The sequence below is a fragment of the Platalea leucorodia genome (assembly GCF_965183815.1).
Source record: "Platalea leucorodia genome assembly, chromosome: 6".
Lineage (NCBI taxonomy): Eukaryota > Metazoa > Chordata > Aves > Pelecaniformes > Threskiornithidae > Platalea > Platalea leucorodia.
This window is the reverse complement of record NC_138828.1, coordinates 31,151,112-31,439,469: the sequence shown is the minus strand read 5'-3', so window position 1 is coordinate 31,439,469 and position 288,358 is coordinate 31,151,112. Positions and strand designations below refer to the sequence as shown.

At 39.7% G+C, this 288,358-nt stretch overlaps 2 protein-coding genes across 2 annotated transcripts in view; one reads left to right on the top strand and one right to left on the bottom strand.

The window, feature by feature from the left end:
* PPP3CA (protein phosphatase 3 catalytic subunit alpha) overlaps positions 1 to 11,307 on the bottom strand; it is a 204,331-nt gene extending 193,024 nt beyond the window's left edge. Inside the window, exon 1 of the mRNA XM_082315613.1 lies at positions 11,062 to 11,307. Coding sequence (XP_082171739.1) covers positions 11,062 to 11,119 — 58 coding nt within the window. The 5' untranslated portion in view covers positions 11,120 to 11,307. The remainder of the gene's footprint in view (positions 1 to 11,061) is intronic.
* Positions 11,308 to 115,814: 104,507 nt separating this feature from the next.
* BANK1 (B cell scaffold protein with ankyrin repeats 1) lies at positions 115,815 to 252,245 on the top strand (the record flags this gene model as incomplete). The annotated part of the gene is made up of 17 exons (XM_082315052.1): positions 115,815 to 115,887; positions 118,645 to 119,043; positions 127,958 to 128,020; positions 139,489 to 139,637; positions 140,799 to 140,937; positions 142,979 to 143,121; positions 150,211 to 150,331; positions 164,783 to 164,979; positions 225,869 to 225,965; positions 227,519 to 227,821; positions 230,382 to 230,669; positions 241,578 to 241,646; positions 243,327 to 243,511; positions 245,137 to 245,200; positions 246,533 to 246,603; positions 249,991 to 250,040; positions 251,123 to 252,245. 16 exons carry the CDS (start codon positions 115,815 to 115,817, stop codon positions 250,033 to 250,035), a joined length of 2,406 nt encoding a protein of 801 aa, XP_082171178.1. The 3' UTR covers positions 250,036 to 250,040; positions 251,123 to 252,245.
* Positions 252,246 to 288,358: the final 36,113 nt, after the last annotated feature.

Sequence of the window (288,358 nt, the reverse complement as noted above, 5' to 3'; positions counted from 1 at the left end):
AGATTGTAACACAGTATGACCATTGTAATCTACATCAAACCGAAACTTGGCAAGTGTCATGGAAAAAAGACTAAAAAATTATTTAAATTGTTTGATTTTTTTTTTTTTTTTAATTTCTGTTCATGGGTTGTTTTTTGTCTTTGGGGGATAGGAAGGGATTTTGTATGAATGGTTCTGCATTCAAATTGTCAATTATGTTAAACTGCATTAAAAATGATGGTAAATAAAAGGTATTAAATTACTAAAACCGTCTTTTCCAGTAATAAAAGCAGAATTCAGCCAAGAAATCCCAAATTTGTTGTTGAAAAGAGGTGCGCTGAGTAAAACTATCTCAAGTCCAAAGTGGATAATGAAACATCTTTTCTCTGGAGCCAACAACAGGGCGGGCTTCCCCATCTAGCAGCTTTTAATTGTTTTATTAACTGTACTACATATGATCCAAATCAGATTTTTCATAAGGATTCAAATACACAAATACAAAAAAAAAAAAAAAAAGGTTAAAGTAGAAAAACACACCACATATATAGATGCAAAAAGAATTTTCAGATACAACTTTCTCTGTTGGAGCATTACCTTGACAGATGGAGAAAAAGCTAGCATGTATTCCCACAGAAAATCCCCACGGAACCTGGAACATACGATTTCAAGTAATTTCATGTCATTTCTAGAGAAAATACAAGAGTATATGTTCCTTTCTAGCCATGCGCCTTCCCCTCCAAAATGACCCATATACCACTATAGCCCAGAAAGATGTCACAAGCTCCTGCACTGCTTTTTTTTTTTTTTCCTAGTTACCAGAGAAATCACCAATTTATTAAGAAAACTACCATTCATTTTACCAGTTTCTCCACTTCAAGACAGAAAAACACTTCCAGAGGAATTCCAAACACTTCAGAAAGACTAAGCATACACCCATCTTCATAGGAACTGGGACTCGATAACAAGTAACAAATACAGCTGCAGCAAAAGAACAATAAAAAGGAAGTATCCCTATCCAAAGAAAGAGAGAAATAATTGTTAAACATGTACTTATAACCAAACACAGCAATGGAAAACATGTTAGAAGCTGAGCCTATTTTTCTCGCTTTGGGCTGTCTATCTAGACTGCAAAGGATTTCTTTCCAAATGATGGTTACTTCAAAGCATGAACAACTCAGGAACTTTGCTTTATCCGGCCACACAATTACTGAGCTGTCACTATCAGCAAGAAAAAAAAAAAAAAAAAAAACCTAAAAAAAACCAACTTAAATTAAAAATTAAAACCTAATCACACACTAAATTAGGCCAAAAACCTGTAGTTTGGATTCTATTCATTAAGCCTATTGAGCAATGCCCAGAGTGAGTGTTAAAGACTGTCTGCAGCATCACATCTGCGTAACCCATTATTAACACATGTTATTTTCACCATTCCAATCAGAAGGTCAAAGTGCAGTTCCTTTCTTGTGGCAACACTGTGCAGGCTTGATATTTTTGTGTAATTAGCAAGTATCAGAGCCAACATTATCGCAGAATTTGCTCCATAGCAGGTTAGTTACACTTTTTTTGCTCCATTCCATCAGTTCTACATTGTGCAACAGTCAGGACAACTCAAGGAAAGTATTTTGGCCAACATGAATCTGATGCAATAAAATGCCTAAGCTGCATGCCTCTAAAAGGTGGGATGGAGAAAAAGAATATAGTGTAGAATACTGGCATCATTATACTGATACCAGTCTCCATCAGTACATGTTTAATCCCAGCAATTCTCAGTTTTGAAAGCCCTGTAATGCATCAGACTTCAGTTATTTTATTAAGCTATATATGCCTATCTGAAAGACAGAAGAATAGCTATTACTATTGGAGGATTCAAAGCAACCATATTTTTGCATAGTTTTGCCTTTCTTTACCACAAAGATTTTGTACAATCTCTATGCAGACAAGGTTCTGCACCTTTTACGCTTAGAGTGTAAGGTGGGGGTTTTAAAGTTCACTCATCTGTGGTGAACTTCAGATTTTTTCCAAGCAAGTATTACCAGCTTCACCAAATCTTCCCTTCCGTTGCTAACTAACTTGTGTCTGGTTGCAAAGACACCAAAGCACGAGTGCTTATACCACCTCTCTTCTCAAGTTAACCAAAACACGCCACCGTCTGTGCGAGCCCTCGGAGCTTTGTGCAAACTACGTGAGTTAAAACTAACAGTCACGCTGTGAGTTTTCAACGTTACTGCTAAGCAACCTGTAAGCAGCAGCTGAACTGCAAGATAGAGACATCCTTCTGCGACAAGTGGGGCAGAGCTCGAGCAGCGCGCTGATAGTGGAGCTATTCACTGAAAAGAAAGCTACCGAGTCAGCAGCTGGCTGCAGAATTACAACAGAAGTCTGAGGAAGAGGCAGAATGTACTTCCCCTATTCTCATGTGCTTCCCCAGGCACCTACAGATGCCTACAGATGCACCAAAGGAAAGACTCAGCGTTCACTGAACCTCTTGCATTAGGTACACACACCCAAATCACAGCTACCAGGCAGCACTTAGGGTGCTCGACATATTTAGCAATAAGTACGAGAGCAATAAGGAGAGAAAAGTTTGCAGAAATGCAAGAAAGGAATAGACAGAAAAAGAAAGGGCATATTGAAATACAAGAGGGAGAAAGTATTAAAAAAAAAATTTGCTGAGAACAAAAGGAAGCTGCAACAGAAGTTCAGTACGGCACAGCTTTATTTCTAAGTAGAAAGAGGTTTAAGTGGCAGATAATCCTCAAACTAATAGTTTTCAAAAACTTCATGAAATACACCCTAAAAGAAAAGACTGCCATCTACGCCTTAAGCACATGCAACCTCCAGACACCCAGGAATTAACTTCTAACTAAAACCATTTTTGACCTCTCGTACCTTTCCACTCTTCTCCTTCCCCTCTCCAGCTCCAAACAAAATGGTTTTAGTTGGAGACTGTGTTGGCATCATAATTCAGTCTTAAATAAGACAGTTACGTTCTCCTCATACAGCAGTGTTGCCATATCAACGTTAACATGCCTAACCTCGCTTGTAAAAATAGATATCATAGTCAGTTTAAAATGCACGTAAATGACTGTCAAGGAGGTACTACTCTGGAGGTGTTATTTCAACAGTAGCAGCTTTCTGGTGGAGGAGTAAGTAGGGTAGGAATAAGCAGTTCAGATTTTATCTTGAAAAGTAAAATTTACCATCATAGCACTTATTGTCTCCCTGTTTCTCCACATACGACCTTCCAACTCTTCCTCCGTTCAACAGTTAAAGAAAACCACCAAGAACGTACCTGGGGTACAACCTCCAGCAGTAATACACCTGAATCTACAATCTGAGTGGCAGATCGCTCAATGAGCCACCTACTTACGTGAACCAGGCTGCACATATTTTTCAGAACAGAGATGATAGTTTCCACCATTATTGATTGAGTAGCCATAAAATGATCTTTACTGGGGGAAAAGTCAAGGCAAATGACTGATTATCAGAGCAGGAAATTATTTAAGTGTTCAACTGAAGAAACATTATGCAATTGTAACTTGCATTTGACTCGTGAAACCACATACAAAAGAATATAAGAAGGCACCTTTTCATGAAGATGATTTGAAGTGGCTTTTACTTCAGAAACTTGCGGCTTCTTTTATGGCACGTTTGAGAAAAGCGTTAAGCAGTATCTTTGTATCTCAAAATACTCTTAAGGAAACACTTTTCTCCACATTCTTTAAAGCTATAAAGAGGGAACTATCCCCCACAACATAATGCTTCAACATTACTGCAAGCCTTGGACTAATTAATATTCATACTGAAATGGAGTACCAAATTTAAATTATAGCCCTGCTTTTGTACTTCTTTAAAGTAGGAGCCACTCAGTAAAATAGAAGAAACTAAAAAAAAAACCAAAACCAAAAACAAACAACCAAACAAAAACCACCACAGAAGCTGAGTTTGGAGTATCCAAGATACAGGTACATACTTATTGGCATTACCCAAAATGACTTTTGACAGAAAATCTCTTTAGAAATACCAGGCGGGAAGGAATGTGAGAGTTCTGGATGTCATGGAAGTACAAAAAAATAATTTAAAATATCAAGTTATGTAATCAAAGGTAAATATATTTTGCATTCGATCTTCCTGTCACGACCTGCACAGAAAAGCAAGCATAACCATGCAACATCTATCATCTCTAAGTGGGATGCATGCAATGGAAGTAGATACCATTCAATTTGGGAATGGATAGCAGAGAGGAAACAACTGTTCTCTACAACATCCCCCTATGGAAAATGACCTCAACTGGCTCATATTTTCCAATTAAGTTAAACGCTGATAACATCCAGCATGAACTCCTCTTTCAAGTTTCGCACCACCACCAGTGGTATCAAAAGCACCAGCTCTCTTGCTAGGTTCAGCCAAAAAGAGCAGGTAACAGAAGACAGCTTTAGCCAATGTGGAATTCAGAAGCGTACAAAGGTTTTTTAACACACAAATAAGGCAATTTAGTCCCTCACCTTATATCAGTCCTCAGACTCAGCGTGCTCAGCAAGCCACTTTCATAACACAGAGCATGAGAAAAGCCTCCCACCTATGCAGTGCAGCAATACGTACATCAGAAAGGCACCCTTCAGCGTGACCATGTTTTCTTCCCTATGCCTATAGAGCAAAAGACTCGTTTCGCTAAAGGCCTTATTTACAAAATGATCTTAATGACTAAGAGGCTCAGTGAGTTCACAAATCAAAATAAATCACCAGCTTTATTACACAAGCGTAACTGTCAAGCGCTGTACTTTGGTTTTGTTTCAGTTTCTCATTACTACATGCGCAATCCTTTACAAGTGTTGTACACCCGTCACACGTATATACAGGGTTGTGCAGTGTAAGAAACACACAGACTGCAATACCCAAGCAGCATCCGGCTGATGGAGTCCACTGGCCTTACAAGTACTAACTTAGTTTTGACCACGAGATAAGAAGAAAGTGGTTACATACAAGAAAATAACAAGCCAAACTTATTTTCTTTCCTAAGTAACCATCAAGCCTATGCGAGCACATTCAGTTGTTTTCTGCTCTCAGATGCATCTCATACGGCTTGCTTCGTGAAAGCGCCAGGGGATCTGTGACTACAGAGTTACCAAAGCTGAGGTGGAGGAACACCCATCCCTTCAAACGAAGGTGAAAGTGGATGGAGGAGAGCAGATAATCCCCAGCTGTACCAGTGCCACCTTTCAGGCATAGCTGAAGGTGGATTCTCTAGTTAATAACATTCCTTAAGCCCAGATGCAGCCTTCCCCAGAGCAAGCGAGTACATTCCTAAGTACTACAAGGATAAATTAATTAAAGAAAAACAGAGTCAGCTTTCCTATGCCAATAGGAACAGCTACAAAGCAACTCCTTCCTTTCCTTCATGAGGATCAGGCAGATACTGAATCTTCAGCACCCTCAGAAGAGGGGCACATAACCATTTAATCTACTGTCAGTAGACAGCTATAACTATCCAAGTAACGCTGGTCCTTGTCACACATTCTCTAACACTCAAAGTTACACCAAAATATATACCAAATTCACCAACGCTACAGACATCCAGGTCATCACACAATTACTCAAAAACCACAGAAGGGCAGCCCAGCAGTTGCAGTATACATCTGTGCTGGAAAAAAATTGCATTTGATTCACAGAGAGACAGAGGCAGGCTTCTGCAATACACCGATGCTGGATTCCAGCCTGGAGCACAAGCCTTTGGCGAGTACACACAAGTCTCCCTGGACTAATGGAAACTCTAAACTTCATTGCTAATTCCCATTATTGAAAGGTAAAATTGCTGTCACGAATCTGAAATTAACAGTGATGGCTAACATATTGATCATGAGCTGGCATTCATATTATATTACCAACAACCGACAGCCTGAACATTAGAAGCCCATTAACAACGACATGGTTTGAAATCCAGAGACAACAGAGACCGGTGTCCAGTTTTTTTGGGTGTTGTCAGTTGTTAATATAACTGTATACACCTCCACACGCAACGCACAAGAGGAAAGGAGATTGCCAACAGCAAGGTTCATGAGCCGTGGTAGCAGCCCATCTAAAGAGCTGTGGTGGAAGGATTTCATTAAAACCCCACTTTCCTTCAAAGAAGGAAAAAAAAAAAAAGGGGGGGGGGAGGCACCCACCCCAACAAACCACTCAAAAGCACATAACCATCTGCCTTGCCCAGAAGAATCAAAACAATCATTGTACCTAGCTAACAGCAAGATTTCCAAGAAATACTGCCTTTATTTCTTTGTACGACTACTCCAGTTCACTCTCTAAGTTTTTATTTAGGATTACTCTGCTTTAGAGCAGTATTTCTAGAAGGCAGTAATGCAACACTGAATATTTTGAGGAGGTCAAGTAACACGATACCCAGCTTTTCCCTCCAGGTCAGTGGGGTTCAAATCTTGCTAATGTCAGTAGTGACCAAAAGCTGTTGACATCAGACAGCTGTTATGTGACCCATGAGGAATGAGCTAGTATCCTCAGTCCAGTTTTTCCTGGACAGGTATTCCTACCTTCACAAGAACAACCAAGCCCACACTCTGGCTGGCAAGTCTCAAGAGTTAAAAGCAGTGTGGATAAGGAGTAGCTTTCTCAGTCCTGAAGGAGAACAAGCGCTTAGACAGTTCTGTCCAGATGAAGGCTGAATCAGACCTCTAACAAAAAAGCAAGGAATTTCAATTTGTAAATACATCAAGTCAGCATTTTCTGCAACAGTATGTTGTCCTGAGCCTTGATCCTACAAACCTCTGAATGTATAGGTTATCTTATTTGCAGTCAACAGACCATTCAAAGCATTGCTCCTCTACAGGATCACAAAATCCGGAGAGTAAAAGTGAATTGTCTAATTTGCATCATAACATACGTACCATCTTAAGGAGAGCAAAAGAGTAAATCAAAAAAGTACTTCTCAAACTGTAACTGCATCCTCTGGATTCACATACAGGATCTTCTTTCCCTTTAACTCAACAGAACACGATTTTGTCAACTTTACCAAGAGTTAATTTGCTTCTGAAAACTTAACATTACACAGAGTCTTTAATTTCTTCCTTACGCTGCTCATTGCACAACAGTGTCAGATCCAAAAATTTCACTCCAACCACCAAATGTAATTGTGCATAAGCTGCATAACACAGGTGGGAGAAGACCAGAACCTTATAAGCATTAGGGGCTCCTGAGCCTTTTTCCCCTTCTCCCAAAAGCATGTTTTATTTTTGACTCAAATCAGTTTAAGCACAGTTCAGACAATTAAGCAAAGCAAAATGAGTGTGAGATGATGTCCTCACCCATGGAAATACCCTACTTCTCAGTATATTTGGGAATTTCAACCATGAGAAGATAGAAAAAAAAGCCCACAGCAACCTCCCGAAGAGGCAGCTCTCAGCCACAAGCGACCTGCATGAAGCTGCTGGAACAGCTACCTCCCAAACCCACCCCACCGCTACATAGAGCCAGGATTTTCACCAGCCAGCCCAGAACTGTTGTTAGAAGGAGACATCTCCTGTCACGCACCAGCAAATCAAACAGGTTTAAAAAAAAATGCCAACCAAACACAATAAAAACAAGCAAAAAAACCCACACACATGCAAACAGAAGAGAGAGTTTAATCCAGAGCCTACATCCATATGCTAAAAACATTTCCTTTCCAAGTAAGGTTTTATATGATATTCTAACACAAAAAAATAAAAAGTTGTTTTCACAGGTTATATTTAACCAACATCAGAATATCTGTTTCCCCTCTCTAAAATACCGAGGCTTTCCAACTACTTGCACAGGTGCTTGCAAGGTGCCTTTTTATTTTTTTAATTAGTCTTTATTCATTTAACATTGCAAGCCTATTTCAGTTGTTCATCTCAAGAAGGTACAAATCATATCCTATAGGAAAGAAACAACAAAGTAATCTTTTCCTATCTCTATTATTATTACCACAAATTGTTTTCCTACTCAATTTCCTTACATTCTATATGAAGGCAGTGTGAAGTGCCTATGATACAGCAAAGAATAATCCTATTAAGAATCAGTTTACTGTGTACTACTCTCTTCAGATGCTATTTTAAGACCTTAAAAGGATTTCAATATTTAATAAAGGACTGAACCAGTTAAACAAATCTTTATGTCTCCAGTGAAACACTGACATTATGAGACAACAGTTACCAGGTGAGATGGACACCTAAGCAGCATGTATGTTTTGTTCTGTTTGTTCAAACTCAGTTTAACAAAGTTGATTTCTGTTTTAGTTGCATTACAAAAATATCTAACTACACATACTGCTAAGTTTTCTTAGAAATGGTGCTTTCAGATGTTTGAGACATTATATGTGTGAAAAATGCAAAGAGCAATTACTGACAAAACACATTAAGATGCTCTGAAACCACTGAGGGTTTTGCAAATATAGAGATAATTCCTATTCACGATGAACACTGACTTAAGCCAATGGAAGTTCTGACACAGCAAAGACCAGAACATTTGGTCATGTGTCAGGACCAAGGCAGATTTAAAAAAAAAAAAAAAAAGTTACGCACCCCATAATCATGAAGAAATCTTCCCAATAGGATGGTCATATGTTGTTTCTCATAAGATAAGCATCAACTAAACTTAGCTGTTTCAGGTTTCTAAAGCCTACTCTTAGTGTGATGTGACAGACTGACTACTTAAACAAGCAGTAAATATTCCAGATAACAGAAGGTAAAGGTGAATTCCCAAGTAATTTTTAAAAATTCTTATCATGCTTGTAACTATGTTTCTTACAACATCTGAAGATCTACAATTTCATTTGGACAGAAAAAAAAAATAAGAAAGTGGGGAAAAGGAATAAGCAGGTTTGAGAGGTGGCCTGTACGAACCTCATGAAGTTCAATAAGGCCAAGTGCAAGGTCCTGCACCTGGGTCGGGGCAACCCCCAGTATCAATACAGGCTTGGCGGAGAATGGATTGAGAGCAGCCCTGAGGAGGAGGACTTGGGGGTGTTGGTTGATGAGAAGCTCAACATGAGCCAGCAATGTGCTCTCGCAGCCCAGAAAGCCAGCCGTATCCTGGGCTGCATCAAAAGAAGCGTGGCCAGCAGGTCGAGGGAGGTGATTCTGCCCCTCTGCTCTGCTCTGGTGAGACCCCACCTGCAGCACTGCGTCCAGCTCTGGGGTCCTCAGCACAGGAAAGACACGGACCTGTGGGAGCGGGTGCAGAGGAGGGCCACAAAAATGATCAGAGGGCTGGAGCACCTCTGCTATGAGGAAAGGCTGAGAGAGCTGGGCTTGTTCAGCCTGGAGAAGAGAAGGCTCCGGGGAGACCTTATAGCAGCCTTCCAGTACCTGAAGGGGGCCTACAAGAAAGCTGGAGAGGGACATTTACAAGTGCATGTAGTGACAGGACAAGGGGTAATGGCTTTAACCTGAAAGAGGGTGGATTTAGATTAGGTATAAGGAAGAAATCCTTCACTCTGAGGGTGGTGAGGCCCTGGCACAGGTTGCCCAGAGAAGCTGTGGCTGCCCCCTCCCTGGATGTGTTCAAGGCCAGGTTGGATGGGGCTTTGAGCAACCTGGTCCAGTGGAAGGTGTCCCTGCCCGTGGCAGGGGGTTGGAACCAGATGATCTTTAAGGTCCCTTCCAACCCAAACCATTCTATGATTCTATGAAGGTAAGTGTAAATATAAATACAAAAATATAAATAATATGCCTTTCTGAATAATATTTACATTGAGTATTTAGTTTTGGTGTACACTTATGTAAATATAAAAGTGTATATATTCCAAGGCCATTTCAATTTCCAGCCTCCTAGGTTCTGGAAGGATGCATACTGCATCTAGGGCTTGTGCTTTCCACCATAACACTCTCTATTGGTATAGGGGTTATAACCTAACTGGATGAAATACACTGTATCCAAGTGTATCCAGCTATGCGGCCAGTGTAGACAGGAAAAAAAAAAAAACAAACCACAACTAACAAAACAAAACAAAAAACCCCACAAAAAACCAAACCACTAAATACACACGCACTTCATACGTACCAAGAAATGCACATGTGCAATTTAAATCAGGCACTACCCCAGTAAATAAGACCTTGGTCTGTACTGCAGGGCACAATGTGTTGTTAATCCAAACTCTAATTTGTTTATACGGCCGAGGCTCGCAGCACACGCATACCTTCGAAACCGAGCGAAAATCATGGAGCCGATACGTGTCTGTGCCGAGCACCCCCACGCACATCTGCAGGCACACGCGGGTGCACGGCCACGGTGCGCCTGCTGGATAACTTCACATCCACGCAGGCCGGGCCGTCAGTAAGAGACGGCGATGGAGGAGGAGGAGGAGGAAGCAGCAGCCTTCGCCGCCTCCGACGGCGCCCGCGCCCCGCCGCCCCCCTGCGCCCACGGCCCCGGCCCCCCCCGCCCGGCATCCCCGCCGCGGGGGCCGCGGGGGCGGCCCGGCTCTCCCCGCCGCGGGGGCGGCCCTGCGGGGAGCGGGGCGGGGGAGCCGGGCAGCGCAGCCAGTCCCCCGGCAGGGGGGTGGGTTTGGGGGGCAGCGGAGCCCCGGCTGTCGGCGCGGGGAGGTTTCCAGGCACCCTGCTGCAAGCGGGGAGCCCAGCGGCAGCGACAAGCGGCGGCGCAGCCTGCGGGGGGGCTCCGATCCGGGGGGCGCAGTCCGGAGGAGGAGGAGGAGGAGAAGGGGGGATGCCCGGAGGAACAGGCGGGCCGGGGGAGGGAGCCGAGCCCTGCCCCCCGCTCCCCCAGGCGCTGGGGCGGGTGAGGAAGCTGGGGCTCCCCCTCTCTCTCACGCCAGCCCTGTGCAGCGCCTTCAGGGCGGAGAGGGGGAGGCGGCGGGGGGGAGGAAGGGGGAGAAATGCTGCAATGTAGCGCCGGGCGGGCAGGCGAGGGAAGCCGCAAACCCTCCACCGCGGCCCGGCGCAAGCCCCCGGGCCGAGCCCACCGCTCCCAGCGGCCGTGCCGCCGGCAGCCCCGCGGTACCTGCCCAGGGAGGGGAAGGGGGGCCACGGACGCGACCCCAGCCGGGGGCACGGCGGGACGACCCGGCCGAAAGGGCGGCGGGGGCGCAGCACCCACCTTTCACCACCCTGTCCGTCGTCGATAACTTGGGATCAACGGCCTTATGCTCCGACATGTCCGGCGGCCGGGGAGGCGGCGGGGCTCTCCCCCCTCGGGCAGGGCAGGCTCGGGCTGAGGCGGCGGCCGCCGCTGCGGTCAGGGCTCCGGTTCCTCCGCTGCGGCCGAAGTTGCCGCGTCCCGCCGCCGCTCGCTGGCTCGGCTCGGCTGGGCTCTGCCGCGCGGTGCCTTCCTCCTTCGTCTTCCTCCACCCCCGTCCTCCTCCTCCTCCTCCTCCTCTTCCTCCTCCAGTTAATTATTGCTCGCTTTCAATCACGCCTCCGGGTTGTTTAGGACGGCTCGCTCTTCCCCCCCCCGCCAAAGACCCCGGCGACAGCACCCGCGGCGGGCGGCTGTCAGGCAGCGCCGGCAGGAAAAGCCGCGAGTGGACGCGGGCAGCAGGAACAGCCAGGTTGCACACGCAGCGGCCAGCCCTGCGCTTCCTTCCTCCGCGGCGCGCCGCCGGCTGCTCCGGCTCCTCCCGCCGCCACCGGCCGCCGCCGCCGCACTGGATGGGGATCCGGATCCGTCGCTCCCCCCCGCCCCCCGCCGGGTCTCCCCCCTCGCTCGCACCGACACCGGCCGCGGCCCCGCGGCGCTGCACACGCTCCGCGGCGCAGCCCCCCCCGCCCCGCCGCGCCGCCCGGCGCGGCCCCGCCCTCCCGGCTCCCGCTCCCCCGCGCCGCCATTGGCTGCCGCCGAGCTGCCAATCACTGTCAGGTAGCCGCGCTCCGCGCCGCCCAGGTGCGCCGCCCGCGCCCACCCGCGCCGCGGGGACCGGCGGGGCCGCGCCGCCCAGCGCCCCGCCGCGCTGCCCCGCGGGGCCGCGGGCTCGGCGGGCGCGGAGGCGCGGCGGGCGGAGCGGGGCAGCCCGCCCGTGGCCGCGGGGGGGGCGGCCGCTTGTCACTCAGGGTGGCTGCGGCGGCCGCACGCCGGGGAACCGCGCCCGGTGGCCGCGCCTGCGTGCCGGGCCGCCCCGCGCCGCTGCGGGGGAGCCCCGGCGCCCCCGGCCGCCTGCCCCGGGGCGGGGCGGGGGGGGGGGGGGGCTGCCCCGAGCCCCGAGGCGGGGGCGGCCCGGGGCGGTCACCGCAGGCACCCGCCCGGCCGGGGCTGGCCTGCACGAAGGGGAACTGCTTCACTGACATCGCCCAGCCTGGGGGGCTGCTCTCCGTCCGCCGGTACGAGACTCCCCGTCACGGGCAAAAGAAAAAAACTGCCCGCCTCCCCAGCCGTGTGTCCCCTTGCCCGGCGCACCGGGCTCGCGGAGGGCAGCTTGCCGAAGGGCTGGCGCAGGTTGCAGCCCTCGGCCTTGCTGCTGGGGCCCGTCCAGCCCCACCGTCTCCTCCAACTCTCCAGCAAGGACAAGCGCCATGGCCAGACGCGGGGTGTGAAGGGTTCCTGGGCCCCGGCTGGAAGAGACAACTCTTACTTCGTGTTTCTCTGGGGACTGGAAAGTAATTTACATCTGTGACGGTGTCCCCCATCGTTCCAGACAACATAAATATTGTTTAGGGCTTGTTTATACATGTAGTTCTTCAGGAGGAGCTATTCCTGACTAATTTCATGACTAATTTCCAGAATAAGGCTGAGCTGTTCCGGTTTAGTTTAACACTGTGAGTTTTAATTAAAGAGGAAAATAGGGCACACCTATTCTGGAAGAGGGATGTTTACAGAGTTGTTGTTGAATAACTTCTGTGTAGATGAGCCAAGAATCAACAGACACCTAACCCGGCCTCCCGTTTCCCTCCAGGGTGATGTACAAGTTGCTTGCTTAGCAGATACGATTGCTTGAGAAAGCCACAAAGAAAATAAGATGGCAGTTATGACACATCTTCTCTGCTTTGATTGGCCTGACATTTTTAGGGGACATTTTGTTGGCGGTCCTTGTGGTATTTTCACTGAGCATGGGAAGACATTGTATGCGACTGACATTCAGTACAACAGCATGAGTTCTCAGCTTGTTCCGACAACCGCGGGGAGCTCCATGTGGTGTGACCATCCTTTTGTCCCACGAGCACGAACTAGCCGGGTAACAAAAGTTCCCATCTGAGATTCCTATCGCGATGGTAACACAAGGATACGAAACAGAGCTAGTGCTCAAGCGAGGGTATTTTATATATGCCCAAACAAATCCTGAAGCCCATGACAAGTACGCAGAAGGCTCCCCATATGTTAGGCATACTTCATGAAGCACCAAGCTCACAGAAGAATCTGGACAGAAAAAACCCTACATCTTCATCCCCACTGCTGGGAAGCGCTGCTTAGCGGCTCTCGGTGCCTGGACACGGAAGGAGAAGCAGCATGTTAGGAATGCAGTACGGCCAGTAAATTCAGGTATTGCCTACACCTTGTGGGCCACAACTTCACGAGACGCGGAGGACCAGTTTGGATCCGTTCTTCTGTGACTGCGGGCTGTTTGCATGAGTCATCTGGATTCTTCTTGATAGGCTGCAATAACAGAGACTCCGGGTCTCTCCAGCTTACACTTGCTCCCCCATTAGTCACAGGACAGGACTTCAGCTCTGATTTTGGAACAAGAAAGTATGATTGCTGTTGCTGCTATATAAGGACATTCAGTGTCACAACTCCAGCGTGTTTCTATTAATTCTGAAAGCTATCTGGGACTTCTTTTCAACAGTTTTCCTTTGCTTCTAAGTTTTCAATTATAATATGCCATCCAGGCTAGGTAAAGTTCTTTCATTTTATCTTGTGGAGGGTCTTGATTATGCATCTGTTAAATGCATTTAGTTTTCCTTTCCAAGGCAGAATCCGCATTTTAGGTAATTTCTTCTTTAGGAGTTTTCAGATAAGCTTTCATAAGACAAAGGTGAGTACCACCACCAAATACCACGTATCATGCCACTTCTGCAAGGTAGGATACCGCCAAGATTCAGATCACAGGTGTAAGACCGCATAACTACCCTGTCATGGTGTGGTGTATCCTTAACCCCATGACTTGTTTCAGGAGCATTTGCAAAATCCTTATCCTTGCTATGAGGGAGGGAAAGAAAGAGAGAGAAATCACCGAACACCTTCTTTGTTCTCTCGTAATGGTAACAGACTAGAAAAATCCTGTATTTCAGATCTATGTTAGTAGTAAAGGTTGTATAACTATTCCGTATTACTTAAATCTGTCCTTTTCCCCCATCTACACAGGTGGTCCTTCAGCTTTTTCTCACAAAGACCTCCTTTACCATAGAGGGATTTCTTTTTCATGGGATTTGAGTCCTATTGGATTAGAGGAGAACATGACGATCACATCTTTGAATGGAAAGAAGAGAGTCCGTGCATTCTGGGAAAATTCTAACACACTTGACCTCTTGCATCACCAAGCCCTAGTAGCATCGTTAGTCATTTCATCCCCTGGTAGAATAGAAGCCCAGCATGACACATTGGAAGCTCTGATCTTCTGAAGAGCAGTCACTTCTGATCACAGATTTTGGAGACAAGGCCTGTGAGAGCTGGGGGAGAGAGAATTTTTTCAAGTCCGAAATAAGTCAGTCCCCACCTCTTTGCCTCAGATGAGCGATTCCCTTCCGTTTTAGCTGAGACATGACAATTCTTTTAAGCACACAGCAGCTCCAGAAAGCAGCAACATCCAGCTGAAGTGGAAGAAGGAATAAATGCCCATATAATGAGAAGGCAGTAATTTTAAGCCAGAGTTTCATAAAGACGTACAGACTAATGGATTCCAAACTTTGTCGGAGGTCCCATGAAAAATTATCAATCAAGTTGCCTGGACTTTATTTCAGCAGCAAGATGAAGATTATCTTCTAGAAATGTAACCATATGTTTGCATACTGACTCAACCAATTATGATGCTGTTTTAAAGCATTGACTGTAAGAGATAGCATTTAAAATTTTAATTATTATTATTAGAGAAAAACTGTTCTAACTACAGGGAGTCTGTCCTTCACACATTAGCTTTTAGCCCCTGGAAGTTCTGGCTTCACATGTAATAAATGTAAGTTTGACAGTATCTTGGAAGTAAAGGGGAGTTAGAGAGTGCTCTTGAGTATTATGATGGCTGCATGGAAAATATGTGCAATGAGGGTAGTCTGGATATCGGTGCTGCCTTAACTGATTGTTTTCCTGATTTTTCAAGACAGATTTGTAATTGTTTCAGTTTACTTCCCTTCAACATAAAAATTAATGGGGATTCTTCACATCTGTGTATCTAAGTCCATTGCCTAGGCCATAATCTCTGTAACACAGTTGTCTACAAGATTAAAACCACTACATACTAGTCTATGTTGACAGTGCGTCTTGAGGAGATGCTCCGTAGTGGAATCAATGTTCTGTTACAGCCCAGCGCTGACTACAAGCACCTAAAACTTCCAAAAGAACACCATTTGTCTGCATCTGGCCAAACTAAATTTGATAGCAAGTGCTGTATACTAGCCTTGGGCAGCCAGTACTCCACGTGCCATTTGGTTCCATCATATCCAAGAGAGGAAATTCACCCCAGCGTAGAGAGCCTACACAAAGGACCATGTACCAATTTAGATCACCATCAAGGAGCACCATCTGAGGATTTTCTTGACAAATGGCTTCCCACTCTTACTCTACCTCAGTACAGAAGAGGGAGCTAGATAAAGGGCCTGTAGCAGGTAGCAATTCTTTATATCATCCAAATGCTTTCTGGCTATGCTTGCAAAGGGATGGAAAGTTCAGATGGCAAAACATAGCCACATAATCCATCACCAAATGTATTCTCTCCTTTCCACATGTGTGGTCTTCAAGCACCCACTGCGGGCACTTACCCTGTTGCATCGTCAGCCTCTCTGGAGCTCTGCATGTTTTCCCCTTGCATACATGTGGTAGGCTTTTGGCTCAGCTATTTATACAGGTTCTGGATTTGGTCCCGAAGCTTTTAGCAGAATTTATACACACTGTTAATGATACTGTGCCTGGTTTAGAAAGCAAAGCAAAATAGATAATTCTACAGAGTCATGGAATGGATGATACCAAAATGAATTGTGTTGGAATAAAATGCAAGCAATGGCATCTGGAATACTGGAGAGGGAAGCAGGTTAGCTCCAAATTCCAAGATGCTGAATCAACATGGAAAACAGTAACAAATGGTGCCATGAGCAATTATACAGAGCTTGACTGACATTTGAAAAGTCAACATATAGTAAAAGAAAAGAACACAAGGGAAAGAAAATAACCTTGAACCCTGGCAATACTTATACCCCCTGCCAAAACTGGCCTGCTTACAACAGGTTTCAATACAAAAGAAGCATAACTATGGTCATCTAAGGCTGTGAACAGATATTTGCATTCAGATTAAGCCTCTGGTGCAAAACTGATCCAGAAGTCATGCCTGTAATCCCTAGCAGCATGCAGACTCAAGAGAAATCATGCAGGGGACTTCCACATCTGCCCCCTTTCCAATACTGCTGAGAAGCCAGGTAATGCATGTTTCCTACACTGCAGTTTCAGATTTCTTAAGAGGCCCGTGCTTTTACCAGACTACCCTAGTAAGCCCAAAGGTGAAGACCAGGTTAGAATTAAGTCTGGAGACAAGTACTGAAGCCAGCATAAGAATAAATCAAGACACCAGAGATGCAAAGAGTCATACCAAACTGAAGAGCATAGTCAGAAAGTCATAGAGCCAGAAGTTTGAAAACCAAGAAGTCCCTATTATAAGATAAGTCAGAGCTGGAACAAGGTGAGGTATAGGAGTGTAACACAAAGGAGACAGGAACCAGGGATCAAGACTAAGCAAACAAGAATGAAAAGCAAGAGAGTCAGAAGCAAAACTACAGCCAAATGGCACTGCAGACTGCCAAGAGCAACTGGTGGAGTTGCCTGACACATCTGCTATTAGAGGAAATTAGCCAAGCCTTAGCTCCTGCACAGCTGGGCCACAGTCCCAGTTGCCCTATTGCATCCAGCTGCAGGGCCAGTAGCCCAGGCAGAGCCCAACAGTGTGGATAAATGTGCATTGGTTTAAAACTCGACCTCAGGAGTAGCTTGTCCCTATAAATTTACTCGTGCAAGGAGCAGATTTAACTCAACTCATGTATCCAGTAGAGCACTGCACTGATTTGCCTAAATGTGTTTAAAATTATAGCTTTAATTAAGCACTGCAAGTTTGTGCAGTGGAAATGCCTTAGTGTAGAAGAAATAGACGTATCTGAAGGCAGGCAACAGTGCCAAGGCTCCCAGAAGTGGAAAGACATCCCCTCATCTCCCCCTGCTGGTGTGCACATCCCCAAGCCTCTGCAGAGTGATGAGGAGCATCTACCTCGCCTGCTTTGCTTATGCCAGTACTTTGTGAAACTGCAAGAAAGGTCCCTTGGGAGCAGCTTCCAGCATCGAACTGTTCTCAAGATGCTGGCAACAGCTTAAAACCACAGTCCTGCTATCAAGAATTAGTCATTTGCTCCCAGAGAGTTCATCCTGCAGGCTTTGGTTCTTAATTAGACATTGCTTTTAATGGGAGACTACAGAATACAGATTTCGCAATGGGCCTTAAGATGTTATCCCAGTGAATATTAAAATCTTCCAGAAAATATAAATTAAGAAAGGAATGGAAGGAAATCTCACTCCTTTTTTAAGATGTTCTTGCAGTAGCAAATGTCATGACAGACTGATGCCTGTTTAGAGAGAAAGGAACAATATTTGAAGAAAATGAGAACAGCAAAATAACAAGACACATGTTCATTTTGTATTATAAGTATCTAATATATAGCTAATTTAACTCTGGTGTGGTATTAAAAACTACTAGTGGCAGGAGCAGCTGAAGAGATCCTGAAGTAAGACGTGATACTCAGTATGTTTAATACCCAGGATGCTTTTCTGCCCCCTTTTTCAGAAGCAATGCCATTCTCAGAGACACAAGAACAAAGAGGAATGTGTATAACATTTTCTTCCAAGAGTAGAGCCTTATTTGTTTTAATAAAGATGCCATAATTTATTATTTATTTGTGCTGCCTTTATGGCCAGAAAACAGTATAGATTAAAACCCTGCTACTTTAAAGGTAACATGCATGGAACACATCCTGCAGTAAATGATTTATTCAAGTGCCGTAAGTGCCAACTGAGGGCTCAGTGGTAACAAACAGACCATAACTGGTGTTAGGGGTGGGATAATTAATCACGATAAGTTAATACCCAAGGAACAAACACTGAAAACTTTAATTTAATTGCCAAAAACTCTCAGAATATAAAGTGTCTTGTGATGTATTATTTAAAGAAGCATAGTGAATATTAACGATTCTGTGGTTCTGTGATTCCATATGATAAGGAGCAATGGACCAGAATGTGTTTTCCATACTGACCTCCTGTGCTATGTCTTTTCCTAGGAGCTTTGGAATGGAAAAAAAGGACAGAACTACCTGATCTCTGAATGTGTGTCTGTAAAATTCCCAAATATTTACAAAGCAAAACACTGAAACCTGGAGATTACCATACAGTTTAAGGAGCTCTAATGAATACGATTGCTATACCGAATTAAATGTAACTAACTTACTCAAGTTGGCTTAGTGGTAGCATTACAAAATGTAAAAATCTTCAATTAATTTTCAGTCAGACTGGCCATAATTTATACATTGGGAATCCAGATTCTCACGTACTTAAGCCAAGGCTTTAAACTGCTGTAAGATGCAGAGCTGCTTTATAATGGTTAGAAGTTACACTTACACTCACTTAAAATCCATTTTATATTCCCGGGGTGATGAAGAGCAGCCCTAATGTAAGGCAGAACCAGGTTTCTAATTGACTACAAACATTCTCAACCAAGGATGCACATTCAGGGCTGGTGTCTTAACCAGCTGCTGCAAAGGGACTCCTTTACTGTAGCAGTGCCCTTCTACTCCCACAAGGCTTTCCCACAAGGCAGCTTGCAAGATTAGGTGTTATTATCCTTAAAAAAACAACTGAAGTATCAACAGCCAAAGTCCTCCCTTCTCCCCCATGCACCTATGTCATTCAAAAACATCAGCCTCAGACATGCCACAGAACATCCTTTCAATCATATTTTAATCAAATTGCTTTTCAGCTTCTCAAGTTTTATGTAAGAAGCACATGAGTTGCTTTAATCTTTCCTCCTCCTCCCTCACTCCTCAAAAGAAAGTTTCAGGGCTTTGTGCTTACTCAAAGAATGGCATTCAGCACAGCAACAGACACATAAATCTTCTGAATTGCTAAAAAAGTGCTACCCAGAGGCTGGTATGGCTCTAGATGATGACAATCAAGTGCACAGGACTGGAGAACGCAGTTGAAAAGCACTCAGATAATATATTTTCCTTTTAAAAGATCCTTATTGGTACAGGGCACATCCATTCTATAAATAGATGTGCTCTACAGGATGGGACAATTTCATCATCTTGACTTTAATGGTTTGTGAAAATAATTTAAACCATAAGCAAGGAACAGACATTAACATTATTCAAAACTATGAAGATGTTGCTTATTGAATAGAAGTAAATATTTTTCAGTTACTCTTGCTATCTTAGCATTGCCAATAAGCCCAGCACTTGTCTTACTTGCTTTATATGACACTGCTTTCTGCCTAAGAAGGAAATATTTCTCTAACTCTCCTGGAGTTCACAGCTATCCCAAGAGTAATGACTTCTTGCTGGTTGTCTTCCAAAGGATGTTGTCAGCCCTTCAGTAGTTCATTTCGGGTGAAAATAACCCTTGTGCCGAGGCCAGGCCAAGATCATATACCAAATAAGTCCCATTAAAATCTTCAGATAAGGCTTAAGTGATATTTAAGTACTACAGTTCTGGCCTTCTGCTCAGTAGCAAATTCATCTAATATCTGCAAAAATGGGTTTGCTCTGAGTTAAGAATTAACACGGGCTTATCCTCACCTCAGAGTGGGATTGGTGAGACTTCCAAAATTGAGTAGCCCAGGAGACGCATGCTCTGCCAGATTCTCAGGAGTTTTCCACTTAAATACATCAGCTGGCAGAGGGCTGACCACAACTATACCAGTGGAGGATCTGGATGCCGTTGCAGTACATTGGTCCCTGGAGACTTGACGGCCGGGAGCGGCCCTGACACTGTGACTGGTGCCGAACACGAGAGTCACAGAGAGTGCTAGGACCATGAGCTTGCGTCATGTTCCCCACAGCTGGGAAAGAGGATGCTAGAGGATGTAGTCATGTCATCTCATCTATGTGTCCATCTATTTTAGTAATGAAGCTTACATCAAAGAGAACGGGGCAGGAGATAAGACAGAAGAAAGTGATTGCTGCTATGCAGATATACAATTCAACACGGTCTACCGATACACTGAGATCCTACCAGATGGCAGATGACCTGACCTCCATCACTTCACTTCAAATGCTTTCCTTTTGCCTCTGTCTTGTCCAGACTTAGCTTGAGCTGACACCTTTTATTCTTGCTCCAATTTCTTTTAGGTGTTGGGTCAGCTGGAAAAAAGGTCTTGTTCATACTGGAAAGAAACAAGACAAATGGATGTTTCCAGCACCATATAATTAGAGTGCAAAGCATGACCACAGATAAAATATAGATGCATGTAAAATATGGGAACCAGACCTTCTGCCTTACTAATGCAATTATTCATACGCATGGCAACACAAATATGCTGTGGAAGGGAATTTGTGTCAGTGATAATGTTTGCTCAGATATTCACTTGCATATTCATGGGCTCAGATGGAGAATATGCAGTGGGGAATGATTGGTTCACCTCCTTCCATTTCTGTGTCCTCAAAATTTTCCTCCTTTGTTTTCCTTTCTTCTTTTCTCTCTTTTTATTCTGGGTTTTTTATTCCCCCTCCCCCCTCATTTCAGAAGTATCTGGAACAATGCTTCAGAAAAGTTTTATAACAGCACATTTCCTCTTAATGATGTAGATTGCACCTTGCAGTACCATACACAGTCCCTTTCTCCTAGAAGAACCTTTGTAATACCCGATGAGAGCTACTGGCCCTTCTCTCTCCCTCTCCCTCTCCCTCTCCCTCTCCCTCTCCGCCCCGCCCCCCCCCTTTTCTCCTTCCCCTCATATTCTTAGCTCTGTTGCAGCAGCCCATGGCGGGCAGTGATAGGGAGGGATGGATAAGTCCCTGCTGTGACATTTTCCAGTGATTCTTTCCCAGGAAGGAGCCATTTCACAGTGCTCCCAGAATATACTCTCATAGTGTCCAGAAACACTTTCCAAAGTATTCTGGAGATTCTTAATCTTAAACTCCATTATTGCAAGTGGTCTCCAAATTCTCCCCATCAGAGTGTGTACTTTGAATGACTTCAAGCTTTCTCTGGCCACTGTCTTTGAAGCATCTACCTAAATACAAAAGGGTAAAATCTGACTGTGTCACTCACAAACAGAGGTTAGCTTAGTAAATCTATTGTTTTCCCATTAAAAGAAAAAAAAAAAAAAAGAAATTGCTAATACTGGTCTAAATATATAGCCACTGCCAACAGTAACATACATAGCAGCCAGCTTCCATCTGCATTGAGATTTCCCAGACAAGCTGTACAATATCACTCCAGAAACTGCTAAGCCTTGGCAATAATCAAAAGATTGGTGGGGAGACACTGCAGAGACGTTGGATAAAGTTAATCAGGCAGGCCAATGAAATAAATATTAGCACAAAGATGAGGAAGAAGAAGCTGCTGACCCACTAGGGACAGATACCAGCCTTTTACTTTGAAGTTCTGCATATTTTCTGTATCATTCATATATAATGTTCAGATTATATGAAGATCATCTAGGAAAACTCACATGAATTAATGCTAAAAAAATTACATTGACTTTCTCCTAAGAGTATGCTGAATTCCCAAATGAGGGAGAAAGAAGAGAGGTTTGTCATTTCTCGGTATTTAGCAGTAAACAGATGCTTTCTAGCCTTTCACTTACCTTATGCTAGACTAGAAGTATATATTTATTTTAATTCAAGGCCTCTCCTATTGCTCCTGCCACTTCCTGCTAGGGCTTATCCTTTTAGGCCTTTAAAAGCCACCACTTGGCATCTTTCGTAATTGCTCGTGCAGAAGGGCAGGAATGCTAACACCCTTCTGTCCACCCTACTCACCAACCGCAGAGATTCGTTTCCTTTTCTTGTGCGGATGAGCTATATAAGTAATCAACAACAAGAGAGTTTCACATTTCACATTCAAAGATGCAGAGCCTGGAAGCTGAACTTAGCAAAATTCAACCTGGAGACAAGGCACACATTTTTAACAGTGCGGGTAATTAACCATTGGAATTGCTTGCCCTGGAATATGCTGTGACACTTGGAGCTTTTAAATCAAGTCTGGATGTCTATAAAAAGATGCTGTCTGCTTCAATTGCAAGATACTGAACTTGGTGTAGAAACCATTGTCCTTGTTATGCAGAAAGTTAGACTAGACAGTCCTAAGGGCTTTAGCGGCTAGGACGTATACTCAGAAACACAGTCAAGTGTAAAACACAATTTGCACAAATACTGGTAATGCACTCTATTTATGAATTCACTTTTGCGGAGAATGTCAAGCACTTGAACTTAAAATTAGCTTTCTGTGGGTGCACTAGTCATACTGGAATATACAATGTATAAACCAGAATGTGTACAAGTGAAAGAGAGCGTGGCTTCAAGTGCAACCAAAGCAAAATTCTCATAAAATGTGAACCCCGTGTTTGCCCATTTTTGTTCATGTATTTATTTTTTTTAAATCAGTTCTTTTTAACAGCCTGAAAATGAAGAACTGTATTCCAATAAAAATAACATAGTGACCAGCTACAGCTAGAGAACAAAATAGCTCGCCAAAGTCACACCGCTTAACCCTGCATTGACCAAGACCGAGCTGCTGAGACTCCCAAGGCACTGCAGGCTGGATTTCTTCTGATACACCTATATGTCTTCATCATTTCATTTGTATAAGCCACAGTAAACCTGAGCATAATTACAGTTCTGTCAGTCTTAGCCCCCTGTGAAGCAAAATCCTTGTTGGAGAGAGTAAAGAGAAAAACTCCACTCCGCTCTCACCAGCCATCGCCAGAAAGAAACTTCAGCTCCCACTGATGGAGCTTTCCCATGGAGCACTGGTCATCCAGACCAGGCAGCAAGAAAGCAGTGCAGCAGTCTCCACAGCTCATGCCTTGCCGGTTTGCATAAAAATTTGGTTTCTATCCAGAGAGCTAGAATCCATGGCAGCTTCTCATTCCTAGGAATCACATATTTGAATGCTGGATGCCCTGTGTCATTCTGCCATCTCCAGTTAATTCAGAAAGTTCTTTATGGCATTTTGTGCCAGCAAATTTATCAATCCAGCCTTCTGACTATGTGAGTCTTTTTCCTAAATACTCCACACTGAGTACCCATAGGCAAGTAAAATATGCCATGCATGAAAACACAGAACTGTTTTTCTTAGAAGCTCAGTGACAAAGTCTCTTACCTGACTGCTTCATGCCACTGACACAACGGGACATCTTTCTAGTGATACCAGTACAAGTTATTGCTTCTAGTCCATCACTACTTTGCTCAACTTTATCCAGTTATCCATTTGATTGCCAGATGAATTTCATCAATTGGACTAGCTAGATGGAACATTTTAGCCAGAACTGTGCCCTAAAATGCACCTTGTTTACAGTTTTATTAAAAAAGAAAAAAAAAAGGAAGACAGCACTCAGTCCATTCAGCCTGTGCATGAAAACCACTAAAGCCAGTGGTTTTACCTCACTCCTCAATTAGTCCATTTATTTTAGTGAAGCTCCACAAGCTTCCACAAGGGCTAAATATGTTTCCTAGGATATTTTTACTGCCCAGAATAGTCCTTGTGCAATTCAGAGCACCCTGAGCCAGCACCAAAGCGAGGTAACATGGTGGTCTCAGAGAAACCAGGCCTCTTAGGTGAAAGAGGAGACCTCAAACTGAGGTCCCCAGGACTGCATTTCCAGACAGTAAGGCTAAACTGAACCAGCTGGGGACATCACAGTCCTGCCTGCATAGACCTCCTGTAGCCACAAATCAGTTAGTTGTTCTTCATTTTGCAACACAAACTCTCCTCCAGTGTTTCTCCATTTCTGATTTCAAGAATTGAGGAGGAAAGCCTGGAGCTGAGTGCTTTTTCAAAATCTTATACATGCCAGGCGCGTGTTTGTCCACCGCACGGTTATGTAAGAGTGGATCAACAAGTCTCTCTGCTTCTCCTTTCCCATGGCACAGCAGACATGATTTAAATCCCAGTCTGCAATGTTTGCTGTGTGCTGATGGCTTTTCACATTTTTTGAGATTTCATAGGCCACAGGGCCACAGGTAGGCAGCTAGCTATCACTGCTTCAAGCTTTTCCTAGTCTATGGCTAGATATTAAATAGCTATAACAAACAAGAGAGCCCAAATAGTCTTTCCTTAAAGCTAAACTCCTCAGGCCTGAAAACTGCATAGTAGGATTCTGTCAGAATCTATCCCCCCGCAAAAATTTAACAGAATTTTAGGAAATGTTGACCTACGAATAAAAAAAAGTTACAGAAGAAGAAGAGACATACAGGCTTTGATTTTACAGATTTCTTCTCTTTTTTCTCTTTTCTCCGTCTTCCCCTTATTTACATGAGTTTTTAAATCTAGACGATCAAAGCAGTACCTATTGTAGCAGAACAAGAAAAAGAAAGCTCTTCACTCTGGGTGGTTCAGGCCCACACACTAATGCTGAGGTACCATTTTGATGTCCTGTTCCGGCAACTGTGTAATTACATCTCAAGTAGCACAATTAGATTCACTGTGCACACTCACTGAAAGAGAGATGAACAATTGCAATGGCTTTCAAGATAAGATTTTTATACTGATGCTCTTTCTGCCGCTGTACCAGAATTGTTGTGGTGAAGTCAGTGAATCACAGTAATATGTAAGTGTTGACAGCTATTTATGTTAGGTCCTTTTGAATTTGTAAACAGAATATGACAGAGCTAAAGCAAATGCCAAGAGGTTATTTTACACTCTGCTGAACTACATGAAGTGATATAAAGACATCTCAGAGAAGTTTTACAGGGCTGGGGAAAAACACTGCACTGTGGGACAAAAATTCAGATTGTGTTGGAGAAAAAAACATAACATGGTTCCCACAGTGAAAGTTCGTCCTTGTAACATCACGCTAGTTCACATTAGCTTCCTATCTGTATAAAGCAGATAATTAACAAACTAAGCGTGCACAGTATGTGCGTACCGACAGTAAGGATGTGGTGCCAAGGCACGATCTCTCTTTTTATATTGGATACATACGCCGTTGTGGCAGGCGTCATCTAAGGACCTAGTGCACACACAAAAAAGCAAACCAAAAGGGTGCGCAAGTTCTGGCCTAGCCACAGGCAGGGTGTAGCCCACAGAGCATTTCAGCAGCCAGCCACATCCACCTCCACTGTTTCTTTTTTAGATTTTACGGGAGTCCCCAGGATCCACATGAGCAACACTCGTTCATTCTTCATTCTGCTCTTTCCCTCAACCTCCCACTCTCATCCCACTAGAAATCACCTAAGAGAGAAAAATAAATGAGGACCTGGGTATAAGAATGTGAAGAGCTTGCTTGGTGAAGCTGTAGACAAAATAGAGTTGGAGTTAAAATTCACAGGAAATCTCTGCTCTGTGTCCCAGTTTTCAAACAGCTGACTGTGAGGTATTCAAGCTTTTGGGGTCTTTTTTTTTTTTCCTGCCTTGTCACATTTCTATTTCTGAACACGTTTCAAGGCAAAGGAAGAGAGTACTTTCATGCAATCAAGCCCAATTCCCATTTGATAATGCAATGACTTCTAACAAGGTGCAGGCTGACCCAAGGTATGCTCAGACTGATCTTGTGATATCGTAGAGTGGTACAGATGATAGGCATAAACCGATTAACATGAGAACTAAACAGTCTGGCAGTGTGGACGTCCTCACTGCTTCAGTTCTCCATTTAATCACACAGCATGCCCTTCCATCTCCAAGAGCTTTTGTTTACTTGATTCTTAAAGAGAAATAATATGGAACCAGTAGGGAGGGGCAGTGATCATGTAAGTTCTAACAGGTGAAAAAATGCATTATTTTTGTTGCATGCAGTCATTTTATAAGTTATTTATGCAGCATTCTCACTTACTTATGCGAGTATAAATCAAGAGTAACTCAGCCACTCAGCCAGCATGGAGGAGTTCTCAAAAGTGAGATATCTGATGTTTTCTCAGCTCAGAGAGGGTCACAATATTTCGTGTGAATATCTGCTGTCACTTCTGCCCTCCCCGCAAGAACGCACATTTCCTGCTAGCTACAGGAAAATGCTTGAAAGTGCAAGCACTCTGGGTTAAGAACTTCTAAATGTATTATTGCTTAAAGCATTATCGCTTTCAAGCCAATTTCATGATTTCGAACACTTGGGGTTGGCAACAGTAAGCAAGTTGGAACAAATGAAGTGCAAATGCTAAGTAAGGCCAACAAAATATACACTGCACGAAGTGCATCATATGTGACTCTGTTGTCCACAGATCTGTTGGCTGACCTCTAGATGGGATCTGGAATGCTACTTACTGAACGCTGCTTCAGCAATCTCTGTCCTACTGCCAAAATCAATACTCCTGTTATGATACATGTTATTTAGAGATGAACTGATCATAAAGAGCCTGATGAAAACTGGAAAGATTGAGGGAACAGATAATGTTTTCAGGAAAAAAAAATCATAAGACATGGAAAATTTTACTTATTTGGGCAGCTGAGCACAGCAGATGGCAAGATCTTCAGGGAAATAAACATAAAGTTTGAGAAAGCAAGAGTGTGTTCTAGCAGTTGCCAGTGATCTCATGCAGCAGGAAAATCAGTCAAAAAATTAAATAGACACTCAGTAGCACCAGTGTTTTGTCAACATTTTGTAAAGAACAGGGACTTGGCAGCCAGAAAGGATAGGACAGAGGAGGTTGACTGGCTTCGAGGGCCGGTGTTTGCAAAAATAATTGTCAGGATCAGATGGTATTATAACTTTAGCAATCAGGAGTTTTTAATGGAGATTCACCAATTGTATATCAAAGAGTCTGCAGTTAGTTACAAAACTAAACTAAATGTGCATCTGCTACAGTCCACTCCCATGCTAGTGACTGTCAACTGATCAAACAAATCATGAGTGAGAGCTGAACATACTACATGATGGAGCAAATAATAATGTCCCAAGGAAACATTTTTATCAATTAATACAGTTCACAAATAGGCTCATTGATTAATATGGTTTATAAACATATGAATAGGTCTATAAATCCAAGTACAGAGTGTTCATAAACCTGTGTTATTCCACAGAAGGCCCATAACCATCTCTTTCAGGTAAAGATGGACTGAAACACTACACAATATCTCACCTAGAACTTATCCTTTCTCCATTCATTGCTACTCAGATTTCACATTTTACATCTATGGGATAAATAAGGAAGGTAAGATTGGGCCTATTATGTCAAACTGAATTAGCAACTGATTTCATTTTAAAATAAGAAATTACAGGTGGCCAGAATTATTCATCGTTCTGCTTGTGTTTCAGATCTAAATCCCTACTCAAGGTCTCTTTGTACATGGGATTCCTTCTTAGTCCTCATTTTAAATTACTACCAGCTACCCAGCTGCCAAAACTTGAAAAAAGGATAGCTACGGATGCAAGGAAAAGTGATTACAGAGAGAAATTATACATGCTTTCTGTACATAGACCCTAGAAGTGTAATCATTGTGGAACTGAGATGAGTTGATCATTATTTACAACCATACAACTTTTGTAATATCTGCCTCACGATCGAGTATCAATTAAAAGAGAAAAGGCTAAGTATACAAACAAATTATACAACCCCTTTTGCATGTATCTCTGCCTACATGTGATACTTATGTCTGCATGTGTATGTCTAAGTCTGGAAGGGAGCAGGGGCCCTCTCTGGCAGTAGCGCTGGACATTGCACATGTCCAGCATCGATACAGTCCCTTAACCCCAGAATCTTATCTGGGTACCAATTTCTTCCTTCTACCCTCAGGAAACTAAGCTTTCTGCCCATGAAGTTGAGCTGTTTTAATTTAATTTTAGTTACTTTTTTTTTAAATAGAACTTACACATTCATTAGCAATTCTGCACTAATGAACTGGGTAAATTCCTTGTCTACTGGTGTCAGAGGTTTTCCCCAGGCTTCAGAAAGGGGAAAAGATTTCATGCAGAATTTGAAAAGGGCTGAATCAAGTAAAATGATGCATGATATTTCTATGGATGTGGATACCTTAGCCTTAAATCTAGATACAATAGGACCACAACGAAACAACAGTAATTTATAAGCTCTAGCAGGAATCATGGCTGATTTATAGTATTTTGGTAATTTACATCAGCTTTTGATCTGGTTTTAGGTATTCCCAGAGGCATAACATTAAGACCTGCAGAAAACAATCCCTTTTATTTTTGTTGATTTTGGTACTAACTGGATGCTCCAGCAGTTTAGAAAATCTCACTAGAGTATTAGACTCCCAAGTACTTAAAAACATTAAGGCACACATCTACTTCAAAGCATTGGGCCATGAGAAATCAAGACATACTGTTGTCCATCTAGTCTAGTATTTTGCTATTAACACAGGCAAAAAAGTACAGAGTGGACAATTTCTGAGGCACGTCTCAAGAAAAAATTTCCTCTCAAAATTTATTTGAAATTCATTGCTTCTCTGAAACTCAAGAGTTGATTATGTACTTTCTGTGCATTTAATACTATAACTCTGGATATATTTATTTTCTAGGTATTTTAAAAGATTCTCTTCCAGATAAAGAGGCTGACCCCAAATGTGGCTTCCACTACTGAATCCAATAGTCTAAATGCTTACATGGAAAGAACAGTCTTTCCATCAGTTCTGCATTTAAAATTGTTCAGTTACAATGAACCCTGCTCACCCCCTGGCCAGGCAAATTGAAGATTTTTTATCTGCCTTCTGTAGACCCTTTTTTTAAATTATACATCCATGCATTTGTTTTCTCTCTAGTATAAATGTTTCAAGTCTAAATATTCTGCCTCTCACTGGTTCTAGCGATGACAAGGCAAAGGCAGTACAAATGTCTCACCCGAATGCAATCAACATTTTCTTTGTTGCTTTAATTTTTTCAATAAAAGAGCATTTCTAACCGTCCCCCAAAATTATGTATAGTATGCAGATGTTCTTCCAAAAAATTTCTGTACCCGGTTCTCACTCAGCAGACTCAAATCTCCTTCAGAAATTATTTGTAATAATGCAATCAACAGCCTACCTTGTCTCACTAATGTCTATCACCAGACAAATAAAAAACAACCTATGCAAAGGTTTATTCCTCAGCCAAGGTATCTACAGACTTAATACACCTGTGGAATTGAAAGGATCTTAATGTCTTTCCTATTCATATTTGCAACATCCTGAGCAAATTCCAAGACAGGTAAAAGAATCCCCTCCCACTGATTCAATGGGAGAGACTTTGAGACACTCATCATCTCTTCTGTGCATTCAAAACCTTGCAGGATAAAACCTATGAGTCACTGAGCAGGGATCTCATCTTTATTTATGTACATCTTAGTGGCAATAAATAACTTTCATTCTTCATAAACAGATAAGTACATACCTACAAACATATACACATGCATGATTCTGGCATATGAAATAGGAGAAAAAGAAATACACTGTGCTGTCAAAGGTATGGCAAGTAAGTCTGAAGTGTTTCAGGCTACGAGTATTTCTATCTTCTAGCTTGGTGACAATTATCTTCACATTTAGCAATGATTTTATAGTCTTTAATCATGTCACAATTGTCTTTAAGATACACACCTTATGTACATGCTGAAGGAAATCACTTTTACAGCTGGATGTGTTCCTGGTCTAATATCATGGTTCAGTCAGGACAGAGAGAAGCTATGTCATCTTAATGATTAAATTCTGTGTTACTTAACATTTGAACTTCTAGGAACACAGATCTGTTGTTCTCTGGTTTGCAATCCAATGACATTCAAAACAAGCAGACGGATGAGTAAGTTTCTAGCCTTCTCCTCCACTCCCCTTTAAACTTTTGATTAAACGTCCATGTAATGTTTTTGATGAAACAGCCACCAAAATACAGTATTTTAACAAAGAAGTTCTATGTCATTTCCGGTCCCAAATCCACATGAAGGCCCAAATTCATGGGTCTAATGAGAGGAAGGTTTGGAGCAGAAAGTCTGCACTGTACCTTGCCTCCTGAGGGAAAATGCAGTACACATTGATGGCAGTGTAAGCCAACCATGGCAGGAAGTGAATGTAGCTTTTCAATGTGAAATGTCAAAACAGCTTTTCATTGACAGCCCAGAACGTCAAATATAAGTTCTGAAAATAAATCCATTTACAATTCAGGTAGTTGTGCTTTCGTATACTCTATCACAAAAAGTACTCCATTTGTTAGCACTTAGATTTCATTTCAAGTTTATTTGTGGGTCCATCAAAAAGGTGTGTTTTTTTCACATCTGCAACCCATTTGAACTTAAAATAAAGACAGCTTAAACTTTTCAAATGGATCCAGGAGTTCTGTCTGACTAAAGATGGTTGAAATCAATACTGCTGGCAGATGATACTCCTGGCAACCATGAGAGCACGGTTATGAAAGATTCAACTTTTTATTTGTAAACCTGTCTCACAAGTTACTAATTTTTCTTTGAATCATATTTAAAACACGAATTCATAGCTATGTTTCCCAATTCAAAGCTAGTGTAGAAAAAAACAAAAGTAGATTCTGAGAAATCATCATTATTACTAAAAAAAATTTAAAAATTTGCTAACTATTTCAGTGGCTATGTTAACTTGCCTTTAACTGTAAACTACTTTGTAACCTGGCAGGCTGTTTCCCAAAGTAGGAAGCAAACACCACGACTGTGTCCTTTAAAGGTCCTTTCTTCACAGAACGATTTATCATTTGAATACAAAGACATAATACAAACCCAGAACTACTCAACTGATAAGTATTGGCCTTAAGTGGTTTCCTCTCTTGCCTTCATGTAGAAAACAGACAAACCCTGGCTTGCTTTGCTTCATGGCTTAGCTCAGACAGATAGCCACAAACCTCTCTGGACTGTTCCTTCACTCTTTCATATGCCTGGGTTCAGCTACTTGGTTCAGGCAGAAACTGGATCAAATCCAAATAGCATATGTGCAAACATGTCATGGACAACCAGTTTTATCTTTTGACCAGTGAAGAACAATTTTTAGTGGCAAGACTGAAGCTAAACTGTTAGATCAATATAATAGGTATTCCTTCGCAGTAGCTATTTATAAATACATCTGTATCATAGCAAAGCCGTTATGCAATTTCTATTTCTCTAATATATTTTCACATGCTGGTGATTATTTAATGAAAGTAGAACGATAAGACGAATTATCGCCCACTGATTGCTTCTAGTTTAAGCTTGGGGAGGAGGGTGTATAAGCCTTCACTTTCACATTCTGTTCCTGCACTTAAACATACAGGGCTTGGTCTGTAGATCTGTATCATGTTAAATATATATATAGCTTGTGAGGTGGCCATAGTGCTGGAATGAGCAAATCCAGCTTTGAAGTCTACACCTCTTCCTGTTTATAAATAGAGTCCTGAATGTTAAATATTACATTGAAGCAGATGGTACCTTCCAAAGGAAGCCATTAAATAGTTTTAATTTTACCGTATCCATTATTATACATGCAAGTAGAAAATGCATGCACACCTATGTGGATGAACATGCAAATTGGGGCTCATCCTCACACCACTGACAAGTCCCTCATGTTGCAAAATCTGTGTTTTCCATAGCATAAAAGGGCCCTTCACTCTATTAGGAACAGCACGTGCCCTTTAAGCCTCACACAGAGATACCCAGGTGCACACATGCGCTGGTTACTGTGGCTGGGGACAGACCCAGGAGAAAGCCCTGCTCCCTGGCTGCAAAGGCCACCCCATCCGAGCTGGGCACAGGCTCTGCAGCCTGCTGTCCTGTCGCAGCCCTGAGCTGCCCTGCACCATCTGCATGGCCCAACATTAGGACTTTACAATTAAGACTTAAACAAACCAACAAAAGCTACCAGGACGTAATAAGCAAGTATCTGAAGAGATCCTTCTACATCAGCTGCAAACAGACTCAGTAAAAAAATTACAAGACTGATAAAATAACTGTTTAATGAGGCACAGCAAAGTTAATTCTGAAATCCAGAGGCTCCTTAATGGCTGGAGACTGGAAAGGCAAATGGGCAGAGAGGTGGAGAGGCTCCTGGAGCCACAGCCCAAAAAAACTGAGAAACTGACAGCAAAGTCTATATCACCAAACTGACAGACACAAGCTCCAGGAATCAAACCACAGAGGGATGTTAATGGTGCTTGATCTCCAGCGAGCTATTGTAAATGAAGATGACTACTGCCAAGCGCGTTGTGTAATTAAAAAAAGACAGAGCGCGAGAGACGGGTATTTCTAGATCAGTCAGACTGGATCCTAAGAAGCTAGAGAGCTGCTTCACTTGTGAAGAGAGCTGGGTAAAACAATGTACCGTAATAAAAGTTTAACACCATATACTGGAACAATCTTGGGAAGCTAAATTCCCTTTCTTTTCCTGGGAGATTCCAGAGTATGATTGTTTCTTTCTCACTCGAAGTCTGTTTGATGTATTCCACTTTCTCTCTGAGGAAATAACATTTTATTTATGCAGCTCCTTTCCCATATATTCAAGAATTTCTGGGTTTATGCACTCAGTTATGCTGCGAGTGGTTTCTGGCACCTTCTGTGCTGCAGGTACAATTTGTTCAGTACTCTCTGTGGTGTCCTCAGACATCACTGGGCAACACAGTAATGTTGTGATACCAGTGTCTGTCACAGGTCTGACTGACAACCCTAACCTCCCCCCAAAAGCACAAATCTAATTCTCCATTTGCTAATGCATTTTTAAAAAAAATAATGTATTTTGTTTGGAGTAAGACATGCAATAATTGCTTATTTTGAAGCATTCACGCTACTTCTGGATGCTAATTAAATGCTTGTGACTATTAGCCTCCCCATAGTTACAGTAGCGTAATTATATCCCCGTCTTTCACAGCAGAGCTCATTTGTGAAACACTTGCATAAAAAGTGCCAACTACCTAATCAGAAAATAAAAATAATCCCGTGAGATTTAGGTGACTAGCTAGATAACAAATAAAAAAGCATGGCAAAGGTGAGTGATTCCCAAACAAACCATAGTTTTTTTAGTGGGACTACCTGGGTAAGCATTACAAATAGTGAAAAAAATCAGAGGAAACTGAGACTAGGTCATGAATAATTGTTTAACTAAAACACAGCTAATTAATTATTTATAAAGAACAGTTTGACCTGGAAAACACTGTACAAAGAGTAATCGTTACAGAAGCTCTGTAAATGGGGAGATATTTTGGACCTACAGTAGGTGTGGGATGTGTAAAGATAGAAGTGCTTCTACTTCATATGAGAATGAGCAATGCACTAAAGTTGCACAGGGATGTGCTGACAAAGAAAGTTCTTCAAATCAGAGATCTTGGTTCCATGATTACGGAAAACCTTCAGCAGAGAACACAGTTCTGGAAAGCTGCATTTCAAGCATTAAGGAACTGCATTTGCTTTGAGATATATCATTTTCAGTGAGACATTGAATATGTTATATATACAGAGCACCAAAGAGGAATTACTCCCAATTGTGTTGGGATTATAACAATAAATGACTTTACGCACTTTAATTTGCCATAATAATCGTGAACTAGATTTGTAGCAGTTGGTGTTTTCCATGAAATGAAGATGATTGGGTCAATAATGAAGGGTTTGCCATGTGTTTGCAGCTGGGATTTTACTTGCTTTATCAGAATTTTCATGTTCTCACCATATGTGTTTTTCCTTGCTCTAGTGACTCTGGCCACTCTGTCAATTGAGCATTGCTTCAAAGGGACTGAAGCTGGGAAAAGTCTTCAACTCCTTTTTGGTTTTAATTTAAAAAAAAAAAAAAGCTTCCAACCTCAACAGTTTGCTATGTTAACTAAAAATATTACTGATCACTGGGCTACAATGCTGCAAGTAGTTTTGCCACATCTGAGCAACAAGATGAGAGTAGGACATTCCATGTAGGGTGCAGAAGGAGAGATTATGTTGATTACAGTCCAAGGCAGAACCAAATCAATCCCTCTGTCACTTTTGGTACTACTTAATTAGCACTATTCTTCTAATTATCATAGGAAGTCCTACAGACAAGTAATAGTGTAAAACCTACTCCAGCAGGCAAAGGTTCCCTCATAAGGAATCTGTGCATTGATAACACTGATTTATCATGATATAAATCTAGGAGAACAAAAATCTAAAATGTAATTGCCAATCTGGAGAAAATGACCAAACAAATGACATGCCATTCCACATCCCAGCAGCACAGGGAACATTGAAGGTTTCACTCACATGGCCACAGTGTCACCAGTACCTTGTTACTTACAGAGACTGAGAGAAATTTGAGTCCTCTCTGAAATTCTGGGGGAAAAAAGCCTTGCCAATGCCATACAACATGACCTTCAACTTTGAGCACTCTTAGAGAAGTTTGCTTACAACTGTGTTTGCAATCAAACTGCATAAAGGATTGTGCTGGGCTTAATCCCTTGCCTCTGGCCTTAATTAATCTATAGTGTATAGTTACCGATCACAGCATTGATTTTCTTCCATGGCTTTCTAATATAGTGTGTCTTCAGACTCTCAGGCACAATATCAAATAGAATTCCACTCTGCTCTGTTCTATTGGCATGTTGTTGAAATCGGTGAAATATAAGCATAAGCTTGGAGAAATACAGTGGTGACAGAAATGCAGTAAAAGACTTTGCATACAAGGTATATAAATTGGGCAGCAAATGAGTTATAGTCACTTTTATCCATTTAATGCTTAACGGCCATGCAAAATTGGTGTAACTACATAGATTTATCATTTGCTGGGTTCACGTTAAACCTTGAAGCTGGGGAACATGCACCTAATAAAGCTACCCAGAGCTGCTTTTGGAGCTTTGAGGAAGGTGAGCCATGCATTACAGTGTATGATGCTGAGGAATTAACTTTCACATTCAAGCATGCATACTTACTAAAAATCGACCTTCCAGGAAGTAAGTACTTAACATACCTTCTCTCCAGCCTGCACCCGATATTTAGCTTGTATGCATTTTAATGATCAGCTAACATTTAATTTTCTGTACCTAAATTAAGGAGCAGGGAGCAGAAGGCCTATAGGTGAAAAGTTTCTCTTTAGTTTTTCTACCATTGCTTATTCTAAAAACTACTACCTACTACTACCTACTGCCAAGCTATTATTAACTACCAAGTAATTCAGTTCAATTTGAAAGAATTCTTTAAGCTGCAAATGGAGCTGTCCTTAGAAGTGAGGAAAAATATTCCATCCACTCTAGCAATGTAGTTACAGCACTAGAAAATGTATCCATCGCTAGCGGTTCACCATCAAAGGAAGGAATCCTGAAGTCCTTCCTGGATTAGAAGTGATGACAAAATGACTCCAGTTTCCAGCACAAATTTAAAAATCATGGTGTCTGCAGAAAGTTTGGTATTTAAGCCCACTTCAGGTGGGCTTTTTTAACCTGAGTCAGTGTTTCCTGCTACTAAACACAGCTCTCACTCTATGAGAAGACTTACTCTAGAACTGCAAGCATCAAACAGGTGCTCAAGGTAAGAGCGACTTTGACAGGACAGTCCCTCTACCTCATCACAAATGCCAGTGCACTGGTAAAATGAGAACCCATGTGCTGGTCTAAATGAGAATCCCATCAGATGGTAAAAGCCAAGAAAATGCCATGAAAATTAATACTTTCTCAGTTTTATGCATAGCTTATGTTATGGAAAACCACAAAGTTCAGGAAAAAGGGACATAAAGGCAGCTACATTCGTCTGCAAATCCCTCCAGCTCCACTATCCACTTCTTGCCAGTGGCTATTAGCACTTACCTAGGGAAGAAATACAAGAAGAACAGTTATGAAATGATCCATTCTTTTAAATAATCAACCACCTTCCTAACCAGTCATTTAAGAACCTCCCAAGCTGAAAACTGCACCTGAAAAAACTTTTAATAGCCACTGGCTGACCTGTCTCCCATAGGAATGCCTAGTCCTTTCTTTGGCACTCTTAGTTCTTTGTCTTCGCAATGTCATGAATTAACAAGCTGCACCAATTCATTCTGCATTGCCTGCACAACTACCTCCTTTTGTTTGTTTTGAAATCACACTTGATGGTGTCAGTGTAGAAGCAGCCTTGTACTGTAAGAAAGTGAGTAATCACTGACTACCTGCTTTCTCTGAACCATTTATCGTTTGAGAGACCTGTGTCATACCTCCCTTAGTCACCTCCTTTTCATAATGAAGGCAACCATGCTGCAACTGTTAATGAGGTCAGTTTTCCCTTTTTTTCTTTATCACATCAATATATTTCCAAATGAAAGAAAATTTCCAACAGGATAAAGATAATATTTGTAAATGCAAGCCAGGCTCCTGCCCTACCCTGTTCCTTGCAAAATAAGGTGATACTTCTATGCTACTTTTCCAGATGAATCATAACTTGCGTAACACTTACTAAATAACCTCATTAATCCTTTAGATATGGGAACTGTGGCGGTATGTGCCTCTCTTTTCATCAGGGCCTAGAAAAGTTAAAGAAGATTGTGTGTGGTTCATGTGTCAGACAGGTGTGCACAATCTCATTTTACAGCAGGGCAGTGACTACAGAAGTATCTGTGGACACGGAATTCTTCACGCAAAGCATCTGAGTGCATTGATCTGTCTGATGGTCTGTAGGCATCAAAGAGCAGTCAGTCACATTGCATTTGGGAGAAGGGTGACCGCTAAATTTTAACACTAAAATTACATAACAAGTGCAAAATTTCCGTAGTATATGTTTCTACACATATTTCAAGAGAGACTGTAAAATACTGCTTCAAAGAGCTCCATACCCCAGAGCTGCCTAACTCTTACTAGAGGCAGTAAGATCTATGCAGCAAAATCACCATCACACCAAGGAAAGATGTCTGTGAACCCTTTTTTTTTAATTGTTCTCTTTAGGCCATTATAATCTCTCAGTAATAGCAGATAATTATTGTCATCCTTTCTTAATTGCTTTTTGGTAATTCATTCAGTCCTTGACTCTTAGTATCTCTGCATCCCTCTCCTTCCTAATTTGATGCGACTTTGTCCTAAAAATGTCATCCTTTGTATAAATGGACTAAAATCTCCCTCTCTCCTATTGGAACCAGGGTATTCCCCAGCCAACAGGTCTGCAAGGGCAAACAGTGCGCTGACTCGATACGAGGCTCAGACTCACACCCTCTTCCCAGCCTATCGCACCCTGACGACCTGCGGAGGAGACCCAGGTGCCAGTGGCAGGCAGTGACCAAAAGGAGCTTGGTGACAGAGGCAGGACTGCAGGGTCTGTCATGGAGCTAGCCTGCTCCAGCCCAGCCAAAGGCAGGTAATGCTAGTAGAACTCAAAGTATGTGGTCAAATCATAACAGATACGGAGGGTGGATTTTGCCATAACCCTCTCCAAATTGTGAGTAATTATTTTCCTTGTTTCTTGGAAGATGCACAAGTATTAAAAACAAGCACAGAATAACAGTGTCATATCAAGTATCCTGGTTGTTTTCTTTTCCCTTGTCTTATAAACAGTGTTAAAAGCTTTGGGACAATTTTGTGTGCCACTTCAAACTCAAAGGACGTGAATTCCATGATGAGCTGAGAAAAAAAAAAAGGTAAAAAATGACATGATTCTATGCTTTGTCAACAAGTAATTTCATAATAAACAAACTTATGATTTATTTGTATATTCTTTTGAATTTAAGTTTAATGCATTGCGTAAGTGTAAGAGCATTACTACTGGCATTTACATGCCTCACCAGTATTCCAGAGTACACTGGAATTCCTGTTCTACTGCCTAAAACCATTCTAAGAACTTGATGTGAACATTTTGTTGAAAAAATAATTTGTAAACCAAACGTTGACCTGACAAGAGCTGGACTTTGGTTCTGCAGATCAAACTTACAGTGGCACATTTTCAGTTAGGCCTAATCAAAATATGACTTGTGGAAGTGTTTTATTTGGGTTTCTAATATTTTATGTGTAGATGCTTAGTTATGGCTAGGAAGAGTTCAGGAAAGAGCTTCAGGGCCCAGAGCTCTGCCGTATTTTCTCACAATAACTTTAGCACCTAAACACTTTGGAGAATCTGAGCCTATTCCACAGAAAAGAGGCACAAGTGAGTTGTTTGAGAGTGATGACAGGGGAGACACTGGAAATTTTATTCCAAGATTTAAACTACTGAATTGCTTTATTTTGTCTATGTTTTCTGCTCAATCAATACGTCGTGTCGCCAGGCTGGGCATCAGAATGGACTTGAGTATAGTATTGATCCATATTCGGCTGATGTTTTACACTGTCGTAATCCAGAGGGGTAACTAAGGGAGTAATTGTTCAGTCAAATCTGTGTTGAATCTGGTTCTGTGCCAGAGTAAATCAGGGTAAACTTTTAAATAGCCAGTGGAGTTAATTATGAGGAAAAATAATTGTGCCAGGGAAATCAAAATGAAAGTCTTTTGACACGGTGCACAACATGAACTGTTGTGCCTGTGCTTCATGGCCGCTGACTGCCTTCTGTTTTGCCAGGGGCAAGTATATTTCATTAGGTTTTTGCATCTTAGTAGCTTGTGAAGTACCTTACATACAGTTCTTTGGGATGCATGACACTGTACTGCAGTACTGGCAGCTTTATCAGCTACCATGCTCCAGGCCTCTGCTAACTATACCATGAACATGTGATCATGTAAAATTGGAACATGCTACTGTATGATCATCCTACCTACAATTTCTTATATACCTTTAATTTGCATTTATATCTAATTTACAATTGCATTCCAATATATTTGAATTGAAATTAAAATGTTTCACTGTATTTCATATGATAGACCTGAAGTCTGTAATTATATTTCTCTTCCATGCATGGCAGAGGTACGTTGGGCCCATTTTACACTGAAAATGTGTGTTTCCTGAGAATGTTACTGAAAGACGAAATCATGCATGGTTTAGACAATGAAGCAGAAAAACTGTGTGGCTATTTTAGGGAGATTTCAGCATAAATAGGCAATATACAACAGCAGTATAAGTGAGGTTATTTACAGATGCATATTATGCCATGCAGATAGGCTGTGATGAGACAGTAATAAAACAATTTCTCAGGTCTACATATTTGATAAAGTTGTTCATACTTTCTGTTTTCAAAGGAAAACTTTCCACTCCCTTTTTGGAGTATATATTATTGGATTTCCTTTTGTATTAGTATGTAATGATCCACATCTTTGTTAGCTTTTAAATTCACCAAAGATAAATAGTTGTATTAGATTACAAAGCAATTTTTTCTGCATAGACTGCCTTCTGTTTCTACACTTATTTTTTCTGGAGGATGGAGATTCCCAAACAGAAATCTACAGGGGAAAAAAGAAACTCCTTTCCCTGTCCCAGCATTGATATAAGCCTAGCTATATGTTTCTGCATTCCATTTTTTTCACATTTACTCAAAGAGCGGCTCCTCTGATAACCTTTAATTTTGCTGAGTGCAGTACCACTAAATATGAACATTCAAAACATGAGTAAAAGGTGCCTAACATACAAAGGTTGGCTTGAAAACATGAGAATTCTTGAACTTTGGAAATTTTTTTTAATATTCTTCTTGGACTCACAGCCTTTGAGTTTTACATTCTTAAGATGTCTTTGACAACCATAATGAGCAGAAACATTATTTTGTTTTCCTAAATGAAAAATGAGACTTCCAGCTAATTATACAGATACAGGGATCCAGGAGACTTGTAGTAAATGCAGGTTTTAGGAAAAGAAAAAAAAAAAAAAGGTTCATGTTATGATGACTGGATCATTTCTGAGAGCTGTGAAGCAGGGGGGGAAAAGAACAAAAAAAAGAAAGGAAAAATACATAACAGGGCATAGAAGACTGATGATCAGAAATGTATAAAATGTACCTTTTAATATTCTGAATTGTTGATTCATGTCAGTGATGACAGAGTTATTGATGGCATCTCCAGATTTTTGGCATTATAGGCAGTAAGAGTGTTTTCATAAATTTTTGTCCTATTTTGCTAGATATTCTTGTTATTCAAGGGAGCAAGTCCAGCCTTTTTAAAATGTAAGCTGGATAAAGGATCCACTTGAGGTTTTTTGTGAACCTCTGTGAGAAGCAGCTGTACTTAGCTACTCAGGGATATTTTAATATCATACAGGCAAGATGGCATATTAGTTCTAGTAGTGTTAGATGATCCTGTCTAAGAAAAGTTCCATATGACAAATAAAAATGAAAGCATGAACTTTTTTTAATGTCATGACACAATTCTTCAAGTTGTAGAAATAGTTCTGTTCTGTGGTTTTGTTTTGTTTTGTTTTTTTCTTACTGTTTGTTTAGGCCTAGATTATTTTTATGCTAAGAAACCACAGAAGGCTACGTAGAAACTGTTGCACTCATGGTGTCTGGTCTAAAAACATTTCTCTAAATATATCAGAGGATTACAGGTTACAGTAGGCAAGTTTCAGAGCTGCTTAAAGTTAAATAAATATTTTGCATTTGTTTTCTAAAATAACATAACAAACCAACCATAACAACTTTCTTGAAGTTACAGCCACTTAAAAACTTTACATACATCTGGAATGGTTTGGGTTATAACTGTGAGAGCGTATCTTATGTACAGTGCTGGAATTTGGTTGTATTTAATTCCATGTAATTTTTAGACTTAAACATAGCTCTTTTGGCAAAGGTTTGTTTGAAAGTATTGAAGAATGCTGTTCATCAGGTGGGTACAACACAAGCAGCACAGACAACATCTGAGGAAGAACCATGGTCAGACTGAGACTGCAGCTCTGCCATTAGACCCTCTCACTGAGGCTGCCAATAAGGCACCTACATTAGCAATGCTAATGGGTTTTATGCATACAGGTAGTTTTCTGCAGAAGTTCACTAATTTTTAAAAAAACAACAATCAATTCTAAAAAAAACCCCAACAACAGCTTTTCTGCGATTTGAACCGGAACAAATAAAAAATAAACATGTTGAAGGTGTTTCAGGACTTTTGTTCCCAGTCTCCTCATCCTTACTCCCACTGTCTGCATTCTTGTTTAATAGGGACTTTTTTTAAAAAGTTGAGTGCAGAGTCCTCAATGGTAAGTCCAGAAAGATTTCCACATGGCAAGAGAGTCCAAGGAGCCCTCCTCCACAGACTGGGGTGAACTGGGGGCCCTTCCATAATGGACTGAACCCCATGCACATGGATCACCTCAAGATTTCTGCAGCAGCAGCAGTAGCTGCTTTGGCTTTTCCCCACCCTCACCTTCGCAGAGCCTGCTTCTGCTCTGTGCAGGCAGAACTCACCTCATGAAACTCGTCCTAAACTCACACTCAGGCTGTCTTTACAATACAGAAGTTAAAGGCCTGTCTGTCTTTACAGCAAGAGGTCCCAAAGGTTATGCACTAGTTCAGTAATGCTCATTCAGGCACATTCAGCACACATATGCAAGCAACAGAATGTAAACACGTTGTTTTTGCTGTGAATGTGGAAAGGGAGAACAAGATTTATTCTTAATAAACATATTTCTTAAAAGACATCTAGCATCAGAATGACAAATAGGACATACAGAAGGAGGGCGGTTGCTCCACATGCTTCCTCTGTCTGCGTGTGCCTTTCTCATATCACAATTTCTTTCATTCACTGCAGTCAGACACCTACATTGACCGTTTTTTAATATTTCTTCAAAGACCATCTTGGCAAAATTCAAGAGAAAACTCATTATTAAAATCTCCTTCTCGGACGTGGTGATAATGTCATCATAGGGAAACCAGAAAACAAAATGCTTATGGGATGACCAAGAACTGAAAGGATGAAAGGAAATTCTAAAATCCATAAGTCCACGAGAAAAACAATCTACTCCGGAGCTTTCACATTATTTACAATGACACTTTCCCAGACTTTTTGCCAATTGCTGTGATAAAGGCTGAAGAATGATTTTTGTAACTCTCTCCCTTTCCAAATGGCTTCATTCTAGCCAATTCTCTTGCCAGTTTCACCCATTCCCTCCCTATTAGAAAGAGAAATAGAAACTTCTAAATTGCTTACACAGCCATAACCCTTCATAAGTATGATCTATATCTCTTTCTCATTTTAATTAATTCCCACCTGATCAGTTTATTTGAATTAATTTCAACACCCGAGTACTATCCTCTTAGGAGACTGAACCTATCCTCTTGATTTTAATTTCAGCCTCATTCCCCAAACCTAGTGTTAGTCACTTTTACTGCAGGGATGAGATGTCCTATTATATCTCCACAGGGTTTTTAAACTCTTTTTCTTAGACCATCACCTCAGCTGAGTTTAACTGCAGAGGAGTACTGGACTTTCTACTTGTGCTCTAGATGCCTCAGATTATTTTTGTGGCTTCTTCCCAAATAACACAAGTTAACATTTCCCAAATATTGCTAAAACAATCGTGCTTCTACAGAAGATGATAGAAGGAAAGTTAAAAGTAAGATTCTGAAACTTGTTTAAAACCACACACACACTTACTTATATCCCTTACTGATGCATGTGTATATGTGCTACAAAATGAGTAATTTCAGTAGTTCTTAATTTCTATGCCTTGTCTGATGTCTAAACTGCCACATAATTTTGTTGTGTTATCCTTAATAATTTCTCTTATGTTTGTGAAGATGCCACATTGTAGGAGGTATAAAAAAGTAACTAAGGCAAAAGGGCTCCAAAAAAAAGGGTGAATCAACCAACAAACAAAAATAAACTGCCAACTGAACCAAAAATCTTTATTCCATCTTTTGTTTAGTTTCCCACTGCCTCCTTTCAAACCACAGGCTCCGCTCCAGCTTCAAGAATGTTTCCAAAAGCCCTGAATTTGCAAAGCATCAGCACAATTTGAAACGGACGGGTATATAGGCTGCTCTAGGATAATAGTACAGCCCATCTCTAAGGCTAATTACCAGAACACGGCAGTGTACAGTATGGCTTTGTTATCCTCGTTTCAAAATGCGTGAGGTTTATCTGTTAACAGCTGTTGACTTTTCATTAGCATTACTGGCCTGTAAGCTTATGCATATGAGATGCATGTTTAGGAATCTATGTTTGACTTATAACCTTGAGAGACATACGCCCAGCTGGGGCTGAAAGGCAACCCCAGCCGACCCCACGAGCGTCTAGTGGCAAGCTCCCTACACGGCAGGCGCGTTGGATGTTCATATCTGGCATATCTGCCAGATATGATATATCTGTTCATATCTGTTCATATCTGCCCCGCTGCATGGCGGGGTGAACTGAGGCCAGCTCCAGCATTTGTTCTTCACTGTCTGCTTTCAAGCTCGACCTTTCACATTATTGCAATGCATTGCTTGGTGTGAGACCCATATCAAAGCTCCATCAGATCCTTAGGTGCCTAATACATATTTGTCATCAGGCTTTTTAACAGGAAAAGGAAAAGATGAATCGTCAGTCCCTAAAACAACTGTTTCTTTAAAACATGCCAGAAATGGGTCTTTCTGCGTTGGTGGCTTCCATTTGCAAAAGCCTGTGACTCCCTGCCTCATTTTATGAGCAAAGCATGCAGCATTAAGTAGCAGTGGTTCAGGCACATTGAGAGCTTTCGGTATACATGGAAGAGGGACATCTTTCAGACAGAAACACAAAGCTCCATATATCTAACTTCCCTCTGTCAAAAAGCATCACCAGGTGGAAATCATAGAATCATAAAATCATAGAATAGTTTGGGTTGGAAAGGACATTAAAGATCATCTGGTTCCAGCCCCCCTGCCACGGGCAGGGACACCTTCCACTGGACCAGGTTGCTCAGAGCCCCATCCAGCCCGGCCTTGAACACTTTCAGGGGTGGGGCAGCCACAGCTTCTCTGGGCAACCTGTGCCGGGGCCTCACCACCCTCAGAGTGAAGGATTTCTTCCTTGTATCCAATCTAAATCTACCCTCCTTCAGGTTAAAGCCATCACCCCTCGTCCTGTCACTGTGCGCCCTTGTAAAAAGTCCCTCTCCAGCTTTCTTGTAGGCCCCCTTCAGGTACTGGAAGGCTGCTATAAGGTCTCCCCGGAGCCTTCTCTCCTCCAGGCTGAACAAGCCCAACTCTCTCAGCCTGTAATGGATAAATAAAAAGGAGAACCTAGTAGGAGCAGAAAGCTTGCTTAACCCCTTCATTCAGCATTCCTGCTGCAGTTATGGGCTGATTATCTGCAATTGACAATTCAAGGAGGATAATGAAAATGATGTAAGAAATGTAGAGAAGAGCCATGAGAATGCTTAAAGGATTGCAAAAAGTCCTGCATCAGTGAAAAACTAAAAGCTTGGTCTCTATTTAGCTTACAATGGAAAAGGTTAAGAAGCAATCTAACCCCTCTCTGCGAGTAATAACATGAGGAGTAAAAGGCCCTTTGGATTAGCAGACATGAGTGCAACTGCTAAAAGGTGTACATGGACTGGTCTAGATAGGGAATAAAGTTATTTTTCTCTAAGTGATGATAGTTAAGCACTGGAACAACTTGTCAAGGGTTGTGGTGAATTCTCCATGGCTGGCAGTTTTTGAAAAAGGAGTTGAGACTTGCATAAAAATTACACTTTGGTTGTAATAGCTATTATTTTGAGGAAATTCTAAGGCCAGTATTATGGAGGAAGACAAGCTTGAGTCTCTGTGACTGCTTCTGATGTTGTAATCTACAGATCATTTTATTTACTTTGAAGAATCAACTAGATATTTGTATGATTCTCTGTTCAGTTGCCTTCTGTGGACCAGGTCCTGGTTACTCATAGGTTTTCTGTCTTTAGATGGTACCTCAACATCCAAAAAGGGGAGCATTGCTGTAGATTTGTCTGGAGATTTTTCATGGTAGTTATTTAGGTCAATAAAGAGAACCTGGGGTATTGATCATAGGTCCCATTTTTATTGAAGCATTTCACAATGGCTATATGTATACACAGAGCATTAGCATGCGTAAGTCTAGCTTATTAATTACATAAAATGTTGTATTTTAAGAAGTGCTTCTGCAAGCTTCTGTATTTCAGTATATACTTTACAGATAAGACAAGGCAATTAACAGTATCTTGTCTGAACAAAGGCCAAAAAATCAATGCAGAAGGATAGCAGACCCCCAAAGTGAAACAGCAGCTCTGTTTTAGCTTTCAGTTTGCACTTTTCCTAAGGAAGAAATTTAATAATTTTCCACACTGTTATGTAGGATGGCTATTCTAGCATTGCTACAGTTTTTTATTATGTGATCACTTCGTAAAAGTGCTTAATGACTGATAAAATTACTTTTTGTAGCTTTTAGGTCCATGATTTTTACAGCGAGCCATTTGCTGATAGGAGGCTCTCACACTGAGTCTCATAGCCCAATTTAGCAATGCTATGTCTGAATATATATTTGAATCAAAGTGTACTGGCAGCATTTTAGTTAGTGCTATTAACCCATTTTCTAGGAACACTGGACATCTGAAGATTCAAGAAGAGTTTCTTGTGGTCAGAAATGTCTACAAGAGAGAGGTTGTTCAGAGATATGTCAGCATAAAAAGTGTAACTGAGGGGGAGGAGGGCCTCTTTCACCCAATCCCTTCTTTCTCCAAAAGCATAAGTGAGGATACAGCAGAGGGTCTGCAGTCCCCTGCAAATGATTTAATGGGCCCACAAGTAGAACAGCAAAAGCATTACCTCAGAGTAGCCTCTGAATGCATTGGCCATTGTTGTCCTCATTATGACACCGAGACACCGAACATTTGAAGTCTCTGCCTTACTTAAAGCTTTTTGAATTTTTTATGTGCACTGCTATAGTAGACTTTTTAATAAAAAGAAAACCCTTAATAAAAGGCATTAGAGCCCAAAAGAAAGCAGCAGCTTCATTCAGTCACAGGAAACAGCTGGTAGCTAGCTGTTACTGAGAGCTACCAAGAAAAGGTTGATTGCCGTATCTGGCAGTGAGGATCCCAGGCCTGACCTCGCCAGGCAGAGAGCAACGAGGCATGGGGATTTCCAACAGGATAGGGCTGAAAGTCAGCTGTAAAGCAATGATCCAAACACACAAAGTGGCTCTGATTTGAGTGATTCAGTTTGAGTTCAAAGGCAGATTAGAGCCCTGCTGGAGCCCAGTTTGAACTTCCAAAAAGTTGAAAGGCTTTTCAGCATGGTGTTCGTTTTCTTTTCAATAAAGATCTAGCTATTCATCTTCTCTATTACCTTACAAAATGTGTCTACTTCCACTCAAAAGGAAATGGCGGAGGATGATGGTACCCCTTATGGCTAGCCAATACAAAAGAATCTACTGGACACCTGTGGGTATTAAAAAGGTCTTACTTACTGGAAAGCAAGCTGTAATTAACTCTTTTATGCTAGTCAGCAACTATTTAGTTTGCAGAGGGGTTATTTAAACACTTTAAACCTTTTCTCCTCTGTACACATTAGAATTTTCATGCTATTTTCAACTAATATCTCTTTTTCTGTACTCAGTGTTCCCTCATATTTCACGAAACAAAAAAGTTTGACACACTTGGCTCTGCTGAATTGAGAATATTCTGAAAATCCACTCAAGCTTCCTCTGGAGTTCAAGACTGATTATATTTTAGCTTGGCAAGTCAGATCCAACTCTTTCCATGGCCAGCCAGAAATCATTCCCAAAGAACAAAAGCGAGTGAAACACGGTCATTCTGGTCCAGCTGCCACAATACCTGGTAGAGTAGGATCTTGCCAACGAATCAGGTAGCAGCGTTGTTGCAAAAGAATCTTTTCAGAGGCCACATAACGTAATTTTACACTACCCCAACCTTGTGCTGGGGACACAGAACAGAACAGAATCCTAGCAGCACAGAACAAGTCACATTCCTTAAAAAGGGCAAATAGCTCAGTACCAAATTATCCCTTGGTCTTTACTTGCTCTCATTGACCAAATTTTCCACAGATGCTTCTGTCCATCTGTATATATATCTCAGTATAAATGACCTTTGCAACAGGCTCAGCTCATGTACATGTGTACATGAATCATCTCAGAGACACGTCAGGCCCTATCACTAGGGCCACGTCAGGAAGCGTTGCACACTTACACTGCTTGTATTGAATATCAGGCTTAATGGCATTTTGTCCACGGTTCAGACACGTGTAAGAAAACATGCATTTGTGCCACCACGTCAGGCCACACAAACTCTTCTTTTTAGGCAGAACTAATCCCACATAATATATATTCATACTAAATTGCACAGATCCCACCAACTATGCAGAATAAGTTGTATATACAGTCATGGGCAGGAATTTCATAAAATTGCAGCATGTACTGCCATCTGTTAAGATTTATCCATGGTTTCTACTGGCAGTCAACCTTTATTTTCAGAAATATAACTTTCTAGGCAGAAATTGCAGTTTCTAAGGTCAGGACTGAGTAAATTCGAACGCACTGAACGTAAAATTCTTTTGCTAAAGAAAAAAAACACCTCAATCGGGGGCTGAAAAGAATGAAAAAAGGCTTTAGAAGTAACCAAAGCTGGTTACTTTGATTTAAAGAATAAATAATTCTGTTTATATTAGGAGATGAATGTCAAATTTTCATTTCTTTAGTAATCTTGCCTCTGCATGCAAATCAGTGGCAACTGAAATTACTAAAACCTTCATGTCCCAAACTTGACACTCTTCTCATCTCTAAACAGGACTTCTCAGCGCTGGTCCAATTCTGAACCAGACAATGATGCAAAACCAACAAGATGCTTGCTTAACATCACGGGAAATTTTAATTCTTGAAAAAAAAAAAAAAACAACCCAACAGGTAGGTCATCATATATTAAGAGGAATATATACATAAAGAATTAAATAAGGAAGATCATTCCCCTTCAGTTAAAAAATGAAGTATAACTACATTATACATAACATACACATATTGACCACAGTCTTGGAATCAAGAGAGAGTAAATAACCACAAAACCCCCAAGCCAAGCCTACTCAACAGAACATATTGCAAAAAACTTTGGCTTCTGAATGAGGACCTTTCCTGTTTATTTCAATAATTAGCTTTCTTCTGGTATTCAACTTCATGTCCCCTCTTTGAAGGTATCTTCTTTTTCCTACTGAAATGAAAACATTATTTTCTTTAGCAAAGGATTTGTGATAAGAGGTAGGTGAAATATGTATCTCCCCAAAAGAGGAAAAACAAATACTTTATTATTTTCTTCATCCAGAATCCACAGGTTTATTTTAGGAGAGCCACTTCTGACTCATTAGAAGTCAAAACTAGAATAGGATGAAGAGAAATACTAATTTAGCTGTTATAGGTTAATTTCAAATGCTATCAACAAACTTTTCAAAGGAAGGTTAATTGAATTATTGCTTATGATCCTCAGAGCGGTCATATCTGGAACGACTGATTTGGCTACAGAGATGGATCTAACAAGAAAGACAAATTCCTTTAATCTAGTTACTGTGGGGTAAAACAGAAGAAAACACAGGCAAATGTTTTGATGATCTCTCTACTGTAGTCACGTTTTGTGACTCAGTGACTATGAGAATTTTTAGAAGAATCAAACCTAAGAATCCGGAATTCATTTCAGGGATTAAAAAGTGGGATATTTCTGTTTATCATAGTACACTGAGAATGTATGGGACTTCATGGAGTACTTATGAAAGGTAGTGCTTAAACTCCACTCTAAAAAGAAGGAAAGGTTGGAAGGACAGCAGAAGGAATCTGAAAAAAATTGTCGCATAGTATGGTCCACAGAGTTGTGTTTGATGGAATGGAGACAGTATTTGGTGCAAAGAGTCTTTAATGAGTATCTCTCCTGAAACAACTGTTCTTTGACCAGAAGAAAACACAAATCAAATTAGGATAGGCTTCTGATACTGAGTTGGAAAATATGTTTGTAAGCTGAATTGACTGAAGAAGGTTCTGCATGGGAAATCCCAGGTGAGGAGAGCAGTGGATCTTCTGTACAGATGTTCTCATATAAACATCATGATGAAAACATTAGCACAGATTCTAATGTGGAGGGAAGATGAATTATTCAGGGTTTGGATCCTTCTGTAGAGGCCAGGCTGAGATGGATGATTAGTCAGAAAGTAATATGGTAGGGCTCCCAGGATGAGTATGTATACTGAGATGCTGGTTGAACATAATGATAAATTTCAAGTATATTTTCAAAAGTTGGCTGCCTCTCTTTTGCTGTTGAACTTTCTTAGTACTTTTCTGCTATTTGGTGACTGTTAAAGATTTTCCCACAAAGAAGAAAAGGAGCATGAACATTCAGCCCACACTCTGCATCATCTGTCCCTGTTGTATCTGTGCTATTAAGTTTTATTATATTGGTCTACCTACTCCTACGAAGTTTTACTCAGGTTTCTTTGATAAAACAGGATGGGAAAAGCGCTCCAAAGGAGATGACCCAGAGCTGTCTTCCTGGTTTTTTTCTAGTGGCCAGTAAACCAGGGTAAGAATTGGACATACTGACGAATTGTCCCAATTGTTTTATTGATGGGAATATTGCTTGTCTCTGAAAGAATTTGCTCTTTCATCACAGAAGACATGGGGCAAAGTAAGAGAGGATGGGAGCCATTAAGCTGAATACTAGTTCTAGACAACAGTAGCTCAATACAGAGTGTCTAAAAAGAAAACATTCTATATATATGTTATATATTTTTTATATATATATATATTATACAGTAATGTATACTTCATTTTATGACTGCTACCTTTGCCTTAGCTCCACCTGAAATAACATATGAAAAACACAAGTCACAAAGACCTTCTTCCATGGAATGTGCAGGCAGAATTATGCAAAAGGAAGCAGCAGCTGGGGTAGAAGAGGAGAAGGCAGCAGCGCTGCAATTATTTTGTAAGAGGGCAGGGAGTCATTGACTTAGGAAACGACTGTACCATCAGACTTGGTGTGATGGCTTAATGACCTTTTTCGTGGGAAGCTCTACCAAATCTGCACTCACAAGAAGCCTTCCAACTTTGACGTACTGGCTAATGCTAAGAGGATATCAGTGCTCTGCTCACGTGTAATATGGGGTGGATGTGAGTTTGTTTGTGCTATGGCCTTCTTTTACTGAGAGTCGCTTCTTCACACAGAATAGCTGCTAATATAACCCTTGACGGCTATTAGAATGATATAACTAGGCTTCAGAAATTTGAAAGCTCTTCATTAACGCTTCTGTCTAGCCATGGAAATACATTCTTTAAAGCAGGGTTGGGAAATATTTTCCGTAATGGAAACCAAACAGGAATTTCAAGTACCTTTCTGCAGACCAACTATAAGGCTATATCTCAGTCTTATTTCCCCATTCCCTGCAGTCCAGCCTCCCAGGGCTCCCTGCAGCTCTCCATGTTACACTGTGATCTTGCATGGCCCACAGCCCTGCTGCACCCTCGCCTTCCAGCCTCCTGTCTCCAGCATCCAGCCAGCACACAGCTCAGAGTCCCCACCAGCACACTGCCTGCGGTTTTGCCACTGCACCAGGATCCTTCCACATCCCACAACAAGCAGCCCCATACCACCACCACCAAACACACCAATACTGTTGCATTCCCCCGAGTACTCAGGCTTCCCTAAGGGCTGCCCACAGCATCTCTCAAACATTGATTAAGTCCTGCCCAGGACACACAGGACTGGTTTGGAAGGTCATCTTCACAAATAAAATGGAAAAAAAAAATTATTAGAGACTCATGAGCAGTGTGGCTGTATGGCATGCTAGCAATAAAAGCTCTGACTGACTCACAAACCAATTTCATCACTAAATACCTACTGGGATTTGTTTCCCCAGATAAGTACTGCTATCTTTTTCATGCACAAACACAGTGTAGTATTCCAGCCCGTTATTTCTTATTTAACTCATTTACCTTTTCCCAGCATACTGTACAGTTTTTTGTCATTTTCTATCTATCTGTGAATTTCACAGCAGAATGGAGAAACAGGCCAGACATAGGCCAGACATACAAGGCATGAAACTTGTATGTCTTCCAAAATGGCTGATCAAACTTAATCCATAACAATTCCAAAGAGCAGAAGGTATCATTAAACTATATATTAATTGTTTATAGTGTGTACAGATGTTAACAACACCTGGAATTATGTGGTCTGAATTGTGAGATAATTTCTGATGAACAAACATTGAATACAGTTGTGATACATTGTCCCTCTAAGCCTGCTTATAAGAAAAGTTTGAATAAATCTCACTTTCCTCCTGACCTTTTTTCTACTGCTAGAGAAGTTGAGCTTGTTGGGTTTTAATTTGTTTCTCAAACATGAACTCAGTGTATTAGAGACAGAAGTAAATTTGGTGTTACAGAGATTATGTTTAGCTTTGCAATTCTGGTATTAATTCATTCTTACAACTAATCACAGGGTGACATAGTTTTATTTTCTGGAGAAGCTTGATCTCTTATTAGCATATACAGTTACTTTATGAGTTGTTCCATGAAGCTAAACTGTTGCCTTGGTAGCAAAAAATGAAGTATAGATGCCCTCTAGGCCAGAACTAAAACTCTTAATAGTGCTGCATCCTGTACACTTAAGTTTTGCTGTTAAATCTTAACACATACAGACCGAAGCAGAGAATAACAAATGCTGACCTCCACACTCAGGGATTTGATTTTAACATCTACACCTCAAGAAGATTCAAACTGCTAGCAAAAACCTTAACATGAAAAACAGAATATATGAAATAGACATGAAAGATAAGATCAAATACAAACATGAAATAGAAGTGCAACATACATCCTGGTGCAATTTCTGAGTATTTATAGTTCAAAAGGAGACTAAAACACACAGCTTCTATACCTGTGGCAAAGGATGGTTTCTGTTACTGACCTCTGGTGTGAACACTAATTTGTGAAGTGCCATATGCCTGTATGGTGATGTACAGCCCCATTCTTCGTTGTCTGGGTTAACGCACAGTATTCGAAGACAGTATTTACTGTTATGTTAAATAACATGCCTCATGTATCTATCTTGGCTCTGATCACAGATGCAGAAGTCTTTTCAAAGTTTTCCTCTGTGGTCTAATGAGGTCACTCTTTGGCTTGAGAGGTTAGGGTGTCTCTGGGATGTTGTCACTTGCCACATTACCAACATATAATGTATCATCATATACACTGGCCCTTGGCATCACTGTGCAATTCAAATCAGCACACGGCACAGAACATAACTCTTTTGTATTTTTAGACGCTAGCCCTCGATATTTCACTGTGCCATGTCACCAAGAGCCAAACTCTGCTCCTGGTTTTTTATTTCAGTGAATTAAATAGTTGTCTATGTATGTTTAGAGAAGTGTATTCATTTATGCTCAGCTCATCTTTGCATCTTAGGCCAAATACACAGTGACCCAAATATACAAATTTACACAAGATTTTATAGAGATCACAGTATCATACACAATCCTGAAAGCATTTATTCAGTATGTAAGAAAGATTTTCATTTAATGTACTTGGGGGGGGGGAGGGGGAGAGACACAATGTGCCTCTTCCATAAACTAAATTAAATTGCTTTTCATTGGCTCAGGTTACCCTGGGCACTGCTCATTTTAATGCAGCCTTATTAAATTCAGGGAAGGCTGCTACAGTGAAGTCTGGGGTAAACTAAACAGTGTTCAAATGCTATGCTTCAGATACGTATTTCAGATGCTGTCTTTGAAGAATGACATGTAATGGAAACAGTGCTTAACTTGCTCCAGGAACGCATCTTTAAAAAGTCTTCTGCTGTCTAATTACAGTAACTCAAAGACATTTAAGCTAGAAAGGTCATTAACATTTTAAGCATACACTACATCACTACTACTGCATATTTCCTGACATTCCTATAAAATCTAGTGCTCTTGGGAAACTGATGGCTCACAGGGTTGTTAATGAATGAGAGACCCTTTGCCTCTTGATCACTGGTCTGAATTCTGTTTAATCTGGAAGCAGCAAAGAACTGCCAGTGGCTAGTGGTATTTATGAATTAATTTGATAACTACTCTTGGTTTAGACTGTAGCTTGACAATGTCCCAATTTAAAAACCTTTCGTTACCTTCCTTGCCCCCTTATTCATGAAATCATATCTGATGTGTCTGGATCAGCATGGCACAGAAAACTAGACTCCTACAAGAGACTGCACAGACGAAATGTCAGTGGTCATACGGCTTCATCATGGCTTGCCGAGGTGACCGTACAGCTCACTGGGTACACAAAACGTGCCGTACAGACCTACTGACTCCAGGTCAGATTACAAACTCTTCTTTCTTCCCAAGGATACTACTGCGTGCTGGGAAGAAAAACTCTCCTTTATGAATGAGTAAGATCAAGTTGTGGGATTTGCTTTAAGGACAGTGCTGGGTGCTTCTGGAAAACATGAGGGCATTTCCCCCCTCATTACCTCATTTGCTTGTAATGAAGGTTTCCTCTAAAACATGTTTTTGGTAGAGCTGGTTATAAAATCCCTTTTCTTGCAACTTGGCAGATACACAACCCCGATATGGCACCAACAGTGGTCTGTTTCCCTGGCATATGGAACTTTTAAATGCATTAGGGAAGAAACATCCTGGAGGGGTAAGTAACAGAGGTGGGACTCCTCTTACCTGGCTGACCGAGGCAAAGACTCTCCTCCCTTTCCGCTTCCCCTTCTCTTTCCCTTCTTTCCTTTTCGTGCTGGACCTGTGTTAATTTAATGAAAAAATAGTATGAATTACAAAGGGAGAATGGTCTGAATCAGACAAGGTATCACCAGATGGTTCCCACTATCTTTCTACTGCACTTCATTCTACTATTCGCTCTTCAGCCTGGTTAAAGCACTTTAGTAATGTGTTGAATGAATACCTTCCTGTGACATCGAAGGCAGTGAGCATTATAAGACCACTTGTGAAACAGCAGTAACTCCAGGTAAAAAGACTGAATTGTTACTGGAAGTACATGGGCTTCTCCAGTATTGCTATCTACCTCTTCCATTCTGAAGACAGAGATTTTCTTAGGCTGCACCTAAAATGATGTGTGGATATGCGCCATGATGTCAGGTGTCAGGTGTCCTGTGATCATCCAGACTAGAGACAAGCTCAGAGCAGACCGGGATTTCTATCCATTCCATATGCCAATATTCCCACTTAGGGCAAGTGGCAAGGCACCAAGGACTGGAGAACCTAATGAATGCTTGAGTCTTACCCAATATGCAACTGGGATGTGGCTAAGTGCAATACACCAACTATATATATCTACTCTCCAAAAATGTACAGGAATCGATTTTTTTGAGCCTTTTTCTGTTAACCTGTTAGAGCTTTAAGTATTGAGAAGGAAATTCTGACTCCACTGGAGACTATGATGAACCTCCCATTGACTTAAGCAAGGATAGCACATTAATATGGTAACAGCATAGTTTAGCTTCTCACTCTTCTAAAAGTTCTTCCTGGTTCGTCTCTGATCTACAAGGAGGCCACAGTTTACACCACCCACAGCTCTGCAGTCCCCAGATCAAAATATTTTGCGTCTGTTTTCTGACATTATCTTACTGTAGTTAAGTCTAGCAGCTGCCTGCTCAGAGAGACAGAATGGGAATAAGTGTGATAGAATGTAAAACACTGCTAAGTCTATATGACAACTTCGGTGATATTTACTGCTTCTCACCTTTTCTTAATTACAGGATCAGTAGAGAGAATTATTCCTCACCTAATTTTCCTGCCCCTTCATTTGCCGTATGCAACTGGTTACAAAAATCAGCTCACTAAGTAACTATCTGTGGCCCAGCATCAAGACTGATTCCACAGGGATCCAAGATTAATATTAATGACTATTTTTAATTAATTTAGTATAGGATGGAGATTGTTGAGAACAAACTCAAGATGCTATAAGCTGGGAAGGGATGACAAATTATTTAAGGATAAGATTAAAGTGCATCATAGTGAATGAATGAGAGAACCAGACACAATCAGAGGGCTAATATACAGGTAATAGCTGACATGCTAATAGGAGATGGAGCATTCCAGCCTGCTCGGTGGCTCCTATTCCTCAGGTACAGTTTGTCAGAGACTAGAGAAAGTCACGTGTGTTAGGGAGGCTTTCTGGTCATTATCTGTTGTCTAAAATTGGTTCTGAACTAGCTAGATGCTGTTGCTATGTCTGTACAAGTGTACTGTGTGTCTAAACAGAGCATGAATTTCAGCACTAGATCATGACCATTTATATTGTTTAATTGTTAGCATGCTGCCTGGCATGAATTTGGTCCATACCAATTAGTCCTTCCTCAGCGCCACAGCATAGCTCAGCAGTAGGACAAGGTCCCTTTTCTGTAAGTCGTAAGGACAGATTATACCAGGAGAAGACCTTAGTCATATAGTTATAAGCTCTGACATGCCTCTGACAGAGAACAGGCCATGGCATTATAATGTTTATTAGCATAAAGAGATGCAGCTCATATGTTTGCATTGTGGCATGCCTTTGGAGGAAAACTGCATATGCAACAAATCTATCCATTTCCTCTCTTTTTAAAATAAAGTTGCTGTTGTGTCTTGGAAGGAGGGCCAGATATTGTATAGAAATACTGATAAATGAGTTGGCTTTTGTCACTTCAGCCTATACAGACAATAGCCTTACTATATGTGTCATAAGAGCTGTAGAAACTAGCTCTGCAGGAACTAACTAGTGCATGAAGCAGTATGGATGTTCCCCCAGCCAGGAGACATTATCCCATACACAGATGTCTTTTCATATTTAATGATTCCTTATGAACACATATTTGTAGCTCCAACAATAATGATAGAGCTGTCTCTGCTGGATCTTGAAACAATTAATTTCTACAGTCTCAACCAAAAAGACCATATCGCTAAGGTGTGTCATTCCAGTCATCACTGGGCATATGTGAAGCAGCACAGTGAAAAATGTGGGCAGTCCCTGGTTTAACTATAAGATGGCCAGAGTCTGGCACCCATTGCGTTTTCCCCAGCAGAGGAACAAGCCTCCTGCCTTCCTGCCTCAGGTCCACAAAGCCAGACTGTTGATCTTCCTGTCCAAGTTGCTGACCTTCAGGTCTTTCTTCAGGCTATGTTGTTTTGCCTGGCCTCTGGAGGAGAAGAGATGCAGTTTATGATGAGTTTACGAGTTTTTGGAGCGATTCTGGTTGTAAGATGTGCATTATTTTGGCGACAGAGTTACTTTTGTAATGCATAGTATGTCTAGAACATGCAATGGGCAGGGTTTTTACGTTTCTTCTTACGCTAGTATGTTTAAAAGGTTTATTTTTCCTGTCAAATTTAGCTATGCTTTCAAAAGCGCAAACACTTCTTGATAGGACAGCAGACATACTTGTAAGAAACTCCAAATTGTTTCCTTCGCCCACTCCCCATTTTAGATCATCTTTCACATGGGAACAGCTTCCCTCCTCCTCACTCACCTCCTCCTCCAAAAAATTTCTGACATCTGTTCCTTTACCTCTCTAGCAGCCACTCTCCCCTCATCACTTGCCTTTTATTTTATGGTACCCACTTGCGCACTTCAACTCTATGCTCTTTGGGGTACGAGCTGTTATGTGTGTTGCACTTTTAACCCTTTGTAAAGCATATTAAATGTTATAGACATTTATAGCATAATATAAATGATAATGTAGTTAGACTGGAAAGGCAATTCCCTAGTTAACACCTCCCACATGTGGTGATTAAGTACTAGGCTCAAAAGCATACAGCAAACCCAGTGCAGATACATTTCTAGAAAGAGACTGCAAATTCCTAACTCCAGATGGTCTGCAGTTGGTGAATAATTACATGGATTGTTTGGTGCTTCACTAATCAATCATGACAGCAACAAGGAAAAAAAGGATGTCTGGGTAAAGGAAATTGTCCTTTGGATAAACCCCAAGTTATCATTTTGTGCATTTGATCTGCTCATCAAACATCATCTTTTTTTCCCTTTTCTGGTCTTATGTTGTTCGTTCTTGTTTAAGAATAAATCCAGAAAAAGCAGTTGGGATTTTTCCCTATGAAATACACAAGAGGGGAGGCTGAACAGCATCAGCATGACTGCAAAGCTGCATTGTATTTCACAGACTGCAAAAATTATAAATGGAAGGGGAAGGGGCAGAGAATTAATCTCCTGCATTAGGCTCTGGAGACCATGAAGCCATGAAGTTCTCCAAGTATTTCTGTAATATCAGCACAAAACCTGCAATTTAGAATGCAGAAAACAAGGATTGGAAGGGAGAATGCCAATCTCCAAATTTCTTCCTCACAGCATGAAAACACAGTTTGTATTAAAGAAAAATAACAGTAATGATCTAAATCAGACCATAAGCAATGAATATGCGGTCAGCTTTAACTGAAACATATAGAGCAAAGTCCAACATTATCTTGATTACACACTGACCAGTTTAATTTGATTGCTCTGTGCATCAAAAGGAGGGAAATGGTACAATTAAATACATAAAAGATAGAAAGGGTGGATGGAGATACTGAAGGAGTCAGAAGTAGGATAGGCGGCTTGGGGGTTTTATTTTTGGGAGGGAAAAAAAGGGAAAAAAGAACTAAAAAGTCCTGTTATCCTATCAAATCTGTTGTTTTGAGTGCGGATATCTTTGTGGTTCCTTGCATTTATGTACAGTATTTTGCAACCTAGTATTTGCAAATGGTCCAGGAAACTGTTAGGTAAGCTACATTTTCTTCTAAAGTAATAAGTCTTGAAGAAAAGAACTGCATGGCAGTAGACACAATAAAATGTAATGAGCATGATAAACTGCGTGGCTGTTGTTCAAAGTTTGGACATAAGAGCAGCAGAGAGCAGAGACACAATGTGCTGTATTTCAATCTGTCTAGATTTTTCATCAAATAAGCAAAACTAGTTTTCAATTACTGTAGGCATGACTCAGAAAAATAAAAGTGGGCAATATAGAAAGGCTGTGAAAGCAGTGAGGTAAAAAGTACAAAATAACTGGATTTCAAAGATCTAAAATTACAAAAGACTTATCCATATGAAGGCTAATTACTGTTTGTCTCTCAGTACTACTTCATTAGAGTCATGTAGCCTATAACTAACCTGATCTTCTTAGGGAGGACAGTTGCCAAAAGGTGGATACTGTACACTAATGACATTAATACTTCCTCCTAGTACCAGCCTAAGTAATCTGGAACGAGTTCTACATAAATTATGTGCAGATACTGCTGGTGGTGGTGCTTTTGCTGATGTTTTAGAAGATATGCCTGGAACACAGGCTAAGCTAACAAATTGATCCATGTACAATGGGAAGAAAATTAGGTGAAGAATAAGCTTTTATCTGCTTTTCTTCATTACCTTGGACTTAAAATGTGTTGAAAAAAGTCTTAAATAGAACAGTCACTAACCTTTTATTGTTCCAAATGACCAAAGTTGCAATAAGTTGCTTTTCTTGCATTCATTTGCTTACAGACCACTATATGGTCTATTTAACTACGTGTCTTGCTCGAAGAAGACTCATCTGTAAACAGCAGTTTTTAAGGTGGCATTTAGAGTAAGCCACTGAGGGGCTCACAAGAAATGCAGGAGAATTCAGGACTGGTCAACTCTGACTGAACAGTAAAAGAAAAAACAATGGATTTGGCTGGGAACAGTTCTGACAGAATTTTTAGAAGCCTTCTTGAGAGAATGCATTGTTGAAATGCAGAGTACAGTACAGTACACCCCACCTTTCCATATCATTCTAGCTCCCATCTGGTACAAAGCACAGTCATTCCCTCCTCTGTAAATCTCTCATCCTCTCTTCTTTATGTCTTAAGCACTAAGATAACCTAAGTTGCTCCTGCTGATTTCTTACAGGAGACAACTTCTATCTTTCAATATTTCTAACAAGCATTTTTATTCTTTTCTATCTACAATAGGCATAAAGCCTACACATCTCAGCTCTCTTTCTGTGATCAGGCTTAGTTCCTACAATTTGCTTCTACAAGCCAGTATTGAAAAAAATTAAGCTTTTCACCTGTTGAACCTTTGTACTTTTCTAAATGTTTCCAGGGTTTCTCATGCTTTTCTCTGTCAGAAGATACAGCTGAATTGGAATTCTGCCTCCACTTCCCTTTGAATATCTTTGTGGTTGGATATAAAAGTTTCCAGATAACTGCATTTATCTATTGCTTCTGCAGTTGATCACTAGGTAATGTTTGCTTGCATCCTATCTGTGGTAACTTGAGTCAGTGCACAGGCATTTCATTCCCTCCCACATTAAGGTCCTTGGTTTTCACTAACTCCAGCATTTGCTGCCTATTATCTAGGCCTGCAGCTTGCCTTGTTATCTCATCCATCGGCACATCTGACTTGTTCCCCGGGGCGTGGGGGGGTGGGACATGCCGTTCCTTTTTAGTTTGCAACTCCTTTCAGAGCATCTCGCAAAGCAAATTCTCTATACACGTTAAAAAATTCTGGGCAGCATATGTTACTGTTTTACACACTCTCTAATGAAAAAAAATCACTATTCATGGTTGCTTGCTGCTGCTCACAGATGTTCAGAGCCCAATACTGACTTATCAGGATGTGTTTATTGGTAGCTTGCACTTGGCAGTTTTATTCCATAGCCCATTTGGGTTAATTGACTACTCCATGCCAATACCACCAACCTCTTCTGGATAGACATCCCATAGACTTTTCTGCCTCTGGACAAGAAGCAATGGGCTGCTGAATATCTATCTCTTGATGGTCTAAAAGCCAATAATTGTTCTTCCCGACTGTTCTTTGCTTGCTACATGTTCACCCTTCAGCATCATTTGGCTCTTAGTCATGATGTCCCACCTATCTGTACAAATATCTTGGACATTCAATTTAGGTGTTAAATGAAGAATGAATGAACATGAAAGCAACAAAGTTCAACCAGATGCCTCTCTCATTCAGTAAACCAAGACAAGTAGTCATTTCCCATTACTTCTTTTGGAGAGCTTATATATCCGACAGCCCAACTTTCAGTTAGGTCCCCAGTTGCAAGGGTGATAGCTTTGCTTCATTTTTAATGAATGTCTCTTCGAGCTGTTGATAGAACTCATCAACTGCATCTTTGTCATCTGCTATCGTAGGAGTGTTAATCTGTATGATCGACATATTGACTGGATTGGCTAGAAAAAGAACTGTAATGATTTTATTGCTGATTGGATTACATCCAAGCATATACTTTGATCTCCTCTTGGATATGACAAACACAATGCAAGTTTCTTCTAATTTTTCTGAGCTTAAGCAGCACCCTGAGTAGCTGTTCATCATCCTAGAATGACACCTATTATTCCACTGCAGTGCTGAGTCTATATTTATCTACTTCAGATTTTTGCAGTTCTTTTGTCACAATAATGTGCTTTTTCTCCCCACGCATTTCATGTTCCTACATTAACGCTTGGTCTGCAGAAGACTGGTCATATAACCGCCAGGGATTGTCTTCCTAGAGGCTTGGTAGAGCCACAAATACTCTATATAACTAATGACTCTGTATGACCAAATACTCTATAGGAACCTCTTCTGAGGTGCAGCATCTTGCATTCTATCATGGGAGAAAGACAAGAGGATGGATCTGCTGGCCATTGCTCTGTCACGCTCTTTTTCTAACCCGGTACCCTCTCCAGTTGTCATCCACCCAGTCATGCACATCTTCTGACGTTTTTCAATTTACCTGTGCCGTGGTCAGCATTTGGAGTTTGCATACTCTACTGATCCTGCAAGTAATGAACTCCTCATCTGACAAGAGTCAGGTGACTTGGTGACTATTTGATCCACAAAAAAGAGTGATGAAAGTGGAAGTACAAAAGGGTTGAAAACATGGGTTTGGGAACTGATGGAGTGGGTCACAGAAGTTGGAGGAAGTACAGAGCATTTGCAAACCAAAGGGAGAGTTTGAATATTTAACAAGTTACTTTAAGGAATGCATGTAGTAAGTGTTGCTTATCTGTAAGTGGGAGTTGGGTGAGCACTGTAAAACCTCCAAAATGTAGCAGATCTGGTTGACGCTCCTATGGTCAATCTTCTTTTGCATCTCATAACATTTTATATTTATATTTCATCTGGAAACACAACAAATGTCAAATTACTTTAAACCAGAACTCTATTAAAACTGAAGCTATGACTCAAGTTCATTTTTAAACTGATTCCATGCTTGTTAGAGCATGTTTCTCTTTTGAGGGTACTCCTTTGCTACAGAGCACAAAATGGCAGCTTAAGGAAAAAGGACAAAAGCCAAAACAACTTCCTATTCTTTCTTGAACACTTACATACTATTTATATCTGTTTTTCTGAGCTGAAATAAATTTTACTTCTAGGGGCAAACATGTCACTCATGTTCCACTAGATCATTTTGCTTTTCTGGGGTGCAAGTCAAAGCAGAATTTGGGATATTTCTGTGTTCTCTTTGTAATTTCACATTATATTCCTCAGTGGCTTTCCTAGCTTCATCTTCAGGACTTCTCTCATATTCATTTTTTTAACTAACTTTTTTCTTCCTTCAGATATCTGTGGATATGACCTTGCAGAAAAAACATGGTGGTGTCAATACTTTCAGTCTGCTCTGTAATTTCTTCCATCAATCCCTCTTCATGAGAAAAAGAGAAAAATGAACGGCAGGGTCAAAGGCTGCTGTTTATTGATCATTATGAGATGTCATTAGGACAGATTGCTTTTTTTTCTGTTTATCTGAACACATTAGAATTTCTCTTTTAAGGATTTGTTGACTCTAAGCTGTGATGCAGATATTTTAGGAAACTATACATATCACCAGAAAAAGAGTCTTCTGACTGAGTCCACCCACTGGTCTAACTCTCTGTCACACATCTCAGGTTCAGCAGCTGCCTAGAGGCTCTCCATATGATCATAGAAACCTTTAGATGATGACAAAGCCATTGCAATGTGAATTTGGACCTAGTGCTGGCAATGAAAGTAGTATTTGTTTAGTCTGTTCGCTTCAGGTTCTTCGTGTACTTCTCTCCAGAGCAATCCTGTAATGCAAGAAGTCCTATTGATTTAAATAGACTCTTGCTTGGAAAGGCTGCACATGAGATTTGAAAAGTAAAAAATTGTTACATCTAATCTTCTCTCAGAAGAATTTCATAGATTTATGTAGCCACATGTTTAAACCGCTTAGAATGATATCCTGGTACTCTGGAAAAATGTTTTCAATATGTACAACATAAATCCATAACCTTTACCTCATATTTATGACATGTAGAAAAGAGAAACTATTTTTTTCCTTCTAATTTTTGCATTATAGTAGGCAATTATGATCTTTTATAGACAGATACTCACCCACAGTTACAATAAATCATTATAATTTTTATTACCAGCAATTAAAATACAACAGCAGTGTATTTTATTTCAGATGCACTTCATTCTTCTCAGGGTCTACATGCTTGTAGTTGCAGTATCATAAAAATCAATATGAAGTAAACAGAAATGCAAAAATATGAATGAGGATCAGTGAAGAACTCGGGGAAACACCTTGTCTGGATCCTATCTCAGGAAAGTTTGAGTGTAGCTGCAGCATTGTCAAATCTTATAGAACTCTTATAGAAATGTTGCATAGCCATGTTATTATGCGTTTTATCATTTTTGTTAAACTGTGGGTTTGGTTTTTTTAATTACTCATGAGAATATGGAGAAGAGTCAGCTAGCAAAAGGAAGTCAGGATAGCCATTTTATTTAGAGTCTAAAGATTTTTTAACTTGGCCTGATGACAACTCACATGTCCTCATTGTTTGGGAAGCCTGTATAAAAGATACAGTGACCAAATCCATACTGCCAGCATGAAGTATGGTGCTGACCTACATAGTCCCTTTGCCATTATTTCATTTCTGATGTGGACAACTGACTACAATCCATACTTGTATGAAATATTAGGGCTGCTGTATCTGCAGAAGCAGAGATCACAACTTTCTCTTTGCCTATAGCTATTGCAGCTCATAACTGGTATATTCTGGTGCACCAGTAAGGAAAGATCTTCGTCTACCTTTACCCATACATCTGTACTATTCCTGACTTCAGCTGCACAGACCCTACGCAGGATATAAGTGACACATTATGCTGGCCTTTTGACTAAAAGTCATTTTCTGCCCAGGGGAAATGCAAGCACTAGGAAAGTAATCCATAACACAGTATCTTGATCAAAGTAAATAAGCACATTCGGGCTTTTCAAGCCATGCCTAAGAAAACAAGGATGATTTAGCTGTGATGATAGCAGGAGTTGGTGCAGAAGGTGTGGTTCCCTGTTTTGCCACACAGTTCTGGTATGACTTTGAGCAGTGAAGGAATTACAGAGCTTAGGATAGGAAAGAGCTCATGAAGTTATTAAGTCCATCTATCTGCCCTGAGGCAGGATCAGCTGCATCTCTGCCAAAGTTTGTCTCAATGCTCTTAAAAACATTCAGTGACTGGGGCTCTAAAACCTCTAGGCAGCCTATTTCTGTGATTAATTCATCCTTATCTTTAGGAAGATTTTTTTTTTCCTGATGTCTAGCTTAAACCTCCTTTACTACAACTTAAGCCTGTTACTTTTGTCTTATCCACCATGGACTCAGAAATATTTTCCTACTTTTGCAGCAAGTTATTCAGCATTTGAAAAATGTCAGTGAGTCTCCACTCTTCTCACCTCAAGTCTAAGCAGTATGTAAACAGTTTAGGTGCGACAACCCACGCTTCAGAAATTACTTGGCTGGGTGGTATACCGCACATATCCCTTTGCCAAAAGGAGTGTTCAGACCTACAAAGCCATTGTTAGTATCAGACATTGTACTTCTAGGAACAGGACTGTTGCAATTAGCAACTTCCACCAACAGTCTTTTCAGTAGTCTTTTCATTAACAGCTTCAGCTAGAACACAATGTTTTAGTATTTAAAAGTCAGCCAACTCAGGTGTTTACCACTGATATGCAACAGGGACAAATGGCCAAGTGCCAAAAGGACTATTTAAATGTCAGATTATGCTTATAAGATTTGCCTAAGCAACAAAGTTCCAGAAAAAACATCCAGAGACTCCTAAGTACCAGTTTGTGGAAGCCCATCAGGAAATCTGCATATTGAAGTATTTTAAGAAACATGAAGAGCTTGTGGGGGTAGCAAGTTCAGAAAAAGGCTTCACTGTATTCAAGTGGGCTGGAGAATAAGAAAACTGAAACATGGTAACTGCTTTCTAAATACTGACAAAAGAGATTTATTCTAATGGATTTTCCAATGAACAATCTTGAATTTCTTACCCAGAATTTACAGTTACCCAGTCTCCAAGTTTCAATGAGATCTCTACAGAAGGAATAAGAATTTTCATGTACAACTTATGCTTGCACACGTGAAACATACCTCATGCCAGGAGGACACAAACTGTTAAGAGGAAAGCACGGTCCAATGTAAAACAGTAAACAGAGGCACTGATAACCAGAAAGCTGCCTGATAACTCAGCGGAGTTGTGTTCCTCTGTACTTTCTACGAGTAAGGATCCTTCCCCTCTCAACCTCCAGGGACAACTGTTCTTTCAAGAAGAGAATTCGGAATAATAACAAATGTATTCAAGTAGAAGTGAAGGGAGGAGTGCATGAGGGAAATGATTCATTACCATAACTGAAGTAGAAGAATAACCCATTCATAATACGCAAGGTCATCTGTTGTTCTTGTGTCATTGTGCTAATGAATCACCGTTTGTTTATACACTGGGAGTAGTACCTTACCAGTACAGAGAGGAAACAGAGACTATTTGCAACAGGGATTATGCCAGTAATTTTAGTGAAAACTTCTAATTCCAAAACACCTGGCTGAAGAAAGGGCTGTATTCATACCTAAACCTGCAGAGACTTCCCCACTTCTTTGGGCTGTGTGAGATTTAAACATATTTGTCTCAGTGCCAGACCAGTGGCCATCTGATCTGAAGCAGAATCTGACAGTGCAGACACTGATGTATTATGAACTGCCAAAAGTACAAACTAGGGAGCACAATGTTTGTGCTTCTTCTACAGCTAGAGTGTTCATTAGCGGTTTTGAGGAGAAGAGGAACGGAAAGGGTCTGCTCAGTGACAAGGAATAACTTTACTGGCAACATGACTAATTTATGCTTTAATTTTCCATCTAAAGGTCTTAAAAAATAAGTTACCTCAACTATGAGCCATTTATTCCAATAACTTTTAATTTGGATATTTAGGAATTTTTCAGTATGTTCAAGTGTTGCCAAAGAATCTGAGAAGAGAGAATCTCTTAGCTTAAATTCCCAAGAGGTGATCTCTTGATTTGACTAGACTAGCTCGAGGCGCTGGTCTCTGAAGAGGACTGTTTTCTGAGTTGGTTTGTGGATAAGAAAACCTAAAGGTCATATGAAATCCTATGATTTGACTAAACAAGTGCTGAATTCCAGTTAAAGCCTAAGTGACAAAAGAAAAATCAATAAAGTTTTTGTCAGCCTTCCTCAACTGAGAACTCTTGCATTAAATGCTCGACTGGCTCGGAACTACATAGGTAAAGGTGGCAGAATTTCAACCTTTGCTTTAGGAACCCATTTTCAATCATGGTCAGTATATTTGGGAACCCCTTGCCTAAAAGGATACAATGGTATCCTTTAGGGGCTTTAGGGGCTTGACATTTCTGAGATTCTTAGATTCTTGCAGCATTTAAAGACCAAAAAAAATGTATGATTTAAATACATTTTTTACAGTTTGGAAGGAAAAGCCTTCTTTACTAATCTGGTATATAAAGCACAAAGTAATCCTACCCCCAGACATAAACTGTAGAATCTCCAAAGGTTGGAAAGATTAATAATTACACATTTACGGGAGAATTACAATCAATGGCATTGCAAAATGCCTTTTTTTCACTCTGTCACAGGAGTCCACTACATGGATGCTTATCCTAACCTTATCTGAAAAACTATAAACAGAACTGGTGAAAACAGGAGACTGGATTCATTCAAGGACTTTCATGTACTTCTCCTTAGTTACTGTTTAAATACCATGTGATGGATGAGGAGTATGTGCAGAGTGCAGCTTGTATTTTCAACAATTGTTCTGAAGCCTGCAGGGGGTCACTTACATGCTTCATGCAGCACAACCACAGGCCTCCCACTGTATTTCGCTTCCTGACGTGCAGAACTAATGCAAGATTCAACAATACATTCTTTCAGACCTCTCCTGATTTTCAGAGGAAAAAAAACACCCAGGAAACAACTTCTGTACAGATTCTCACACCCTTGTGAAAACTGAACAACACAGGTGGTGCTGCAATACTTCAACTTTCAATGTCAGATCTATGAGCAATGGGCAAGTAACTACCCTAGAAGGAACAGAGTAGAGATGGGAATGAGACAGTTACGTCATTTGCTACTCTGCAGAGCCACGTACCCCTGGAAAGAGCCGGGCACTGTCCATCTGTCTGTACCTGATCAATGCTCCACAGCCCTTCAGACCTGCTAGTTGTTACAAGGGATCAAGCTTATGTTATGGCCCAGCTTTTCATGTGACCTGTAAGTCCTAGATTTGCTTCATTACTCCTTCCTCTAAATCTCTGGGAAATGTGAAGGGAGACAACTCCCAGGCTCATGGTGATCAAGTCAAACATCCTGTTACAGGAAAAAGCATGGAAGATGTTGTACCCAATTAAAGACACAAAAGAGCCAACCAACAACAACAAAAAATGGCACCCAGGATTCATACCCAGGGAAAGTTTTAGATATATCAGTACATCCATAAAACTATAGTTCTTGTTATGAATTAAAAAAGAAAGAGTATGATTTAGGGAATGCTAGGAATAGAGATAAAGAGGGAGCTAAAACAGATGAAAAACATTTTAATGTTACCTTCAGGGGAGAAACAGAACAGAATTTTTAATAGTTCCACAGTAGGCAAATGGTTAAATTATTACTATTAGACCCTTTCTCTAGTTGTAAATTTATTCAAAGAGAATAACAACATTTTCATTTTTTTTTTCCCCTAAAATTGTCAGGGAAGTTATTTGGTATGCACTTCGCACATAAATAGATGACAAGTGGTTGTGCTGGTAGCTTAAAGTTTTGATGCTTAAATATATTAGCTACTTCATAATTTTATATACTTACTTATAGAGTTTCACCTAAGTTTAAACACTCGCTTTACTTTGTTATAGCTGTGGACTAATAACTTTTATAAATAGCTCAAAGAAGCTTTGCCTTCCTTTTCTTTTGTTTGTTTGTTTCCCTGTTAGACTGTCTATGCTGCAAGATGATTGCAAAAATCGGTTTAGAGCGTAAAGGAAGAAACACACTACAGTATCTTCATCTTCTAATTCATGGAAAGATGGGGAAGAAAATAGAAAAGACAGTATAACAAAAATGACCTTATCTGGATAAAAAATGAGTTGTTGATAAAGATTTGGAACAACCTAGCTAAACTCTATGGGCTTGATATGTCAGCTCTGCACAATACCATTAGAAAATTATAAGAGGAAGAACAGGTTACACTCAAACATTACAAGTGACAAATTAGGTGGCCTTCTATGACGGGGTTACAGCGTTGGTGGCTAAGGGAAGAGTGTCCAGTGGGAGGTGCCCCTGCGCATGGCAGCGCAGGTTGGAACCAGATGATCTTTAAGGTCCCTTCCGACCCAAACCGTTCTATGATTCTATGATTAATATTCTACAAGGCAAAAGGAGTCTTCCCCTCTTTGCAGAAATTCCAAGGGACTATTCTAAACCTCAAGTATTTAGCCTTCTGCTTCTTTCCAGGATCTACTTAAGCATAAATATACTAAGTTCTACCATCAGCATGGCTTGGGCTAGCCACAAAAAGTAAGGCCTATGTCTTGAATACTAGAAAATATCACTAAGTCTTGTAACTGTAGTTGAACCCTATCTTTTCACATTAGCTAGCCATTATGCTGCATATGTTACACACACTAAAGCAGTTCATTAAATAAGTCAATCAAATGAGGTAATCAAAAAAGGTAAAGAAGAATGAGAAAAATATGGGGACCGTCTTCCCCATACTTTCTGAACCCACCCAAAAGCTGGTGAAGACTCGATTTCTTTTGGGGTAGAACAATTCCATAATCTTCCTGTCAGGCCAATGAGAAAGCAACAAAATTAAGTCTATACTAATAAAATAAGCAGTGCCAGAGTATATTTTCAAGCTTGGCACTCTCTCATCTCTACAGCTGAATTGCTAAAACTGTCCCTGGCTTGGATTTGTCCTGTACCAACTTCTGCTCTTCTAAGCATTTCCAGGGATTTTTAAGGTGTTAGCACAGCCCCAAAGCCACTTCCAGTAGCAATTTAGACAGAATGCCAAATATAGATATGGCCTATACAGGGCATACACACCAGTATGCACCTTATGGCTCTCTTCAGACCACAGGCACAAGCAGCTAGCAAAGTATGCAGAAAGACTAGGGCATCAGCAAAAACATAAACTGGCCATCCCATCATATACTGGGCCACAGACACCTAAGTATATAATTATAGACGTGCTAATTCCTCTTGGCCATTCTTGCAGAACACCATGGGCATACATAATATCCATTCCATGCAATGGTGTTCCACCTTTCCTTGACATGTGCGATGCAAGGCAGTTACTAGGACATGTATGCAAGTTTTATAAAGGACTGTGCCAGAGGTCACTGAACGAAACTCCACCATTAAGTGTCTTAGAGTAACGCACATCTGAAAGTCACTGAACTGCAAGATAATAATGCTTAGTAGGCCAGTGAAGCATAAATACACACATTGTTAAAATTAGTTTCTTTTAAATAGGACAAATAAATATGCAGTTCTTATAAAGAATTCACCTACTGATTTGGAGAAAAAGATCTGTTCAAGTGTAACTTGATTGAAAGGGATTATCTTGAATTTCAGTGTATTACAGAATAATTCTATTAAAGAGCTGAATTCCTCATTTTTCCCCCTACTAGGGATGTTATTCAATTCCTTGATGTGATATTAGTTGCATTTAACCTGAAAGGAGATGGATTCAGTCATGCATACATGAATAACTCTGTTAAAACATCAACAACAGAACAGAAAATCTACCATCTAGATTTTAACTGGACTACAGAACTAACGAAGGCCATGTTTTGAAATTCAGAGCCCTAAAATGTCAATAATCACATTAAGTCTACGGCAAACAAAAAACAGTAAGTGCAAAGGATGACACTCTTAATGTGTACTTAATTGAAAGGGGAAAAAAAGAATATACACAGTACTCTTTATTACAATTTAGCCTATACTGTAAAGATTTTCAGAAGCACAGCTGTCAGTTCCAAGCAAATCAAGTGGCATTTAAGCAACCTGAACTTTATATAATCAGAGCCGCGAACATTCCACAAATTAACAGATGTTAATTTTACCGGTACTTTACTCCTTAGTACAGACTTACACTTTGGAATTAGACCTCTCTCTTGACAAAGGCTTTGGTCTGTTTTGACACAAGGGATATTATGAGAAGGGGTTAACTGTAGCCTGATGTGTTAAAGATTCAGAGGACGACTCTGACCTCACTGGCTGATGGAATACAGTTGATACCACTGGGGACTAGTGAACTCAATCCCACCATTTCCTTCCGCCCTGTTGCCTTCTTGATTATGCAGGGCAGAAAATGTTTTTCAAAGGAAGAAGAGCAGAGTGCAGTTCTCATAGAGGTCCAGTATTTCCCATGTACTTCTGGTTTATATGCACTAGGTGGAAAGTGATTCAGAAATTATCATCTGCAGAGCAATAAACTGTCTTTGAGAAGACCTTGCCACCTCTCATTCTAACAATAAGTCAAGGAGTGGAAAGGCCATCAGCACTTCCAAACAGCCAGTTTTCCCTGGCAGCTCTGCAAATACAATTTGTTGCTGCTAACTCTAAAACAAACAAACCAACCAACCACCCCAAAAAACATATTTGGGAGTGGGAGGGCACCAGAAAAAGACATTATCCAAAATAAGTGACAAACAATTCTGTGTTAATCTATTTGGTTGATTTAGTCAAGTTTCCCAATCACTAGAGTGAGGTGTGAGGATCAATATAAAGATTTCTTTTGCCATGTTAGATGCTTTAGGCCTTTAGATGCTTTAGCCTCTAGCTGTCATTCCAGAAGGGTATAGAGCCCTTGTAGGGTTTGTGACAAACAAGGTTTGTGTCATCCATCCACATGTATAAAATGGCATTAGGTGCCTTGGTTTAAGTATCTGCACACAGATGAATTACCTAAACTTTGAGGTATTTGAAGTGGGTTTTGGTGGTGCCAAACTGGATTTGTTACAATTCAGATCAAATTAGGTGCACCACACAGGCACTCTCCCCTTTTTCAGTGATGAATAGGTGGCTGAACTAGAACGTTTTCCCCAAGAATTCTTTTTCCTCTCCCTTCATTACAGCTCATTATTACAAGAAGGTTGTTACAGAGGCCAAACATTTGTCCTGAAGGCGTTACAGAAGGCTGTCATATCTTTTGCAGAAAATACCCTGATACACACACCCCCCCACTTCACTCCATCAATAAATTTCATCCTTCTTCATGTCATGGCTAGAGGCAGCTTGGGACACCCTGGACACAGAGTCAGGTTTTGTTTTGGTTTAGTTTTGGTTTTGTTTTTTTTTTAAAGATCAATAGTAAGATTTTAGATTTTATTGTCTTCATGTACACTGGAAACCAGAACCCCAAATCAACATACCGGGCAGTCTGCTCAGTGACAAATAATCCATCTTCTGGATGTGGCATGAGTTACCGAGGTTTCATAGTTTAATTGCTATGATAGTATAATCATACAACTAGAAATCAATGCCCCAGCCTAGGAATTAAAAATATATTGATGGGAACTGTTTTGAAAGAACTAGCTTAACAGATTGAAGATAGATAGTTTTATCTGCTATTACTAATAGGTCCCTACTGACTCTGTGTATCCAAAGTCAAAACCTTTGAAAACATAGCCCCTCACCTGATTAGTCAAGCAGCACAACAGAACTGCAATCTGTTTGCCATAGCCTGCCCTCAGTCAGTTTACAATTACAGAGTGTGTAGTTTGTCTCATTCCAGTTTAACATTTTAACCTAGAAATACACCAAATCTTTAAAGTCAGAGAATTCTGCCTGGGCTATTAAATCAGTAGCCTAGATGAATAAAACTAAGAGTGGGTAATACACCCCTTATTTAAATAATCCCAAGTTCTCTCTCTCTTTGGCTGAATAGAGATTCAATATTTCAGTGCACAATCACGTGTGCCCCAAATACTTAACTCAATAGCAAATGCTTCAAGATTTCTATCTCCTAGATTGTATCACAGTGCTACTATAAGACAGTTTTCCTTAATTACAACAAACTACTAAGACTGACTTACACTGCTATGGAAAAAACAATGGATGAGGGCTTGAATTTCCTTCCCCTTAAACTCTGACCATGGTTCTTGGTAGGCAACATTGGGCCCTTTTGAGCACCAAGGGCTGTGTTCTCTGAGGTTTAAAGGAAATGGAAAATCAGTCCTCCTGGATCACACACTTTGGCTCGGGCAGTGAGCTTGCACCAACCTGAGCCGAGCTAGAATCACTGCTTCCAAGAGGACATTCGATTTTGTCTCCTGAACTCCCGCAGCTGCTAACGCCAACAGGACCCACACTGGAGATCACTAGGCTAGGTATCTGTTTCCTACCAGTGCTGTCATTTGGTTACATGCTGTAAAACACGCAAGCAGAGAACAAGCCAAAACCTTTTTCTGGAGGCACAGTTGCTGGGGAAACCATCTTCTCTCTGTATTCAGTACTTCAATAACCCTTTACCTCCAATAAAACAAACAAACCAACCATGGTCAATTTGCCTAGGAGCATGCATAGCATTAATGCCATTTTTTTTGTCTTGCACATCCAAGGAAACTGCTTTTCCTTTACAGGTTGTACTGGTTGATATGCCTATTTTCTATCTGTAATTGCATCCCCACACTTATTTTTGAACACAGACATAAAACAAATACATACAGTCTAATCCTATGTGTCCACACATTCATACTAGTTTGCTTCAGAAAGGGTAAGCTGTGGAGTTTGTTTTAGCTATTACAACAGAAAAGCCTGTGTAGCTGTAAGAACTGGTGAAGTGAGTGAGGAAGTAGAAGCATCAGAAGGAACTTGACAGATGAAAATGGAAATGGCCTCCCTAAAAAACCTCTTGCAGCCCGATCGCCCCTGTCTTAGGGGTCTGCTTTTTAATGTTGGTCTCAGCACTCTGGAGGTATTGTCATTTAAGAAACACTAACCTTTCCTCTAGCCTAGCCAGTCTCAATTGCTTTAAATTGCACTGAACAAAATAGGTCAGGTTCAAGCCTGCAAGAAACTGTCACACCTTTGAAAATTTTTCAGAGGTCCCCATACTTATGTCTGTAAGGCTGTTTGGCCTGACTGAATCCTCTGCAAAATCAGGCTCTATTTTGCATTTCCTTACTGCATGAGCTTAACTGTTCTTCATATGAATCTGAATTTTATCTTCATATTATAATAGAATTGGGGTATTTTTTTGAAATTATTTATTATTCTTTAACACTGCACAAGCACTACTCTGTTTATTTACAATGGTTACTGTTATTAGGTTCTTGAAAGCCACAGAACATAAAAAAAATCTTCCTAATATAGCAGATTTTGAGTAACCTCTGTCAGCAAGCATCACGACCTCAGAGTAGGATATATCTATATACTTATCGTAGTGAACAAAGACTTTTATAAACATGCTTAACAATTCTTGTCCTGATTTTGCAAACTGCAATTATTGCTCAGCTTAAATGCACGTGAATTTCTGTGGTAGGTTTAACACCAATACTTCTTTGTAATTGTAAACAGTTGCGTTATTATTTCATGCCCTCCCCTGAACTTATCTTTTGGAAATTATTTTGGCAAAAAAAAGCACAACAAAACCTCATCCCAAATACAGATATCGAGAACAAGAGGAGTGCAAGCTGAAATAATTTGATTTACAGTAATAACTGACTGGAGCTACCCGCTACTTGTTTTAACTACAAATCATTACACAGAAAAACCATCAGTTACGCAACTTGAGATGAAGCCCATTTTTCCTGACATATAAAACAGACATAAATGACCAAAATGTATGATGAGTTCGTTAATTAAAACAGTGGCAGAATTCCACTAGGACTACTTTATGAAGTTTATTATAATACAAGTTGGTTTGAGCCTAATAATGAATGGTAAATTACCACATATTTCTACCAGTTTGCAGAAAGGATGCTTTTTAATTCTTCCCCTTTAATAACAGAACATGAAAAAGTTCTTCCTAGTTCAATTTAGTCTGTCTTACTTCATTTCGGTCCTCTTTTTTTGTGAAACATTAACCAAGACACTTAAAGTTATATACAAGGAACTATTCCTTTTTGTTCCTTCCAGGATGAAATTGTGCATTGCATGCTAGTCTCTCTAACATTATGCAAGAGTTTGTACATAGGATTACTGCAGTGCATGGAAAGAATACTGCAACAAGACCTAATGGGCTGCCTCTTACCCAGCTGTCTCTTTACATTTTGCGTGTACTGCAGTAAAGGCTCAGTACCTTCAGCCATTCAGGAACTGCCCAGCTGTGCAAAAAACAAAGTGCATTTAGCATGTTTGGAGCAAATTAATATTGCAAATCTCATTTTGCCAAACAGAGCAAGAAGACAAGGGAACCAAGGCCTAGCTAGGCTGCAGTTTTAATTACCTTCACAAACCTGGAATTATAACCACTAATTCTGACCAAAGAATTATCCTGCATGACTAACTGCAATGAATATCATTATTCTCCTATAATTTGGACCCTTCATAATGTTTCTGACTATCTCTGAGGCTGTTCTTTGCACAAGTGCTTGGGAAATGGGAGGAAGACCTTCATGCCAGCCATGAGGAGTGCAGACTCCCATTCCACATCTCCCTGAGGCAAGGGGAGGTCCTCCCCAATGCTTCGTCTAGCAGGAAAATGGCACCTCTCCACAACCTTCTGTACAATGCACCCAGTTTGCACCATCACCTCCTCAACATAGCTTGACACTTTGCCAGGACCTGGGTTACTGAGAGAAAAACCACTAAAGCCATCCAAAAACTTGAGCTAATGAAAACATCTCATTCCTTACTCTCAAACGTTTCCAGCATGAGCCCAAGGAGAAGATCCCATAGTCAATCCCACCCCAGCCAAACAAGAGATAAGAAGAGGCTTCCATTGCAAAACAACACTTAGCTATCCAGGCTTACAAACCCTCCCCTCACATGCACGAGACCACAGCATTATTTTCTGGCAATATTCCCCCGTAGGGCTCCCAGATTCATGAGGCGGTTGAGCATATCCAGGAAGGCATCCTTTTTACAGAAAGGCTTCTTTTTCTTGCTAGCTCATGCTGCTGTCTCTTGCATAAGCAGTCTTACAGATTTATACACCAACCTGAGGTGTTGTCAGATCTTTGGTTTTATTTCTTCATTAGAAAACTTTTATACCGCTTCAGAAACTCTGTTTTGTCCTTACCTTCTCGTTTGTTCTCTGGAGGAAAGTATCTGTTCCCTGTAGGATTATGCTCTTTATGCAATTTATTTGACCTGCAAGGTGAGCATGCTCCACAGACTACCCCTTGCAGGCTAACACACCCTTAGTATTTTGTCTAAAAGCCACATAACACCCCCATTGTACCTTGTTTTGTGTTTCTCTCCCAATCTAAGGCTCCTCTAAGTGTTTTCTTAATCTTTTTAAAAATTCTTGCTAAATTACTTGTGCTAATCAAGTGATCTAATTGCTGACAGAGAATGAGGTGGTCTCCAGGCTCGCTTATCAAATGCTGATCTTGCACATATACTAAAACTTCTAACTGGGAGCCAAGACACCTGCTGACAGGTGGTAACTCCTCCAGGATCTGCTCTTCTGTGACCTGCTGAGTTGTTTTCTTGGCTTATTCATTTATTTCCTAAAGAAAGAAATAGGATCCTTCATAACTTTTGCTTGTTAAGCCTGGCTCTTGCTCTCTGTGGCTTTGGCCAGGAACCATGTGGCTGGAGGATTTATATGAAGTGAAAAGGTTGCGATTCTAGTAAGAAATCCACATGACCCATCAGCAGTGATTTATTGGTCCCTACAATGACCTAAAAATATGTTGAATGGTTATATTCTTTCAGTCAGTGCTTAGCATTTGAAAACAACACTTTTTCAGGTGATGCAAAAATGCCTTCACATCAGTGCAGTGGGGAAAAAGATTTTCAATAATGATTATTAATTTCTGTAAGACGTGCACTGTAAGGCTATTATGATGAGTCCTGACAAAGTATTGTCTGCCTGATACTTCTACTTAAATTTTTAGGCTTTTATTGGCATTACTGCAAGTCCATTGCTTAAATTAATACACTCCTAGGGCATATCATTCATAAAATTAAGCTGCCTACTGTGGGCATACAGCTGTCATAATTAGAGAGCTTTTATATTACATTCCTTTACAACTACCTGGATAGTTACTATCCCTGTTGCCACGTCCAAGTGGCAACTGGTCCAATACTGGTTCCAGGCAGTATTCAGTGTCTCTTTCAGAATGGAAGGAGAGAGTAGACATCACAGAAAGATGAAGGAGAAAGAGGGTTATATACCAAAAGAAAGAGATACAGTTGTCTAAAGTGCATAAGCGGAATTTAGGAGGATGTAGCCAAAACCACAGTCCTGAAACCTAGCTATTTGTCAACAAACTCCAGAGCTTTTGACCTTTCAGTGTTGTCAGTGCCAAAAGTTCTCTTCTATGAATATGCCAAAGCCCGTCATCACTGCATGGTAAATACTTTTTCAGCCTTCTCTCCCACCTTTGTCTCATTGTGTGTTGGAAATTTGGTGGTTGTCTCCTACGTTCTTGAACATACCTGATATGCTCGTCAGATGCCCCCTTCTCCTAAGCGTGCCCTGACCACCATACTACTGACAGCTCCTGGCACTTGTACAGTTGACTGCTTTCTGCATGGCACCACATCTTCAAGATACAGAGGAAGAAAAAGAATACAGAACAAACACAATCCGGCAGCAGTTACAGGCCCAGTCCCTGCTCAAAGGACCAATTCTGCAGTTTTCTATTAAATATTCATTAAACAATACAGAATTCTGGGTAGAGGGACTAGAACCCAGGTCTGCCCCTCCTTTCCCTATAACAAACACTGCTCTACCTATTAGGCAGCACCTTTTCCTTCCTGTCATACAATGTTAATTCAAGGAAGGATGAAGTTCTGGATATAGTAGAGGGCAGAGCAAACAAGCAGTAAAACACTCTGACAGCAATTATTTTTGGTAAATCATGTAAGTCTGGAGCTGCCACACAGCAACTCAGAAATACTCTCAACCAAGCTGCTTAACCAAGCGTTCTCCCATGCCACCCCAGAGGCTGTGCAGCAATCAGGAGTGCTTCTCCCCGTGCCAGTTACAGTGACCAACCGATGCTGTTATGTTACTGGGAAAATACTATTGGATCAGCACAGCATGGCATTTACATCCCTTTCTCATGCCTGCTCTCACATCCCCAAATAGCCCACATTCCTAATGAATCAGAACATTAGAGTCAGGAAAATAACCTTTCACAATGCAGCATAAAACACAAAATCTAATGTTCTAATAAAAATACATTAACTTTCACTTTTTCATGCTCTTCTGTTAATAAAGTCCACACAGAAAACTTGCTTATCTGTTTCAGCTCCACTACAGCTGCTAAATTCATGCAGTAATGCGAGTGCTCTGTCTTCCAGCTTTTCAGTTCATAACATGGACTTTTCATAAGATAAAAGCAATTTAAAAAGAAACAAGTGCATGAAACTAGCTTCAAAACTGTCTCAGTTCTCCTGTTGTTCCTGATGTTTTTGATGTGACCTCCCCTGCTTTCTTCTTTCTAACATCTCTGATCACCGAGTGAAGAGCTATGGCCACACACAGGGTTTCCTTAAGAAAGGTTTCTACATAGTATAGCTAAGGGGAGAGTTTTCCTTCTGTATAAATTGTATACAGGCTTTTTAATCTCCACTGAGAATTACTTTTATATTAGATTATCAAAGAAGACATGCCCACTCTACCTGGACTCTGATTTGAATTTGATTTGTGTTGCAAGAGCAGTAAAGTAAGTTACTGCACCTAGCTGAGCTGGAGCTGAGAGAATTCACTCTCATAAACAGATACAGTCCTTTACGGAGATCTCTTTCTTTCTGCTAGCACGCGGAAGAGACTTTAAAATTCACTGGAAATGTTCACTTTTGAATTGATTAAGATCCATGGACCATATTCAGATTCCTATAGTTTCGCTGTGGCAAACCAGCTCATTTTTCTATGAGATGAGATTTTGTGAACCTAGGAGCTACAAACAGAACTACAGGTGGTCCCTAGCTGAATAGTTTTCTGGAATTCACAGCCAGTTTCTTTGAACCTTCTGAATAATGTAGTAAATATATTAGATTTTACTTTTCCCAACAGACTTTTAAATGCCAGGAGAACTGTTATTGTGAGAATGTAAATCTCACTGAGGAAGTTTGGGATCTATCCAGAAGCTGCTGAAATTGGTGGAAGGCACCGAAGGCACCTGAATGAGTTTGACATGCAGATCAGACTTCATATTGGGTATAGGAACATGTTGATGAATGTCACGGAAGATGATCCTTTGCTACACAGAGTTGTTTCCTCCTTTGTTTTAAGCAAAGGAGGAGATCAAAAGTTTTTCCTTTATTTTTGACACAGCTGGACACACTGAAGCCTTATTGGCTTCATAGAGTCATCAGTTTCAAAATAGTCAGTGAACCAACCAGAGACCTTTTAACATGCTTGGAAACAAAAATTTCTCAGCCAACATACTCTAAAATCTTTAGCAATGTTCAGATCTCATCCTTGCACACCAAAGAGTTATTTCCCATGCTTAAATATGAATCAAGAGTTTTAAAAACAGTATAGTTCTAGGTCTGTTTGATTCTCTCTGCTTAATTCAAAAGGAGCTATGCAGAATTCTCATAAAACAAACCTAGACACATTACAGCAACATTACAGCATTTACAGATTCAAAGAAAATATATACTCTGTCAGGTTTTTTTCCTTAGGATTTCTGTTAAAGAATGTTCCATAAAACCTCAGGATTGCTCAGTCTGGTTTATGGTTGGTTCTTACCTCAATCTGATTAACCACAATCAGAAATTTGGCATCATTTCACCAATGAACTCCTTGAAGTTGTATCAGTGTACACCAAAGCGAAATGTGCTTTCAGATCACTCGTGACAGAAGGTAAGAAATTAAGAGTTGTATGCCCTATACTAGATAATTGCAAAAAGAGGCAATTGGTGCTTTTTTTTTTTTTCTTTTTTCCTTTTGCTTTTCTAGATGACAGAGAGAAGAGGGAAAGATGGTTATAATGGCAAAGGTAGCTGAGTTGTCCTCACACTCACAAAAGTGTAGGCACGCACCATGCAATGCATGCAATGCAGTGCCAACTTGTAGGCTCAGGGCTGCTGATCCTGGGTGGCAGGTAACCACTGAGGTGAATTCCACTGAATATGGGCAAAAGTCATAAATTTTGTGCTGCTTTGAAAGAGCTGAAGCCAGTGCAGTGCCTGAGTGCAGCTGTCCCCTAACAGCTGTGTCATGCCCTTGAGTCTGTTCCCCTCCTCTCCCTCCCATGGCAGGCTGAGCATCCCTTCCCAGCAGTGCACTACTACAGACTTCCTTCCACTGGCTGTGCTGGTTACAGCAAAGGCAACAAAAGCATGTGCTTAGCAGGACACTGGAGTAACATAATCAGTTTTACAGAAAGATTAAAAAAAAGGCAACTACAAAATGTCTTTCACTAGGTTAAATTGTTTTTCTTGGACCTTGGACTCCTGGCATTTTTTTTGGAATAACATGTACCTCTTGCTGTTAAGACTGAATTTCCTTTCTGTTACAACTGCCAACACAGCATTTATAGTTATTAAGAAAGTATCCATTGACACAATCCGGTATGGTAGAGAGTCTGAAACATTGTTGACTTTTATCCTACTACATACAAAGAGTGAAAGTAAATTATGGTAAGAAAAAATAACGACCTATTTTGTAATTCTAAAAACATGAAGGGAGGCGATCTTTTATCTTTTCTGTTCTGAATATAAGTTAAGTAAGAGCATGATTTACCGCTGATGAAGACCATGGTTACCATAGATGTTAGCAGACACTGGATTAGCCTAAAAAGCAAACAAAAGTAGTAGTTCATAGTTCACATTCAGTCTTTGAACTCAGCTGTTAAAACTTACATAACACAAGATACAAATAACAAAATATTAGAAAATTTGTAGATTATTGTATTTATTTTGTATTGTATTTACCGTATATAAGTATTGTAGAAATATTGTATCGTGTTTATTGTATATAGTTATTGTAGAAATGTATAAAATGTAGAAATTGTATACAAATATTGTAGAAATGAAAGCATTCAAGATGGCCTCATATCTTTGTCCTGGTAAATGGTCAATACTGCCATGCTCTGCTTTACAAAGCATGTCTTATCTGTACAGCAAACTGAACAAGTGAGGGGTCATCCTGGTTCCCACTTGCAGTCCACCCCAAGTAGGAAAGAAGAAAAAGGTCTGCATGTGGGCCACACAGCTCCTGTGCAGAGGAAAAGACAAAAGCTCAAATCCGCTGATGTGAAGTTTAAATAACTAAACTCACTAAACTTTACAGCTTTGCGAGGCATAATAGCAAATGTAAAAGAAGTGAGAACAGCATCTGGAAAGATGGAAAGATGAAACAGTGGCAAGATGGCTGTTCCCTTTTCAGCCCTGATATCAGTGCCTGACGATAAAGACTGCTAAAATGAACTTTCCTGGTCTTGTCATATTTGAAAGAAAGAAACCATGCCTGGTTTGCTGGTTAGCAACTAAGATACGAAAATATTTTTAAATGAAATAGGAGTCTTTACTTAGAGACTGTTAGAATGTAACAAGAAATTTAAATTTATATTTTTATATTTATCTATATTTACATTTCATACGTAAGTTTTTTATATTTCTATGCTTATATAAATTTAGATTGTTAATGATAACCCACATAAATAAAAAGTCAAGCATAAGAACTAATCTCTCTATCAATTTCCTATGGTCTACCTCCCTATTACTAAAAATATTTCTAGACTGGCTAGTGGTAGTTGGCCACCAGAGGGAGCCTGCACAACTTCAAAAATTGCAGAAAGACAGTAAGATTGACAAAAGAAAAAATGGCTATGTTATTTGTATAGAGACTGAAGAGGACAAGTGAAGTCGTCTTCAGGTTCCACAGAAACGTTTCACATAGAACCCAGGCTTCATGCGACATTATTTTGCTGCTTCAGTGTGGAAAAGATAGGAAGCTATTCAAAGTGAATGAAGACATTGAAAAAAAGATGCAGTAATCACATGAGAAAGGGGAGAATAAACAGCTAACTAGTCAGCTTCATATAAACCAAGTAAAATAGGAAAAGAATAATTTACAATGTTAATTCCGTCATGTTCCTGTTTCTGTTCTGTCTGTGTAGGGCCTAATCTGCCTACAGCAGAAGACATTTCAGAAAAGGAATTCTCTCATTTTGTATAGGTACAAGTAGGGACAATGTGGGTATAATGAGTAAGAAACACAGCAACAGACTCTCTGTACTTGCACTTCTCCAAATATTTGATATTGCTTAAACAAATGTCTTTATGAATGAGAAAAAATATTTCTGATTATTCTAAAAATAAGAAAACTGAACATGCCTTGAGAATAAATTTACAACTTTCACCATCCACTGGTCAGATTTGCTTCTCTGAAGAAGATCACTGTCCTTTTGGATACCTTGTATTTAGTCGTAGCATTCTAAACACATTCAGTGATTTCTTCTCAAGCAACCCTGTGAAATGCCAAGTTGATGTTTATGAAAGTGGTAAGATTTATGAAACGCTCTTTCAGAACAGATTAGAAATTTCCTGTGATGACTTTATGGGAAAAACATCAAAGATACATCTCTCTAATAATATTGATGTTGTTATGATGGTAACTGTGTGTTTTCCTGCAGGATGTGGGAATGAAGAAACATCAAAAGGGAAGCGGGGAAAGGGGGCAAGAGACAAAGGATGAAAGGGAAACAAAGGCAAATGGCAGGGGGGTCACTCTAGGTAATCAAACTGACCAGAAACTATGTGCAGTGGTAAAAGAAGAAACAAAAAGGACAATGTGTATGAGATGTCTGCATCTTGAATTGAACCTATTACACAACATCCACCAATGAATGAATGAATGAAACTATCAGTGGCTTCTGACACCTCACCAGAGAGGCCTGCTAGCTTCTTGAATTACAACTTCAGTGCCAGTATGACTATTCTTGCTGACTGCAAGAGATGCAGTATGAATAGATGGCCACATATTCCCTCTCTGCTTGTCACAGAGGGCAATTAAGATCATTAGAGGCCTACATCCAGGCTATGATTTCTGCTCAATCCAGTAACAGTTGGATGTATGGCAAAAGTCAAAAGATACATGTCTTGGGCCTGACAATGAGTGGGAATGAAAGTACTGAGGTATCCTACAGTCAAGTGTCTTCACTCACACCTTTGACTCCAGCAACTGGTAGGCTACCATAACATTGTGCTTGCTTACACTAAGTAAGTCCTCAAGTCCTTTCTGAGTCCTCAAGTCCTTTGTATATCTTTCCCATGTCATGCCACACTTATTGGTTATTGGAAAAAATGCCACAGGACATAAAAAATTGAAAGGTTTGGTTTCTCATTTCTACACTTTTGAAAAAATAGCCACTATGATTGGGCCAGTTTGCCAGTTATGAGTTTCAATCTGTTGGGAAACTATAATTTCAAGCACATTTCTTCCATTTCTCACCACCTACAACAGCATAGATTGGCAGAAGGAGCAGTACAGAGAGCTAAGAAGCATCTATTAAAAAAAAAAAGGTCTGATATTACCACCTACAGGACATCCCTTGCGCAGTGACTAGAACAGCCTCAGCTTAATTGCTTCTGCAACTTTGCCAATTTGCTGGGTTACTGGAAAATCTCATAGTATTTGATATTTTTTTCTTATGGATCAAGTACTGCAGTCAGTAGAGTCCATGAGAACCTCAGTTTTCACTTCTAAAAAAAATGAAGCTTCTGCATGGTGCTGTTCTGACTTACCTCTAAGAGCATCCAGGATTAGAAAGTAATTAGAAAAAATCAAACAGCTCTTGTACGTTTTAAGTTTCATGTGATTCTTTGGGGCCAGACACACACTGTGGGTTTCCTCTCTGCCTGTTTGATTTTCTGATGATCTTCAGTTTTCATTGTTGGAGGTGGTGATGCAGGACTGATACAGCACTGACAGGCACATGGACCATATTCTGCCCAAAGCAAGTCAGGGTTTGGAGCCTCAGAGGGGTGACAAACACCACACAGATGATTGATTTCTTATACTTTTTCCTTCTGACTCTTCTGATGGACATTTCAAGTGGCCAAGGTAAAAAATGGAAGAAAAGCACCCAAAAACTTTATGGAAAACAAAAGAATGTAGGCATGGGCTTTGCACTGAGCATTTTAGTTGTTGCATCAGAAGACCTTATGTTGTTCAGATCAAAGAAAAGATTTGACTCAGACAAGTCAGAGGTATCTTCAGTTCCTACATTCCTAATCCAAGTAATAAAAGTACTGGGAAGGCAGTAAAGGAGGTATTTCAAGGGCCCTAAATCACCTGAATACAAGCCTGTGCATTTGGGATCTGACATCATGGCCACTTTGCAGTGAGGCATTCATCTCTCTTCACCCAAATGCTTCTTTGCACATTTAGTATGTTTTACAGGGTCCTTTTGTTCTCTCCCCTGCACTAAGACACCGAAATGTTGTGTCACAGTGTCCCACATTACATACAACATTAAGTGATGTTCTGTACCCATCTGCCTTGCTACAGCCACGCAACCCACAAACAGCAGCATTTTTCAAATAGGAAAAAAACAGCAAGAAGTTAATTTTAAAACTTATTAACTTGGACCTTCAATTTAATATTCTTTGTTACCTGCAATGTTTGAACACTCAGATTATCTCCGGAGGCCTGCAGTAGTTTCACATTACAAATTGTACTGGTAGCTTGGGAATCGGGTTGGAGTTTCTAACTCTTTAAGTTAGAGAGATAAGCTCTTCAAGTTTAAACCTTTCACACAACTTGTGACCTAGGTATTTCAATGTGCTGCTATGTTTTGATATCAAATTGTATTTGCATGTATTTTTAGTATCTATACAAGAATGTCCAACTGAGATGCAATGTTTTGTTGATAGGAACATCTGCTGGGTTCCATTACAACATATTAATAATGGGAACACACCTGCTGTATTTAAAAAATATAGGAGTTTTTCCCTATAGTTTAATTGGAATGGAAAGTGGAGAGGATATAGTCTTCACTGAATAAGGAGGTAACTCAGCAAAGGAGATGCATGTGTGTGCTTGATAAAGGTATCACTTTTCTTTCCAAATATAAAGTGGCAGCTTTGGATGTGGGAAGGAGTGCTATGTCTATTCATTTAAAAATATGGCCAATATTTATAGCCTTCATGTATTCTTATTTTTAGATCTCTACTTAAACATACTCGTCTACCATATACATAATTCTAACTGCTTAACCCAAAATTATTTTCCTCTTCAATTTTTAGAGAATAAACAGGAGGCACATAAAATCAGTATGTGTAACTGAAAATCCTGTGTGCATATATGTACACTGCATTTATGTAGTATCCACAGACATACATAAATCTATGTACATGGTGTCAACATTTTACAAGGAACAAAATAAATAATTAAAACTACTTAGAAGGGGTCAATTAAAAAAAAACAAACAAACACCTCTAATGTATTTCAATTCTGAACTACCCTGATTTTATTTAATCAAAGATATAGGAGGAAAACAATCCGTTACAAGGCTCTACAATACTTTCAAAGTATTGTCTGAACATGTATGGCCCAGATACGAAATAGGTAGTACGTGTGGTGTGACATGAGTTTAGCTGGCAAGAAGTGCACCAAATTATTCATGAACAGCATAGCAATTAAAGCATAATAAATTACTGCCACTAAAACCATTATTCTGCAAACACCATTTATTCTACACAATTATTTCAGAAATGTCTTAAGGAAGTCTATACATATATATATATGTATATATGTGTGTGTATATAAGTATTTTTAATATACACATATACATATATTTTTATATTTTGACATTTAATTTTGCATCCTTCTTCATCTAAAGCCAGCTACAGGTCTAAAGGACTGATCCAATATCCAACTAATGCTGACAAGAATCTTTCCACTGTTTTCAGTGGATTTGGTTAACTACATTGGTTTCAAAAGGAGAGAAAAAGAATAATCAATAAAACACACCAAAATTCCAGAAAGAACAGTTGGCTTGAACACAAGTACACCATTGTTTTTAGGTTTACTATTGCCTGGCTTTTTAAGCTAAGCCTTTCGTTTCTAGTTACTTTAGGCAAACGCTAGGAAACAGACATTGCACCATAGCTTCCACCTAGGTTGTCTGCCTCAATAATAATTATTATTCTTTCTCTTAAAGCAGCACTAGCCACAAACAGAGACAAAAATCATATGACTAAATGGCTCCTTAGTGTGCACCACAATTCTAATTTTGGTGATAAAAACCTGCCTCTAGCTTTGAGGATTTCAGATATACAATATTGCATACAGTTGCTGCACATCATGTCTCATCTTCCCTGTTCTACAAAAACATAATGGGTGAAAGGGCTCAGAGGAACAATTGTTTGTTTTCTGCACCATAAAAGTCAGCAACTGACTGCCTTCACTTTATAGCTTTTATTGCATTACTTGCTTGGTGTCCAATAATCCCTATGAGCCGTGATGCTGGAGTTTCACATCTCTGAGCCACTTTCACACAGCCCACACACCACTCGGCATCCTGCTGCCACAATAGTTATTTCCAAAAACCTGTTTTGAAACAGTATCTTTAAAAGGCAAGCCCCACAGAACTGCACTGTACTAACAGAAAGCACAGCACAATTTATTCTGAAGCTTGGGAACATGACAGGAAAGTCAGCATTGCCTAAATCCTCTGATTTTGTATCAGCACATGCACCATAAAACTCTGCACATGAGACTGACAATTGCATAAACTGTTTGCTTGTAGGATACTAAAGTAGGTGGGTGACAAATATGGCTCCATTACAAGACTCCTACTTGCAAGAATACATGTATGTATTCCTGCATACATGAACTGATGGAAGAAGGTATGATGCATTACTGATAAGGGAGAAAAGCTAACTTCTGTTCTCCCTTGGAGCACAGAGAAGCAGGAAAGAAAGGTACTGTAATTCTATATTTGACTTTTTGTACATCCAGTCCAGAACATTGTCCCTGATAGTAGTTAGCATCAGAATTTTGAAATAAAGGTGACAGATACTTTCCATCATCTATATCTAAGGTCTTGTCCTAAACTCAATATCCCAGATTCAATCTCACTTCCAAAGTTTTTATTTCTAAGTACTGTGACTTCAGACGTGTTTCCATCAGTCTTCAGATCTGCATAATTTTTGACCACTCTGTTTAGCTAGAAGCTGCATGAGAAGTATTTAATGAAAGTCACTTCTGGTGAACTATGACTCAGTGGTGTAGCTCTGAATCACTGTACCTCTGAGGGTTACTCGCAGGGTATGATGAAACCAGCTTCTGGCAATGTGGGATTCCCAGAGCCTGGATATAGAAAAAGGTTGGTGGTTTCCTTTCCCCTACAATGCCACATCCTTTTTCACTTTGGTGTAGCCCATACCATGCCCTCTTTCCTGAGCTGTTCATACACTCATGCCCTGGTCCATTAGAGCTTGCTCTGACTCTGCACACTGCAATGCACCGCAACACTCAGGGTAGGTCAACACTGGTAGGCCATGACCTGGCAGTTCCTATAAAAGGCATGGGAAGGAGGCAGCATAAAGAAGGTGATGCAGAGGGAAGGAGAGTAAAGAGGGACGGAGATAACTATTGTGCTTGGTCTGTGGAGGCCTTGGAAATCCTGTTTTTTTGCCTAGTTAGGACCCTCCTGTTGTCAACCGCTGCAAAGCGGCCAAACGTGAGTACATTGCACGTCAAAGTTAAAAGTCAACTGAAGTAGCATTACAGAGTGATTACATTGCTCTGACTGTGCTGATTGCATGGGCAGACCGCCATCGGCATAAACCACAAGAGCAACTGCTGAATCAGCCCCTTCTCTAAGGAAAATGAAGCTAGGCAATATATAAATCCCAGCAGCTACCCCACTACAGTCCAATGGAATCATCCCCCCCAAACCCTTCCTTCCATTTTCATTTAGTCAGCAATGAAATGCAGGGAGATTATTAATCAGAAAACAACTCATTCAAATATTCACATGAGGGTTGTTTGGTAGCTGGACTCCAATTCATACACATGATGCCTGCATATAACAAGGAGCTCAGTGAGGCAGCTACTTCCAAGCACAAGAGTGCCAGATAATGGGGTAAAAATTATTTGTTTGGATCATCATCAGATGGCACCTATTTTACCTTTTCATCACTAAAAGAAAATAAATGGTTGTTACTCTCACTGCCTGAGACAAGTTTCCCTGGGTGAAATCCTTAAAGACATCAATTTTTATTTTAATTTATCATGTATGCACTTCGGAGAGTTGAGTCTTGCTGTGATAATTCCCCTGGATTCTTTGGAAACTTTGCTTAAGGAAGCTGTGACAAGATCTGGTTTGTGAGACAATAAATACCTCAGATCTGTACAGGTTTTGAAGGAGGTCCATTCCTCGAAGAATGATTTTTCTGTTTCCATTGCAGGAGCTATAGGATGTGTAAAGCTCTCATTCTAGTCTGGTTTTTGTAGCTTGCAAATCTTGCAAATCTTCATTTGTATTGTCTGCCTTTTGCATGAGATTCATAGCTCTTCTGTATAACGGTTCCACCATGAACAATTCTGCCAGCAAAAATGAAAAACTACAAAAACGTGTATTACTGTAGAAGTTACAACTGATTCATAGAATGTAAACAAACATGCAACCATCTGTAGGTCTCCATGTAAAACTAGCAAAAAAAACCATTAAGCACAGAATCAGGCAGACATATTCTGATTGCTGTTAAATTTGTGATTGTAGACATGTGCCAGATATTAGCTTTTATTTTACTTTGCCTTGCACAACGAATTCAAGGCTATTTGTCAATTATAGCACATCCTCCTCAGATTGCAAGAAAGAAGCAATGGACATTCTCCGAGTACATTCTTCAATAAGAATCCACAATCACTAATCAACATCTCAGCCATCAATGATAGGCTGTTTCCATGTTAACATAAAAGGAATTGCTGCAGACTGCGGCTTGCTGGGATTATGTCGTTTGTTATGTATCTCTTTGATTTTACTTTAGAAGCTCAGCTATTAAGAATATCAGGCAATTTTGATTGCCTTCATCATTTGCCCTCTAAACCTGTAATTGAGAAAGAATCTAACAGGCAACTACAGCACCCACCAAACAACACTATTGTAAAGAGAGGGGATGGAAAGAGGGAGTGAGGGACAGAAAGAGAGATCTCTTCGAGCACACTGTGCCATGCGGGAAATTATATAACCTAGGCAAAGCATGATACAAATATTTCTTCTTTGTGTGTGTGTGTGTGTGAAGGAAAATATAACATCAGCTTCATTCTTGTTCACGCCTCCTCTTCATAAAGTGAAAAACCTGCTGTCCACTGTAATAGAAGAAGGTTCTGGGCACTTTGTGTACTGAAATGCTACCCATAAACAACAAAAAGGCAGCATTTTATTGCATTCTGCCTGGGTTATATAGTCCCCAACACTATAATATGCTCTCCAGTGGCCTAGATATCAGGGTGCAACTTGGATGTAGACGAAAATCTTTAGTTTTTAATTAATAATACATAGTGCAGAATCTGAAAGGCTATCTATAATTTATGTATCAGTGTCTCAAAAGCAGTCATTCATACATTATATATTCAGACAGAAAATTATCTCGCTTTTATTTTCCAATAAAAAGTATATTAAGATGTTACTATGTACCCTCCAAAATGGATCAGTGCTACCTAGAGCTTCATAGCTTTCAAAAATGCCAGGTTCCACTGGGTTCTGTTTGCTACAAGAGGCTGAACGTGCAAAAGCATTATTGACTGAGCATCTCTCCCACTCTTCTGATGGGCTTTTAAAAATGATCAGGCCACTTCTTGGATATGTGCTAACTTACTCATAGAGGGACAGATAATGTGAGAGCAAGAAGTTTATAAAGAGGGAAGGAAATGATTTAACAATAAGGGGTTTCCAAACTGGACTTAAGAAAAACTGATTACGGCAATATACCACAAGGCTCCTATAAAATAGAGGAAGAAAAAAGTCGAGTTACAATTTTATGCAAAGCTATTGCATATAAAGCATGTTTAATATTAACAGCCATTCTCATCATGCTGTCCTATTTTCCAAGAAACCACCTACTTATGGGCACTTTAAAAAGTAAAAATAAAAAAATGCATACTGTGTATGCTGAACATGCAACTCTTAAGAGTTGTTTTCAATGCTATATTTTATCCCCCTCTCTATCAAGCTGCAAAGCCTAAATATTCTGTATTTTCTCCCCTTCTCTACCAAGCCACAAAGCCTAAAATAGTGATACCAGGCTACACAGTGCAAAGAAAGTCAGTCTCTCTTACACCTCAGTCTTTATCACACCACTTTTACATGTAAAACAATGTAAAGAAGATGCCAGCAGGATCAAACAAGCCCTCCCTCCTGCCTCAGGTGCTGGGGAGGTCATTTCTGGGTGGCTGGGAGTCCCAGCTATCTGACAGACTGTCTGAACTCATTCACTCCAGGACAGAGGGAAATGAGTCACATCTACACTTGCTTTGCTGCAGCTCCACCACAGCAGGTGTGGGACCAACCAAAGACAAGTTGTGTTTTTTTCAGACTTGCCCCTCTTCCATGTTTTGCACTCCTAAAAAACTGTTTGCTTTTTTTTTTTCCTAAAGTACTGAAATAATCCAGCCTCAACAGAGGTTTAGTGCAACTGAGATAAGAAATATTTTCCAATCTCATAAGGGCAAGGAGATGATAAACTAGTATTTGTAATGCATCTGGATGTATGATGATTAGTACGTAGTGAGACAGTGAGGGAGGAGATCAGAATTCACAAGGCAACTTTCAGCAAAGTGAGAAAAGGAGTATCAACCCACACAGAAAGAAGGTATAAAAATTATCATTTTTCTAATGTGGATCTACAGCTGCCATCTGAATTATAGTTCCTCAGTATAATGATATTTTGGACAAAACAAAACAAAACAGTTCAATATGACCTACAAGCAAACAATCTAGAAGAGAAACATAATTCCTTGAGATTCATATATTTTGCTTTCCTTTATGAGTAGAGCCAAACATTAAGCTGTTCCTGCAGGTATGTCACGGGGAAAAAGGCTGGTCATAAATATTTTTGGGTTAAGCCTACCTCTCCCTCTCTACCTAGCACAACACAAAACCAGTTTGTGCAGTATGTACAACTAAAATTATCACCTCTCAGAATTCCAACTTGGGGATGGAAGGGCTTTTGAGAGACATTATTATTAGTAGACTGAGGTGTTATCAAACAGAACATTTAACTTGGCTAGTCTAAAATCACAGCATATTTTTCCTTCATAATTTGTAGCTCAATAACTAGGATTACCAACCAGCTCTTGGCAGTTATTTTGAAGATTACAGTAATTACACTTCAATGAATTTCTTCATAATCATCTGCTTCTTGATATAATAAAATTTTAGAATATTACAGTGTATGAATTAGCAGGCAGTTACCACAGAACTCTGAAATACAGAAATCCAAATCCACCTCTATTTGAGTTTTGAGGTACTATCTCTTAATCTTGTAAACTGTCCACTCCGGTGGTGAACAGTTTCTAATTTAAAAAAAAAAAAAACAAAAAAACCCAAACAACCAGTTTCTGTTCTGTAAATTTGCATCACTAGGTATTTTAAATAATCTCATATGTTTTTCCTCATGGGACTCCAATGACAGTTTTCACATGATGGTCTATGCTACAAAGTTGTATTTCTCTGATATGAAATCAGTAACAGGAAAAAATACGCTGAGAAAAAACCCATCTATTTTATCACCTTTATCAGCCATTTTTAAAAAAAAGCTTAAAAAAAACCCTGTGAAACCTCAAGCTGAGGCAAATACAAAAAAGAACTCTTATCTTTGCAAGTAGTTAACTGCAGGCAAATGGCAATGTAATGTATGCTGAAATTGCTTCTACAACAGGAACTGTTAGATTTTCTCATTAGTTGAAAAGTAAAATATTGGCAAATTAGACTATCATTTCAGCAAAAAACTCTTAGGTCACATGGTCTATTTCTTCTGTTCTGACAGGACTGAGCTGTTCATTTTGAAGTGTTTTGTACAACCTGGTTTTGAGTAACTCCAATTAAAAAGTGAATAAGATCATTCCAATGAAAGGATCTTTATAATTCATTTGCCACCTGACAAGTTGTCTTTGAAAACTACCACAAAGTACTTAAACTTCATGCTATTAGAAATATTCCTTAATAGACATGTTAGTGGTTTCTTCATACTACTTCAGTTCTATTTGAAAAGGCATTTCTTACTTGAAGAATAACAACTATAATCTGGATTAAATTAATTCCATAGTCAATGGTCAAAGGTATGTGCATTACTAAATTAACAGGAAGAGGCTGTAAATCAACATTGTTTTAACAAACCATTACAGTACAATAATTATGTTCTGAAAAATTACAAATCAAATGTCAGAACTGCATAATGTTACACGGCTACTGAGAAGAAAATTATGTCACCTTAGTCTCTCAGGCACATACGATCAATAAGAAGCAAGTGCTGACTATTGGTCGGGAACTATACACCACCTTTTCTGTGGTTTCATTATTGGATCCCTCTCTTTGCAATCCCAAACATTGAAGTCAATAGCCTCATTGGTTTTAAATCTCCACATGTTGCTACAATCCTATTGAATTGTTCTAAATTAGTCCTTCTCTGTTTGCAACACATACATTTGCCATTTTTCAAGAATGCAATTCAAGTGGCCTCTTCCTTTATCTTCCAGACCATTCTTAACAATTGATTTTAAAGAGAAGCCAAGCACTAGTCCTGTGTGTTTCAAGCAGTCACTACTTTGCTAGACATACTGGCAGATATTTTACTGATTTGAAAAGAACATACAATACGATACAAAGGAAGAAAGAGTGATGCATAGGAAGGTATGTCCACGGACTTTGAGGAGAGTGAAGAAGGAATAAATCTGGCTTGCACCAGCCAAGAATACAGCCCAAATACAGTAAGTAATCTAGGTCTAACAAATCCAGTATGTATGAATCCAGTGATGCCTTCAGTGAACCAAAGAAACACAGTATTCTGTTATTGGGGGTCTGAACTGACTTGAACAACTACTTATTGTCTTTCTGGTCATTCCTTTGTTTGTGCATTGCATATGGGAAGACAAACCAGCAGTTCATTTATGACCAAGCTTTACTTATAATCCATAAGCCACTCCATTGTCTATTTAATAGGCTTTGAGTCCAAATCAATTCAATCTAAATTTTTCTAACATCCTGTTCGGCACTGCATTAAGTGATTTATTGGCAATATAGTCCTTCAACACAGATTTTCAAATAAAGGTATAAAACAACCATGACGGCAGGCATTAAAAACTCATATTTACCAACAATTACCATAAGACACAGACAAGACACATCAGGTATTACATCCTAAGTATGTAAGAGTAGCTTTCTATATAGCATTATATTGTGGCATTGACTTTCCAATGCTGTAAATGGCATTTGAACCGTTTTCTAATCACATGGTTAATTCAGTTTGTTACCACTGAAGTCTTAAATGTCACCCAATTCATAGATTCTTGTTAAGCAAAATCTTGAGGATTAATGTGACCTGTGCATGCATACCAAAACTTAAATCACAATAACAGGTAATTCTACATGAAATTATATTCGGGGGGGGGGGGGGGGGGAGGAATTTCATTTCTGCTCTCTGTTATACCTTTTAAAAAAAAGAGACTTTTTAAAAAATCCACACAGATGTATAATGTATCTGAAGATTCTTCAAAACTATATAAAACTCTGTTGTGACTACCAAGGACTCTATGGGAAGAAACAGAACTTTTTTTATACATAAGAATGAAATTAAAGAATGACACAAATCATTTTCATGACATACTGGCACTGCTTTTATGTTCCAGGCTACCTATTTTATATTCTCTTATATTTCATCTCTGTCATTAACTAATTTAATCATAATGGTACTGGAGAAAGAAGCTATTAGATTTGTCTCACTTGACCCATTTTTTCCTTAACTGTTGCTGTGTACAGTAACATTTTCTTTTGGACTCATGTTCCCTTCCAGATCTGCTTTATTATTATTTTAGTAGGTATGAACTTAAGCACCAAAAGGAAGGTCTCAAGCACTGTTTTCTTGCTTTCCTGAAAGCTAACATACAAACTGAGTAACACACTTAATTCTTTGGTATCTCTTCATAAGATTTAACCAATATTTAGAAATATATCACATACCTAGTTTCTCCTTTTTTTCCACTAGACGATTGGACACTCAGCTAAATCTGTGTTAATTCCTACGGTAACACCTGATATCAAAATGAAGTATCTGTGTGCATGGGCAGATAAACTAAACAGCATGAATCTAAAAAAACCCACATACATGCAAACCCCTGCTAAAATACTAAACTAAACAGTATTATCTGAAATGCAATACTCCCAACTGCTTATATTAGTGATTACAGCAATATTATCTGTATTGTAGTATAACCTAGCAATATTATCAGTGGATTTTACAATGAAAGCTGCAAGTAAAATTAAGAGTTAAGAATGAACTGTGAATAAATCTTTCAAGGCCACTTCAAGCTCTTTAACAGACAAAAAATTGTTCAAACCTTAGCAGACCTGTACAAAACAAACATGTAATATATGTAGGAAATTACACTGGCAATGTATTGAATATTAATTATATCCAAACAAGAAGCCACTATTCCAACAATAGCAGTATATTGACAAAGGGAAAAACAGAAACAGTATTAGCAAGAAATTAGTTTTGAGAAGATCAGTGAGAAACTAAAGCTAAAAAGCATTATAGAAGTATATAATTATCCCCAAATGAGTGTTATGAATCTAGGATGTTTGGAGATAAGCTTATATTTGAAGTCAATTTATTAAAATTGAAGCTTGAAATTCATATTGAGGACACCCAGACAACTTGAACACAACACTGATGTCATTCCCAAGACAGGTTTTTCATGTTTCAACATGGATTTTTTGTTTTCCCTCTAATATAGCACCGCTTCATGACAAGTGCTGAGGTTGCTTAATAATTTAACTAGTTTTTCCTTGCCTAGAAACAGTGAGTGTTCTTACACCTCCAGCATGAATTATAAATTCCTTAATTTTATGATATATACAAAGTGCAGTTATTAGGAGGTTGAAAAACTGGGGAACCTAATTCTTCTGCTAGGCTTGTAGAGAAGACCTTGACATGAGAGACTTCACAGCAAACTTAATTTCAGCAGGAGTCTTTGCTGGAAATGGCATTGGCAGTGATATCTAGTCATATGCAAACATTACATCTCACCAGAGAAGACCTTCATGACTGGGCTGGTACAGGAAGAAGTATAAATTGATGGCAATAACCCTTAGAAAATAACCCTTTCCTAACCCAGTTAGAAAATTCAGCTGCTTTGTTCTTAGTAAGAAGGCTGTAGGCATTGCTATACCTAATACTGTCTTGAGTTGCAAATAGAGACCAGCACCATGCTCACCGTTACGCCTGTTCTCATCGTTCTGGACAGGCCAGGAAAACCCAGCATCATGGTCTCAAAAGCTGTGATTGCAGACAACATAGTTCAGGAAAACTCAGTGTTCAAGCGAACGCTAGTTCAGCTCAGCAGCAAAGGCTCAGTCAGGTTCAACTAAAAGCACAGACCCCACACATTCAGCCTAACTGTCATCAGGCAGGGGTTAAAGCGCAGGTACTATGACACACAATCTGCATTACACCAAGCAGTCCTTCTTAAAACTGCCACAATCCTCACCAAGTTTTATCCTCCCTTAAACTGTGATCTAACAACACAACTCCTGAATTACATTCCATCTCTATCTTCATTTTCTCAGCAACCTGTCCTAGATGGTCTTCTTCCAGCCTTATTCGGATCACCCTACACCTAGCACCATGCTTCCTTCTCCCCCCCCCCCCCCCCCGAGATGAGAACATATATTTTGCCCGCACCATTGTGAGCCTTTGTGTATGCCATATGCATTGACCAATGCTCCAGCAAGGCCTCTGTGTGGAGCAGAGCTTCTTGCTTTTGGCCTCTGCTAAAGGCTTATCTTTCTACGACTAGTAGAAGCCTGCCTGTTGTTTGGTTTAAAATCAGAGCAGAGCAAATCTTATTCTTCCTTTTAGGACTCATTTCCACAGTGCTGGCTTACTTTTTTCTTTCCTCTCAAAATGTAAATAATTGGCCTATCACAATTCCATTTCGCCCCTCATGCTAACACCTAGGAAAAATTCCTAATTTTGTTTTGTTTTTACTTGGATGACTGAGTTCCAAGTTCCATTTTAGTTATTTTTATGTTTAAATACTTTTATACTTAATTATCTTTTTTTTCTTTTTATGAATTCTTATTTCTACAGTGAAGATCGTCACAGTTCAGACTGCTGAATCATCCCAACCATATCCAACCACATTATCTAACCCATCTTTTAAGAAGCAGCAATCATTATTGCCTTGGCAAAATAGTCAAATACAGTATTTCCAAATGTTTTATCTTTGACATATTGCTTCCTCCATTATAAAAGATCTCCTTCTTGTTCATCCTGCTCATGACTGAAGACTACTGACACTCCAGCGCCACATGCCCTGTGTCCAAAAATACAGTACTGGAATGAGGTCCTGCCTAGATACCCGTCACTTCAATGAATGAAACCTGAAGTGAAAAATGAACAGACAGGAACAATGGGAGGTATTCCAGGTTCTTCCCAATGCACTTGTAGACTGACACGATTGGATGTAGTCTGGATTTTCCCTGTGCATATGTAGCTAGAGGTTTCCTCTGTGTGGTAGGCCAGGCCAAGCCAGAAATTCACCAAAACCACTCTAGTCATTAGCAAAAGTATACTGAAAAAAAATCCCCAAAACATAACACATAAAAAACCAAGTATCTACCTGCGTAATGACAGAAACAGGAACAGCTCACAACGGTGCAGTTTTTCACATATTTCAGTTGGACACAGTCCCTGCAGCGTGCAAGGGCTTTACAGAAGTAGTTCTTTGACTGAGTCCAGCATCCTGCAGATTTGTGGTTTCTGGCTGATTGCAAACTGTAAAGGTTTTGTCATGCTGAGGCATCTATAAAGACTGCCTTTATGTGGATTTTCCTTTCCCTAATACTGCTTGAATACACTCTGCAGCCTTTCTTTCAGTTCAGGCAGAGCTGAGCATTTGTCTCTATTTTGGCCACCCACGTTCCTGAAACTGATACTTAGCAACTTCACCTTTGAGATACTTAAAACCTTTGACAAATTTCACTAAAATCAGCCACAAGTCATTAAAGTTCTGGTAGGGAAGGGGAACATAGAAGTTCAGGTGGGTGAGAAGCACACACCCATGCATGAAGTGCAGTCCGACAAGCTTTGCTTCCTTTGGAAACCAAATTAACACCTTTTTCTTCCAGAAGGTACTTCCAGTTTTCCTGTAATCCTATTTTAAGAGGCAACTCTGGTTCCTCCTGGTGGGTCTGGCCTTTATTTTGAACTCGAAAGGTGCTACCTTGATCAATGGCTCCTGACTAAATTTGATGGCCAGCAGAGCAGTGAGCTGAAGTGTTTGCAGTCTCTCTCACAGGGTGCTTTGTCTCATTTTTTTAGGTTTTGGTTTTCCTCTGTGCCATGTCAAAAAATAAATATACAGCATAATATAGCAGAGGTGTTAAATCATGTCGCACCAGAACACCTTCCCGGCAGGGCACTGAAACTGCGATGCTATGACAGAGATCTCTGGGGGATATCTCCTGGGCGCCCTTCTCCTCGGCGGGCTTTCCACACAACGTGGCGGCTCCCTGGGATGACCTGGGCTCCCTGCTGCAGCCTCGCACTAAACCCGAAACTCTGCAGAGCTGGAGAGGCTCGACTCCCTCCTCATTTTCTCTCCACAGCCAGCCAACTTCGACGGCCGAAGGGCTCTTACCGCGTCTAATGGCGGGGAAGGGGCTTCAGCAGGGGGTCCCCTCACGCGCCCGCCTCAGAGCCGGGCGGCGACGCTTCCCGCCGGGTGGAACGTGGGGGGGGCCGGAGGGGACGGTTGGAGCCCCACGGCCGGGAGGAGCCGGGGGCGGCCCCACGCTTCCGGCCCGGCGGCGGCGACCTCAGCGGCTGGGGCAGCGCCCTCTGGCCCGGGGCAGAGCGAGCGGCGGCAGCGGCAGCGGCGGCAGCGGCGGCGGCAGCAGCACCGGCGGCGGCGGCAGCGGCAGCGGCGGCGGCAGCAGCACCGGCGGCGGCGGCGCCATGCGCCGGGCAGGTCGGTGAGGGGAGGGGCGGTGCGGCGCCCGGCAGGGTGGGCGGGGGTGTGAGGGTGGGCGCGCGCGGCTGGCCGTTGAAAGCAGCCGTTGGCGGGAAGGCAGGAGGTCGCCCCGTCGCCGCCGCCATCTCGTGGTTGGGGGCAAGCGGAGGGGCCGAGCTGAAGTCGTGCACAGGCAGGCCTCGCCTCGTGGATGAGGAGGGTTTTTTTTAGGGCTCGGCGTGAAGGAGGGCTTTGCTGCCGGAACGGATGCAGCGGTTTTCTTCAGGGCTGCCGGCGGGGGCTGTTGGTGAAGGGCGGGGGCAGTGGTGTGTGGCGAGATTCCTGTGGAGAAATGGGATGCACTGCTTCCCGGGAAGTGCCTTTGCTTCCCCAGGTTGTTGTCCAAGTGTTGTGTTGGAGAGTGGAGAAACCTACATGAGGTATTCCCTGCTTTTTCTTGATAAAGCTGGATGCTTATTGGGCGCATACCCTGTTAGCGTGACTAGTCCCAAAAAAGGTTTTTTTCCTTTTGATATTTCAACTCACGTTACTTGTTTGCATGTTTTCATGACAAATTATGCCGGAGTCTTAGTACCTCAAGACTGTTTTAGGTAACTTTTCCTTGAAAATAGTTCTCAATTGCAAGTAGTATTCAATGCACCTGTTATGTTGTGTACTGCAAGACAATAACTTTTCTGGAGTGGGAAGTCTGGCACCAAAAAGTTAGGAAATGAAAGAATAAAAGTTGTATGAGCAATGTTAATTCTTTCCTATATGTATATCCACTCAGGGATAGTCTTAATTGGCTGGTCACATGCTGTGTTATTAATTAAAAATTGATCATCCTTTTTCAGTTTCTCAGCATTCAGTATGGCATCCAGCCTTATTTTATACTGTACAGCAAAACCCTGCTAGACTTTGCACAGAAATATTCATTTCCTTATTTATGTTTTCATTGGTGTTTGTCACATTATCTGCGTGCCTCAAACCTGTTAGTGTATATTTTGTTACTCCCTTGGTAGTATTGGAATGTGTTGTCACCCCATTTACTGGTGGAAAAAATTGATGAAAAGATAAAATGACTTACGAAGCTCACAAGTAAATCCGAGGCAGTCCTGAATCTGAACTAGGAACCCCTGACTCCTTGTCCCTGTGTTCATTCTTCCCAGTTATGGTTCCTTATTCACAGAAATACTGTGTATTTACTGCTCCTGTTTTCTTCACGTGCATTTGCAAGCCTCAGCAACACTTAAAGCCAACCAGTGACTGCAAAGCTGGGCCCTCAATAAAGGGGAAACGAAAAATGTGCAGCCAGACGCTGGAGGTGTTTGACTTGCTTGCAGCAGGGAGCTCAGCTGTATCTTTGTGACTCTTCCATTAGTTGGGACAATATTTTGTCCTCATTTTATGAATGAGGAATCAAGAAAGAAATCAGAAGGCTTTTTTTTTTTTTTACGAGTATCTAGCCTTTGACAGATACGATTTTCTGTCTAGACTCAACTTGCAGTATCACAGGCTTCCTTAAAGAAAAAAAGTAGCGTGCATGAGCAAAACCACACGTTTAAGAGCACTTCTAGATATTTCTAGATGTGAACGGTCAGTTGTGTTCTGATAATCACAGACGTTTGCTTAGTGATCATCTTGTATAAATGACAGTATACAATTGCACATGACCTGGGGACATCCAGTTTAAAGTCTGGCTTTTAGTGAATAAAGGCAGTCAAATCCTGAGTATGCATGTGAAATTGCTGGAGTAATTGCTGAGCAAATATGTAAGAGCACCGAAGAGGGATGGCCAGTTTCCCAGCTGCTTGCAGCCACTTCCACACATTGGCACTGGCAAGGAAACAAGTAACTGTAGGTTCAGCCAGCAGTGAATATGCTGACCACCTACTCTGTCATCGTTTGTCTCTGTCATTTTTTCATGTATTGCTCTGTGCAAGCCTCATCCACCTGGGACCTCTGTACATACACCCCTCTCTTGCAGTTTTACCACAGCACCAAACCTTTCTTTCCGCAGTGAAAAGAGGTCTGTTTTCTCATGATGGGACGTTAGCTGTGAGGTACTGAAGTTGCTTTGGGTGAATTGCCCAAGGCCTAGTCTAGCTCACAGCTGAAACCTGGGATGCTTGGTGGGAGAGACAGGCTTGGTACTTGTCAGTACTTTGTAAGAAACCCTAGCCTAGATGAACTTCTTTATGCACATTCCATTAAACTTGCTGTACCTAGTAGAGATAAAAACATCTGTAATGCATGATCCTTGATGACATCTGTCTTCACTTGAGACAGGAGGCACTGACAGGATAACTTGTTAACGGCTATGCCATGTTTGAGTTATTACTCCTCTCCAAGCTCATGAACATAAATATCAGCACTAAGATCTTCCATTGTGTGATCTTTATTTACGCAATGTACATTTCTGTGCCTCCAACTGTTTCTGGGACAGTGTTTACATGAGAGAGGTTCTGGACACAAATAATACTTGATTTTTGTTTTTTCTCAAGAATTAGGGATCACTGGAATTTTCAGTAGCCTTAAAAATTTTTAAACTCCTTCACTTTTAGGGATGAAATAGGTCTCAGACCATGATTTGATTCAAAATCTAAGGGGTCTGGTGGTGGAGTTTTGAGGCAGATTCAGCAATAACATCATAATATGAATAATTAATATTACTAATAATAATGTATTAGTAATTTGAGTATCAAAGAAGCCAGTACTGCAAAAACTGCTGTCATCTCTTTACAGCCTTATTATTCTGAAGAGAAGCTCCTATTTTTTATTATTGATGAAACATTTTGGTATTTCTGCAGTGAGAAACAAAAATATACTATTCAGATATTTTAAAGCTGAAATCTGTCTCCTTAAAATGTAGAAATGGAAATCTTCGCTGTGGATAAAGAAGTTATTCTGATGTGTACTCCAGATGCAACATTTTTAGGCGAGTCTGTTGGCTAGAAACTAGAATTTTATATTTAAAAAAAATATTGTATGAGGCAAAAGAAAAATGGGATCCATTAAGCTTTGAAACTTAAGTACCTTGTAATTAACACAAAGCTATCATTTGTCCTCAGAAGTGTTGGGTTGCTGATTCAGGTTCCAGAGTTGATCCTAATAAGATGTTTTCCTTATGCTAATCTTCTCCAGTCTCCCTTCTGTTGCAAGCAGTGATTACTGAAGTTTGCATACAAGCAATTGACCACCCACATTTGAAAAATTTTATTACTGGTGCCACAATAAAGGTGAAAGAAAGAGCAGAGGTCTCAGTTTCTGAAAAGAACATTTGTGTCCAGGGACTCAAGAACCACAGTGTCACCATTTTCTTGTCTGTAAACCTCTTGAAGCTGGTCTTTGAGCATTTGGTTAGCTTATACGTTCCTTTATTTGCTTGTAGGTAATAAAGAATGTTTTAACTCCTCTACATAACTCCTTTAATAAGCTTAAGTGCCACAATTCAAATAGCAGCAATAGCTTTTGATATAATTATATCCTTCTGGGAGGTCCAGTCATTTCTGGCTATCATTAAAAAAATATAGTTGCCCTGACCTTTTCTGTAAACTAAAATCAGACTATTACAATGTGATCTGTGGTAAACGTCCAGGTTTTATTAAATGTAAACAAAACTAATAAGTTCAGAATGGTATTTTAAATATCTAGGCCTTTCGAAACTGCCAGGAAGATAAGAAGGGAGTCATGAATACAAAGATCTAAATTTTAAACTGGGATCTATTTCATGTGATAATATTGATGATTATTTAGCGTTTATTGGCTCTCTGCATAGTAAGAAAGCAAGGCTTTCTATTAAGCCACAGAGTATAATTTATGCTATCACAGGCCTGACAGTTAAAGCAAACTGGTCTTAAGCAGTCCCATCATTACTTTGTTTTTCAATGTTTCTGTGAGTCTGTGTACAATTAAATAAGATAAGGCTTACACGTGTTTGACATCGAGATAGTTAAAGCAGAGGTACAGCTGAGTTTGGAAAGCACCCTTTTGCTTTCAGGTCACATGCTTAACAGCTGTAAATGACTTGAAACTTTATACAGGTGTTTATAAAGAGCTACGGTTTATGGCTATGGTTCATTGCTTCTTGTAAGCTTAGGGATGATGAGCAGTCATTTTTATTATATGACCAATTGCCAAATAATGACTCTTCATTGTTACCAAATATTACCTACTATTAAAAACAAATTTGCAACAGTAAGTACATTTTAGCAGTATCTTGAAATCACTTCTATGATAAATGAGTACTCACAACATATCTATAGGAAATACAGTTACTGCCTGAGTATAGCCTACTTGGAATATCAACATTCAGTGATACTCAGTTACTACTTTCATCAGAATATAGTGTTTTACTAGTACACCAGCTGAGCATTGATTCAGAGCATTCAAACCCTGAAGAACACAGTAATGTATACTGTGATTAGAAAAGGAAAGCAAACTTCCTTCCTTTTTGATCATGAAGATAGTATCAGTGTACTTTGAAAATATAAGTAAATGACAGGTGTTATTAAAAAAGATGCCAAGATTGTTCAAAAGCATGTAGTTCCATGTAGTTCCCATTATTTTTAGGAGATGAACTTTTTTTAAAATTTGGGACAGACAGTTCACAGATAGGTGTGGTTTTGTTTTGTTTTGTTTTATTTTTTCTTCTGAGATGTCCACATATTTTTTAAGAACCTGTTTGTTTACCTTCTCGAAATACTTGGGTTTTCTCTTCAAAATGCTTAGGAATCGCTGTTATGTTTTATCACAGGTGAATTTGTGAGTACTCAGCCTTTTTGAAGTAAATTCTTGTATGGGTAATGCAGATGCTGAAAATATGCAGGTCTACAGTAAATGTAAATGTTAACTGGTCAGCTGCATGAGAACTTTCAGGGCAGTACCTTTCAACTTGTGGGGAAACAAAACATTAAAAGGATAAAAATACATTTATTTATATCTGTATTTATTATGACTTGCTTCTGCTGCCTGTTTATAAAATTGATTTGAACATGGTTGTTAGAGTAGTATCTCTCTTATTTGTATCAAAAATGCTGGAAAACTATTGTTAATGTTCAGGCACATGTAGAAGACATTTGTGTCTTCTAGCAGATCAGAGCAAAAATTGTTGTGAATACGCTTAATTACAGGTCCCGCACTGTTTTAAGCAAATAAAATGTAATTCTGATGAGGGCAGAGAGAGTCAAATATTCAGGGTGCTGTAATAGTGTGAAAAAAGCGAAGGGTAAGTCTTCATACAGCACTTCTTTGCTGTGCCGATAGACCCAAAACTAAATCTAGAGAAAGAATATGATAGTCCTAGCAATAAGAATTCCCTTGGGTGGGATGCAGCATGGAAGGATTTTGTTCTTTTCAGTGTTTATGGTAGTTTATTGAAACTTGTGACATTATCTTGGTGTTGAATGACTCACTTTAAGACTACGGTAATATTTTAAAAAAAGATTAAAGATAATAAGATGTCCTAAATGAAACAGCTTGTCCAAGAATGACATAGAAAACTAGGAATGATACCCAAGATATGAGCGTCTTAATGCTATAAACCCAAGACCCTTATCTCTCTAAGCAAAAAAAAAAAAAAAAAAAAAAAGTATCATAGTAGTAGTAATAATAGTAACATAGTAATGTTTACTTTTAACTGGAGAAAAAAAAATTCAAAGCCTATTCAACTTTTTGCACTCTTTTTGAGCATCTGTACAGAATTCGGACACAGTGGTGATTTGCAATGTGCAGTGCAGGGCTTAGCTTTCCCGTCCAGAGAAGCTCTTAGAGGATGCTGGATGAGAAAGGAGACGGTTTTACAAATATATGTTCTACCTTCACAGTGGTCAGTGCAGTAGCGGGTTCCTCAAAACAAATATTAAGAGTAGCAGGCTTTTCTTGGAAGTGCTGTCTCTAGCATATCCAGCTGTCTTGATGTACTACCTCATAGTTTTATTTCCACAGCTGAGATCTATGTTTGTATAAAGTGCAGATTCATACTGCAATATTTCATTGTTATTATTTATAAATACAACACTAAAATTGGGAAATCAAAAAAGAAAAGCAAGCAAAAGAAAATGGGTGAAAAGTTGTTAAAACTTCATTGGTGATCTGTTGGCGTTTTAAGTATTTCCTTCGCATGTGGTAAGTGTGATGTGCATGTGTTTGTGTGAAAGCGTGTATGTATATTTCTAAGGATGTTTTTTAGAAAAAGGGAGTGGGGATTTTCATAACTGCTGTTGCTTCTGTTTAAGAACTAGGGACAATGCATGTAAGACTATGAAACTGAAATGCAATACCTTTGTCAAGTTTTGTATTTTTCCCTTCTGTACCTACTGGTAAACTTACCTCAAGTGAGTTGCTGAATCTTGCAGGTTTTCATAGCTGAAAAAAAGAACTGCAAATGTCTTTCCCCTTTTCCACTAGAATATCTTAGTAGATATCTTTATTTCTTAATTCCTTCATCTTATAAGAAAACTTTTCTTCCTTTGCCTCTGAAAGCCATAGGTCCTGCACACAGTTTTTTTTTTCTCTTTGCCCTTGTGAAACATGTCTAGCAGTTTCCTGATTTTGCACGTGAGTTTGGGGTAAAGAACTTGGAAGGCATGAGGAGACTGCATTCTTGTAAGATTTTCCATATTACTCTCTCTATTGAGCAAAACTTCTTAAAACCACAAGGAAAACAACCATTTCATCAGCCAAGTGAATTTTAGGGCTGTGTCTGGTCTTTCTACTGAAGTGTACCACAGCTTCTGTCCAGCTGACATTCCTGGGTTTGCTTTCTATGGAAACCAACATCAGAGGTGGGAAGGAAGAGAGGTTCTCATGGATGCCCGAGTTTTGCCCTGACACCAAGTTAAGGTGCAACTGAATAGTGCAGCTGGATCTAGGAACTGATGCCTGATCCTACATCCCCTGCTCTAGACATACTGTCTTAACCAGATGAAAGAATCTTCTTACAAGAAATAAAGATAATGTCAGACTAAAAGGTAAACAACGCTGCCCCCCCCCCCCCCCCCCCAAACCTGACTGAGATCCTGTTAAAGGCTCTCTAATGCATTCAAGTCCTTGTGTGAAAATACACATGCAGTTCAGTTCATGCCTTAATGTACTTTACCCTCCAGGTTTCTCAGTGTTGGGGACATGCATGTTGTCTGTCTCTCAAACAAGCAAGCTATTTTCCTGTCAAAATGTAACGAAGTAATGCTGTTTTCACTTGCTATTTATCATTATACTTTCTTTCAAATAAAAAACCCCAAATATTACATTTTTTAGTTGTTCTCTATGGCACAGGGGAATTGTTAACTCATGAAGAATAAATAATTCAAGTTCATTTACTGTAGTGAATAAAAAGTGGTGAGGTTTTTTTTTAATGTATATCAGATGAGAGGTACAATTGAAATAGTAAGCATTATTTTCTAATGGAAAAATATGAAAAATTCTAGAAGCTTTTGAAAAAATAGAAAAAAGTATGGAATGGCATTTAGGAATTGAACTTTTAAGAAATTGAATATTATGTATGTTAAACATACTTTCATATAGTGCATCCTTCTATTATTCATCATTTTCATTTATTCATGAAACATTTACAGTTTAAATAGCTGAAAGGAAAAAATATAGTATGCCTGGAATGAATTGAACAAGGACAATTTAGAGCCATTTGAGGACTGAAAATAAAAAACCCCATGTTAAGTAATGCTAGTGTCTTCTGTAAAAATGAAAGGCTAAATACAGTACAGGCTTCAAAGCAGTTTAATGCTAATGTGATAGTGGGCACTAAATGAAAACAAGCAGTACTTCTATCAGAAGCCAAAAGTGTGGTGTTCCTCTGATTTATTAAGATTTATGTGATTGAAAAGACTTGGGCACTTGCTCTTTGTTAAACTATAATATGCATGACTGACAGAAATTGATTTTTTTTTTTAATTAACAAAACCATACAAACAGCAAAACACAGATATCTTCTGACTTTGATTAGCTTCCTTTTAAAAATATGAAATACAGTGGGAGACTGGTAGATATGCAGTATTCAGTATGAAATCCTTCATCATGTAGTGCTTTCTCTAAGGTTTTATTACTAAGATTTTTTTTTGAAGTGTTTGCAATAGCATTCACATAATTCAGTTATGACTGATAAGCATGTAACACTAGCCAACAGTGTGTGCTTGAGCACACGTATGAAAAACCCTAGGAAGGTGGCCAATGTAGTTAACAGTGTACAAGCAAACTGTGTCTACCTAGAACAACTTCTTCCCATTACAGGCTCAGTTTAGCTGAGCATTTAAAGAGAAGCTGGCTCAATCAGATCTAACATGTTTAAAACTTTGGAGTTGACTTTTTTTTTTAAAAAAAAAAAAGAGCCCTCTAAAAAATTACTATTTGATCATCATTATTTCTCAAATGCCTTTTGTTTGTTCAGGGGAACTGAAATAAATAATCCATGTGATTTATGAGTCTCAATTTGTGTTTACTTCAAGTTGATTAGGCCTTAAGTAGACCAGATAGACCACACAACATCTTTATGAGTGTCTAAATGATTTTAGCTATGTCCAGAAAGTAATTTCTAGCAGCTTAATCTTACATTTAATATCTAAAGGTAATTTACATGTCAAATTTTTCTGAATCTTTTAAATAGTATTTTTAAAAAGTAGAGCTACATTACCAGAAAATTTAATAAAGATTGAATCAAAGAATAGAAAAAGTCCTGCTTGGAAAGGATGTTCAATATTATCTAGAAAATCCAATAAAAATGCAGAAAACTCAATACACCTATTTTCCTGCGCTGCCTGATGCCTGCTACTAGAGCATTTCACTGAATCTCCAATTGCTGTAGATTCCTCCCTGTAAAAATGTAAGGCTGATTCCCCAGCTAGTGCATGTCAGAATAGCTCTGTTTAATCAATGAAGCCTTCTTGCTGCACGCTGTCAGAGGAAATTTTGCCAGTGTTTTTAATCAAAACTTTCTGAGGTTTTCATACTTGCATTCCGTTTTTGTAACACCATAATCTTATCATCAAAACTTCCAAATTTTTTTCTCTCCCTTACCAATTCTCTTCCTTGTTCAAGATTAACCAATTTAGATGAGGTAAAATCTAATTTGGCCTTGAATGCAAGAAACAGTATAATGATTGAATTGGAGAAAAGATACCTTTTGTGAAAGTTTAAGGCAGATCCTACATTTATCAGTTTGGAAAAAGAAGTATTTTCTGCTTACAGGGTACATTCAGGACAGTTTAATTTCAATTTTCTTGTAGTGCTTTTGCCAAGCTATTGTCAGTTGGTTTTCTGCGAGAGTTTAAACACAGCTCTTTCATTGGCAAACTTGCAGCCTGTATTTCAACACTGAAGCTTATAGAATTCATTAAAATGGCAATCCATATTCCTGTACTTTAGCTTGCAAGTAGATAGGGTATACCATAAATTTTGTACTCCCACACGCTGTTAAGTCCATACTGTTCATTGTGGATGACATGCATGATAATCATTATTATTCATTTTGTACACAATCTCTTTTTTAAAACATGCCTTAAATAACATCATAAAAAGGCATAACTATCCGTTGAAGCTGTGACAACCCATTCATTGGATTTAACGTTTTGGAGACTTCTGTGAAAAGCTAGTCCTTTTTACTAGAAATCAAGGGTTGAACATTGACCATGTTTAAAATATTGTAAAAGTCAATTATCCATTTTATTTCCCTCACCATAATTATGTCACAGATGAGCACTGTGAAATTTAAATTGCCAAAATATACATACTCTCCCCAAAACAGTCTGTTTTGCTTAGTACACTGAAAAGAGCAGCAAAGTTTTCACACTCATCTAGCAAAAAAAAAAAAAGGCTTGCCTGAAACAATCCAGTACTGGATAAATGATAGTTAAGAATCTAAGTCTTTAGTAAAGCAGTGGGAGTCTTTAGAGGAGTGTTTCCAAACTTAAATTCCTCTCTTTTTATAGGTTTATGTTTCTTACTGGAAGATCAGATTGATGAAAAGTTTCACAAGAGGTTTAAAGAACAGTCATTTTTGGAAAATGACTCTTGAACATGTTCTTTTCTTTCTGGATATTTCCATTCTTAGTATATTGTTAAAGTCTTGTTCACTGAATTTTAATGTCATAATAAGCATTTAATTTAATAAGTGTTTCATTATGTTGTAGTCCTAATTAGCCAATCCAGGTACTTATAAGTGCATTAGATACGACAGGACCATATGGCATTGCAGTCTCTACCAGCTATGAATTCAGTGAAAGTGGCTACGTTGCTATGTTCAAAAGTGTCACTTGAGGAACCTGTTTTGGTACAAGTGTGCAAGAGGGAGTGGGAGCTCAGATGCATGCTCACGTTACTACAGTTTAGCATTGAGTGGCCGTGGCCAAGTCAGTGAGCACTCTCAGGGCTTCATTTCCCAGATGCTGTAAGGCTACTTCCACACTGGTAAATAGTGCTCCCTACAGAAGGGGGTTCGTAGAGGCCAGCAGTAGGTGCAAAGGACCCGAGAGGCGTGCAGGGTACATTGAAGGGAGCTTATTTTGAACTCACTCTGGTCTGGTCCTATGGCATTAACAGGTGGCACACATTAGGTGTGATTCTGAAGCACATGTTCTGCTTTACTTTCATCTGAAAGGTATGCAGTTTATGTGCTCCAGGGCCAGTTGGTAAGGTGAAGCAAAGCCTGGTAAGCAAGGACAAGAAGACGATTTGTTTTAAAAGTATACTCATGATCATAACTGAATATTAATGTTGAGGCACTCTAAGCCATAGCTGTTGCTGCAAGTGGCCAACTTCCCCTCCCATTAACTCCAGAGGCTTGGATTTATCCCATGCCTCATTTTCTCTTTTGTCAACAAAAGCGTTAGGGCAACTGCAAGACAAAGCAGGCTGGGGAGTTGATCAACATGGCGAATAAAAAAATAAGTTGTCAGGATGGGTATAAGCAACTGTATAGTAGAGATGTGTAGGACTGCCCCTTCTGGTAGCAGTGAGATTTTTTTGTGTTTTTAAGATGTTTATGCAGTTACAGCAGTAACTTGCAGTAAATGGATGATGGAGCATGGGCAGTATAAACTTCAGAGGAGGAAATGTAAGACTGTACATTGTATTTCATATGTATACCAAGCACGCAATCAGTTATTGCTGAGCAGCTGGCATGTTAAACCGTGGTATCTTGAGGAGTCTTAGATTAGACACTAACAAAATGTATGTACAAAGAAGACAGGGACAGACCTATGACAGCATCAGCCTGTTTTCTTTTAAGATTTTTCTTTTTCTGGATATTTAAGAGGAAAATAAAAATTGGGGTATATAGATTTGGTCAAACAATGAGGGGCTTGATCATGTAAAAAGCAGGATGCTTCATAATTCCTTGGTCCTGTCCTGTCCTCCTCAAGCTTCTGAGTTTTACTGTATTTGAACTACACATGTTCTCTGACTGTAGTGAGATAAGGTTTAATTTGGTCTCAGAAATGGTTCAAGAAGGATTTGTTTTCACTTTCTATTCTGTACCTTTCTAACTGGAAATGGAAGATAGTATGCTTGAAAAGCTAAAAGTACTGATAAGATACTTTTCTTCCAGTTTACATAATTATGTAGACATGGTTTTCCTGTTCCTATCCTACAGTGAGAATATATGGCAATAACAGTAAAGTCTGGTTGGTAAATCCGTTTGCAGGAATCTGAACATACGGAAGTTCCAATTGGTTCATTTCCAGGAACCAATCCATTTGGTCAAAGGCAGTAGTGGTTACATTAAACCTTTCTGTGAGGGCTATCTGCTAGAGGAGGACTCAAAATTGATACCCAGGTAACTCTCTAATTTGGTCCTATTTTAGGACTGGTAACAATTTGAGAATCTGTATTTTGCAGGGGGGGAGAGATAATTGCATGTGTTAAACTTGCACTGAGGAGATATGCTTGCTGGAAAAATGTCTTTTGAATCTCATGTAAGTTTTAACAGTATTTGGGCATTGCAGTTGATTTTGCAATCCTATGGGTGAACTGTGTGAAGGCAGGCTTGCACTCATGTGACTAACTCAATTTCTTTCTGTCTGATGGGCAGAAATAAAAGTAGTTTGTTATATAGCTAGTGTTTAGAGTCTTTGTCTTAAGGCAGTAGTGAGGAAGCTGAGGTGGTTTTAATATGGAGAAGTCAGCTTTCTACTGAGGTTGTTGCCGAATGTTTTATTTAGCTTGCTTTCTAACTCACTGTTAGCTCTGTCATTGCTCATTTTATGGAACTACACATATTTATGTAATGATTTTGTACTTCATTTATTGCCTTCTGCATGCATCATTAGCATGAATGCTGTTAAAAAGGCCAACACAAAAATATAAAATGTTTGTCCAACACTGATTAGAGATTTGTCTTGGGTTTGTTATTGTTTGGGGGTTTTTTGGTGACTGTCACATATTTGTCAGAAAGGGACAAAAGAAATGAGCCGAAACTGGAGAACACTTTCTTCTACAGCCTTACAGCTTAGACATGTTATGTATCAAATAGAAACTGCTTCTCACACTTCCTTTAATTTCTGGATGAACACTCAAGTAAATGAGATGCATAAAAAATGGATTTATAACCAGTCTGCAAAAGCAGGAGAAGATCAAGCCATTTGATTTATGGGGTGTCAGAAGCCCTCCCTGGATACTCTGCTGACTTGTGGCAAAGGAAACATAATAGTTTTAGAAGCCTAAAGAAGTATGGGTGAGACACTGGAACAGGTTGCCCAGAGAAGTTGTGCATGCTCCATCACTGAAAGTGTTCCAAGTCAGGCTGGATGGGGACCTTGAGCAACCTGATCTAGTGAAAGATGTCCCTGCCTATGGCAGGGGGTTGGACTGGATGATCTTTAAAGGTCCCTTCCAACCCAAACCATTCTGTGATTCTATGACTGCTCTAAGAGAGTTCTACCACACAGATTTCTTGTGTCAATGATAATCTGTAACTTAGGAACTGTTGGGATGTCATCTGTGGTTAATTCAGTGTATTTGGCCATGTTACAAATGCAGGGAACACAGAAATCTCTGAACAGAAATTGCAATAAGTGGTGATATTTGTTGAAAAACACTGTCATATAATGGTGATTGTCTGATGATCAGTGTCTGCCAAGTCCCTGGTGTACAAATTACACTGCTTAATGTGTAAGACATCCTCCTTGTGTTTGATACAGCAGTGCTACTGTGTGACCTCCCCAGATCACAGCAGTTGGAACACAGCAACTTGCCCAAAATGTTATGGCTTGCAAGATCAGTGCTTTCTGTTTTGTTGTATACACATCATTTTCTGAGGTATGTTCTCTTGTGACAGAGGTAAATGTACTGGATTTCATGAGACTGTTTCCCCTAGCACTAATCAATATCTTCAGACCATGTTTTCCATTCTCTGTGTCTTATTTCAAAGGAATTAGAGATAAGAATTTGTGAGAAACTGAAGTAACAATGGAATCAAAGGTGCCAGAGAAAAAAGCAACAAAAGGCAGAAGAAAAAGCAAAGGAGTTGAATTTAAATGAGCAGAGTTTAAATGTGATTATAAATCCAAAAATCCCTGGGGTAAGTCAGGATGGGCACATCTAGAGACGTCCTGATAAGAGAAACAGTGGCAGTAAAATAAATAAATAAATAAATAAATGGACACTTTGGTCTACACAAACGGTGAAATTTTGAAATTGAAGTTTTTTAAAATGTTTCGTGTTTATAGAACTGTAGTTACAGTGATAGTGTAAGGGAAGGCTTCGGGTAGTGGTTGTTTTTAGTAGCAATAGCATCAGTTAGTACAAAGTTGATACAGCTTGTTCAGATTTTCATGTGACCTTAGAGGCTTGTTCCACAGCAATCATAAAAAAAGTAGTAGTGTATTACTTCAGTTCTTTATACTGTCATTATGGTATATTTTTCTCCTCATGATTTGTTTGTGTCTAAAGCATTTCTGAATTACCTGATTGTATTCTGCTAAAATCTACCAAAGATTTGATTTGCTCTCAAGGAAGTGATTGTGATGACACAGAAGTTTGCCTCGTTGCGATGGCGATAAAGGAGGAGGTGTACCTTTAAATAGAGAACCGAGTTCTGATCGCTATATCCCATGTTCCTGTTTAGTCTTGCTCATTAGACATGAGAGGACCTGTCCATCAGTAGGTATTCAGCTGTGGCCGCCACAGGTGAAGACACTGTGATAATCATTACACTTGCATATGTATTCACAGGACAGATCAGAGAGAGAGGCCTAAACCAGGGAATAAGGCCGTATCACTCTTCAGGAGAAACAGCTTTTTGGGCATAATGTTAGCTTTGTCAGGTTAGATAGTCAGGTATCCTTCTAGTCTCCCTGGGTCAGGTCCATGCTGTGGAAAGGTACCCCAGGAACTTATTTGGCTCTGTGTTCCCATTGTCACTGTAGGGAAGGTCAATGGAATTTCTTTACCGAGAAAGCCCACAAGATCAAGCCTGAACTCATCCCATTTGTAGGAAAATTGTTCCTCTCTGTCAAACTTCATTTTGCGCACTCCAGATCTCACTGAGCTTAGTGAGAAGAATGATTAAGACATGAAGCTTAATTTTATACAGATAGAGCAAGTATATGTTTTCACACACAACTTAGCAATTAGTGACAGAAGGTACATAAACGATGAGAATGTTCTTATTACATGCTAGTTAAATAGGCATTTGAGAATAGAAGTGCAGCCGCTCTGCTGGCTGATACAGTGATGGCAGGAATGTCCCATGCTTTAGGGTAATTGCTTTAATTGAAACAGGTGTGCCACAGTGCTGCAGCAATTTAGCTACTTCGTGATCTCACTTTAAAGTTTACAAGCAGGCTTTTATAATTTTCATTTCCATTAGTGGAACGTCTCTGAGAAGCAACATGACTTACTTGAAAATATTTTCCATTATCTGCAAGTAGTTCTAAAGTGCTTTCTGCTGTCCTTCCTGCAATGAATCCATTTTGGCTTGCTTCAGGGGATTTGCCTTGCAGAATTCCAGCAACCAAGAGCAAGAGATGCATTTTGAGATACATTTACTGGATATGTGTCAGGTGCGCTGACTGGGAAAATCAATGCCTTCTGGATGGGTGAGGGGCAGTTCATTACGCTAAGGCCACTGATTAGTGCTGAATTAAATGTTCTCATTCTGTTTCCAAATGCTAAATTGCAGGGGTTGTTTGAAGTGCTAGTGAAACCTTTTCCATAGTTCCTTGTATCATTTTAAGTGATCAGGGCAAGAAACATGAAGAGATGAACGGCTGAATGTTTGTGAAAAGATTGCAAAGAGGCCAAGAGACTAAAGGTCTTTTGTTTCTGGAGTCTCATCTGAACTAGTATGTGTGCTTGCCATTCTCATCCTGCATACAGCCCAAATGGAAATTAATCTTCTTGAGTTTAGAAGAAAGGTTTTGCAAATCTCCAAGCACAGATGGGAGTCTGGGTCTCTTACACTTCCTTATGTTTCTCATGCTCCGTTTTTTGTCATTGTGTCATGACCTTTGACTATACCCATAGTTTTATCGTACAGGGTAAAAGGAATGTGGGGGAAAGGGAAAGCAGAGGAGATGCCTCAGAGGGAAAACAGACATTTTTCAAACGGTTTTAAAAACCACGGACTTAAGACTCTCTAGATGAAGAAGGCATGTTTCTGTGGAATAGGAACTCATGGGAGAATGTTACGCATTCACCTTGGGTCACATTTGATTTGGACAGTGAAACTAGAGTCTTAAGATACATAAAAGTCAAATCAAATGAGCGTGGTCGACTTCTAAAGTCTTAAATTTCCCCACTCTGGCTCTCCTTGCCTGGAAAAAGCTACTACTTCTTTTTGTGTAAGTTTTTAGCATGGAAAGATACTCATGGTAGTCCTGGAGAGTGTAGTCTGCTATTCACAAAAGAATTAAAGATGCAATGGATGTCATTCCATATTGCTTATGTTGCCCCAATTTTTCATCAATATACCATGAGAAAGTGAGCAAGAACTTCCATTCTGTGCTTTTCCACTTCTCCTTTAAAATATTCAGTGACTGTACTTATTTTAACACATTTTTGCTGATGAACAGTAGTTTATTACATACTGACAGAGTTCATACACTTCTTTCTCAAATGTCTTTCCTTTTACGACTGGTATTTAAAAAAAAAAAAACAAACATCCTCCCCTTCCCCAAGTGAGGACATCTGTGACAGGAAGAAATAAAAGGGATGAGTTTTCTTTCTCTAGCAGTTGATCCTCGCCTTTCTCAACAGGGTCCTGCGCTTGGGTCACAACAATCCCATGCAGTGCTACAGGCTTGGGGAAGAGTGGCTGGAGAGCTGCCTGGCAGAAAAGGACCTGGGGGTGGTGGTCGACAGCTGGCTGAATGTGAGCCAGCAGTGTGGCCAGGTGGCCAAGAAGGCCAATAGCATCCTGGCTTGTATCAGAAATAGTGTGGCCAGCAGGACCAGGGAGGTGATCGTCCCCCTGTACTCAGCACTGGTGAGGCTGCACCTCGAATCCTGTGTTCAGTTTTGGGCCCCTCACTACAAGGCGGCCATTGAGGTGCTGGAGCGTGTCCAGAGAAGGGCAATGAAGCTGGTGGTGGGTCTAGAGCACAAGTCTTATGAGGAGCAGCTGAGGGAACTGGGGTTGTTTAGCCTGGAGAGGAGGCGGCTCCGGTGACACCTTATTGCTCTCTACAACTACCTGAAAGGAGGTTGTAGTGAGGTGGGGGTTGATCCCTTCTCCCAAGTAACAAGCGATAGGACAAGAGGAAATGGTCTCAAGTTGTGCCAGGGGAAGTTTAGGTTGGATATTAGGAAAAACTTCTTCACCGAAAGGGTAGTCAGGCACTGGAACAGGCTGCCCAGGGAAGTGGTTGAGTCTCCATCCCTGGAGGTATTTAAAAGAAAGGGTAGACGTGATGCTTAGGGATGTGGTTTAGTGGTGGACTTGACAGCGCTAGGTTAACGGTTGGGCTCGATGATCTTAAAGGTCTTTTCTAACCTAAATGATTCTATGATTCTAAAAGCTAATGCAATTGAGGCAAGGATTGTAAATAGACTTGGATTACTTTTTAGTTGGGGTTGACTGTGGCAAGCTCATGTGATTATAGGAATTCCTGGGCAGCTGAGCGAACAACAGGAAATGACATTGTTGTGCTTCAGTACACTAACTGGAGAAGGCTGTGGATGACCCCAATAAATATGGTGAGCCATCTTTCAGTTAAAACTTGGGTAAATGTCGTTCAAGTGTCACTTTTTTTTTTTTACCAAAGAATCCTAAGGCATTGGGACTGTAGAGCCAATTTTTAAACCCTAACCTAATTGAAATCAGCCTTATTTAAGTATGTATAAGTATACTTATCAAAGTATGTGAATGCCAATTTGCTGGAAACAACTGTAGTAAAATGCAGATATCTAGAAGTAAAGCACATCGCCTACAAACATTAAGCCTTTAAAAGGCAGGGAGTAAGTTGGCATCTGTGCAGAGGACTTGCTTTTCTGAATCTAGCAGTATTATTATCAAAGATGAGTGTTACCAAGTACCTCTTGCTCACTTCTAAACACACAGAAACTATCTTTTACAAGATTCCAAGATTCATAAACTGAGGTACCTGTTTAAGAGTAGCCACCAGCCCCCAATCTTTGATTTCTTTCCTTTGCTTTCCTGATGTGTTTAGTGCAGTACAGAGTCCTTGAGATTTCCTTTCCCTTTCTAATATACTTGCCTTTTTTTTCCCCTCCATACTGTATCTTTTAATTGTTGGCATAAAAAATATGTTCTTTTGCTTTATGTATGCAAGTTCTTGGTTCCTGCTTGGTCACACTAGTCTGCAAAGATGTTCTTGTCTCGTTTGGTTCTCATAAGATTCAGCAGGTCTTTTCAAAGAAAGCTTCACATGGCGTGTTTCGCGAGATGTGCTTTTTTGGGCAATCACACACCAGTAACTAGAGAATAGTTTTGCTTGTCAGAAGAACCCTTTCAGGTTATGGATGACTGCATAAATTCTCTTACTGTTTCTCATTGCTGAACTAATAATACATTTTATTTCTACCTTTGAGTCAGTTTCCAAGTAGGAGTAGTTGAAGCATGGCTTAATTTTGTCAGGATATGATAGTTTCTATTACATTAACTTTCAAGGGAACAAAATTAATCTCAACTTACATTATATTCCAAGTGCAGTAATTTCAAAGAAATATTCAGTGAGAGATGAAAATAATGAAGGGGAAAAAATGCTAGTTGAAAAGTTAAGCATTGTTACTGTGTATTCAATACTAGATAGTGTTGCACTGAAGCTAGACTTCAGCTTTTTTGTTTCTGTTTGATGATACTGTTTTGAAGGCAGAGTTTTGGGTGGGCTTTAATTGTCAAGTATGCTGCATTCAAGCATGTACATCTTAGTAAAATTTTGGAAGGCAAAAACATTGTGTAACAGGGAAAAGCTAAAGGTACATGGAGTAGATTTTAGATAGGGGACTTCATAACTATTCCTAGGGTAAACTTTGACTCTACATTTAAAGTCAGGCAAGCATTTCAAAATAGTGATATTTCTCCTTTTAATACAATTTTGTGGAAGTAAGATGTAGGTCTTGCATTCCTGCTCTAATATCAAAGTTAACTCTCAATCTAGAAGGCAGATCAATGTCAGAAAAAAAATTACAAGCATATAATTCGAAACAAACCCACATTTGGTTTCCCGCAGGTAACTTGATAGCACTAGCTGCTTTCTTCAAACCAGTAAACGTTGCACCAAACTGCAGCACGAAATACCTCGCTCATATGAGCGACTCCTCAACAGTATGACTCTTCCTTCTGTTTATAGATAGAAAAGACAAATTAAGTATGGCAACCATATTAAATTAAAGTTTTATGAGATGTATGTTGCAGTCTTTCTTCCATCAAGTGTGGTGTTAGATATATTTCACTCCCTTTTCTTATACAAATAAAACTTTCTCATATATAAAAATCAATATAGTTAAAAAGAAATGCAGTTGAGCCTTCAATAAACATCTTAAAACCCCTTTTTCATTCACATTTAGCTAGGATCAAAGCTGTGGACTTAGGTGCAGACACACTGTATGGAAATAGAATTACTTCATCTTATTTTAGCATTTCAATGCAGCTGCCTCACTTTAATCTTTAGAATTTCTTTAGTACTCAAGCCATGTACTGTCTGTTTGCACAGGGGTGAACTTCATACCTTATGTATATTTTTATTGTAATTATTATATAATGTCAGCTCTTTAAGAATATTTCTACCGAAGGACTTACTCTTCCACACCCAGCACACAGGGAGCTCTTCAACTGTGCCTGAATGGTTAGGCCTAGCAGTTCTTTCCTGCTCTGGGATATAGGAATGCCTTTTGGGTGCTTCCAGTCTGCGCAGGGATGAGGCGCAGTTGTGCACAATTCCTCACCAGTGCTCTCCTTCTACATGGAGAGGAAACAGGCTCTTGGCCAAGTGGGTGCTGTGGAAGATACCAGTAGATCCCTCTTCTGCACAACCAGGACAGCAAGATTCTGTGAAGCTATAAAAAAAAAAAGTTTTTACCATTCGATTTAAACATGCTTTTTTATCCCTCCCTGCAATTCCACTTAGCTATGTCCTTACCCAAGTCCATCATAATAGAAGGAAACACAGCTGAGCATGAACTTAAAATGAGGCCTTTTAACTTAAAGACTGAATGTGAACTTTCCATGCATATCTGAGGTAATCTCAAGTGAGATTATTTTATTCTTCACATACACTGTATCAAGGAACTCCTACCCTGTATACAGTTTTGGGTTCCTCAAAAAGTATTTTGAAAAAGGCAGGAGAGTTCACTAAAGTGCAGAAAGGATGGTAGGAGTTCTACAAAGCCTCTCTTGTAGTGGGAAGAGTAATAATCCCAGTTTACAAACTGTAACAAAGGCAAGGCTAAGAGTCACTTCATGAGAGTCTGAAGGCGTTACGGGACAGATTTCCGAGAGCAGATACTTCTTTAAGCTTGCAGAAATAGGTAAAATTATATTCTGTGGCTGAAAGTCGAAACTAACCAAATTCAAACAAAGTGTAAAGAATGAATTCTTAAATCTTTTTCATGGACTAAGCATTTTCTTTAAATCTGTATTTTTAAAGGATGACTACAGTGCTTTTAGTAAATAGGGACTGAAAATAGAAGGTTGCTTGGTGATTCCATTTCCTGTGATATGAAACGGTGTGGTCAGACTGAAAGAGCTTCTGGCCTTACAGCTTTGTTAATGTAATTTCTTCTTTTGAAATTGTGCAGCAAGCTTCATGGCTTTTTATTTTTACTTTTTTTGTGTGTGACAGTTATGGAAAATCAAATGAGATTCTGAAAACAAGTCACGTTGCAGCATCACAGCAAGTATGTTTCTTATCCTAGTGTCGCAAAACACACAACTTTGCTTTGAGTTAAATGAGAAATACACTACTAATTATTTTTACAATTAAACTTCAGCATTTCAGCAGAAACAGGCATTTTTCAGAATGCTTTTAGCATGGCAAATGTAGCAGTCACCTTTCCAAAAACATTTTGACAAATATTACCCTGCTCTAAGGTATTGGTCAGGGTCAGTCATCTTGAAATATCATCACTCGGTACCATACTGCGCATGGGCCTATACGATTTCCTATGACAGAAGAGTTTTTGAAAGGATGAGTATTCACAAATGTTTAAAAGATGGCAGCTATCCTCCAAGCAGTTTATAGACATATAATGAACTCAAGAGACTAAGCTATAGTGTACCTGTTCTACAAAGTTTGGTCAGCCTTCAGCTGGGTAAACTTTGTTTGAAATATCTCCTGAGTAAAGAATGAATGAACAAAATTTAGAAATAATTTCTTCTAAAAAGAAAGGAAGTCCAATAATTAAAGCAGCAATCCTGGACTGGAGATCTAGGTTCAGTTCTTCTTTTGTATAAGGACTTACATGGGATCCTTGACAAGTTTTTTTATTCTCCTTAGCTACATCTGTACTATGCTTCCAACAGTACATCCCACTAACCAGTTCCATTGTGTGCCCAAGAAACTTTTTAACTCTGTGTATGCCCACCATTTCCATATCTCTTCGTATTCACAAAGCAGCAGCTTAGATATTCACCTGCAAAGAAGCTCTGGTGCACTGCAGACAAGTGCCAGTCAGGTTGCCTTGACCCATCAGGAACCTGGGAGACACAGTGAAGTCCAATGGAGGTAAAGTGCAGCAGCTGTATCTATTCCTGAGTCTCTTACTGTTGCTCCACAGGGCTGTGATTGTGAACTACTCCAAGGGTATTAAAGTACCCTGACATTTTGGTGTATGTTGTATTGGTCAGCAAATCACAGGTTTTTTTACAGTTTCATAGAATCACAAAATGGTTGAGGTTGGAAGGGACATCTGGAGGCCGTCTTGTACAACCACCCTGCTCAAGCAGGGCCACCTAGAGCCAGAACCATGTCCAGGCACCTTTTGAGTAGCTCCAAGGCAGATAACACAACTTCCCTGAGCAGCTTGTGCCAGTGCTCACAGTAAAAAAAGCTTTTCTTGATGCTCAGAGGGCTCCTCCTGTGTTTCAGCTTGTGCCTGTTGCCTGTGTTTTGTACTGTCACCCTAGTAACACTGTGGAAGATTATTAGTCGTCTTATTAGCATCATGTTTTGCATTCTAAAGGGAAAGCAGAACTAAAAAAAAATGTAGTTCTAGATTCATTTTTGTCACGTTCGTAAGTAATTTTGTTAGAATACGAACAGTAAAGAAAGATCACTAATGACTACCCCAATACCATGCTGCCAAAATATCCTAAACATACCAATCCTGTTTCCAGTGAAGTCAGATCATGTCCAGTGTTCAAATATATATTCTTTACTTCTGACATTAAAACCTAACTGTTGCATTTTTAATAGTATCACCTATTTGTCAAGAATCTAGGAGTGAGCAGAATGCGTGAATGTGCTCTGCTTTCTACACTGCAATTTCAGTATTATTCTGAAATACTAGTTGAAGCTATTCTAAACATAAAATATTCTGAGCTATTTTACCAGCATTTCTGTGGACGATCTTTCTGCCTTGGTCTAGAAATAAGCAGATGGTTGTCATTTCAAGGTGATGACCCATCCTGCATCTTCAGCACCGCAAGTTTTTAAGAGGGGGGAAAACTAACGATCTGTCTTCTGATATTTATAATGGATTCAAAATGCATTTGAAATTATTTTTTTAATATATTTTCTTCTCTCTAGAAAATACGAAGGATATTCTCGTGATATATGAAAAAGAAGCAGAAGAGTGGGCTCTGTATTTAAAATCTCTTTTTGGACACATAGTGAATGAAGGAGGAATCTTACTCTACAATCTGGAGACTTCGTGTTTCAAGCACCTGGAGCTATTCTCTTTACCCTGTTATAAATGCAAACTCCTGATACTATCGTGTGGACTTCTTAACTGCCTGAATAGAAAGAGAAATTATCTTCTGGAGCAAGTTCTAAAACCTCCGGATAATGTGGTGATTCTACTTTGTGGGGTGAAGAATTCAGAGATTCTTTACGAGATACTGACCTTAGATGGAGGCAGCAAAGAGATTTCCACTGATCAGGAACCTGAGGAATATCTCTCTGTTGTTACTGGAATTATTCAACCAGGTAATCTAAAAATGAAAACTTTGTATGATTATTAAAAGGCTTTTCTTAGCTGTATTAATACAATTTGGAACGGAAAAAAGTGATAATTCAGGTTTTCTGGAGAAATTATCTCTCTTCAGCTTGGTCCAACAGTTTTAATTTGATTATGCATTTGTCATTGAAGTGTGATGAAACTGTTGTACTCTTAGCCCGGCTTCATTTTCACAGAGAAGCAGCTTTGGAAAGTCTGAAAGCTGCCACTGACACCTGTGAACTTACCATCACTACTTCATGGTAAGATTTAAGAGCTGACATGCACTTGTTTCTCTGTTTCCTGAGCTTACAAATCTCAGAAACTGTACAAAAGTATGGGTTTATGTTTCATCTCTTTCAAAATGCCTTAATGTGACAGTGTGTATATCTCTTTAGATAAATGAGACTGAAAATAGAGTGAAAAATAATTACTGAGTAAGACCCAGTTTTGTGGATGGATTTCCTGTGTGACACACAAAAGCTGTGAGAGCAGAAGTTCCCTTCCCCTTTTACCAACCCAAGTAATAAGTCTGTACTGGAAGGACTAAAACTGCCCAGTTTGTCTGTGTTTGTACGTCCATGGAAACTACAAAGAAGCATTAATGTAAAAATGAGCACTTCTGGAATGAAGGAAAACCCCTCTCCTGAGGGTGAGAAGTACAGAAATGGCAAAGTCTGTGCACATGGTTTAGTTTAACCCGAAATTTAACTTTGCCAGGCTGCACAAATGAAACCAAGAAGTACCTTTAGAAAGACAGATGCATGGGCCACTCTGGAAAGGCAATGTAAGTTGTGCACAGGTTTCAGGTAGATGGCTGTGTGTTTTCCTTTGAGGGCATATTTACTACTGCTTCTTTGTAGTCTCTAGGTCTCTTACCTCCTCTCAGCTCTTGCTATTTTGTCATGATTTTGTCTACTAAGCAGAACATCGTGCTTCTGTCTTTATTACCTGCAAGTTGCCATTTTACTGGCATGGGAGCTTGTACTTGAGAAAGAAATCCTGCAGTTCAGGAGTTTTACTCAGAAATTAACCTGGTTTTGGATGCAGATGAACAACCAAGAATATTCTTTTGAACATAGGGGTAGAGAGACCCCAGGTGAGTCAGAGTGACCAAGCTGGATGTTCCTGCTGCCTTGTGCTTGAACAGATAGGCTAAAGCATACTATAAGGCTTCCAAACCTGCCCAGAATGTGTCTACACACCATCTGGCTATGTCAGATCAGTGCTTTCAAAACTAAGTTTTAGACTCCTCCTTCCCAGCCATCTTCTGTTCTAACGTTTCTTGTTGTTCAGTATTTATTAACCTTTTCCTCAGTATATCTTTTTCTGAGCATCTCTCAGACTTTAAGTTTTGGGGCTAATTACAGTTGCCTGGTTTGGTTTCAGGAGGTATTGTTTGCTACAAGTCTGTGTCTGATACGTAGCCTCGGATTGGAGTTCCTTGGCAGTTTTTTAGTGGAATGAAAAAAAAAAAGGTGGGTCTATACTATGTGTCTGTGTGTGTGTGTACACACACACACACACACACACACACACACACACATATAGGAAGGAACTGGGCTCAGAGACAGTTGACTGCACAGGAAATTGCACACTTTTCTGCAAAGATAAACAGTTTTCTAGAAGACAGATGATGGTTTTTTGCTTGGTCTGTGCATTCACAAAAATATTTATTGCATCTGCCCTTGGGATTTTACTTACATTGCAACATCAAGTGACTAATAGGTGCTCAAATGGTCTTTTCTTTGTCAGTGGTCAATATCAGCGACTTCAGAGATGAGTACAAAGCTGAATTAAGGAATAGTTGTTGAAAGCCTCAGTCTCAGTGTGTACATCTTTACCAAGGATGCATAGACTGTGGCTGGGATCAGACAAGTTCAGTTGACTGAACTAGACCCAGGACTGGGAGTAGCGTTGCTGCCTGGTGTTTCAGGGTGTAAACCCTCCTTCATACACGTAGCTGAGAACTGCTCTGGCCCTGTTTTTTATGTACTGGTGTGCCCTGGCCGTCAGGTAGGTCAGGTCAGATCAGTGCTTGCTAGGAGACCTCTGCACTGCTCTCTGTTGCACAGTGAAAGTATTCCGAGTGCAAGATCTGCTGTCACCTAGGTATTGATTTAAGCTCTGAGGAATGAAGATGTTCATGTCTTATGGTTATTTACCTTTGCTTAACGATAATGGTGACTGTTTGCAGTGTCTGTATTTATGATACTGTTTTGTAGAATCCTATTAAGCTCTTAGCCTTTGATATCTGTGGCAGGGATTTTGACAGATTAAAGATCTGAGAAAAAGATTTTTTTTTTTTTCCCCCTTGTATTTAAAATGCCTTGCTAAAGGGTTATTAAGTATACTTGGATTATTTATCCTTTGGAGCATTTTTTTATGCCTTTCTTTAGGGCTATTCACTCACAAGATCTCCCATCTCTGTTCATATGGATCATCATCTTCTGTCGCTTTTAGTTTTCAGTGCTTATCCCTTGTCCCTTATATTTCTGCTTTTGGAGATAGTGATGAAAACACTTTTGTGTATGTTCTTCAGGCTTTTCCGTTCCTTTTTTTTCCTAAACTGTTCATTGCTGTTAACTTGTTCCTCCATGCATTTATACCTTCTTGTCTCCTCAGTATTAACAAGAGCTGTCACTCTACCGAAGTCTAAAAATTTAGTGATGTGCTTTAATTACAATGATTACATGGCACCACACTGTTGTGCACACCGCAACTAAATTCTGTTAATCCCTTAGGACAGCGGGCCATCGACATCCTAGGTCTAATTGATGCCAGGGCTCTTGAGTGGCTTGTGGGTAGTTAGAACAACTGAAGACAGATGCTAAGTCAGGTTGTCACCTCACAGTCCTGAAGAGTGTTAATAATGGCGTAGCTTAGGTGCTAGTAATCATCACCCTTCTGCTATAGCTTTCTCCATACTCTGCAAAGTTCCTAGGCAAGGTAAGTTCTCAGCTCTCTTCTCCCCTAGCTGCTATTCTCTTTGCACTGTCTCTACAGTCTGAGATGCAAAGAGTGCAAAATAAATGTAATTTTATATGCCCCGCCCCATTTATTTTGCCAAAACCTTTTGCCTACCAGATGGTGCCAGTTTCGTCTTGTTGGAGTAGGTAGGGCTCTTTATCTGTTAGAACTTCCTTCTACTTCTAAAGTAGTATATATGCCAAAAATTCTAGGCAAAAAACAATACTAATTAAAATGCTCAGTAAAACTAAATGAAATGGAAAATGCAGGGGGTTTTGTACCCAGCAGAGAGCTTGTTTGCCCTGTAATGTGATTCAAACACAAAATCTGAAGGGTTTGTCATTCCTGTTTGAACATGTTCTTGGAGGAGTAGAGGGAGAACTGAGACATGGAAACTGGCCTTTCTAACATATGTTTCCTGGATGGTGACAGATTTTATTATATTCACCTTTTGCATGAAGAGGACTGCAAATATTTTTAATTGTTGTCAAAAATTCCTCTAGCAGGACTTGTTCACAAGATACTTCACTGTTTGAAACTTGCTACATGCAGATTTAGAGTTGGTTTTGAATGTTGTGTAAGGGCCTGTTGTCATAAAAAACATAAATCTCTGGGAAAGTGTAGAACACTCGGAAACTTTATTATTCTATGTTAACATCTAAGATGGCCCAGTGTGACTCTAGAATTCTGACTTTGCTTTAACAGCTTTCCCTAATATTGCTGAAAGTAGAATCGGGAGACACATTTTGTTTGCATCTGTCTTTTCCTTTCACTTTTTCTTTCTACAACTTCTCCTTGGTCTGCTGAACCGTGTACCCCTTTTTATATTAAATTGACATACTTCCAATGTCTTAATTCAGTACCCTGGGGGTTTTAGCCTAGACATAGCTGGGTTTTTTGTTTAGTCCTGAAACACTTCCACTTCAAATTCAGGCTAGCCATATGTTTAAGCAGGGGATTTGTAGATATAGATAGATATTTGCAGCTGGAGGTAGTTACTTTGATCTTTAAATGTCCTGAATTTCTCCTGTAGTTGTTTGTGCCTCAGTATTGATGATGCAAAAAGAGAACAGGTCTTGTCTACTACAAACAATTTTCTGTGACACTGTTTCTAAAGTGTGCTGACATTTTTATGAGAGTTTCTGGTGGGACTTCACAGTACAGCTCAGGAGTTGTAAGTATCCATTAGTCTGCTTGCTGATCTATTAGGTTTCATTGTTTACAGCTCAACAAAACAACTCTCATCACTTCCACTTCCAGCCTTTTGTCTAAGCAGTGGAATCCTCTTTTTGGCCAAAATATGAAGAGAATCTCCTTCTGTAAAATTTGATAGTTGAGAACCGCTCAACAAACCTATGTGTATCCATTCATTATCTGCTATTGTATTGAAAAGCGAGAACAGGTACATAAAGTAGCATCACCCACCTAAAAAACTGTAGCCACAGTCTTTGACAGCTCAGAAAAGATTCTCAGAATGAATACGTAACTTTTGCCTGAGACAGCAATATGCCATTGATTTCTGATTGTTACCTAAAAAGTATTCAGTGTACATGCACACAATTTTGATCACCAAGAAGAGTAATATTAAGAAAAATACTTTTGCTACTACTAGTAAGGTATAGATCTGGAGTAATGAGATGCTAGCATTGGGTATTTGTCTCTAATAAGTAAACGTAGGACAAACAGTCTGGGAGCTTAAAATAGGGCTTAATATATGCAAATCTTCAGCCTGCTTCAAATATGGGGCTAATTTCCATTGTGCAGGTCACAGAAAAGAGAAATAAATCACTGTATTTTTACCATAAGCTTTTATGGTATCTGTCTCCTGTTTCATTTCTAGTACAGTGGCGTAGATTTTATTGGAATTGTACCAGGAATTTGAGTATAACATTGAATACTGAAGTAATACTTCACGTTTTGAATCCACTGCTTTGCTTGTTCTCCTGTAAAATCCTCTTCACATTGGCACTCAAATATGAGTAACCAATGATGATGGATTTTCTCAGGCTGTCAGCAAGATTTGTGCTGATGAACTAAGTCCCTTAATTTAAGTGGGAGCTTTAACATTGTCTTTAATGGGCAAGTGTTTCACCTAGATTTTGACGCTGACTTGGAGTCTATGAAGAAATTAAGCTAAAAGGCTAACAAGAACCAAAGTTGAAGAGGAAACAAAATCACTAGAATTTTTTATTTTGTTTGTTTGTGAATACTGAATACAGCATGTATTTTGTGTGTGTATCAACTAAAGTCTTGGTTGTAAAGATTTCTCACATGGACACACAAGATTGAGTAAATAGAGGGAAGCAGGTAGGTGGTTTGGGCCTCGTTCGCTGCCAGGGGAGGCTGCAGTAGATGAGACCACACGGTTGTGCCTCCCTTTCCTCCTTCCCCAATGTATTAACATTCAGACAGCGCATACCACTGTTGGTGCTTTAAGGCAGTGAGGTCATCTGCTTACTGAGGAGCACCTCAAATGCCAATTAAACTTTTTTATTAAAATGAAAATAATCTGTATGAATTTATTGTGAGCAGAAGGGGCATTTTGTTAGCTGAAGTGTGCTGCAGTATGGTCCTCATTTCCATTTTGCCCTGCCAATGAGTCTTTGAACTGCTCTGCAGGGACTGCGGCTAAGATTATTGATAAATCTTCCTGAGATTTGTTTCTTCATCTCTACACACAATGATTGCTGAGATGCCAGTGCAATGATGGGGATTTGTAACGGGGATGACTGTCAACAAAAAACTGTGGTTAGTGTCACTAACTTGTTTCATCTGGCTATTTCAAACCAGAAGAGAAACTGAAGTGGCAGCGTGGAAGTGGCAACCATAGATAAGATGTCGAGGCTGCCATCCCCTGCTGCTTAAACTGTTTGAGTTCTTTGTTCTTTCGTCTCTTATTTCTGCAAAATCCAGAGAATATTTTATTTGTTATATAATCAGGTTTTCATAGCAGCTCACATTTCGATCTGTCTAGCCAGTCATGGTGACCTGTACCCTTGGATTCTGAAGTATGCATCACGTATGTGATGTTTTTCCCTCTTATTTTTGACACTAATTGGATGAAAACTGCTTACACCTGGAAAAGTGAATGCGCTGACATCTTAAAGTGAATGTTTTTTAACAGCATTTAGGATGAGCTCATAAAAAGTTTTATTAATAATAAAAGTCAAATGAGTAGAGCATAAGCATTACTGCAACAGCATGTACTAATTTAAATTAATGTACTGTGATTTTACTGTTGTGTATTTCGGTTATAAATTTTTTATTTTTAAAATGAATTAATGGCTTTATCATCCTTAGTCTGCTCTTTCAAGGTTGCAAGTGGACACCATCCAAATTTATATCTTGTTTATGGCACAACAGTCATCAGCCAGTATTTAGTTGCAGTTGTGAGGCTGTTTCTAAAGCTTACAAATAATGTCAGTTTAAGATTTCCAGCAGGTATTTTGCAGCTACAACTGTAAAATGGCTGTGTGAATCTATATTCTTACATGTCCTTCATATAATGTATTATTGACACGTCGGGTTTTGCACTGTGGTTGCCAATCACAATTACTGAAAAGTTCTTATTGGAAGGCGCCTAGAGAAGTCCTCTGGAAATGCATTCTTTGTATATTTTTTGGCACACAAGCGTTGTTATAACAAAATTGCTATTTGTAATTTCACGATGATGTATTTCTGTTAAGTTAGTGTCAGCTTCTTGGAAATAGGATAAAATAAGGGTCATGTTGTTTTCCAGATTAAAAAACTTGTAATACCTATCCCTGAAAAAATGAAGTATATCACCTATTTGAGTTCGTACTGAAAAAAAAAATCAATATTAGTATAGCAAAAGAACAACTGCTTTTCTATAGAATCAGATTTCGCTCTTGATAGGGTCTCTCTGTACTTACGTAAATGGCTATGAGGACAGAACTTGGGCCAGAAAATGTTATTAAAGTTACAAAGTTAGGTGTTCAAAAGTCAAAAAGTTAAAAGTACAAGGTAGCCTACTAAACTTTAGTTAGGACCCTTGTTCATAGCATTGATTGCCTTTAATTATGTAAGTGCATCCTTCCTACCCACCCCCCACCAAGAACCTGCCCTCATTAGTACACAGGATAAATAGTGCTCAGTTAATTAGCAGTTATTTGATACTTTGTTTTGTGTTGGAGTTTGTGGTTGCATTATTTATGTATTGAATGCCATTCAAATCCTGTTGAGAAAACGGAATTATTAATTGCCTAATGTGCTTTTCTGTAGAACTCCTTTCTGTATTGAGTGCTGTCCAAACATTATTTTATTTTATCATCATTTTACATACTAGTAGATTAGGGTGAAGCATTTCTTCCACTTCTGATACCACTTGAAGACATTACTTTTCATAACACTTACCAGTATATAGTATTTTTAACATCCATATTCAAGGCCCCTTTAATTTCACATGCATTTGTGGCTGCTCAGATGTCTGCAGGTCAGCTGTAAGGTCTTTCACAGAAAATGCAATAGAAAACTAATGAGCACTTCTGAAGAGCATGTTTTAAAAGCCTTCTAGCTTTTTGACTCAAAATTTCAGGATGGAAACCTGAAATGACCTAAACTCTCTAGAGCAGCAATCAGCTAATATCACTGTCCTTTCTCTCACTGGAATCCTCTCCTCGTTCACTGAACTCTTGTTATTACAAGAATAACTGAACCAGAATACGGTAAACAACACCTTCTTTAAGTACTAAACCACAGGTCAATGCTGGAGTAGGTCTAAATTGTGCACTGTCCACAGTATAGATGAATTTAAAAGAAATAGTCAACAATATACTACAAAGGAGAGAGACTGCTTTTGAGTGTTTGGTTTTATGGAACTTTAATAAAGTCATTGTAAAGCAATTGCTTTCCCACGCTCCTCTCTTCATCCTAGCCTTGGCATCTTTACCCAGTGACTCCTACTTTTCAGTCTTGGTCCTGTGTAGTAATATTGGTTATTCACTTTGGAGCACCCAGCAATATACATGGGATCATGATCAGGATCCCACAGACGCTGTACAACATCGTTTGTTGAGTTAGCTTGATCTCACAATATGGAGCTCAAGCAGGCCTTCTATCTCCTATGTCAATGTTACCTCAGATGTGGAAAAACAGGTAATAACTTGGTCCAGCATAAAGAAAGAGCAGCATAGACAGATACTGCATAATACGGCAGAAAGTCTCCTGGTAGCTATTAAACCACCAAAATAATTTCAACAAATCAGAACTTACAGAGAGTTTTTTAATATTTGACCAGTACTTTACATAATGTGGACATTGCTTTTTTGACTGAATACTGGGAACTCTGTAGCCAGATTTATTGTGTTATCAAACACAGACCTGCACAGTTGTCTTGTCTTCCAAACCCCAATGCCTGCATCCATTCTCCATTTCTCACTTTCCTGCACATGATTCTATTCTCTTTCCTTTTGCCCAACTCCTCTCCCATTGTTTGCTATACTGACTCAAGCCCACATTTGTTACCTGTTACAGGGAATTGAAAGATCAGTCACAGGGATGTTTACTGAAAAGGGATAAATACAATTCCACCTAAAGATCTCTCTAGCCCTTGGATTTTATTTTGTTGTTTTTTCTATCTGCAAAACTGTAGCTTTGAAATAGCTTATCTTACATGTAAAATAACACACAGAATTTCATCTAAAGAAAGAAAAAGGAAATCGGTGTCATGGTATTTCCTTATTTCTGAGGTTTTAGGTTGCTTGTCCATTTGTTTTCTTAACTCTGTTTTATTTTGCCATTTTTTCTTTTTTTTTTTTCCCAGCTTGATTTCTGATGCTAAGATCTTCCTTAGAGCAAACTAAACATTCTGTGAAACAATCAAGTAGGATAGCAATGATCACTGTCATCAGAGTTGATGACCAGTTAAAGATATTTCCAAGTAGATACCATTAAAGAATTATTCTTTTTCCCTAGGTAAGCCACAGAATGAAAATCCTGGAGACTCTTCATTTTACATCTATGAAACAGTTCTTGCAGGTGAGTTGAATTCCCCTTGCATTTACTCAAATAAAGCCAATACTCTTCAGAAAATTAAATTTGTTTTCTTACATCTTGTCAGACATGAAAGGCAATAAACTAACCTTACCATAGCATACAGTTGTGTAGAGAAACATACCTTGTTCTCAGACACCCACCCGCACATCTATACCCACACATTCTTGTGAGAAGTATGAAAAGGGGAGGAGATTCAATGAGGATGTTTCCTTTTTCCTTTGATTTCAGAGTAGAAAAAAAGGAGGACATGGAGAGCTTTCCTGTTCTGTTCCAGTATGAGGAGTTTTGCTTGTAGTAGAGAGCTGATTTGAAATTTCAGATAAATCAGTCCTACTCACATTACATTTGCAGCATCATTCATTCGCAGCCAGTGGTTGGGAGAAGCCCTGCATCACGACTTCAGCGCCTGTTGACATTTGTCATTCTGGGTTATTTATATTTGTGAAAGCCCATAAAGAGTCTTAGTAGGGAAAATAGACTGGCAAAATCTCCACTTGCTTTTAGTAAAGAGCTACATAACATGTTTCCTATCCCCAGTTCTTGCTTAAACAGCTTTATTTCTGGGTTGACACTGTTATGAAGTGATTGGCTTAACAGCACCAGCATGCTGACTGATGGAAAAGGATGAGTAAGTTATTTTGGAATTCCTGGCATAGCAGTTCTGTACTGCTGGACTCTGAGGTTACTGGCTCTGTGGGTCTGTTTTGCTGGCAAGGTGTAAGGGCAGAAGGATGCTGCAAGCTCACTGGCTCTTCCTTACTGGCACGAATTCAATATAAGTGTCAGTGAGGTATGGAACTTAGAATTTTAGCTTCTTCAGTTAATTTCAAGACACGAGCATCAACCTGTGTGCTTTTAAATACTTCAGTCATTCCTGCTTAGCATGCTTTGGTCACAGTGGAGAACGATCTTGCAGCATGTGGACTGGATTCCTTTCAGATAAAACTAAAAGGGAACGCACTCAGGGAGCTCAGTGGGTGCACTTGAGGCACTAAAAGGTATGCCTCCTACAGGTCCAGACCAGAACTAGTTGGAAATATGCCCCTTTGAAATGTGTATAGTGTGGAAGGAAGTATTTAGCCCCAACCATTCCTCTCTACTAAATCTTCTTCTGTTAGTCCCCCCCCCCGCTCCTTTCTGATGGGGACTGTTCATGACTCTCTTGGCATCTCGGGTGTACTGGTGTGATCTCAAGCAGAAAGCTGCTGTAAAGCTGCACTGTTTTATCCCTACAGACCTATTGTCAAGGTTTCTAAGGATGTCGCTTTTGGTTCTGTGTTGAATGTGCCATGGGTCAGTGCATTGAAGAAGTTTGTTGGTATAAAGAAGGCTTTTTGTCATTACTGGCTCATCATCCAGGTGCTCAGTAAGCTGGCATCACTGTTCCTCTCATTCATAATCATGATGTCCAAAAAATGAGATAGTAAAAGAGGGAATGGTCAGAGAAACCAGAGAATCCCAAGAAAAGAAAGGACTGGGGAGAATCCCAAGAAAAGAAAGGACTCCAAGCTAGTACCGCTTTAAACCCTGACTCTTTTTATATGAATCCTTTTCTGCTTTTACATGGGAACTTGAAGAGCACCTTTAAGTCCAGGTTTCCCATCAGCTGAATGGTTGATGTTGTAATAAAGTGAATTGAGGATTTTCCAGCTGAGAAAGTATTGCATTTAAAGCAAAAATTTCACTTGAAAACTTTGCTGAAGTTGCCTGGCCCACAGTTCTCAGTCAGCTTTTGGCAGTCATCTTGATAGCACTGATTGTATGTAGCCTCTGCTGGTTAATGATGTCTAGTTATTGCTAAGAGGGCTAAAGAGATTCTCAATTGCTGTGATGAGTGAAAGGGCCTACTAGAAAGGAGGGATTCCCAATAATTGTGTCCTGTATGAGATTAAGACTGACTCCTGAATGAGTGTAAGGAAATACGTGGTAAACATTTGTTCTGTGGTGGTGCAACAGGGAGCAGTTATCTGATACCACTGCAGAAATTTGGAGGGAAAAGTAGCACAAGAAGTGAAATGATTGCAGTTTCCAAGATTTATCAATCATGTCGGTCTTTACAAAGCCAAGAAAGGTAAGACGGCAGCTGCAAATGAGCCAGTGTTTGTGCCTTGCAGAAAGTAAGTGAATCTTCAGGTAACCAGACAGGATTTGACTTTGGATGAATTGTGAAAAAATGTTTCCAGGGACTCTCTCTTCTCTTTGCTTCTTCCTAATAAAAAGGAAGTGTATGCAGTGCTAAATTGTATGTATGACACAAAATAGAAGTGTCAGGAGAAACTATAAACCAAGAAAGGATTTTTGCTAGAACCCCATAAATTCACAAAAGAACAGCACCTTATGTAGGGTCTTAAGTGGAGGCTGGCATGCTGAAAGCTGAAGTTTGTTTTGAGTATACAGATATTGTACAAAAGAAAGGTAAGCTGAGAGAAGATGGAATATAGACGAACTGGAATAAAAGTTGAACAGATCAGAAGTATAAAGGTAAATGAGAAGTCTAAAGCAACAAGGGTGGAAAGAGCAGTGAGTGGATGACAGGACATAGAAAAAACAAAACAAAACAAACTATATCCAATACAGCAAAGATAGATGGGGAATGAGCAACAAGTGCTAACAATCAATAAAAAGTGATTGACTAAAGTGAATTGTGCAAGGCCTTGAGGGAAAAGGTCAGACAGTACATTGGAAAATGGAAAAACAATATTATCACTGAGGTCCTTTGGGGAAATATAAGCTACAAGCAGATGTGAAAACAATTGATTTGCTAGTGAGTGATGGAAAAGATCCAGTTGTGGAATGCTAATCACCATGATATGAATGTATGAGGACTCATTCCTGTAGGTGGTAACTGAACAAGTCAGCTCTTTAGCCACTCACAAATGTTGTTATGTGTTTACTGTATTTCTGGTTTCTATATAAGAAAAGTAGACTTATTTTTATTACTAGAAAGCTGTATTTTGAGAAATTCCCTTGTGGTTCCTCAGCAAATTTTCTGCTCCCCAAAGAATCATTATTTATAATTTGTACTAAGGTTGGAACAGTGAAGCAATCTTACTACGATCTGGGTATACAGCATTGTAACCACACAGATAAAATGTGAATGCCTTATTGTGGAATTGGCATTCATTATTTTACCTGCAAAACAGAGCCAACCTCAGATTTAGATACCCATTAGCTGATATTCAGCTTCAGAAAAGGCTGTTCCCCTTCTATGAAACAACTTTGTCTTTTTTAGCATTTGCCATTAAGGCTTGTATCCTAGCACTAATTAACTGAACCAATTAGAGATGGGCAAGGGGAGGACAAAAAGATGATTTTAAAGTGTAATAGCTGTCTGCCTATGAAGTTGTAACAGCAGACATCGTTTGGGCCTGCTCAGAGGTCTCATCAAACTAACACATATGTGCATACTGTGTTACCTGTATCCTTTATCAAACTAAACTGGAGAAAGGCCAGCACTTCATAGCAAAATAGATGGCATCCTTTCTGCAGATAAAGAAGATTAGTTCTGCTATGCTATTCTTTCCTATAATGCTATCTGAAATCCTATTTTAGTAAAATGTGCCAATTCTGGGGTCTAGGTGTTGGATTAAAGGACAGTGTCTTAAAAGATAAAGACCTCAGATTGCTTTCCTATTCATAACGCTAAGGAAAATAATCGGGAGTTAGACAGCAGGCATGGTTTTCAGATGTGTCATAAAATACCACTCTTGTGTTCCTGAGAAAGCAGTGTACCTTTTAGCCCACTTTAAGGGCCAATAGACTTTGGCTATTTCAAACCAAAGGTGGGAGTAAATTACAAAGCAGCCTGTCCCCTAGTGAGTCAGTCTTGCTGACAACTCACTTTTCTTTTCCTTCTTTAATACTGAATGTGTCTGGCGTGAGCCTTTCTGCTGACAGCAGCTGTGGCAGCATGGCACGGGGAGACATGTGGTCTCTTAGATAGACGAGTCCCATGTAATTTAGAGCTGTACAGATCAAGAACAGCATCATAAATTTCATCCAAGCATTGATAAGAGCCCTATGCAGGTATTGGAGCTCCGCTGTCATACTCAGACTAAGATACGCTATTTGGTAAATGAGCTGCTGCAGTCCAAGCTGGCTTCTGTTACCAGCTTGATTTAAGGGATGCTATAATGTGGAGTGTATCGTCTTGTGTCAGTAAGCATTTGGATACTATTAATGATATGTGTCCTGTACTTGGAGTAGGGAGAAGGCTGAGAATGCCAGCTACCAGCATCTCTCCCCCCGAGCCTCTCCCAATGCAGTCGTTAAAGGACTTTTCAGTTACGTTATATTTCGTGACCTTCCAGCCATGTCATTTTTTGAACTTTGACTGTAAAGAATATTCTTCAAGAGAATAGCTTCAAACATGGACAAGAGGGGAGTTACTCATTAGTAGTTCCTTCAGGGTGGTATCTGTAAAAACTTAAACCCCTACTCAGCCTGAAAACTGAGCTTTTGGCCTGCCTGTCAGGTGTGCTTCCCTGAAGTATGACTTGATTCTAAAATGCTCCCCTCTAGCTGTGTTCTTTTATATCTATGTAATTCAAAATGTAGCCACATGCCACTTCTGTGTCCAAGCACAGTGTGCAATTTGTGCCAGGCCAGTTATCAGAGGCTTGAATTGTAGTTTAGAGATAATAGAGCCACTAGGCAGCTGCAGCTAGCCCCTTTGGAATAATAAGGAAGTTGCAGGGCCATTTTATCAGGCAAACAAGTTTTTGGAGGTCTGCTCACAACCCTGGATGCCTCTGCAATCAGTCCTTTTGTCTTCAATGGTAATTTCAGTCAGCAGCAGGAGGATAACCTATCTCTGTTGTTGTAACAGCAGGTCTCAGATTTTGGGCAATGTTTGGTGCTGTATAATCCTTCACTGAAACAGAGGTGAGGTGTGTGTGCTGATACCACAAGAGAAATGGAACAAAAATGCCAAAGTGTTCTTACTGTGGTAGAAGTCCAGTAACTCTGAAGTGGATAGATGGACTCTTTAATAAAACATTAGCCTTTAATAACTGAGAAATGCTGGTGCACATGGAGGGCCAGACTTCAGTTTGCTTCTCCCTGGAGAAGAGGCAGGGTGAAAGCATGCAGAATGTAGAAACTGGAAATAACAGGCTTGGGCTCCATCAACAGTTTTGCTCAGCACCTAAATGACCTTGGGCAGGTAGTTACTATTTCCAAATGAATCAGTGTGCCTAATAGTTTAGAAACTCTTTGGGACAGTCTTAGTATGTGTCTGAAGCGCAGCAGAGTGGTCATATTATTAGTGCTGCTGCTGCAGCTGAAAATCATAGATTTGATTGCAGTAAAAAATAATAACATGAATTGATGTATAATAAAAGATAAACTTAGTCCCAAAATGTCTCTAAATGCATGCATCCTAACCAAAGCACTGATGGCTGAGTTTAAGTCAAATCTTTATTCCAAGCCACAGACTCGTTAGGAACTAGTTAGTTGTCATAGCCTTAGATTGCCTCTGAATATACATTTAAAATCATATGAATGTATATATATGAAGAAATGCCCACAGTTTCATGCAAATTATTTCTTAAAGATTACTGGTAAATGCATAGTAAAATCCTTTTTTATGTTTTGGGGCTATTTGAAGGCAGGATTTTTTGGTTTTACTACCAAATCCAATATAGCTACACATAATAAGACTTCTGTATTGTGTTTAGATGCTTTTATGATGACACCATTAGGCTACAATTATATCAGAGTGGTAAATTATTGTGTACAAAAACATACCCGATAATACAAGAACAGGTGGGTATGCACCTTGACAATCAAATCAATCTTTGCCTACACATATATAGTAATGCATAAAACAATAGATGTGTGGGGGTTCCAGGGATTGCTCTGTTATGGAGAGCAATAGACATGAATGAAAATTCCAGCACCATTGGTTGCTACGATGACATTAACACCAACTCCAAATGTTCAGAAAAGGAAAAACTATTCTTCATAGCTTTTAAAGGAACTGTCAATTTGATGCTTATTTGCAAGGAAAATCGTTCACCATAAATAAAGTAATAGAAACATTTTGGAGACATGAGCAAAATAGGCCAGCTTGCAGAAAGCTGCTGTTTCTGACAGAAGAACTCAACCATGCAGGAGAAACTGGGACTGAGAATGCTTTTGAGAAAAACAAAGATAACTGTCAATATATTTGCAAAAGATAGATGATTCAGCATTGAGAGAAACATTATTTAAAGCTTGTTCAATAATGAATATGTGTACCTTGGCCTGGAATTTATACATGATAGAAAACAAATGAAAGAAATTAAAATTTAAATCAGATGTTTATATGCTTGAGTATGTATTTAATAATTTTCTGTGATTTTTTAGAAACCTTTCCATTCCTAAGCCCTCTCTCACCATTAGTAAAATAAAACTTTTCAGCAGAGCAGAAAAGGGGATTTGCTTTGAAATCATGTCTTAGAAAGGGCTTATGGTAAAAATGAGTAAATCTCATGTTCATGCTGAGGAAAACAGGCTCATTGAATAAAGCCCACTGTGGTGGATGTTTTCTGCCTCCATGTTTCTCACAGCATTTCTCAGGTCATTTATAGAGCAGTTTATGCAGTTAGAGGCTGCCTTTCAATCCCACTCTGCTGCACTCTCTGCTGAGTTCATACAGCATTTACAAACACCCGTACTTTAAAACAATTAACTTTCATAAATGTCTATGATAAACTTACGGTGGATTGCAGGAAGAATATGATGTGCATAAGTCTTTTTTCCTGATTTTTCCACACTACAGAAGGTTACTGTTTTTTTTCTGTATGGCTCTATTTTCTTCCACATTTCTGCAGAGCTCTCACACATTTGTTTGACTTCAAGCTTTTGAATTGCAAGGAAGTCACTTATATACGAGCATCTTTTCAATTATACCTTGCAGAACCCAGTGGGACCACCTCTGCCTTTACTTCACATTGTGCTGGGGAGTGGTCCTACCATATTACATGGGATGACTCCTGCACTTAAATGATCTGCTGAATTTAGTCTAAGTGCTCTTCCCTGTAATCCTCTTTATTTTAATCTTTGACACTGGAACACCCTGCCTTTTTTTTCACGTGGCAAGTTGACCACACGTGCTTAGTAACCTTTCAAATTTGCCCATATTTCTCATCTTCTTAAATGTTGTGTGATCTAGGGATAAATGAAGACCTTTTTTGTAATGCAGTTTCAGTTCTTCAGCTAGCATTGCTTTAGCAGGACTTGAGGAAGAACTGAAATTCGTAAAGCTAGCAGGTATTTTGCTTTTGTAAAACCAACTGAATTTTGACTGTGAGATTCATTCCATGGGTAGCCATAGAAAACACATAAATCTTTCATAAGTTTATGTTTTCTGCTATTTTTAATACCCCAAATCTGTCACATACATTGTTGACTCAAAACATGTAGAAATTACCAAGTAATCAGAGAGAGACAATTTATAATTCTCACGTAGACTGCAGTAGGGATAGCTAAAGAGTGTATTTGAAAAGTTAGAAGTTGGGGGCGGAGGGGAGATTGGATGTGGCATGAAAGTTGTTCAGAAGCCATGGTGAGGCATTAATTGTTGAATCCACAAGGGACTAGAGAGGCTTCATTAAAATTTCTCAGTTTATGCGACAGAATGCAATTTCAAAGTCATTTCATGAATTCAGTTAAAAATGTTAAATTGAAAGCAATAATGCATTCCAAAAGGTTTTGTGTAAAATATACCAAATTGGTGTATTGAAGTTACATGAATTAAGAGAGAACATTGAAGTAAAATTGAAAACATCAGCGCTGTGCCCAAATAAGTGAATAACTGTTACAGTAAATGTGTGGAATATTTTATTATTTAAATATGAACTTAAATTTAAGATCAGTCCTTTCAGTGTGACCGTCAGCAGTAGATATTTGTCAAAAGTAAGCCAACAAAAGTAACCTGATGGAAATGGAGCATTACCCTCTATAATAGACGATAATTCCTAGTAGGACTGCTGTGAGTACTCAAGGGAAGACGATCATAGATTTTCCTTTCTTTTTAGCTTCTAGCTCATAGTGCTGTCTAAACATCATTAGATATAGTTAATAATTTCTTACACTTTGATCCTACAAGAAAGGGTCCGATTTTATTCATTCATTATTTTAATCGTTCCTGCTACATTTTAAGAACCTCACAGATAGGTCAGCATTACATAAAATGTTAAAAGAACACATTCACCAAGCAACAAATACCCTTTAATAAATCCTTTCCGAGATGTTCCAGCATTATAGTGATGTTCCTTTTATGTTTCTTTTAAGCTAATCTTTACCTACAGTTTTAAATTCTTGTTAAATGGTCATTTTTCTGAAAGCCTTGCCAATTAGTGGAGCTCCCTAGCCATTGCTTTCAGGTTAAAAGCAAGACCTTTACAGGATTCACAGTGAAGATGTCCAAAGTTTAAGTGTTCAAAAGACCTGTACATCGGGCAACACCTTCTGCCCACATTAAACAAATATTGTCTATGTATTGCTCCATTTGTGTTACTAGAATCTCATTACTATAGTATTAAACCTGTATGAGCTACATTGTTTTAGTTAATGCCACCAAGCCAGGGCTTGCTTAATCTTTGGTGTATTGCTTGGTCAGCATTTACAAATAACACTTCATGTGGTTGTTTCATGCTCCACATATTAGGGCAGATAGTGTGCAATTGCTGGTAGGAATTTGAGTGCTGGAGATCGTGGCTCTGGAGTTTGGTTATTAAATATATAGCAGTGATGATATAGCTCCCTGTTATTCTTGGACTGCTGTACATGGCTTTCATTGATTGTCAGGTAGACCTGACATTTAGTGAAAGAGGTCTTGCTTGATGGATTTTAGCTAATAATTTGCTAACCACTTTCACAGTCAGCAGGGGAAACCCTCGTTCTCTTAAATATCCAAGTCTTTGATGTAAGAGCCACATTTCTTAATAATTTGTCTAAACTCTAGGGCTGTGCAATCCCAATACTGACAGGGTTGAAGTCCCGATATTGTAGTTATATGTCACTAGGCATAATAAAAATATTAAAATGCAATTAATGTGGGAGGAAAACATTATCCTAATTTAAACCAACTTGTTAGCACTAGCATTGACCTTCTCAGTAGATGAATTATTGTGGACATTAAAAGGTGGAAGTAACTACTGTCATCTTTGATAAGTAGAGTGCAGACTGTAGAAATAAAGCTTTCATGAACTTCACATAGATTAGAATGCATCCACACGATCCTTAAAGAATGATCACTGACAGAAAGCTGACATCTGGGAATCCAGTGCCTACCAGATTTGTTATTCAGTCCTTTCATTTTGTCAATCTGATAATGAAATGTTTCTTGTCTTTGCAAGACTCCTTTGCCTAAAGTGGCAGAAAAAATTTCAGAAGAAGCAAGCACCTCATCTGAGTTGTCTTCTGAAGTAAATTCTGTGTGCTTAAGTATAAGATTTATGAGTGACTTAAAATATGAACACATAATATTCCCAAAGTACGTGCTGTGGGCATACGGTATCCTAACTGTTTTCCTCAGCAAGGGTTCAGGCCTTCCTTTTTCTGAAGGGCGGTGCTAAATAAAGTCTAGTCTTCACAGTGATAATCAGAGAAATTAACGTACTTACTTTTTGAGCTGGATTAGTTAAACTGCATGGAACTGTGGGTGGATTCTCATTCAGAATCAAAATAGCCTTTGTTCAGTGTAGCCTATTTAACTTTCAAAATAAATTAAAGCAAATGGAATTAAAACTACTTCAGTAAAGTATGTCTACACATAGGTTCAGTGTAATTTTACCAATCTAGACTGAATTCAGGGCTTAAATTCAGAATTAGTTTGCCTTAAAGGCATGAGAATATAAGCAGGAGTATGCCGGGGAGATTTTACTAGCTGGTGATGAACACTGAACCTGCCCACCTTAGATGTTCAAAGAACCTTTAGCTTCCTCACCGAAACACGGACAAATGATACTTCTTTTTTTTCTCCTATTCTTTTTTTTTTTTCTTTTTCTGAGATCTCTCTAACAATCAAAGCATCTTATAGAAGTAGTTTATTAAATCTATGCCTTCTTAAGCAAGGCAAGGTTGGTAAGGAAAGGGAACATTCTGTATCAGACAAACTGGTACATATGGGGGAAATAAAGGCAAGCAAGAAGTGAGAAAACTAATTGTAAATTACCAATACTGATGCTGAATGGAAAGAGTTCTCTGCCGCTTAAGAGCACTGTGTGGTTTGTATACCTCAGTCACTTGGGCACTTGTGGAAAAAACTCAAAATGGCTGTTGTACTTGTTTGAGCAAAGCCAAATTGCTACTGTTCTGTATTCTGCCCATCACTAATTTATATTAATATTCTAGATCCATTTAAGAGGAAAAGATGTGCCTGAAAAGTTATTTGTGTCCTTGAATGTAATTGACTGTGAGTGTTCTATAATTTACAGTAATACAAGATACTGTTGATGTCTCTCAGGATATTTTCTCACCAGCCAGTCAAGATTTTTTAACTCTGAGCTGCTTGGAATGATACCATTAATCTAACTAGGTGACTGCAATATGCTGGATAATCCTGTGTGATGAAGAGCTGCTGCAGTCCTTTGAGATGGGTGGCAAGAGTGTTTTGTACAGGGTAATAGAGTGTCTGGAAGGGAGTAGTAATGATACAGCTGAGAAGTAGCAGGTGTGAAGAATAGCTTTTCTAAAACACGGGCTTAGTCAGAGCTCTGCAGATGCAGTTGTCAGTTCTTTCATATTTCCTCATTAAAATTCTGTGATTTGGTGAAGGATTCACTATGGCTCTTGGGATTTTACCGGTACAGCAAAGCAGGAAAGATACTGGTTGCAAGCTATCTGTGTGACTGGCATAGCATTTCCAAACCCAGAATATCCTACACAAAAAATGTATACCTTCAGTCCATTGTTTTGTCCATGAAGGAAGGCAAAGAGTATGGAGTGCATGTCAAGGAAATCTGTGTCTACTGTCATAGTTACTTGGTCAAAGGTATCACTGCCCACACATAAATCCTTCCTGTAGACAGGTGGGCTGATGTTGTAAACATGTAGCATGTCCTTGTAAACATATAGGAAAAGCAAGAGTTAAAAATCCCAGTTTATCCCAAGGTATGAGAGTTTGTTCTTCTGAGATTACAAAACTGGCTGATCTCTGTGACCTCGTTGGTCACGACTTTGGTCTAAAGGCCGTGTCCCTTTTGACTTTAGTAAGACCAAGCATACGAGCAGAGCCGGTTCATATAAATAAAGGCTGCAGGATCAGAACTTCAGAGGCAAGCTCTTCATCAAAGGGGGAAACCTCCCCATATTTACATGAAAAGGAATTTTGTTCAGGCTTTCGTGCGGTGCCCTTAATGTGACTCCAAATGCCATATGAGTAATACGTTGGAAACCACATTGCCATGTTTTGTTGATCTGGGATTATTAACAATGTCATCATTCCACTTTATTTATTTCAGATCACCAGACTAGCTCTGATGTTAACTTGTCAGATGGCAGGGGACCATCAGAAAAAACGGACCTCAGTTTTAAAACAGAGGTACTTTCTGAAACATTAGAAACTAACAAGCAGTCGATATTGGTGCTTCCAGGAAGAATATCATGTGAGGTAAGGTTTTTGGATGCTAAAATCTTTGGGATAACAGTCAATGTTCTTCTCTTCCTGCTTGCAATCTCATTCATACTGTAACAGTTTTGAAAACAAATAGCAGATAAGGGGCCAAAATGAGAGTGCATCAAGACTGCAATGGGATTTATTTTGCCTTTGTGTCACATCCACACTGCAGCCAAAAGATTTGCAGATAAAATAGTTTTGAGACAGCCTCTGAGGGATTTTCTCTCTATTAGAATTATTTGGCAGCTTGAGTAGAGATACTACTGTCATATAGACCTTGTAGTTTAGAGGGAGCCTATAGTCAGGCACTTCTTGAGACATATGGAGTGTCTCTTGGCAAGAATCCATGATGGGGTATGTGAGTACGTGCATATGTGCCTATACCATGAGTTACACAAGAAGTGCTTGTGTGAGCATATACCTTTTCTGATTTTAACTTAAATCAGAAATATTTATATGTACATATCTGCATGCATATCTGATGGATGCAAATGTTCATGTGTGTTTGGTTTTAATCAGAGTTGCTGTGAGAAAATATGTGACAATGTAAACAGAGGAAGCACAATATCCAGCACCGCATTCCTTTATATAAGTGAGTGGCCACAGTCAGATATGGAGGTTGCACTGTGCATGAAATGTCACCTATTTTGCTTGCTATCTGTCTTTCAAAGATGACTTACACACATTATGTCATTGTTGAAGTCAGTACAGTTCTAAGGGCGTAACATTCCCTCTGGTTCAGGAGGCAGTAGAGAGGTATTTTCTCACATTACCTGCTGCTTCTGTCTTACTTTACTGTCAGTTCACTGTAAGAGTTTAAGTGAGTCTAAAGTATTTTAGGTTCTTCTTATTAGGCTGAATGTCATTCTTCTAGACTATAAATGGTCTCAGAAAATGTAACAATTCACCTGCATATGCATTTAAAGTACTGTTTTAAAATATTGTTAGGTAAGCTGAATTTAAAATACTACATTAATTTATGTCAGTAAAATACTAAAGGATAACACTGAGATGACATCGTGTTTTGGTATTATGATTTTTTTTTATGAAGCTTTTGGTAAAAGAACTTTCCTTCCAGCTTATGTTTTCATTTGCATTTCACACTTCCAGTATAATTTTCTGATGGACTAATGGGAACGTATTTTAATTTTATAGAACCCTGGTGAACTATTCATTTTGTTGAAAGATGAAATAGATGATGAAACTTTAGAAATTGAATTTATAGCAGATAATCAACGAATTAGGACACAGCCAGCCTCCTGGAATAAGAAGGTCAAGTACATGAAAGCCTTAGGTAAGAAAAACATTCTTTACCTTTAAGTAAACAGAAAATTTTGGACTCCCTTCACTTTTTCTGATAAGTAGTTTCACTTCCCACTATTTTGTAGGTGTTTCCTGCACATGCGTTTTGCACACAGAAGATTTATTAATAATGCAGAGAAGCAAGGCCTTGTGATTTATGGGAAACTAGGTTCTATTAGATTGTTTTTGTGTGGTTAAATGCCAGGTGGCAGTCTTAAAATGTCAGGGATTAGTCACAGATTAACATTCTTCAAAATCACTGCCATAAAATGCAAAGCTAATATTCTTTTCTTATTACTCTCTTACTGAAATGTTTCATTTTATATTTAATGCAGTACATTTGGTTATACTCCTCTCTATAATTCTTACTGACACAGGAAATAATTTCTTTTTTTTGTTCATGTCCATGCCATTTCTCTGTATCACTCAGCTCTGCTGGTTTCGCATAATTTTTTTCAACTGCTCCATCCATAACTAGTTGCCAACAGTTTCAGCTAGTTAACAACAGTTTCTCTTAGGAGATCTGCACAGATTTGAGGGCCACGCCTATCCCCACTCACCTGATGTGAGTTAAGAATTAAAAACTTTTTCACCTAAATATTCGGAGTGTAGCTTGCTACTGCACTGCATGCTGTGAATTCCCAAAGGAACTTATATAAATATTTTATTCTAAAACCATCGCATATATGTATATATATATATGTGTACACGCACATATATAGGCTACAATTTTCAGCAGTGACTTCTTGGAGCTACATTTGAGTAATTCTGTGGCCTGATTTTCATCCTGAACACTGTCCTGAGGTGATGGCCACATATGGCCTGAGAGTTCTTTATCACTGTGATGGTGCAGAGAGTTTGTTTTTAGAGACCTGATTGGGAAGTACATAACCAACAGGAAACTTTAATCTGTAACTGGATTTCAGAGAAGGAAAGCTGAAATCCTCATTCACAGATCTCAAAAGATTCTTCCAGAATTATTCTGTGAGAACACTGTTGATCACAGGAAGGTTTCTATAGTGGATGAAGAAATAAAATATGAACAGTAAATGAAATATTATGAAGAATTTGGCAGAGAGCTGCAGCCCAAGTTTAATTTTGTTTCTTATATAATTTGTATTTAATGCTCCTCTCTGTAGACTTTTTTTTTTTTTTTTTTTAAAGTTGGAAGTTTGGGAGTACCCTTTTTTAATAAGGGTCTAGCTGATCTGATGTTAAAATAAAAATGTTTTTTTAAAAAAAAAAAAGCATTTGGGCAGTTTCCATTTAAGTGATTTAAGGTGATGTTCTAGTCATTTAGTTTCTTTGGCCCTATTATTCTTCTCCACTTTCAGGGTTGCCCATTTTTATCGTTCTTTTGTGGGCAGAGTTAGAATTTTAAGAAAACAGTGCTAGTGCTGGTATGGTACAGCAGGATGCCTGGCACAATGAATACTAATGAATTATAAAATGTGCTCATAAAGAGGGCTCATGCTGCATACACAGAGCAAGTCATACTTAAGTAACAGACTGTACAAATGCTTCTTTCCTTTGCTTTTACTAGGTAAACAACTGGAATGGAAGTAATTATACTGCCATTTTTGCAGCCTAGTTCAAATCCAATTCTGAGAACCTTGCCTGCAATTAAGAAAAATGTTTCAAAAGATGAATAGCAATTCCACTATTTGTAATAAATGAACTTTTTCTTAATTTGTAGGCATATGGGAGCTGATTATAGGTCATCAGTCTATCAAAGGGAGGTTGAAAATTTGAAGCATACTGTTTTCATCTCCTTTCTAACATGAAGCAATACAATAGCTTTGTTTTATACAGATTTACAGGTATATTTTTTTTCTTTTGTTATCTTTTTAATGTTAGACTGAAAGACCTGGATAGAAAACTGACTACACTGAATCATCTGTGAAATGCTAATCCAGTTCATCGACTCTATGCATTTTTTGTGATATTTTCCTGTTCTTTTACTCATTCCCTGAGACCTCTGGTCTGGGTCTGTAAAATATTTTCAGCTGCTGTTCTGATTTGTGTTTTATAAGATTTTCCTGCTGGCCCTGTATATGTAAATGTCTACTGTGGGGGAGTCATTAAGACCACAGCGCAGATTGAGTACTATACTGCACTAGAGGAGATTGAGCGCATTTTTAAGAAAGTGGCTGACCCAATAGCTTTCACTTGTCAGGTAAGTTGACTTCTGCATTTTTAATAAAAAAAAATAGAATATAAGTGCCTATATAAGCTAAGTGAGAATACACAATCTTTTGATTGCACAGTAATGAGTAATGGCTCAATAATAGGCTCAGGATTATGGAGGCCTGTGTTTGAGATGTCTAGTTGCAAGCAAGTCAGACAAGTGAAAACAAATTTTCTCTCTTTTTTGTTTTTGTTTAGAGAGTGATATAAACATCCTTTGTGCTGTATATGCCCAATGAACAACATCCTGCATTACAGAGGATGAAAATCATAACAAACAGTAGCGATATCCCTCTCCATTTAAAGTGTTCTTTTTAGTATGTTCTAAAACTAATGGAAGCAAGTAATCTTAAATCACATTGTATTTGGAGGATTATTATTCATTCACTAGCAAATGGGCTTTTTCTGGCATAGCTTGTATGGAAGACAGTAGGTTGCTATTCATATAGAGTCCATTTACAGCTGCTGAATTATCATTCATGTGGTTTGCTGGTTGCCATGCAGATTCTTTGCATATATTTAGAAGAATTCAGGTTTTGAGCTGGGTTTCAAATCAGCACAGCAGGCTGCAGTGCTCTGCAGCATGTCCTTTGCCAATGGCACATAAAAAATAATAGGAAAAGAAAGCATCTATTAAGAAAAGACAGAATCTCAAGTATCATTTGTTGAATGGTGGGTAGCCCAAGCAGACTTGTCATGATGTCTATATTGTAATTGCAAAGCCAGAACAAAAATAATAGTCTGTGTTTCCAGTGCAGACAGTTTCATTTTCCTGTGACAAATCTACCTTATCTACCACCTAAGGCATTACACACATAACGAAAGGATTAATAAAAAATGATGTATTGCATTATTAGTGTTTTATTAGGGATGGGGGTAGATTCCGTCCAAGTACAAGTCACTTCTGTTCTAAGAAAACAGGCTGTTGCACAAGAAAAATAGTGCAACTGTAAGTACAAGTGCATTCTTAAAATCTTTACAGTATCCGTCATTTTTTGGCCCATATTTTGAAGGACATTGAAGTAAGCTTCTAACAGGTTTCATTTAAAATTTTATGCATAAGAAGTGTGTCAAAATGATTAGAAAAATTATAATTAACGTGGTAACCTAGATACCTACAACACACCTGGTATTTCCACTGGAGAATTATTTGTGTTGTTCAGGAGTTTGACCCTTCATTTAACCAGCATGACTAATATTTAGTAAGACACATGCAATTCAAATTATATTCAAATGCAAAAATAATCCTGTGTGGAGCAGTAGTGCACACCAGGAAATACCTGATAGTCGTAACGCTACAGCTCTGTGTTTAACAATTTCCTCACCTTTACTCATCTGGATAATAAGCAAGGCTTTAAATGAGGAGACACTGTTTACCTGCTCTTAATTTTATTGTTTTGGCAACTGAAAAATTAATGCCGAGAAAATGTTTATAATCACATGAGTTTTACAATCCACACAATATCATGGCTGCTCTGTGGAATAGTGTAGTAATGGTCATTCTTTTGTAAGTGCACATATGTGTTGGAAGATTTGTCATCATATTTAATGGTACCTGCTGGGCCATGGAGTAGGTACACTAACTAGCTAGGTAGCTAAATTATTTCCACAAACTTTTTAAATACTTTAAGCTCTCATGTAAACCTGATTTAATGGCAATAAGATACATCGTAAAGATGCAATTTACAGAACATGATTTAACTTAATCTTTAAAAACATGTTCACACAAGGAAAAACAAAACAGACTTGATACTAATTAGAATTCCCATCAAGTAGCAGGAGTAGTAGTAACTTTTATTTAACCAGGATAATTAAAACCTTTGAGACTATCAGCTTATTTGCAGAAATATCCTGGGGCAACAGTGGTTTATCTATGCAAAGTAACAATCAAACACAATGGAAAACAAAATTAAAATAAAATAGAAAAGCTTACAGCAATTATTGATCAAAGCAATATCACTCTGTGGTTCAAAGAAAAGTTCAAGATTTTCACAAATGCTTGCAATCTGAGAAGTATCTCCTTATTAAAATTCTGAGATAAAAGCAAATTGCTACAGTAATGCATACCAAAGACACAATGCTTTGGTAAAATGCTTTCATTGTATTGTACATTGTGTTGCCTACCCTTCCAGCTACTTTGAGATGCTATCATCGTTTAGATTATTGTCGCCTTCTCCATTTTTTTCCCCCAATAAAACCAAACAGATAAACAAAACCCAACAAATAGGCTTACAGCCATCCATTCCTTTTACTGATGGTCAGGTCAGTTCATATATCTTAGTGGGAGACCAAGATTAAAGATTAACACCAGCAATATTTTAGATTAAAAGTATTCTAAGATTTTTACAAATCATGTTTTTGGATAAAATTCTTTGCCAAATCTGATAGAGTGCAATTTTATATGTTCCAAATTTGTCTGTATTTAAAAAGCATTTACCAACATTAGCAAGCCATTTTAAAAAACCAAATAAATATTTAAAATGTAAGGTAATAAATAGAGTAAAAAATGAAATGTTTCTTTGCATAAGTTTTGAAAGAAAAAAAATGAAATTTTATAGTAAAGTAGGAAGAGTTGGGATGATAATAACTGAATCATAATGCTGAATGAACTTGCTATCAGAATATATGAGAGTGGGTGTTGGCTAAAGGTCACGAATTTTTTTGTTCTCTCACTTTCATATAATTCTGCATTAAAGAAACTCTCTTAGGGAGTTTGTGTTCTTACAGTAACCTGGTGTACAGACTGATTTTTAAGGTTCTTATAATTCATAATTAAACTTCTTCATATTTCATTTTTTACTTTTCATCAACTTCTCATTTCAGCATTCTGCTGGATTTAGACTTTCTACCAAATGCAACTACTGATTCAATTATTTAGTGTTGGGGTTTCCGGGTGCGTATTTCTTAAGTTTTCACAAAAAATTGAAACTGAGGTCATATCCTTATTACTGAAATTTATAGGTTCATGTTAGTTTGAGTGACTTAGAATACCTAGAGAGATTCGGGAAGTCTTTATGACAAACTTTGGTTGAATAATACTCCTATGATTCTCAGAGACTTGGTATCTTAAAGGGTATTTTTATCATAGTCATGAAACAGGATTCCAGTTACAGCGTATATTGAAAAAGAAGAATGAAAATAAACTGCAGCCTTTTCTATGAAAACTTGTAAGAAATAGCTATATGACTTATGTGGTGATATTATGTATGTGCCTTTACCTGATCCCCAGAGATATTTCCTTTGAAACTATTTTTAATATTTCAATCTTCTAAGCCACATCAGCAGCTGTTATTTTAAAATGTTTCTCTCTTTTCCTCTGTATGAAATCTCTCCATATTCTATCACTGGCTAAAATTGCCAGAAATGCCTAAGTGACTTCTAAGCAGAGCCCTTTCTCTTTGGCAGAAGTACACTAGATATTGACGTGCCTCTAAAGTGGTGTCTGATATGTAAGAACTACTGAAGAAGTTTATCTTTATGGAAATGTAACCTTGTTAGTACTGCTAAAGCCAGTGAGAAATATGTTCATTTACTGGCTATGTATGCTGTGTTTCAGTGGCACACATTTTCAGGGCTTTGTTAGCAGTTATTAAAGAGTGTAGATCATCTCATTCACAAAAATAGCAAAATATGTACTTGGTCTTCTCCTTTTTCAAGGATGCTTTTGGAAGCCTAGGTGTGATGGTCAAGCACTTAGGGCTTCTCTGTTGTTCACAGCTGTGTCCTATTGCTCTGAAAAGGGGGCAAGGGAATGGAGGTAGTGCCTGCACCTGGGGAGGCAGTACTGAGCAAGGACAAGCTGCTGGTGATGAGCTCTGGGGCAGGCAGTGGTGCTTGCAGAAGGATCAAGACTGAAGCAGAGAGCAGCTGGCTGTGCTTCAGAGAGAATTGCCTGCAAACTCATAGCTTAATTCTGAGCAGCTCCTGGAAAGAACTTGCCTGCAAGGACACAGGGAGAAAGTAGTGCTTTTACTTCTTTTCTCTCATGTTTTAAATCTTTATTCAGATAAAATGTGGGCTTTTTCAAACTCCTAACTGGCTTGTTGTTCCCTTGCGGTGTGCTTAACTTTAAATAAGGTTCTGCTTTTGTTGGCTTTGGTGAAGCTTCAGCATGAACTTCAGGTGCGTGGTGTTGGTGGGATTTCTTGGGAAGATTTCATGGGCCTATAGAGACCTGTGTAGGGTACATCAAAATATGTAAATGTAGCATATTTAGAGTCTGTGAGTGGTCTGGAGCAGGAATGGGCAGTAAAGTATAAGTCTCTGAACGGAATTCCTTCTTGATGGAGGTGACCTTTATGTTGGTATGGAGCTGGATAGTGCAGAGTGGTCCTATTGCTAGTTCTCTTTCACTGTTATTTCTGCTATTATCTTCACATAAGTACTGGAACAGGCTCTCCTGTATGTGAGATAAGAGATTAACATAGACTTTTTTTTTAAATAACCAAACTAGATTTTCCTACTGTCTTTGTTGTAGAGTGGCAGAACAAAGCTACTTGTTATGGTTTAGTTAACAAGATAGCCTGTGAAATCATTGCTTGAGCCTTTGGATTTTAGGTCCCTGGAGTAAGAGAAAAAAATTGAGGTGGAAAACCTGAAGCAAATTGCACTGATAACTGCATGAGAAGTGTATTTTGCCTAACTTAGAAATTATAGAAATGGATAGGCTGGTCATCGGAAGGCAGGCCTGTTAAAGCATGAGAAATTTAGCTCTAATTTAATCTGTTCCCTTTGGGAGATCAGACAGTCTCATTTCTGGCTCAGCAGCTTGTAAAAACTGAGCTAGCTTGATGTTGTTAAGCCATGCAACTGTTTATGGCCTTGAAAATTTTGCTTCAAGTTCCTGAAGTTGTGTGCTCTTCTCATTTCAAGAACTTGCTCCATCTCAGATTGTGAAACATTGTTTTATCCCATGTAAATTTGGTTGTCTGAGTGCAAAGTAAGAGCTGTATGCTCTTAAAGTACTCCTCTCCTGGATTTCTGCCTGAATAAAAGGGAGAAAGAAGGGTTCCTGCTTCAGCTCATGTTAAAAAGCAGAGGAGACTTGTAGGCAAGATGACCCTGAGTGCTTGCTGAAAAGAGACTGTGGGGTGCCTGTGCTTCTCAGGCATTTCAGGACAGGTGATAAGAGGAAGGTGTTGTTGGGCTGTTTTTTATTTGTTTGTTTATTTTCTTTTGAACAGAGAGGGCTAGATAGGTAGCAAAAATGTGTAAGGGGTGCTCTTGCCATTTTAAATGGAAATTAAAAATATTACTTCAGGTTTAGTTTGTCTAGAAGCTCACCTATATGTTTATTCTCTATGTAGTAGAATTTCTGCTATGCAGTTACTTAAGTGAATGCCAGTGGTTTTGAGCCTCTTTCTTCATAGCACAATATCTGCATATACAGTAATCTGAGCTGGTTCCTGTGTTATTACTTATTTTTATCCTACTCTAGATTGAACTCTATTAAGGTAGTACCAGTGATGATACTATATCTAAGAAGACCTACTTGAAATAAGAGAGAATAGTATGGTTTCCTAACTGAATTTTAATATTTTTCCTCTTGATAATTTTTAAATATAATGTGGTTATTCATATTAAAGGGGGGGGGATAGATATTTGAGAGGGTTTGCATATCCTTTCTCAATTCACACTGTAAGTCTGATACTCAGGTTAGATCTTTATTCTAGAACAAGCCTTAAAGATTTTTTTTCTAGGCAGAGTCCTCTTTTTTTAATGCTTATTGCTTTGCTTATTGAGGACTAAATTATGTATTCATAATTATTGAGTAACAAATACAGAGACTGTAATGTGACAGTACAGAAAGGGTGAATTATGGAAAGAAATAGGTCACAAGTTACTAAATATAATGGTTTTTAGGTATCATAATAATATTGGAAGGGCCAGTATTAATTATGGGAAAAATAAATAACCATGTTTCATTATTGGTAGCAAGACACAAACTTGTCTTCTAATTCTGGGTAGGACTCAGCTGAAAATTATATCTCGCCTGTGTAATCAACATTTCTGATCATGTCACACGTATTTTCTTATTTGCTTTTAACAGCCTTGGGAATGAAACTTCATGTTTCATCAGTAGACCCCTCTGTCCTTTTCTCCTCAGCATGTCAGTCACGGAGTTTCTTTTTAAGTTTATATGATAAGCGTGTCTGCAGATATTCCCTGTTGGTGATTCCAGAATTGTCTTGACCAGAACCAGTTCAGCTATGGGAAAGCAAACTTTAACGCAGGGCTGCTGACATCTGAGCAGATTAAACCAACTCCTCCTGAGCACTGTGGCTGAGCTCCTTTTGGTGCACAGTGCAGCACAGGCTGGATTAGCACCGTAATACTCGGTGTAAAATATCCTTACTGTTCAAGTCTCTGTAGTCATGCTTCTCTTGTCACACCAAGCAAAGAAACACTTAATTATGGCTATCTTGAGAGTTGTTAGGAGTAGATCTTGGCCTTCGGTCTAGAAAGAGGGAATCAAAAAAAGATCTCATGGCAGTCAGTGAAGGTTTCCCATGTCTAAAGACTACATATTTAGTAGGAAGCTAATCTGACCGATTGCTATCAGTTTTTTTTAATCTGTCAGCAATGTAATGCCTTGGCTGATGTAACTGAAGCTGTTCCCTACCTAGCAAAGTATGCAATCTTAATGTAAAGTTTTTGGGTAACAGAGAGCTACTGTAGTCTTTAAACTCATCCTGAATTACTGCTGTAGTAAGACTTTGGATTTATTGGCACATCACATCTGTCAGAAGAGTTCCTGGTTATTACACTGCGTTGTTGTAGCTAAATCAAGAGTTGATAAACACAAACCTTCCTGTCCTTACCCTTCATGCAGAAGTTTTGAGTCAAGGCTGAACTTCATAAGTTATAATACCTGTTTTTCTTCAATTGGATCATGTTATCATGATCCTTCTGTATTAGAATATCTCTTCTGTAGCTTTCAAAAACTATGCTGCTTTTACTAAGAGTGAGTTTATAATAATACTGTTTTGAGTAATTTCATTCACCAGCACTCTGAGGATAAAGTTAAAAATACATATGCAACAAATGCACGGTTTTTTTTCTTTTTTCTTTTAAACAGGCTTTTAAATTCTCTTCTGCAGAGAAGCTGGACAGTGTTCTGACGTTGTTATTGAAAAGCAAAATATCTACTTATGAATTCAGGCCATTACAAAGTGAAGAAGAGCACCATCAACAAGCTAGTGAGTCACTTCTTGTATGCATTGATTTTTATTACTGATGCTATGGTTATTACTTATAAACATTAATAAGGCAATCTTCGAGTATTTAAAGCCACCAGTGAAATGGAGGAATCCACAATAAAGACAACATAACCAGGAAAAATGGGAAAAAGAATTCTATAAATCATTACTTCGTGACTTAGTACTACATATTTATACTTGTCTGGATGTTTGATCAGCTTTGGATTAACTGCAAATTGACAGCTTTACAGCTGAGCAAATTTATGCTTATGGAGAAAACAGGCAATAAGAGACATGAGGAGATGCCTGTACATTATATATTTTCTACTAATTGCTCTTCTGCAATACAATTTAAACTTCACTTTCTCAAAGTTTGGTGACATTAAAAGAAAATCAGAAAAAATTCTCTATCTGAAGAGAATGGACGGCTTTTGAACTTAGAACACCACTAACCTCCTCGATTCACTTTAGTACCTGTGCACTTAACAGTTTCCATTAGTTCTGGACAAAAGATAATTATATTATTTTTAATTTTTAAAAAAGGGATCCCAGTGAGTTAAAATAGGATTTGTCTATAAAATAGACACGCTATATGCACAATTGGGTAGTGTATCAACAGAAGCTACTGTTTATACCAAATGGAGGGTCCTGGTTGAATTCATTAACTACTTATTAAGGAATCAAACTGGTTTGCAATAAACCAAGAGTGTGATTATTTAGCTTGTGTTTTGAAAGCATCATTATGATGTTATTTCAGATATGTGATAGACCTCAGCTTTTCTGAAAAACTTTTGGAGAAAAACAAAAGCCAAGGAAATGTGTTTCCCTTCTGAAATGCTTAAGAAAGATGTGTTTGAGTTGTTGCCTGACTCCTGTTTTGTGTACCTGGACTATGGTTTTGAGAGAAAATAAGCTCACTACAATCAAGTACAACATAACACTTACTCCTCATAACCAAATATAACAAGTTTTGAAGGTAGCTCTACTGTGATCGCTATCATGCTTCCTTTCCTTTTCAGTAAGGTTTCTTTGATGATGGAATTCACCCCTCTGTACTAGATAAACATGATTCCACTTGTTTTCTAAATATAAGCTTAAATGTGAGTCTAATTAGTGAAAGCAAACAAGTAGGGTGTTAAGTGAGGCATTGAATTGTCCTTGAATTAAATTGTCCTTGACATTTTCCTGTGCAAGACTGCAGGATGGGCATGTATAGGACACATTAAAGAGTCATTCCCAATGTGAAATGTTAATTCTGATGAACAAAAGATTTTCTGCTTCTCTAATAAGCAGTTAGATCTGCTCACACTTTTGAATGTTGAGATTAATGCTTACCAACCTGCAGAAGGCCTGTGCGGTTCAAGAGCAAGTTGACTGCTTGTGAGCTTGAGCCAAGTAGTGACCTTCTTAAAATGAACTGGTTTGATGCATGGCACAACAAGAAAGTACAAAGTTAGGTGCCTAGATTCTTCATGAAAGAAAGATGTGGTTGTGGAATGTGGGAGGCCTAGGCTCTGATCCCCTTTCTGGCTGCAAGATATGTAAACCCATGTCTTTGACTCCCTATAAGAGCATCCCAAACAGGCATTAGACAGATCAGCTCTAATAGAGGACTGGCATCTCCTTGTTCAGCCATTTTTATAGCATTTTGTTCCAAGCACCATTTTTTCTTCCAAAGAGAAAATGTCAAAGAATGCAAACTAATTAAATACTTTTCGGAAGGAGATTAAGCTATTGGACGAAAAGCTCTTTAGCACTGAGATGAGTTATTCTTGTATCTCTGAACAGGCAGATGAATCAGCCCTAATTTCATAATTTCTGTATGTGTTGCTTTTCCCTAGTGGTCAAATTAGCCTAACTTATGCCAGAAATCCAGTAGTCTGTTTCCAGGGGGAACACAGACACTTTGCATTGAGACATACTTGGTTGAAATAGAGGCATATCAATAAGTCAGAATACAGATATACTTTTAATTTCTCAGTGACTACCTGTACGTGATTCTATAGGATTCCTTCGCACTTCCAAATTTTGCTTCTGAAGGTTTCAAAGCCTATTGAACTCAATAAAGAGAGCCTCTGATTAGACTTGGTGTCAAATGCTTACTTCATAAAGCTTTGAATATGTAATTTTCCTCCAAAAGCTGGAGTGAGGTTTTTGTGCACCTAGCATCTAATGGACTCTACTTAATCTTCTGGCTTTCCAGTCTGGTGTAATAGCTCTAGCTTAATAATAATACCTCTACCCAAAGGTAGATGCACTCCTTGGGAGCTAGATGCTTCCAAAGTAAGGAGGCACTCCTTTCAACCTAAACACTAAAGAAAGTTTAAATCTTTTTAAACCTTATCTTTTGGAGACTGTTTCATGACTCCAGTCATTGGTATGACTATAGGAGCTCAATCTTGCAGCATGAGGCATAGATAAGAGAAACCTTTCTCTGTATGGTTTTACCTTGATGCTATATTTTAACTTTATAGCTAGCACATGAGGGTACAACTGATAAACTGCTGTACTTGAGAGTTCTCAATGTGAACTCAAAGTGAACAAATAATGAAGAACTCGTGATTGATTTTATTGGATAACTAATGAATTGCATGGTTTGACTTCTCACAAAGTGTAAAGCTGCATGGTTAAAAACTTAGGAGTGTAAAACTAAATATAAAATCTAATAGGAAAAATGCACATGATGTAATCAAAGAAAAATGCAATGTGATGCTGCCTATATTAATAATGGTTTAGATCAAGACATCACCAGATGCATGTTTGCTTGCATAATTTTTCAAGAGCTGCTCCGCTCCCCAGAATGACTGTTTAACAATTTCTTAGTATGATGAGTGCAGTACTTGCGAGAGGTCTGTGTCTAGGCTGGCAAAGTCAAGGTAGATGGCAAAGCTGCAAAAGGTCAACTCGGATACCATTTTACTTTCAATGCATCTGTTACAAATGTTTGAATAATCCTCTCAGCTAGCACTTCTTTGTTTGGTTCACTCTTCAATGCATAGTTTCAGATTGCCTAATTTAAGGCAATCTTATAACTGTCTGTATTTTGTACACAGAATCTCCACCGGAAATGCAATTTCATTGTTCAAGGTGATAAGAATGAAAGCATGTACATGATATTACTATAGCTCTCACTGTGTGTTTCCTGTCATGTACATACATGATTGTATTTATAGTAATTTTTTCTTGCAACCCCAGAGGCTATTTACTTGTCTTTCAGTTTCCATTTATGCAAATTATGTTCATAGAATTGTAGAATGGTTTGCGTTGGAAGGGACCTTTAAAGGTCATCTAGTCCAACCTCCCTGCAATAAGCAGGGACAGCTTCAACTAGAGCAGGTTGCTCAGAGCCCCATCCAACCTGACCCTGAATGTTTCCAAGGATGGGGCATCTACCACCTCTCTGGGCAACCCGTTCCAGTGTTTCACCACCCTCATTGTAAAAATTTTCTTCCTTATATCCAGGCTGAATCTACTCTCTTTTAGTTTAAAACCATTACCCCTTGTCCTATCGCTACAGGCCCTGCAAAGTCCGTCCCCATCTTTCTTATAAGCCCCCTTTAAGTACTGAAACGCTGCAATAAGGTTGCCCCAGAGCCTTCTCTTCTGCAGGCTGAACAACCTCAACTCTCTCAGCCTTTCCTCATAGGAGAGGTGCTCCATCCCTCTGATCGTTTTTGTGGCCCTCCTCTGCACCCGCTCCCACAGGTCCATGTCCTTCCTGTGCTGAGGAGCCCAGAGCTGGACGCAGTACTGCAGGTGGGGTCTCACCAGAGCAGAGCAGAGGGGCAGAATCACCTCCCTCGACCTGCTGGCCACGCTTCTTGTGATGCAGCCCAGGATACGGTTGGCTTTCTGGGCTGCGAGAGCACATTGCTGGCTCATGTCCAGCTTTTCATCAACCAACACCCCCAAGTCCTCCTCCTCAGGGCTGCTCTCAATCCATTCTCCACCCAGCCTGTATTGATACTGGGGGTTGCCCTGACCCAGGTGCAGGACCTTGCACTTGTCCTTGTTGAACCTCATGAGGTTCCCATGGGCCCACTTCTCAAGCTGGTCCAGGTCCCTCTGGATGGCATCCCGTCCCTCAGGCACGTTGACTGCACCACTCAGCTTGGTGTCATCTGCAAACTTGCTGAGGGTGCGCTCGATCCCACTGTCCATGTCATTGATGGAGATATTAAACCGTACTGGTCCCAATACAGACCCCTGAGGGACACCGCTTGTCACCGATCTCCATCTGGACACTGAGCCATTGACCACTACCCTCTGGATGTGACTATACAACCAATCCACCAAACAGTCCACCCATCAAATCGATATCTCTCCAGTTTAGAGAGAAGGATGTTGTGGGAGATGGTGTCAAAGACCTTGCAGAAGTCCAGATAGATGACTCTTCCCAGTTGGAGACTTTGAGCACTTGATGACAGGCCTTATGTGTAGTTTCTTGTTTAATATGATCTTTTCTGAATGACTGCTCTGTTATACCCAGTCTATTATATCAATATAACCAGGTCTCATAAACATGTGTGATGACTTGTTTCTATACTAACATATGTATATACAAGCATGCCTGTAAGATGTGCTTAGGGTAAAATCATCCATTGTTATTTCCCATGGGTAGATTCAACTAGAATATTTTCAGTATTCCTATTTCTTTTAAATACTAATAAAAAAAGCAAAATGTCCTGATAAACTTATTATGTTACCGTAATACCTAACAGAATAACTTTACCTGCTTAGGATAGGTATATCGCTGCATGTAATGATTTCTGATAAGTTTTTCAAAAGATGCCATGGATCATACATATGTATTCTAGAAATTTGAATCTCTTGCCATCTAAGCAAGGAGAATTGTTTGAGCAGCACATCAGACTCTGTGAAGTTCCTTGCAATATGAAAACCTGGGTTTATAGCCCTGCAGGCACTTTAACATCTATGTAATATTCTTTCTCTATGCGATCTCACTTTTTGGACTACATGCAGGAAGGAAATTACACCTCTGCCTAAATGGAGGCAATAATGATGCTATATCCTTACTTGTTGTTTGACCTCCTCTTAAGTTTGTCAGTATTATTCAAAAGAAATTGATTTATAAAAGACAGCAATTGGAAATGGTAAAAATAGAAATTTTGTTGATTTTCTTACAAACCATGGTTTCCTATGATAGTCATTGGAATGTATTTTGCATTGCATAAGGTAAGTTTCAGTTGCTTGCTTTTGATGAAGTATCCTATTGTAATAGTTACTGTAGTAACCGAAAAGTAAATCAGTAATCTCTCCCAGCAAAATATTATTGGAACTGCTGTATATGTACAAGCTTGTCAGAAACAAAGTGCACACTTCAGACCTCAACTGTTCCTTTTTTTGTTTTAATTGCTTTTTTTGTCATTATACAATTATGTTTTATGTAGTTCTAAAGAAGATAAAAGTATCTAAACATTGTCAAAATATATTTGGGATTATGCATGGATATCACCTACTAGCAGTATAGAAGAATTAAGATAAAGACTTTCACTCAGTTTATCACAGGGAAGAATGTTTTAGTAATGCATGATATTTAAAGATATTATTCTGCAGTCTCTGAAGGGCAGTACTGGAAGCCCAATCAGATGAGAAAGCTAAACGCAGACTGAATAGAAGTCACTGGAAAAACATTGTGTTTAACAGCAGCATTAACTGAAAGACAGAGCCAAGGCGTGGCTGGGATTTTTAGTGGGATTGTCCTCCATCCCTTGTGGAAGTATGTAACTAAAGCTGGAGGTACTGTCCTGAATATTGTACATCCGTACCAAACTGATTTCAAGGTCCCTTGTATGCATGTTATTTCTTTATATTCTGGTAATAGAATCCAGTCAAAACATACTAACAAATCCAAACTCGTATTTCAAAACTTCTCTTGAGCTTGGGAAGCTCTGATTCTGCTCTTGAATCCTCAGGTTTGGGAATTCTTGGTGCATTGGTTCCTGTCCGAGATGGCAATTTACTTGAGGAAAACTTGTTTCTTTTTCCACTATTAATGAATTTTCCTTTTTTAACAAGTTATCTGTTACTATTTCTCTGATTAAACTCAAACATCGAGGCTTATGAAAAATCACGAATTTATTCTTTTTGTAGAAAATACTGCTTTTTGTAACCTAACACTGCTAGCAACATAACAAGTCCTATCCTGATTTCTGTAATTCTTTCTTTCAAGCTGAAACATCTATCCCAAAAGAAGAAATAGAGTCTGGGTTTTCAGCTGCTAACAAAACAATGGGAGAAAAGATAGACTGGGGGAGAAGAAACAGATGGGGCTTTAAGTATTTCTTTGGTTTAATTGATATTGACAGTGTAGAAGTCATTTTAAGTGTCTATTTAAAATGCTAAAAAAAAAAAAGTAATGTCCTGTGTCAATAATTTGGGAAATAAAAGAAGGATGTCTTACAAGATATGCAGAAGTATCACTGTAGGCTGTTCTGTTTGCTTACTGCAATTTTATGAAAATTCCCACAGGCTACAATACAGTAATATTAGATTTTATGCTCTGTTTTATAGCTGAGGTGTTCCAGAATGCTCTGCAGAGAAGAGTGGAGAAGGGATTATGACAGGACAAAACATACAAAACAGCAATTCCCTCTTAACCTTGTGTATGTCAACTAAAACTTTTAATTAAAAGCAAGCAATGGCCTCAAAGTTAGTTGAAAGTTGAAGAAGCCCCCTTAATGCACTTAAAAAATACTTAAAAATATTTAACCTTTCCTTCCTGCTTATGATCACCACCTAACTAGTTCTTAGTGTAGGTGCCAAACAGTGGCAGCTTTTCTCTGTTAACACTCTTCATTAAAGGACTGCTACTGAGTAAAAGCTGTTCACTTCTAGCTACCCTAATAACTACTACTTTTGTTCAGTTCTATATATTTAGCTGAAATGTATCAGTTGTTCCAGTTTCACAGCTGATAAAAGTTCCAGCAATTTTCCCCAATTCAGTGTGACAAACTTGCAAGTTCAAGAATGGTATTTTCTGCCTGAAGCATGTGTGCTTTCAAATAATTACAGCCTCTTCCTACTGTGTATAATACAAAACTTCAGTTAAAGCAGTTAAACACAGTATGGTGGAAATTTCTTTACAGTAGAACATCTAATTTGTCTTAAGAGCTCACTGAATTTTGTGAATTGACAATTAAGTGAACAATTATAATTAAAAAAAAAAAAGAAACACGAATAGATCTTGCAGCGGGCTGTTCTTGCTTGGTTATTTTGACAATGGTACTCTTAGTTGTCATTGACTTTTGCTGTAGAACCTGGAGGAAAGAGAGAACTTGTTCACCTTTGTCAGGTGACATGGGAGGGATTGAAACAGTTGGTGCCTCTTTTCAGAATGAGGGCAAAAAGAAAGACCAGTAGGCTTCAATTGTCTCTTTTGAGGTCATTAACCTTACTATATTTTTTAGTTAATTAAATATGTATTTACGGGAGGAATTTCTGAGAGGTCAAGTCCAACAATGTCCTTTTCCCCTCACTGCATAGGTGGCAAAGCCATTAGCTTATACAGCGCAGAGAATGACTGCTGGTACCACAGCTGCCTACAGAAATGGGCATTGAAACGTTACTGAGGTTGCTGAAGGAACAGTAGCCCTCTCGACTGTTGGTATAGCATTTACCAAGAGAGTGATCATACCAGGGTGGCCTCAAGTGGTTCAATAGTTCAGAGTTTTCTATCAGCAAGACTTGGAAAGTTTGGCCCTTAAAGATAGCATCCTACTTTGTGTAAGCGCAGGGCACTGCCGGTTGTGTTGCCTGAAAAGGCTTTGCAAATCGGAGTGTTAAAAGCTGTCTTAAATTAGTGGAGCTCAGTGTGGTCATCTGATGGTCCTCACAGTAACTTTTTGCCTTGTGTCACAACTTGATGGCACCAGGCTTCTGTTTCATGGGCAGAAGAAATTAAATCTGTCCATTTGAACGACTCAATAAAGCCTTTGCATGCGTCTGCTCTAATGGAGAGCCGATCTTGCGTGACACTGAAACAAGATGTGGAGGTCCTCCCTTTCTGAGAGTAAGGCTGGTGGTACCATAGCGACTGAAGATGACATGAGGTTAATGCTTGTGGATTGAGGCCTTGCTTATTTTCTATATTATCATTATAACACCATATATTGATACCTGGAAATGATGTAGTTATGACACATTTGGTGGGTGGAGTGGCATGGTGACAAGTCAGGGTCCTCCTAATCCCAGCTGGTGATCTACATAACTAAAGAAAAAACAGCGCACATCTGTCTGTCTTGAACCTGAAGACACTCTTATGGTCCAAAAGTGTTGTGATAATTAAATCAAATGGAATCTCAAAGCCAAGGACCAATAGACAAAGCCGCATAGCTGCTTTCCCCACAAGTTTCTGGTGTTTGTGTGGCTCCCTCCCTCCACACCACATGATACATATGAACCATCTGTGGGAGTAGCTGGTACAGTTTGATGTATGAAACTATTCATGGCTGACTGGAATGCAGAAACAGCAGCCATCGTGGCTGTAAGCTTTATTCTCCTACATTGTTCGTTGCTGAATCTCTAACTCTGCAGCAGCAACTGGGTCAATCTCATGCCTAGTGTTCATTCCTCAAGAGAAAGGGAAAAGAAGTCTGAACAGAGCTTTCTCTGCTTCTAATCCAAACCTTGTTAGTACCCAGCCTAGGCTGGAGATGCAATATTATCATGCCCAAAAGATGGTCTTTTGAGTTAGAAGCCTGTATTTCTTGTCAACAGAGAAGAGTGTTTGGTTGTTCATTTGGGAGTAGGGACACCTGGCTGAGGAGAGCGTGATGGTAAGTTTTGTTAGCTGGGATTGCCAGCTTAGAGTGGTAGGACTTGTGTGACAGGAGTCAGCTATTGTCAGACAGCTGTTCGCTCTTAATGCATCTGTACGATAGGAAGCCCCAGAAGCCATGTGTGTGCTCATCTGATGTCCGTTTTTTCTAAAAGTGTCCATGTAACCACCCTACTGTTTGAGGCCTGTGTAGTTCTGATTTCTTTGCACAAGCAAGTAGGTCTTTGGGTTCTGCTCATTTTGAGCAGAGCATAAGCCCCAAGAAGTTCGGTAATGTCTGAAGGGAAGGACTTGAAACTTTTTATATTGTGTTTTATGATCTTGTCCATTAGCTAACAGTGATACTATGTATTATGTTACATGGCCTGGCAAAAATCCAGCATTCTGTCAATACTGTGTTTTGCTAAATCTTGCTGGGAAGAAGAGTGCGTTCATACAGTTATGTTACTAAAAAGGAATTGTGTTTAATTTCATGGAAGGCTCATGGCTAAAAAAATGCGGTTATAGAAAGTGCAAACTACATATTTAGCAATGCAAAATATTTTAGGCAGCCAATTTTACTCTGTATTACTTGTAATAACAGTATACCAATAATGGTATAAATGTGATGATTTTTTTTTTTTTTGCCAGAGCATTCAATTCCTGTTAAAATTGCCATTATGCCATAATTTTTTGTACTACTAAAAGACTTTCAATTCAAGGGCCAGTTATTAATTTATTTATAGATAATAGAGCCATATTTATTGTGGAAACGGATTTCTCCGTAGTATTTAAATTTATCTGTAACAATATATGTTGCAGAGAGAGCTCTTGACTGAAATTAGGAGATAGGTTACAATAATTTTATAACTTATGTTATTTGTCCTCTCTGGACTTGGGGTCTTTTGATGGCACTCTTGTCTGTTGCACCTGTTTTAAGCATGGGGTGGAAATTCATACTGTGAAAGTCATTTGAATTACACTGTGAACAGAACTTTCCCTTTTATGCTCGTTTTTGAAGTGGATGCCATGAAAAGGTAGAAAAGATGAAATTATTCATAATGACTGTCAGTAGATTTATGTCTTGAGCAAGATTTGTATCCTGGAATTAACACTTCAATAATTAAGGTCAGTCTTTAGATTTAACACACTCCCAAGAAAATAATGTAATCCTTGTAGCTTCTTTGTTCAAAGATGTAATAGTGATGCTAGCATTGATGCTTGTTTAAAATTAACCTTTTTGGAAATTGCCTTTCAATCTAAGATCTCATTGGATCTTGTACAAAAAGAAAGTCCCTCTGCTATTGAATAAAAACGGTCCTGCTTGTGTCTGCATATATGTATAGAATTTTGTTGCATTGTTGCACAAAGTTGCTGACTGATAGGTTGGTATGTAGCACTATCCTCAATGGCTCCTTCAGCTATAGTCGTAACTAGAATCAACATTTTGAGGCTGTACGATTTTATAACAAAGTTTTCATACCTGAAGACAGCCTTCTCTTCTTACTGCAAGAAGTAATATAAAACAAAGTTTGTTTTAGGAAATTGATTTCTTGATTTTTACCATCCTCCATGGCTGGCTGAGGTATTTCATTTGTTAATGATGGAGTCTCCTGTAACGTTCAAAGTGTGCAAGTGTAGCAGTCCTGCTTGAGTATCAAACCTAGCTAGGGAGGAGTTGGGTGGTGACCAGAAGAAACAGCACAACTGCGAAGGAGCTGAAGGGCTTTTGGAATTGGTTCTGGGATACCTCTCTTTTGTGTTACTTTGAAAACTCAAATATAAGCCTAGAACAGGCTTATGAATACCACTGACTCTTTTTGTCTTTATATTGATAAAGAAACCATAGCATCCAGTCCATTGGTAACATAGACTTGATTCCCCTTTCAGATTCCTAACCAACTGTTTCAGGTTTCATTAGCATGAGTGGAAATTCTTTTAGAGCATGTTATTAATACTTCGTTAAGGCTCTTTTTACTGGCTGTATTTGACGTTCTAGAGTCTGCTAACAGGATACAGACTATTGATTAGCGTTCATGTAATTTGCTCTTCTTTAAAATTACTACTTAACACCTATTTCATTGATGGACATCTCAAAAATAGCAAAAGACAGAAGCATTAAGAAAAGCAATTTGACAATGACGTGTGGATGTTTTTTGAAATATTAGCTTGGTTCTGGACACTTTTTTGTTTAAGAGAATCCTGTGTAATGTGTAGAAGTACACTTAGCTTTGATACTGTCATCCCAGCCTTAAAATACTCGTGTGATAGCTCCTTAAGTTGGTATATATTTGCCTTGGTCTCGGGGCGGGGGGGTTAGTTTTTCTCTGCAGTTAGCAAAGTATAGACAAAAATAAGAAGTCAAATGGGTATACTCTGGGGTAACATTTATAGTTCTTCTAATTACAGAATTAAGTCTGGTTTGTGGAACTTCAGTTAAAATCTTGAGCAATATGGAGTAAAAAGGTTGTGTGGCACCTACTTCTCTCAAAAACCTTGGCTGCCATACAGTTTTAAGATTGCCTATTGTAACTCAAAGGATTTTAAAGCACACTGCAAAAACAAAGGAGTATATGCTAAAACACATACCCTTGTTGATAGAAGCTCAGCCTGTGAAAGCCTCTCAAATAAGTGACTTGATTTACACAGGTGCTGTGTATTTACAGTGTCTTGGTTGGATTTTTGGTTGCCTAGTGGCAACAGAAGTCAGGCAACACTCAATTTGTTTAAAAACCAACGTAGGGTGCTTAATGTGACTTTTGATTAAAATGTAGCCCACTCAGATATCTTGTGTCAAAACAATATTGGAGTGGGATAGTGGTGGAATATTCTTTGTCCAAAACGCAGTCAAGAATTGTCCTAACAATTTTTCTGATCGATCCGTACTTAGCGACGCCTATTCCAAGAACTGTTCTTGTTCCTTGTATCCTTATATCTAATGGTGGGGTGAGGTTTTACTCTCTCCCATATTATCATTCTGCAGGAGCGAAAAGGCGGGGGGAGAGAAGGTACACAAATTCACCACTGCTGAGTCAAATTTTAATATGTAGAAGAATGTAAAAATGAGAAAGTTTGTTAAAGACTGACAGCTAAGACAATTCCAAAAGGAGTCATAACTACTACTAAGTCTTTCTTCTAGCACATGAAGGGCTGAAAATGTGCTGACTAGCCTGTAGGACAACTGTTGACTGTAATATAAAAGAGAACTGAAGAAAGCTAGAAGAAACTGTGTAGATTCCCAAGCTGTAGTCCTGGTTGGGAGACATATGGAAAGAGGCTGTCTAGAGTTGAAGGAATCATGAAGTTATAGCAAAAATGGGCAGGCTGAGCACAAAGAAATTACCAGGACTAACTGGTATTCATTAAGACCTCTGAGGAAATTTAAAAGTAAAATAGCTGGATTTCTAACAGTAGTGTGCAATTTTTCAGTTCTCTAATACTAGAAGGTGTAACTGTGATGCCAAAACCCAATTTCTCTGTGGACCTTGAGAACTAGAAGCAGGTTAATGTGTTGCCTCTACCAGACAAATTAACAGAAATTGCAATAAAATAAATTTTCTGTAATGTGAAGTCTTGCTTTATAGATTTCTTGTAGTTTTTTGTAAGAGTCAGCAAACCTGATCAAGTCAGTAATTGCTTGGGCATGGATGAATAACTGACCAAAAACAGGAGGCAGACAGTTGGAAAAAAACTTATGCTAGTGATAGAAAGTATTCAGGGTAGTAAGGAGGAGGGCTAAATGGGAAAAAGAATGGGGGAAAGGCCGTATGAGATTTAGTAACTATGCAATAGAATGTCCGATGATCTTAATTGTAGGTAAAAACAAAGTGATGCAAGTGGAAAAAGCAGTTCTGTGTTGTCATACAAAATGAGAAGCTTTGAGCAGGCTGTTAGCACTGAGGAATAAAACAACTGTGCTGGTTTTGGCTGGGATAGAGTTAATTTTCTTCACAGTAGCTAGTATGGGGCTATGTTTTGGATTTGTGCTGGAAACAGTGTTGATAACACAGGGATGTTTTAGTTACTGCTGAGCAGGGCTTACACAGGGTCAAGGGCTTTTCTGCTGCTCACCCCACCCCACCAGCGAGCAGGGTGGGGGTGCACAAGAAGCTGGGAGGGGACACAGCTGGAACAGCTGACCCCAACTGACCCAAGGGATATTCCACACCATACGACGTCATGCTCAGCAATAAAATCCTGGGGAAGAAGGAGGAGGGGACGTTTGGAGTGATGGCATTTTGTCTTCCCAAGTAACCGTTACCCATGATGGAGCCCTGCTTTCCTGGAGATGGCTGAACACCTGCCTGCTGATGGGAAGGAGTGAATGCATTCCTTGTTTTGCTTTGCTTGCATGCGCAGCTTTTGCTTTACTTTTACTTAAACTGTCTTTATTTCAACACACAAGTTTTCTCCCTTTTAGTCTTCTGATTCTCTCCCCATCCCACTGGGGTGGGGGGAGTGAATGAGCGGCTGTGTGGTGCTTAGTTGCTGGCTGGGGTTAAACCACGACAACCATGCAGTTCCATGATAACATCAACTTGTTGCTAGGCAGCAGATCAAAATCAAATTAAATAGTGGGAATTATTAGAAAAGAAATAGAGAACAAAACAGGACATAATTATGACAACGCATAAATTACATGGTTCACCCACAAGTTGAGTATCATGTGCAGCTCTTCTGCAATCATCTCAAAATAGTTACATTAAAGCTGGAAAAGGTTCAGAAAAGAGCAGTGGGGGTATGGAGTTGATTCTCTATAAGGCACAATTAAGTAGACTGGAGCTCTTAAAGAAATTCTGGCAATGAGTAAGTCACTAGAAGTACAGAGAGGGCAGACAGAGGTGGAGAATAAGATGAATTAGGGACTATCAGTTGAACCTAGCAGGACCTAGAGGAAGCACTTCTTCATGCAGTGGGTAGTAAAGACACTGCCAAAAGACCCTGAGGGTGCAAGAAATTGATGATGCCCGGGGCATGCTGGATGCATACTTGGAAAAGAGATACACTGCATGTCTTAATAGACAAATCACTACAGGACAAACCACAAGTGATTAGAAAGTAGAATATGAAGGCAGAGGGAAGTATTGTTTATGCTTGATCTCTCTTTTTGTTGTTGTTGCTGCTTGTAACTTGTGGCCACTCCTACAATTAGAATACAGGGCTATGCTGAAATGATAAACTGACTTCAGTTTAGCTTTGTCCCAGTTCTCCAAGGTGAAAAATAAAGTCTGTGACAGAAAGTAATAGCATGCTATTTTAGAGAAATCCTGAAAACATAGCACCATAAACGTATAAAAATGTCCCATTCAGATGTCTCAAATTAAAAATATTCCTAAAGCATTAAATCATATACACCTAAGCAAAAGCATGTCTTGGCTGTAGAGTTTTCTTCCACTTGCAAGAAAACTTACTTCTCAATAGAACTAAAGTGCTTTAAAATCTGCCAGAAAAATGAGATTTCTCAGTTATACTAAAGGCTCCTTTATTAAAATATACATGCAAATTGTAAAACTGTTAGTTGGAGGAATTGTTCTTTGGATACTAGTTCTGTATTGGCAGTTTGATAACTGTAGTTCTGTAGCGCTAATATTCAGAGGACTTTGTAAAAGGTGGTGGAAGGTGTTCTATAAAAGCAAAACTGTTCTTTATGAAAACTTTGTTTCCATATACAGATAGCCATTTAGAAGAATTTCCTACTCTCCTTCACTGTGCAGCCAGATTTGGATTAAAGAACCTTGCGACATTTCTACTCGATTGTCCTGAGGCCACACGCGCTTGCAAAATAACCAACAAATATGGAGATGATCCAGCAAGTATTGCTGAGAAGCACGGGCACAGGGAACTAAGAAAATTAATCAAGGAGTTGTCAGTAAGTCCATATGCTTTTTCATATGTCATCTATAACCAAGGGACTATGATGTTGTACTACTGAGATCCCATAGTATCTCCTCTTGTAAAGCCTAATATGTTGTAGTCCTTCTGTCTGAAAATATTATTATACTCCCCGTCTCAGAAAGAGGGGTCAAAATGGGGTACACCTACTTTCTTTGTGCACTGTCATAATGGAGATCAGAGTTTTTGTGCTACTTGAATTTTAGGCATGTAATGGAAGGAGAACAGTGAATCGTAAGTACCTCATGTGGCCTAGCTAGATTGGTGCTTCCAGGGCCCAAACAATGGTTATATAGTAGTCTAGCCCAACTGTCTAGAGTAGGAGATAGACTTCTTTAAAAGTCACTCTAAAAGTGACTCTGAACTCTCTTAGTGTTGCCACTCTTCAGCATTCAACAAAGAGTGGTTGCCCTGCCTTGGCTGTCCACTCCACTGTGAAGGAAGGCTAAATTTTACCACCTTGTGTTAGATGGAGTAAATCTTTCTTCAGCTGGGTATGCAGGAGGGGTTTGGGGCAATAGTTACCTTTCCACATGAAAGATAATAATAGAATAAAGGTCTGTGCATAGTTGTAGCATGCAAACTATTGCCAATAAAATCTAACAGAATTGGCAGTATAAAAAGCAATATACTGTAGTAACATTTGAGAGCTTTAACCTATTTTAAGTCTTTATTGTGCTAACTATAATATGAGCAGAGATGATAATTCTTGCCCCAGAGGTTTTAAAGCCTAGAGAACAAATTAGGTAAATCATGTATCGAAAGAAAGACGGGATGTGAACGATGGCATAAGTAAGCCTACATTGTGAAGACCTGGTGCGGCTTTGCTGATGGTGTGTTTTGTTTTTTGGGGTGGGTTTTTTTTTTTTGGTGTTGGACTCCATGTTCACAGACAAATGGTAACAACAGACATGTAAGAGGAGAAAATACAAGCAGTGAGAAAGCTAGAAGTTTCACTTTTCTGTTAACCAATCATCTTGATGTAACCATGGATAGACATAAGACCAAAGATGGCATTTGAAGAAATACAAGATAATAGCTGTGTAGATTATGTAGGGGAGAATGTTTTGCATGACTAAGGAGGAAAATGCAAGAAACCTAAAGGTAGTTTAATGTAGAAAGAGATATCATAAAGAATGGAAACACTGGCTGACTGAGGTTAGTTATTAAAATTCTAGAGCAAGGACATAGGGATTGATCAAGTTTTTTCTTTGATACAGTTGGCATCTAATGTAAAGGTGAAGGAGAGGCATTGGGAAAACTGAAGACGAGTTTACTGTGATCAGTGTTGAACCATGCAGATGGCTTTAGCAGTGTTTTATGAGCAGATTTTTATTTTCTATGAGTTCAAGGGGAAGAAAATTGCAGACCCTAGAACCTGAAAGTAAGGCATTTTGGCAGTGGTCAAGATGCTGAATGAGAATATGCTATTTAACTTTTTGTTGTTGAACAGGTATTGATACAGGCTCTAAAAACACTGAGGGTGGGAGAGTATCTGCAAAGCAGGTATATCTCCTTTTCTAATACTGTTAACGAAAGCTCATGCCTAATTGAGAATGTGACCTGGTGTCTTTTCTGAAGTGACGGAATATTTTCTTGCATTTACTGGACAACGAATCTGATCAGATCTCAAAAAACTGCAGAGCTTTTTCCGCTGATGGAGCGCAAAGGGGTGTTGTGCTACAGAGGTGATGCTTTTACCTCAGTTTTTGATACTGTAGTTGAGATCAAATTTAACTGCAGAAAATATTATCCTCCTTATGATCCAGCATAAAGCTGTCCACAAAACCAGGCTCTCTTTCTGGATCAACATGTTAGTAATTTTACATATAAGAACTTCTAGTTACAGTAGTTGTCTCGCAGTCATCCTTGGTCAGAGAGCTGCCAGTAGCAGTCTGACGTATAAGGTCAGGACCTTCAGTTCTTGTAGTTTACCAATTTGCCTTGCAGAGAATGGAATTGTGTTCCCCAACATCCCTACCTGTGGATCTGGCTAGATGCCATTTTTGTATGGTCAGGTACTCCGGGTACACACTGTGTAAAGGATTGGTAAGACTAGGCATAATGTGAATGAGGTGATATTTAACTCTCAGTGAGATACCTAGATTTCTTTTCTGAGATGGTCATATGAGTCAGAATTGAGCACGGAAACATAGTTTCCATGTTAATTTATCATGTTTAATGATAATGGTTAATTCCGTAGGACATTTATTTTTTATGCTAGTGTTGTAGAAACTCACTCCCCTGCACTTCAGATGTCTTTGTTGTGCACCCCACATGGGACTGGAGGCTTCAGAAAATGGGTAGTTTTCTTTTCATCCTTAGAAATGCACTCATATTCAACCTCATGGTATAGTTTGGGGCCTCTGTGAGAGGAAACATAAGCACACGTGGTACAAGCAGACTACAACTGATATGCATTGAGAGAGTACATTGCACTTTTGAAGTCTTTTTATATTTTGGTAGACTTTGTCAGTGACAGAAGGCAGTTTTTGTGAGGGTGGTAACGTTTCACTCTAAAAAGCATGCAAAGTATGTGCACACCTGATTAGCTTTTCTTTTTTAATAAGATTTTTAATTGTCCTAATAAAGTTTCAGCATAAAATTATCAATCTAAACCATGGATTTATAGTGGTAACTCTGACTTTATACAATGTAATTTTTCATTAAAGCCGTTCCTTCACGGTACATATCAGATATTATTTGCCCGTAAACAGTTAACAATATTTGTTCTCTGCTCATGATGACTGCTCTCCCAAGTGTGAATACCTATACCAGGCCTGAGGTAAAAACAACCCCACTACCATCGTGAGCATGTGTAGTCTGGTTGGGACATGCAGTTGTAGTACCCATTTTCAGTTGATTCAGATGGTGTGGCTTACTAATCCGGCACAAGTGAGAATTGGAGCATGCTTCAAGTCTGCCAACTGTGTAATATGGTATTTTAGAAATGTTAGCTCCAGCCACTGGAAGAAAAATGACTTATTTGTGTCCCATGTAATAGTACACTTAAAAACAAAAACACTTACTGTACTTCTGTAATTGATGAGAATGTGGAAAAGAAATATTTGTGTGGCTCTGAGCCAAGCAGAATTTAGTTTAACCACATTCCAGGAACTTCCCGTTACAGCTGAAGTATTGAAATTGCTCGTTATTACAACAGAAGTACTTTTCTACTTGGCACACCTCTTACCGTTTTAAAATTGTTACCTGTGTTTTGCCGTTTCTTTAAGGTATGGCCCCAAAATATATACAGTAATTCATCACTTCTGTCTTAAAGAGCAATAGGGTTCCAGAAAAATGAGTGTATTAAAACATACATTTAATTTGTCCAAAATCCTATAAAATGTCTTTCATTTGCCTTTGTGCTGGGGAATCCTTAGGGGAGTAAGAATTCCCTGAGATGGTTAGAGGGAGAGAACGAGCACCAAAAGAAGAAGCAGCAACACCACAGCTCCTATTTCTGTCCTCAGGCTCCTATTTCTATTCTTTGCTGTGCAGCCCTCTTTGGTGGCTGGTGAGCAGATCTGTGCTCAGGGCTTTTTGGCGATGCAGCTTTGCTGGTAATGCCCTTCAGCTCCCACGTCCAGCAGGCTTACACAAGTTCCCTGTCCTTGTTTAAAGGGAAAATATCTTTTCTGGAACTGGACACCAACAGTGTTGATGTGGGGAGAGTTACAGCCACAGAAGGCAGATCTGGAGTGCCTGGTGGGCATGCTGGGAGCTGGTCTCCTGATTTGTGTGAAAGCAAAGCACAAGGGAAGGATCACATAACATGTGGCATGCTTCTGCTGATACCGCTGTATGAATGGGGGAGGAAGAGATTTTCCCCTTTTAGTACCAGTGTTATATGCAGGGTCATTAAATGCTAAAAGCATCACACCCTTTAAGAACCTGTATGAATGTGTGCTCCCACATGTGGTAGTGTCTGCCTTCTCTGTCAGAATCCTGCATTTCAAACACTCCTTGAAAATGTCTCCTTTGTGCTGAGGGAATGCAAGACTTGATCCACTTGTGTTAAAGGTACTAAATTGATGGAGCTGTCCCTAAAAGAGTCTTTAATGGGGATTATGATAAAGCTCAGTTTCAAATGTGCCAGCAGTTTATTAAGCAAATTGTATTTTTCTTGCATTTTAGCACAAAGCCATCTAAGTTGGACATTAATTTCCAATTTCTACATGTTTCATTGTGGTTTAGATGAAGTAATTCCCTCTTCTGTAGCATAAAAGAGGGATATCACTTAACATTCTGCGATAACATCCTGAATTGTTACTTTGTCTTGTGATTTTATTCCTCTATAGAACCAAGTACTTGAATATTTTCCATAATTGCGTTTAGGTTGAATTGCTTGAACCAAATGTGTCAATTTAAAACTAGTAAGAGACATTCAGTAGGAATATTGGCAGGAATCCTTGTCTCGGAGCATCTGAACAGGGTAAATGATGAGTCTTTAGAGTTTAGTTAATCCAGCTGTTGGCTCAAACGCCAGTAAGAAAGGTGGAAGTACTTTTGCTTTCCATTAGCCACAGGCTTGAAACATATCTGTGGTCAGTTGTTACAGTCCCCGTGATAGGTAGTACTATGTTAAGCCGCAGTTGTTTGCTCGGATATTGGGGCCCTATTTCAGGTGTTTGTATTTTGCGTATGCTCTATCCCTGAAAGCTGCTTTGACGCTAGCTTGTTGTTCTTGTTGCCAGCTGTGGTCTTCTAAGCCTATGTAAAAGTTCCGCCTCCAGAAAATAAAGAAATCGCTTAAATGAAGTTCTTATCCAGCACACAAAGGAGGAATTTAAAAAATAGATGAGAGAAGATTTCTAAGCATTAAGTGACTAATGAGGGGAGTATGTTCAATTTGTGACCTAAACATTTAAAATTGGAGGTCGCACTGATATCCAGTTCAGGCGTTTATGCTTTGGTACGGGCGTAATTCTTTGTTCCAGCGCTTTGGGTTGCTAATTTCTTCCTTCTTTTACTAAGAACTGTGCTGCTGAATGTGTCATAGTCAGGAAGATTACTGTGTACCACTTGTAGTATACATCACAATTTCTAAGAAAAATACAATTCAGGAAGTGTTTTATTGGTTGTTTAATGCAAATAACTTCTGATTGTTGGCTTTGGCCTTTAAAGCCGATTCCTAGGGGTGACATAAATGTTATTTAAATTTAAAAATTGAAACAGTCATTTCATGTTGCCACCACGCAGTCGAGACAGCACGAATTCATTTTTATTTTTAAAATACCTTCTAACCTTTCAGAACTGGTTGTCTGAAAGCTAAGGCAGAAAATGCAGGTTAATTGAGCTTTTTTAACCTCCCAAAGATCTGTGCCCAGGCCTGTGACAATCCATGGCAGAACAGATGGAAGAATCTTCTTCCTCTGCCACCAGCAAAACTCTGTCTGGATTTCTTGTTTAATTCTGTCTGCCTGCTTCAGGTACCCCTTTAGGCAGCTATTGAAAAAAATATAGGTATTTAATTCTGTACGTATTGGTGAAGTTCCTTTAGAATTGCATAGATTGAGACATTGCCCTGGATAGGCCTTTCACAAGAAGCCTGTTTTTTCCAGAAGGGAGAGTTACATCAATTCCTTTCTAACTCTGTTGAGGTACATCCCGCAAAGTCTAGATCCATAGTTACTGAGTTCACTGCTGTTAGCAGTTCCCTCAGTAGCAGAGAGAAACATTATCATACAGGTGGTCATAATTTTCACTCGGAGCCTGTTTTATGGAAGACATATGGGGAGTTTTCGGTTCTGAAATGCTGAGCTATATTTTTTAAATCTTAGCGAACTTAAAGGATGGGCAGGGGTGTAGGTTGGCAAGTAATTTATCATTGTACACCTCTCCCCTCTCATCTATGTCTTATTTTGAAGTGAATGGTTGGAATCAGAATACAGAATTTCTTCAAGTATCTTCAACTTGATGAAATAGAAAAGAATCTACAAAAACAATGTACTGTGGAAATTGAGGGTACTTTTTTCCTCAGTTGTTTTACGCAAGAAGAATCTTACCTGGCTTTCTAGCTACTATCACCAAAAGACAATAAATCTTTACACAACAGGAATCCCTTCAACAAGGATTCTCATGATTTGCTAGGGAGTTCTAGAAGCTCATTGGGAATCAGCTTTTTTGAACACAGGAGTATTATTCTTACATTTATGTTTAACTTTGTGTTTCTATAAAAGGCTGTATGATGTGAAAGAGCTCCCCAGCATGAAACTATTATATGTTTAAATTTGGTTGCAATATCTTCCTGAGCTATTAATTTTCTGCTGGGGAAGGACCACATGAAGTGGATATATGTTAAAGAATCTTAAATGAAATTAATCTGATTGCTATCAATATTTGTTTAATTACTTTAAATACTACTGTAGTATTGCACTGGTCCATAGCTCATTACTTTCAAACAACTGGAAGAGTATATGAAAGAGAAGAGGATTAGTCTGGTTTGAACTTCATGCTAATCCACTAGTGATTCCTCGGTAAAGCCCGCTGGGATTTTATTCTTGCCACAATATTTTAATGTTCAGAAATGCTGGTTACATGCATTCTTTGGTACACTGGAAGTTCCTTAACTGAAATGAATAAGTGAACAAATTCTTTGATACTTTTTTAGTGACTGGATATTCACAAATCAAATTCTTAAACTTCTTGAGGAATTGGAGCTAAGTCCCGTGAGCTTCTGCCAGCTGATATGCAACTGTTATCCTATGATTTCTGTCAGATGTTTGTTCACTGGGTTCTCTTTCTTTTCCAAAATGGCCTGCGGAGAGGCTTCCCGTTATCAGTGCCTGGTGTCTTGTGTTTCAGATTTGGTTTGAGGGGTTTATTATTTTTATTTTTACTAGCTGACAAGGTTTCCTTCTTCTCTTTTTCATGTGTTCTCGGAGGGATGTGCTCCCTGTAACAATATGCTGGCATATAGTGCCTTTTGAGGTCAGACAATTTATATCTCAGTGAAGAGATAAGGTACAGGCTGAGCATGGAAAAGCTTGTCTTTAAGGAGAGAAGGCTAGATTTCTCATTTTTAAAAAATCACAGTCATTACACTAAACACATTTTTAAAGTTTCTATGTAGACTTTTGTTCAGGCTAGAACCTTGCACCTTAACTGTGCTTAAATCTTCTGTCATAACTGTGCAATTGAGTACAGCCTTCTTGCAAAAAGAATGATAAATGGAACTGCAGATTTGGAAACCTTACTTCTGTATGAGATGCCTATTGAAATTTGTGTGTAATTTAAAGTGAACTAGAATAGTTTTTCCAATGAATTGTCTGGTATTTTGTCTCATCTTTTGATATTCTGTAACCATATCAGTGACACAGTGGAAGTCAGTTATTTGCCATTCACAGTTTCAAAAAGCCTTTACAATTTTTAAGGGAAACTTGAATACTAATGGAATTTCAGGCAAAATGCTTGTGAATTAGAAGCAGGGAAAATGAAAAGGGTTCTGTAATGATACCTCTGTTCGTAAATGTATTTAGGGTTGTAAAACCAAGGGATTTCCAGAAGTCTTTCCGACTGTTTTGTTGACAGGGCAACATCAGCAAAGATACTTAGCTAAAGGATTTTTCGGGAAGGTGGGGGGTGGGGAGTGTCCAGTTTTTCAGTAGTGTTTAGGCTGAAAAGAATCATCTGTATCATTTGTCTGCATTATTAGGCTCTGAATTTGTTTGAACATGTGAAAAAACATTTGGCTAAGCTGTTTATGTTAATGAAAAATGCAAATGCAATACTTTACAGAAGTGAGAGAAAATAAAAGAGACCATGTTATGTTGTTGTGGAAAATAAATATGTTTAGGTAGATAATGACTCTGTACTAGCCTGAGGAGGTGTTAGAAGGTATATGGTAAAGATATGTAGAATAGTAACTGTTTTCAGAGTAAATGAGGTGCTTCTGCTTAACCTCTGTCATGGTAAGTGAACAAAGAAATTTGACATGAAATACTGTCCTGTATAAGATGCAATTTCTCTATTCAGCTAGTTAAGATACCACTGAAGCTAGTGGCATAGGAAGGATTCAACAGGCTAGAGATTTCTGTGGATGTTGAGAACTTTTAGTCACTGTGTAGTGTGTTGTTTTTGCATCATGAGGGCATGAATCCTCTACCTCAGTTACAACCAGTTGCATGAGGTTAAGGAAGAAACTTTCCCAGGGAGAAGCTACCCCAGAGTTGTCCATTAAAACAATTGCTCCTTGCACCTTTCCATCAACTTTCCTGCACTGACTGTTCCAATAACTGTATTATTAGGTGAAAAGGTTGACTTTCTTCTTCCTCAAATACAGACATCTTGGAAGCCCTTGCAATGCAAAGGAAAAGGTGAAATGATCTAAAATCATCTGCTAGCTCCAGGTTTACTACAGAAGGAAGAATTGCTGGGGCATTCCAATGGGAAGTCTAGAAGGAAGTTTTGGGTCTTGCCTCTGTCATTTGAAGCAATTTGAAGGTATATGTGTAACTGTCAAAAAGCAGATTTACCTTGATATAGTGTATGCTCTCAGTGAGGCTATCTGGAGTATGCCCTTTGGCTGCCTCCCAGTGATCTGGAAGGAATCAAACATCTGTCATATCTTAGAAGTTGTTGAGTACAAAGAAAGATAGCATATTAACAACACCTTTCTCCAGCCCCTCAGAAAGGGAGAAAAAAAAATTAAAAAAAAAAAAAATGCAGAGCAAAACTGTAATAAGGGCTTTTCAGCTTCATGAGGGAAAATGAAGGAAAATTAGGAGCGGAAAGGAGCTGTTAATGTTATTGTGGTAAATATAATCTGTGAGCCAAAACCACCTAGCTTTTGAGTGACATTGTGAGATCTGAAGGGAGCTTTTTGATTTCAAAGCCCTAAGAAAAACTAGGTGGAGATGCAAGAATTGATGAGTAAAGTTAGGTAAGAGGCTTGCCACGTCCTTAGCAATCTGAAAGTTCAGAAGCTCTGCACAGATCTAATGGTGACTTACCAAACTTTCCTACAGCTGTAATTTATTGCTTAATTAGAAAAATTGTCTTTCGCCACTACATCAATAGAATGACCATTAGGGAAAGGCATTTCTCAAAGCTACCAAGCCCATTATATGAAACTGCTTAAGAAAATCCATTTCTGCCCTGCATAGTGTTAGTTCTGTTTAACACAGCCATGCACAATCTCAATTTATAATTCTGTCCGAGGACCCTGCACAGAAGGCACACTCTTTATTTTGCCTTCTATTCTTCCTGCCCCCGTATGTTGTTTTACAATAACTGATTCAGTATTTCATTGCCAGGACTCTAGGGTGTCTAGCAATAATCATTTCCTTTTCTTATGTTTGGTGTGGACTTAAAAATGGTTTCTGAGTTCCCACACTCTACCAAACTCAGAAGAACGTGCAGTGATTGACATATATGTGTTCACTTTCATGAAGAAAGCCAATATGTTAAAAGATTGCTTTATAATACATGTTTAATAACCATCATAATCACTGTAATTGAAATTTTATGCTGTGTCTGTAACAGACATGGGCAGCCTTCCTCAACCCCACGAGCTACGTGCCAGAATCTTCGTGTGGCTGGCAGCAGCAGTATACGTATGTCAGAGGTTTGGGAGTTGTTCTCAGGCAGAAGTTGTTAATGGTTCTCTACAGCTCTTACTGTGAGGCATATAACTGGATCTTAGCACTCTCTGATGATGCCAGTTTTACGAGCCACATTGACTTGATTTTACTTGCTTCTGAGATCTCAGGTTATTTTGCTGCTCCTGTATGGTCTTGGTGTGACCTGGGAGCCATCCTTGAAACATTAGAGAACTGCTTAAGACCTGCAGTTGGCCACCTGCAGCTTCTGAATTCCGGCTGAATTCATCTCCTGTTAATAAATACCACATTCAGAGAGCCACAAGAATGAAAGTAGGCAGGAAGGCTCCTGCCATATGGAAGACACTGGCAAGTTCCCATCAGGCTACCTAAGAAAACACAGAAATCAGTATCTGTACCAAGCATGGAAGTAATATAATAAGTGTGATTCCTAATTGGATCAGTTAATCAAACCTTCAAAGATTTTTTTCTAATGAGATATATTTTTTTAAAAATGCTGCCAGTTGATAGCATGTACTGGTTTACGTAAATGGGTCAAAGGATTGAACAAAAGTTTCCATGGAGACTTTATATGACTCCAAGGTGCTTTCCAAATTAATTAGTCTTGTGTTGCAAGGAAAAGAGGTTAAAGGTGACAAAATCCAGTACTGGTATATAGATCTGCAGTCAGTTCTGGCCAGCTTGTCCTAGGGACACCTGTCATCATTGACAACATTATCAGTGCAGTTATAACTGTAAAAACTAGTGATTTTTACAGATTTCTTTGTTCCTCTCTTCAGAAAAGTTAAACAAGACAGACCTAGGCGCAGGCCTGAGCTAATTATGCACATACAGAAAAAGAAAAAAAGCCTCCTTCTGGAAACTCAAAAATAGATAATTTCAGAACTCTGAAAGCAATCGTGATTGGGGTCATTAGTGAGAACTGTTAACCTCCTTTTTTCCAGATTATTAAATAAATGTTTTTTTATTTTTAATTTTTTTCTTTTGTGCCTATTAAATGCACCCATGTAATGCAAAGAGAAAGATGATATTTCTTATTAGTTTTTTATTAAATAAAATGACAAAGAAGCAAGTGTGCATATGCAGTACATTGGGACTGCATTGTGTTGTGGCTCATGAAATATGATGTGTTTAGTTAGAGCTCGGGCACTCAGTGAAACAGGCGTCTATGAGACCCTGGACTGTGAATCGTTACTGAAGAACAAATAATGCACAGTGCCAAGAGCAAAACACAGCCCATTGTTCATGCAGCACTTAACTAGGAGGAGTAGTTATTGGAATTGAAATCATCTCCATAAAGGTGGTAAACTACTGGATAGGGTTTTAACAGTGATTCACTCTATATCTGCAAGCAGTAGGTGCCAGCAAAAAAGAGTAGATGGTAGAAGTACATGAGCAGAGGCTTTAAGCAACCTTGGAAAAATGCAGAGCTAGTGGGTTACTGTTGAACAAAACCATCCATTCCACAGAGCAGAAAAAACATATGCAGGGCATAAATGAACAAAACCATACCTTCGTAAGAGCTGGAGTTTTAACTGCCTACCACAGTACAGGTGAAAAAAGTGGAGAGATTTGGAACAGAAGAAGATACAGGGATTTACACTTGATTGGAATTGAGAATTTGTTCTTAGGGAGTTATTTCTGTCTTTTTCCACCAGCAGCTGAAGATCACAGGGGGTGAAAATATACATTGGACAAGGTATGCCAATCTAAGTAGAGATGGAGAAGCTAAAAATGATCACTCAAGTGTCTGGAGTTCTGAAGTACTGTGACTGTGAGCATCAGACGAAGTTATACTGTGTGGCACCACGTTCTCATAAGCATATGGTCAAAATTTGGTGCTTGTGGCTTGTGTAAAATGGCCACTAGCAAAAATAAATGCCATTATACCAAGCAAATGAGAAGGATTTAGCAGGATTTCAAGAATTTTGAAAGATTAATATCCTTTTGAAAAGCTTGTGTTAAATGAAATGGATCATAAACAGCTTTATTGCTGTTGCCTAAGAAGTCCGTGAGGACTCGGGGGAAGGCTAGCTATGGATTCATGGTCTGAACACCATATGTGACAGTCTGGTCATAAAGGACAAATACAAAAATATGTATTGGATGTGGAGAGAGTGAACTTCGATCTGCTGCAAAAACGGCTATGGAGGGTTTGTGGATAGTAGGGATGACAATAGTACAAAGCAACAAAGGTTGCATATTCCCAATTATTACTATAATAAGTTTTTCTGCTATATAGGTGGGATTTCTTCTCTTCTTTAATGGGGTGAGACTGGAAACTTCTATACTGTTTTGGGTGAATCCATTATAAAGGACACAAAAGAATATGAATGCATTTAAGAACAGAAAAATCTATGGCAGGGAAGGCAGAGATATTTTATTCTTGCATTGAATGAACCATATGATTGGAGCCACAGCTAAGACTTTTCATATATGTGAAAAATAGAGGCCAGGTCAAGTGAAAGAATTCATTGTTGATAGTTTATGATAGCTCCTTAGAGAAAAGTAGACACAGGATTGATTATGTTGCTGCGGGCAGGGAGAATCATGTATTCTCTATTTTTATTCTCATTTCCTTAAGAGAGCTTCAAAAGATCTTTCAATAGCTCTCACAGCAAATGTAGATGAACTACTGATTGGATATATCAAATCTTGATTTTGCTGGATAACATTATACGGATCAAGTGCACCCTCAGCAAGTTTGCAGATGACACCAAGCTGAGTGGTGCAGTCAACGTGCCTGAGGGACAGGATGCCATCCAGAGGGATCTGGACAGGCTGGAGATGTGGGCCCATGGGAACCTCATGAGGTTCAACAAGGACAAGTGCAAGGTCCTGCACCTGGGTCAGGGCAACCCCCAGTATCAATACAGGCTGGGTGGAGAATGGATTGAGAGCAGCCCTGAGGAGGAGGACTTGGGGGTGTTGGTTGATGAAAAGCTGGACATGAGCCAGCAATGTGCTCTCGCAGCCCAGAAAGCCAACCGTATCCTGGGCTGCATCACAAGAAGCGTGGCCAGCAGGTCGAGGGAGGTGATTCTGCCCCTCTGCTCTGCTCTGGTGAGACCCCACCTGCAGTACTGCGTCCAGCTCTGGGCTCCTCAGCACAGGAAGGACATGGACCTGTGGGAGCGGGTGCAGAGGAGGGCCACAAAAACGATCAGAGGGATGGAGCACCTCTCCTATGAGGAAAGGCTGAGAGAGTTGAGGTTGTTCAGCCTGCAGAAGAGAAGGCTCTGGGGCAACCTTATTGCAGCGTTTCAGTACTTAAAGGGGGCTTATAAGAAAGATGGGGACGGACTTTGCAGGGCCTGTAGCGATAGGACAAGGGGTAATGGTTTTAAACTAAAAGAGAGTAGATTCAGCCTGGATATAAGGAAGAAAATTTTTACAATGAGGGTGGTGAAACACTGGAACGGGTTGCCCAGAGAGGTGGTAGATGCCCCATCCTTGGAAACATTCAAGGCCAGGCTGGATGGGGCTCTGAGCAACCTGCTCTAGTTGAAGATGTCCCTGCTTATTGCAGGGAGGTTGGACTAGATGACCTTTAAAGGTCCCTTCCATCCCAAAGTGTTCTATGATTCTATGGTTTTATGATATACAAATTGACCATATTTATGTGGGCAAGAGTGAAAGGCTTTGCAATTAGATACAGGCTTAGAAATTTGAGTGCTGCTATTCATTATTTTCATTCTGCAAAGGCTACTGAAAAATGGTATTAAAAAGTAGCTATATGCTAACAGGCTGTAGAATTATACTTGGATCTGTATTAAATCCTGTAAATTGGCAGAATGATGCAAATGAATCATGGATTGTCGTCTTCTGTAACCAAAAAGGTTGTGCTTTTAGTAGCAGAGGACGGTTGCTGTAAATGCGAAGGGCTACAGCAACAGAGAACAGCCAGAACTCAACGTGAATTTGTGGTCTAGCAGCTCTCTACACAAGACTGTATTTAGAGTGGTCTCAGTGGTTGCAGATTTCAATGTTTTCACAAAAAAAATAGTGGACTATTTTGCAGACTAACAAGAGATTACCATAAAAAGTTGAGGCATCAGAACTGCAGGATCCAACCCATCTAGAAGAGAGAAATGGGTTGTTGCTACCTGACAGCAGCGATGTTGACATATTTTAGAAGACTTGGAAATCTATCCACATTTACAAGGAATCACGTGGAGTATTGGAATGCTACTAGTTTGTTTAGTTAATAAATTGTTTGTAAGAATTTTAATTGCCAAGAACCCTAGCTTCATGATGCTCGTTTCAAACATTGTCCCTGATATTTTGTGAGACTCGAATTCATCATAGCCTCAATAAGTTTGTGAGTCATTTTTGATATTCAGAATTGTAATTTGACCTTTCTTTTGGATTTCTGTAGTTACAGATATTTCCATTTCTAATACTTAATAGTGGGGAAATTTTATTGTGTTCATTGTAATTCGGTTAGCAGTGAAATGTTAATTGCATACTGCTAGTTTGTTTAGATAATAACGCTAGATTAATTTGCAGATTTTTCTGATTGGAGGAGGTTTTGTGTTAGATTGGTATACAAATTATTATAATGGTCTTACAACTGTTGTTGATTTTATTGGTACTACACCAAGCTCATAGCATGCTGATATATAGGATAGGAATGTGGTTAAGAATTGTTCCTGAGTGATTTGGGGAGTTAATGCTTCCATGGTTACTGAATTCTTCAATTTTTGGTCTCAGCATTGAGAGGGAATGTCTATGAACATCCCTATCTCTAAATTAGTGTCAGTAGTGCAATTTAACAAAGTTATTCTAGTCTTTGGCCCATAATGTTTGCAGTTCTGTGTTTTTAGCAAAACATTTTGTAATTTTAAAGATGTTCTTGATTATATCCTTCATGTGTTGCTTTAGGTGTAATATTCACATATCAGTGTAGCTTGTATGTAAAAGTACATGGTGATCTTTCCTAGAGCTCAGACACATGAAACATCATGCGTTAAAATGTGGTATTATAAATAACAACTAGAATTATCTCACATTACAGAAATCTGCCAGTATTTGTCATCCTATAAATCAATGGTTAATTATCAAACTGGATTCTAAATTTTTGTCCCAGCTCCAACATGTTTTAAGCATTGCATGCTCAGAGTATGATAACTTTTTTCAGGATTTAAAGCTTACAGTTTACTTGGTAAATACACGTATTACACAGATTAGACACCCTCTGTTCCCATCACCTTGGAGGATTTGCAAAAATAACTAGAGTTTTAAGTTCAGAAATCCCAACAAAATCATTGCCCCAACCCATTAAGCTCATATTCTACATCTGGATACAGAAGAGACATAGAGGCAAATTATTTGAGTCACAGACTTCACATGTGTTATTCCACATTTTAGCTGTCTCTAGCTACTGAGAGGAGTGAATGTCAGAGCAGTGCCTATGAAGCCATTTATTTGTAAGAAATGGGCCTACAGAATCTCGGCCTTCCTGGTATTTGCAAGCCTCTGAGTCTAGATCTGGCTTTCTGTTACTCTTATCACAGCAAATCTCTGAAATAGGCCAGAGCCATGTGGGTGTAACATGTCTGACCCAACAAAAAGTCAGATTCTGTTTGTGATTTTGATCTGTTTCTAATTATAATCACATTTTTTGATGTTGTGCTCATTAGGGATGAGGTGTGATTTCATTACAGGGTTTTTCCATTAACACTAGGATTGTGGATATTTTAACATCATAAATAAGGAACTTATTCTACCCAAAAAGCAATACCAACAATACTCAAAATCGTGATAGTGATGAGCAGCTTTTGAGTAGTGTTTGCAGGAACCCAAAATTGTGTTTCTCTTTTGTGATGGTGAATCCTCTTCCCCTTGTTCAGGCTGTACATAATGGTTAGGCATTATTGCTAAGTAAGGTTGGTTCGACTAAGATGGAAGAGGTGTAAATTTTATTCCTAGAGAAGCTTTAAGTTCTGGGAGAGGCCTTTAATAAATGTAATTCTGGGTAACACGATATTTTGTTGAGATCCCAGTTATATCTATGTGAAAAAAGCTAAGATTTTTCCTCAAACTGGCTCTTGAAGATACTAATTTTATCTTTGCCAGTTCTTTTCTTCTGTCTTTTTACTATTACTTTATCTCCATGTACAGGAGGCTAGTAAGAAAAATTGTAAATGTGTCAGGTGTCTTTAAACCAGCCTCCCTCTGGGCTTAGTCTTGCACTGTGCTTTGCACTTCAGCTCTTGTAGACTTAATCAGGCTTTGAGAATACTCAGCAAATGGAGTATTAGGCCCCTGAAGCATCATAGGTTCAGTGGATGCCACTAGGCCTTCGGAAAGGAGAAAACGTCCTTCAGAAAAGTTCTTTAGTCCTTCTTCAGGAAAAGCTTCTTTTCCTAACCTTGTTATACAAAAAGGGCTGGAGTAAGTAAAAGAATGAAATGGAAGCAAGGCAATATTTAGGTGAGAGTCCTAACATTATTTGCGAAGCATAGGACTGTGTTGAGCAGAAGGCAGAATGTAAAGATGGCTCTAATCTATGGGCTAAGCAAAGATCAACAGAAGGAGGAGGAGGAGGAGGAATCAGTGCAGATATCTAATACTTATTAATGATTTCTAAGATATCAACCATTTCTGCTTCACAGAAGTTACATATGTTACATATGTAAAATTTAGATTGAGAATCTGATCATTTTGTTTATTTTGTCTTCCCTACACCAAAATTTCTGATACTTTATCCCAAAGTTGCTAATGTAATAGAGATGGATTTGTGGGCATCTACCCAATTCTTTACAGTTCTGGCAAGTGACAGTGCTACAACTTGCTCGTGACATAAGCTTATGCCCTTTGGGCTGCATGAGTAGGTGATTCTGTCCCAGGAAACTCAGTAGGTAAAGAATCGAACCCCCAGTTGAATACGAAGTTATGGAAGTTAACTCTGATTATTGTTTTTTGTTAGACCCCGTTGCTATTTTCATTGCAAACCTTTTTTGTTGTTGTTTTTTGATATCTATTCAGTTTATCAGTTTATTCACGGCTACTGATTTTGCTATGACTTTGTTCCATAGTTCCAAGCCCACTGTAAACGTGTCGTAGTTCAGGTGCTTTCACTGTCATTTCTTCTTTGTCACTTCTTACCTTAGTCAAAATTACATTCTTTTTTTGTGTTGATCAGAGAAGCACAACATTAATTAAGAAAAGGATGAATGCCACTGGGGCTGTCAGGTTTTATTTTCTACACAGAAATAATAGGAGGGTGTTTTCTAGGGTTAGAGAAAGATAAAGGGAGTAGAAGTCAGGAAATTCTGTTGTATGTATATGTGGGGGTTTTATGCATGTGGGCTTTTTGTTTAGTGCTACCTAAATCATGTAAGCTAATAAAATTATCGTGCTTGTGTGAGATGCTTTTGTATTATGTATGACATGGATATGTTAAGAGGTGTAAAGCTATTTTAGTCTGGTGTTAATTTTCTCTGAGCTAGTAGGGCACTGACTGGTGGACTTGGGACATGATGGAGCTGTTGTTCAGCGTTACGTGTTCTTATTCCACATAGAGAACTGTTTTGTACCTTTACATCAGAAGAGTCTCTTTTATTTTGAGTTACGAGTCTCTGACCTCTCTCTCTTCCCCATTGTAACTTCACTTACTGCCCTCAGTGGGGTTCACGGTACACGTAAGTGATGATAGCCTTGGACAGTACCCCTGCAAAAGCTTCTAGGTCTGGAAAAAAGGCAGCAAGTCTGCCCTTTTGAAATTACAGGTTACCCTATCCAATACTGCTTGTGCTGCTTATCAGCATACAGAAGAAAAGAAGAAATAACTGGAGCAGAGGTTTGAGCATAGCTTCACCTGGCATTTTCAGTGGTAGCAAGCCACAGTGATCTGCTACAAGAAGAACAGCTATATTTTTGTCTGTTTTCTACACTTTGAGGCATATTAAGGCAGCCAGGCTTTTGATCTTCAGATCACAAACAGGGACTTGATAGTTGTTTGAACACAGGGAACTTGACCTAGGCAGTTATCTAATTGGAGGGTAATGCAGATTAGAGCATTATTTCTGAAGATGAGAAGGAATTTGTCTGTATGACACATACCATGTCTGGCTTTCTATGGAAAGGAAAGCAGGTAATGCTCTGGGAAAATAATGCAGCTAGCCTAGAAAAGAAGGAAAAGTAGGGATCCTGAGGTTAATAGTGGTGGACACAGAAGGATAAGAGCATTTTGTAGCAGTTTTATACATGAGTGGGGGAGTTGTTAAAAATTTTGCAAATGTATGCATTCTCCAAGCAAATGAATGTGTTCTACACGAAAATGACTAGAAAGATTAACCAGCTTCATAAAAAAGGAGACATGACTGCTAAATTCAGAATTTAAATTCAAGTATAGCTTGTTTTCCTGTGTATTAATGCAAAAAGTAGCCTTTTTCCCCAGAGCTTTTGCTCCTTGTTGTATACAGACTTGCGCTGTTTTGATCATATGGGTCTTCTGAGTGAAATAGATTGTTCTCTAGGTAATCAGTAGCTGTTCCACATGTAGGCTAGGCTTTGCCATTAAACTTCTGTATCTTCAAATCCTGATTTAGCTGAATAAACATAGTATCATCATCAGATGATCACAGCCACATTGTAGCTGGCTGTGCAAGGTATTCCTGTGTGTGTGCCCCTATACATTTTGTTTAAAAAAAACTTGAGCACTTAAGTGACAAAACAGAAAATTAAGTACTGTAGATAATTCTGCAATATTAAAGGCTGGCAGACAGGAGACATTGTTTGACCATCAGTATTTTTTTAAGTGCTTCCAAATCTTAATCCTGCTGTAAGTCTAGTAGACTGGAGATGAGCAGCTAGGGATGAATACAGCTAAAAACACTTATGTAAACCTCTGTTTGCAGATCAAACGTATTATAAAATAATACATGTGCAAGTGGGCTCAGAGAGAAGGAAAGTTTCAAACATCTAAGTGGGAAGGACAGGAGAAGTGAAAAATATTTGTACAGAAGTAAAATTTATTTTGAAACTTTTCCTAAGTGTAGACAGACTTTTGTGTTTGCTTAATGTGTTTTGCCTGGTGTGATTTCTCTTTGTGCTTTTCCCTGCCACAAAGTCTGTGGACGTTTAAGTGGGTTAAGGACCTATAGAATGAGATGGTACTGTGTATTACAGTGATAGTTTGAAAACATTTAATAGATGGATTCTGTTGTTAAGTGTACAGTCACAAAATTCACAAGCATATTAAGGGAACAGAGTAACTCCAGTGACAACTGAGATATATTATCCATTTGTTTGTATTTAGATGATTCATCATATACTCTGTAATTTGCCACGTCTTTATCTAACAGCAAAGAATATCTAGATTTAGGTGATTAAAAACAGCAGCAATCTATTAAAAAAAAAAAAAAAAAGAGCAGGGCAAAATATAAGGAAACTCTTCAGGACAAAATTAGTCCTGGAAGCAATATTTGACATCCAGTGGAAACAGCATGACAAAGCTCCTGCTTGGTTTTTGTGCTGCTGTGACCGACGAAATGTAGTCAATAAAGAAGGTAGTGAAAGGTTTGCGCTTTTTTTGGCTTCTGAGTCATGTCCAAAATTGGTTTGTTCATGTTATCTTGCCTCTCGTTTTCATAAGGAACTGCAGGCTGTTCTTTAAAAAACTGGGGGAAGTGGCCAGCATGTTATGCCATGTATGCAGTGAGAGGACAAGGTTTTTGAGAAGCCAGACTGCGTATGAGGAGCTTGAGGAGAGGTTACGTATCTGCTATTGCTCTCCAATTTCCCTGCTGCAAGAGAGTTGTATAAGATGGAAAGATGAAGGCAAAGGAAAGGAGCTGCTCTCTGTGCCACTCCATCTGTCTTACCTCTCCTTCCTTCCTTTTCTGGATGATTTTGAAGGATTCAGAGAGCAGCAGATTGTGCAAGTCTAGGGATAGTCTAGTTCTGTGTTTGCAGTTCCCAAAACTTGCAGTATTACCAAGATGTTTTGATCGGGGCTTTCTAAATGGTGTTTACTGTAGCTGATGATTCATTCACAGCTGTTTCAGTAACTGTTACTGTATCACTTGTACATTTCATATAAAACAGACAAATTAAGTTTGGCAGTGGCTCATGCAGTAGGAGCTCAGGATTTGTAACTGATGCAGGAGCCCTGTCCCTTTGGTGAAACCATCAGATAAGGAAGGCCTTTTGACTTTAAGGAATGTTTTTGTTTTTAATTTCTGATACTGTGGATCTGCCATGTCTCCTATGAATGGAGCAATGAAGGGAGGAGTCTCCCTGTCCTTTTCCTGCTTCAGTGTGAGGGGAGGAATAGTTTGCTGTTGATCTATCCACAGTTGTCCTACTAAGTTTCCCTTATGCACACTCAGAACCTCTGGCTTGTTGTGGGATCACGGCAAAAGGCCAGCGTATAAACATTGAGAGAAATTTAAGGGTGCCTGCAGGCAGGCCAGTGGGATTTTTAGCACCCTCTTCTGACACTGCTAAACTGCACAACTCAAATTGTGATTTTTTTTATTTATTTATTTATTTTTTTTACTGCAACAGTTTGGAAAAACTCACAGATTGATAAGCAGACGTGTACTGAGGATTTCAGAATAATAACATGGAATTTGTTAGTATCAGAATTACTGGAGCTTGTGCAGAATGCTCTTTCTGTCTCCATTTTTGCCTGCTAGTATGTGTATTTTTAATCCAATTTAGAGACCAGTGCCTGTCTGAATTCATTAGTCTTGTGTCTGCTAATCCATTTTTGGGGTTTGGGATTCTCCACTCTGTTCTGGGTTACCCATTCCACAAGCAAAGATGAGTCATACTCTTCTTGTGAGTCTATTAAGACTCTTTTGGAACTGAAAGTGGAACTAAATGACACGGGCGGTTCTGCAGAGTCATATGGTAAGACAAATGTGTACTAGTTGTCTCTAATTCAGTTGCTTGGGGAAAAAGCTGCAACACTTAATGGTTCAGAATTGAAGAGGCTGAAAGAAAAGAAAGCCTTGACAAATGTGATTTTTAAATGCAAATTATTATTATTTTTTAGCCTAATGGGTAAGAATTACTGGGGTTTAGTTCTTAATTCACAATAATTTTAACTAATACAGCACCACATTATGCCCAGTCATTGGTAATATGCTCTAACATTAGTGATGGTGATAATGTATTATCCTTCTGATTTATTATTCATCAAATTAATCCCTTGGATATTTCTTTTAATTTCATTTGCCTTACTTCTGGCGTTAGTCTGTCTTTAGCCCATTGCATACAGGAGATTTGCACACCTTTTAGCAATTTTTACAGATTTCTCAGCAACAAAGAATTATTTTTTGCTTTTCCAGTAAGGCCTATGTATTAGCAGAGAACCTCCTCTTTAGAAGGTACTTTTTAAGGGAGCTGAAATGCTAGACATACAAACCTGCTACAGATACATTTTTGAAAACATAAAAAAACAAAATCAGTATTCCCAAAACATTTGATTGTGATTCTTTATGAAGTGTTTTGTGCTTTCTCCTTTTTTTTATTTTTCTTTTCTGTGAGTGTTCTAGTAAATGCTTAAACATGAGAAATAGCTAGAATTTGATGCAAGCAAAGTAAGAGTTTCACAGAGTGAAATATCCCATTATGGAATCATCAGTATTATTTGTTATGGCACCTTCAAGAGAGATTTCAGTAGTGACTCTCATTTATACCCATATAAGAGATTACAACCAAGGCAAATATGGCTAGACAGGAGTGTCTTCTCTGTAAAGCCCTTTTCTCCCTCTCTACTATGTAACGATATTTAACAAAATAGCATTTCTCTGGATACTTTAATAATTACCAGTGGTAGTTGAGAAACATCACTCCCAGGCCTTGCATATTTGTCTTTTTATTTTAACTTTTGCATATTTATTTATTTGTCTTAAGCTTTGAGCAAAACAGAGCAGGGCTTCAATGAAACAAATGCAAAGATGAAGGTGAAATTGTAAGGAATAGACAAGATCTCACAGAAGTTGAGGGTGCTCAAGTTTTAAAGCTATTTGACATTTTTTAAATACTCTTAATGATTAGAGCATAGCTTCTTATTTATATTTACATGGTCAAAATGCTGTATTAGCTGTGATTTTGAAGATGGCTTCAGCTAAAAATATTTGTTGCTGACTGTCAAAATATTGCTGAGGAACAGAGTCTGATTTCACAGGACTTGATGATGTTTCCTAAGCAGATGTTTCCAGTTTTTATAATACTATTGATCTTAGTTCTAGCAACGCAGCCTGAACTGGTGCAAATCTGTTCAGATGACATATGTATGTGGGAAGTAGTTTTGTCAGAATGTCTCAAGCATGATTGTTCTAGAGATGTGTATGACAGCAGGTCACTATTTAGCCATCAGTATTCATGGCTGAAGTATATTTTAGAGCATAGATTTAATTTGACTTGACACGTGGCAGAAGACATCTGTCATCTGTTGTTTTTATCACTTCCCCCTACTTGTATATTTTTAAAATAATAGAAAAATAGGGAAAAACGTATATTAAATTTTTTTCTGGCAAGAAAATGTCATTTTACCTTTTAGCCTTAGTGCTGACTTCACAGAACTTTAGTTTTAAGCCCTTTTAATTTTTTTTTTCATTTTGATTTTATTTTTATAGCTACTTGAAAAGAATTTTCTCCTTTTTGCAGCTCAAGCGTTGATTAATTTGATCCTAATTTGTGGAACTAATGCCGGTAATGCAGTTCTTTTCATTCCATCAGACAGGCTAAAAGATTACCATTTTCTGCACTCTTTTTTTATTGTTCAAGTAAAGCAGTGCAGTTATTATATTTCGTCTGTTTTTAGAAGTAAAAGGATTACACAGAAACTTTCAACATTAGCTGAAGACATTTTTCATTTGGAGATGAGGAAGTTCCTGACCTGGGGCAGAAGTTACCTGAATAATAAGATAGCTTCTTCTAACCTCTGCAGAAGTTGCAGTATGATAAAATTTTTTTCATAATTCTAATACATATATAACACAGTATTGAGGTGCAGATAGACTCTTATCCTCTTTATTCATGTCCCATCTCATTAAACTGGGTCCTGTTCATATACATATATCTATGGATTTATCATAAATATTCTGGATACGTGGCTGAGGAGGTAGTCTTGTGTCATGTTTGCTCTGTATTTGTTAACAGTACTTCTGTATATAGCAATGCATACAGTTGAAGAGAGCCGAGTTGTACACCACTTTACATCCGCTTTCTCCTACAAGAATACCAAAAGACTAGAGAGTCTGTTTCCTGAAAAAAAGTTTGCTTTGGTGGCATTAGACCCAGGAGAAGGAGCTCTTTAGAGACTATAGGGAAAAGAGGTTAGATATCCTCCAGTGTTTGGAATCGGATACTATTTAGGTTCAGCACCATGCATCTGTCGGGCTACAGCACAGTTCTCTTGAGCCTCCAATGGAAACACTAAGGCAGAGGTTTACATGTGCCCTCTGGCCATGGACTTGTGGGCTACTCAGTCTAGTTCAGGCATTGAGTTTCTTTCTTCAGGAGTGTGCAGGTGATCTTCTGTTTTACAGATGCTGACAGTTTCTGGTAAACATTGTTGCAACCATCAGGGAACCATATGCAACTTACTGTAGGAAAAGGAGGAGACTCCTCCTGCCCCCCGTCGATGTGAGTCCAAGACAACATCCAGTTAAGGCAGTAACTTCATGGTTTACGTCATAGAGGGTTTTACTGGTATAACTGTACAGCCTGAGTTCACATTTGAAGGTCAGAAGAGATCGAGTTCATTATATAAGTAGCCTGCATTGTTTATACATCTTGCATTAGTGCTGCTGTGCTGACCTTTCAGCTCTGGAACTGATATGGCCCCCAGGGCTTAAGGCAGTATACTTTCTCCAAATTCAATTGTGTCTCACAAAAATATTTGCACTAAGACAGTGCTTCCCATAGAGCCTGTAGGTAGAAGGGGAAGATCAAGGGTTTATGAAACTGTGTATTTATTCCCCTTCTCCTCTCCTGAGTCCCATAAGAGGACTGAGTAGGTTCCAGCTGTGGCAGAAAAGACATCCTCTAAAATCAGAAGACAGAGAAGACAAAGGGTGGGGCAGAAAAAAGCATCATAGCTGCTTTGAATATTTTCAGATTTCATTCCTCTGAAATCTGAAAATGGATGCTGGCATGAAATTTCTCTCTCCTTCACTTTTGAGTTTGTAGGTGGAGAAGGAACAGATGATGGACAGCAGCAGCTCAAGTCTCTGACTAGCTAAGCTATACAGCACGGTGCTGGGCACTCATCATCAGTGTTGACAGCAGCAGAGATGGGGGTGGACAAATGATTACTAGAATAGCATGTATATCACCAGGAGGATGTAGTCCACCAAATGTGGGAGCTATTCCTGCTTTTTGAGACACTAACCAACTCTTTACTTTTAACAGAGATTGGCTGTGCATTACCCAAGGGGTTAAGCTGTTCTGTGTTCAAGCCATCCTTTTTACGCTATTGTAGGAGAATAATATCTGCATTGCAAGGTATTTAATTTCCTTGCCTAATTAAACTAGAAGGAAAATGAGTGCTGTTGTACGAACAGTAAATTCCTCAGTGATTTACTTCATGTTAAGTAGATTTGTGTAGAAATTCTTCTTTGTTATTTAGAAACTAGATGGTTCCTACCTGCAGTGCCATCTGTCTAGATTAGCCATTCATATCTAGCCCATGTCAGCAGAGACTGAAAGGTGGCAGCTAAAATTTAATTTAGCTCTTATTCTTTGCCTTACTTTTGCAGAACAGTATCACCACTGCAGTTACTTGATGTCTTTGTTGAACATCTCAGTGGAAAGGCCAAAGCATGTTCTCTTGGATGATGGACTTCCGAGCCAGAGTTTATAGGCAGAGCAGAGTGGGAAATCTGTACAGTTTCTCTTTCCTAGGTAAACAAACCAAACAAATAAATCGGCCTTCAACTGACAATTTACCATCTTTATGAGAAATGCACTGGATGTTTTTTAAATGCAAAAAGAAAAAAGTCTACAACTCTCTCATCTGGAAACCATCAGAATACTTGAATAGATTACACGTGAAGCTACATTGGGATGCTGTAATTAATTCTTATTAATATAAGAATGTATGGAGCAGATTTTCAGAATATTAATTGCCTAGTAACTTGACTGAAAGAAAAAAATGTAGTCATATTGCAGAATTGTAGGGAAAGACGAGAGGCAGTACTGAGGTGAAGATATAACCCTGTGTGGACTCATGGATTCAAGAGTAGAGAAATGTTTTTAATCTGTGACAGCATGTAGGGCACTAGAGTTCTTGTCCATGATGAGGGCTTTGCAGTAATACATGCTAACGGTTTGGTTTAATTTTTTACTAATTTTATTGAGATTCTTTTGAGCAACCTGATCTAGTTGAAGATGTCCCTGCCAATTGCAGGGGGGTTGGACTGGATGGCCATTAAAGGTCCCTTCCTTCCGAAAGCATTCTATGACTCTATGATTCTTACCGTTCAGTTCCTGATGTATGGCAGAAAAGGGCTTTCCCCCTGTTTTGATTTTCTTGACTGGAAATTTCTGTACTGGTTTGGGGCCTTTATTTACATAAAGATGGTCCACAGTTGCACACTCGCTTCTGCTTATAAATGTTTCGGGGATATAGTAAAGTAGTAATAAATACAAATGCATTGAACTTAGCTTCAAATGGATTTATGTTTACTGAACAAAAACAGAAAGCAAAAGTTTAATGCAGTTTGTGGGCAGAGGGAAGCAACAAGGAAGGAGTTTTAATACCTACATTGTTCTAAACACGTGCCAGAAGAGGGACACTGTGATGCATCCGAACACAGCATTATTGCCAATTAGCCAATGCTGTAAAAGTAGAAATCAATGGTGTCAAGATGTGGACTGACTACCACACTCAGAGGAGTGTGATACTCCTTGAAGACCGTAGTTAGATGACTCTAATACAGAGGATCATACTGTTTGGGCAGATGGTCCCCATGGGCTATTCCAATAAGGACTCAGTACAAAACTTCATCAGAAGGGTCCTTCTTTGAAGAACCCCATGGGTGCCGAGTGAAGCAAGTGCACCTGAAAGGCACTTGTGTGCTTGTCTGATCCCATTCATCTCTAGATGGAGTTGATTAGATTAACTAGTTCCAGTCGACATTTATGTAGTTGTTGTTCAGCGTTTACTTGGTGTTGTAAAGCAATTGAATGAAGAGACTCACATTGTGTCAATCTACTAGATTAAGAAAAAAGAACATTGAACTTCAGTCTGTCAAAGACGAGCAGACTTAGAAGAATTTAAAACATCAATTGGCAAATGGGGTAAGGGAACAAAATTTGAGACATAGTTTGTTTAAAAACTGTTGCTTTTGGCCATGGGGGTGAATGCAGCTTGCCAGAGTTATCTTTTCTCTTCCAGAATCCCACAAACCTACTGCTGCTTGACAAAATGACAATGATATGATGATTCCAGCATTTTATTGTGTCTGGCAAACCTTATATTAGTTATACTCGTGTGCTTTAACATATGGAGAGTAATGTTCTTCAAATCAAAAGGGCGTGAGTCAGATCTCGGGATGATACATTTCACTTAGATGCCACTGGGATTTAAATGTCAGGCTTGTCTTTAATTTTGTCATCCATATATTTGGAAGGCTTTTGGGTGTTGATTTTTATGCACAAGCACTGAACAATAAGCTGCCTGCTAGAAACTGAGTATTCCTATTGTTCTTGTTCACTGATCACGAAACTCCCAGTATGTCATCGTTCTATATACAGGTTAGGGGTTTGATTGCATTGATTTAATTTTTTCGGTTTTCCATTCTGTCTTTAATCTGTATAGTTTACGTCAGCTGAACTGGCAAACTGCTAACAGTAAAAATGTGAGTTGACTGTGTAAACAACACTCTAGCGATCCCAATACTGGTTTTTTACTATTATCTCAAAGGTAACACAGGAAAAGAAGAAAAAGTAAAAAGTTGAAAGTTCTGATCATTGGTTAAGAAAAATTTTACATTCATAGCAACAGAGTTTAGTGTGCAGAAGAGTATAGATTTGGCTTTTGAACTTGGACCTTTGCCTCCCCGCATCCTGTTTCTTTGTCTAGGATGATAATTACCCATATGCTAGGTCAGAAGAAGATAGGTATTATAAAAAGAAAGGAAAAAATGTATGAATATGTGTAATATGAGTTCACCATTTGTCCTTTGTCTGCTCATTTGTTCCTTTTTTTTTTTTTTAGATTTCTTCTGAGCTATATTTTAAAATATAAAATGAAGCACTTTGAGTCATAATTAAACAAATGAACTATAACTTTAGAATTCAACCATTCACTGAACACATACAATCTTTTGTCATAATCTGTGTCAAGAGCTCATTCAAGATCATCCTAGAGACCACACATCCATTTGGCTGGATTTCCTAATGTTTATAGATAATTCCTTTGGCCTGCATACAGTACGTAGCAGTAAGGGATCTGTGAATGGAGGGAGAATGCTTCCTCCTAGATTTGTATTTTCAATACCATGTTGTGATTTTTATTTTTGTTTGTTGTCCTTTGAAAGCTGTGTTTGACTGTTGATGTGGCAGGTAAGCATATTTGACAAGCAATCTTGACTCTCCTACACCTCTCTAGTAGGACAAGAAGTGGTAACTTTGAGATATTTGTCCATTGATAAATGGCATTCTTTGCATTTTTACCTTTGCACGTTACTGAGGAGTGATAGATCTTCTAAGTTTAAAGTCTGTAGAATTTAGTTGAAGGCTGTGTGGAGGACAACCTGATGTGAAACCCACATGTATATCATTGACACAATCCTCCTTTTGCTCTGCTTTGTGCGAACTAGTAGCATCTCTACTAGTGTTAGTTTAATTGCAATTTTGTAAGCCCTTGAGCTACCAAAACATTTTAGGTGAGACTTATTTGAAAGATGTAAACAAGATTTAAGCATTGAACATCTTTCTTCCCCATAAGCACCAAATACTTGCTTAGTTTTCAGTGGAGCTGGTTTCCTGTGTCAGGTGCTTATAGATTAGAGCTGCGTGGCTTACTTGGAATCTGAAAGACAGAAGGATAAAGTCTTGAGAGGTTCAAACAAGTATTTTCAATGACCTGTTCCAAAGAGTATGTATTGTACAAAAATGGCAAGCTTGCAGATCACAAGGAAAATAGTATCTGTAGATGGATTTTCTCGGAACTGTTTCTTGTGATTATTACGTAGAGACAAATGCTTCTCTGCTGTTATATAATCTAAAAAACCAGACTTTTTAAACAAAATTACATCTTACATGTTTTACACTTATTTGGAAAGCAGTCCCATTGTACAATACTTAGGAGAAAAGCAAGTCTATCTTGGATTGACACCACAAGAACAAGTTAAAAATGATAGACCATCTTTAGGACTTGTGTAATGAAGCTATGCGTTAGAGAAACAATCGAAAAAGTTACAATTGTATCTTCCTTTTTAATATACCTGAAGTGTCAGTGTTGTGACTTAATTTCTTCCACAGTGTACAGAGTGATAGTTTTCCATGTCAAAGTAAATCCTTAAAGCCAGGCCTGAAGAAGGAGTCACTGTTTTGGCATGTCTCTTTGTGCCTAGCTGCTTGGAAGAGTGCTGCAGTGCGCCTAACCAGTTGTGACAGAGGAAAGCTAATGTGGCATGCGTTATTTGCCTTGATAGTGTGATAAGTGTTTTCTCCTTTTATAAAATGCAAAGCTGAAGAAACACGGAAAATTACCTGCCACTAAAACCACTTTTACATGCAGGAAGACTTGCATCTCACATTGTTATTGCCTAATACCACCACATTTAAGACATCAGTTTAGAGAAAGAAATTCAAACAACTGAGCTATAGCTCAGGTATTTGCAAAGATAGCGTAGCAAGAACATAGTGTAAGATGTTGGTTTTAGTGACGATATGGTAATGTAGTATCAGGGAATATGTATTTCAGGAATCTTGTATTTCAGCTGGAAATACATTGATTGAAATCCATCAATTGAAGCCATTTTTATTGTTGTATTATGTATATTTCTTAAGGGTCTTCAGGATGTTCAGTACAAAGCCTTTTTTTCTGATCGTTTGCCATAGTTTACGTAGAAGTTTTGGTAATCCCCAGTAAATGCATAAGCATAATCTTTCCCGTATGAGTTTCACCATAACTATAAAAGCAAACCTGAGCTTAGGTTTATCGGTCCATTTCCAATTCACTATGATGAAAGGTTTAGTATTTGGTGGAAAGGAATTTAACTACTGTTACCTTTTAAAGATGTTTACTTTCTGCAGATTTTGTAAGAAGAGATGGCAAATGTGGAAGAGACACCCTTGGGATTGTGCTCCGGGGAGGAAAGCAGCCCATGTGAGCTCGTGCCCTGTTACTTAGCACTCTCACAAGTTGTTACATGCTAATGAGGAGAAAGCTTTACTTGAAGTTTGACCATACCAGATAACAGAAAGTTCACTCCTCATTCCAGCTTTCTCTGTTTCCTGTGGTGTGCGGCCAGTTCTGGGAGAGCTCATGTTGCAGACTTAGTGTTGGTGTGATAAACAGTACCTTTAGGAGCAGAGACCACAACTAAATCCATTTCCATTAGTATGTTACAGCTAGTCATATAGAATAAACAGATCACATGCCTTAGCTGAGACCAAGGCACACAAAACAAAACAAAAAAAAAAAAAAAAAAAAGAAAAAAAAGAGGAGTACTTCCTGCTTCTCTCACTCCCTAGTAAATATAATCTCCGATTCAGGATAGCATATAGCAAATGTATTTACTGTAAGACATAACAGAGAAAACAATATAAAATATGTTAAAAAGGAACTATACTGAAATATGACATTTTGCTAAGACAACATCTTTTTTTTTTCTCCTTTGTGACCTGTGGGGGAAAGTACATTCTAGTTGATACTCATTTATTACTCTCTTGCTACAGTCATTTCCTTAGAAATAGTAAGACACTGTTTTGTTTATTTGTATGTGGTTCATTATTGAAGTTTATTTCAGAGTCCTTTGATCTTTAGACATTGCATAAAATGTGAAATAAGTCTGTGCAGTGTCTCCATAGGATAACTCCAGCAGTATGTACCTTAAAAGTTTTCAGTGGAGCAAAATTTAGGTTCGAAAGTAAGAGAAAACAAATGTTGGGCCTGTTCAGTGGTGATTTAAATAGTAGTTTGAGCTGTTAATTAGGTCTGAGTTGGTGAAAACCAAATGCAGTAGAAGGGTGGTGTGACTAGAACTGATTTTGCGTTTAGTATGTGTGTGCAAAATATGTATCTTAGGTGGGGAATCAAACTCAAGCTCTGAAGGGAGCAGTGTTCCCTGTGAACGAGTGATGCAAACATGGAATTTGGTCACAAACACAGAGGGCCCAAAAATGCACAGGTGCAGCTCATCTCCTCTTCTGCCTCCTTGCCCTCTGAATGTTAAATCAGCTCAAGACTAGTTACCTCACATCTATTTTCCACCCAGTCCTTGTTCTCATTTATTGATTTTAGCCCAGTTATTTTCACAAAAGTTTCTTTCACTGGACCCTATGCTTTCAGCAAAGTGGCTCGCATTAGGTGCAGCTTCAAAATCTAAATAGTGAAATTACCGTGATTAAAAGCTAAGTTGATGTCAGAACAAGAAGTTTGCAATTGTAATGCTTCTGAAGTGATCTCCGATGTGACCCAGGTGACTAAAATAAAAAATAGAGTAGAGTCAAATATTGACATTTCCAGGCCAAAGATTAACTCAGATGGCCAAATCTGTCAGGTGGTGTGATCACAGTGACTGCGTACGTCATCAGCCTGAAATGGTATTTCTACCATTAGACTGTTAAGTCTATCAGAAAATTGTGAAACAACTGGAAAGCTTTGAATAGTCCACTCGCAATTCTTGCACAGTTACTTTATGGATTTGATATCCTGGGAAATAGTACAATGGGAAAGATTAATAGACTATCGTGTAATAATTTGGAATTAACATTGAGAATCGTCACCACTTTCATGCCATACAGTTAAGATGTTTTTTTGTTACACCCTTTTCCTGAAAATACACTCCAGTCTAAGTGGAAAGGCATACACTCATTCTTTTAGTTGCAAGAATAAAGGTGGTTATCAAAGATTAAAACTAACAACAACGTTTCTATTTTAAATGGGGACTGGCTCTGAAAACCCATTTACTATTCCCACTCCTCACAATACTTGTCCTTGCCTCCCTTCTTATGTTGATTTCTGAGCTTATTGTATATCACAGTGCTTGACTTCAATGAAGGGTGGCAAAGACTCAGGCTTCTGATTTTCTGGATTCAGGGAACTCCTAGCCATGAAATCCATTTGCTGATTGTTCTGCCCTCCTGGGCCAAAGTGTAGTAAATGCATTCTCACTGGATGTGATTTTGCAACAAAATGCAAAACTAATGCAGTGCTCTATTCTAGTGAAATGATACTTAATATTTTCTGTACTTCAGGAGATAAGTGAATTGGGAACATGCTAGCACCAAAACACAGCTGCATTGCCCACAATGTTTTTTAATAACAGAGCTCACTGGTATTGTGTAAGGGTCACAGCAGGCATCACTGTGGCGGGTACTTGATGAGGCTGATAGCAGAAAGTGTGGACAGTGCTATGAGAAAATGAAAACATGATTGCCAGCTTTCACTGAGCTCATTTGCAACCTTTTGACTGTCAGGCATGTTTTAACGTCTTGCTCTCAAAACCTCGATTTGACGCAGGAAGCGGATGGGCACCTTAATGTTTCATAGCTTTCTATGATATTTGGAACAAGATGAATTATGTCCCTTTAAATGAAGTTATGGTACCTTGCTTACTGGCAGCTCTAAAAGTATTTGCTCCTGCAAAGCGATGAGCCCTGATTCAGCAAAGGGTCTCTGTCCTGAGTTCCTTGCAGCACTGACTGCTGAAACTGAACACAAAGCATGCAAAATTCATAAACTCGTGTGTAGCTGAATGCAGTGGATTTGCAAAGGCATCTATGACTCTAAAAATGATAAGCTATTTTGGTGGGACTTGGATATCTAAGTTCTTTGGATGATGGTGTTTTTTAAAAGCTTTCCCTGGTTTCATCCCTATAGCTGATTTGTAACCTTTGTATTCTTTTTAACCGGTAGACTGCCAATAAAAGTGAAATCAGAATTAATTGAGTGTTTTGCCTTAAAAGTACCTCCTGAATTTTCAGAGTGGAATTTAGAGGAGAAGTCCATTGACACATGATGGTGATTGTGGTGGTGATATTCCTGATTTATTTAATTCTAATTTATGGGTAAGATCAGGTCTAGAGAGTTTGCTACATTTTCTGGACTTTTGAAGGTGAAGAAGCAGAAACTGATACAGCATGACAGCTCAATAATGTGAATCGTTAGGGACTGGTGTTGATTTCATTACAACTCCTTGGTCTGCAGTGGAATTGCTCCTGACTACTTACACGGTATATAAATCAGCTGAGAATTAAGCTGAAAGAACATAGACGAGGTAAAGCCACAAGTTTTGTTTGATAATATAAGCAAGTGCAGTCTAACACAGTATTTGCAGAGAAACATTGAAATGAGGATTTGAGCCCTATGAGTAATGCCAGGAGCTTTACAAAGGCTTTTCTTGTTTGAAACCCCAATTTCACTACTGCCATGGAAATACTAATATACAGATTCCAAGTAGGAGCTGAGAAGGCAAAGCAACCAAAATAATTCTGTGTTTGGTTTGTATTACCCCACATCATGATACTAAAATAGGAAGTAGAGTTTTCTAAGGAGTTTATGGCATAACGTGATAGATTTAGTGCTATGCATAATGTGAAAATTTTCAGTCAGGTGATTCTAGTGACCAAAGACTTTCATGTTGACAAAAGTTATTCCATGATTTTATGACTGTTAGAAAAAGTTGCTTTATAATCCCAGTCCCAGGAAAATATTTTATTAAATCTTTTGAACAAGAAGTTTTAATGTGGGTAGAACTGAAGAATGTTATTTGCATTTTTATATTTTATAATTCAGAAACAGCCAGAAGGATTTTTATGAAACTTTATTGAAGTTCAGAAGAATAAAATACAGTTCTGTCAAGAGCTTGACAATTCTGTCAAGAAGAGGTTTTAGCTGTAGTAGTATTTTTACAGATCTTGAGTTGCTTGGTACAATTTACTTAGGAAAGGAGCAGCTCTCAGGGCAGGATATTTGTGTCGGCTAAAGAGCTGATAGGTTATTTTGGAAAAGGAGATACTATTAGATGAGTACTGAACCATATCTTTTAATTCATTTTTAATCACAGTAAAAACAGCGAGTATTCGTAAAATTAGGATTACTTTATCAGTCTTGGGCCAAGACTGATGCAATTCTATCAGAATATATGCTTATGGAAGAACTTGCTTTACATAAGTAGTGTTCTTCAGCAATGTATCAGTAGGTGGGCAATACAAAAGGGAGGGATAGAGGCATCTTGAGGGGCAGGGAGTGGGGAGGTAGGCATCCCTCTGTCAGCATCTCTTCTGGTGCAAGAGCTAGGGAGCACTGGGCGAAACTGGCAAGAGCTGAGTTTAAGACAGGTTATTTTTCACAGAGCAGGCAATGTACTCCTGGAAATCATTGCCACAGGGTGCTGCGAATGCTCAGAATTTAAAAGTGTGTCCCTTAGGTCAAGGGGAGATTGGGTTAGTACTTGGAAGAGAAAATCATGGTGAGTTAATAAGTAGAGGGAAACCATATTTGGCTCAGGAAATCTCTTGAGCTGAAAATAGTTGATATGGAAAGCATCAAAAGTGTTTTGCCTTATGTCTACTGTTGGGACTGGGTTGACCCAGTATATTCAATTTTATTTCCTAACAGAATTAAATGTTGTAAAGCAGTTTGTTTGCCCGGGGATTCCAGATGAGTTGGTAAGTAGTAATAGTGGCTGAAGTGGTAATACTTCTAATAGAGCAGTGCATGGGGGCCATGTCAGGCTGTTACAGAAAGGACATGCAACTGGTGCTGATATCAAACCCTTTCTGACATTGGCCCTTGACTGACTTGTTGGATGGAAAAGGAAAGTGGGTTCAGACTAATATTCTTTGTTTCTCGTGCTCTAACAGCAGAGCCTGTCTAGAGCAGAAGTTGCCTCTCTAGTTTTGCCTTCATAAAGGTGATCACTCAATCCCCAAACTAAAAAGAAGCAAAGACACGTAACAGCATTTAAATCTCAAAGAACAGAATTATGCCTCTTTTTGTAAGATATCATTTCAGTATTTACAGCAGTATTCTTTGACAGTCATCCAGAGATGAGTGCTAGTTGTGACGTTTCATAAACTACTATGTTTATAGTCTCCCATGGTTGAAGTTTCTTCCTGTTTTATTCAGGTGGCTATGTAAATTCTGTAATGGGACCAGTTTGCTGTGTATTTTAAGATCTGTGGCTTTTTTCATTTGCATACGTACTAGAACAAGAAGCAAAAGATAAATTTATAGGCAGTCAATTTTTTGCTCAAGAAATGTTGGTGCGAAGTTCCACTCACAGCATTATCTTTCAAAAGACATAGTTTATTATATAGTACCATTATTGTGATTATAACTTTGCTATTATTTCTTCTTGTCTGCTATTTTTTATGGAACTGTCAGACCCCCAGACTAGAAAAGCCTATTTTTGCTGGAATCCTCTTATTAATCTTCTTTTGCTACTTGTTGTATTGTTTCTATTAATTTATCGTAGAATTTATTGTTTGAGATCAGAAAACTTAATTTAAGCTCGCATCTTTTTGTTAAGTTTATATTAAAAATTATTCCCTCTTTAAGGAAATGTGTGCATAAAATTATAAACATGAAAGCAATTAAAATAATTGTAGAAGTCGTCATTATCAGTAGATGACACAAGCTCTGTGCTTTTGCATTACTTGTACTGAATTCCATTTTGGGTCTCATTGTATCAAGGCAGAGATTTGCATTTTAATGGGGAAAGCGTGAACACAGGTCCTGTAGCTGTTGCATTGTTATTTGACAAAGGGGCATTGTTCAGACCGTGTTTTGTTTTAAAGAGCTGGTGGTAAAGTAGCGCAGGGCAGGTCTACTCTTTCTGTCACTGCAAAATAGGGTATGTGGGTATATGTGTGCTTGACACATATGTGCAGCTCTTAAGCTTTACTGTTTTCTTCAACTGTTTGCTTTAGCAAAGCTGAATTGGACTATTGTGTGTCGAATAGAAATTGCTTCAATCCACGAGAGAAGTGGAAAACGCAGCTTCCATTGCACATCAAAGTGGGCACAGAGGCAGCTAGAGTATTCTGCAGAAAGGCGCCCCAGGAGCTACAATTTCATCTCTCAAACTCAAAATGGGAGAATGGCTTTTAATTCCCACTTCTTCTTTTAACAGTCCCCAAATTCTTCCCTATAGGCTTCAGTCTTTGATGTCTGTCTACCCTTGTCTGGAGTTTACTCTTCTTTAGACCATAATGTTTTTAGGGAAATGAGGCAGTTCCATTTTAGGGAAAAGAGGCAAACCTCATCCTACATTTGCATGGCTTTGGGAATGCTGTGTTAGTCTTCCACTTCTGGTCACCAGCTGGACAGGGAAAGCACGGTGGCTGTGTGTTTTGGACTGTGCTGTATATAAGCCTCCAGTGAGCTGATTTAGATGTTTCTGTGCAGGGGTGATATTCCTGTGCATATCTGTGGTTACTTCGCATTGATTTTGAAGTTCTAAGTGGCCTTAATTGTGGATAAAGCAAGAGCACGGTAGTGTCTGCTTTATATCACGTGGGAGATAATATTAGCTGTTTCTTTGAATGTTGAGAGAAAAAGAGATTATTGCTACTCTCTTGCTTTACCTAGGATGCCACTTTTCCTCCCAGTACACTGAATTAATATTTTGGTAAGAGGGGAGTCTGAATGTGTGATATAGCTTAAGACATAGGCTGAATGCAAAGAAAATCTGAGATCCGATAAGAACGTGTCAGAATTAGCAGTCTGTGTGTGTGTGTTTCAGGGGAATTAATGTAACCAGTCGAGAAAATAATGATTCATTGGGACAGTGGGTTATGCAGCTGCTTGTAGAAGTTACATTATGCATCACAGTGTGAAAACAGTTAAAATAGCACACAGAACAGTATCAAGTCATGAATATAGTCTATTAAATCCCTGGAATAATAATTGGACCTCTAGTCAAGAGGTACAGAAGTAAATAAGTGCATCGGTATTCTCAGTTTAATATAAGCTTCAGATTCTCAGGAGGCAGCTCCTCAGCTGACATAAATTGATTTCAGGACTCCAAATCGCTATCTGAGGATCTGCCCCACAGAATATAATACAGTCAAGGGTTGTGTGCACAGTCACAAATATTCAACGTCTTTAAGCTATAATGGTTGCTTAGAGAGAGCTTTCTATTTTAGGTTTATATATTATCACTCCTTACCGTACTATCTTCCAGCTTTCAGCGTAAGAATTGATAGCAGTAGTAAGGTCCCTTGTGGAACCTTTATCTTTTTTCAATGAAAATCTTGATATTTCTTCTTTTTTTTAATGTTTTATTGCAATTTCATTATTGTTTCACCATGCTAAGTGATGTTGGATTTTGAGGGGTGGAAGCACAGATACAACAGAGACATAATGCAAATATGTTGAATGCCACAATATAAATACAAAAAGGAATTTTTGGAAGGAGAGCAAACTTTGTACTTAGCATAACCTGAGCTTCATACTTTTTTGTGCCCTTCTACCCTTTTTAATGTCATCACCTGGTTGATAATCTCTGAGAATCTTAACAACACTTCTAGGGAAACACATCCCAGCCTTGTCCTGAATTCCCGCCTGGCAGACAGTTCCTGCTAATGGCAGTGGTGGTGTGCCTGGGTGCACAAAACGCAGTGCCTCGTGGCCCTTCGCTTCTGGGCAATAAATGGTTTTCCAATCAACCTGCAGACCTCATTCTCTTCTGCAACTGTAAAGACGTTACTGGCAAATACCTGGCCTCCAGAATAAGAGTCTCTTATGAGACAGCATCTGAAAAATACGTAAAGGCTGTATTTACATTACAGGGCAGATACCCTGCAGGATGTCCCTGAGTCTGCATTCCTAGGCAGGGTCTCTGGAAGGCCCCTCGGTGGGAAATGTGGACATGCATGTGGGAAGGGAGCAATTGTGCTTTCTGGTAGGTCTCCTCTGTGATCTTTGACAGTGGTCTAGATAGATGGTAAAATGCTTTCCAGAACAAAAATGGCCTCTAGAACAGCAATCTTCAAACAATTGCCTGTGTAACCTTATTCTGTGTGCTTCCAGCTTTTTAGCTACTTTAAGTTATTTTTGCGTATCTTTATCAGCTAGATTATTTTTAACATTGTTGAGGCCAGAGTTTTCATGCCCTTATTCACTGTCAGTAGTCCTTTATCTTGCAAGCACTTGCACTGTAAAATACAGGAATATAATGCTATCTAATGAAAATAAGGCTGTTGGAGATAGTTGCTACCGTAAACATACTCATTTTCAAACCTTGCACTAATATTATGGCCCAGCTGATTGCTAAATTCATTTTCTTTTCCTGTTGTTTAAATTGTCACTTTTATTTAAAGTCCTGATGTTGTTATTTTCTCCTGAATTGTCTACAAAATTCAGCTCCCGATGATGTAGGAGTGACATCAAATTCCTGCTGAAGACAGTGGAAATATTTCTATTGACTTACTCGGTAGATGGGGGCAGAAGCAAGATTTTGCCATAGAGCTTTATCAGTATGTCTCCCACAAGCAGTGTCCTGTCTTCGTTTCGTAAGTTATTCCATGTGCTTAGCTGGAGAAAAGGAGGTAGCGACTTTGTGAGGAATGCATGTTGAGTGGCGTATCTGCGAGGTAAACTGGCAGCATGTTAATAGCTAACACTGTTCTTACCACCCTGAGCTAGAAAAAAAGTTGAGGAATCCAAAACCAAAGCAAAACAGCATTTTGTATTGAAGGTGTGAAATTCATGGCTGGACACAGGGAGGTGTGTGAGAAACATTTTGTCGCAGTCTGGAACCACTAACAAGAACACAGACTGAGACTTGAGTCTAGTGCTAATCAGACCTCATGTTGTAGACAGTTGTTTGCCTGCAGGAATTGAGAAGGAAAAAACTTTCATCTCTCAATTTCTTGATTCTCCGCTCATGGATGCTTAGGGAATCTAGAATAATTCAACTGAGGCGGAGGGAATTGGTGTGGCTTACAGCTAACAACTGGGAAATAAGAATCAGGCCTGTAACTGCAGATTTTGAGGGGGAAAAAAAAGGTATGATCTGGGGAAATTTGAAAGATGCTGTGTAAGAAGGTTGAATTGTATTGGATTTGAGTTCTGATGGAAACAGCAGATCAGGTTCATACATCACCTAGCAGCAGCGTGTTAGCATGTTGTAAATGGATTTCTGCACTTCACTACAGCAAAATACAGCTGGCACAATTAGCTCCATGTAAAACAAAACCACATATTTTGAGTATGTTCTCCAGGTTTGTCACATGCTATTAAAATATGGTTTTGTTGTTTTTTTTTTTTCAATTTTGTGCAGCAAGGGACTTCTCTTCAGGGCTGGGAACAGGGTCTGCATCAAGCTGCAAACCCCACTTTGAACAAGGAGCTTCGTTTCTTTCTTGGCAGCCTCTGTTCCTGTGTTGTTATAAAATCCACCAGCGAGAAGAGGGAGAGTATCTGGAGTGCCAGAAAGCAAAAATAACAGGTCATTTTAACTACAATGAACATGTATTTAAATAGAGCAATATTGTACAAAAAGTTGGCTATTGCCCCAGACAGATAATTTTCGAGTCCGAAACACAGAGGAGTAGTAACTAAGCAACAGATCAGCTGGTGGGACTAGGATCACCTAAGGAGGCTGATGGAAGAGTCCCCAGGTGAAGAGGATGGGGATTATAAAACAAAAGTGCTTGCAATAGGGAGGTTTGGAGAGAAGAAGAAAAGGAAACAGATTGCTTTAAAAAGGGGAAACGGGTTCCCTTTTCTCAAGAAAAGCTGTGCATTGAAACTCTGACCTAACCCCATGGAACGCTGAAATATGGCAAGGAATTTGAAGTGTAGTAGGGCATGTGAGCATCTGTTGTTTCAGATATCTGTATACTTTATGCTACTGCTTTAGGTAAAGAGTCTGGACTCCTTGAAAAATTTAGAGACTGTATGAGGTTTAACTTGTCCCGTTATGCACAAGGTTGGAGCTCTCATCAAATTAATGCCTAAGGAATTATGGGGGTCTCAGGAGCCAGCACTGCTCCTGTAGCACTTGTACTGTACTCTGGGGAAGGTTGTAGTAACCAGTCTCTACCCAGCAAGAGCACTAGAGAAAGGAACCGGAGTTTTTGCAGAGATCCAAGAAAAATGAAAACAAACAGCCTAAGCATTATAGGACACCAAAGCAGAGATGTGGCTATCCAGCAGGCAGGATATAATCAAGGCCATATAGCACCTTGTGTAGACAGGTAAGAGCTCTAGCTTTCAGAAAAGGAGCAGAATTTGATTTTTTTTTTTTAATACTACACATTTCAGCTTCAGCTTTTTTTTTTTATCATCTCAGAATATGAGAGGAGTAGAAAAAGCCATTTTATGTCTATATTTGCCAGAACCTTTTTCTACAGGTCTGCTATGATAAAAACGCAGCAAGATGTTCTCTATACTGTGAGTCTGAGTAGAAAATAACAAGCTTTTCTTCACCACTGTAGAAATTGTCCAGTGCTAGTTGTTGGGTTTTGAAGAGCAAGTTTAAGCGGTGGTGTTTGTGGTTGACAGGAGTTAAAAATGGCATCAGTGCTATGAGATCTACTGGAGCCAGTGCAAAACTTTTTTGCTTCAGTGCATGCTGAGTCATGGCCTGTATACTTCTCTGTCTTGGTAGGAAGTTATCTCCCTGCGTATATATACCACTGTTCATTTTGTTGGTCAGGGAAGGCCAGCTGCTACCCTTCCTTTGCATGCACAGTATTACTCTTCTGCATCAGTTTTAGTCAGTATGTCAGATGGTTCTTCTACTGCTTCCTTACTGGAGCTCCCAGAGGATGTTCTCATTTCTGTTGTGTCCAGTTCTTTCACAAGAGTCACTGCAGTTATCTCCAGATACTCTCAATTTCTTTTTTCTTTTTGAACCCCACAAAAGAAACAAAAAAACTTGTCTTCAGATGGATCTGTTAAGTGTAAAAGACTGGAGATAGCTGTGCTGCTCCACTGATGTTTAAGGAATTGCTACATTTGCGAGGTACAGTTTGTAATGTAATGACTATTTACCTTCAGCCACAGATGTCATAAGCGGTTTCATAAATATCACGTGTGTGTACATGCAAAACCTGCTTTTCATATGAAGAACATTAACTAACTTATTTGCTAGATTTGAGTTATGAGAGTTATCTCTTCTACCTGAAGAGGAGGCATAATATTCTGACTGTTCTATGGAAAAGCACCATAGCTTGATTTAATGTAATTTTATCTTTCTTTATTACTTTCTTTCTCTTTCTTTCTCACTCTCCTTCTCTGGTTTCCATTTTGTCTCTTTTTGGTGGCTATATATAATTTCTTGGTACATTCTTTGGAGGTTTGTGGGGAGGGTTCTCTTTTTTTTTTTTTTTTAATGCCTTTCAAGTATTGAATTCTGCATTTAAACATTGCAATAGTTGATAACAGTAACACCTTTGCTAATGCAAATAGAAGAAAATTAGGCTGTTGAATTAATTTCTGCCTTGTAATTCAGTGAAAGCGTGTTTGCATATACACCCTACAAAGACTTGGGTGTGACTCAGGTCTTCCACAAGAAGTGCTGATGTAGATGAACTTCTGTAATTATATTGCATTAATACAGTCTATGTGTTATTTTGGGGTATGTCTGAAGATGCGCAGTATTTTAGGCTGAGATATCTATATTCATGTGGATTAATTTGACAGAAAACTACAATGAAAAGCATAATGTATTTCAGAGATTGGCACCCTTGGTAGATGCTTTGTGAAACAAAAGGTTTACACAAAGAATTTCTCTGACCAGTTTTTCTTTTCTGGCTATATAGGACATTGCTTGAAAACCTACTGGGCTGATAAATGATCTGGTACATTGATTAGATAAGAGACCTTCAAGGTATTAAACATGAGAGAAGAGATAGCTCATTCCCTAAAATTTCTCTCTTGGTCTTAATAGGTTTCTCTTAGTTGCTTGCTTGCTTTTTAACTCAATGGGTGCGTAGTTTGAGCATGACTTTTGGGATACACAATCCTGCGCTGAGAACTGTGAGGAAAAATTCTTTGTTTAAGCTTCTCAAACTGTTTGGAGGCACAAGAGCCTCTCTCCAAGCCCTTTCTGTGCCAATACTTTGGGGTTCCGTAGAGCTCTAGTTTTCATGAGTTTCTATTTGGTTTTCTTATATTAACAAAAACAATTTGGATGTTGTGCATTTTTTCTAAACTGAGCACTTGCATCTTAAACATTGACAGTGTTTTATTATATAAGGCAATCAAAAAGTTAAACTGGCGAAAAAACAGTCATCTAAATGTCTTGACTGGTTAAACAGCCAAACGTAGAGCAAACAAAAAAAAGTGAAATATAAAAATGTAAATGAAAGCTGTCCCTAAAGTTTATAAATTGAGGACCCTGTGGTTTCCAAAACTTTGCAGCTTGAACTGCACAGGAGAGAGGTATGATTTTATTTTCCCTTCCCATAAGAGAAGACAAAGTAGGAAAAAAATAATAATGTGAGGTGTGTGTCCGTTGGGCTATGGAGTCCAGTTCCATGATTCGCTTTCTGGCAGCATGTTGAGGGGTTGAGAGCCTTATACAGATCTTGGGAAAAAGATCCCAAGCAAGAGAATCTGCTTATATTTCAGTTCTTTTTCCCTTCCCTCCAGATGTGCCAAACCACCGTCGTCGTTAGTGAAGTGTCAAAATTTAACTTGTCTTATCTTTTTGCTGGAAAACGTAGATAGTCTTTGTATTCTTTTGGTATTTCCATTGCGTCAGTCATACAAAGCGCTCATATGACTGCAGAATCTGCGGTGCTGAAGGGGAGGCATCCTGTTTGAATTGACAGTAAAGAAATAATGAAATCAGCTGGGGTCTGCTCAGTACTCCTGAGCTGGTTTTCATTTATTAAACCTGAGCTCATGGAAAGTATAATGAACGTGAGCGCCATAGTCTGCAACGGCCCGAAGGTATGAAGCATTAACAAGTTACCCATGGAACACTGAACTGCAGGCATGAGCAAGTGTCAAAGCCATGTGTCTTCTGTGTTGGTGATATCTGTTCCTGTGTGGGTTTTGCTCCTCGCTGTTTCAGCACAAGTTAGCTAGAGCCTGGTGCTCCGCAGTGTAGTAGGTCAATGAATTCATGACTCAGGCCTCAAGATTGTTGTTCATCTGTCAATCCCTAGCTCTCTCTTCTGTCAGTCTGTCCTGTCTGCCTAGATGCTGAAGTAGACAAGCTGGAAATTGAGCAAAACTGCAAGTTTCATATTAATCTATCATGTGACTGCCTATTTTTCAGGAATGCTTGGGTATTTTTAACCAGTTTGTTAAAGCTAGATGTTTGGTCTTGTATATCCCTCCTGGCCCTTAGGTATGTTGTTAATTTCTTTTTGTTATTTTTGGGTTCCTTGGCACTCAACAACACAACAGTTCATCCAGCACTCATGGGGAAATTAACCTTTCAAGCATTTTAGGCAGGAATGGAAATACCACTATGAAGTACACTTGGGTTATGCTGGTTTTCATATTCTTTAAACTGTAATTCCCCTGCAATAGCATTGTCTCTTCTTTATGGTGTCTGCTAAAGCTTTTGAATTTAAAAATATATTGAATTTTCAGGTTTCCTATTCACCCATTCCTCCTCAACCAGCAAAGTTATATCTCTCAATGCTCCGCAATTGCCTGCTGTGACAATAAATGACCTCTCTTCAGTATTAGAGAATATTTGAAAATAGTTTCTACCCTCCACAATAAATCCGATTTCTAAACTTCTTCAGCATCATACGCTGCTGTGTGAAGTTACATGTACTGTGAGTTTGTTCAGTGAAACGTGAATATCAAAGATTTGCCCATCACAGGAATTGTGTGTCAGAGTTTATACACATTATTAATTTCCACAAAAGGGAAATTATACTGTAACAGAGAAACAAAAAGACAAGGCAGGACACTCAGCAGTCCATTGAAAAACAATACCAGAGTGCTATGGGCAACAGGTTATACAGTGCCATCTCCATCTTGCTTTTTTTATTCCGGCCTGCCAGGGTAACCACATTTAATAGTAGGTCAGCTGTGACAAGTGACCTTGAAGTGATAGTTGGTAGCAGTAGTCCATTTGTAGTCCAGAACTCTTTTTTTCCTCCACAGACCTGTTTTTATAGGTGCATTTTACAGACCTTTAGATTCAGACATTCTTCCCACACTGATACACGTATTTAGACAAAAAATCGGCTTTAGTGTTTCATGTAAAGTATTATAGTCCCTTTGAGGTTGACGTACATTTTACTACACAAGAAGATCTGCCCCAAGAGTGTTATCCTGCATGCACATGTTGCAGCAAAGTGTGTGCAACATGGCTGGCAGAGGCCCCAGGGGAAAGAATAAAATGGATCTACTCTTGTAACTGGCTGCTGCTGTTCTTCCCATCTGCTGCTGGGGTCCTTCCAGCTCCTGAGCTCTTGTAAAGTTACCCAGTCTTTACACTCAATAGCTGCTTTCTGTGTGGTGCTGGGGGGAGAGGGAAGGGAATGAGTTAGTTAAAAATTGTCCTGTTAGGGAAAAACAAACACTCTCTTAAAAAAACTAAAGTGAAAAGGTAGAGTCCAATTGCTTAGTAACTCCAATATCTCGGCTTGCTTGTATTGTTTTTCTGTTATATAGCGTTGTATTATTGATAGTAGTGGCTACAAGGTGTCTGAAAGAGAGATGGGAGCAGGAGAAAAACAATCCACTAATGTATTACATCCCAGGTTCGTTAGCATCTTGTTTTACTCTAATGCAGCAGGTATGTCTGCCAAATGCAAAACTTGGCCCACTGCTCTAAATTATAACGCTGAGTAACTAAGCTTCTGGATCCTGACTGTGAATTAGAAAAATGTAAGTGACAGCGAAGGTAATTGCAGTAGACTAACACTACTGGTATTAAATAAGAACGTGATGCTGTAGGAAGCCACACGCTGTGTCAGATGTAAGTTGCTTTTCCCTTTTTCTCTCTTGCTTTATAGTCTCTTTCCGCCTTGGCTTTTATTTTGCTCTTTGCTTCTTCTTTTTGGTCTTGAGAACTCAAAGTCCTCACTGAAAAGGTAATATTTGAGATCCATATTCATATCAAGTTCTAATCTAGTAGCAGCTGCCTTTAAAATGGCTGTCAAATACATTTTTAGTGAGCTGTGCTTGCTAAGCATTTTCTAATACTGATGTCGTTAGCATAAAAGAAGGCTGATTATCCAAGTTTGATTGGTTCCCCCCCTTAAATTGAGAAGAAAAAATATTACAGACTTTTTTTAACAGAAATTACATAGATCAGTGTCTTAAAGTTATAATTTGTGTTTACGTCTCTCTTGCCCTCCTGAAGCAGAAGTAGGCCTCAACACGTCATGCGATCAAAAGTAATTTTTATGACTTTTAGCAGGTACCCGGTTGCTTCCTGCAAGCAGCAACTAATTGTGTTTCAGTCATCAGTCAGGGAATGTATTTCTTTCAGATTTATATAAAAAGCTCATATTTGTTTAACCTTTCCTCAGCTGTGACAGATTTTATGGTATATAGCATACAGTTCAGTGCATTATGCTGTTCAACCCTTATTTGTTCATAAAAAATTCTGAGGGGATACAGTGCCGCAGGTAACGTATATTTGGATGTGTGTTGGGTTTATATGGAAAGCAGTTACAGTTGATGGCAGGCTGTGGTGAAGATGGAACAAGTGCAACACCACAGATTAAGAAGGATGCTCTCATCTAGAGGCAGAGACCACTACCACAGCAGGTTTCACAATAGGTCACCAAGAGTCGAAGTACATATGGCCTCTGGTACAAATCACATAGATCTACTCTTGGAAAGACTATCAAAGCACAGGTGACTGCTCACTGTTGGTTCATTGCTGTTCGTAGAACAAAGCTAAGAGGACTAGATATTTTCCTTAAGATATGGGAGCATGTCAGAGAGAAATACTTTATGAAATTAGGACAAATAAACCTTTATTTCTTTCAGTAGTGTGCTGGTTTTGGCTGGGATAGAGTTAATTTTCTTCACAGTAGCTAGTATGGGGCTATGTTTTGGATTTGTGCTGGAAACAGTGTTGATAACACAGGGATGTTTTAGTTACTGCTGAGCAGGGCTTACACAGGGTCAAGGGCTTTTCTGCTGCTCACCCCACCCCACCAGCGAGCAGGGTGGGGGTGCACAAGAAGCTGGGAGGGGACACAGCTGGAACAGCTGACCCCAACTGACCCAAGGGATATTCCACACCATACGTCGTCATGCTCAGCAATAAAATCCTGGGGAAGAAGGAGGAGGGGACGTTTGGAGTGATGGCATTTTGTCTTCCCAAGTAACCGTTACCCATGATGGAGCCCTGCTTTCCTGGAGATGGCTGAACACCTGCCTGCTGATGGGAAGGAGTGAATGCATTCCTTGTTTTGCTTTGCTTGCATGCGCAGCTTTTGCTTTACTTTTACTTAAACTGTCTTTATTTCAACACACAAGTTTTCTCCCTTTTAGTCTTCTGATTCTCTCCCCATCCCACTGGGGTGGGGGGAGTGAATGAGCGGCTGTGTGGTGCTTAGTTGCTGGCTGGGGTTAAACCATGACAAGTAGCATATTCTGTGAACTCACATTCCATTGTATAATTTTTTTGCTCAAACATTAGGAGTTTCTCACCATAGAAATACTGAAGGGAAACGCAGTGTTACTTTATGTTACATAACAGATCATTGAGAAGCATTTTGTTTTGCTGAGTTGCAAGTACCTTGGTTTGACTTTTTGAAAAGTAGCTTGGTATTCTTTTTCTCTATTGCCACTTTCTCTCCTCTGTTTGGGAGTCTGGATTGTCAGAGGGCTTGTAGAAGCCGTGAAGATGTACTTCATATTGTTTGCATGCTGTATGCAAAACGGACCCAAATTAGACTGGATTTTTTTTTGTCTCTTTTAGCTGTTTCCTGTACATGCTGGATGTATTTCTGAGACAATGGATTACAATTTGAAAGTAGTAAAGATACGGCCATCAAATAAAACCAACTGTCACCCAAATATGTGAAAGCAACAAAGCACCTTAAAGGGAAATTATTTGTCTGAAGACAATACTGTAGAGGTCACTGATCAAATGCATAGATTGTCTTGGGGAGAGAGAGAGGAGCTTTCACTTAAATTGGTGTCCAAAGGTCTCAAAGTAGTTTGCAGCCTGTTACCAAGTCCTGAAACTTGCTTACAGAATGAAAAAATTATCGTTTCCATTTTACAAAAAGAGAAGATGAAGTCTCTAGCAGAGCCTGTCTTCTGATTTGCTTTCTAATGTTTTGACTGCAGTATCACCACCCTTCAGTTTATACATGAAGATGTACCTGAACTAAAACAATAATGCAGAATGGCCAGGGTACTAGCAACAATTTTATAATAGTTGAATCTGAAAGTCAGTACCTGCGCCAAGTTTGGATCCGTTCAGAGTTAAGCAAAAATAAGAGAAGGACCTTGGTTGGCCTTTGAAAACTAAATTTTACAGAGGCTAATTATTTATCTGATTGACTAGGGTGTAATTTACATGATACATGTTTCAAAGGGAAAATTGTGGTTTACCTTTTTTCCTGCTTTTGTTTCTCATAAAGTGCCTAATTTTACCACATGCTGTGCCAATGTTTTCCCCACAGAAGAAATGTTTCACGAGATATTTTTTGCCGGTGTGTGTACGCACAGCCTGAGAACAGTAGCTTTTTAATTGACACAGTTGAGTGCAGTGCAGATAATAACTGCTATTTCGACTGCTGTTCTCATTCTTTATCTTGGCTATTGTTTAGGAATGTAAAGATGATTTTGAGAACCTGAATAGAAAACCCTGTGTCTGAAAACTCTGACTATTGATAGCACATGTATGTAGAACATATTCTAGAAATACCATGGCATTTCACAGATTTAGGCACTTTATCCCACTCCCCTTTAATTCAATATAAAAAATGTTGGCTAGATGGAGCAAAACTCCCGCTGGTTTCTGTGAAAGAAGAAAAATTTCTGGCCTGCAGCAGGATTGGGGGAAAGAGCTGAATCTCAGAGGTCACCAGAGAGCTTAGAAATTTCTGTTACTTGAGTGCAAATGACAAATGATACTGTGACATCAGCACGTAAAATGTGGTTCTTCTGGTGCAAAATACAGTATCTGCTTAACATGTTAGAGTAGCACTGTGCAGTGTATACATAGAACACAGGGCAGAAAACTAGGGAAAATTTATTGATGCTGGAGAGCTAGATAAATCATAAATGTTCTGCCAGTAGCATATATGCAACTGTCTTTGACTCCAGCCTATGACATACTTTTAAGTAATCTGGAGCACAGGGCTTTGAAACACACCATACTGAAAGACTGCATGTTCTTTTCCTCAGCCAGACCGTGTTTGTCCTTGGTGCTCTGGAAAGACTCATGGGCTGTAGGCACATTTGATGCATTTGCTCAATGCCTTCTCCATCCTCTTCCTTGCCTCCCGAGTAGAGTCCAAAACCTTGCTAAATGCCAGTTATTTACTCTTCTTTTTTTAAGTGTAAGCTGTTCAATTCTGCTAATCTTAAATTTTCCACAAGTGTTGCTCTTCCACTAGCTGGTTACCCTTTCAGGTGCGTTTCTATCTACCTGTTATTTAGTTGCTGTACCCCTGCAGCATTTGAAACATTTCACACCCCTAGATGATATCATGGTCACCTAAAACATAATTATGCTTTACAAAGCCAAAATTCATACCTGTTCATGTTATTGCTGTCTAAGACAATCAAAGAGCTCTTCAGAGCTAATGAGGAGAACCGAAAGCAGAAATAAATAGGTAGGAGATCTAAAATTCTGTCTTATTCCCTGTCAGTCAGGCACTGCAAATGTTCTCTTTCTTTTAAGCTGAGGAACCTCTACAGCAAGTGTAGCATTTTTGTTCCATTACAAGGTGAGTTTTGGAGGTGCTAGATGTCTAGATGAAGCTATGTCAAAGCAGTTTTGAGCTGGACCGCAGCTTCTTGAGAACTGTCATGAACTGATGGGAGGAAGCATTCACTGCATAGTGGCTGATGCTGAAGCTGGCATAGCCTGAAAAGCTTTAAAAATTAATGTTAGGCCACACATGTCCCTTTTTACAGTGGGGTACTTATCTAATGTGGTGAGTTGACCATAGCCAGCAGCTAAGCACCCACACAACTGCTCACTTGCCCCTCTGCCCCACCTCCAGCGGGATGAGAGAGCAAATAGCAAGAGCAAAAGCAAGAGAACTCGTGGGTCGAGATAAATACAGTTTAGTAAGTGAAGGAAAGGAAATCATTCACCACCCCCCACAGGCAGACCAACGCGCAGCCAGTCTTTAAACAGCCACCTTGGAAGCCAGAAAGCCCACCCTCTTCTTCCTCCACCTGTTTTTATTGCTGAGCATGATGTTATATGGCATGTAATACCCATTGGGCTCTGTCCCCTCCCAGCTTCTTGCCTGCCTCAGCCTATTTGCTGGGAGGGGGACAGAGAAGGAAAAAGAGAAGGCCTTGAGGCTGTACAAGCACTCTTCAGTAGTAACCGAAATCCAGGTGTGTTATCAACACTGTTTTAGTGACAAATCCACAACACAGCACCATAGGGGCTGCTATGAAGAAAGTTAACTCTATCCCAGCAAGGCCCAGTACATCTATATTTATAAATGCTGTTCAGATTCCTACAGGGAATCCTTATGGAAAGGGTTCTTCATCTCACAGCATACACAAACCCTGGATGTTACTTAAATGAATCTTCTACCTCTTCTCTCTGCTACCGGTTGGTCTGCTAAGGGAGCAGTAATTTAGTAAATACACTGAAAGTTCAAACAATGTAATTGTCATCAAGTGAAAAAGAAGCTCTCTGGAGAATGGTTATCATTTTGCCCAGAAAAAAAATTAAGAAAAGCAAGAAAAATTCTTATCCTGCTAGACTGAAAAATTAACCTGTTGGCGAGATGGGAGTGCTTTTGTGGAGTTTGCAGTGATTACACAGCCTGTCAAAAGGCAGTGGATATTTTGTTCAGCAGAATCAGTACTCTACAAAATTTGAAAGTCTCTCAAAAACTCGTGTGGGTGTGTGAAAAGTGAAGTAACAAGAATTGTCGTTAAAGGAGAAATGAGCTAAAATGAGTCTGAGGAGAAATTTTATTTTTGAATGCTCAGAAGAAAAATCCCTTGATATTCAGTAGTTAGATTAGAGAACGAGTTCTTCAAATGGAGACTGTGGTGATTTTATTTTAAAAAAAAAAAAAAAAAGTATATACCAGTAAATTAAATTCTGTGATTAGAAGTTCCTTTTTCTTTCCCCTGCAGTAATGTTTTTCTCTCAAATCTGTAGTCATGAAGGCTGTATGGTAATAAATGGACATTTAAAATATGAAGAGGTATATGGTTATTCAGACACAATAAGCTTTTACTTAATTCGGGGTTTGTTTAGTGTTTGCTTCTCAGTGGTGGTGAATTTGTACAAAGGGAGGTCTTTTTTCCAGAAATTCAGTTAAAAGCAGGAGTTAAAAAAAGTTGCAGAAAGTTTACTATGATTTGATAGACAGGCATACAAAGTAAGTGTGAAATTACACAGAATAATGATGCAAATAGGGAGCAGTTCAGGGATGCTAGCTGGCTGGTACACAGTGCAGTAAATCTGCTTGTAATGAAGTTAAAGGCAGACGTGCAAATGAAATGGTTTAGTAAGAGAGCCCAGAAGGAAATTACTTAAGATCACAATAGATTATTTCAAACGAAGCAATTCTTTTTGCTCTTAAGAAAATATCTGAACCCAAAGTTGGGTATTCGTTGATGTTTTAATTTGTTTAGTTTCTTAATATACTGCAAATCATCTGTTTCAGTCATACATTTACTCCAGACCGATCCCAAAATCATTAGATTTTGGCAGTGAAGTGTTTCATATCTCATTTCTTTTATTCTATGTAATCGTCTATCTTTGGTAGTTGTGTGCATTTATATACTTTCAGCACATTGACATGAGAATTCTAACACTTGGTTATCTTTTAGTATTGCAGAAAATATGGTCGCTGTTGGGACTTCTGGAAAACTATATGCAGAAGGAATTTTACAAATTATTGTGAATGTCACAATATTATTTCTGCTGTCATTCTGTGTCCTTGCTCGGTTTTCTACCTAATTTAGTATGTGTTTGTTTTGTTCTAATTTGTTAGGATTAATTTAATCAGAACATAAGTATGCTTCTCCATTAGATCATGAGATACTCCTGATTTGAACTAATATGAGCAAAGCAGAAACTGGCCAGTTAAACTGAAATCTATACTGATAAATAAAGCAATTATACACACCTATGACCTAAAAAGAGAAATCTGTGCTCTGGGGAAGATAATGCCATGGTTTAACACAACAGGAGCGTGCCTTTGAAAGAAAATCCTGTGTACTGCTGAGGTAGAATCAGAGAATGGTTTGGGTCAGAAGGGCATTTTGAAGATCATCCAATCCAACCCCCCTGCCATGGGCAGGGACATCTTACACCAGATCATGTTGCTCAAAGCCCTGTCCAACCTGGCCTTGAATACTTCCAAGTGCTAGGAGTTAAAGGCATAACACGTATGTTAAAGGGATAACGGGAGTAGGGGTCATATATTTAAGAAGTGACAACGCTGCTATGTTTATTATGTCCAGACACCTGATAAAAAGCCACATGGTGTAAGCAGCTGCATGAGAAACTAGAAAGGCATGAGGGGTTTGCAATAAATTATGATTGCTTGCTACTCTGAGAAGTAATTTTGAGTAATGGAGCAATCATTGCCTTTTGTTCATAGAATGAGCAGCTTTATTCAAAAATACAGTTACTGATCTTAAATACCCGTTCTTTTTGTGGTCTGACTTGTGTGGCACACACAGGTTTAGGTCAGTTGCTTCTCGCTCAGCTGGCTAATGGATGTTAATGGCACTGCGGATGCTGTCGTCTTGTATTGATATCACAAGGCTTCAATAAGGCATGGAAAACTGAAAGGAAATCATGGAAAACATAGCACTGAACAGCATCAGTGAGAAAAATCCCAGGAACTTTTTATGCCCTTGCAATTTTCCTGTAAATGAGCAAAGAAGGGTCTTCTAACTCATTTCTGGGCGTTGTATGTGCTGATCTCTCTGGCTCAGCAATGCTGCACATGCAGCTCCTGGGCACAGCCTGAGACGTGCATGAGTCAAAGATGTGGTACAGAGCTGAGGCACGGGGCCATGCACGCTCCCTCGTCCGTGGTGAAGCAGAGAAGAAGGAAGCTGAGGGCCCACCTTGTACAGCAGCACGGAGTGCATCGGGGATGGCTCAGCCATGCTCTTTGAGAAGGCAGAGTGCATTGCACATCACGCAGCTTGCTCTGACAGATGGGGAGCAAGCAGGAGAAGGCAGCTGTTTTGGCTGGCAGGATAATATATGCTGTTCTTGGCTTTCTCTAAGACAAGTCTTGCTTAGGTCAGGAGGCCAAGTTCAAGTGTTTCAAGGGCTGGATACAGCCCCCAGGCTACTCAGCCCACGCTGCTTTAAACTGCTCTCTGTTTCAGCATTTCATGGCAGAACATGTGCAGCAAAACTTCTCTCCACCCCCTTTCTTCCCACCTGCCCAGCTTTAAAACCAGGTTAGATTCCCAAGTGTTTTTTGTCTTTAATTATAACACTGTATTGAATGTTTCACTGTGCTTATGCTTTAGAGAAATCTGTGTTTTCTTATCTGTTTTTTCTTGCAAGCATGAGTTATCGAGCAAAGTAGTAGGGTAGTAAAAGTGCTTAACATTAATAAAACTAATGAACAGCAATGTTGGATCTGTCTTCATGCATGCAATCAATTTAATAAAGCTGGCTTCTTCAGTCATTTCTCCAGGTGCTCATACAGGGCCCTTGGAAAAATGAGTAATAAATACTTAAATACTTCCAATACTTTGATGAATATTTTACATTGTAGAATATGTGAATATTAGTAACATTAATGCAGACTTGAGAGTTAGAAAAATTTTTATAACCAGAATGGCTGTAGCTTAGGGATACGGGTGGAACTGAATGAAAGAAAGTGTTTGCCAAATTGCTTGCATTTCATGAAGTACTGAGAGTGCAAATGGAAAATATTTCCTAGAGTATATCTAGTTCTTACCTTTGCATTCTGGAAAGCTCTGGCAGGCCCAGTGACAAAGGGTATAGTATAGGCTAGACCATAGCAAGCATGAGACAAAAGGAGCAATAACTGCGAAGATGGGTGCCAAATGGCAGTACATTTGAGGTCCCTTCTGCTTTGGTTGCTGCATCTAGGGTCTAAGCAGACAGTGCTAGGCGGTCTGAGGAGTGGTATGAGCAAATCACCTGAGGCTGGAAAAAAAGTCCAACTAGTGCATTTCAATCCACTTTCTCGGAAAGCAATAACAAATACTTTAGAAAGCAAGTCTGGTATGCCTATGACGGGAAAATGGAGGAAACATCCCGCTAAGGAAAACAATTTCTTCTGTCTTGAGGTTGTGAGATGACTTACACTATTTCCATCCTGTTTTTCTCTGTGCTTAATTTCACTCTCAGTGAGAGGACGCTAAAGCTACGTTATGGTCTGTTAAGCGATGCAAGTTTCCCACCTCTGTAATACCTGCCTGGTGAGGTCCATATCCATGCACTGAAGCCCTAGGGTTAATAAAGCCTTCAGAGCGCAGGAGAGGACTCCTTTCCCTGGGAGGCACCCAGCACCCTGTTTGGGCTAGAGGACAGAGCTTTTGGTTTTGCCAGCACAGTTCACCTCCCATGGAAATAAATAACCTGCCAAGTATGGCACTTGATATCTAGTAACAGAGGAAAGTGGTGTTTTATTGTTGCTACTGCCTTCTGTGAGCAGGTGGCATAGAGCAGGCCAGCTCTTACATGTAGGCCAGAAGGACAGCCCTTTCTTTTGGGAAGGGCTCTCCACACTCATCCCAACATCAGTTCTTACTGGAAGGCAAGGTTGTCTTCATCGTCACCAAAGTGGGAATGCTTGTCCATCAGAAAGTACCCTGAAGTACTCCAGGAAGTTAGCCTTAAAATCAGTATTCTGGTAGGACTTAGAAAGTTGGAATCTAGTCCTACTTTTGCAGAATTTAATTCCTTTTTAAATGAAATGTGGATGTGTTACCCATCCAAAAACAGCTAACATTAAAATGCAGACAAAGTTGGCTGTGTAGAAGGCACTTGGAAGCAGTGTAGGGGTAAGAAATACATTATGTTGATGCTTTAATGCTAGGTGAGGAAGAGAGCTGAGTTTACAAATGAGCATGTTAGGGTCAAAACTGACAAATGATTCAGTAATGAAACACGAATGGATGGAATCATTTGAGAAAATATTTTTCTGCTCCTGAGATCAGAAGTGCCAACATAGGACATAGAATATGAAGTGTGGCAGTATTTTGAATAATATTTAATCTGTTTCTGCTCTTTACAGCATACGTGAAAGTAGATTTTGTGGGAAGACCAGCTGAGATTTTTCTGTGAGGTTTTTTTTTTTATCAGAGGCAATCCTGATTTTCACTTGTGCAGTTTGTGAAGAGATCAATAAGGCTTCCATTAGGTCAGGAAGTCACATGGAAAAGGCCATGAAATTACTGAAAACTTATGTCACTTAGGGAAAACAGATTCATAGTTTTCTTTTTAAATTATCTGGAAGAGACTTTCTACTTTGCACTAGAGAGGGTGTAGAAACTGGGGGGGGTTGTTTGTTTGTTTGGGGTTTTGTTTTTTTAACAGGTTGACCTTTTTTAGAAGAATTGAGCATACTTTTTTAGAGGGAAGCCAGCATATCTTTTTTTCGTGTTCATACCATTGCTTTGGATTGAATAGATGAATAAACAACCCTCTCTGCTGGAGTAGAGAACTTCTTATGATCATATTAGGGCTTGTTGTTCTCAAAAATAAATTGAGACTTAGGTTGCCTATGCTATCTCCCTTTTCTAGAATCGTAAATGTAAAATGATCAGTAGTAATTTGTATTGTTGTCTGCAAACTGGGAAGGCAGAATTTTCTTGACAATTCCATTTGGATGAGATTTTTAGGCTAAAAAAATAATAAGGAAAAGTAGGCTGGTGCTCAAAAAACTTAGGTACTTGTATAAAAATTCAAAAAGTATAGAAATTAAGATAAGGATACGGTTCTTTTACGTGGCCAAACTTGTAATTAATTCATGTAACAAATAGCTGATGGAATAATTTACATGATTTATATGAAAGAATGTAGCTTGTTCAGGAAACACAGTCAAGGGGAAACAGGAAGAAGTGCTGTGTTTGTGTGCCAGCGACGCGTAGGCTTCCTCTGAGGTCCAGATCACCAGCGTCTTCCTGGAAAGGAACAGAGCAGGAGACATTATCCAGCAAGCTTTTAAATGCATTGGTAAGGTTTTGACATTTAAGGTGAAGGAAGTAGCTAGAGGACTCTTCTCTTTGTAAACAAAGAAGAGAAAGTCATTGAGGACATCCAGACAGGGTAACGTTGGTGAGAGTAATCTGAGATATAATATACAGTTCCTATGATGGGAATGAGAAATAAAAAACATAATAGCAGTAGATTTAAAAAAAAAGTATATCTAAGGTAAAACTTACCACACTGTGGAGGAAACATTGAAAGTGTAGTAAGAGAACTACATAGGAGAACTAAATCCATAGGAAGTAGAAACTGTATCAGGTTACTAAGGTCAAAGACAGAAGTGTAGCACAAGCACTTAAGGACGTTATGAGAAAGACCAAGGCACAAAATGAAATGCAACTAACGAGAAAACAGAAGTAAGAAGAATGTTTTTATAAAGCTAGTTTTCAGTGATTCATTGTCAAAATGGAAAGGCTTATTGATTAGTCTCGTCCTGGTTCCTGTACTGTTCAGTTACCTTATCAGCAATTTAGATAAGAGAAAGATTTTTCAAATTCTTTCCAACTCCATGATCCAGTGTCATGATTTATGGGTGGGCATACTCTTATGCAGTTACATGAAGTTTTGAAATGTTCCCAGTTCACATATACTTCCAGATTTTCAAAGATGTTGATTTTACTTTTAGGAAAGGACTGTATGCAGTATTGAGGTCTGCACTGAAGAGAAAAAAGAAAGAAAAGACGCTAAAAGTATAAGTGCAAATGAGTCCATGTCCGCTTGGTTTTCTTTTATAATGATACTTAGAGAAAATAGTGATTGTTTCTTTAGGATGCACTGACCCCAAAAACATAGGCACCCATGTACCTGCATAGTTGGTATCAAATCATTTTAAAAGCACCGCTCTACGTGCATCTGGGCTCTACATGCCCTCGCAGCCTGTCTAGCAAGCCCATATAGACTGTGATAGCTTCAGCCAGCATTTGGCAACTTGTTTCTCAGGGTCCCAGGAAAATCAGGGCTCCAAATCAGCAGAGGGAGAGGGCAGCTGTGGAGTCTCTCAGAATGGTGCATCTCAAGGAAGCCACATGGTAGAAACTGTTTCTCTTTTGGTGTTCGACACGGGTTCAACTCCAGGTGACCAGCAATATTATCTTGTTGCTTAATAGTCAGAAGAAGATGCCTAAAGCTGTGCCTGTAGGACAGCCATACCAAGGTTGTCCTCTGATCTGAAACGCTGAGCTACAGAGTAGTGGGAGACAGATGACGGAGCAACGATCCTCTTGGCAGAGCTGCAGACTTTGAGTGTTGGGAGTGGGATAAGAAGGAATCTTATGGTGACATGTTATAAACAAATCAAGCAACCAGATCTGTCTCAGGTCTGAAAGAACGAGGCTTAGTGTGTGTCCTGGTTTCACCTGGGGTAGTTTTTTGTTTTGTTTTGTTTTTTTTCCCTAGTAGCTGGTATAGTGCTGTGTTTTGGATTTAGTATGAGAATAGTGTTGATACCACACTGGTGTTTTAGTTGCTGCCAAGTAGTGCTTACACCAGTAAAGGACTTTTCAGCTTCTCATGCCCTGCCAGCGAGAAGCTGGGAAGAGGCACAGCCAGCACAGCTGACCCGGAGTGGCCCATGGGCTATTCCATACCATGTGACATCATGCCCAGTATATAAACTGGGGGAGCTGGCTGGGGGGTGGCGATCGCTGCTCAGGGATGGGCTGGGCGTCGGTCAGCAGGTGGTGAGCAATTGCATTGTGCATCACTTATTTTGTGTATTCTTTTATCATTACTATTACTATTATTACTACTATTATTTTCCCTTCCTTTTCTGTCCTATTAAACTGTCTTTATCTCAACCCATGAATTTTACTTCCCCCCCCCCCTTTCTCTCCCCCATCCCACTGCAGGGGGGAGCTGACTGAACAGCTGTGTGGTGTTTAGCTGCCTGCCGGGTTAAACCACAGCAGTGTGACTGGATAATATTTTTGAGATGTCTGATAGCAAGCCTGAATGCTATCAAACAGGCAGCTGGAAATGCCCTAGAGTCCAGAAGAAGATCAGGTAGCCTTTGTCCTAAACAAATTAAAGGCAGCACCTTCAGTTTAATCTAGTGTTTGAATCTCTCACAAAAAAAGGCTTAATGAAGAAAATTCGTAGGCAGAGGGACTGAGGTGTGAAAACTGAATTAGAATTAAGATTGGAATTAAAATTTAGATGTGGCCTGCGGTAATCCTATAAATTATAGGTTTTGCGAGACTGGCTGCAGGGAGCTGCCTTTTTTGTGCTCTCCTACTTGATATACTGGCTACAAGAAAGATAATTTGTACTGAAAAGAAGAAGAGGATCACCTAGCTCAGCCAGTAATTTGCTGACTTTCAGGAAAGAAAATCTCATCTCGAGGAAGGAACACATGATGTTCTTCAGGCATCTTTTACCCAGGATGCAAAAATATCATTTCATCCTGAAGCAGAAGGTATCTGGGGAGAATGCTGCGAAGTATATCCTGGTAGGCCTGGCAGAGGCTGACTTACATGTAGGGAAGAAAAGTCCAAGTTCCAGTGTTTAATGGAAAGATTCACTGCGGAGCCCCACAGAATATACATTTCATTTAACATTGTAAGTGGTTCTGCAATAGTGTGCCTTGTTCAGATTTAAGTAGTTTGCCAAGGCAGCATGTGAGCTATCGGGTGCAATGACACTGAACACTGGACAGCACACAGCTGTGACCTGAGAAGGCAAAGTCTGCAAGAAACGGGAGGGTAATCAACAGAAGGGGTGACAGATTTGTCAAGACAGAGACACAAAACTGTTGAGTCCACGTCAGCATTTTAATGCTGTACTTGATATTTAAGCCTAAACAAGCAACTCTCTGTTAGTCCATACAACAATTTAAATCTTCCAGGGCACTTCTATGAGCTACCCTCTATCATATCAGGGAGCTAACTTCCATGAATAATAATTCTTTTTTTTAATTCAGCCCTAACTAAAGAAAATGTTTTGTTGAAACATTCAATGAGAATTTTACAAGCAACAGTAAGGATTTTCTCCAGTAGTTTTTCTAATTCCCAAATTACAACACAGATCTGGAAGCTTTTTTTTTTTTAAGAAATACCGGTACAATAAGATGAAATAGAGATGTGAGTCTGAATTTAGACTCACAAGGAATGTAATTATTCAGTGTAAAAAAGATATATATGTATATGTACAGGCAGTTGAATTTCAACTTATTAAGGGCTAGTTTTCTGGAAGAAAAGGACAACTAATAAGGAGACAATTGGAAGACAATGGAATCAAGCCCATAAGAATCACATGAATTAATGAATTATTACCCTAAGCATTGTCCCAGACCCAATTTGAGCATGCAGATCTAATTTTGGAAGCTGTTGAGCAATGTACCCTAAGGAGTTCTGTGTTACTTTATTTCTGGGAATATAAGGTATGGAGATTTTTTTATATATATATATATATTTTTTTTTTTTTTTTTATATATATATATATATCCATTTATACCTTATACATAATGGCTAATGTGAGCTGTAGTAGATATATTTACCTGTGAGTTACTGTTTATAAATGAAGTGCTGATGTCCAGGTGCTTCTCACTCTTGCCATAACTTGATACAATATCACCGTTGGGTTAGATTCCTCTGAATTCTGTAATGTTTCACTCATCACTGTACAAGAAGGTATAATGCACCAAATTTCAATGGTGTGGGCCCTTGCCAGGGGAGAGGATTCCCCCTCAGTACATATTCACTGGAGAGAAATATTTTTGAGGGGTAAGAAAATCCTTTGTATAAGAAGGAGAAAATCTTAAGAAAACATGCCTTTAAAAGGATGGCTTTTCAGAAGAGCATTGCAAAAAATGCTGACAAGATCGTTATAATAATTTTACTAATGGCATTCTGAGTAAATCACTGAGGTAAATCAATTCAGGCTTTGTATAAGAGGGACAGCTTTGAAGCTATTAAAAAACTTGGCCTTTTTGGAAGTCTTTAGTTTGACGTGAAGCTTCATCAAGACAGTTAAAATACATAACTGAAAGAAAATTAAGTATCTACCTTTTGATGTTGAGAGGTGGCATTTAATCTCAGGACTTGAAGCATCATCAGTCTCTCAGAGGACTTTCAGTTCATTCCAACATTCCTGTTGCATCTTGAGGTATGGAAATTTTATTGCTAACTCACAAACTAGAGTTTCAAACCTTCAGAGCCCTTTTCAGTAGTCTGTTGCAAGGAGTTCTGTGCTGACAACAACAACGTTTTTATACCTTTTTTTGTATTGCCAGTTTCCAATATAGCTAGTTCTTCCTTTGGAAGGTGGCTTGACAAGCCACGACAACATCCATAAGAAATCTCAGTGTAAATCAAAGAGCCATCTTCAGCCAAACAGACTCAAAAGACTTTGAAGTTCAGGTCTGGGTGCATATTGTACACCACACCCTAAATTCTACCATAGAAACATCATGCTGGCTATGTTATTACATTCAAATTACGTGACCCAGCCCATATAAAAGACACTCCAAACCTAAAAGTGATGGGCATTCGTTCAGGGCATCACGGCAAGGTTTGCAAGCTGAGCCATGGCATTATTCCGATTTAGCTATGTTGCTTTGCATTCTTAAATAAGGACACTCTCCACTGCCTTTGGAGGCACTGCACCATTTTCAGCTGCACGGTGCCATCATGCCCAGTGTCACAGGAGGCTTTTATCAATAGTTTATGCATTCTACAGAATCTTTTTCTAGTGTAAACATACTTAGTTAAAGACTATTTCCTTCTATTCAGCTTTTCTGTGTCTCCCAGGTCCAAGAGACTTTCAGGGAGTGTAGTCAGGGGCTAAACTTCGGAGTTGCGTTCTGAATTTCCTAAGATTCAGCATCATCAGTGGAGCCACTATAAGCTAGCAGGGCAGGCTGACCTTCAATCTCCTGAAATGTTGAGGTTTCAAAGATGCATATTAATTCTATCTATTCTATTGTTTTCCTGTGAGTCACCAGGTTTCCTTCAGCTGAGAAATATCTATGCCAAAGAAGTAAATCAGAAAGTGCCATTTGTTTCCTCCACTTACCCTCTTGACCTCATTCTACTAACTATATATCCATGTGTACTTCATGTTTGCAAAGATAAAAGTGAACACCTTGAAAGAATTTCTCTGGTGTGGTACTCCACTGTACTAGTGGGAGAGCTTAATACATCTGGAGCTCCGCTTGCTTGGTTTCTTCTGCACACATCCTCTGTTCACAGGAGAAATACAGAACTTATCAGAAGACCTTTTTTTTTCCCTAACTGTACAGTTACATTTAGGAAATGCAGCCCTAAATCTTTTGGAAATAAATATTCTGAAAAGCTCTAACTTCAGGGCTTTGAAGAGGTATCGTGTTTCTGTGAAGTATAGAGGAACCAGATAAATGATGGGGAAGTTCACGCAAAACAGAGGATTTTCTCACTGATGTGCACATTGTATGGGCATAGAAGACAGAGATTAATGTTTATTTATTGTTGGAGGCAGGTATAGCTTTGTGGAGATCCAGGCTTATTCTTAAAGCAGCAAAGCAATGCAGGCCAGGGAGGCACCTGATGCACAGTGTGATGGCTGCACTGTCTTAAGACTGGTATTCATGAGATGGCTGTGTGCAAGAGCAGCAGGGAGGAAGGCTTTCTCAGTTCCCCAGAAAAAAAACACTATTTCTCCAAATATTTTCCCCTTTCACACCGTGAGAACTCTGTCCCTGAGACGGTGGCTGTAGATGCCAGGAGGCAGCAGGATATTAGGAACAAACTTCTTGAGAGTCTGGCACGAAGTCATGGGAATCCATTTCTGCACCATGCAGAAGGGTATAACTGCTCAGCAGTTCTTCCTCTTGACTTCACTGTCCACTGATCTGCTTGTAGTTAATCTTGCAGACTGGATGATACATGGACCATGCTGTTTCCCTGTCTGCTTTGGGGCTGATTTATTCAAACGCCCAGAGTTAACATTTTGTGATTCAAAATTCCTGAATAATTATTGAGGGCTCCATTGTGCCTGTGCAGGATAGTTTCATATTACACTTACATGGGAACGAAGGTCCTGCTGGTTTCCTTGAAAAAAACTGTCACCTTTTGAAATTCCAGTTGTTTCTGAAACGCAGGAATTAACAAGTGAGTTTTGTTTATTTTAAGACAACAGTACTCTCTGTAGTTGTGTTACAAGTTTGCTCTTAGCAGCTATGGGTGAGCAGAAGTTTGTACCTCTTCTGCTTGAGGAAATACATTGATACAGTTTTACAGAACCAGTTGTTCTGACCCTCCTGAGGCTAATTTTGAATGGTGCTGTGTGAACGTAACAGCTTTCTAGAGGAACAAGAAACAACTCTTTGCCACATTTGGGGGCACTGAGGTAGAACTGGTAACATGCTTTGCAGTCCCATTTCTGGTTTTTTGGTGCACATGTGACTTTTGGTACCAAGAACTAGGATATGGAAACTGTTTGTAATGACCTCTCCAGAGATTTCTTGCACTCTGTGTACCCTTGAGCTATTCAGTAACGTCCTACAGACTCTCTGTTTTTCTGTTACTGATCTCTCTCATTACCTGTGAGTGCTTCATAGTTGGGAGCAGAGTTGGGAGCTGTCTGGACAGCCCAGCGCGGTGCTAAGGAAAGATCAATTAGCTTCAATCCTTGCCTTGCAAACTTGGATATCACTTCATGGCAGAACCTCCTGTCCTTTATATGTACCCAGATACACGCATTCCTTTTACCTGTACTATGTATACCACTACATAGTTGAAAATGCACGATGTTCCTGTCTCCACTTTTCCACTTAGTAGAATGTTGAATATTATATTGATATCAGAGTGTGAAGGTAGGAGATGATGTCACCAAAACAAATGTTCTCCTTTATTTTTCTTTCTAGATTAATACAGCAGATAATTTCACCAATTGCGAGGAGGCAGCAGAAGACGATGACACTTACGTGGTTATGTTAGGCTCAGAAACTCAACCAGCCATGAGTAAGTCATGTTTTTAGGCAGCTTTATTGGTAACAAAGCATGCGCTGCATTAAGTGAGTGGGATTATGGACAAACAGAGGGGGCAAATTATTTTAGTATTTTCAATTTCCACGTTACTGCACTTCCAGGGAGGGCAGATGTCCTAGGAGAAGGGGGAAGGCAGGTGAGGGATTCAGTTGTGATAACAAAGTCATCGCTCACTAAGAGAGACCTCAGTGCAACCACCCCTCCTGGTAAATTCTGGAAATTTATGATCTCTGCTCTGAATCTAGAAAACAGCTGAATTCTCCAAGTTCTCAGAGAACAGCCTCCATATAAGGGGAGGCACTGCCTACAGGTGCAGCCAACTCCTGTGTGGAGGCACAGATAGTAGACATTTTGCAGCTTGATGTTCATACATCTAAGCAGAGATTGATGACCAGCTTGTTGATAATCTGTGTGGTCATATGCATTCCCCTTGAAAACTGCAAATGAAATTGCTTGTTTGCATTTACTGATGGCATATATTTTTCGTATGTTTTACAGTATCATGGATCTATAAAGCTAAACTTTATCCTGTTTCTATCTTATCTGTTTGTTGACAATTTAAGCTTTTCAACTGTCTCATATTCTGTATGAAAAGAATGTTTCTTATTTGCTAAGTTTAAACCGGTTGCTTTAGCACATTGAGGTAGATGGTAGACACTGTGAAAATGTGAGCTAGAAACTCAGCCCTGATACATTTTCACTCTCTCTGTCACACTGTTCCCATCTGAAACACCTCAGGGTGGACACGTGGAAGAACAACACAGATTGTAACAGCTGGCCACGTTAGCCAGCTAAACGCCCTAACCTCCCATTTGAATCAATGGTGACAGTAAGGCATCACCAAAGGATAACTCAGAATGGAAACCTGCCTCAAGGGCTCGGTATTACCTGCTGCGCATTGACTGTACATCTGCTGACGGACTTGTGCAGTTTACTCTGTTATGTTACTGAGGTTGACTACCCAAATCTTGATGCTGTACATAGTGATTAAAATGCACACTTTCACATCCCTCCACTATATTCTTGTTCTGTGGTCCGTGGGCCACTAAAGAGAAGAGCTCCATTTCCACAGGACTACAGCCATGTCTCCCAGGGGCAATGTTTATTTCATTTTAGAGAGATTTAAATAAGCACCCAAACCCCATTGTATAAAAACAAGTTACACAGCTGTGTGAGCTATGGCTTTATTTTACTAAGTGTTGCACTGTGCTGCATTGAAAGTCAAGTAATACAAATTATGGAGGCAAGGTAAGTGTGTGTTGTTTCATTCTGACAGCAACTCTAGAAAAGTTTAACATTGCATGCACGAAGATGGTGTGTATCAGAGTAGCAAGATACAATAAAAACTTCCACTGTTGATTTGGTAAATATTTAAAAAGCTGTTCACTGACAATATGTATTTGACAGCTTTCCTACTGTATCAGTTCATAAAAGTTTTATTAGCCATTGTGTTGTTTCTGTGGGAATCCTGGAAATGGGAAATGTTTCCAGATGGCAAATTTTAAATAAAATAATGCACTCTTTAGCATTAAAAGCCAAGCAGAACCCAGGAGATCAATATGGAATTGGATCAAGATGCCAACAAGAAGCTGAGGTGGATGAGGAAAAAGGTGATGTAGAAGACAGCAGAGAGGAGACGGAACACGAAGATCAAGAAAAGGAAGATTCCTACAGCTTTCACAACAGTCCTGACGATTTGTATGCCAGCATACCTGATGAACTAGAAGAGAACAGAAAAGACTGCTTTATCTGTAAGAGGCCACCCCCTCCCCCCCCTCGAAATCTGCCTGGCATCCTAAGACAGGACAATCTGCACAATTTATCACAAGGTACGATCTTGGGAGGAAAATAACCCCAGATACAAACACGTGCAAGTGCAGACTAGGTGCTGCTGTAGAGATTATGTATGACCACTTCTAACAGCAGTAGCTAGGCAGTATAGCCCTAATTCTGCAAAGTAAGCATGTGCATATGAACTTTGCTGCATCAAGATATTCATCACCAGTTATGTCAGCTAATACTCTGGTATGGGCTGCTGGGTTCAGGTTTCAGGTTTTCCTCACTCTGCCCATCTCAGAGAGCTGCCAAATAATACATGATGCATTGGATTTACAAGAGAGGCTTGAAACAAAAGATTGAGCTTGCATTTTTGTCAACTTGACTTAAGTATTTACCATTTAAAAATAATAAATATTATCTTAATTTAATACAGCTTGGAATTTCACAGGTAGAATTAATAGAAAGTGACTGTGCGGAGAGAAGTAACGTACTATTTTATTACATTTTAGCCAATGTTGTGGATAGAAATAAAAAGCTATATTGTGTTGCAGATGGAAAAGAGAGGGAGAAATTGTGGCCTTTAATGAAATGCTTTGCCTTTTTTTTCTTGTCTTTTTAGTACTTCTGCCCCAGAGTAAAAATCTAAAATTTAGTGTTGTAGTTTGTTTCAAGTGATGAGAAGCCCAAAATACTGTTTGCATCTATTTCAGAAGGGATGATTATCATTTTTTCTCATTGGGAAAAATAAGTATGCAAAACAATTCAAGCTTAAATACTAGTCTTAAATAGTCACATAGGGAAAAATAAACCTTCATATTTGTCATGGACACTACTGATAAGTGTGCATACAAATTGCTTCTCAGTTTCTCTACTTCTTGTTACCGTTAACTCTGTTTTTAAATGTGGCATAACCTATTAAGTCTTAAATTACCATCACCAAGCACTTTGAAATTCACATAAGTAGGTAGAAATAACTTTCTAGCCTTATAGCCTGCTATAGGTAGGTTTTCATCCTGTTTTCTGCTGTGAAAGGAAAAGCTGGCTATATGCAGGAAGTCAGGTGGATTCTAAGAGAAAGAGGGGCAGAATAAAAATTAATGTTAAAGATGCGTTTTGCTTCCCATGAAATACTCAACTGCAGCTATATGTGTGTATAAATGAGGGGTCGGGTTTGGCATACAGGATTTGTTAAGTGTAGGTTTGATATAAATGCCGCTCCTGGAATAGTTCTCGTGTGGCTATACCATCAAGCAGTAATGTGACCCTCTCTACCAAATGCCGGTTGTCCGTATGGGGGTACCAGCAGAGAAAGTTTCTTGGCTACGTAGTGTCCTGTGCTGAATCCTGTGCTGATAAGGCAGAGTTCGTCTGAAAACGCTCCTGTGTGAATAGTTCATTTAAAACATGCTGTGAATTTTCCTGAATTCTTAGCCTGGGTTTCATCACTGGGGAATGGGGTGGGGAATATCAGAATTCCTCTAAGTGAGGATGATGCTTGCTTTCAAAGAGGAGCTCTAATGAGTCATTGCTACGTATTTTTAGTCAGACACTTGCTTTAGGTATTGCTGTGGAATACCTAAAAGGTAAGTCCCCTCTTCTTGAAGTCTTTGTTTTGGCAGTGGCATGAGAGTGCCCCCTGTGGGAGGCAGAAGAAAGAATATCCTGCAGAGAAAGAACTTTTATAGTGAGATGGAAACAAAATATTTTTCATATCAAATCTGGCAGGTGTATTAATCACACTTGTTGTTTTAAAACATTTTTATATCTTAACCAGAATACATGTTGATAGTACGTATTAATAATACATCCCATTTATAAATTACACATCCCATTTATAAATGGATCCCACTTACAAAGATTGTTTAGCTTCTCTGAACCCATAAACAGATGAAACAATTCTTTAAATAGCAGCCAAAGGATTGAGAACACCAGTAGTGACCACAGCCTAGTTTAGCAGATACACATGTACAGGCAGTAGATTACAACACGAGGGCAACGTGACTCAGTATGAGAATTCCAGGCAGGTCTACTGTTTTTGCAGGAAGGATGGGTAATCAGCACAAGGAAGTTACAAACATTTATAGGAACACCAGCCTCAGTAACAGCTTCTAACTAGCAGTTTGTGGGGTTTTTAAAGACAAATCAAAACAAACCCAGGTATCGGGAAACTCATCGATTCCTTTTAATGCTGTAAAATATAGAAGCTAAAGGAGAGCAAGTTCTGAGTAGGTGTACTATGAAGTATATGAAATATAGGGAGTACAAAGAGTCAGGGACGTTATTGGGGGGTGGTGTTGAATAGTCTTAGCATAGATTGTAAGAGCTGATAAATTTCGTCTACACTGTAAGGGGCTTTTTAAATTTTTTTCACCTTGTCCTACAGTAAAGCTTAGTAATCTGATGCGAAATCATGAGGAGGCAGTGAAGTTGGAATTATTCCTTTGGGACATCCTCTCTACTGCCTTAGATGATCAGAAGCCTCTGAAAAGCAGAGCACTTGAATTTAGAAGTGAAATTAGGTCTCTGAGTTACTTTAGGAAACTCTAAAACTTTAAGTCCTAATCTCCTTTCTTTATCCTATACATGAAACACAATGCCTCGCTTTTTCAGAGAGGAATTTTGTGGAGGACAGAAGTGAAAGAGAACATAGTGATGGACTCGTAACAGCATGCTACAGAGAAGACCAAGATACATGCGAGGGAGACAGCGAGGAGGAACACCCATACACTTTTGCGACTCTGGACGAATCTGTGTACGATTTCATACTGGCTGAGGAGGAGGAGGAGAAGAAGAAAAGGAAAGAACGCAGATCTTTCATCATGAACAGGCCGCCAGCCCCTGCCCCTCGTCCCATATGTTCACCGGTCAGAGAGGAGAACACTCCCTATATAGTACAAGGTTAGTGCTGCTGCTTTGTAAATATTTGCTGGTAGAATATAGATATGGCTCGTCTATTTGATGAATAATATTTTTTAAAAGACTAAGATCCTTGTTCAGTTACTTTCAAACCAACAAATTGGTTGAGTCAGTCAACCTATTCTCACCTTTCAAATGAGCTGAGAACATCTCTGACTAATGTTAATTTTCAATTTTCATCTCAGATAGCATCACTTTTTTGGTTTAATTTCACAAAAATTATGACAATATGATGGAAAATTAAGAATCACTGGGCTAGTTGTGTGTCTGTTTTAATGGTGCGGTACAGAATGTGCTATTTGAATCGCCTTTCCTTTCAGTTTCTTTATCGAAATGCTTTTACTTAATTCTAAGAGAGAGATTTTAGCCATATTTTTTTTTCTAATGAGAACAGTAGGGAGAAATGCCTGTGTGAGAACTCCTCTTTCAAATATCCTTTCTCCAATGCAAGATGTCAGAAATGGCCACCTGAGGAAGGATTATGTCCTTTTACTATTTCTGTGAAAACTGGGGGACCTTTTTGAGTTTATTCATGGAAGTATAAGGCTGGAAGAGATTTCAGGTATTTTGTAGGTCAATTCAGACTGAAGCCAAACTTCAAAATAACAAAAGGCATTTCTGTGAACCTACTGCAGAGATCTCTCTGTAAGCCCCAAAATCCATACTGCCTGCATTTCCAGCCTCCTCTACAAAAACCTGCCAATGAATAAGAATATGCATAAGAATAAATGGTAGAAAACAAGGCTGAGAAAGGACACCAGTAGATTGCTTAATCCATCCAGTGCATGTTTTGCACTAAAACAGGATTAATACTACTCAGATCATCCTACCAAATACAGAGGAGCACCTCCTTTTTCATGCCTATTTCAGTCAGTGATTTATTTTATTCTTCCTAGCTAGCTCTCTTCCTCCAGGCTGTATAACTCCAGGTGAGGGCCAGAATGCGTGGGCTAATGCGTTCATCATTTAGTTGCTCTTTTTTCAGCATGTTCAGGAGGTATAAGGATGAATCATTACAGTAGTTAAAGTGTAATCCAAGAACAGATGTGTATAGGGGGCCTTTTACAACTACAAAAGTCCTGAAATGGTTGCTTTTACTGAGATTGCTAGAGCAGTGTCTCAAATCTTGGTCCTCCATCATTATAGACAGGCCAGTGACTTGAAAACCCTGACTGTGAAGATGCATTATTTGGGAGATTGCTTTTACTGTCTTTTATTGCACTAGAGTGTTTCTGCTTTGTCTAGCCTAACTGTTCACCAGGGAAGAGACTATCAGAGCAACTGCCTTGATGGGACCGTGGTTCTTTTACAACATATATATATATATATCTATATATATATATACACACACACACACATACATACATACACACACCTCCAAGGTTTTTAGCTTTGCTTTTATAAGCAGGTGGTGGTAGACAAATTAGTTTCCTGTTGTTCTGTGAAATCAGCCTCTGGCTCAAGTTGATTTACTTACACAATAAATGAGAAAAGTGGAAGTGCTTCAAGAAAGCTTCAGTTGACCACTCAGGCCTCTGTTTTGCCTGGGCGTCCTGCTAGTTCCAGATCTGGAGTTTCTCACTCTTCTGTTTTGTGCAGGGATTCCCGAGATAGACAGTGACGTTTTAGACAAAACTGATGTATATTCAGCTGAAAGATTTTTATTGCTACTTGGAATGGCAATTTTTGTCCTTCTCCACAGTGGTTAAAAAATTCTTCATCCAGTCCAGCAATATCTCAGTTTCCAGTTTATTATATTAAAACTGCTTATAATTGGAAAAAAAAAACAACATTGTTTTGGCTGTAAGAACCAGAAAATTTCATTCCAGTCCATCATTAAAATCTGCATGTGTTTGCAGCCATTGCTTTATAATTTAATCTAATTGGTATAAAATAAAATCAGTCTGACTAGTGCATATACACATTTTTCATCCTTCAAATAAATTGATGATAGTTCCAGGTTTTGTTTTCATATGTTATGTTAGAAAGAGCATTGCGGAAGTTGCAAAGTCAAATAATCAAGAAGTTAGAACTGATGCAGTTTTGCTGTTTTACCTCTTTCTCCCTGCCACAAACATTACAATCAGTCTTCAAGTATATAGCCGTGTGCTGCTATTTATCACAGATATTTTGTTTCATCTAAAGTGGATGAGCATAAGATGCAAAACTCTTAGTCTTTGTCATTCCCATTTTTGTTTAAAATATAATTCATGCCTGCCCTAGGTCCAGTGTGTTGTTTCGGACTCTCCTGTGATAAACCCTTTGATTTGTTCTGTATCCATTGAGTTTTTGGATGCCCAATATGAAGTAACTAAGATGCTGTTCTTGAGATTAACAGCATTATATAATACTTCACTCATTCAAAGCAGAGACCCCATTGACTTGAGTGGCCACTACAAGTGCTCCGAACTTCAGATTGAATCATTGGTGTGTCTAGGCAGCACCCTAATGTCAGGGATTCACCATCCCAGTTGCTGGCTTAAATGACTTGTCTGGGGTTATGCTGGGGCTTTGTTGAAGAGAGAAGCCCTGTTCCGCAGAGCAACTTTTAGTTACTTAACTGAGGCATCCTTCCCTCCTCTGTATTCTCTCTCCATTCACTAAATACCTTTTAACTTCTAAAACAAATTAAATAATATTCCTGTAAGAAACAGTTTGTCTTCACTGCACAGTTCTGGTTGATCTTCAGAACCGTTCCCTTCTGGTGTGCAGCAAGACACAGGCCCTATGTGAAAAATGGGATTAGAGAATGGAGCATGATGCACAGAGGAGGGCTGTGTTAAGGTGACGCAGTCACCCCCAGCTGGATCCCCATGTACTTTGGGAGTTCATGGAAAGAACAAGCTTCATGCTGCATAGATTGCAGGGGCTGTTGTGATAGTGCCATGCAGAGATGCGAGAGGAGGATTTCTTTTTGCCCTTTATGTACCCACAGAGGTGATGGAAAATTATGGGCTCATTTATTGGAAAAAAAAAAAGTGTAAGCATTGCATAGCAGAAATGCCTTTTGCCTCTTGGATTGCGGCTGGTGCCTCCTTTGTAATTCATTTTTTGTATCCATCAGGGCAAATCAAGTGGCTGAATTCCTGTGCGGGCTTTCACCACACATTGAAGTCCATGAAGTTACAAAAGAGTATCTTTTCCTTTAAGCATAAGTGGTGGTGGTTTCATGAGAACAGCAACAAAGAAAGTGAGCAAATAGCCCTCTTTGTAATAAGTAGCTTTCAAATACATGGAAGCTCAAGTTTCCTGCTCGTGTAGATTACCACTTGGTGCTCTGCAGAACAGCCTGATGGAACTGTTGATCTATAGAACACAAACATGGAAGTTCACAGGCCTGTTTTTAGAGTCTCTTTCAGAGCAGGATCTACACTTCAAAACCTAGGCAGTAGACACTCAGTGATGCAAGTTGTCATAACTGAACTACTGCAATTTACAGTTTGAGCATCTGACATGAATTTGCTGACAAATAAATTCTTGAAACATGACCGAGTTGAAAGATTTAAAACATAACTCTTTTAATTGCTTTTATTCAGTTCCATTTATTCTGTTTTCAAATTTTAATGAACGTGCAAACTACTGTATGGAACACTGTTAAATGTACTGCATCTTTAACAAACAGAGAGTACATTTGTTCTTTAATTTAGACCACTGCAAGAATTCTGCCTTCTGTGTGAAAGGCTCATCAACCAATGGAGCTGCAAACTGGTGCCAAATAGCTTGTTGTCCAGATGGTATGCACTCTTAGTGTGCTCCCTTTCCATTCCTCAAGCGCTTAGTATTCCTTTGTAGGTTATCTCAGTGTTTTTCAATTGTGCGCTGCCAAAACAACTGTTAAATAAATGTATGAAGGTGTTGTGTTTTCAGTTTACAGTGCAATTGTAATGTTCCCTATTGATACCAGATTTGGTTGAGCTGGAAACAGAAGTCCCTGGTGTATTCCTAGGACAGGTGCATGAGTTTCTGTAATGCCTCTCTACCATTTCTGAAGTCTGACATACCAGGAATGCCTCAGGGCTTAAGGATTACATTACTTTCCTGGTTTGATCATTTACCTCTTATCAGAGACCACCAGTATGAGAGGGGTTCTCTGCAGCAAGGACACCTGTCCTACCACAGCATAAATAAAACTTCACCTGCTGTAGCTTTTGTTCCTTTGCAAACCTCTCACAAATCCCTGAAGGGATGCATTTTCCCTCTGTGCGCTGGAAACACTTTACTATTAAAGATAGCTGTCTGTGGGACCTCACACTAGGGTTAAAAGTTAGCAGTGGAAAAATGTTTCCCAGTTACTATCCCAGAAGAGAATAGCATTCTCATAGCTCATCAAAATCAGAGGGTATGCAGAAAAAGTAGCAGCCAGTGGGTATTTTCAGGGAGGCAGAGTATCCCATGTCCAGAATGGACAACATAAACCCAAATGAAATGAAAAAACAAAATCCAGAACAGAACTGTTAGTGTCTTGGAAACTTATCAGGCTGATTACTGGGAACTATAGTGATCGCATCCTGAGTTAGTAATTCTTATTATGCAGATTGTTTAAATGCTCTAAAGCAGGGGTTTCCAAAGTGGAAGCCTCAGCATCCATGCAAACTGCAAAACATTTATGTCCCACAGAGGGATTTTTTAGTACTTTCCTACAGTGAGTATAAAGTACTGCACTGCAGATGAATTTCATTATGTATCCCCAACTTAAGGGTGTTTTTCCATGAATAAAATACTAGGAACCACTGTTCAGCTGTCTTAGAACACTTAGACTGTTTTTACAGACCCGGTTGGGAAGTGGTATATTGGCTTCATCCACTGTGCTCATTCAATCAGATTTTTTGCTACTTTAACTTTGGTAGATTGAAACGTGTACTGAATAAGGTGCACAGAGAGGAAATATTTATAGGATGCTGCCTGGTTGAAAAGCAAACTGTTCTAAATAGTGTATTTCTGGTAAAACCAGATATAGAGTCTTTCCCTTTTTGCTTTTCTCTACGGAAGAAAAATGGGACTGCAGAGATATATTCAGGTTTTACACACTGGAGCAAATATTCTTGAGTATATCACTAGAGTCCTTCCAACTTCCATAGTTAAATTTCTGACAAGAGCAACAGTGGGAGAGTTCTTTTCATTGTGTATGGTACAGAAAGTACATTGACACCGCCTTCTGAACAGCATCTTAAACTAACCGCCAGTACCTATTCTTCTCACTGTAAGAAAGCGTTCTGGTATTACTTTTATTGTCTTGCCGCAGTGTAGGGGAGCCCTCTCTGTGTAGTCTCCTGAGGTCCCTCCCTGACCAAGGTTGCTGGGATTGTAACAGATTTGAGCTCATATTTGACAGACTCAGAATCTCGCTGCAAATTGGGAAGAGAATTGCTGGTGAGCATGTGTTTATTTTTGGATTAATGTTTTCACATTGTCATTACGCTGTGATTCTTTTTAAAGTCATTTTACTTTTGATCTGAGAAAACTAGGTGTTTTTCAATCTCAGCTGACTAATTATGTGGCTGTGGAAGGTAGAGGCTGACAACAGCCTGTATAAGTTGTAATGAGTGGATGTGATGCTGTAGCTGAAAATCTCAGGCAGCATGCATTGGGCCACCGCAAATAACAGAGCAGCATGGCAGTTTGATACTTCCACAAGTGCATTTGGCATCACCTAGTCTTCATTCTGATGCAATGACTGCTGTATGTTCTCTTAAACGTCTTAAGTGTCAGGCAGCAGACTTGGAACAGATCAGAACTTCTGTAGCAGTTTAGATGTGGTCACTGGTTTTCTCACACCAGTGCAGTTAAAACTGGCCAGTCTTTTTCCCCTTGCTTCTGACAGTGTAAGTGCATTCAGGCACCTGTGCTACCATGACGGGACAGTTTCTGGGACCTGAGCCTTTGTCACCTTGCATAGCACAGCACAGGCATCCCTTCTCCAGAGTGCTTGGACCTAACTAGACCAGGGTCGTGAGGCAGGCTGATACACTTTCTGTTCTGGGCTCAGCTATGTTGCCTTGGAAAAATAAAAAAGGCCATACTGTTTACAGTGTCCCATTTCCTTAGCTGATTTCATGTTATGAATCACTGGAATTTTTTGGTTTAATCTTAAATATGTGAAATACTTTGTATAAATTTTAGGAGTGGTCCTTAATCATCTCGCACAGAACTTCTTGGTTAGCATTGCATAGATGACCTCTGTCTAGTCCTCATGCTGGGTGATGCTCAGTGTGTTAGCAAACAAAACAGACAAAAGGAGAATGAGATCTAAAAAGATGTGAACAAACATCTGCAGAGTTCTCATCTCCTGAATAATAAGCATCATTCTACTATATTTCTTCCTTAGTATTCTCTGTGTATTTGTCATCCCTTGCTGTGCTACATCTAATTTACAATCTCATCCCTACCAGAAAAAGAACTTGCAAGTTTTATTTGCCTAGGTACTATGCACACACAGTTTAAATGTTAAAATGTTTAAATAATGGGGAAAAAAATGGAGTGGGCAAAGATAGGAGTCTCTCTCTTCAACATATCCCAGCTAGCACGTCACCCCTCCTTCTCCATTCTTCTGTTAATCATGAGTTAATTGTGTGACAATTCTAAAATGAATGAAGAAAAACCTACTAAGAACAAGGAGGAAGCTTACAAACTTGCTGTAATTTGCAACTGAGTTGAGATGTGTTAATAAGTGCAACCCTAGTGTATTAATTAATTTGCATTATCACTTAGCCTTGTGTTTCTATAAAGATTTTGTTCCCCTGGATTTTAATTTTGAATGTTTCCTAAGTAAAACAGTCATGGCGATAGATAATTTTGTTTGGAACATCAGCTCAATGAAGCTGATGAATAAATGCATCTTGAATTTCCCTAAGCAAACTGAATTCAAATTAGCGATATTTATTGATTTTTTCTTTTTGCCGTGTCTTTTCTCCTTTGTGTTTGTTCTGCTGAAAGTCTTGAGCAAGTAGGTAAGTATTAGGCATGATTAGCTCACATATTCATCCAGAGGGTAGGTTCATCGGTCTGGCTTTACTTGAATTGCTAGTGTATAGTGGCAAACTGTTGCTTGATTTTTAGAGGTAATGTTGCTAATACAACAAATTAGGCAACATCCCTCATAGTTCAGATGGGTAAAGTAAAATGTAAATTAGAAACCATATCTTGGTTGATCATTGCCTCTTAACTGATACGCGTTGTCCTCTCCCATAATGTAACTCTTTCCACATTTTGATTACCCGTGTTTCTAATTATATCATTTCTTACTGGCTTATCAGTAAACAATTTTTGAAGTGTCATAGTGCATCTATGATTCCTTACCATTGCGGCTTTGTGTTAGAACCTCAATTAATTCTGAAAATCAAATTCCTGTTCTTTTTGTCAACCTGCAGCTATTGTAAAAAATTCATTCTCTCTTTCTAGACCCTTTATACTTATCACAGTTTCTTGCACAGTGTGTGACTATAAAATGTTCTTCTTGGTGAAGAATTATACACAAGAGACTTAGATTTCAAATGTTTCTAGCCCTTCTATTTGTGGTGATAACCAGGAAAATATTAACCACATTTCAAGCCTCGTAACATTATTCACCTGCATGTGCAGACAGCCTGAAGCAATGTTGTTGTGAATGAGTGGTTAGGTCGCTTAAATCATCACCGCCACAGATATTTGTAAATAGTGATTTTAATAGAAATTTATAAAAGGGTGATTTAACAGAGTTCGATGGCAAGGTTCACTCTATTACTTATTAAATGAATGGAATATATGGAGAGAGAGAGAGAGAGAGAGAAAAGAGAATACAAGGGGTGGGGTAAAGGAGGCCCTCCTGTTGAGTCACGGGGTTCAGAACGGACCCCCTTGCTTTCTAAACTCCTTCTCAGAGAGGAGCCCAGGTGTGGCTGCATCCAATCCTAGTCTCAGACTTCGTCAACGGTTTATGTCTAAGGATTATATGTATTTAGCAGCAGTTTAGGTTTATTCACAATAAGGAGAGAATCACAGGAATTTAGTAGTAACTAATCATTGGTTACTCTAGCATCTACAAAGTGATTAAATAAAGCTTACTACAGTATTTGTATAATACACACACACACCATCACACTAGGCCTAATAAAAGAATACCTCTTAAAAATCTGCACGAGTTTGATATGCGCAGATAAAGATGCCCATCAAAAATTCCCCTCGAGTTCAGTGAAATACTCACTTCCATGATTGTCTCAACGGGCGAAGGGTTGAACCTCAAGGAGTGAAGGGCACTGGAGATGAGCCCAGGTCCTGTCGCCAGGCCTCCGTATGCAAACTTAAGAGTTCGCAGCTCTGAGAAGTGTCCCACTCAGAGGGAGATACTGGTGCAGCCCGCTGTGGTCCAGGAGAGCTCAAAGGGTCTCCCTTGGTACCACTGTTTATAGGGTTGTGAGATGATTGAATTTAGGCATCAGTAAATTTCCATTCTGGCCACAACTGCGGTCAGTTATTGCTGAGTTCTCATTAATCTCAGCAAGGCAGGTATGATCCTCCTGTACCGATCCGCCTGAGTTACCATCCACAATGAGGTGTTCCCAGGCTGTCAAGGGGTAACTGATTATGCCAGGTGGGATCAAGGCATTCTTGTTCCCCAGCTCAACCGTGCAAGAGTGCCTGGTACGACCAAGGGGCGCCTGGTCGCCAGACTCATGGCTCAGAGGCCAAGCCTTGGCAGGGGTCCCTGTGGTCGTAAGGTGGTCGAGAGGAAGCTGGGGGAGGGGGGCGGCGGCGGGGGGGGGTGCACCACCACAAACATCTGTAGCTAGTCTGATTGAGATAAAAAAGGCAATTCAGAGTTCTTTGGATCCCGCTTGCTTTCCAAGCCTTCTGTTAGGGATTTTCCCAGACTTCTGCATATTGCCACAAAATTTGTGTTTTGTCACACTTGTTTTCTAGTTTCATGTCCTACTAGGAAATACTGCAGTAGTTTCTTACTCTCTGAGTTTGCTTTTCTGGAGAAATATTGAGGTTACATTACATTCCTAAAAAGCAATCTTAACTACCTAAGACATAAAAATGTATTTAGGGCATGCGAAGAACTTCATCTGTGTCCTGTAGCAACTGAAGAGAGGAGAGGGAATAAAGTGGAATTACTTTATTATTTCTGTCAGTCTCCTTTAATCCTGAGAAACTGAGAAATTCCGCTACTGTATCCAAGCATTTAATAAGTAATTAGAATGTGAGAATGAAAGAGTAAATTGCCGGACTCTTCCCTAAACCTGTGGCAGTCGTATAGTTGTGTGTGCATACGTCTTTCCAGGCATTCCAGAAACAGGAATTTGTTTTCATTGACCTCACCCACACTGAATACTTGCTGCCAACCAAATCATTTCAGCAAGATGTGGCATGTGAAGTGGTTTTAACAATTTTACTTTGAACTGGAAGAGTAATTCCACTTTTGATTACTCCAACACTGCAAAACTCAGCAGAAATTTCAAAGCCTATCAATTAAAGTGCTTTCCAATCAGGGACATTGTTGAGTATATCCCTTCTCCTCCTTATGCAGTAAAATTCAGGCTGCTTGCATTACCTCTGTGTTCTGGTTACTTTAATTTCTTCTTTAAAAAGAGAATACTATTTCAAGTATAGAAGAAAACACTGCAACCATATTTAGCAGGATTCTTTGAGAATTACAGTGAAGAGTATTACAAAAGTTAAAATCTCTCAGTGTTAGGCTGAAGCTAGGGACATAACATCAGCGGATTGTGCTGCCTGTATAGTTTTTTTACTCTCTCCATTTAGCCTGAGAACATTTTAAGGAACATCAAGTCCCCAGCTGTTTTCATTCATCACCTTCCATACAAGCCTACTCAGGAGTTAGCGTAAAGACTTTATTCTGCAGTGTAGAAAAGACACCCTTAGGAATTGCTCCTTCCTCACCTCTGCACGTAGCACACGCAGACTTTAGATGTCACAGCAGTCTTGATCGTCCGTTTTACAAGTTTCCCTGAGAGAAGCGGATGCATCGTACAAGGGAGCCTGAGCAGGCAGACAAGGAGCAAACTAAGGTCCACTGGGTTTCCCTGGTCAGCAGGAGCAAGAAGCCAGGACCCCAGGGTACCATGCAGAGTGTGTCTGCTCTGCCGCTCGAGCAGAGCTCCGTTGTACTGGGCCTTGGTCCCCAAGCAAATAGGTGCTCCATTGAACGGGCACATTTGCTGCATGGCAGTGATGTCAGAAAGATTACTTAATGAGAAGGAATTATTCTAGATTATCAGTTTGTTTAGCTAAAATCAGAACTGAGACTTCAGAGGGAAAGCCTGTATGGCAGTAGGTAAGTCAGAAACCAAGCAATTCCCGCCTTCTGGGTTTTACGTATGCCACCAGCAAAAGTGTGACTGCAGCATTTCGGGACATATCCAGGCTGGCTGTACTCTGGGCATCTCACAGGAATGGGGATGGTGGGCTACGCTAATAGAATAAGCGATCATGCTTTGCTGTTCCTAGTGCTTGAGTAAAGTAGACAAAAATATACACATACTCTTTCTTAAGCGGTGTCATTATTCTCACCTAATACTATTGGTTTTTTCTGCCTTAGCTTTCCCCGTAAAATAAGCAGCAGGCTACAGTAGGTATCTCTATCATGTGAAGAATCCAAGATCTAGCTGTTTTTTCTAAACAAGTAATATGTTAATGCCATAAGTCTATTTTATTTTCTTCAAAGCTTCTTGTCATGGTATCTGCAATATCAGTAATCCTGCCATTCTGTGCAACAGAACAGTTTTTCAAGTAATTAACATTAGACTGACAAGTGGGTTGAGAAGTACTCCTAGGCTAGAACAAGAAATTTATTCCAGCCTGCTTTCATGAGCCTCCTTCCTTCGTTCAGAATGTGTGATATTTTTATTGCCATTTTTTACCAACTTCCTTATATTCTTAATTTTCTTGTAGTGTTTCAGCAAAAGGCCACTCAAGCGCCCAGTGACGACGACAGGACGTACTGCTATGCCAGGAAGCCCGGTACAGAATTTAATTTAGCTCTTCGACTGCCTTGATGCTTTTCAGTAGAACTAGTAGAGATTTGCTGTGACTTGATTTTGACTGATTTAGTATCTGTTTTCCCACATATGATTTATATCCTTAATGGTATTGTACCATTAAGAGATCAGATTAAAGAAAGAAAAATAAAAGTTACAGTCTTGTGGGAAAGACTTGTAGAGTCAGAGTTACTTTAGGCTTTTCTGTTTCCTTTCTCCATTGTCATTAAAACCAAGCAAAGGAAGGACGGGAGGGCTCAGCTGTGCACTAATTCCAGCCATGGAAAGGCAGCAGTGTGGGGAGCAATAGTTCTCTCCTGGGTACCCCAAGATCCATGTAAAACTAATTACTCATGGCAGTCCAGTTGTTACTTGAGTTGTAGCACATCAAAATGTTGCTACCATAAATTCCATTAATGGGACCCTAAAATAATTAACAATGTTACGTACAAAATTAATGAAGACTGAGTGAAGATTTTTCTTCCCTCTTTTGTTAACAAGTAGCAGGTCAGGATTAAAGCATATAGAGCAGCACGTAATCGCCTATTTATTTCTGCAGTGGAGAACTGCAGTCTCCAGTGCTTCTGACGTTACTTTTCATGAATGCTAAACCACTTAAGAAAAGAATACAGGACCTTTTAGATCTTACTATGTTGGAATATTGGTAGCATACCTCTGCAGACCAACCTAGTGGCCTTCTATGATGGAGTGACTACATCAGTGGACAAGGGAAGAGCTACAGATGTCATCTGTCTGGACTTCTGTAAGGTCTTTGACACGGTCACTCAAAACATCCTTCTGTCTAAATTGGAGAGATATCGATTTGATGGGTGGACTGTTCAGTGGATGAGGAATTGGCTGGATGGTCACATCCAGAGGGTAGTGGTCAATGGCTCAGTGTCCAGATGGAGATCGGTGACAAGCGGTGTCCCTCAGGGGTCTGTACTGGGACCAGTACTGTTTAATACCTCCATCAATGGCATAGACAGTGGGATCGAGTGCACCCTCAGCAAGTTTGCAGATGACACCAAGCTGAGAAGTGCAGTTGACGTGCCTGAGGGACGGGATGCCATCCAGAGGGATCTGGACCAGCTTGAGAAGTGGGCCCATGGGAACCTCATGAGGTTCAACAAGGCCAAGGGCAGCGTCCTGCACCTGGGTCAGGGCAACCCCCAGTATCAATACAGGCTGGAGGATGAAGGGATTGAGAGCAGCCCTTTGGAGAAGGACTTGGGGGTACTGGTGGATGAAAAGCTGGACATGAGCTGGCAATGTGTGCTCACACCCCAGAAAGCCAGCCGTATCCTGGGCTGCATCACAAGAAGCGTGGCGAGCAGGTCGAGGGAGGCGATTCTGCCCCTCTGCTCTGCTCTGGTGAGACCCCACCTGCAGCACTGCGTCCAGCTCTGGGCTCCTCAGCACAGGAAGGACATGGACCTGTGCGAGCGGGTGCAGAGGAGGGCCACAAAAACGATCAAAAAAAAAAAACCCAAACAGAAATAAGAAAGGGGGGGGGCACCCTAAAGATGGTATGCTTTTATTGATGTTGGATTATAAAATCACTGCTTACATGCCTTTGTTGAAAAAAGTGCTTGCATCATAAAGACAAAGGAATGAAACGGGTTAATAACATTTTCTGCCTTTATCTTTCTGCATTTTGTAGCAGCACACAGGGGCCACACTGACACAGCGACCTATAACACTGTGAAACACAACGTCCCCACTGAACAGGAAGAACTCATCCGCTTGCAGGAGCAGGTGAAAAAGGGGGTGATTTCTGTGGATGAAGCCCTTGACAGATTTAAACAGTGGCAGAATGAAAAACGGAGACTACAGTCCACTCAGCAGGTATGAGTCTGAAATTTATGTTTCTTGACGGGAATCTTGATCAGAAGTTCCAAAAACAAACTCTTGTATTTTGGCTCCTACATGTGAGGTCAAAAACAAGAGTCATGATTTATATGCCCATCAGCTCCCAAGGAACTTGCTGCTATGGTTCTGAATCTTCTAGATACCCGTTTCCACTGTTGTTTGATTACTTCCTGAATTTATTTTGCCTAACTTCAGGTGCTGTTGCATTTGGTTAAAATCCTGAGTTAAATATCTTTGTCTTTTAAGACTTTTGTTCTAAACTGCTAGGTGATGCTTAGGTCTATGCATCTTTTATGAAACCACATATATAACAGAAACATAACTTCTATAACAGAAACATAACTATATCAAGCATACACTGTTAATATATATTGACTTACATCAGGCTTTATGCCTATCTGAAAGTGTTGAATCTACTTAGTGAAATTCACAATTGTTAGCCGTGCTCTTCAGCTCCTTTATATTCAGTGTATGGAGTAAATTGAGGTGCACAAAACCAGGATTTACAAAAGCCCACACACTGAGTCACTGAAAGAACTGCATCAAAGCTAGAAGCTAAGGAGAAAGGCACGGTGAGGAGGTTTGTTAATTACTTGTAACAAAACAGCTGGAGGAAGAGGTTATGCCTTCATTTTATATGAGGTCGTGCATTAACAAAAATATTTTCTCGTTGTCCTGTAAGTGCATTTAGTAGAAAGAGGAAAAGCAAAGCTAGTCTATTACTCCACAGAGCGGGAGAGCTATCAGATGCTGCGATGCTGCCACGAAGGAGGGATTAAATGCTCTCTGTGTTTCTATTTACTGAAGAAAGAGTATGAGCTTTGTCAGCACAGTGGAACACTTAACAGCAAAAGTGCAAGGGCTTACAACAGTTTAGGAGCCCAGTTCCCAGGCTGGGCACCAGCAGCACAGCACCAGCTGCTCGGCAGCTGTGCGAGAGCATGGTGGATGCCCCCTTCCGAATCTGTCTGCAGCCAAACACACAGATGGGAATTGCTGATATTGCTCTATCAGTCAGAGGAATTACTGAAGGAGGAAGAAGATGGTATCTAGTCTGTGCAAAGATAGCAGCACTAAGTTGTAAGCCTGTATTTCAAGGAGGATTTACTTGGCCTGTTTTCACTGCTTCAGGGAAAAAGCTACTTTCTAGTGGTGGTTAATAACCCTGCATTGCATGTATGACTTTTCTTTGGTTTTGTACCATAGAAAAGTCTTTCACTGTTACCCCAACATGAATATGATGAATTTACTTCATGATATCACTGCAGTTGCCTGGTCTTCACTGGGATTTTTGAGGAAAAATCGCTTGTCCAAAGCAAAAAATAAACTCCCAGGCCTCTGTAATCTAACACCAGAATTGATACAACTTACTGACAGGAAAAACTCCACAAGACTCTTAGGTATAAAATGCTAAAATTAGGATCTACTTATAGTGCATCATAGACATTTTTCAGTCTTTTAAAATTATTTTTCTGGAGAGAGAGAAGCTTGGTGTTCAGAATGCTAAAGAACCCAGCTTTTTACACTTATTCATTATGTCTACAGTAAAATTCCATTACTGATTTCTGCTGCTGGTTTTATGCTTGTTTTTTTACTTAAAGGAAAAAGTGTGCTACCTTAGAGACACCACTATTGGAAACAGACTAGAAAAGGAAAACCTGAATGGTAAGTTGCACTTTCTTTGCCGTTCAGAACACTGAAGCCTTGAACTGTAAGTGTACTGCAAAGGTCTGATCCAAAGCATAAGCAGACTTTTGGATCGGGCATTGAATTTGTAATGAGCATTTTCTGTATCTGACCACATTTCAGTTATTTTAGTGTAATCAGGCCTTCAGCACAGTCAAGATTTCATCCCAAAGATGAGCTCACTGAGTTAATGGGGCAGAAAATTTACCAAGTCTTTGTGGCTCAGCTTTTCTGTAGCTTCATCACAATTAGGGTAGATGATTTCTTTAGAACAATTTACTTGATGACTTCAATGTTTTATTTGTAAATCAGCTGTCAATTTGCACTTGCAAATTCTTGATGAACTTTCCACTGCTACAGCAGTTTAGTATTGTGAGTGATTAATAAAAGCTGTACCATTTGTCATTTAAGACGCTTTTTTCCTTTTGCGATTGAATGTCATCTACAGCACTATAAATCACCTGCATTTCCTGCAAATGATTTTCTCTTGTTGATATGAAAAGACTGTATTAGATGGTATTGACTTTAGGTCTATGATTTCTGTAAAGTTCAGTACTTATGCGTTCTTGGAAGGGAAATCTAGTATTTCTTTTTTTCAAATTGGCCTTCATACCATTTGTACATCACTATTTAAAATTATCACCTGTGTTATTTCCTTACTGCAAGAGAGAAAAATAATCCACAGTATTGTTTTCATTATTCTGTTAGACAGTGTTGTATTTATGTGAACTTGGCCTGAGGGCCTGGGATCACTGCCTTTGTTCCTACAGTCTGTTTTCCATAGGCAAGGCAAAGGTCATGATGCCATGAGGGTGATTCTTGGAAAGTATTTGGCTGTAGGGTTTTCTTTTAAGGCCACATCAGTCCTGCCTCTGTAGCTGTCCTCTCTCTCCAGAGTTCAGTTATTGAATCATACCAGCAGAAATGTAGTATCAACATCAGAATTGTAAATTTTGTGAAATCATCCAGTAACTCAGATAATGATCACTATGTTCCCTTCTGCTCCTAACCTCTCTGCCCTCTGTTACGCTGTCTTATATCCTCCGATGCATATAAATCAGCAGCTTTGCACTGCAGAAATACAATGGGAAGAATCATTATGGAGGCCTGTGTTTTGTCCAACAGTACACTTCATTATCAAAGATTTAAATTCTCAAAAATAAGACCTTGTAAAAGATGGAACTCCCTCTACAGCTGGAGGCATGTTGATGGCAAGAGCAAAGAAGGATCTCAGAAGACCAATACTTAAGTCCAGACATAAATAAATTGCCTGAAACAAAAATGACAATCACATTCTTTTCTCTTCCGTAGCTCCTAAGGAAAGCAGACCAGAGAGCATTCATTTTAGAGACTTTTTGTTCCACATGCCATTTAATAAAGCGGTATGTATGAATGTTAGCAGTTCTCAGATTTGTTTAATGAATTCTAGTTTTTACATCTGTATACAGACTCTCCATCTGTACCTTTAAAAACATAGGCCTCCCTCTCCAGATTCCATGTTTGAAATCAGGATTTGGATAGTCTTTTTCATAGACAGTTTTTGAAGACTTGATTGAGAATTTAAAGAGATCACATCAGAAGCCTGTTAGAAAAAGAATTTGATTTTATTTTAATGAGAAAAGAAAATATCTCCTATAAATTAGTATGGAACATTATTTCTAGTTTCTTGATAAGTTTGATCTTTCATCCACTGTAATGAAAGTTATTAATGAGAGTGGCACTCGGTTCAGTCTTCCATTATAACATTTGATGCTATCTCAAAGTTCATGTCTCATTTTGCAACAGTTTAATATAGGACTGAATAACACCCCCAAAAAAAAATCAACTGCAAAGCAAGAAGTTCTGTCACTCCTGGAGTGAAATATCTACAAAAACCTATTTTAAGAACAACTAAATAAGGACTAAGCATGTAGAATGTTATTCGCAGAAAGTACAGGCACAGACAATGATTTATCTCATTGCTATATAATATACATACGGTCTTGCCCATAGACATTGATAACAACTCATCTTTTTTCCAAGAAGGGGAGTAAGATGTTAGCCAAAAGAACAACAACAAAAAACACCTTAATAAAATTTCGTGGAAATACATAAATGATTTGGGGACGTAGGCTCCATTTTGAAATCTGAGTGGCCCAGATTTTTTAAGGTATTTAAGGTTTTCCTTGGCATCTTTCCTGACACCACCAAAGCACTGAACTAGAAGTACCCTATTGCCTATGGGAAACTTTATCTATAAGCGAGGCTCATACACTATTTGGAAAGCCACCTTCCCAGCCGTGAAATACCAGAGAGCAGGAGACAAGGAAGAATGGAGAGAACAACAGAATTGAAACAGTCGAACTGATGAGGTACGGTACGTCTTGGCATTTGAAGTTCTCAGCCATAGGTCTCCTCTGGGAGACATTACCAAACTGGGACAGCCAGAATGCACCTACAGCGAGGTGGATGCGTGCTGCTCTCACACTAAGGTGGATGCGTGCTGCTGCTGTGGGGTCCCACAAGGCATCAGCATACAAATGTGGTTAGACCTCAGCATACTCTGTGGTAACCGATTCCTTGTCTATACCCTTAAGCATAAGATAAGGCTTGAGAATCTTGGATTTGTGCACGTCCGCTAACAGAATGAATGGCAGCAGCTTAGCATTTATGTAAGGATGACTAGACAAGGTTCCTTTAAAGTCTTAAAAGACAATGCAGCTGTCACGTGCATTCCATGTTCATACTTTCTAGCACACAGGAATTTTTAAAGGACCTATATGATGCCTATGTACATCTTTGGACATTTGAATTACCTATGTGAATCTCATTTAGCTGTTTCTGAAAATGAGATTTCAAAATCTGCCTTCTATTGCAATTACACTATGGCACCTTATGTGCCACATCCCACAGATTTAGTCATCCAGCATCTAAAAATAAGTGCAAGATTGCAGAAACTACATAAGATGGTTCGAATTGCTTGTAGTTCATTATCCCCTCATGGCTAATCTCTGTAGAACCTTGAACTTGGTCTTTAGGGATACAGCTAGTATAGTGTACGATTCCTCATTAAAACAGGGAATGACTGATACGCTGTTCTCCACTCTTGGTGTAGCAGCAAGAACTGAGTAGTAGGTGTCACTGCTTCATTGCTAGGTTATGAGCAAGATAGAGGCCGCAGAAGACAAACTATAACTCAGATGGACTTCAGAAGACCAATACTACATTAAGCAAAGGTTAAGCTTCATTTATTGTTGTTGTTATTTGTATTTCAATGCCAGCAACTTACATATTGGTTTTAAATGAAGGTAGGCCTTGGGAAACATGTCAGATGCTTAGTAGTCCTCCAGTGACAAATAGACCTGTAGGGCAAATGAGCAATTCAGTCTTTGCATCGGTTTCAGTCCTGGGATCCTTGGCAAGACTGGCAAGGTAGGTGGCCTGTTGTGGAAAGGTCAAAAGCTTTTTCCACAGGGAACTCAGCTGAAACCATTTATTTCTTAGCTGTTAAAATCAGTAGGTACTTACACTGAAAGTGGCCTTCATATCCAAGGAGGACAGCTTTACTGTCTGTTGTTGTAGACTCTTTAATCCTGACCCACTCCTGCAAGGCACTGTAAACAGCCAGGTCATCCACTGCAGTAAAGGCATCCTCCACCAAATTTCTTCTTCCAGATTTGTATGTGCCTATGACAGTAAAGCAGGTCTGGTTTAATTAAGTTTGCTCAACCAGCTGCCAAAGACCAAATCTCTTCCTCAGCTTCATCCAAAAAAACACTCAAGAGAGCACTATGCACCTTTCACAAACTGGCAGGTTATTGATGACGTTCGCTATCCTAAATGTCTGGCTTCTTTCCTCAACCCTCATCACCACCTTGTTTTTAGTCCAAGTTGCTAACAGATTGCTTATTCATCAGTCGATGGCACTCCAGCTTGCAGGTAGAGTTCCCTGAAAACTAAAAAAACAGCACTTAATTTTGAGCACATTAACCAATTTCTGTTGTCTCTGATAGGTCAATAGGAAGATGAACCAAGACAGACCCTAAATTTTGACATTTGGATCCATGGGAACTCAAACTTCTTTACTCAACCCAGTTAGCAAAATTGAAGTAACTCAGGATCCTGAAGCACATACAAGCTTTGGTATGTGTGGAGAGTGAGGAAGTCATAGAAAAGATTTTTTTTTTTTTTTCTTCATGACTTCAACAGTATGTATTTCAATCAGGACCTCTAGTCTTGAAAATACTTATTTGTTTTGGTAGTTTACAATAGTGTCCATAGGATTTGTGAAGCTACATCTTCAGCCTGGCTTATTTCCAGTTTCTTAAGTTTTTTGTAGCTTCGCGTGATGCTCAAATTTAAAATCAAGAAAATAACAACAATCAGGTTCCTGCCCATTTGTCACCAAATCAGGTCTTCAGGAGGCAAGCCCACAGTCAAACTGTTGGCTGAGGACTTCACCAAGACAACTGAATATCCATGTACCCCTCAGCCTCTCCTAATTGCCACCAATAAAGACCAGCCGTGCTGTTAGAAGTAAGATTTGTACCACATCCACTCATGTCATTCTCCCACACACCACCTGCCTGTTTTTGTGGCTGTCTCTTGCTCCCCTGCTCCCAGGGTGTGAATACAATGTGTTGTATTCACATTTGAAGTAAAACACATAAAAAGTGACTCATCCTAGGTATGTATTTTGTGAATTATTCAGCTTTGAAAGACATTCTGCACTGGCCTAGTTTATCACTGATATACATGACTATTTATTAATTGCATCTATTTCTTTTTAGTCTCCAACTAGGAGCCCAACAGACAGGGAACAGATGCCTAATTAACAGAGGTAAGAGCATGTATGTGAACACACACAGACATTATTTGTCATGGAAACTAACGCTTGTGGAAGTACTTTCCATCAGAGTGCATTCGGTAACAGTAGAATGGAAGTGCATCTCAGAGGTCTGATTTCACAAGATAAACCATAATCATCATACAGTCTGGTTTACACTAGAACTTCTTTTTTGCCAGGTCTCAACCTATTCTTGTTACTGCAGGGCAGATGTGCAAGCAGTTAGGCACTTACCTGACTTGTGGGTGCAGCTGAAGAGAATTCCCATTAGTTATTGCAACTAATTGAGCTCATGCAACTAAAAGCTGCATTAGACTGTAGTCCTGCATCCTGAGGGCACATGCAGTATCGAACATATTGAATATAGAAATAAAGTTGAAAGACATAGATGCAAGGATGTCTCCAGAAATGCTGATTAACCAAGAGACCAATGGTCATTTAAGTGCTGGAAAGCTTACAGGTGATGATAGTATCTCCACAAACAGCAGAATTTTCTGATGTTTGTGTTAGTGAGTGTGAGTTTCTTGGTTTTGGGCATCTAATGAGTTCTTGAATAGCTGGGGGGTTTAATTACTATTTGCTACCTGTGTGCTTCCATGTATATCTCATAGCAGTTTTAAAACTGCGCGTCTGCCTTTCAATGAAACTTGATCATTAGGCTTGCTGCTAGGAGATAAAAGTAACTAAGTCTGTTTTACAGCATTCATTGGGGTTTGGGGGTTGGGGTTTGTGGGTTTTTTCATCAGTTCAGTTTTCAACATCTGTGCTGAGAACAAACTTACCAGGAACCAAACTTACCAGGAACTGAACTTAGATCACCATCTGAGGTTGTAGACTTCATGAGTTATCTTGTGTTCATTCTGAGAATAGGGTACAGTGAAATAATCACCTGGAAAATTTCTTATTTTGCTAATTCTTCTGAAAATGGAGGAGTCATGCAACCCTTCTTACGCATGGAAGGATGATTGCCATTAAAAGTTTAAGGCCAAGAACAAGGATGTCTGCATTCTGTTAATGTACGTGCAAATCTTTTCCTTGAGATCTTTAACAAATTTCCAATCCCTTGGTTTTCTTAGGCACTGAATTTCGTCAGTTCGTTGATCTCTGCAAGAACAGTCTGTGCTGAACAGCTCCGAAAGTCAGAGTTACATTTTCTTCTTCAATTTCCTTTCCTTCAGATGAGTTTAGGACCTGAAGGTTTCAAAATTAAAGTTTACCATTTTAGATATGAGTAGTATTTGTAATTTTGCGTTATTAGAGTTATAAAAGGGATTAAGTAATATTTGTTCACAGTAACAAAATGATACAATGTATTCCTGAAGACAAATGCAATTTTAAAGGCTTTGATGGCGGAGTTACTTTGATTCAGTTTCCCTCTCCAACTTTTCCAAGTAGGGGGAATGACGTGTTATACTGTTGCAGCATTATTTTTGTGGCACTGAAAATGGATAATCTTCAGTGAGGGCTTTTCTGCCCCCCTTCTGTCACGTAAAGGAGAGGGCAGTTGCTCCTCATGAGAACTGTGTTTCCATGTCTCATTTCTGGAGCCAGCTGCCCTCCTGCTCACTGGAGTACGCTGCCCGCCCCCTAAAACAACAGGTACCTCCTCTGCTGCTGCTTATCCTCTAAATCACTTGTTCAGGTTGCCCTCCTCCAAAGTTCTCATAAGACCCAAAAAATGAGTCTTATGGCGTGACCTGAAAATGAAAAGTTATCACCCCCTCTTCAAGAGGCAGCTCAACTCTTACGTGGGCTTTCCTAACAGAGCAGTTTCCTCGAATGGAGCTGAAGTCCCCTGCGCTAAATGGGTAAAAAAAGGCTTTGAATGTTAAAAGCTCTGAACCTGGAGAAAACTATTACGAAAAACATGGTAATAGCAGAGGTGCTTATAAATTGCAGATCGCTTAAGTAAGATGAATCATTCAAGGGGGGAGGGGGAATTACCCCTGGGATCAGAATAGGTGATCTCTGTCACTTTTAGAAAATGGTTACGTGGGAGAGAGAAGGTGAATTAGATGTGGGAGAACTTGCAAAATACAATTTATCCAGCACATTCACTCAATTCTGTTTGTGAATTATCCACACCACACTCTGAGGTTCTCCTCTTCTGCCAAGTATGGCCTCGCCATAGCTTTCTTGCTGTTTTCAGATTGGTTCAGGGGCCTTATAATACCACAGCACTAAATATACTAGTATTTGAAAAGCAGCAGAGTTTATGCAGAGGCACATGTGCCGCAGCTGTAAAGTAGGAGAATGGCCCTGGCAAGATTAAAAAAACTTGGTTTGGGGGTTGGGTTTTTTTCTTCTCTTACACCGCTTTCAAGATCAGCTTGACAGACAGCTGAGGATTTATATAAAGATACGTTGCATGCTTTGGTTAATTATTTTGTACTCCTTTCAATTTTTCCATAATGCTTGATAGTTGTTTAAAAGTAGATTTTATGCACAAAAGAGGAAGATCATAAAAGGTATGAAGATTATCAAGTTATAATACATAAAATTTGGTTTTTATTCTGTTACAATAATTTTGTATAAACTCTGTATATAAATTTGTCTTTCCTAGGAATAATAATTGTAGTCCATCACTAGTTTAAATAATTGTACTCAAAAGTAAAGCCAATTTCTAAAGTCAAACTATGTAAATCGGTACTAATTATCTACTAATGCATTAAAGTGATTACAAGAATTGGGTTTACAAGGAAATTGTGTTTTGTTTAACAAGTTGCCTAAGGTAAGCGATATCCAGAACAAAACCAAAAGAATCTCTACTGCATCTACACAGCAAAAGTAAGGGAATAAATACGGTTAACAAGGATAATAGTCTGCATTCCCACAGTGATGCACTCCAAAGTGTCAGTGGGCATGTGAGGATACAGGAGTATGCAAGACGACTTGCCCTATTTCATAGACAAAAAGGAAAAAGAGATCTCACATGGAACCTGCAGAGGGTATAAGAGAATATTTTAACTTTCAGATAAGTAGGAGCTTAAGTAGACTTCCCCCACCCTGGTTGTTTGACCTTTGCACAAACCTTCTTAAAAAGCAGGTAAACATGCTGTTAGCCAACACTGCCTCCACGGAGATCTTAATCTTTACTAACCTCCTAGTTGTACGTTATTCACAGACATCTTTAGGAACCTGAATTGTTCATAGCAAGCCTCCCCTCAAGCTCTCAGTAGCGTTGAATCTCTGCTTTGCCTGTACGAAGAGATGCTTGCACTTAAACTTGAGTTAGGAAAAACTGAAAACTACTTATAATCAGAAACCCTTAAATATAAATAAATGTTGCTCCTTAACTACATGTTAATGTGACGCCCAAATTTGGAAGAGGGGAGTGGATTTGATGTTCAGACTTATGAGCCTTGAGGGTCATTATTTTTCCAATTTTGGCAAATAATTGTGCCAAGAACAAATAAAAATAAGCCAAAAAGACAACGTTGGGATTTTAAAATAAATGACAGACTCTTGCAAGTTTGTATCCCACGTATAGCTTTAGGCTAATTAAAATTCTGTTTTAAATGGGTTGATTAAACATTGTCAGGAAATTATCTGCTCTCTGGGGAAACCCCCTATTTCGGTTTGAAACACTCCCACAAATACTGCAGATGTATTGCTATGAAGTCATAAATATTCAGTGGCTGCTGTATTAGTGTGGCAACGTAGCTTTGTATTCCATACAAAGGCTTCTCGAGCTGTTTGAACCACAGCAGAAGCCTTGAAATGTATAACATCTCCCAGATCTGCAAACACAGTCCGCGTCTATGAGCGGAGGGACACGAGACTGTCAGGCTTTGCAGGAGAGGAGCTGTGATGTTTTAGGCTGACCTGGCCACGTGGAAATGGAGTGGGGAGAATTACTGGGAAATCTAAATGTGTATAAGCTGATATTTTCCCTTAAGAGGTTGCCCTCCCTCCCCCAAAAACACATTTATATTCTTAGAAACGTAGCTAGTCAGTGTATCCCCAGGCAAGCATTCCTGAGGAGCCAACATATAAATAGAAATGAGAATACAGCTCATGAAAAGTTTCTTCATGTCGGTACCTGGTGTCTTCTCTGAAGTTTGTTGCTTGTTTCTGTACCAGAGGAGATGAAGGGACCTTTCTGGGGGTCAGGCCTCGCGGCAGGATCCAGATGCTCTCTGTGCTGGCAAGTGAGAGGCAGCGGCCCAGCGGCTCCTTTGCCCCAGTGAGAGGGCACCTGGGAAGGGCAGAGAGTTGAGGTCCATGGTAAGAAACTAACAAAATGGGAAATTTACAACAACAAAGCGCAGAAGGTTACATCAAGAAAATACTATGGGGTTCCTAGCGAAAAGAAAGAGCCTAACAGTGCCAAACACAAACTAGAAGCCAGAGTGTCGTTCCCCTCAGGAAATAAAGGTGTGCTCTGTCTATGTACGTACAAGTATTTGCATCTGTACTGCATGGTTTCGCACTCCACAACTTCCCACCCAGCGCAGTTTAGGATTACCCATAACAAAGCAACTCTTGTTCTCCGCTTTTGCCGCTTCGTTCAGGCGCGGCTGTCGGCATACCAAGTACAGCAGCGCCAGCGTGGCAGGCTGCAGCAGCGTCCAAGCGTAGCACCAGTTCCAGTTGGGAACGCAACCAGGGAGTCCCCATTTGCTAAAAATTGAAGCACGGAAGAAACCATTGCCTTGTTACAGGGTAACAGCAGCAAAGAGGATTTTCGAATTCTAAAGGCCAAATTCAAGCCCCAGCAATGTTAGTGAGATTTTAAAGGCAAGAAGCCTCAGTAATCCTTGAACAGGAAGGGTACGAGAGGCCAGGCAGAGGCACCGCTCCTGTTTTTCATCAGCAAAGCATTTGCTTAGTAGGGAATTTTCATAAGCAAGCTTTAGCCACTGAAGACACAAATTTCAAGCTAGCCCTCCCAGCCAACAGTCTCTTTTTTTTTCCTCTTTTAATCTCCCCACAATTTTCTAAGGCAGTGCCATTCTTTCAGGCAGCAAGCACACCTAGTGTTTGACAGACACAATGTCTCACTGTGGCACGATAGAAGTATAATAGCAGTAAATATTTAAACTAGCTAAAGCTGTCACTGTAACAACTTTAATCTTGAGCCCTGATGTACAAAAAGCAATAGTATTTTCAGGTCCTGCAGCTGGGACAGCTACTTTTGCCACTGTCACACAAGCACAACTGTCCTACAGAGTGCAGGGCAGCCTCAAAAGGATGCAAGAAATCAATGGGAAAGACGTGCAGTGTCACTTTAATGACAAAATACTTCTGCTACACTACAGGTTTGCTTGCTTTTATCATGCTGATCTTCAACTGAGGGTGGATTTGCTAGAAATAGTTTAATATCTTCCCTGACTCCTGGTATTTTATTGTAGAACCAAAAAGAAAACCACCCCCAAAAAACCCTTTCAGTGTCTTAACGTGTCCTGTAGCTCAGATCAATTGTTGTCAGTGTACAACATCTTCCTGACAAGTTGTACGTAACCCATGACAGTGTAATTTCCACGGTATGAAATTCCACAACGGCTAAGCAACAATTTGAGCAGAGGGCTTTTGTTCATTTGTCTTTTGTTTACACACACACGGAGAATTCCACCCACGCACCTATACTGTGAGGCAGCCAGCCAGGGCCCCAGAGGAGAAATGAAGGGATGGATGCTTTTTCCCACCCACCCCCCCCCCGTCTTCCAAAGGGAATTTCTGAATCTCGGTGTAGTTAATTAGGTACAAGCTACAAGTAAAATCATTATACTTCTACAAAAATAAAAGCATCTGTTCCCCACCCCTCTCACGTTCAGTATTCACGCTCCGTTTTCTGCTGCAGGATTTCCATACCTTTCCCCAAGGTGTGCCACTAAACTTCAGACGCGTTTATCAGCAGACATTCTGACACGAAGGAAGTCCTGAAGTTTTGCTAACCAAATGTGCGTTACTAACAGGAAACATCAGCAAGTGGCTCTTTAGCAGTGCATGAGCGATTAAGTAAATCGCAAGAGCCTGAACGCCTAGCTGACACAAGATCCCTGTGGTAGGTGCTCTAAAATATTATCTTCATTGTAAGCCAGGAGATTGACTAATTGACCAATCAGGAAAATAACACCACTCTACCTTTCCAGCTGCCACTGTGTGTTCTAGTAAACTTCAACTGATAATCCATTCAAAAATAAGTATTTTAAACATGGTGACATCCAAGAGGAAGAAAACCATACAAAAAGATTCAGAGTGACTAGTGCTCAGCAAGCCAAAATTCATGTCAGGATCCTGCGGACGGCCTGGCTGGTCTGCCAGGAGGAGCCTCCTTACAGGAGAGGTTTGACTGGGTCGTCAGCGCTCAGAGATTGTCCCCTTGTTGCTGAGGTAACTCACCCTTCAGATGCAGCCTCTCATCCATGAGGGCGCGGTATGGCCTTGCTGGGTGTTCACCCTATGAAAAAAATACTCGCAGCATTTCAACAACAGCGTAATATATATAGCAGAAGGAGGATAAATCGAAAGTCCTGCCTTTGTTTTATTACAGAAGCTATAATCCTTGCAGGAACGTAAGTGACACTGGAGATGATAGACACGTTTCAGTCTTGGTAGGAAACCTCTACTGTGATAAAAGCAGGAGCAAAATGACAAGAGTTGTCCTGACAGTCCTCGAGGGGGTGTTAATAACGAAGGGGTGGCAGGACCACATAGACGCTGCTCATCCCCTTCATTTACTGTAACCAACATCCATCCTGACAAACTTCAGCATTATTGAAATGCAGCTCTGAAGTGAATCACTCCAGAAACAGGCCCCAAGCCATCAACAAGCAAGGTGGAGGGACGCTGGGCTGCAGCAACTGAAATGAAGAACTGCATCAAGAGAGCAGGGAAGAGTGTGATGGAGACAGAAAACGGTCCCAGGGAAGGGACAGACAGCTTATGCCGGACTCCTAGTACAAGAAATCAGAAGACCTATACCGACATCATTGGTATGCAGTGCAAAGTGGAATGTAAATATATATATTAGCTGCAATTGTTTGCAGATGCAAGTGACCTAAGATACTTGCTCCTATGGGATATCTAAGCCACATTAGTTGTCTTAAATAAATAAATAAATGAATAAATAAATAAATAAATCCATGTGTGCAAAACTTTTACCAGCAGAAAAAGTTTACTGTTACCATCTATACAGGGAATGCATCTAACCTGGTGAAAGAAAACCAAACAGCATTCCTGCAAGTAAGCGCACCTCTGTCCCAGATTTTCACGTTGGTAGGTTTTTATACCCTTTTTCACCCAAATGCGGTGGCTGTTCAACTTCAATCCTAGGCACCCAAGGAATGCAGGCACCCAAATGAGCTTGTGAATGCCACTGCTGGAAGTGGACACCTGGAAGTTTGGCATACAGCATGCAGTATTTTTGCGTCAAAGTCCCTTTATACATGTGGGGATGCTTCAGGGCATCCTTCGTATTCCCCTATGCCACAGAACTGTTGTGAACAAAATGGCAATACGGAGGGCAGGGCACTCAAGTATAATTTAAAACCAAACAAACAAACAAACAAAAAAAAACAAAGAAAACAAACAAACAAAAAAACCCAAACAGATCAAGAGCCATGTAAGTCCCAGTGGTTATGGCATGAATGCAAGCTGCAGCTTAGCCTAACAATTCCCCACCTGCTGTTAACCAGACAAGTGAATACCAGCAGCCGCAAAACAGAGCCTGCATCAGCTCTCGTTCTCCCAAGTTGTAGCGTTGGGCGCGCAGCACGCAAAGGCAGTACGGAGAGACACAGACCACTCTGGGGAAGGAGACGGAGAATGGGAAAGGATTAGGCGAGGGGTAAATTGCACCGTTAGTGCAAGAGGGAAGCCTTCGTTTAAGTATGTCCTCAAAAACCCCATCGCTGCCAGTACAGCCGACAACTTACATTAGTCTTCTGTTTTAGGGTGGATTCAGTCAATCCATAACCACAGGATGCAATAAATGAAGTTCCTGGTGCTGTCTCTACTGATCAATTAAATCCCTTTGGAGCCAAGCAAGCTTCTTCATTAACATCAACACCATTAAAAACAAACTTTTTCCAGCCCTAACACACTAAAAACTTTCGGAGCGATATTAATACACCGATGGCACACAGGTAGTACAGGAAAATCTGCAAACTGCAGCGCATATCTTACCTTGCACAACTTCCACAGCCTTCCTCTTCAATAGTTTCAATTTCACTTAACGTATCAGGCCCAACAGCGGTGCGAGTGCTCTGGTAAGCAAGACTGACCGAAGAGCGATGAGACCAAAACAGGCGAGAACCTTCTGCCCCAGCTCTACAGAGGATCCTCCTCTCCTTGAGCCATCTAACCACTTTTAAGTTGCCTTTACACCATACCTGACTTGCCTTCATTTATTGCGAGGAGGCTACAATCACACTAACGTAATCCATCTCCTGTGGGGAAAATGACTGAAGTATTTTTATTTCTCAGCATTAGACACCCAGGGTAACGGCAGAATGAAAGGAAAGAAAGAGGCAGCAACGTTCCTCTGGTCCGATAATTTCATTGCCATTCGAGCACTGTCACATCATTTCGTATTTTCTCCTGCCCACCTAAAGTAGAAGTTTACAAGATGCGAACACACCGTAAAAGGAGTCTCAGAGGAAAGGTACATGATAAACCTTCTCGGGAAGGACTATTTCATTTCTGGATACTTTTTTGTTAGTATTTCCTGCTAAGTGAGCTTGAACACTGAATTCGCTTGCCATCACACAGTATGCGTTACCTCATTTTTTATGGTTTTTTTTTTTGCTTTCTTTTGCACAAGTGTCACTAACAACATATTGTATTCTATTTCTGACTGTTGATCTGAATACAGTTCCTGTTTCTTTTGCCAGTTTTACATACTAGATGTCAGATTTGTGTCTAATCGTATGCCTTGCAAACACACGCAAGATAAACAAAACTGCACACTGGAGGCATTTCAGAGTAAAAACACATACTGTTTGCAAAATTAAGCTGAGATCAGGATTCTAACAAAATGAGCTCTCTAGAGCATGGGTCGGCTTCCCAAAATAGTCTTAGAGAAAGCTATACTTCTGCTCCTGCCATCCCTACCCCACCGAGCATCAGCTATTTTGAAACAGTAAGTAACACTTCCTACAGCCCCGTGCTGTAAAACACTGACTATTTTGCCTTGTAAGGACAGCAGGTGTAGTACTAATTTATAAAACAAGGTAAGTAAATGATTTTGTGGATCCAGAGCAGGCTCCCTTCCTCCTCCCGAATGAGACAAGATGGCTTAACCCCGGCATGGGAGTCCGTGTTTAAATATCCCTTGCGCTGGAATACTCCCTCCAAGTCTTTCCTTTCCAGCTCATCCAGAGCAGTGACCGAGCTGTCATCGCTCCCCACTTCGCAGCAGGGTTAACTGGATGAAGGCTGAAATACAGGGATACATTTCTGATGTTTAAATGGTAAGAAAAACACAGCTTCCCATTTGCAGCACAGATCAGCTGATACTTCAGAGGTGCGATTTGACGGTTCCCAATGTTGTCTCCACAACGACAGCACTGTTGGTCATTCTCCAGGCCCGATGGTCATTATCACCCTGAGGTTCTTGGTTTCACAGGGTGACTACTCTTTAATTCACCTCTGAATGGAAGATGTCTGGCTTGCACCAAATAACCCAGATTAATAGTTAAGATCATAAAAGCTCATCATTTAAAGTGTTTATGGCACTACTGAAGAAAAAGCAGAAATTTGACCTGCATAGCCTATCTGGTCACTGTCCACCTGAAGTCAGAGCAAAGTCCCACCCAATTTAGTTATAGCAAGCTCCACTTCTCCAAGCTAATTTAAGCAGCCTCCTTGACTTTCAGCAAAATATTGGAACAAAATGCGGCGGTGTTCCTGACAAGGCACGTGGATTGAATTATATGCGTAAGAACGCGTGCATATTCCTGTGGTACCAACAACAGGGTGAAGAGAAACTGCTTTGCCATTGGGAGGAGACTCTTAGTTCACTGAGCAGGTTAATAACTCTAAGGCTACAAAGCAAACCACACTCAAGAGTACAAGATCCCTTTTTTTTTTTACAGGCAGTTGACAGAAGGCATTTGAGATAGTGTACTGTTTTCCACAGGATACCAAATTAGCATAAATGAAAATCAAGGCTAATGAAAGTAGGTAGGGCAAGTTACGCACTACGGGAAAGCATGTAAGTCCCCCGGCTCAAAGGGGGGCACACAATAATGTTTGTTTCTCTCCTGCTCTACCTTGCTCACACACTTACTGCATCTGTATGAGCAGCTCAGCCTCGCGCCCCCGCCTCCCTCGATTCCCTCCCATCCTAGCTCGGTACGTGCCGTGAGGAAGAAAAGCCGATATCCGCCCTCCCCAACTTCTCGCTTCTCCCTTCTGCTTGGTTGCCTACCCAGAAGGCCACAGAAGCCATGCTTTTCCCCACGGCATGTCAGCTAACCCTTTTGCAGCCACGCAGAGATTGAGGTCTTTTTTTATTCTGCCTTAAATTTCTGCAAGCCAGCTACAGCCAAACCACAACATAGCCCACAGAGAAACCAGTCCAATGGTAGGAAACCTTCTTCATTCGTTTCGCTCCCCTCCCCGCCACCCCGTGATCAGGTCACAGATATCAGCAAATTGAACAGACTAATGAAACATCCGCACGTCTGTTTTGCTTCGCTGACCTAATCTCTTTGCTAAACTCTTTGGGTTTTAGGATATCAGAAATTCCCATAGTCGGTTGCTTGCTCAGTCTCACACAGCCAAGCTCTCCTTATCTAGCAGCTTTCCATGGAGCATGAAGTTAAGCAAGATTCCCTGCACTCGCCACAGGAGCTGCAGCTTAGTTATTCAGGAAATTCAAGCACATTTTTAAGAACACTGGCAGCCAGGGCATTTTCCCCATTCCTAAAGAGAGCATAGAAACAAAAATACACCCAAGACAAAACCACATTGAATTCGAACGGCTGGGGGAGTAAAGACCCCTCCATCCTCTTCTCACTTGTATACATCATTGCAAAGAGCATATTAAAGTGGTGGGTGAGGCAATTTCAAGCCTTCTCTTTCCACCCACGGCTTTTGTTGCATTTACCTCTGTTCAATCAGTCATTCATGCTCCCTCAGCCACTCGCCCACGTATATTCCTTGCTGACAGCCCAGCTGCACATATGCATTCGGAATTACAGTAACGGCTTTTGTGATTCTGCTGTTGAGAGAATAAGAGAAGCAGTGGGGAAAGCAGGCTCTGAAAGGCCGTACAAGACGGACCGTCACAGGTTTACATCACGCACACATGTCATGTTCCAGTGTTCAAGCTAACTGATGCAAAGCCACTCAGCCAGCCCCCAGGGGCTATTTGCAAGAGCAAGTAGTTGCTGACTTTAGATCCGGAGGCAGCATCAGTAACCATCAAACATGGAAAGTGAGGTTTTCAAAGAAGCTGAAGGCAGCTGAAATTCAAGAGCTGGAACTCGAAGAGCTCAGCCTTACTAGCCACGGAAAAGGCAGTTCCCCATTACAGGTACCCCTGCTCACCCGGCAGACCCATTGCCCAGGAATACTGGGACAAACCACACCATCCTTTCCAGAGGCAAAGGCGGCTGCCGGCTTCTGCGTGCGCAGCTGCCGTGGCCTCACCAGCATTGCGCAGAGCACAAGCCTCCGCTGCCGAGCCCGGAGGCCCGCACTCAACAGCTTGCTCTTCCTCGGGCAGACACGTGCTGACAGCGCCTCCGCCCCAGCTCCGGGGATTTTGTTATTCAACAGGCCAGCTACAGCCCAAACGCGTGAGCAAGGACAGGCGGAGGGAGAAGCCACCTCTTTTCCTTCCGAGCGCCTTTGCTCTGCCATAGCCCCAACCCCACCACCCGCGTGAACAGGACTCCTGACCCGGGTGACAGACTAAGCCCGGGGATGCTTTTGCTTGCCACCGTGTCCTCAGGCAAGAGAGCTGACACCTTCTGCACTGGAATCAGATGGGGATGAAAGATGAAGGTAAGTTAACCATTGCCTCCCGTGTCACATTGTCCAGCCCTTCTCTCATCCAGAACAGATGTATCTGCCTCTTACCCTGTTCAGGAAAAAAAACCCTGTCTTATTTAAGAGGGAGGCCTGGGCCCGGGCATTCCCCTCTCCATGCGTTCCACTTCACATCGTAATAAAGGGTCATTACTGAAGAAATTCAACACAACAAAATTTCAGGAGAAAAAGCAGTCCTCCCCTACAGACGCCATTAGAACTATGATACCTGGGCACACCCGGGCCCACTCTTTTTTCCCCCTCACATTTTTCTAGCAGCATTTTTTCCTCTTCCCTCTGGGTTCAAAACAAGCTTCAAGACTGCACAGTTCTGCCTCACATAGCAAAGAACCTAGCCTGACCCAGCAGCGAGCTACACAAGCAGCCCTGCAAGCAGTATTTCAAGCTCTCAGAAACTCACTTCATGAACTTGGGCATTACCAGCATGACATGATATATGCAATAGCAAAGGGAAGACATAATGGGGCACAGACATGGAGCATAATAGCAGGAATGACATAATTCCCTTACTTTATCTTCATTATTTGACAGTTCACCATCTCTTCAGGATGAAACCCACAATCTCTTATCAGCTGATGTGCTCAGCTGATTGCACTGACACAGACTACAGTAAATTCTCCAGCAACCAGACTGTAACAAGCCCCATTGCTGCTACAGACTGAAACTGCCATTTTAAATCTATTTGGTTCTCTGGGTAGATATGGGTTTCTTATGAATCACCGTGTCTCAGTGCAGCAGAGGGGCTGGATTACAACTCCGCTAGATAACCAGCAGCGAACACAAAAGACTGTATAGGAACATGATATGCAAAGCATGGAAAAATAACCATCAAGCAAAGGCTTTCAACCCTGAATGCATGAAACCAAGCTTCTGAATTATACAGACCATTAAATCGGTACACCAATTTCAAATGTGGCGACTACCTGCCAGGACTGTATTGCAAAATTTACTCTCGTTTTTAAAGACGCGAGGAAAGAGAAGGATGCTCTTGCTGTTAAAGCACCAGCCGAGACTTGGGCAGCGGGGCGCATTATCCTCGCGTAGCAGCTATTGCACGTAGCTGAATTCCATGTTGTGGGTGTAAGCTGCCGACTGCATTTGTCCGGGGTGGGGGGCACAGTCAGCGTGGCTGCCGCCACCCTGACACAGGTGCATGCACAGAACGCCCTGGAAGATTTTGTCCTTGTGATTAGTGCTCTCACGGGGGATGAGAGGGTTAAGCTCAGAGATTCATCCCAAACCTAAGCAACGCACTGGGAGCCCAAAGGACGCGGCTGTCCTCTAACTTGAGCGCTTCAGCCACATAGCAGCAGTTCAGGCCCACTGTAAGGCATCAGACCCGGCTGTACAGTAGGAAGGACCAAATACCCATTCGTAAGGCATTAGAGATGCAACAGCTACAAGTTCAGAGCTGAGAAGCTGACTGTCGTAAGGCCTACGATCATTTGGAAATCCAGCCTTCTCAGGCCTTCCTCAGCAATTAGCAGTTTTCACCTAACATCAAAAAGCATAAAGCTGCTAAAACAGAAAGATGTATTTGCAAGGCTAAGGCTTAAGAGCATTACAGCATATGCCAGATGTCTTGTCCAGGACAGAGAATAGCAGAGAGCTTGAGCTAAGGGGTTAAAAGCTCCCTTTTTGGCTATTCTACCTTAAATTGTTTACTTGTTGCTGAAATGTGTGGCACTTTTTCTGCTCCACAGCTGGCTGCATTGCAAGGATGGGTGAATTCATGTTATCCATAACCACTGCAAGCCTCCTGGAGTCTAACTTGTCACTGTGAAAGGCATCTAGCAAATATAAGGTATTTCTTAGCAGCAGGGGAAGTAAATAACAGGGAGAGCACTCTTTGGATGCTTTAAGATATTTAAATAAATGAGGCTTAAAAGCCATTTATTTTGAAACCGCTGTTGCCAGCGATTAACATATGTTCTAACAACTCAGCCTTGTGTTAATCTCTTTGGGCAGACAAAGAAACATTACATTAACCTACACTGTTTATTCATCATTTTTAAACTGAAATTTCATAAGTTACTCTGGGACGCAGTAGTCTCTAGAGGTCCAATGTAAACAGATTCCCTCCCCCCCAAATATCCACAACCTAAGGAGCACAGGCTTTAAATTAGTACCTTGCATTAGATGAAACCGCTTCTCATTGTGCTCGCTGCTAAATGTGAATTAACAGAGCAACATCAGTAGCTGTGCTAGCAAATTATTTTCTAATTAATTATATCGTCAGAAACACCCATTGCTTTCTCTCCCCTAGATTCCCACAACTGCAGCGTAGCAAAACGGGCAGAGGCTTGCCTCATCAGAGAGGACTGTGCTGTTGAAGGCCATTTTAATGATTGTATCAGGAGAATTCAGATGTATTCGAGATTCAGGCAGGGGTTGGGGGGGGGGAACACGCATTTGAGGGTTTTTTTTAAAGTACTAATATATTAGGGAGTACAGTGCTCCAGCAGTGGGAGCAAAAAAACAGGATGGAGGATGCAATAAGGCCTCCCAGTCTTAAGATCTGTAAACGAATGCCCAGAAAATACTTAAATTATAAAGAAATGGAGAATGCTCAACTCAGCAGATAACTGCACTTGTCAGCCCTGACACTGGATGTGAAAGCATAATTTATGATTAACATTTTAGCTGATACAGTCTTTGTTAGACTTAGTATTCATCCAGATAATATATCTGCTCAACATTCTCTTTTAATTTTGGCAAATTGTTCTTGGTCAATAGCATTCTTGCTAATAGCCAACTTCCTAATGGGCATCACGGCACAGCTTCAGCTTCTTGTCAGATTTGTGTTGGGATGGAGAGCTCCTTCAGTGACACCTCTTTTCCAAAGCACTTGCAATGCCTGCCTAGAACGCAAAATACGGAGACTCCCCCACGTGTCCAGGTTCCATCTGCAGGTAAGTGTGGCTAACACGCAGACGTTACATTTATTATTCCATATATATTAAACATGGGTGGGGCAGCCTAGGAATACTGATTCCAGAGCCCCAACCAGCTCAGGTAACTTCTGACCAGCGCTGAGATGTGATGTGTTGATAAACCAAGTCTCTCAGCAAGCCTCGAAGAAAAACCCTGACAAGCTTCAGGACTGAAGTCACAAGGCAACAAGATGCCAGGTTGAGCTCATGTTCTGAAATCAGGCACATTTTTCTTTTGTGTTTGAATAAACCATACATTCTCCAGGAGCTTGGATGAGTAACTTGGAAGAAACACTTGGCAATCACTTTGAGTGGTTCAATGACAGATTCCGCTGAATCTGCAATTGTTGCTGAAGCATCAACAAAAAAAAAAAATCTTACACCGAAGTAAGAAAATGATGGAGGATAAAGCTGAAGACACATTGCTATTTATATAAAAAAAAAAAAAAGTTGTTTCGTCTTTGGGTAACATGCTTTAAACCACCTCCACATATCTTCAAACCATCTCCCAGTCTTCAAATACGTTGTTCTTTTCCATGTCTTTCATATGTAAATGATTTGCACGATGGGTCATTGTGAAAGACTGGGGGGGGTTGCTACTCTTAAGATCAGAAAGTCAAGTAAGAAAGGATAACAGCGGACTATATGTAAAGATACAGCAAGAATGAACGTGACGTGTCTATTAACTGCACCTTCAAAATACAAAAGAGTGAACCCAATAGCCAAGCTTAATGGAAAGAAAATATGTATAAATTAGTCACCGTAAGTGTTGCTAAGAATATAGTTGACGCCAGGAATTCACCAATTTAAAAGAATATTTTACATGCATCGGTAATGAGATTTACACATTCATAGAATCATTAAGGTTGCTTTCCTTTGAGACCATCAAGTCCAACCATTAACCTAACTGCCTGGCCCACCTCTAAACCATGTCCCTAAGCACCACATGCACACGTTTTTTTGAACACTTCCAGGGACTGTGATTGAAGCTCTTCCCTGGGCAGGCTGTTCCAATGCCTAACCACTCTCTCTGTGAAGAAATTTTTCCTAATATCCAATCTAAATCTCCCCTGGCACAACTTGAGGCCATTTCCTCTCATCCTATCGCTTGTTACTTGGGAGAAGAGACCAACCCCCACCTCGCTACAACCTCCTTTCAGGTAGTTGTAGGGAGCAATTAGGGTCTCTCCTCAGCCTCCTCCTCTCCAGACTAAACAACCCCAGTTCCCTCAGCCGCTCCTCATAAGACTTGTGCTCTAGACCCGCCACCAGCTTCATTGCCCTTCTTTGGACACGCTCCAGCACCTCAATGTCCTTCTTGTAGTGAGGGGCCCAAAACTTGTAGTGAGGATTCAAGATGCGGCCTCACCAGTGCCGAGTACAGGGGGATGATCGCTTCCCTAGTCCTGCTGGCCACACTATTTCTGATACAAGCTAGGATGCCATTGGCCTTCTTGGCCACCTGGGCACACTGCTGGCTCATATTCAGCCGGCTGTCGACCAGCACCCCCAGGTCCTTTTCCGCCAGACAGCTCTCCAGCTACTTTTCCCCAGGCCTGTAGCGTTGCGTGGGGCTGTTATGACCCAAATGCAGGACCGGCACTTGGCTTTGTTGACTCTCATGCAGTTGGCCTTGGCCCATCAATCCAGCCTGTCCAGGCCCCTCTGTTCATAAAACATACCACAGGACATACCTCAGCCACTGGATGGGGGGTAGGGGGGTGGGGGGGTGGGGAATAATTATAATGGATGTTTTATACCTATTTGCATCACAATTCTTATGTTCCTGCCTATTTAGAGCAACCATGAGATTAGCCTATGGTTATCATCCTGCCTCACAGCATACTAACCCCCAGCTAACAGTAGGAAAAAGCCACTCATCTCGTTAACAGAGACTGCTGTACTCCGCTCTCATTTTATTCTGGAACCAGAGGTATACAAGAAAACAAATGTAAGGAATTCCAAATCTTGTTTAAATTCAACCATAGGATTTTTTTATGATGTGTATAATATTTCAGCCCAATTTCTTAAAGATAAGGGAAACAGCATTTGTAGATTAAAGTAAATTTAAAAAAAAAAAAATAGAGCAAGAACGAACACTACAAGCCCCGATAACAAATGTAAGCATTCAGATGCTCTTTTGAAATCCATTGGAAGGGAAGAAGCAACTCATGGCTTTGTTACCAGGTATTAGTGCTTGGAGAGACATTTTGAAAACAGCAGGAGTTTAAGGCCATAGATGTCCTCCTGCCCCTGTGGCATTGCACCACAGAGGGCTCCAGACTGCCCACCTCTGCGCTTCAGAAATAACGCATTGGCTACTAAACCTCTCAACAATAATCAAAGCAACTTACAGGAGGCCAAGGAAAAGGCTTAGCACAACAGCACAAGCAGATCCCATTCAAAGCAAATGAAGATTTGCAAAGCTGCTTGCTCATTACACTGAATGTTTTATTGGTCAGAAGATGTCTACGTTGGAATTTCTTTGCCATTTAATTTTCTGGGTTATGCCCCAGAAGCAAACAAAATCGATAAATTGTTGCAGCGAAGCAAATTAATTGTTACAAGGAGTACCTGTTAAATATTAAGACTTCTGTTTCTCCTGAATTGACTTTACGCATTTGTGAAGCGATGCACTCTTATTCGTCCCTCCGTACCTGTGCTCCAGTGCTATATGGCCTCGGGAAGCTGTACTATGCCACAACTCACTCAGAGTTAAACAAGCCTGGAAAAGGAATATTTACTGTGGGTAAAAAATGTAATTGTGGTTGACAGATGTTCTATTTGCTTTGACATGCTTCATCTAGATCCCTCTCCCTCCACTAAAACAAAAGGAAACATTGTATTGTTTTCACTACAAGAATAGAAGGCAGCTCCAAATATCTGTTCTGTATGCCAAAACTGTCATTTTCTTCCCTTTCAACTGTTATTAGAGTTTTATTAAGGTTTTGGGTATTTAATGATCACGGTTAAAAACATACACAAGAAGCTGACTGATCTTCTAAATAATCCATCATACATAGGATAGCCAGCAGATAAGTGCAATTTGTTGTAGCAGGGAGGCATTGAAGAAATTCACTGTTTTACTCTATATCCCCAAGTCATGCCTGCTATGCCAAGAGGCCAACAAAATCCTCAATAGGAAGTTAGGATAGATTAGTAAATCTTATCCTCTTTATAACACAGAATCTGGTTGGTTGTACAAAAAAATGCTACACTACTTGTGTAAAAGTGCTTTCAGTAAAAGCTGACATAATTCATACTCATTTTAGCATCCTTTGACAAAGTGTTTTTTTAATTACACAATATACATATAAAAGTGCAGTTCTGTTTGTAGGATTTTTATCGTATAAAAATATTTAACTATCCCATCCCCAAATTTTTCATTTTTTTGTTCCTCCCATTGAGCTTTTGCAACTAGATTAGTCCTAACATATCTGCGATTTCTGCTTTTTTCTTTACCCTGATGTTACATTTATTACTTGCACCTTATGAAAACACAATATTAGTCCCAGAAGACACATTGCAAGCACGTTTTCCTTATAAAAGGGTCTGTCAAGCACTAGCTAGTACATACATGAAAGTGTCTAACTGGAGCCTTAACACTAATTCTCCCCATCTTACACTTTGGATATTCATTCATAGTTGTGCAGTCTGGCATAAAAATATTGCTGGTTTTCTTCCGTTTTACTGTTGTATACGAACAGTGAGACAGTGGTCGTCTTCATTTTTAAATGACGATGACAAGTTGGGGGAATTTGCCTAATTTCAGTGGCAATTCTGGATTTCAGCATAGGGACAAGGTTTGCAAGGACATGGCCCTGCAACATTTCACTTTGATAACCTGAAAACTCAGAAGAGCGTCAGGGACTACCAGGAGGTATTTTACACTAACGAGAGCTGCTTGTTGGAAATGCAGCTCACAGCAGGTGACTGCTGTGCTTCTCCTAAGCAGATTCCTGACTCCTAACTGCTGCCTGAATTGGTGAGGAACCAGGTCTTGCCACGTACAGAGAGGCTATGATATCCTTCCCTTGTTTCTTCGATTCCCCCTTTCCAGCCCTCCTCTCCAATACTGAAATACTGGAGCTGCTTTTTCCCATTCACTCACCTTCCCAATTCAAAATGCGGTGCATCTTTGTATGCACACTTTTCAAACCTTTTGGTGGAGAAGTGGGGGCGGCAGGGGGGAACACCCCACTATTTAACACTACTAGAATGAAAGCTTATTTGGAGAAGAGCCATCCCATCATGGAGTACAAGCAGATTCTGTTACTCTACCGCAGGGTTGCTTTGGAGATCGGATATAACTATTTTCACTGAATTCACCGAAAGCAATTTTGCTGCTGCTGTCATAAATTATTACCTACAGAGAACAGTGATTTAACTTACCCTGAGAAGAGGGAATAACGCATGATAGGATGGAATACAGGAAATATTTACTATAATTTAGAGCCGTATGAAGATGGGGAAAAAAAATTAAGCTTAGTTATACATATTACACTGGTGGTACAGGGGGTTGGTTGATTCATTGCCACGGGTATTCCTGTCCTTCCTATCCCTTGCAGCCATTCTTACATGAAAAAGATGAAGTATTTTGCTTCTTTACTTTCTCTTCCCTCCCTTCTCCTCCCATGCCCCAAAAGTCAGCTCAGTGAATTGCCTTGTCAAGAGATTTAATTTCCAAAGATTATGGAAAGGCCGTTATGCCAGTCACAAGAAAAGCTACAGTCTATATTTTACAAACAGCTAGGACGTGTTTCTAAAGGAAGACTGTACCTGCCACAGATCTGCATAAGCTGTCTTATGCCTGCATTCATTCCATACATTCAATACAGAAAAAAAAATATTTTTCAGCATGTTCCACTGTGCAAATCACTGAACAAACTTTTCCCAAGATATCCTGTCATTACTCTAAGGAGACAAAAATAAGATCTGGAGCTTCTCTTTAAATAAGGAAATCTCCAACAAGGGCAAAGCCGGCACTGCTGGAATGGTCCAGACCTCAAGTCTACTCTTTTCAGTTCAAAAATCATTCTGCTACTTGTCAGTATTAACTGTGTTAGTAAAAGACTCAGGGGATTCTTCTGGAATAACCTGCCAAAGAGACAGATTTATTTTCAACCTCCTTTTAGAGGTTGCTTTTTTACCTAAGCAAGTGACTAAAGTCTCAGCATCATTCTATAAGCAATGTATTTGATACAAAAATAGTTATTTGTACTACAGAAGTGTTACTACTGTGATCAGACTCCACTGAACAAGGAGTTGCGCTTCCAGATCATGATAAAGCAGTCTATAAAGGAGAAAGTGCTGTTTCTGTAGTCACATAAGCTACCTTCAGGAAAAAGGTGAGCAACATGAGACCGAGAACACAGCATTTATTTACATAACATACACAATAATCAAAACACAGACTATTTCTGCAAATATAGATGCAAGCTCTCACAATACATTCCATGTCTCATTGGTTAGAGGCTTAAGGCCATTTTCAATATGTATTTAATTTTGCAACTAGTTGTCTTCTTTCACAATTTTTTTTCTCACGGTAAAAGGTAAGATCACAGCAGGTTTAAAATCAAGCAGGTCTAATGTCCCATTAGGAGAAATGTCAAACTCTTCACATTGGAAGCGTAACTGATAGCCAATTTTATTCAATATAAAAATCCCTGTCTGGAAAACCAGGAAAATGCCTGTATTGTATGAATATGCCTCACTTGTTTGAGGCTACAGCATGCAGCCCAGAGTGCAAGCCATCTCTCGTTCAGATTCACAGCCCTTCAGCCAAAGCCATGGTACTTGCTGTGTGCCAGCTCTTACCCAGCAGTAACTGAGGAACAAGTGATCTTTCATTTGCCAAGCAGTAAAACCCACACAGAATAATTACCAAGCAACAGCCAACGTGCTGTAAATCTAAAGTTGTTGCACCACCATTTTCGCGGAGGCAGGAGATTTGCTGGCTGTGTTTCAGAGATTTAGACCTGCCTGGATCTGGAGGAGGCCACATGATGGTACCAGCACAGGTCTCAAAGAATGGGCCTTCTCCCTGCTTGCTAGGCACCCCTGGATGAAAGGGCAGTTGGAATGAATGGCCTTAAATCATATTAAATCCCACTGCTCCTAGTAGCTCCCACCATCTAAGAACAAAGTTGAGTTCTTGAGCAAACAAATTTTCCCTTCTCCTCTTATGGTTTCCCAAGCCCGTCTGCACTGGTGATAATAGAAGCCACAGAAAAAGGTAGGAAAGGGCTGGGAGAAGTAATAGTAGGCATAATGGGAAGAGGATGCCACAGGAAAAGGCAGTTCCCAGACAAGTCCTCTTCCCCAGGATCTTCATTTCCATGTGAGCTCATTGCGCTAAGACCACTGAAAACAGAACTGTCCCCCTAGACTGCAGACTAGGACTCCGTTATCCACACGGCTCTGCTCAAAGACGAAGGCATCCAACTCTGGTAAGATTATAAAGGAATAAACCTTATTCCACAATCTACTCTAAGTAACATGAGCAACAGCATTTAGTACCCTTTCAAAAAGTGCGGTCATGCAGTAGAAGAAAGTGCTTTGAAAAAACTGTCTAAACTCACGTGAATGAAGAACGATGGCCCAAATACTGTGAGAAAATAGCTGATTCCCCACCAGCATGTCACTTGGGATACGTTCAGCAGGTTTGCTCATTGCTGTCCACATCTGTCCCAGGAAAGAGTGTGGGCCTGTCTGGGGTGACACTCACCCCCGCCCTCCTCACACAGCCAAGTAAGGGTATGGGACACACCAAGTTACAACTGGCTTTTAACAAGGACTTCACTGAAGACAGAATCCCCACATCAACCTTTCTTATCAAGAACAGTGCTATACTTGATAAATGATTACGTTCAGAACACTTAGAAATTGGAAAGGTGGATTTCATGTGCTTCATAGTTATGATTTAAAGTGATCCTCATCATCACAGGGTCTGAGCCATGCCAGGCAGGGATAGGAAGGTGGCTATTGAATCTATTGCTGTAGTGGTCAAAAGGTCTAAATATCTCTGACACAAACCACACGCAGGCCGCAGCTGCCACAAAAAGCCAAATGAGTTTGTTCAACAGCACGTCGTTGCCTTACGTAAAGATACAAAGGATGGAAAACTATTGCCTGCCAGAAGTCTCCCATCACCTCTTCTACAACCTACTCACTCTGGTCTGCACAAAAGAACTTCTCAGCCTGAATAGCTGTAAATGAAGTAAAACCATAACTGATATTAAACTGAAGTCTTCAACAACTTCGCTGTATTTACAGGGAGTGGACTCACTTTGGTGTTTAAAAATTACCCATGATTCAAAATGCCACTGTTTCCAGAGAAAATATTGGTGTTCAGAGCCAAATTAACCTTTAGTCTAATGAAACTGAATCCACTGACACTGCTCTTTGGTGAGCCAAATTATTCCCCAAATTCATCTGTCTGTAACAAGCACTGACTGACGCCCTGTGACTACAAAACACAAGCTAACTTGTGGCAGATGTCACTTTCAGATTTACTCTAACGGAGGCCAACTCAGACTAGAAAATTCAGATCAGTGCATGGCATGTACAGGCTCAGAGTGCTGGTACGCTCGGCCCTTTCTACAGTTCCAGCTTGGTACAACACACATGCGTGCGCGCCCAAACACACATTCACTCTGGAGTTTTTATCCACTGAAATTGTAAAAAGCAGTCCTCCTCGCACTTGTTACTTGATTGGCCGAATTTCTAGAAGCATATGAAAGAAAGTTTTAAAAACGCTCCACATTTAAGTAAAATCAATCAAAATGTTTGAGTTTTTTAACCAGTTTTTTAACAGCTATTTGCACAGTTAGTATTGCTCCCATGTTTCTCTGAGAGCAATAAATTACAAGGTTCTTTCCTTGCCTCTGCAATCCAATTTCTTATTTTCTCTCTCTTGATTTTTATTCTCTCTCCCACATGTTCCTGCCTTAATTACAACTTCAGACATTAGAGGAAAAAATTGTCACAATGAATCAGATGGTTAGTCCATGAGGTGCGATATTCTATTTAATATTGATGTCAGACTGGCAGATCCCTTGGAAACAACACTCTGTTGCAAGTCAGCTGAAGAGAAATTCATGTAAGTTTTTTGAATAGTCAGTTCCTTTAGTTGATTCCATAGTGGATTTAACCAATGTAAACCGCAGGAAAGACGAAGAGACTGCCGCCAACAGTTGCCACGCACGGGTTTCAAACAGGTGGCGTTTCTCTCTGGTGGCAGCACAAGATACCTACAGAAAAGGCACAGCAACTGGGTCTGCAGAACATGCCTATACACAAAAGTCAACTTTCTCCCAAGGCAAGATACTTCCCCTCTAGCATACTAGTCTGCATTCTCAGGAAGAGACTAGAAAAATATAGTAAAGTTTATGCATTTGTCCTAGCAGAAAGCGCCCTTGAGAATCACATTTGCACTGTCTTTTCAACTCTCCGCTTTTCAAGCAACAAACTCTCCTAACATTTCAGGGCGGTGAGAAAGTAAGCAACAGAGTTAAGTTAACCTAACGGTCAGCAAGGCCTGCCTGAACACACAGGTAGTGCCGGGTTTGGTTTAATCTTGGGCTGAAAAGGTTTCCCCATTTCAAGTTTACAAGTTTTGAGCCTTTCAATTACTCTGACCAGAAACTTCAGTTTAAAACTATTTCAGTGTTATCCAGTGCCAACAGCTTCCCCAAAATAATCACACAGCTAGAGTTTTAATTTCAGATTGATCCAAGATGTGTTTCATGAAGGAGTAAGTGTAAGGGCAGTGTAGAACTAGAGCCTGTATAATTAGCTCTACAGTAACTCTCCCTTTCGTTTACATAAAATCATAAACTGGGTATTCCATATGTTTTTTGAAAGGTAAATTCACATGTGAGAAACCTGAAGCGATTAAGACATAAGAGAACAAAGACTTCTGATTTAAATCTAAAGGATTTCTGCAGAGATGCAGTTAAGACAAATATTGAGTCTTACAGTTCCTGATTCAGCAACCGTTTTCTAAATATCCTGTTGCATATTCAGTGTGAACTCTCAAAAAAGATCTTTAGATAAACTAGACCTTAGTGTAGCAGCAGGGCGTGCGCCTGCAATCAGTAAGATGCTTCCACTCACCTCCACAAGAGCAAAATAAATTTTGAATAAGCCTTCTTGTTTATCATACGGATGCATACTGTTTACTTATTTAGAAGCCTGTTCTCTCTCTCCTGCCTAGGTAGGTACGCGGCAATTGCTGCACTCCTTTAATACAGTTGGAATGTCTGAAGCATGAACCAGAAGATAATATTGCACATAATGTTTTGTTAGGTATTTTATGATAGATTATACTCATTAAACCTGTGATTACTGTTTGCATTTTTTGTGTTCCAAGGAAGGATTACAAAACAATTACCAGGCCTACAGACCTGTTAGAAGGCTTAATTGCAGATTTGCTGTATCTGCACCACAAATTAAAAAGCAGAAAGTTACATTCTTTAGGCAAAATTAGTTTGCCTACACATACATACAGAAGTTTTTTTTTTTTTCCTCGTTGCTGGATTTCACCATACTTTATTATACAGTCCTGATATATAAAAGGCTCTATTTCTATACTCTACATAATGCTTCAGGGATTAGAAAAGGAGAAATAATTGCAGCTGCACAAAAGCTTAAAATTATTCACAGTAGTAATGCTCATTGGTAGTGGTACCTCTACTTATTTGAGCTGTCTTTTTTCACTTATTGGTAGACTTGAGATCAAAGTCCATCCAGGTATTTCTGCTAAGTTTTCCAAGGGTTGCACAGAATTATTTGGCTACATGATGTCCAATTAAACAAAGAAGTAAAAATGCTTGTTATCATATGAAAAACTTACAGGTCATAGCATGATGGAGTTTGAAGAAAAGGATAAGAGCAGAAATATATTACATAAAAAAACCCCAAACCAAACAACCTCCCTTTTCTCCAGTAGCTAACAATGTGTCTTTTACATGTCAGTAAGATTCAGACATTGTCAGCTTTCATCCTTCTGAAGGTTGGTGCTATTTATTCAGCACTTCAAAGGGATCCGACTTCATTTCAGCCTCAAACTGTGATCTCCTCTCATATAATTGGAAGAAAACTCCTTCAGATTTGCAAGAGATTTCAAGCTTTTTCTCCCTAGCATAGAGATCTTTCTGAAACACCTATGTCATGTGAAAAGCACGGAAATGAGCAAGCTAGACGGATAGGAACTCATACTACTCATCTGAAGGGAGCTCTTCAGCAAAGCCCTTGTAACACTGTCATTTTTCTTGTGTCAACCAATCCAGCTCTAAAGCCACGCTCCAAGGGAATGACACCGAGTCATTTCTAGTGGGCACACATGAGCAACACTGACACCAGTTCTTCATGACAAACTGTGTACAAAGTAGATACGTGCCAGAAGGGAATTCCGAGAGTTTAGTGTTGTACACATACGTTTTACGAGCAAGTGGCATACGCAGCAAGGCCACGGGGAATCAGGCTTGCAAGCTGTATTGGGTGGAGGCCATCCTGTAACACAGGAGTAACTGATGCTGTCAGTGGAGACCGGCCTACACCTCTTCCCATCTGCAAGAACTTAGAGTTAAGTTTGACGGGACAGCTTGAATAATCAAGTGCTTGCCTGTGTAGGAAATGGATGTAGGTCTGAGTGTAATCTAGCAATAAGGAATTAAAAGCAAATTTTATATCCAAACAGGGCACAGGTGTCATGATTGATTTGGGGGAAGACTTAGATGTATCGAGTGCCTCCATAAGCCAGAGATGACCATAGCAATGTGGACTCTTCACGCCCTGAAACTTCCTCAGAATTTCTCCACCATGCTCCAGCACAGTTAGCTTATTTCAGTGTCTCAAAGATCTGCCCTGGACTGTAGGATAATTTTTTCCATTTAAGAAAGCAGCTGGCCACTAGCGATTGGTTTGCTACCTCACAATTTAAAGCCAAATGTGTAATTATACAAGCTATAAATAAGCACAGATTTTGTGCAGCAAGAACCTTATTACAGCAGCGCAGCTATGCTGAGACAGGAAGCAATGTGATTAACAACTGCTAAGTATCTGACAACTTCAGAACTTGGTTTTGCCTTAGAATAACCTACAGCGCCTTCCAAGTTCTGTAGTTTGCGTCTATCTGTTGTTAATTCTCTCACAACAGAGGGGAAAATCGTTTCCAAACATGAGGAACAGCCAGTATGTATGCACCAAATATCGGCAGTCTACCAAACGAAAAACTATTTTCCCTGACATATCTAGCCACTGTTTTAATTGCTGGCAAATTCCTTGCTCAAAATTCTGTAAGGTGGTGCAAATTATGACAACAAATTCATTTCCAGTTATTTCCACAGGGTATTTTTCTACAGAGTATGAACAGGAACTCATCATACATGCAAAGAGAATGAATTTCTTTTTCTGTGTGTTGATTGCCTTTTGAAGGGAGGGAGACAGTCACAATAGATGGAATCTGCCAAGGGAAGAATGGAAGTGGCCTTTATGTTACAGCCCCATGGAGACAGCAGTCCAACAAGAGGGATAAGGATCACTGGTCTAATCTCACAGAATCCCTCAGCCTCAGTTTATGAAACACAGACTTATGACTAAGAATTGGGGTGATGCAGTTGAGAGGAAGGTGTTACTCTTCTCCAATACAGGCAGTATTTATAGGGGGGACACTGCACAAAACCTCAGAGCAGCTTTGAGCCCAAGGCTGATTTAAGCCAACTGAGGAGCTCTCTCCCCTCAGCCCATATATTATGCACAGTTGCATAATCAGTGTTACTTTTCTGAAAATATCTTGTATGGAAATCCAAAATGAGCAGACGTGACAGACATGACCCAGGTATTTCAGTGGCAATTCTCTCATGAAATCATCAGCTGAGTTGCCAGCAGCACTAAAGGCAATGAAAACACTACAGAAATTACAAAAGAAGCAGCTGATCTGTAACACAGACAAGCATTACTCTTTGTTAGTAGCAAAGATGAGAAAATTGCAAAGAAAAAGGAGTTCAAGGCTAGGAAACTAATTTCTCCAGCTGCTATATCAGCCAGCAAGATCAGAAAGGCTTCAACCACAGTTGATAATAGGTCCTTTCCTCTTGACCTTCCTTGGAAACAACAACTAAATGGCCAACTGTGGGAGGAAAAAAAAAAATCCCTTAAATTTCCTATATTATTGAGCTAGAGAGTGTCTCATGAGCAAGGAATTTTTACCTTAATAGAATCAGTCCAAGTTTACCAAGAGAATATTGAGAGTTATATTTCTTAGTTTGCCATCATAAGCAAAATTTACATTTCCTTCCTTTCCTTCTTGTTACTGGGTTAAAGGGAATACTAACACAGGACCTGTCTTTCAAAAATACACCTTGATTTTTGAGAAGAACATGTGGATGATCCTATCCAGGAAGGGCTTTAGGAAAAACATCCTGAATAGAAGAAATCTCTAAGATGCTCCAGTAGTTCTTCTCAGTTAAGGTCAGGTCTTGGGCTTCTGTAGATTGCATTTTTGATTGCCCATACCACAATCAAGAACTTCAAGAGCTTCAACTGGCACCAAGAAGTTACAACATATGGTACTGTTGCCTGACACAAACGTTCCCATGGTGGATGAAGTTTTTTATCTTAATTTCAAGCAAAAAGTATGTGATTCAATTCTAAGAATAAACAGGGCAAGTACGGCACTGTTGACTTCACCAAACATTAAGATCAAACAGTTCCCACAAAGGGAACGAACCAATAAATAGTCAAGAAAAAAAATGATTTAATTTACCAGAGGGGCAAGTGACATTAGCATCTCAAGAATATCCGAATGTAAAGTTACAGCACGTACTTCTTCAGCAAGAGATTGCGTGTTCCAGTTTTCTCTGCTCCCACTTATTTTGCAAAGATTCAGTACAGCTTTGGGAGCTTTTTTAATAGGGAAAAGAAAGGGAGGTTCCAATATTTTTTTTCAGGCTTAAGCACAAAATTGATGTAATATGGCTGAGCTTGAACATGTCCTCAGTTCCTTCTGCAGGAAAGCACAGTCGCACCCAGTTGCTAAGGCAAGACAGGAGGAATTCTCATTTCTTACCCAGAAAACAGTCCAAGCAACCATCAGCAAGCTAGCAGTCAAATCTATCTCTGCTTTCAGCCTCCAGTGTCTGCCAGACTCCAAACTGTTTCTCCAACTTGCTGTCTCTAAAATCGCTTGCTACAGGCTTTAAGTTTGAGCTCTCAGCTGGGAGGACTAGGGTCTGACGTTGCCTGCTCTATTTCAGTCCAGGCTGCCTTTTCAGGTCCTTTATCACAAATATCCCTGTGCACAGATCTTTGCTGAGATCTGAGCTTTCTGATTTATTCCATAGCTTAAAAGTCACATTCACCCCTTCCTCCCCTACCCACTGCTGTGTGACTCAGCAATCATTTCCCCCACACCTGCATTTCCTCTAGCATTTAGTATCTTGGCTCAGTACTGAGAAGCTGCTCTGACCTACAGCCCACCCATGCAGGTTCTGTTGCCAAGGGCCTGGCTAGCCCCGTTATCCCAGTCTGCAGACATCAGCAGCCACTCATGAAGACTGGACCTCCAACTTTCTTTTACTAGAAAGAGCATGACCAAAGTCTGGTCTACTCTATGAACAGGAGGTGTTCAAGGAAGCCAACAGAAATTGCTGTAGAAGATACACCATATATATTCTTAGAAGTCCTACAGGAATTACATTTTTGCTGAAAGGAGATTTTTAACTTGACTGGATTCAGCTATGAAATATACGGCCTTGCTAAAAACGAACATTAGCTCATTTACCCTGACCATGATATGCACCAAATCATCAACCTGGACATGGATCTAGAAAGACTGGACATCCTGCCAGTTTTGCAAAGCCAGTTAGGACTCCCGCATTTGCCCATTCGTGTTGAGAGAGTTCCTATGTTCTTTTTATCTTCTTTGAAAGAATTGAGAGCTTAAAAATTCAGCCTAAGCTAAGCATTTTACTTGTATGACTAGCTAGCTGCCACCTTGTCATCTTGGATCTTAGCATTTGGAACTAGAAAAGACACTTCTAGTTAGTTTGCCAGACAAATTAATGTTAATAGCAGCAGTCAGCCATGCTAAATCCTGCTCCTGTGGGAAGGCCCAGGATTTAGCTGGGACTGCTCACTGAAGTAGCAAACATTGGGTTCCGACTTGCAGAACTGTGCCACGTCTGTGGAGGGGAATTTCCTGTCTAGGGTAGCTCGGCAGAGCTGTAAGAAGTCAGATTTATGAATTTCAACAGACAATTTTTGATACTCACTAGTAGAAATACAGAAGAGCAGGACTATGCCAGTACTCGGTATCCTTTATAGGAATTTCTTTTCTTACTGCCACCCACACACTTCTCCCTGTTTTCTTCCAGCATATTGCATACTGTTTTGCTGTTCCCAAGGCTCTTCACAAAGTGCTCATTTTTTTTTTTTTTTTTTTTTTAAATCCTGAGAAACTTCCCTGCAACTTGCTTGCCAAGAAGTAACACAGCAGCAAAGCAGTGTTTTACCTGCAAGGTTTGAAACGCTTTTCTTTGATTTGTGTATTTTTTGAAGAATAGACAGCAAGTGTCTCTGTTGCCACTATATGAGTCACAAATTGCCTCCCCAGGCACAGGCCTCAGTGTTGTCAGGCCTGGGGTCAAAAGTGGATCTGGGGCAAGTTGACACTGATGTGCTTTTATTTCTGTGATAAGAACAAAGTGGCAATTTGATCTCACCCAAGATGGCTATTCATTTTCTAAGTGTTTTACAAACATTAACAGCTTGCAATTAGCAATGCTCTAAACTGATAGACAAGATGGACCTTTATTGCCATTTCAGGGAGGCAGTGGAAATGAAGGGAGAAGGTAGATTTAAGTGATCTACACAAAATCACAGCAGCAGCTCAAGTGAGACCCAACTTAAAAACCTCATTTTGCCTTTATCTAGAAGTCAACAAATATGCAAGTAGGATCACATGCCTTCACATGGACTCACCAGTGTGATTTCAGAAGTAGCATAGCCAAGTTCTTACGAACTCATACCCCATTTAACCAGAACTGGCTGCGTTACAACACAAATACTGTCACCCTTGTTACAGACATACGCTGTTGCAGACCCAGGGAACTTGGGCATCTCTGTACTGTGTTCCCAGTGCTTCCATTCAGGAATTATTACAAGCCAAGCTGAATATTTCTTTATCTGCAGTGTCAGCAAGTCACAGGGCCTTACTCCTCCTTGACCTCTTATTTTCCAGAGGAGAAAACACAAAGCATTTTGAACTGTTAAATGTAAATGTTATATATGATTTTCTGCATAGCAGTCACTATAACATGTACATATTTATGAGTTTTGCTTATACCACTCCTGACAGGTAGGAAATTTTCATCTTAAAGATCAAAACCATGAACAGAGAGCTCTCAACCATCCTTGCTTCTCCCATCTTAAACACAGTATCCCCCTTACTATTCATTCTCTGTTCATCTGTTTTCAGTGATTTGCTGCTCCCCTCCCACAACAGTGAGCAGAGAAGAAATGATAAAGGAGGTTTCCTAAACCCCTCTCTCCAAGAAGGTGCATTCACAGCCATTAAAATTGAGCAACTACACTAACATTAAAAGGGACTCAATTGTTTAAGCTGGCAGGCACCCATAAATGCCCACAGCCTCCAGTGGCTTAATTCCCCATAAAAAAAACACTCAGCATCTCAAAGATTATCACCCTCATTACAACAGCAATAAAACAAAATAATAATAAAAATACCCAACAGTCTGGATACCTAACAGGACAGAATCATTTAAAAGAGAAAGAATGACATCTTCATAAAGCTTTGTATGATCAGATGAAAGCAACCAAAAGAACTCATTAACAGTTCTCAGAAGTCACAGTTCATATACCCTTAAAAATAACAAGCCTCAATAGCAAAACAAAGATAGGAATTTAAGCTCTAAACAAATTAGTTTTAATTAGCTCAGGCAGAGCAGCATGTCAACCCCACTACTTCACTTACCCCATTCCTGAGACAGCTCAAGTGGCAAGCACGTTCTGTTACGTGAATGCAGTCCACGTTCTGCTGAGGAACTCTCTCTGGCACCCAGCGCAGCTGTAGCAAGCAGGGCAACAGACTTGGACTCAGGTACCCAGCATCATCTTGTATTCAGCTGTACATTGATACCAGCTGAACACATGGATCCGGTCAAATACAAGTGACCTGCAGCTACTTCCCCCTCCATCATTTTTCTGGCGCCCACAAATTATACCCTACAGCAATCACATAACTTCCGGCTCTTTTTGCAATAATTCAGAACCATGTTCTACAAAGATTTTGTTATAGGATTCCTTTAGAAGCACTCCATGCTGCAGCTACCACTATAGTGTACTTGCTCCAGGAGAAACCTGCCACTGCAGTCCCTTTGGCTCGTGCTTCCCTTGGGTTTTCCACACGCTGGGTTGGAGCACACCTCTGGCCAGCATCCTCAGCACTTCACTTCAGAAAACAGCAGCAGCACCCAGCGCAGGTTCAGAAAAGCAGAAACACAACACAGCTCCATGCCACCCATAGCAGTGGAGGCTCTTCACCTTCCCTAGCTCACCCTTCCCAGCAACACCACCCCTCTTACCTCCACCTCAACTCAAATCTACACAGAAGTCCAAAGCAGTTCAACCTCCTCTCCAAGGTTTCCTAGCGTGATGCAGGCTCCAGCCACTCCCTTTTCAAAGCCAGGCATTTTGTTTCCTCCAAAGCCTTCAGGTAGCAAAGTCCCTCTTTGACTTGAGTTTAATCCCAGCAGAAGTATGAGTGGCAGTAAGACGCCAGTAAGGCCCAGGAAGAACCATCTGTTCTGTTATAAACACCCTTAAGAGTGCTTCTTTAATCTGTTTATGGCACATCTTCATCAGCTTTGTGTATTTAAAGTTTTTAAAGCAGGTTGTTTCCTGGCCCTGCAAAAGCCTCACTCAGCCCTGTTAGCCACCTGAACCCAGCTGAGAGAAGTTGTGGAGTTAATTATTATAGCTAATGGCTTCATGCACCCCACCTGGGCTGGGGCACTGCCTCGGCACATGCTTCCAGTCCACACCAACAGCAGCCTCTTTTGTCAATGTATAGTTCACATTTGCAGCACATACTACAGCATATATACATTTAATTACCTCACGTCTCTGACGTATTCCAGCTTGGTAAGTCTCTTATGTGTCCCAGCCCATATCTTTGCCACACTATAGGGGATCTTTCATGCAACTTTCTTTCAATTCTTTATAGCACATAATCAAAATCCATGCAGGGTTACCAGAAATCAGAGGGTAGGAGTGACAGGCTATAGTCACTCACCTATTCTACTTGCCCTTTTCCAGTCTGGGTAAAACATCAGCAATTTTCCCATTTTTCTTCTCCCAAGACATCATCCATCCCCCACATTACCTAACCCTGCTTTCTCAGTATACCTGTCCCCAAACCCTCCAGCTGACTCTTCCTTAAGAAGTGCTCCGATTCTCTCAGCAGCAACGCTGCCAGCCCCAAGCCTTTGCTTCTCTTCATTATTTACTCACCCATTGCTCCAAGATCTGCCCTCTGGCAGCCTCCAGTTTTCAGTAAGGAGTTGCAACTCCTCTTTAACTCCCCTGACAACAGAAACAGTAGGTGCTGTGCCATTCCCTTCCCGCATTGACATTTCATCTTCTTCCTGTCCTTGCACCTACTGCTGGGGACTTTACCTTTCAGACTGGCCTGAGCCTGTTGTTGACAGGTGCTCCATTATCACTCCTGTTTACACAGTCATCAGTTAGGCTTCAGATGATTAGTTGAGCTCACCTCTCTCTCCTTTGCTCTTAGTGAATGCTGAAGAGTGCCCAGAGGACCTAGCGCCTTCCATATGCTCCCATCTTTGGCCGAGTTTCTTAAAGAAATTGATTGTTGTTATTTAAAGTATAAACCTACAACATTTCTTAGCCTCAAACAGGAAGTCACTGTTCACCGTGCAAGGGGAAAGCTCTGTTTGAATCACCTTTCACTTCCGAAGCCACAAATCACAATGTGTCCATAACATTAATTACAGCATTTAGTGCAGAATTAAATTTATGTAAATAAAAGTAATTATAATAATTATTGCTACTGTAGTGCAATTATATTACTAATTGTGCCCTCTCAAATCATGATCGCCCTGACTTGCATTTCTGGTATCAGCTATGTCTTTATATACTTTTCCCCCCGACTCAGAGGGAAAAAGAACAAGAAAGTTCCTCCCTCACACACAGCATTTCATCACCTACCAGCAACCTGGCCAAACTATCCTGTTCTGACCTGCTAGTACAGATTTACTTATCTTGTTAGGCTGAGTTGTTCAGGAGACAGATAGAGTAGATATAGCTGGGGGAAAAGCGGGATCTGTGGCCCACGGAGCGCCTTCTATTATGTAGTTATGGATTAAATTTCCTACCAATACCAGTACTTTCAAGTTTCTCGTAAACTGCAAACTGGGATGCAGTTTCACTTTGAAGATCCAGAAGGATAATGTTTCTGAAACAGAGCATATTCCCTGAGCCCTCTAGGCTGGGAACTTTGCAGGTATATCACACCCACACAGGAAAAGTAATTACTAGTCAAATGTGGTTACAGCTCCAGTTGTTGCTCTATAGCTATGTCAGTACCTATGTTTGTGTCTAAATCACAAGGCAAGTATGCTCTGGAGAGTAAACCATGGTCCCAGGCATGCCAGTTACCTAAAGCAAACAGTTACAAATCTACCCTTGCTGGCAAGCCACTTTCCTTCCAGTGGAAATTAGAGCGGACACAGAAGATAAGAGGGTGGAGGAAGGATGTTACTTACCTGGGTCTCATCCCAATACGGCGTCAAGATGTACCTGGACGCCCATCCAACTATCAGCTAAGAAGTAGTCTTAAGTTGCACTGGTGAGATCTGCCTTATAAATAGATTGACGCCTCTCTGTTGTGCTTTGCTCTATGAGTTTTCTCCTCAGCATGGCTAAGTAGACTAGGAAATAGGACTTTAGCTAGTAAGTGAGGCTGCAATCCAGCAAGTCATTAAAAACTCTTCAAGAACTGATGACTTATACGGTGTTGTAGCGAGTATGTTGAACCAGTATTACATATGGTGCTGGAAGTACCAAAGGTTATAATTTTTCAGATAAGATACAAAATGCAGGTTCTGCTTGCTGTGACTATTGTTAGCCTTTCAAAAGCTAGGAGCTTTACTCTCAGTGAACAACAAAAAATTGCTCATGTCATCTTTTTTCACTGTTTTGTAGAGCTGTTTCATACTATCTTGTAGCTGCGTTCTACACATTCTACTTTGAAAAGAAAAAAAAAACAACAACAGATAAGTATGCTAAACTGAACTAAAGAGTGAGGATGTTGGTCTATAGGCAGCTTTTATCCCAAATGTGTTAGAATACAGTTATGACAGAACAAGTTTGTAGCGCAGTAAACTCCAGTAAGCGATATACATTTAAGACAGAAAATTCTGTGCCTGATACTATGCAAATATATAATACTATCGCTTCATGGAGATATACTATCACTATGTCACAAAGAGATACTATAATTTCATGACATAGTACACCTTTCTTATTGGGTTGACTGCCTTATCAAGATGGCTGTCCTTCTTCCTGCATACACTATTTATGAACACATACTGCTCTGTTTATCCGAGCTAGTACAGATCTCTCTCAACACAACTCGTCATTGTGCAGCACAGACATACCCATTCAACATGTCAAGCAAGAAGTTACACACAGTGCAAGTCCAACAGTGTCACATTGGTTTCTAAGATCACAAAACAATCTTGGCAGAAGACATCTTCAAAGATATACATCTTCAAGTATGAAATATGGTGAGTATGGTCCTACTTAGAAACCAGCTCTATGCCTCTTGCATACCCAAAGCTCTTCCTGACGTATACAAGAAATTTGTTACAAGCACTTCAGTGAACAAGGCCCTTTGTTGTTATCAATGGGAGTCATTCATTTGAGCTGCTAAGTGATTTTTCATTATGGTAAGACAAGCAACCAGAGATTTAGTTATGACTGGAAGAGCAATAAAAATGCAAAAATGGAGAAGTAATTTTTATGGATTGATTTTCTAAAAACAAAAAAGGGTCAGAGAACATTACATACCTCATCTAATTACTTACCAATTCAGCAGAAGCTGTAGCTTTGATTTCACTAATACACCAATGAGGTGAAAAATTACAAAATCTCTACTGAATGGAGGACAATTTCTCTGTTGGCACAGAGAACCATGCTTTTTCATACAAGAACATTAATCACGATAGAATCATTTTTTTGCACTTGCGTCTGCTGTTTGTAAAAGGAAATTTCAAACAAATCACACCATAACTTACTTCTAATGAACACTCACCTATTGCAAATCACTACCAACATTTTTACAACCAAAAGGGGATCTGTATTATCTTACTAATAGCTTATTAAAATTGTCAAGAGCTTCCTGTAGACTATAAGTAGTATATAGAAAATTAAGAGAGGGAGAAAGACACTAAAAGTTCTGTGATAAACTTTACAAGATGTAATTAATTTCATTATATGAAAACCTGAGAAATAATTTCAAAATCTTCTCAGCATCACAGACAAGTATGATTCTCTCAAAGATAAAAGAAACATTCTAAAAAAGTTTTCATTACGATTAAGTCAGCTTAGTGCAATTCATTGCAAGGACAAAAAATACACGTATCAGTGATGTAGCAATAATGTTTTTGTCTTACAGAAACAATTTGGAAATTATTTACCTTTCTCTAGACGGTATTTTGTTGTTGTATTTACTGTGAGACAAAAACTCCATTAGCTTTCACCCATGAATTAGAAAAGTGGATTTTAGTGCAGTTTCTGTATCCTTTAGGCCAATGACATCAAAGCCATTTGGTATTCTCTAACTAACTACGCTTGACTCATATCATCTCATTTCATGTTTCTTCTAATTAGATTGGTTTTCTCACTCTTTAGCAGCAGGGTAATGCCACTGTGCATGTTTTCTTCTCAAGAACCAGCCTATCCAGAGATGACTGCTGCTGCCTCTCCAATTGACTAAGGCTAGCTGGATATAAAAGAATTTTCTTCTTATCTGGTTGTCTATACCACTACTGTTCTACATAATAAAATATCTGGTATAATAACTAAATGCTTTTATTGAACAGGATTATTACTTATTATTATTTTCTTTTTAGTAACTCGGGCATTGCCAAGACCAACTCCACAAACACCATGTGGCTCATTTCAGCAACTTTGTACGTCCAACTATAATTTCTTACCAAACAAAATCATGATGGGCTCCTCCTCAGCACTTGCTAAGATGGTAAAACAGTAATTTGGAATGGGATGTATGTAGCTGCCATCAGGAGATATTGGCTGTGAATTATGAGGTAAAGCCATGATAAAACAGAGATAGCAGAATTGAGATGATCAGATTTTGGAGCTTCTGAGCAGCAGTACGTTTTTGATCTCAGGCAAGAGCCACTCATAAATGTTATCTTTTTTCATGTATGCAAGGTCTGGATTTTATTGCCAGAGAATAGCATCTTTTTTTCCTTTAAACTAAACCACATTTATGCGTGTGCTGCTTCCAGTGTCATTAACAACAACTGTACATACACAAAAGCTACAGAAAAGAACGGACAGATTGTAAACAATATTTTTTAAAAGAGGGCAATAAAGAATCAATGAGAGTTTCTGATGATACTAGCTTTTGGGATGTCATTGATCTTCTCAAATGGTCTAAAAGATAGCTAACAAATACAGACGGAAGGCTCATATTCTACTCATAACTCTGTTTCTTGCCTTCTTCTGGATAGCTATTTCATGTTATTGACTTACTTTCCTTACCTGTAAGCTATGCTATTTACACAGACTCCCTTTTATGGGACAATTTAGGATCTAGATCTGAAATGAGTACATGAGAACTAAACAGTTCAATCTGAAGTCAACACAATAACAATATGGATTTTATAGTCACAATCACAATAGAAAAATTTTATATTCAAAACTCATAGAAGAATCCAATTAAGCACAGGAAGAAGGGCAGTACATCATAGTGAGGGTGGGTTCTTTTTTCAACATTAAGTAAAAATAATGATCTTTTTTTTCCTCTAACACAAGCTAAGATTGCAAGTTAAAAGACCAAGCAAGATAGCTAGTAATCAGTAGGAAATTAACAACTATCTACGGAGGTAGTCAAGATAAGGAAAAACAGTACTGGACTGGAATTAAACAGAGTGAAATAACTGAAAGGCTTTGCTCATCTGTGCAAGACTTTCAGATACAAAAGCCTTGCTTGTGGTTCAGAGAAACAAAATAGGAATTAGAAGTTCAGAGAAAATGTTTTCCAAATTCTTTGATCTGGAGTTTGGTCTAAAGAAGCAGTTCTCCAAGAGTTTTACTAAGCGGCTTTGGTGAGAAAACAAGCATTTTTCTTACGAATCAATTCTACTTTATATTCTTTCCTTGCATGTGTCCTGTATAAAGAATTACTTCTCGGAGCATCTTCATCAGCACAGCGCTCCTGATGTGTTTTTAGGTACTTTCTCTTTATTTTCTCATACAGAACAGAGAGACACCCAAAAAAAGCCCCCTCTCCCAAAATATGCTGACCCACGAGTTTCCTTAATTTCTAGAGCAAGAGGAAAGAGCAGGTGGAATATCGAGCACCATGGAGCCCGCCATGTCACTATTACAGATGCTATTACTCATCTCCATCAGTGATTCTCCCAAAGTCTCTTGTCACATACAAAGAAAGACTGCAAATGACACAGCCACAAGACAGAACAGCTTTCCGAGTGTGGTACAGACATCCAGGTCCCTCTTTGGATACTGTAGTTGCCTATACTCTGCTTTTTTGATTTAGCCTTCTATCCTGAAGAATTTAACAATCCTTACTTGAAGTTGGTTGTTCTTAGAGTCAGGAACTGCTATCTCTCTAAAGGAAGCAAAATTTGGGTCCTATGAATCTCTCACCCAGAGCAGCAGTTAATAGTTACATTATGGAGAATTACATTATCTCTTAAATTTGTATGCTATCCATAAATTCAAACTACATCTTCCCCGCAGTTCACTTCCTATGCCATTTAATATCTCCTATTTTTACCCCAAACCTTAAATGCTGTAGCACTGAACTTTAAAATGGAAGAAGACGTAGAAATTGTGGAGGGTTTTTAAAATTAGAATAAAGCATTATGATCATAATAGGGACTACAAAAACATGTAAATACATTATCTTCTTCAAAAGTACTGTAATAAGTTAAAAAAAAATAAAAAAAAAAAAAGACAATATACCGGGTACAAAAGAAACGTAGTAAGGATTAAGCCCTAAAAATACAATGTAACCTTATCTTCAACAAGTGCATTATATCTACTGCTAGCAGACTT